This window comes from Lissotriton vulgaris, chromosome 2_2 (assembly GCF_964263255.1).
Source record: "Lissotriton vulgaris chromosome 2_2, aLisVul1.2, whole genome shotgun sequence".
NCBI classification, from domain to species: Eukaryota; Metazoa; Chordata; class Amphibia; order Caudata; family Salamandridae; genus Lissotriton; species Lissotriton vulgaris.
The window spans coordinates 30,880,351-31,168,708 of record NC_141688.1 but is presented as its reverse complement, the minus strand read 5'-3'; the positions used below and the strand labels follow the sequence as shown (position 1 = coordinate 31,168,708).

Here is a 288,358-nt window from a genome sequence, read left to right as displayed (position 1 = left end):
TGAGGCCAGAGATGACTTTTCAGAAAATCGCACTTGAACGGTTATGCCAATATAGGGAATAAATGGGTTTATAGCCGAATAGGGGCATAAGGTCACAGTATCGATCAGGAACCTAGATTAACACGCAACAATTTCAATCATAAATGTACATACATTTCTTCATCCACGCTACTCCCTCTCAGCTCCTTGCTATCAAATGCCAAAGTGTACTTAGATTCCAAAATCCTCCATTTTTTCTTCCTGTCCCCACTCCTCTCTTCCAACTTAGCTCCATTAATAACAATGTAAGTTAGATCTTTTTCATTTCCATTGTGTGCCTCCTGGTAGTGCCTGGCAATGAAATATCTGATATTGTTATTCGTTATTGCTCTGAGATGTTGCAGTATTCTTTTGTGTACCTGGAGGGTGGTGCTACCTACATATACCTTATCACATCCACATCTTAGGATATATACACCACATATTCACTTTTACATGTGCAATGCCATTTGATTTTGTATGTTCTCTTGTCTTTGACCAACTCTTTTAGGTTCTCCCCATTCTTGCACGCCTTGCATTTGCTGCAGCAAAAGAAACCATCTTTAGGTTGTAGCCACGTAGTCTTCTCTACCCTTACATCACTACGTACTAGTTCAGAGTGTGCTCTCCTAAAGGTAATCAGAGGTTTCTTTGGTATATCCTGCCCTATAACTGGGTCACTCATACGGAGGTGCCAGTGTTTCTGTAGCACATTCCTTAAAGTCTAATGTGCAGTGTGGTATGTGGTGATAAAACGATACTCCTCTTTATTCTTCTCAGTTCTTTTTTTTTTTCTTCTGAAGATGAGGCTATCTCTTTGTACTTTTTCTATGCTATCTCCTGCAGTGGCGAGAGCTTTCTGACTATAACCTTGTTCCTTAAATCTTTGTGTCATTGCTTCCTTCGCTTGTTTAAAACCGTCTTCTATATTAATAATAATAATAATAATAATAATAAAGTCTTCATTGTTTGATTATTTGAAATCTTACAATAGTACACATACAAAAAATATACTTTTAATATTTAAAAACAATAAAAGCCATTTCATCATAAAATTCATTAGAATTCATTAAGTTATTTCATTTTAAAAACGTAATCTCCTAATTTAGTTTTCGCTATTAGTCGGAACCTTACAAATGTAGTGTTCATACCTATATCATTCGATTGGAGACAACATTTCAGGGCATGCCTACATGTCCGTATTCCACGTACATTAAAAGGGACTTTAAGTAAAGATTTCCTTTCATTTTGGAGTCCAGGACAAATACATAACAGGTAGACAATGTTCTCCTCTCCACTTTTACATAGTCTACATAGTGTACATCTTTCAGTGTTTTTCCACGGGGGGAGGTGACAAGTTCCCAGGAGTATTCCAAATCTTGCTTTGAGAAGGACTTGTTTTTTTTTCTGACCACGGGGTTTCCAAATAGTCTTGTACCTTCTTTTTTTTAATCCATTTATTATTGTTCAAGCATGTTTTCTTTTTGTCAGATTATCTTTGTCATTTACGAGTGATAGATGGTTTGTAGTTCTATTGATTATTTTTTTGAACGATGCATTAGTTGTAGTGTTGTTCCAAATTGAGGTGACCGCAAACTCTTCTATTGCTTCTTTAAGATAGTTCCATGCAGTTGACTTAGCGTTAATATTTATCTCTTTCCTTAATAGCTGCGATATCTGATTATTATGATCATTTTTAATCCGATTCCAGGTTTTAATAAAATGTCCCTTCCTCGCATAATATTGGTTGGTTAAACCGAACTCCATTCTAATTTGCGCTGGCGAGGCATTAATTGGGAGGTGAAATAATGATTTATATGTTTTAGATACAGCATTATTTATTGTTTCAATATCCTTCCCCATTAATGATTCACAGTCTTGCCCCTATAATCTTCAAAGGAGGCCCAGTGATTTCTGCAAGATTCTAAATACTGCAGTCAGAGAGTTAGTCTTCCTTTGAATATCTCTTTTTTACGGCTGATAGTTGCCTTTCCCATCAAAAAGTACACCCAAATACTTGAATACATCAACTTGCTCTAGTTGGGTGTTCTCCATATACCATTTACGTTTGTATCTTAATTTTTTGTTCTTGGTGACTACCATGATCTTCGTTTTAGTTTAATTTATCACCATCCCATTTTCCTTTGCATACATAAATGTTCCATTGATTAGTCGCTGTAGCCCTACTTTTGTATGGCTTAAAAGGATGGCATCATCGGCATAAAGCAAGTTAGAAATGTGTCTATCAGCTAGTTTCGGAGGGTGTGCGTTTAATTCATCCAGGGCCCCCGTTAAATCTGCCAAAAACAAATTGAAAAGAAGTGAGGCCAGTACGCAACCTTGTTTTTGGCCTTCAGTTGCTGGGATTTCCTTTGATAGTATTTGGCCATCCTCACTCTAACCCAGGTTTTGCTATACAAGAGCTGGATCAATTTCAGCAGGACCATTGGAATATTTTTTTCTTTGAGCTTTTTCCACAATAAATTTCTTTGGACACAATCAAAGGCGGATTTAAAGTCTACAAAACATAGATACAGGGGCTGTTTAATTCTAATTGACTTATCCATTAGAAGAGTTAATGCCAGGATGTTTGTAGATGTCCCCAAGCCTTTAACAAAGCCAGTTTGGTTCAGAGGCAGAATCTTATTTTCTATTGCCCATTCATTCAACTCAGTTAGCAAAATCCTAGCAAACAACTTGGCATCTGTATCTTGAGCCTATAATTTTCCAGAAGTGCCCAGTTTCCTTTTTTATAAATTGGCGTAATTAATGACCCTCGCCATGACTCCGGGATGACGCCTTTCTGTATAACATCTTTGAATACCTTTTCTAAGTATACTGCCCATAGATCTCTTTTGTTTAATCTTTATATGCAGCCTCTCCTGGTTTCTCTCCGTCACTCCTCTGTTACCACTTTTAATTATGCAGATGATCTGCAACTTATTTTTCCCATTGACCCCTCCCCTCTCTCCTGCTCTAATTTCCAAACCACAATGCTCACTATCTATGAATGGATGAACTTCAGCCAGCTGAAGCTCAATCCTAGCAAAACAGAACTGGTTTTGATTGGTGGGCTTCCACATCCCTGGACTCCCAACTTTTGGCCCCTGCCCTTGGCCCCCCTCCCTGCCCAGTCGACTCTGTGAAGAGCCTAGGTGTTACTATTTCTAGTGACCTTTCGATGCGGCCGCATATCAATGCTGTTACCTCGGCCTGCTTTTACCATCTTCGCAGAATCGGGAAGATCCGAAGGTTCCTATCTCCAGAGGCTCTCACTCTTGTCATCTTGGCCCTGGTTACTTCACGTTTAGACTATGCCAACTGTCTATACGTGGGGATTTCTGCATACCATCTCCAACGACTCCAACTGGTGCAAAACCAGGCAGCCAGATTAATTTTCCAGCAGCCCAAACACCAACACGTCACCCCGTTGTTAAAAACCCTCCACTGGCTCCCAGTTGCGCAACGTTGCATTTTTAAACTGGGATGCACCATCTTCAAATCTCTTTTTGTTTCTGCCCCTGTTTTTATTTCTCTCTGTTTGCATCCATATGCTCCTTCTCGACACCTCAGATCCTCTGCCTACAATCTTCTGATCACCCCTAGGTTTAGACGCAAGAAGCACGGCTGTGCCTGTTTCTCCTTTCTTGCCCCGTCCACTTGGAACTCCCTTCCTCTCTCAATTCGGCTCACTTCCGATTATCCTACTTTCCGTAAATTCTTGAAAACATATTTGTTCCGAATTGCTCACGGCTAGCTGTATACATTCCCTGTGTCCCCTTCCACTGGTCCTCGAGCGCCAAGAAACCAATTGGTGTACGCGTGCGGTATTAAATACTTTTAACATAACATAACATAACATCTGGATTCTCTTTATAGAGAGCAAAAGGGATACCATTCGGTCCTGGCGCCCCATCTTTCTGTTTTTTAATTAATTTTTTTTAGTTGATCTTTTGTTATTACGATTGGTATTTCCATATCACAGTCATAGCTGTCTACAGATTGTATTTCAATATTTGTTATTATTGTACCATTCTGGTTTAGATGTTTTCTAAGAAATGTGACCCATTCTTGCTCCGTTAGAACAGAGGAGACAACCCTTTTATTTTACATATCCTTCTAGCCCTCAACAGCTCTCCACAGGAGATCCCCTTAAACTGGGTAATGGGGTGGAAACTTTGGGCATGCAATATACTGTTTCCTGTACTCGGTTTTCTGTATAAGAAAGTGACAAATCTATTACCCTTCACTTGATGTTTGACATCTACAAATTCAGCTGTGGTGGTGCTAATGTGACTAGAAAATTTAAGATTCAAGTCATTAACATTGATCTGGGTCACAAAATGTTTGGCACTTTTGGTATACCCTTTCCAAATGACAAAGATATCATTGATAAATATGAGCCATAATGATATGTCACTATTCCATTTATCCAAAGGGTAGTTATTAAGGACTTGGTCTTCCCACCACCCGTGTGTAGGTTAGCACAACTTGGGGCAAAGCGAGTACCCATAGCTGTACTCCTTTGTTGTTCATATATATGACTCAGACACCAACTCATCATCTCAAGAAACATGAGGTTGGGCTTGTAAAATCTTATGTGCCTTAGTTTCAGGAAGTGCTCAGCCTCTTTCAGGCCAGCCTTATGGTGTATACTTGTGTATAACAATTGTACATTCAATGTCATAAAAAGCATGCCCCACTCCCATTGTATGTCCTGTATATGCATTAAAAAATCTGTAGCGTCTTTGATGTGTGAGGGGAGCCCCTATACAAATGGTCTTAAAAATGTATCAATATATTTGGAGATGTTCTCAAAGAGGCGGTCCTGCGCTGCAATAATTGACCTGCCTCGAGGTCTATTTGCATCTTTTTGTATTTCTGGTATGAGATAGAACACAGGGAGTTTACATTATTTGACCTTTAGGAAACTGTATTTTTCACTGCTAATAAGGCCTTCGCTCTGCCACCTCATGAGAAGAGCATTAAAAAGCCATGCTCAATTTCTTTAAAGTGTGCTGTATTCACTTTTTATAGCAAGAATGATCTCGCAGATGAATATATGATTCTGCCATTAATGCTTTCTTGGACCAAAGCACTATTTGCCCCCTTTATCTGAACTTCTCACCACTACATCGTGGTTTTTTGATTTTTTTATAGTTTCCTTGAGGCTGGAATTTGTATTGTACACCCTTTTCAGGATCTCTCATTTGCCTGATTTCCGTGGTTACTCTTTCAACAAATTTGTCTAAATCATCATTCATAGTAGGTGGTAAGGTTTTGGATCTAGGTCTCAGAGTAGAGCCCCCACCCCTTCTCCAAGACAAATATTCCTTCCCTTTCCAATCTCTCAAATACAACGTCTTGCTCACTGGTATTGGAAGCCTCACCTTCCATTACCCATAGCTCTTGCATAATATCTATGTCCCTACCAAATTTCTCTCAGTTATCTTTTATTGTCCAGGTTCTCTACTACCAGCCGATTAGAGATATTAATTTTGTGCATTTTGGCCAACTTCAATTTTCTAACAAATTTAAAAAGATCTGTTCTTGTTTCAATGTAATCATAGTTGTGAGGTTCACAGTATGAAACTCCCAAAGTCAGATTTTTATAGTCCTCTTCTGTAAGTAACATATCTGATAAATTAATTACCGTCTTTGTCATATCACTTAGCTTTTCCTGTTGTTCCTCGTCACTTTCCTACTGTTGTCTTCTTCATTGCCTTTTTCCTTGTCCGCCTCATTTTTTCGTACTTTTCCTTTGCCTTTTTGTCTTTGAGTGCCACTCCAGGGTCTGTGGTTTGTTATCCTGTCCAATTTAAACAAATCAAATTTATCTTGCAGTGTAGTGTGGCCTCCAACTCTCCCTTCTTCATGGTCAGTATCTGAGGTGCTGGTGTTGCTAGGGAGGGGGTCCAGTTGCACTCTCAAGCTTCCTCCCAACCTTTGTCAATGCAGATTGTCAAAGCGCCTTGCGAACGCATACATTTGACCTGTCTCGTAGTCTATTCTATCATGGGTGGATTTGCATGCTTTTTTTGGACTATTCCATCTTCAACTCCAATGAGTCTATCTCCCATAGATTTTTTTCAAGGACTGAACGAATTCTTGATTTTCCTGTTTGTCTACTTTTTCTTCCAAATCTTTGATGTCACCCAGAATGTTATCTCTGTTGATTTCCACATATTTTATTACGATCTTTATCATGCTGTTGGCATTGAGCACCGCCCACTCTCTCAACATGTCCGGGTTTGGATTCTCATAATTAGGCATAGTCAGAATTCTCAGGCCCCTTTGCACTCTCCCTACATCCAGGTACCTTTGTAGGGACTCGCATTCCCACCACTTTGTGAGTTCCACTTTTTTTTGTGTTTCGAGAATTTTGAATTGGACGTAGATGCTATCACAACCAGAGGTACTCGCCCCTGTGGTGCTGTTTGTATTTTGTGCAGGTGTGCTGCTGAAGAGATATATATACACACATTTTTATAGACACACACACATATATATATATATATATATATATATATATATATATATATATATATATATATATATATATATTTAAGTGTAGCTTTCGTTGCAAATAAAAACAGAAAAACCACAGAAGTTTTCAAGTTCTGTACATCCCCGTAATCCATAAATAGGACAACAGACCTGCTGGCCACAGCTCGAGCAACATATGCAGTGCTCATTACCTCACCCTTGTGACAGATGCAATTGCAAATGTTGTAAAACATCTCAGATATGAGTTTCTACATCATAAAACCTTTACCACTATGAAAGAGAGGACTATAATTGTAGTATTATTTATTGGTTTGAGGTCGGTTTCGATGCTTCATTCATGTAGCTGTGGTCGTGCAGCACTGATGGGCGTTCCCCTGATCAGTGATGTGAGTGGTGATTCCACCTACACAGGACTGTGACAGAAGCTTCACTCTGGACTGGGACCACAGCAGGGGAGCAGCACCGCAGGCCTGCTTGGTGAGCGCCGGTCCGGACAGATGCGGCCTCCAGGCCAAGATCCAATGGGCTGAGGGCAGTTACGAATAAATAGTTAAAGGAGTTCTGATAATCCAATGATAATCTTTCTTGCCAAGGAGACTAATGAAATGTACTCCAAAATACTTGTCACCACAGTCTACACAGTTTCCCGAAGGGGAAATGGGATTTTGTGCCAGGGAACCAGATAAAAAGCTACTGGAAATACAGCTAGTCTCTCTAGGATAAGTGGCCTCATGTTTGAAGTAACTTGCTATCGTTTTGTGGTAAACTGATAAAAGTTACGTAAGTAACAAAAATATGGTAAGCTGGTATAATATAGCCTCTCTCCACTACTGCCAGAGCCTCTCTCCAAAGCTCTGTTTTTTTCCCATAGATTGCCTGATGCTCGAGGCGAACGCGGAAGTTAATAACTATCGCGTTCTGGGACCCGCGTTGAACTAATCGGCACTGCTCAGCCGAGCGGACGAGTTTAGAATTCCAGCTTGACGAAGGAAACGGCACCTTAATGAAATCCCACTTTGAGTGTGAGATGGCATAACGATGGCAGACAGCAACCTTGCCTTATTTGAATATAGAAACACGCACATGCAAATGATTGTTGAAAGTAATGCACAACGATCGTGGTAATTAGAGAGAAAAGCCATCCTACAAATAGAAATATCCCTGATTAATGCCACAGGATATCCATAATAGATTCAAGATTGCTGAAGACACCCGCACAAAGTAGAATATAAGGATGTCTGCTCGGGGAAGACCTGGCGCAATAATCCTTTCCCAGTCCCCGTCCTGAAGAAGACCCGCCAGTGACCCATAAATAAGGTGTCCACAGGGTCGAAACGTCGACAGAACCACCAAAGGACCAACATACCGTGTCCAACACACCATAGCTAATTGAAATAGCGTGTTGGTCTCGAGTATTAACAAGATAGGAATTGGCCTTTTATAACCTTTCCCCTCTTCTTCATAATCACTCATTCACTTGTATATAGACCATCACTCATATGTCACAATGTCACAATATTTCACGCTAAGTCACTTCTTACACTGATTTGAATTGTTGCGCCGTACTTTGTATTTTGTGAAAAAAGTAAAAATTCCTTTTTATGCTCTTACGGAAGGTGTCAGTTGGAAACTAAAAAGAAAAGAAAAAATAACTGTCTAATTAAAAATCACTCTGACCCTTTCTCTTTGTTTGGTTTTGCACTCTAAAGATAATTAATGTAGCATATTAATTGAAGCTATGTTTTGATTACTGTTGAAGGCATGTATATGATTTAAAGCAATTGTTTATATACCCGAAAGAACCATTGTTGAAACTACTGCTCTAAGGAGCTCAACAGTTAATGGCCCTAGGATGTACTAAGGAATCCCCACATGCTCAAAAGCACCAGGGAGAGAGCCTAGTCTTTTATGAACAACAAAGAAACTCGGAAGCAGTGGGATGTGACCCTGTTACCCTGTCACCTCACCGCCACACAGCCCCCTGTGTGCCCTGTGCCCGCTGCTGCTACCGCTCATATTTTAGTCTGTGTCCCATAATTGGTTTGTGCCTGCTTTTCTGATTCACTGCTATTTCAATGTATTTTCTCCTTTTCTGCTGTCTTGCCCCAATGTTGCCTTGTGTCTCCCCTGTGTCCCATTTTGCCTGTGTCTCCCTTGTGCCCCCGTTTTGCCTGTGTCCCCATTTGCCTTCTGTGACCCCTGCCCGCTTCCCCCTCCGTGTTTACCGCAGATGCATCCCCTGCATCCCCGCCCCTCTGCAGTACCACTCGCCACCTCTCTCCCACCTCCCAGCTTCTTCTCCCTCCCACATCCCCTCATATTAAGGCTGCGCAGCGGGTGCGCCTAAGGCAAGCCCGTCTGCACCTGGACCGCGCACAGCACCAGGACCCCTGGCCCTCACACACACCACAACGACCTCCTCCGCTATGACTCCAGCACCCTCCATGCACTCAGCGCCGGACAATCAAGCACCTGCTGCCTGGCTGCCCCGAAGCGCACCGAAGGACCCTTCTCCTACCGGAACTGCAGCTTCACCAGCATCCGGCCCACCAACCCACCCACGGAAGGACCCAACTTCCTAGGATGCATCCTGCTCAACACCCACTCGGCCCGCAAACACGCCGTCGAACTCTGGGACCTTCTCGACACCATCGCCCCAAATGACGCCTTCCTGACGGAGACCTGGCTGACCCCCTCCTCTCACCCGACATCGCCATAGCCATCCCGAAAGGCTACAAGATCACCCGCAAGGACCGCACCAATGGAGTTGGAGGAGGAATTTCCATCGTCCACAGAAACACTCTCAAAATCTCGACAGACGCCAATAACACCCTCAGCACCGCCGAACATCTTCACTTCCAAATTCACACCGACCCCAACACCAACCTCAGAGGCACCCCCATCTACAGACCCCCCGGACCTCGACCACAGTTCAACGACTCCATTGCCGACTTCATCAGCACACACGCCCTCGCCTCCGCGGACTACATCCTTCTCGGGGACCTAAACTTCTACCTCGAGAACAACAACGACTCCAACTCCTCCACCTTGATCGACAATCTCAGCAACCTCGGACTCAGACAACTCGTCACAACACCCACCCACTTCGCCAACCACACGCTTGGCCCCATCTTTTCAGCAAGCACCCACGTCTGATTCGACTGCACCACCGAACTCCACTGGACCGATCACTGCTGCATTGACTTCACCTTCCGGAAACCCACCACACACCACCCCACCCAGCAGATGCCTCACCGCAGCTGGAGCAAGATCACCCAGGACTAGCTAACCACTGCCCTCGCCCAGAGCCCACCCACAGACCCGACCAACCCCAATGCCGCAGACCGCAGCCTCAGGCAAAGGATCGACGACTGCACCAACACCCTCGCCCCACTCAAGAAGCACCCACACCAGCAAGAGAGCCACCTGGTTCACTAAAGACCTCCAGGCCTCCAAGCGTACCTGCCGAAAACTAGAAAAAAACTGGACCCACAAAAGAACATCGGAAAGCTACACAGCCCACAGGAACGCCACCCGCCGACACCACCACCTCATCAGATCCGCCAAAAGGACCACCTTCAGAGACAGCCTAGACAACAACGCACACAGCAGCAAAGAGCTCTCCAGCATCGTGAAGGAACTCTCCAACTCCAGCTCCAACACCAACGACATCCCAACGTCACAAGACCTGTGCGACTCGCTGGCCACCTTCTTCTATCGCAAGATCGCAGACATCCACGACAGCTTTGACGTGGTCACCACCCCGGCAACCGCAGATACCCATGCTCCCACGACCTCCACCCGCACCAACCGCCTGCTCGCCTGGACCAACATCAACAACAACGACACCTTCAAGATCATAAACACCGTCCACTCCGGATCCCCGGAAGACCCCTGCCCACACTACATCTTCAACAAAGCCAGCAGCACTATCACACCTCATCACTGCAAAACCATCAACAACTCCTTGGAGACAGCAACCTTCCCGGAGAGCTGGAAGCAGGCAGAGATAAATGCCTTATTCAAGAAACCCAAGGCGGACCACAAGGACCTCAAAAACCTCCGACCCATCTCCCTGCTCCCGTTCCTGGCAAAGATAACTGAAAAGGCCGTCAACAAACAACTGACCAGCTTCCTCGAAGAGAACAACATCCTGTACCCGTCCCAGTCTGGGTTCTGCAGCAACCACAGCACCGAAACTGCCCTCATCACCACCACTGATGACATCAGGACCCTGCTCGACAACAGAGAAACCACAGCCCTCATCCTCCTGGACCTGTCAGCCGCTTTCGACACAGTCTGCCACCGCACATTAAGAGCACACCTCCACGACGCCAGAATCCAAGAGAAGGCTCTGGACTGGACCACCTCCTTCCTCTCCGGTAGAACTCAGACTCATCCCTCAGCCCAACGCTGTTCAACGTCTACATGGCACCGATCACCCACGTTGCCCGAAGGCACGGCCTCAACATCATCTATGCCGACGACACCCAGCTGATCCTCTCACTCACCAATGACCCCCACACCGCCAAAACCAACCTCCAATAAGGAATGAAGGCCGTCGCCGACTGGATGAGAAACAGCCGACTGAAGCTGAACTCGGACAAGACGGAGGTCCTCATCCTCAGTTCCACCCCCTCGGTCTGGGACGACTCCTGGTGGCCGACGGCACTAAGAGCATCCCCTACACCCACCGACCACGCACGAAACCTAGGGGTAATCCTTGACTCCACCCTCTCCATGACGAAGCAGGTCAACGCTGTCTCCTCCTCTTGCTTCAACACTCTCCACATGCTTCGCAGGATCTTCAAATGGATCCCCACCGGAACTAGGAGGACTGTCACCCAGGCCCTCGTCAGCAGTAGACTGGACTACGGCAAAACACTCTACGCAGGAGCCCTGACAAGGCTCCTGAAACGGCTCCAACGCATCCAGAACGCCTCCGCACGCCTGATCCTCGACATCCCCTGCCGCAGCCACATCACACCCCACCTGAGAGACCTGCACTGGTTCCCCATCAACAAGAGGATAACCTTCAAGCTCCTCACCCACGCACACAAGGCACTTCACGACACCTGACCAGCATAATTCAACAGCCGACTCAGACTCTACACCCCCACCCGTCATCTCCTCTCCGCAGACCGTGCCCTCGCCACCGTCCCCCGCATCCGAAGAGTGACAGCCGGCGGCAGATCATTCTCCCACTTCGCCGCCAAGACATGGAACACCCTCCCCATCTCCTCAAGACCTGGCTCTTCGAACAGTAGCGTTAAGTTTTAACGGGGCATACCCAAAAACAACTACCCGGCCTGGGTAAATAGTATGTTACGTTCAGAAAATGGTTGTGGTAGTTCATTTAAATTAAACATATATGGACAAATAATTCAATTCACCACATAGGATTCTGAGTCAATTCAACAGAAAAAAAGGGGAAAATGTAATTTCCACAAATGGTACATTCATTAAATGCAATTATGAATCAAAATATTAATGTTACTGCATGTATCTGTTTAAATACGTTCCTGGTGCATATAATATTTACAGTGCTCACAGTGTGATAGAGAAAAAATGAGAGGTATTTGGGTAATGGGGGTGAATTGGTGAGTGAGGGACAGGGTAAAGGTATAGTGACATAGACACAATCACTGTTAAATTAAAATAGGACCTTTCCAGCCTGGTATAAGTCTAGAGTTCCCATGTATCCATAACACATAGGCACATATTATTTGAATTTTTATTCCTATGGATTTGGAGGTATGCGGTAGATGGTCGACGTTTCGACCCCTGCCGGAAAAGGGTGAGTTATTCCTCGCTGTGGGGTCTTCGTCAGGACAAGGTAAAGAGCACCTAGAAGTAATGAAAATGGTTCAGTGTGCGAACTATATGTGGTGAAAGAAAATAAGTAGGTAATCAGAGTGGAACCTACTTGGGGTAGGAGATTCAATCAATGAATAGTCCTATTGGGCCACACAATGGTTCCTTAGCATCTGCAGTGACATAAAGAATCTCAGTATTACAGTGAGGTAGGGAAATTCAGACACCTCAAGTACCATGTAAGTGGTACAGCGACTCACTAAGCTGTGATAGCGTTGTCCGGGGTAATCAATCTCCCGATATGAGTTGCCAACAGTCAACAGATAAGGTCTGTGGGGAAGAGACAGGGATTCTGGGTCATAGGAAAGTCTAACATTCTTGGTTAAAAACAGTACAAGTTAGTGGGCAAAGGCGCAGTAGAATTAGAATAGCGGGTCAGGGCTATCTAAATAACGACTGGTAAGCAAAACGAATAACAAGGAAGGAAACTCGGGCATGGACACATTACTAAAACCACTAAGAGGTGTGTTGCATGTTAGTGATCGATGTAAGGGACGGTGAGAGTAGTTAGGTAAATGGTTAATGTTCTCTTGCTAGAACAGAAGTATGGGTCTGACATGAGCGTTTCAGGGTGAGTTTTTCGTCTTTTTGATGCAGTTTTGGACAGATTGGGAGGGTATGTGGGCTGTGAGCTGTGTGGGCTGTGAGCTGTTGGGCTGTGAGAGCTGTGTGGGCTGTGAGAGCTGTGTGGGCTGTGAGAGCTGTGTGGGCTGTGAGAGCTGTGTGGTCTGAGAGAGCTGTTGGCAATGTAAATAACAATGCCATTTATTTATAAGTAAAAAAAAAAAAGAAATGTCATGAGCAATGCCAATAGCTCTAACTTTTCCAAAGGCGAAACCATTGCATTGTAAATGCTTGTTTCTGTTGAATTGACTCAGAATCCTATGTGGTGAATTGGTTTGTTTGTCCGTATATGTTTAATTTAAATGAACTACCACAACCATTTTCTGAACGCTTTGAATAGTAGCAGCGTTCCCCCCCCCCCCCAGTGCCTTGAGACCCTCACGGGTATGTGGTGCGCTTTACAAATGCTATGATTGATTGATTAATTTATTGATGTTCAGAAACTGCATTGCAGTGGAGCTGTTCACAGACATACAGTGAGGCTACAAGGAGTGGATGGAATAAGTTGAGCACTTAAGAGGAAAGAAAACTCACAAAGGGAGGAGAAAAACAACAAATATGCAGGAACCGGGAGGGTGAATGAACTGTACGCTAGCAGTAACCATACAACCAGGAAAGTTGAAAGGGAAATTGATTCTACTACTGGTGCTTCTTAAACTGCCTCTGAAATGCTGGGTTCTGTCAATCTGATTGGTTTGACTTTGAGCTTGTCCTGTAATGCCCTCCTCCTTCTCCTCAGGCCCCATCTCTACAGACTAGAATTGCAGACCTTGATTAAATCATTGTTTTTGAGCTGTCTCAAATCTAGGTGATGTCCACTCACCTATGGGAGACTAGTTATCATACAGACCCCAGTCCTGGTCACACAGCAGCTTCATTCCTCTGTCAAGAAGAACTTGTACCTGAAACAAAGTAGGGTGCTTGAACATATTTTTCAGACTGAACATGGATCTACTGTCTATGATCTACAGTTTCAGAACGGGTTTGGGGTGGTTCTCGTTCAAATGGTATTCTTAGGCAACTCTTCAGACACAGCCTTTGCTCAAGGTGATGTCCACAGCAGGTAGCAGTTGGGCTGGAGCCAGGCAGGAATAAGAAGTGTCAGATCTCTGCACCTTGCTGTCATAAGCTTTACTGAAGTAGTGTCATATGGTTACTACGTTTCTATATATTGTATTAAGTTAGCATAGGCTTATTAAATGTTTAAACGCAATATTTTCTTCCAGCTTGAGTTTGCACACAACACCTAAGTGTTATTGTAGCTTTCAACCTAGACGAAAGATGTGATTTATTTGAGAATAATATGTTATTGAGACATTATCAGTCGTGCTTGGTACACTTGGTACAACTGTCTGTACACCGAGAACTGCACACTCTAAGAATAACCTAACACAAGGTTGCTGAAGGCCTGATCCTCGCACCACGTTAGACATAACACAAATAATGTTGCTGCCAACATTGGGCTCTACGCGAGTTTAAGATACAGTTACAGGGAATGAATCAACACACTTGATGCTGAGCATGCAGAGAGCTGGTAGCTGTTGATGTGATCTCCTCCTACTGAGAATTAGAGGTATGGGTCCGCCCTGCTAAGAACCCAGATGAGACCTTCTTAGATATAATATAATATGCTAATTAGGGTGCGCGAAATATAGGTGATACAGAATTCTATAGATTTTTGCATCGTAACATGCTATCACCTTTTGCTTACTATGGATTAGTGACTATGCTGCTGACTCTGATTATTATAATATGTATGTTGATATTATACAAGATACTGCGTTTGAGAATGCTGCATTGAAAAATAAACATTTCAAACTTGCACGTGTATTCTTTGCCTCCCAGTTTCGGTTTGGAATGATAATATAACGAAAGAGTGTTCATGTGTTCCACGATACCTGAGGTACTCTAAGTTCATGTTCTGGATTGTCTAAGTCATTGGTAAGTTATTACTACCGATGAGACACTGTAGCTAGCTTGGTAAGGGGATTTCTGAAACAAAGGTGAGTTGTGGGTCACCCTCACTCACCCAGGTTCTAGATCTCTGTGCACAGTTCTGTGGGAGAACGGAAACCCTGCTGCATGGCGCCCATACGTTGGTTGGCCTTATATCATGACACTCGAGTAGTATATCATTCAAACCTTAACGCCTTCATTCCCGTTTCCGGAAAACGGCAGTGTCGGAGAAACCTACCTATTTTTGAAGTAGGTCTTATTCAAGCTTGAATCTGTCTGTAAACGGTTTCTTTGAGTTACTACCCAGTTGTGCTACAAAGTAATCTGTGTGTTTTCACTTTCCTGTGCTGACATGGCACAAGCCGTGGACATCCCGCAGCATATTCGCATTGCGGTGCGTGAACATTTGCGGATGTATGATGTTCCTGTGGAAGGCTTGGCTGTGGTTCTGGTAGTGAGTGTGGAGCATGCTTACCCGTACGAACTGTTTTATTCGTGGGTGACATTTCCGGCAGTGGACGCTAATTCTGGAGTGTTCCATTCATACACTGCTTCAGCTGTACCGGTTGCGTATGCTCCGTACAGAGCACTGGAGGTTCCTATTGATGCATGGCAGCATGGAGTTTGGTTGGTGGCGCCCTACCACACTCTTTATCCGCTTCGAGGTTGGGTCCTTTATCCATTCTGGGCACTCCTTGGCCCGCTTTGGCTGGATTCACTCCTCACCCTCTACGCGCCACTTGTAACGTGGGTGATCTGTGGCGGCTTCATGAAGTCGCGGTGGCAGTGATTAGAGCGCTTGTTCATTACACAAGCCGTAATGTTCAGGACGCGACCCCTAGAGGTGCACAGCTTCGTGCAGAACATGCTGGTCTGAAAATCAATCCGGTCATGGTAAATTCCGTGATGGGTAAAAAGCCCCAGGAAAAGGATGATTTTCCGTTCTGGCTTGCTGAGAAATTCGGCCAGCTAGAAGCTGTGTTCCCCAACACGAGTCCGGGTGATAAGCACCGGATTCTTACACTAAGTTTGCCGAAAGATTTGGCTCCTGAACTTGTTGACTGTGAGACCTGGGGCAAAACTTTTGCGGCGGTCTATTCGAGGTGCTATGGCTCCCCGTCTGTGACCAATCTGGGTGGGGTCCTTAAACGTGTTCAAGACGAACACGGCCCTGAGTCGGCTGTTGAATTGGGTATGCGCCTGTGTGGCTCCTTTGATGTGGTTTGCGATCTGATCCTTGCGAATGTCAAGGGGGATGCAGTGAACTTTCAGGTTGCTAACGCATTGGCGTTGGTTCCAGAGGCCGAACGACCCCGACGGTTGGCAAGGATAATTGTAGCTGCTTACAAAATGGTTGGCCACAATGCAATGGGGGTTAAAGCTTTTCCTGATAAGGAGAAGAAGCAGCCCCAGGGTCAGACATCGGAAACTAGTGGTCAACAAAAGTCCAAGAAACAAAATTGGCCTAAAAAGCAGAATCAGGGTAAGCAACAACAACAACAAACACAGGTTTCTGCTCCTGCATCTCCGTTGCCTGCGCAGTCGGATCGAGTTTATGATTTGCGCGACCGCGCGATGATTAAATCGCCTGAGAGGTTTCAGGCTTCTGACCAACGCTCTCCTCGTTCCTTTCAGGACTCATCGGCTCCGTCAACCGGTAGTGGAGGGGGCGGCAGGGGCCGGGGTGGCCAGCAAGGACGTGGTCAGCCCCGCCCGCGAAACAGTGGAGAGCAGCAGGAAGGCTCTACGCCCAAGAGACCACAGTTTGCCACGAAGAAAGTCGCCGCCCTGACCGCGCATCGTTATGCCCCAGATAGTGAGAACGCGGCTTCGGAATCTGACGTGGGCTCTGACCTTGCTGGACAGCGCAGCAGAGATTACCATAGTGAGAGAGGCCCTCCGTCCACTGTTGAAGGTGACAGCGACTGATTCTTATGTTGTGATTGAAACTGCTGATACGCATGTTGCTCCCCCTGAACGTCTTTTTGAAATTGTCCTGTTAATTGAAGGTGACATGCAGCGAACTGTAAAAGGGGTATTTTGGGAAAATCTCTCGTCTACTTATGACATTTTGCTTTCGGAGGCTGATTGGCCCCCACCTTTGTTCTCGCAGCTCCGCGAGGGGAGGAGGTAATCCTACCCAGTTTCGCGCACACTGTGCCGAGGGTGGAAGCGCTGCATTTTGCAGAAGAGTGGGCTCTGGCGCTTGCGCCGGCTGTGTACCGTAATCAGTGTGGCTGGGATAAATTGTCACCGAGCCACGAGATTCCTTTACGGTCTCAGCCACAGCCTCAACCTCAATATCCCATACGGCGTGAAGCCAAAGCTTCAGTCGCAGCTATCCTTGAACAATTGGAATATCAAGGTGTAATTGAAACGTGTGTGTCACCGATGAATAAACCCCTTTTTACTGTGAACAAGCCGGACGGCTCATATCGTTTGGTTTTGGATTATAGGCATTTGAACTCGCATTGCCGTAACTGCGCAATACAGAATACTCATGGCTCTGCGTTAGTGAATAGTCTTGAGCGTAAACGGTTTAAAACCACGCTTGACATTTCCAATGGTTTTTATGCCCATAGACTAGACGGTCTAAGTTCCCAATGGACCAGTTTTACATGCGGCGGTGTGCAAAAAGTGTTTTGGCGTCTCCCAATGGGCTACAAGAACAGTCCTGGAGTATTTTCCGCACGCATTGTCTCTCTTCTGGAGAGCTTCGACCCAGTTGCTTGTTCGTATGTGGATGACATTTATCTCACAGACGACGATCTTTGGGAGCATCTGTGCCGAGTTAATAGCATAATTTGTAACTTTGCTGACATAGGTTACAAGTTTAACTTTGCAAAGTCGCACATTGCAGAGTACACAGTGTTGTTTCTAGGTTACGAGCTTAACAACGAAGGGAAGGGTTTAGCACCCCACTTCCTGGAGAAATGCGCACAGTTGCGTTCTCCGACAACACTGAAAAAATTACAATCTCTTCTGGGCTTTTTGAATTTCGGGAGGACTTACATTCCGGAATATGCCCAGCGTATCAAGCCTTTATATGCTTTGATACAACCATCTTTTTCCAAATCATGCTGGTTGCCTGAGCATTCAGCCATTCTACAATCTTTGCAGGCTGATTTGCTCGCTTCTGAATACTTACAGACTCGTGATAACCAAATCAGCCTAGTGATAAGAATTATCCCTGGGGCGGTGGGTTTCACGTACCTGACTTTTAATGAGGGAGATACAGTACCTATTGCTTACAAGTCACACTTGTACACTTCGGCTGAATTGCGTTTTTCCACTGTGGTGAAAGTTTTAACGGCTGTGCAGATGGCGATTCTTAAGGAACGTGCCCTGTCACAAGGGAAGCGCATGTTGGTTGTTACCCCGTGTCCTGCCTTAGAGGCAGTTACGAAGGCCAGTGTACCTAATTCCAAAGCTTTGCAACCTCAATGGATTCAATGGGCTGCATCCTTGACGTCACAAGATGTCACGTTTATTTTTGACGCCACTTTACGGTCGCAGGAGTATTTACAGTATGAATTTGTTCATCCTGCTCCTTTAGCAATGCGGCCGTTGGAGGATTTCCATTGCATCATTTACACTGATGGTTCGGCGCAGGTTGCGCATGGCTCTAAACATGCCTACGTTTCCGCTTGCGCCATTGTGGTCGGTGCCATGGTGAACGATGAGTTCAAGTCCAGTGTCGTGCACACGCAGACGCTTGGGGACTGCACCGCACAATTAGCAGAGCTTCGTGCACTGATGCTTGCATTGTAGTACGCTGATCCTAGTGTGACGACTTTGATCGTAAGTGATTCTTACTACTGTGTTCAGTCTTACAATGAGAACTTGTTCTTTTGGATTCAAAATGAATTTCGTGACTCCAAAGGTAGCACAATAAAACATAAAATGATCTGGGTCCGAGTGGCGGAACTGAAAGAGAAGCTGCCACTCGTGTTTGTGATTCATACTCTCGGTCATCAGCGCGTGGGGGTCCACGCTGTTGGCAATTCGCTTGCTGATGAAGCGCGAAGTCAGCGGTATCAAAATACTTAGTTGCAGCGGTCACGAGGTCCAAAAGCAAAATAGATGATGACATTTTGGCAGCAGTTGCTGCTACGGAGAAGGGAAGTAAATATCCTGCGGGGTTCCCTTCTAAATACACATACCACTTAAGTCCCGATAAGGTTCCTTATGTGAAAATCCCTGAAGTTGGCGAACGTCTAGTTCCCAACTCGGATCGCAGAGCTGCTTTGATTACAGCGGCGCATGAAGGTGTGGCGTCTGCGCATGCGGGCGTCTCAGCCACTGTAACTCAGCTACAACAAAGGTTCTGGTGGCGGGGACTGTACAAACAGACGCGCGATTATGTTCTTAAATGTGACATTTGCCAGCAGATTAAACCTTCAACTGCTGCGCGTCCGCCTCAGACACAGTTGTACATCTCAAATAAACCGCTTGGATGCGTTTATTTGGATCACTGCGGTCCATTTTCTTCTGATACTGCATACAAGTACATCTTAGTAGCAGTAGATTCATGCACACGCTTTGTGTGGGTATGGCCACATCGGAGCGCTGATTCACGTACTGTCATTAAGGATTTGCGAGTCTTTGTGGGAATTTTTGCCTGTGGTACCTTCCATTCGGATCAGGGTCCGGCTTTTGCCTCTAAGGCGTATAAGGATGCTATGGTTTCGATGGGGGTCCAAGTCAAATTTTCGAGTCCCTACAGACCTGAGGGTAATAGTGTAGTTGAACGAATGAACCGCGACTTAAAGCAATCTTTGACAGCTCCAGTTATAGGCACTGGCAGAAACTGGTTAGCCCACCTCATAGGCGTGCAGCGTGCGCTTAAAAATCTCCCTAGAAGGTCTCTGGGTGGGCGGACCCCATCCAAAATGCTCTTTGGTATCAAGATGTATGTCCCTGACCTCGATGGGCTAGACTGCAAGGCCCAGGCCACGGCCTTTGACGTAGATGAACATTGCAATGTTTTACAGACTCTACAAAAGACCAGAGACAGTCTTGCAAAGGAACATTTGCCCTCCACATCGGATGATGCGCTGCAGATCCCGGTAGTTGGCTGGCTACCCCAAGTTGGAGAACTGGTTCGAGAGAAGATCGATAACAAGAAAGAGTTTGGTCCCTCATATCGTGCACCGGTTCGAGTTCTTGGAGTGAAGGGCACAAGAACAGTCATTTTACCACCACTTCCAGGTCGTAAGGAAAACAGATTTATTTCTATTGACAATGTCAAGACACACAGGGTGGCCGATTCTTCATAGCATGACACCGGCTGTATCCTGTCCTTCCATGGTGAGGCACTCTGTGCTGGCTATTACATCTGGTGCAGAACAGGAGGTGTCCCTCGAGATGCCTGCCATATCCAGTCCTTTATTAAATACTATTCCTGATACTAACATTGATGAGCTGAACTACACTTATCCTGCTGATTTATCGATGCCTGATTTACAGACCCGTTTGGCAGGCCAATCCCGATTCTCTTTTGACTCTGTTTCGGAAATTTCAAAGAAACCCTCAACTATTGCAAAATATGCCAAGTTATTTAAAAAACATTTTTTGATTCCCCCATGGACATACATGTGGTTGATCCTATTTTCATTTTACCTTTTTATGTCAATTGGTTTTGTGTTTTATTTTTTTCGCCTGATTGATGGTCACTACGTTAAAGAAAGAACAGGAATTCGGTACCTAAATGGAACATTGGCCCCTCTTTCCTCTTCACATTCAGCGCACAGACTGAAACGAAACTTAAATACAGTCAACATTACTGCTTGGCCTGTCCTTGATGGGATTGTGTGGGATGCGGTTAAGTTTCAGATACATGGACCCACTGAAGTGATTAATGTTCCAAATGTGCTTAGAGTAAACATGGGAGATGTGATTAAACAAAATATACGTTCTGATGATTGGGATATTCAGGCCGTAGAAGCATTATTTTCTGATTTGAAGTATTATGCTGCCTTCGATGCTGCGGATCTGTATTCAGATTCTACTAATTATGGTGATTTGTTTAGTTTTCAACACTATGGTAATCATTTTTTACGTAAGACAACTTCCAGGAGGGTTGCTGTAAATTTTACACAATGGGAACATTGCCCTGCTCCATTAGGTGGCAGCTCCAATACGTTTCTGAAAAAATGCACTTATTTCACAGACTTTAATCAATCTAATCCCGAGTCATTTTATTCTAAAATGACACAAAAGTCCATGTCCAAAGTTAGACTTACCGATACAAAATTGCTGTATTCGAAGTCCTTTCTAGACAGGTTGGCTATAGAAGGCTACGAGTTTTGGAAAGGAACAATTGACCTTAAATCGATTTGGGGTACCAAAGATTGGCAGGTACAAGGCACTGAGGCTTTGCACCGTGCATGTCTCATCCCGAATCACATGTTGTTTTTAAATTCATCCATTTTCCAAACAACATGCTTTGGATTGGCTACTTCTAAAAAATTAAATACACCGACCATCCCAGATTTAGAGGAATATTTAGGTTGGGGTAATTTTACTGATTTGTCCATTCATGAGTTACAAGCTCTTTTGCACAATTCATCCTTTAACATTTCCAGTTTGGATTCCAAGGGTTGGCTGATGTGGCATAGGAGTGCTGGTTCTTGCCAACGTCGTTTTCTGGGGTTGGCTGAAGGATTCACACATGTCAGACCAGATCCCCGTTTTGGAACTGATTATACTGTCACGACTTATTCTGTGGGAAAACTGTGTCAGAATTGGTTGCAACATTCCACATTAGCTGCAGTCAAACTACATCTGTCTCAATTACACGATAATGTGGATTTGAACGATTTTATAAAAGGCCCAGCTAAAGGTAGATCTAAGAGATGGCTGTATGCGATTTACAATGAAATTTGGAAAGTTTCCCAAATTGAAGCTGCTAGACGACTGAGAGCTATTGATCAAGCAAATTTAGAAAAGGTGCTTGCAGTTGTCGATAACAGTATTAACACGCTTTCTTCCAGAATTTACACGCTGAACAATATTGTGTCTTCTGTAGTTGACATTGTACAGGATGAAGTGTCCGTGTTATATCATGGTCAAAATCAATTGCGTTCTGTGATGCAGTTTGCTTGGACACTACAGACTCTTAAGTCTGGTCGAGTGCCTTGGAATTTTATGAACGTTTCATCACTATTTGCCCCATTTAATTTGACTGAAAAACAGCGCATGCTATCAATGAGAGATGCAACATTTTCTATGTTACACATTGAAAAATTAGAATCCTTGCCCTTTTCTGTGGCTGAGGTGACTGCTGCTACATGGCTTATCCATGGTGTTATCACCTTACCTTTTGCTTTGTATAAATTTACAAATTGTATGAAATATATAGCCATTGGGCGATATGAACCATTAGGCAGTGCATTCCTCCATGGGACATGGTCTTTACCATACACTTACAGATGCCTAAAAGAGGGAAATGAAGTGAATCTGAATGGTGAAGAATGTACACAGTCGCCTGACCGCTCACTAATATGCAGACACATCCAGTTGCATGGTTCTTGTAATCAGGACAAACCTAATTTGGCCTGTGTTTTGAAAGGGACACCAGTTCCTGCAATAGTTCCCACGTTCACTTTTTTGTCCAACGGTAGTTATTTACTTTTGAATAATGAACTTTGTTGTGGGTTACAGGCCGGTATCGCTTATGTGGTTACCGTTTCAGAGAGGGTGGTTTGCTGCAAGAATGTGTTATATCCACCCACGCATGGGAATTCAGATGTTTTAATTTGGCCAAGAATACCAACCTTGAAAGCTGAGTTCAATGGTTTAAGCCGTATAAGAGCACTATTGTCTCAAAAGCAGGTGGCCCTGAGCTCTGCCCGCGAAACTTATGTCCTTCACATAGCAAACACACGCACGGAGGTGCAAGCACTTTTAAGTACTGATTTGCCGTTTCATTTCTGCGAGCTGGTTCATCAAATCTTCAATGCCTCCTCCACAACAAGTCTGGCTCTTTTTTTTAAAATGGTTAGCAGTGGTCTTGTGACTACATTCGAAAAAGTATTTGGTATTATCCCTGCGTTCTTTCATTCTATATTCGCAAGCCTGTTTGGCGGATTTCCTGTTTTGCTGGCTTTGGCTGCAGGCGTTCTGGTGATATTTTACTTTATAAAACATGGATGCCCATCATGCGCAAGGAAACGCTCAGCCACTACTGATGCAGTTTCGCAACCGAATGCTTGATTACTATGGCTCCTTGCCGCTTGCGACTTTAAGCACGGCTTTTGGATTGTCGTTCAGATTTTCCTATTTCACATGTGTCCAGCCCGTGTTTCATTGCCTGAGCTGTGATTTCGACTGGGCCATTGATTTGTGTCTCTGTTCACCGACTTCTCCTGACGTCGACTTTGATCAGCTGATGAACCCCGTAGTGGCTCACGAGTTGGTCTGTTCTGGCGAAAGGGTTATGGCTGTGGCAGCGATGCATGGACTAATGGGTCAGTGGGACATATTCGCAGCGGCGCATGACTTCCTGACACATAGCGTTCTCGAGAACCCACTGAGTTGTCCTCTGATGTTGCTAGAGGAATCGGTGTTGGAGGAGCACGTATGTTCTTTCCCATTGCTTAATTGGATGGCTGAACTGTTTTCGGATGATGACAGTGATTTCATGTTGGAAGCTGTAGCTACCTATTTTGCATATTCATTCAACCCATGAGTGACTTTGAAGACTTTCGTTATTGTGGCACGTGACTTTTTAGTAATTCTGAATGGTGCCTTTTTCAATACGAACATTAGCTTTTCATATGTTCTGTGCCTATGGACTGAGAGTAGGCCTTAAATTCGACTTTTATATTTTGTGTGGCCACTATAGGCATTCATACATATTTTTGTTTTTGAATTTTACATACATTTACATACATTTAGCTTGGCTCAATATCATTGAACTCTGCTTTCATGTTTTACCTTTAATATGGTATTAGCTTGTGTTTTCTCCTTTTTTAACCGTCCTCGGATCATTGGGGGGGTGTCATATGGTTACTACGTTTCTATATATTGTATTAAGTTAGCATAAGCTTATTAAATGTTTAAACGCAATATTTTCTTCCAGCTTGAGTTTGCACACGACACCTAAGTGTTATTGTAGCTTTCAACCTAGACGAAAGATGTGATTTATTTGAGAATAATATGTTATTGAGACATTATCAGTCGTGCTTGGTACACTTGGTACAACTGTCTGTACACCGAGAACTGCACACTCTAAGCATAACCTAACACAAGGTTGCTGAAGGCCTGATCCTCGCACCACGTTAGACATAACACAAATAATGTTGCTGCCAACATTGGGCTCTACGCGAGTTTAAGATACAGTTACAGGGAATGAATCAACACACTTGATGCTGAGCATGCAGAGAGCTGGTAGCTGTTGATGTGATCTCCTCCTACTGAGAATTAGAGGTATGGGTCCGCCCTGCTAAGAACCCAGATGAGACCTTCTTAGATATAATATAATATGCTAATTAGGGTGCGCGAAATATAGGTGATACAGAATTCTATAGATTTTTGCATCGTAACATGCTATCACCTTTTGCTTACTATGGATTAGTGACTATGCTGCTGACTCTGATTTTTATAATATGTATGTTGATATTATACAAGATACTGCGTTTGAGAATGCTGCATTGAAAAATAAACATTTCAAACTTGCACGTGTATTCTTTGCCTCCCAGTTTCGGTTTGGAATGATAATATAACGAAAGAGTGTTCATGTGTTCCACGATACCTGAGGTACTCTAAGTTCATGTTCTGGATTGTCTAAGTCATTGGTAAGTTATTACTACCGATGAGACACTGTAGCTAGCTTGGTAAGGGGATTTCTGAAACAAAGGTGAGTTGTGGGTCACCCTCACTCACCCAGGTTCTAGATCTCTGTGCACAGTTCTGTGGGAGAACGGAAACCCTGCTACAGTAGTAATCTCGGACAGAGTAAAGCGCATCATGCAGCACACATAGAAGGAGGAAATCACGGCAATGATTGATTTTGTGCAGAAAGGTGTCTCTTCCTGCACAAAATCAATCAACCCCGCAACGCAGGCACCCTTGCAACATGGCGCAAGGGGGCCTGTGTTGGCGCTAGGCTGATTTTTTGGTGCAGGAGTCTGAACAGGAATGCACCATATTCTTGTAAATATGGCGCATTCATGCAGTTTTAGAATGACACAGCGCAGCGCTATCAAATTGCCTGCGGCACCACGCTGCGCCATTTTATTGTAAATGAGGGCTAATCTGCGCAGGCAGTGTGTTCGTAACTGAATCTCTGTATGTTTGGTAAGCGAGATTAGGTCTTTCACACGCTCTACAACATAGCAACCTAAATATCATTTGTATCGCCATGTTGAAGTGAATAATAGAAACCGTACACCCAATGGGACGGTATATTTCTAAGCAACATTGAAGACAAAATATTTAGATCATACAACATTACTGTGTATAATATCTGTGAACAACCTATACGAAAAGTACTCTAAACTGTTCAGTTCTCGATTCATAGGCTTTCTTTTCTCTTCAGCCATATACAGGGACGGATTGGTAATGCGGGCACTCTGGCATTGGCCGAAGGGCAGGTGTCTCAGTGCCCTCTGTGGGCCGTTTTCCCACCTTTCACAGTCCACAGAGAGCACTAGACAGGGAGAGGAAAGCAGCCTCGCTGTGCGGCCCTACAGCGAGGATCAACTGTGGCCTCTCCTTCATCCCCTGCCCTGCCAAGCAATCACACTGATGGTGGGCTGGGGAGGGGTAATTCTGTGCCAGAATCAGCCTCCCAGGGGGCCAGGTGTTGCTCAGGCCATTGAGCCATTTTCACCTCGGCCCCCCTGGGGCCCAAGCAGCCCTACAACAGTGTTTGCATTAACACCTCGCCCATAGCCTCACATTCAGGGCATAGTGGGCAAGGAAGGATGGGTCTGGCTGCAGGGACCAATTAATGTTGGGAACTGACACTAACGTCACCTTGGCCTACACCCCACTCCAATGGATGGCCCAGCAGCTGTGTTTTTTGCTTTCTCCCCTCTCCTGCCAGGCCATTGCCGAGGCAGGGAAGGGCGGGGGAGGGCAGAGTAATTTACAAATAGCTGAGGCCTCGCTGTTTTTCTGGTGCTCCTGCGCTGGAGGGCTGGGGAATAATTTTTTAGGAGAAATGGGGCTTTTCGTTTGTATTTGGTGCTCCTGCCCTGGAGAGCTAGGGAATATTTTTTTAGGAGAACGGGGCCTCGCTGTTTTTCAGGTGCTCCTGTACTGGAGGGCTGGGGCATAGTTTTGTAATAGAAAGGGGCCTCGCTGTTTTTCAGTTGCTCATCTTGTAAGACATTGTCACCTTGGCCCTGTGTCCTTCCCAAGAACAATATCCTCGCATTTACATTCATTGTGTATTTCATGAAAGGGCACGCCCGCAAATGTGGGCCACGCCCCGCGAATGTGGGCCACGCTACACGAATGTGGGCCAGGCCGTGCGAATGTGGGACACTTTTTTCGTCAGTGCCCGGGCCAAATTGAGATCCCATTCCAACACTGGCCATATATGTATGTGAAATTGGTGGAATTGTATACGACCCCTGGCTTGCTCCTTGCTACCCCTGGCATATTGACGTTGATGGGAATTTGCGCCCACATAAAAATAAAAAAATCAACGGTAACATGCGGTGTGGCTATTGCTCAGGTCACAGATCCACCCTCACGGCCTGTCCCGATTACTGCCCTGAGAGTGACTTGCCTTTCCCTGTCAGATGCTGGCAGAGAACTCTCTGGAAAGGTTACGCTTGGCTTTAGCCTTCCCAACAAAACCTGTTATTCCTTGGACACGGTTATGATGCGGGTGCCTAGATCACGCGCGCGATGATGACGTGCGCTCGCCCTACAATAAGTGCTTTCTTTTCTGGCAGGCTGTAGGCGCATTCAGGATCCGTGACAGGCTATATGTAGAGGCTGCACAGATGCGTCTGAGTGCAAGGCTATAGCTGGAGCCTGACTCCCACGGCCCATGGGGAGACTGTCACTGCCCCCATCCAGCAGCAGGACGGTCGCGTGCCAACGCATGGCACAGTAGCCCAACAAGATGCGTTTATCGGGAACAGTAGCTGAGTCCTGAACTTGCTGCAAACTCCAGCTGTACTTCCTTATCTGTGTGAACCCTGCTTCTGCCTTTTTAGGGCTGCAGAGCGTAATTGCTTGTACATATTCATCCGGTCTAAGCCACGCCCACTGCAGGCATCACCATTTGTGAAAATGAGAATCAATGTCCATTTACTACTGCAGAGCAGAGCAGCCTACAAATCAACTGTGCAAATGAACCGCGGGAGTCGGCGGGTAGAGGCAGGCAGGGAGCTTTATTTAAAAGTGAGATCTGAAAAATGTTTTATTGCGTAACACGTTTTACCCTAAGAAATGATAAAATGAAGATACATTTAAGGAAAATCTAAAAAAGGGCCCTACGCAATATAAGAACATGTAATGTGTTCAAAGGAGAAACAATGTTATAGGTGTCAGAGTTGGAAGCCTTGAAGAAACATGATTGAAAGAGTAAATGTACCAGGGCTGGAAAAAGCATTAGACCTTTTATAGACGGGAACATTTTTACTTGTGTCAGGAGTGGAACAATTCTTGCATATGTGAGGCATAAAAGCATTCTTGCTTCTCTCTGAGTGAAAATGTTCTTCCATGTATCAGGAAGTACGCCGAAGTAATCGAAATAATTTCAAAATTCCGCAATACTGTTTGGCACAGAATTACTGATTATGACGTGATTACTCCCGCACGTGTAATTAGGAGTCATTTGTGGGGGAAATATCCTGCTGTGCGCGCACATTTACAGAGTGCGAGTGGAGCTACCTTACATGTGTCAATAGAGGAACCACCCTTACATGTATCAGGAGAAAGAGCATACTTACACGTATCAAGAGTGGAAACAGTCCTGCTTGGATTAGAAATGGAAGAATCCTTACATATGTGAGGAGTGGTAGCAAATTTACATGTGTCATGCATGTATGGACTTTGTAGGAGAGGAAATATATACACATACATGTCAGGAGTGGAAGCATTCTCACATGTGCCAGTAATGGAGGCATAAGGGCGCTGCTAGAGAGGGTATCCCTAAAGAATTGTGCATCCTAGCTTCATACAAGGATCGAAGCCAGATCAGAAAGAAGAGGCTCAGTATCTGAGATTGTTCCTGAAAGATTAACAGTAAGTTTGCTATCATCTAGCAGGGTAGCAGCAAGATCAGAAATAAAGATGGAGAAAAGAATGGGCTAGTATGTTCCCTACACTAACGTGTCAGAAGTGGAAGCGCTCCAGCAAGTGTCTGAAGTGGAAGTAGTTTTACTTTTGTCATTCTTATATGTCTCAGGAGAGCAAGCATTTCTACATACCATAATTTGTGTATTTGTAAAGCATACCTTCAACCAGAAGGGTATTTTGGTGCTGAAACAACAGATGTTCATTGTTACCCAAGTCAATGGTACTCATGTTATCAAGAAGGATGAAAGGCTGAGTGTTCTCACCAAAATTCAAACCCGTGAACGTGAGGTCACACACAGATCTCGAAAGTGGATGCATTAGGCTGCTGAGCCACCAGGCTCAACCTATATGCATCAGGAGTAGAAACTACCTTATACATGTCAGGAGTGGATGCATTCCTATATGTGTCATACATGCATGCAACCTCAAATTTATTAGGTGTAGAAGCATTGCTACATGAGTCAGGCTTTGAAATATCTTTGTATGTGTTTAGAAAGAGCACATTATTACAGGTGTCCTACATGGGAGGCTCCTTTAACATACCTATGTTTAGCGGGACTGGAAGTCTTACATGTGGCAGGATTCGAAGCATTTCTGCATTTTTCATACCCGGAAGGATCCTTACATATGTCAGGAATAGAAGCATTCAGGTATGGAAGACACTTCGACAGGTGCCAGGAGTGGATGCATTCCTACATGTATCAGACGTGGGAGGATACTTAAGTGTCAGGAGTAGAAGCCTTCTTACATGTGTCAGGAATCAAAGGATTCCAACATATGTCAGACTTGTAAGGATCTTTATGTGTCAGAGGAGGAAGCCTGATTACAAGTGAATTACTGGTAAAAAGGGTGGGACATGCCTGTGTCTTGCATCAAAGCACGCTTGCACAGTGGCGTAACGAACCTTGAGAGGGCCCCCTGCAGGGTACGTGAAGGGGCCCCCTCCGGACTCAATCTAGAGCTCCCCAGCAGAAGTGCGGTGCTGACGGGGCCCCCTGGAGGCTGAGGTCCCCCCCGCACCGCGGGGGCTGCATGAGCCTGTGTTACGCCCCTGCTCTTGCATAAGAGACTAGAGAAATGTGTACAATGTGTTGATGCACTCTTAGATATAAGAGGGGTGGTGGTATGCCTGTGTCATGTATGGATGCAGTACACATATTGCCCTATTGCAGAAGTCACATTTCATGAGCTAGGAGAGCTTTCCACTTCTGAAAAGGTGGTAGAGTCAAGTCTATGCAACATAGTTCTCAGTCTGTGCCTGGGGTATGTTGCTATGGATTCGGGCTGATGCCCCATTCCAGCTCTCAATGTCTGTGATTGACAAAGAGGGCAGGAATGTCCTATTGCACAGACACCTCGAGGGACCTCTCTAGTGCTCAGTTGCATCTATATCCCAAACACTGATCAGGATTACTTTTTGGCTTCGCTGTCGCAGTTGCTGGCTCAATGGGAACATCTACCATGGACGCTGTGGGGAGACTTCAAGTGTGTGCTGGTATATCCCTTGATAGTTTGTCCCTTCCCCACTCCCAACAGGCCACTATATCTCATAATACTAAAAACCTTGCACATTGGATCCAGCATCAGAATCTCCTTGACATCTGTTTACATTGTAACATAACCCAAACTCCAAGCTATATTCTTTCTAATACTTTCCGCATGGCCTCCTCATGCGCTTAGATAAAATACAATGCTCTACTTGCACACAGCCACAAAAACATTATGCAGACTATCTCAATTGCACAATCTCTGACCATAACTCTCTTCAGGTAAACATGAGTTGGGTACGACTGCATCCTCCAATTCCCATATGGCACCTAAAGCCATTGCTCTGGAAGATGAAGCCTTCCATAATGCCCTTCTGGACAAGGTAGTTAAGCACTTCGAGCTCAACAGGTTACGGCCTCCTCTACTATGATTGAGTGGGAGGCATGCAAGGTGTCAATTAGAGGACACTGCATAAACGAATTAGTAGGCACACACCGTATCATTGAGGAGCAGCTAACAGAGGTTGAGAATTGTTTTCTCCCTCTGGAGAATAAACAGGTGACTTGGCATGCTTTGTATGGCTCACAATGAATGAATGAATGAATGAAGTGGAATTTATTCATGCACAACTTCGCCCAATGGGCGTCAAGGCGCCTAACTCAAAAACTAGCTGAAGGCAACAGATAACAGGAGCTTACTGATAGGCCTTAATGAAACACCAGGTTTTAAGAGCTTTCCTAAAGAGATCCAATGAGGGCTGTGATTTGATCTCCAGGGGAAGTGTGTTCCATAATTGGGGTGCCAAGATGGAAAAAGCCTTATTCCCCCATCTAACCTTCCTAGAGCGCGGGACTACAAGTTGGTTTAGCTCAAGAGACCGTAAACATCTACTCGGAACATACCGAGTAAGCAGGGATCCAAGAGCATCGGCAGGGCCAGCCATGAGGGCACTGTAAGTGAGGCAGAGGAGTTTAAAAGATACTCTGGAGGTGATAGGGAGCCAATGAAGACTCTTCCTCGCCATGGTCGCAGAAGACAACCAAGGCAGGGCCAGAACAAATCGCGCCGCCGCATTCTGCACCACCTGTAGGCGCTGCAAAAGGCCCTTGTTGGCCCCGGCATAAAGTGAGTTACAATAATCGAGCCTTGAACCAACAAGGGCAATCACAACCTGCTTACGTGCCTGTGGGGAAAGATAGTGAAGGATTCTTTTAAGAGTCCTGATGACACCCCAACATGTGGCCACAGTCCTGTTAACCTGAAGTTCCATGGAGACTCGGGTGTCGAAGATGACACCTAGATTCCTGGCAGATTGTGTGGGAGTGAGGCAGGTGCCTAAGGATGGGGGCCACCACTCACCTGACCACATGCCCTGGTCTTTGCCAAAGACCAGGACCTCTGTTTTGTCACCGTTCAACTTTAGGGAGTTGAGGATCATCCAGTCTGCAACAAGTTGCATGCAGGACCTAAAGTTGGACGCGGTGACACTCACAGAGTGGGTCAGGGACACCATAATCTGCGTGTCGTCGGCGTACAACACTACCTCCATCCCCTGAGCTCTTACTAGTCTTGCAAGGGGGGCCACGTAGATATTAAACAGGGTCGGACTCAATGCCGACCCCTGTGGCACCCCACATTGCAAAGACTTAGCAGGGGAGAGGAAATCTCCAAGCATCACACGCTGCTCTCTCTGCTGTAAGAAAGAGCTCAGGAGACTAAGGGCCGGTCCTGTTACCCCTGCCTCCCTTAACCTAGATGTTAAAGTAAAGGGAGACAGGGTGTCGAAAGCTGCTGTAAGGTCCAGCAGTACTAGCACGGTGGTTTGGCCCAGATCTACTTTCCGGCGGATGTTATCTGCGACCTTAATCAGAGCAGACTCCGTGCTGTGAAGCTTTCTAAAGCCATGTTGGGACCCATCCAAGAACCCCGAGGCATCCAGGAAATTGGAAAGATGACAATTCAGGTGGGCTTCCAAAATCTTAGCAGGGGCCGGCAGAAGAGATATTGGTCTGAAGTTCTTCAGGAGCCCAGGGTCCAGGGTATGCTTTTTAAGAAGAGGTTTTAAATTTCGCCTTCTTCCATACCATGGGGAAAGTACCCTGCTTTATAGCTCCATTCATTATTTCCAACATAGGAGGAAGAATGATGTCTCTACAGTCCTTTAGTACTTTCGAAGGAGCAGGGTCCAAAGGAGAGGCTGATATCGTTCTATCTAAAAGCCGGTTGAGTCCATCCATGGAGAGCGCAGGGAAGTGGTTTAGGACTTGGGGGGAATCAGCATCCCAAGATTCCAAGTGCTTAACTCGAGAGGAGTCCTCTTCACTCAGGGAATTCCTCTGAGATTGTAAGGCCAGATAGATGTCATCTATTTTTTTATAGAAGAAATCTGAGATGTTATTACATAGCTCCTGTGAGACTACCACGGGGTCAGGTGCCTGAAGAGAGCAGAGGGAGTCCACGATCTTAAAGAGCTCTTTAGATGATGTAAGAGAACTGGTCAGGTTGGTGAAGTAATCCTGTTTCTCCTTGATAACTCTGCTTTTATATTCCCGTAACAGGCACCTGTAGGCTTGCCGATCTAACGGATCCCAAGATTTGCGCCAACCTCTCTCCTTCCTTCTACATTTTTTTCTGAGAAGCCGCAATGTTTCTGTGAACCAGGGGGCTGTAGGTTTTTGGCGCGCCACATATTTGAGTGAGGTGGGGGCTAACTCATCCACTGCTTTAGTGATAGAGTTGGCAAGTTCTTGTGCCGCCTCATCTACCGTCCACTGAGATGAGACGTTAGAGTTTTGAATAAAAGGGGCCAGAGCCTCATTGGTGATATTTCTGAAGCTTCTTTTGAGACATTTCTTGATGGTAACCGAGTTGCCCTCGGTACGGGGAATGTTTAAGTACAACGGTACTGCTAAATGATCAGACCACACTATCAACAAAGGAGCACCGACTGTTAGCCTAGAATCATTGGAAAATACCCCATCAAGGGTATGGCCAGCCTTGTGAGTCGGATAAAGTATCCTTTGGACAAAGTCACAAGCCTCCAAGGCGCTAACCAAGGAGGAAGTATCCTTAGCAGCCAGATCATCTAAATGAAAGTTCAAGTCCCCAAGAATAGTAAAAAAAGGTCTCCCAAAGTAAGGTTCCAGAATTCTAAAAAGCTCAGGACAAAAATTGGTTCTAGGTCCTGAAGGTCTATAAACAAGAATTCCAGTAAAGGAAATCGAGGGGGCACCCACAATACAAAAATATAGAGCCTCAAAGGGATCCGAAAGGACCGATAGAGGTTTTACAGTACAGGAGAGTGTGGTCTTAAAGAGGATTGCCAACCCACCTCCTCTACGACGCACTCTATCCAACCTATGAAGTGCATATCCTTCAGGTATAGCCAAAAGGAGATCATGACCAGAGGATTCAGAGGCCCATGTCTCGGTCACAAAGACCCAATCGGGTTGCCTCATATTTACAACGTCGTGAAAATCTATGTTGTGTTTAATAAGGGATCGCGCGTTGAGCAGGAAGCCCTGTCTGGGTGGAGAAGTCAGCCGACCATGGAGGGGGGGAGCAGGTTTCCTAAGAGCCTGTATAGTAGATTTAAAAGAAGTATTACACGAAAGACATACCTGCGCCTGACGCAGGGCCTCAGGAGGGAGCCGATGATGACACAAGAGCACTGGGGGTCTAAGAGACAATAGGTCGCATAGTGAATATCCCCGGATTGGAGAAATGGACCTGTCAGGAGTCCCAGGGTCCAGCCCATCCTGCAGCGCGTCCTCAGCGCGGACGGGCGCAGACGGGCTGAACTCTGGCGTAACTCCGGCGTCAATCAGGCGTCCCCGCTGCGCGTCTGCATGACTCTCTTTAGTACACGCCTAGCGTCCTTCTGACGACTAGAGCGTGTAGACTACCTGATGGAGCCGAAAGGCGGCAGCGTCTACTTGTAAGATGGCGCTACTACAAAGGATTAACGCCGGGAAGCGGACCCGCCCAACAGCGGTGGTTTTCCCAGAAGTTACAGTGCAGGTAAGGGCCAGGCGTAATTAAGAACAGGGAAAATAAAATAAAATGCAAAATAAATAGTAAAACGAGGTGCGATTAAAATTAGCAGCAGCTCATGTCCCGAACCGCACTGAGTGCAGGCACGAGTTCTGATGACAGCTAGAAAGGGAGAGTGCACAGTTTACCTCTCTTTTGTACACGCCTAGCGTCCTTCTGACGACTAGAGCGTGTAGACTACCTGATGGAGCCGAAAGGCGGCAGCGTCTACTTGTAAGATGGCGCTAGTACAAAGGATTAACGCCGGGAAGCGGACCTGCCCAACAGCGGTGATTTTCCCAGAAGTGAAACAATAGACACGCAGAACTCCTTGGTGCAAATTCAGCAGTCTATCACTTCCATGGGGGTTTTGCCCCAAATCTCTTCTCCACACGCATAAACATGCTACACGTTCAAAGAGTGCTACTTACTACTCTAACAAACAAAGTCACACCACAACCAAAACACAATCTCTAGACTGCCTAATAATACATGCTTGATCACTCTCTAAAAACAAGCACCACATTTACGACCTACTCACTGACACACAACCTGACTTATTTGTCATAAATGAATCATGGTTGGGAGATGAATCATGGATGGGAGTGATGCAGAAAGCCGCTCCTCCAAGCTATGAAACTGTGACACAAAATTACATAGGCAAAAGAAGAGGTGGACTTTCTGTTGTATTCAAAGAAACAATAAATATCCCCAAAGCTGATAACATTTCTATACAAGGTTGTGAGGCACTCGTGACCAGAAACAACTCCACACCAACTTCCTCCTTCCTTGCAGACCACCACCTAGCAATGCAACGTTCCCAGACACGTTTTGAGACTCTGTTTCAAAACTTATGACAGTACACTCCAACCTGTGCATCCTTGGTCACCTAAACATATGGTATATGCATATTGGTGCATACCCAGAGAAGAATTAAATTGAGAATATTCAGTTATGCAGATGATACGTAACTTTTTTTCCATCGATAATTCACCAGACTCCACTACGACCTTCCAAAATACAATGCAAACTCAAATTAAACTCTGACAAAACGGAGCATGTTCTGGCTGGGGGCTCACAAAATCCATAGCATTCTAATTTTTAACCTGTTGATGTGGGTACCCCCCAACCAAAGAACTCAGTAAAGAGCCTAGGAATTCTTGTTGATAAAAATCTTCCTAAGAAGCCTCAAGTAGGGGCAGTAATTGCCTCCTGCTTCCTTCAGCTCCAGAAGATTAGAAAAATGTGTCGGTTTCTCACTGTTGAAACCCTTCCTCAGGTTGTACTCACATTAGTAATTTCACGTATACATATAGTATTGGCCTCCTTGAATACCTGATGAAGAGACAGCAACTGGAACTAAACGAGGCACCTAGACTGGTCTATTAACAGCCTAGGAGGTGCCACATCTCCCCCCTGCTGAGGAAACGTCATTGGTTGCTGGTGAAAAAGCACTCTGCTTCCAAGACTGGGTGCATTATTTTAAAATCTCTTCAAGGCATCAGTCCAGAGTTTATCTCCTCTCGAAATCATAAGTACAGTCTTCCTCGTAATTTCAGGTCCCTGCAACTTAATCTTTAGGTCACTCCCTCCTTTGAGAGGAAGAGACTAGGAGGATTCAGGTTCTCTGTAATAGCCCCCCAGTTCTGGAATTCTTTAACACTTAATATTAGAATGACGGCCTGTTATTCCAGATTCACACAACTTCTGAAAATTTGATTGTTCACACAGTCATACGAATGAGATACTGAGCTGCAGGTTATATTCCTTTAATTAGCGCCAAGAAACTGGGTGGTGTATGTGTGCTATATAAATATTTTCAACATAACATAGCATTTGACAAACCCAATATGCTGCATCTGAGAGCTCTCATCACTGGCTTAGATACGCTGAACCTACATTCGTTAACAAATCCACACACATCACTGGATACATCCTAGATGCCATTTTTGCAAAATCAGAACTAGTTACCTTTCAAAAGATTACTCTAGTCACATGGTCAGACCACCACCTGGTAGCTTTCCAACGCAAAACACCATCAATCAACACACCTAAGTCCACTATACATGCTTCCACTTATTGACCAACGAGCAAACTCAATTTTGAATACTTAGAAACACAACTAACTTCCAACACAGATCTAGACACAATTAATTCCATAGAAAAAAGTTATGAGTGGCTCCAGGAAGCATTTGATTCCTTAAATCAACTAATAAGAATAAAACAGGACAAAAGAAAACAAGCACTTTAGAGGAATTCAGTACAGAATTCCAAAGCTGAAATGCACCTGGCTCAAAACAAATACTAATCAAAACTTCACCTACACATATTTAACAGAATGTACTATACAAGTCAACAATCGAAAAAGCTAAAAGAAAAGGTACTATTCAGACAGAATTCAAAATGCTAAATATGCAAATAAAGACTTTTATAAAAATTCTCACAGAATTTTGTAAACCTAAATGCACATAAGAAACTCATTATATTACTCAAGAATTTACTAACGGGCAAATCATTATGCAACTGAAGCAGACATGTTAGACTCCTATTTAAAACAAAGGAAAGCAACTAATACCAACCCATTTCTAAGAATCCCCTCTAAGAGTAGGCTATCCTACCCTCTGCATTCCTTCAAACAACTATCCCAAAGTGAATTTATGAATCTGGTCAAAGCAAGCAGGCCAGCGAGCTGCCCTTCTGACCGTCGTTCACCATAAATCTTCAAGAACATTCTTTTAACTCTGCTGTCACACCAGTAAGAAAAGTAATCAATAATTCATTAACTGCAGGAATCTTTCCAGAAGACTTAAAAAAGGCATAAATACACCCATTATTATGAAAGAAAACAAACCTTGACCCACATGATCTAGACAACTACAGACTGATTACAAATGGACCTTTCATGGGCAAACTGAGGGAAGAGCAGCATTACCCCAGATGTCACAATTCCTTGAAGATAACTCCATACTTTCTGACATCCAAGCAGGTTTCTATCCAGGAAGAGGCACAGAGCCTGCCCCATTGCCATCTGGGATGACCTTAAAAACCCAATAGAACGGAACAGTGTAGCTGCACTACTTCTCTTGGACCTTTCTGCTACCTTCTACCATGACAGTCAAATCCAAAGGTTCTACAAAGCTGGCATGGAGGGGTCTGCTCTCGACTGGATCACAACCTACCTTAAAAACATGACAAATGTCTTCCATACTTACCCTTTCTCATCTAAACCGTACTTCACAAAAGCAGGGGTCCCACATGGCTCTATCATCTCACCCATGCTTTTCAACATCTACATGAAGTCATTTCCAGCAATGATCAATGAAATTCAGCTCACATGCTAAAACTATGCAGATGACACACAAATACGGCTTAAACTGGAAAGCCCCAAAGAGATTGGAAACTAAAATATCTTCAGTTGCCTCAGAGACGTTGTTCTGTGGATGACATGGAGCCATCTCAAATTGAATGCTTCTAAACTGAAATAATGATGTGGTGATTGGAAACATTATGACCCACTCTGTGCCTGGCCTGATGATCTGGGACCACCTCCTAAAGTATCTAGAGACTATAACCCTTGTAATTACCAAGGATTCCAAATTATCACTGAATACCCAAGTGGACAAGTTAGCAAGATAAGCTTCATTATCATGAAACCTCTGAGAGGCATCTTCCCACACCTAGGATTTACACACAAGGTCCAGGTTACTATCTCTCTTGTACTGAACCAACTTTTTTACGCTAATGACCTCTGCGATGGATCATCTTTCTCAACTATGAAAAAACTGCAATCAATTCAGAACTCAGCTGCCAGACTACTTCTACATGTAAAGCAATAAGCCCACATCCCCCCTGCCTTGAGTGCATGACATTGGTTATCGGTTGCCACAAGATCCCCCTTCACGCTGCTTTGTATCACCCACAACGTTTCAAAGAAAGGGGCAACCCAATAACCCAGGGACCTGGGCTGAACAATATTTAACAAAACAAGTGGTCCCCAAGGGGAAAGTATAATCCTGGACTTCCACAGAAATAGTGATACAGTAAAGAAATAAACATTTCTGCCTTTGATTTTGCCATCAGTGCATTCATTTATTTACATATTTGGCCAGAGATGGTCCTACGTTCATATTTTTTCAATCCTTTTTTCATTTCCTGAATTTTTCAAAAATGATTTTCAATAAACAGAATAAGGTGCTCCTATAATTTGTCAACGCAGTGAAGGTAAATAGAGTTGCTAAGTGGTGCGCTTGTGTTATATATACCATCATAGGGATGAGAAGTATGGATGATGGATGAGAAGTAAGGAAGATGGATGAGAAGCAGGGATGAGAAGTAAGGATGATGGGTAAGAAGTAGGGATTATGGATGAGAAGTAAGAATGCTGAATGAGCAGTTTGTATTTGGGGATGATGGATGAGAAGTAAGATTGAGAAGTAGGGATGAGGGATGAGAAGTAGGGATGCTGGAAGGGAAGTAGGGATGATTGAGGAGAAGTAGGGATGAGGAGTGAAGAATGAGATCGTCCTAAAATGGATGCTGTAATAACATGCTTGAGTGTCTCTATCACAATACTTGTTGTAATGACCTGATTTATTTTACTGTGTTCTATTTATGCAGATTTGACACTTGTAAGGTAACTTTCTTTTGAATCGATTACACAGTCTGTATAAGACTGCATAATGTTTGAAGCTGTAACATGACAATACTAAAAAGTTAGTAAAACATTGATAAAAATAGTACGGATGCAGTCTTGTACGGTGGTGCACAGCTGTGTCATGTGTGGATGCACTTTTACACAGAGCAGTGGTTACGCCTGTACCATGTAAGCATGCCCTCTTGCATGTTAGAGGAGTAGGAGCACGCCTGCACCATGGATGGATGCACTCTTTCATGTAAGATGAGTGGGAGCATGCGAGCACCATGTATTGATGCACGCTTACATGTAAGAGGAGTAGGAGCACGCCTGCACCATGGATGGATGCACTCTTTCATGTAAGATGAGTGGGAGCATGCATGTCTTGTGTATGGATGAACTCATAGCCTGAGTTCTCCATCCTTTTCGAACAGGCCAGACTTTTAGTTCTGCTTTGCATGTGCAGCCGGGGTTCTTTGCTCTTGCCAGCAGGGACAGAATCAATGTTTGAGGTGCTCAGCGTTCAGATTTCACTTTGCAAACATGCTAATGCTCAGAGTAAACTGCATTGAGTGGCTTCATTTGCCTGTCAGTGGAAGGTGTCTCTTTTGCTGGGGTTAACTCCCTCTCATGGACGCAGTCTCGCTCATAGAGCCCCCTGTTGCAGGCACTGTGTTGGCGTTGGCAGTGCCAGTGTATAGAGCCGCTGCAGCTCTTGTGTAAGGGGTTGTCTGGCTCTGGGCAGAGTCTTCTGTCTCTGAGCTCCCGGAGGCCACACCCACGAGAGTCTGTCTGACCCTGCAGCAGGCGGCATTTAACGCTGTACGTGTCCGTTTGTTCCACTTTCTTTTCTCACAGTTCCTTCTGTTTTTATCACTTCGCACTACTATCGTGTCCCGCAAAGTAAACACTATTTATTGTCACCGGTGGTCAACCCTCTGCATTTCTACCCTACAGGCGGGTGAGAGCTCTGATCTGTGCATGAGGAAGCCTCTGATACGTGCGCGCCCGTTTATGTAAGTGAGGAGGCAGTGGAGAAGAAAGAGGTGCGCGTTAGTGGGTGTGTACCTTTGAAGAAGGAATTTAAGAATGCTGATACATAACACATGCCCACATGGGAAACAGGGCCTGATGTAGGGATTGGTGGACGGAGCAAAGGCAGGTAGAGCGGCAGAGGTCTTTACGTCCACCAACATACCTTTACTCTGCCTACCTTAGAGATGTCCGCCGTCCCCACAGACACTTCTATACAGTGTAGGAAACACTTGACGGACAGTTCTGTCAAACATGAAGGCCACGATAAAACTTTCCCAAAGTTTTTTTATTTTTCAAAAAAGATCCTGCTTTGGAGACTAATTACCTCACTCCATGGGCGTTTTCTCACATGGAGGGGGGTAATTTTTCTATTTTACTGTCTCTCACTGCTAGGATATACCAGGCGTTGACGGACAGCAAAAAAAACAAAAAAACACCCATTCCAGTGAGAGTGCTTATCAATAAATATACCAGTGTGTGAATGTAAGTGTGTATTGTATAATGAATATATTATTTATTATATATGTAGCGCTTTGAGACCCTCGCGGGTATGTAGTGCGCTTTACAAATTATTAATTGATTGATTGATTGATTGATTCATTGGCAATAGGCGGTGTGAGTGTGTAGCTATGATTAGGCCCAAGTCTACACTAGAAAACTGTTTTTTGTTTGCCTAATTGTTTCGTTAGACAAATCTGCATAAAACACTCCAAAATAGGTTAATCTGATTTTGGCTTGGCATGTCAAATTTCGTGCTGGTCCAAGGATGGATGAATATGGGTAAAGAAAGTGAAACTTTCCATTTTAACTTCGATATGATTCTTTCCGCTCTTCTACAGAAACAAATGGCTGGAGTGCAATCTTTGCACTCTGTCTTGCATGCAGGCGCTACCCTGATGGCATTGCCCCCGGCTACTGCCACGGCCTTTAGACTCTGGAAGCGCACTCTCTGGTAGCTGGAGTGGTGGGGCAGAATAACGAAAGAAACTACCCTTTGGTGTGATGGCCTTCTGCCGCAACTCACTGGTCTCCCAGGTTTTTGGGGATGGGATAAAATAGGCATTTCCACCGTTGAGGATGTCCTCCATGGACACACTCTGAAGTCCTTTCAGGAGCTACAACAAGAGTATGCGATGCCTAAGTCGGAATTCTACAAATATCTGCAGTTCCACCACGCTTTCGCACCATATTTTGGTTTACAGGAGTCCATACCTGAGTTTAGCCCTCTTGAAGCGAAGGTGTTCATGGGAGAATTGGGGGAACACAAGATTGCACAAATCTATTGCACGCTAGTCACTAATAGTTGCACAACACTGTCCAGTACACAGGAGGCCTGGCAGGTCGTCTTGGGCCCACTAGACGATGAAGATTGGACCGAGGCACTTGCATCCCTGAGCGGTGCCGCTATCGCAACCCAACTCTAATTTATACAGTTTAAACACCTACATCGGGTGTATTACACATGACATCGGCTCTGGCAGGCAGGACTCACTACCTCCCGCTTTGCTTGAGGTGCTGTGCGGCCGACAGTACTTTCATTCACACTGTGTGGTCATGTGTATCTATCTCAAAGTTTTGGCTGGGCGTTACCACACGTTTGTCGTGGGTACTGGGATGGGACATCCCCCACATGCCCACATTGACCCTCCTACATATTACGGGTGACATTGGGGGAAAAGTATACAAACAACACTTACTGTTACTCTGCCTCACACTTGCATAGAGGGACATCGAGAAAAACTGGAAAGACACCTCCCCACCATCTTTAGTAGTTTGGAAAAAGGGCCTTGATTTCTGCATGGGGCTAGGGATACTCATTTTTTCTGCCCGGGGATGCCCTCAGACACATCCCAAGATATGGAAGAGATTGGCGGATTATCGGGGGATCTACTTACAGCCCATCCCTGATCCACCAATTGAATGAGTTGAACATGGTTGCTATGTGGGGATTTACAGATGGTCATGATGTACACCTTTTAGTTTTGGAAGGACTTTCGACGCTTTACATTTATTGTAGAATGATGGCACTTCCATTATTTGTTGTTATGACAGGTTGTTATGAACAAGATCTTCTATTGCATAACCTGATACAAAATGTCGACATCAGTATTTGTATTATGTATTTAACACTGCCCTGGTGTGCCGCCCTGTCCGGCGTCCTTTGGCTGTTGACAATAAAATATTGTTGTGAAAAAAAATGGCTAGAGTGAATTACACCAAAGTTGGCAGTAAAGTAGAACTGTACGCAAGGAATTGCTTTTGCTTGAGTTGTGTAAATCCATTCAGTAGTTTTAAAGAAATCAGCATTACAAAAATATTTTAGTGGGCGTAAAAGAGTTGGAGGTATTTGGATTTTAAATTTATGTATCATCTGCAGAATCCTAAATCCACAGAGGATTCGCCAATTCAATTAAAAAATAAAGGCATATCAATGGACAAGGATGTTTTTTTCTCCTGTTGTTCATTGTGGATTTGCAAATCCAGCTTCAGATTGCTACTCTGGTTGACTGGCTATCACAGAAAAAGTCTGTTTTGGCTACCATTACCCAACATGGTGCACACCAGGCACTGCATTGGGAAAACTATAAACAAAAAGAGCATAATGAGGAACTTCAGTGTTAAAGAAAAAATGTCATGTGATTTTAAAATCCTAAGGCCGTGCGCAGTGGGGGTAGGCCATGTACTGGGGAATTGGGCACAGTGCAGGGATTTTGACCTGGCCATCCAGTGAAATCTTTCTGGACGTGGCAGAAGATTGTGCGTAGGGGGATTTGCCATTTGCAGAGGCAGTCTGCCACTTGTAGAGGGGTCTGTGCAACTCCTGCTGCTCCCAGATAAAATCCTAGCACAGACAGGACTGGCCACCTACGGGACTGGGCACAGGAGCTGGGCAAAGACCAGGCCATATGCAGCTGGTGTTGCCTACCTGGGTGGGGTGAAATTTGAATGCATATATCAATAAAAAAAATAAAAAATCACTGGAAAAAATACAGTTAAAGTGTAGTTATGGCTCGAATTGGTTATATGTATTTTTTTAAACAATTCAATTACTTTGAAAAGGACAGTTTAAAGTGTAGTTATAATTACAAATTTACAACTAAAAATCTATTGAAATTCACAATCTATGGTTAGCTCCGCAATCCATAACTCGAACAACAGCCCGCAAATCATAACTTGCATAGCAATTGCAATGCTCATGACATCACCCTTGATGTAACAGATGCAATTACAAATTTACAAATGACAGATTATAGATATACACCTATGCTGGTGAATGTGTGATTGATCTCACCGAAGACCTTTTCCAGAACTGGGAATATCTATGGTTTTTTAAAGGTGTCCTTGAAGATGACCGGTGTCTGTCAAAGTAAGCTGATATTGAAGGATCCAGCTGTAGAACTCTAGAGAGACTGTCGTTTGTAGATGGAATGTGTTCTCTTTGGTGTTGTCAGCTGACTGAATAGAGCATTCACAAGGGTATGAGAGGGGTAGCGATCAACAAATTTCAGACAAACGTACTCACCTGACCAACAGGCATGTAAGTCTCTTGTGCCCACGATCTGCTACTCCTTTTTAGTCGAGCCTAGCGCAGCTCGCATGCGCTGCTCAATGGGAGGCTTCTTTTAAGCACTCCCAACTTACTTGCAACTTTTCCATGTGGATTTCTTTACACCCACACATTTGATTGGCCATTGCGTCTGGCTTTCACAAAGGAAAGCACGCAAATGGCCAAAGGCGTGGGTGTGTCCCGCCTGTTCTTTAAATGTTTACTCCCCTAGACTATGTGTCTCAGGAGCGAGCGGAGTGAGCCGCAGCACGCAGTGTGCCACTGTATTCCAGGCTGTATTCCAGGATCACGCTACAGTTTTTATGTTTACCCAGCGTGAGCGCTTTCACTTTCGCGTCTGCGTGTTAAAGATTTCCAGCAGGCAGACACAGCACACCTACCCCACTTGCAAAAACAGTGAACTTATCTTCCTTCTATCCTCAACCGCCTTACACTTGCTCTCTCATCCTCCTAAACATGAAACTTTTCACAACATCGGACAGCCCTTATTATTAACTGATGCGCTCAATTTTCTGAACTCTCTGTGGTGAACATGTAACTCACTGAGCTATCATGACATGACAGTGCTTATGTCAGTAATAACCACAGCACATCCTTTATTTATATTATTGCTACTGTTTTTGCTAGTGTTAGTGCAAGTATTATTGTTTAATAGCGCCACACGAAGCATTTGTTCAAGGCGCTAGACAGAGAAGACATATTGTCATCAGTCATTTGCCCGCCGCACCCTCCTCTTTGTGCCTGTCACACTACGAGAGATGGAATATGTGCCTGTAACTTATTTTTTTTTTAATGTAAAACTCATTTATCTAAATAAGATGTGTTTTCAAACAAATGCCACCTCAGGTGTCTAGAGCAACACAGGTTCAGAGGGAGGTGTAACCACCACAGTACTGACTGACCCTTCTTAGGAGGGCCCCTCCGGGCACCCCGCCACCGGCATACTAACATCTAGAGCCCTCTGTACTGCGACAGACCCGCACACCGCTGGCACAGTACCTTTAAGAATAAAATGCCCCAAACGTTTAAAATTTAAAAAGTTCAAACGTACTTTTAAACACAAGCACCGGCTGCACTTTCAATGTAAAAATATTGCAGGATTTTCTGTTTAGAAAATAAAAGTCTTTTCAATGACAACGGCTGTACTTTATATTTAAAAATAAACGAAATTTCAAACACAAACATCCCTGCAATTTTAAATACAAAACGTGTATGCTTTCAAATAAAAAAAATACTTTTGTATTTTAAAAAAATCAAATGAAAAAATGCCGGTACTTCAAGGTCAAAATGCCAGAATTTTCTATCAAAACCTACCTCCACTTCCAAACTTGGGAAAAGCAGCACAGCGCTTAGAAACATAAGCTATGATAATAAGGGTTGCACAAAGGACACATTGTCGCTTCTGTGAACAAACAACTGTTTTTGTGAGTAGGCCGCCGCATCTAAACTCGACTCAGCGCACACTGTTCCTGGCGGCACAATAAATCGCATAGAAAGTCTGTACCACGGAGGAAGGCGCATAACTTCCCGGACGGGTTTCCTCGCACGTCGTTACACGCATCATGTACTGCATTTTACCATAAGTCATTCTGATAACTGTATACTTGTTTCCCTGACTGTCGACATATTTTTTCTAGCGCTCTGACTGCGCCTATTACTATTTTAATGGGGTTTCTTTACTTTAATCCTGTTTTTTTTCAGAAGATATGGATGGAGTGCTTTCCAGAGGGCACCCATTCAAGAATTCACCCCCCTCCCTTTATTTGAGTTTAATTTGTTTTATGCGGGATTGTTGTAAAGCGCTACTAACCACTCCACAGTGGCCTCAAGGCACATTTATCTCTTAGTTTTATCTCTCTCTTCGTTTCTATCCTCTTTGGCTCCTGCCTCAGAGATCTCTTAACAGTCCACCTTACATCCTACCCCGCCATTATTTTGGTGAGCACACTTCAAATACTTTTCCCCCTTTTATCTGTCTGTTACATCCTTTAATTTACTATGTTATTTACGTATGTATGGTTTTGTATAACACCTACTTTGATTTGGACATTAAGCAATTGGGACTGAGTATGGCCTCCACCCCTTAGTCGGAAGGCCTAGTATTAAAGAATGTTCGTGGTGTGATACCAGCTTGTGTAATAGGAGTAGCCAATAGGTCCCGCTTTTGGGACCTTATAAGAATTTAGTTATGCAGAACAATATCCTTGGTGCAACAACATCAACCGTTGCATGGCTAAACACTTATAAGGTCCCAAAGACAAGACCTATTGGCTATGCCAATGCCTGTTTCTTTCTTCAGCGATCTGGAAAAAACAAAATGAGACATGCAGGGTTTTACAAATCTCCTTAATAAATAATAAACATAGCTCATACAACCAGAGCCTACAATGTATTTGAGCTTGTAAAGTGCACTGCTACCCGTAGGTTTCCTGGTGCTGTTTAACGCTAGGGAACCCATCCTGGCTTTCCCTGTGAGATGGTCCCTATTGGGCACCTCCAATGTGAAGCCAGGCATCCCCGGTGTTGATGGGGCCATTTGTGGAGATTAAGCAAGCTATTGCCCAGAGTTGCTGAGTGGGACCCATGGTTAGAGTGACACCGAAGGCGAGATTTATCGAGCCCGCAGACATTGGTCCTGCACCCGGCCGCGTCGGGAATTGAACCCTGGTCCCAGGCCAACCTCTGCTTCTGGGTCTGCCGCCTCTAACCAGTGAGCCACACTACTCCACTCCTACAATGGTCGGATCCAGATTATATTGCAGTAAATTGGGAAGATTTCTTTCCTTTTTAGTTGGTTTCTCTAAAAGGTCAATCGGGCATGCCAGACTTGATAGGTCCATGGTCTGCACCTCACTGCCTGGCTCTGTCATGTACCACTTCAACATGGCTCGATTATCAATGCTCTACAAACAAGAATTCCTTGATTGAGGTTCTGCAACAAGGCTCCTTGCTCTGTAAATTCCAGCACAGCCTTTTGAAGTGCAGTCCAGAACATGCCTTCATGTTTACACTCTGCAAAATGGCTCCAAAAGCACCAGTTTCCAACATGTTATGTTATGTTATGTTAAGGGGTGCTTGTAAAGCGCACTGTCACCGTGGGTTTCCTGGCGCTGCTTGGATGCTGAGGGGACAGAGGGACTTTAGCTGGGCTGTGGAAAGAGCCAGGTTTTTAATGATTTACGGAATTGGATGAGGGTGTTGGCGGTCTTGACTGAGGCAACACCCTCCATAATCCTCAGTCTTCAACTTGGCTTTGTGATATTTACCCTTCAGTATGGATTTATGAATCCTCCATAATCCACAATTTCTCAGCTGGCTCCATGGCTGGAACTCTTGACTATGGTTCCATCACTCTAACCCCCTAGCAATGGTCCTTGATCCATACTCCCTAACATGGCTCCGCGGTGATTACTCCCTAACCTAGCTCCACGATCCTCCATTCCTAACATGGTACCTGGATCCTGTCTCTCCAGAATAACTCCATGATAGCCAGTCAGTGACATGTCTCCATGCGTCACCGCACCGCTATCATGACAGCACCTGACCCCCTCACTTTCTTCATCTTTACCATCAATATAACCTGTTGTCTGTGCCTCTGGTAAGTGTTTAGAGCTGGATTCAGCTGGCTTCTTAAGCTGGTTGATAAAGAAATGGTTCCTATGCAACAGGGGTTGAATGGAGGGTCACTCCCTCTTGCTCTGTGATACAAAAAAATAGAATGGAGATGCCGTGAGAATATGTACAACAGAATAAAGCATGCCTTGCACCAGTGGTTGAGTTTGAAGCTATTATGAATGCTAACACAGCATCAAAGTGGCACAAGGCAGCAGAGCACTCTCCACTGCCCTCAGACAGACAGATGTGATCAGGGTGGATACTTGTCGCTGGGTGGAATCGTGTGTGAAGCGTCAATCTTCTTACAGTAAAGGGTGAGTACGTAGGAAGTACAAGCTTTTCAGCCACCGGCATTCAAAACCTGCTTTTCCAGTAAAGACTAGGAGATAGTGTTTAGGGATGTTAGATTGTTTTCATAGACTATTCTTTGTGGTCTTTTGCAGGCTCCTGATGACGCAATGTAGCCTGTCTATATTACCTTAGCTGCACGCGAGGCAGTGACAGCTGGTGCGCTGGCCTTTCATTGATGCCTACCATTGATGAGGGAGCCTTTGCAGTACCAGACTCCTCCTTGCATTGTCTGCTCCCAGAAGCCCATGCAGTACTGCACTTTGAAGTGAGAGTGCAATGTCAAGTAATGAACTGCTTGCTCCTCTCTCTCTTTAATCCTAAAACTTTCATATGCCAAGGTATATATTTGCCCTCCTCTCTATTCCATCCTCCATCATGCCCTTCACCCTAATGTGCCTCCTTGATTTTCAGCGTGTCATAAACTAGTGCATCACCTGCGCCATCTTTCTCTCTTCTTCTCACTCTTCCCTTCCAACCAGTTCTCCCTCCTTCTGTTCTCGGACCTATTTATTCATCCACATTTCCCACAATTCATCCACATATTATTGCTAGCATTGGTTCCCACTTGTATTCAATCGCTTTTCAAAAAATTGACTATATTTATATCCTCCTGTCCCTTCCTTTATCCCATCCATTAAGCAGTCAATTAATCCCTACACGTACTAATGAATCTACTCATTACCTATCTTCCTATCTGCCTATCACCCATCAAGCTGCCCATCGTCACTCCTCTTGTCAACTGCACCGCAATCGATCCCCATCGTCATCAATTTGCTTTCTATCTGCACATCCACTGGTTGGCCACATACCCACCTAGTCACTGCATGTGTTGTTCATTCATACATCCATCCACCTATCTTGGCAATCATCCATTTTTTTTACAAATCCTTTAGCCACGGATCAACAGCAATCATGCAACCTATTCCTGCTTCCCTTCATTTATGCACAATTCATTCATCTGCCTATCACTTTCCATCCATTCTCCGTTCCTCTATTGACATAGCTACTACAATTCAGCCACCTATTCCTCTATAATGCAGAATCTCTCTTCCTATCTCCCCATTCCTCGATCCATGCAATCTATCCTGCACTTTTAAGAGGGGAGCGAGATCTGCTTGCAGGTAGTGAGTGACCGCACCCGCCTGCAAGGGGATGTCTGGGGTCCATGAGCCCCACTTGACCCCCTCCAGAGGGCTGCCATCAGGGCGGCACGCTGACAGTGCGCCACTTTTTTGTGGCACACTATCAGTGCACCTTCTGACAGCTTCTTTGCACCTGCATCTATAATACGGCGCAGTCACAGAGGTAGATTCCCTCTTATGCATGGGGGCCACACCCCATGCAAATGAGGGAACCCCCTCTTGTGCTAGTGCTTGCACTAGATGTGTGCCAGCTCTATCTGTATTACAGAAGGTGCTGCACAAGTGTCTGCGGCTAATTGTTTGTGCCAGGGGCACACAAAGCAGGTGCAAACGCCCATTACACACCAGGACGCTTCTATAATACATCCCCCCCCCCCCCCCCCCCCCCCGGTAGCAATAATGCCTTCTTCGCCACAGAAGATAAGCTTGTGGGAGAATCTTTGTCTTATTTCATGTATTTGAAAACATTTTCTACAAGTGCTCGTACTCAGTTTGCATGTGGGTGTCAAGTTGAAGCTCCCCTGCCCTTGAAATCATCAAGCAATCTCAGAAAAGTATTTCAAACAAGGTGACATAAAATCCGGCACACAAGGCGAAGTTACATTTTGAAGCTTCCTCCCCTGGCAGTTGTCCAGCATTTCGATTCTTGTGAGCATCTTGCGCACTTGTGATGAGGTAACTAGTGCTAATTGTGATTGGACATAGCAAACTGAGGCCTTACGAGCTCCCTGCACCTGTCCGGCCAGTGAGTTCTGGGGATTCCTGCTTCAAACACTGAAACTCAGTGCCTTTCTTCCACTCAATAAGGGTGTCTCCCTCGATTCTCAGAGAAGAACTGTTCCTTGCCTTATTATGATCTATTTTTAGTTAAAGACCGAGTTTTTGCCTATTGCATACAAGCTATCATTTATGGTAATTCATCTTTTGTTCTTCTGTTTTACCTCTACATCGTTTATCCTCTTGTCCTTTTAATTGGTTAGTTTACTGCATATATGTGTTGCCTTCCTAAGTTTGCCTTCTCCAGGCCTTGCCAAGTTCTTGTAAAATCTTCAGATCCGAGTTCACTCGAACCCGCTCCAGACTTCAGCTCCTGTTCTGTTCTCTTTCAGGCTTCATGTACTCCTTGTATCAGTGGTGGCCGCTAACATGGAAAAGTGGTGGCGCAGCGCGGGGGACAAAAAAAAACCAAAAAACCTTTTCTCCTGCATCCTGCCCCCTCACTCTTCAGCTCCTGTTGCACAGGAGCTGCACACAAGCTCCCAGACTCCCCTGCGCCAATCTGGCATTTCCCAGCATGAGAGAAGTGCCGGGATTTGGCGGAGTTGGTTTCATACTCCAACAGGGTCTGGGAGCCTGTTCTCCTGAGCCCTGCTGATAACTCCAAGCAACAACTTGGAAATATCCAAGTGCGCATGTTGGTTTGGCCGTCCTAAGACGTCCGGCCAAACTGGCATGTGCAATCGGTGTCCTATCCCCCCGCCCTCATGCTGCTGCTGCTGGCACCGCCCACTAGACCCGACTGTGACTCCCTCCTATATGTAAAATAAAATAATAGAGCAGTTCTATAAATTGCTTTTATTTTACATGTTTTCATGCTGGTTCCAGCAGTGGGGCGATGCTCCTCCGCGATAACAAAGGAGCCGCCCCTGCCTTGTATGGCTAAAGCCCTCTTCCTGAATTCCCATGTACTTGCAGAGTGCAATCCCACTCTCATCAGGGGCCTGACTGGACGCAATTTTGAGAAAGCTCCAATTTTTATGTCTTCTGTGCCTTGTCAAGCTTGGAATGTTTGTTTTAAGCACCATAATCTTGGTGAAATTTCCTGACCCAGCTGGGTGTAGCTGTAGCACGAGGGGCAGTTGGACGGGTGGCACATTCCTAGAAGAGATGCACACTGCAATATGGAGATTGCGGCCTCATTGTGATGTATTTGTAAAGACCTGTTTCAAATGTAGCCAAAGTATCCGTGGTTTCCATCGACTCACAGAGCATTGTAGAAATAACGGATTTCCACTCTCTCTAAATGCACAGGTTAGCTGTCACCAAGGAAAAGTCGAGGCAAGAGGTACTGTGCTATAAAAGTCGAGCCATCTCATTTTATGAGCATTGAGTAGATCTGGGTCAAATTTAAATTATACAGGCGAAATTCATGTAAATTTGTGAATTTCACGTTATGCTTTTTACACAACATTCCCAAAATCATGTCGTTATACCACTTTGTATAATTATGCGCCATTCGTGTAAACATTTACAGCGAATGCACTTTTTGCAGTAAAAATTTATTGCAAATGCATGAAAACAAGAGAACTCGATTGGCTGTTGTTCCAAGTACTTTGGTTTCCCCCCCACGATTTTTAATGCAAAATATGTCGCTGCATCAAAAAAGTGGCATGAGGACACATTTTGTGCTAAAATATTACCAAGTAATATTGCCAAGGTTTTGGCCTATTTCCACGAAAGCAAATTGCGCGAATCTCACACACCCATAACTTTGAGTGCCACAATGTACTCTGTATCATAAAGTATTGCCACTCGAGTGAAGGTCAGATGTCTGCCTCGCTTGCATGATTCAGATCAGGGGCGTAACACAGACCCCCGCGGTGCAAGGGGCACCGCGCTCCAGGGGCTCCCTCCGCGGCCGCGCAGCCAGCAACCACTTAGCACTCCACACATCTGATCTGTCTCGGATGCTGGTAGTTACATAATTTACGCTATGCTCGCCGTAGTTGCAGGCACGCCCGCCTAATCATAAATTAAATGGTGCGCGTCGCGACTGGTCATTCTCATGCGCATGCAACTGTGCACAATTAAAAGTGAGCGTGAGGTGAGGCGGCTGAGAGGGACCTGCGTTGCGGCCCAGGACGGACTGGTGCGGGCTTAATTTAATCATAGTTATGCAGTGGCGTAACAAAACATGAGGGGGCCCCCCTGCAAACTACATGGAGGGGGCCCCCCTCCCATTCTCCGTGCCAGTCTAGAGCTCTCAGGCCAGCGACCCGCCATACTGCAGGGGATGCGGGGCGATTGTTATGCCACTGTCACCAATACAGCCATTATAAGTAACACTTACCTTGCATCCTTCTCCTCTCTGCCTTGCACCCTTCTCCCCCGCCGCCTTGCACCCTTCTCTACCCTGCATCCTTCTCCCCTCTGCCTTGCACCCTTTTCCCCTCTGCCTTGCACCCATCTCCCCTTTGCCTTGTACCCTTCTCCCCTTTGCCTTGCACCCTTCTCCTCTCTGCCTTGCACCCTTCTCACCTCTGCCTTGCAGCCTTCTCACCTCTGCCTTGCACCCTTCTCCCCCTCCGCCTTGCACCCTTCTCTACCTTGCACCCTTCTCCTCTCTTCCTTGCACCCTTCTCCCCTCTGCCTTTCACCCTTCTCCCATCTGCCATGCACCCTTCTCCCCCTCCGCCTTGCACCCTTCTCTACCTTGCACCCTTCTCCCCTCTGCCTTGCACCCTTCTCCCGTCTGCCTTGCACCCTTCTCCCTTCTCTACCTTGCACCCTTCTCCTCTCTTCCTTGCACCCTTCTCCTCTCTTCCTTGCACCCTTCTCCCCTCCACCTTGCACCCTTCTCCCCTCCGCCTTCCACCCTTCTCTTCTCTGCCTTGCACCCTTCTCCCCTCCGCCTTCCACCCTTCTCTTCTCTGCCTTGCACCCTTCTCCTCTTTGCCTTGCACCCTTCTCCTCTTTGCCTTGCACCCTTCTCCTCTTTGCCTTGCACCCTTCTCCCCTCCGCCTTGCACCCTTCTCCTATCTGCCTTGCACCCTTCTCCCCTCTGCCTTGCACCCTTCTCCCCTCCGCCTTGCACCCTTCTCCTCTCTACCTTGCACCCTTCTCCGCCTTGCACCCTTCTCTACCTTGCACCCTTCCCCTCACTTCCTTGCACCCTTCTCCTCTTTGCCTTGCACCCTTCTCCTCTGTGCCTTGCACCCTTCTCTTCTCTGCTTTGCACCTTTCTCCTCTTTGCCTTGCACCCTTCTCCCCTCTGCCTTGCACCCATCTCCCCTTTGCCTTGTACCCTTCTCCCCTTTGCCTTGCACCCTTCTCCTCTCTGCCTTGCACCCTTCTCACCTCTGCCTTGCAGCCTTCTCACCTCTGCCTTGCACCCTTCTCCCCCTCCGCCTTGCACCCTTCTCTACCTTGCACCCTTCTCCTCTCTTCCTTGCACCCTTCTCCCCTCTGCCTTTCACCCTTCTCCCATCTGCCATGCACCCTTCTCCCCCTCCGCCTTGCACCCTTCTCTACCTTGCACCCTTCTCCTCTCTGCCTTGCACCCTTCTCCCCTCTGCCTTGCACCCTTCTCCCGTCTGCCTTGCACCCTTCTCCCGTCTGCCTTGCACCCTTCTCCCCTCTGCCTTGCACCCTTCTCCCCTCCACCTTGCACCCTTCTCCTCTCTGCCTTGCACCCTTCTCCCCTCTGCCTTGCACCCTTCTCCCCTCCGCCTTGCACCCTTCTCCGCTCTGCCTTGCGCCCTTCTCCCCTCTACCTTGCACCCTTCTCCCCCTCCGCCTTGCACCCTTCTCTACCTTCCACCCTTCTCCTCTCTTCCTTGCACCCTTCTCCTCTTTGCCTTGCACCCTTCTCCTCTTTGCCTTGCACCCTTCTCTTCTCTGCCTTGCACACTTCTCCCCTCTGCCTTGCACCCTTCTCCCCTCTGCCTTGCACCCTTCTCCCCTCTACCTTTCACCCTTCTCTCCTCTCCCTTTCACCCTTCTCCCCTCTGCCTTTCACCCTTATCCCATCTGCCATGCACCCTTCTCCCCCTCTGCCTTGCACCCTTCTCTACCTTGCACCCTTCTCCCCTCCACCTTGCACCCTTCTCCCCTCCGCCTTGCACCCTTCTCCCCTCCGCCTTCCACCTTCTCCTATCTGCCTTGCACCCTTCTCCCCTCCGCCTTGCACCCTTCTCCTCTCTACCTTGCACCCTTCTCCCCCTCCGCCTTGCACCCTTCTCTACCTTGCACCCTTCTCCTCTCTTCCTTGCACCCTTCTCCTCTCTTCCTTGCACCCTTCTCCTCTTTGCCTTGCACCCTTCTCCTCTTTGCCTTGCACCCTTCTCTTCTCTGCCTTGCACCCTTCTCCTCTTTGCCTTGCACCCTTCTCCTCTTTGCCTTGCACCCTTCTCCTCTTTGCCTTGCACCCTTCTCCCCTCCGCCTTGCACCCTTCTCCTATCTGCCTTGCACCCTTCTCCCCTCTGCCTTGCACCCTTCTCCCCTCCGCCTTGCACCCTTCTCCTCTCTACCTTGCACCCTTCTCCGCCTTGCACCCTTCTCTACCTTGCACCCTTCCCCTCTCTTCCTTGCACCCTTCTCCTCTTTGCCTTGCACCCTTCCCCTCTCTTCCTTGCACCCTTCTCCTCTCTTCCTTGCACCCTTCTCCTCTCTTCCTTGCACCCTTCTCCTCTTTGCCTTGCACCCTTCTCCTCTTTGCCTTGCACCCTTCTCTTCTCTGCCTTGCACCCTTCTCCTCTTTGCCTTGCACCCTTCTCCTCTTTGCCTTGCACCCTTCTCCTCTTTGCCTTGCACCCTTCTCCCCTCCGCCTTGCACCCTTCTCCTATCTGCCTTGCACCCTTCTCCCCTCTGCCTTGCACCCTTCTCCCCTCCGCCTTGCACCCTTCTCCTCTCTACCTTGCACCCTTCTCCGCCTTGCACCCTTCTCTACCTTGCACCCTTCCCCTCTCTTCCTTGCACCCTTCTCCTCTTTGCCTTGCACCCTTCTCCTCTGTGCCTTGCACCCTTCTCTTCTCTGCTTTGCACCTTTCTCCTCTTTGCCTTGCACCCTTCTCCCCTCTGCCTTGCACCCATCTCCCCTTTGCCTTGTACCCTTCTCCCCTTTGCCTTGCACCCTTCTCCTCTCTGCCTTGCACCCTTCTCACCTCTGCCTTGCAGCCTTCTCACCTCTGCCTTGCACCCTTCTCCCCCTCCGCCTTGCACCCTTCTCTACCTTGCACCCTTCTCCTCTCTTCCTTGCACCCTTCTCCCCTCTGCCTTTCACCCTTCTCCCATCTGCCATGCACCCTTCTCCCCCTCCGCCTTGCACCCTTCTCTACCTTGCACCCTTCTCCTCTCTGCCTTGCACCCTTCTCCCCTCTGCCTTGCACCCTTCTCCCGTCTGCCTTGCACCCTTCTCCCGTCTGCCTTGCACCCTTCTCCCCTCTGCCTTGCACCCTTCTCCCCTCCACCTTGCACCCTTCTCCTCTCTGCCTTGCACCCTTCTCCCCTCTGCCTTGCACCCTTCTCCCCTCCGCCTTGCACCCTTCTCCGCTCTGCCTTGCGCCCTTCTCCCCTCTACCTTGCACCCTTCTCCCCCTCCGCCTTGCACCCTTCTCTACCTTCCACCCTTCTCCTCTCTTCCTTGCACCCTTCTCCTCTTTGCCTTGCACCCTTCTCCTCTTTGCCTTGCACCCTTCTCTTCTCTGCCTTGCACACTTCTCCCCTCTGCCTTGCACCCTTCTCCCCTCTGCCTTGCACCCTTCTCCCCTCTACCTTTCACCCTTCTCTCCTCTGCCTTTCACCCTTCTCCCCTCTGCCTTTCACCCTTATCCCATCTGCCATGCACCCTTCTCCCCCTCTGCCTTGCACCCTTCTCTACCTTGCACCCTTCTCCCCTCCACCTTGCACCCTTCTCCCCTCCGCCTTGCACCCTTCTCCCCTCCGCCTTCCACCTTCTCCTATCTGCCTTGCACCCTTCTCCCCTCCGCCTTGCACCCTTCTCCTCTCTACCTTGCACCCTTCTCCCCCTCCGCCTTGCACCCTTCTCTACCTTGCACCCTTCTCCTCTCTTCCTTGCACCCTTCTCCTCTCTTCCTTGCACCCTTCTCCTCTTTGCCTTGCACCCTTCTCCTCTTTGCCTTGCACCCTTCTCTTCTCTGCCTTGCACCCTTCTCCTCTTTGCCTTGCACCCTTCTCCTCTTTGCCTTGCACCCTTCTCCTCTTTGCCTTGCACCCTTCTCCCCTCCGCCTTGCACCCTTCTCCTATCTGCCTTGCACCCTTCTCCCCTCTGCCTTGCACCCTTCTCCCCTCCGCCTTGCACCCTTCTCCTCTCTACCTTGCACCCTTCTCCGCCTTGCACCCTTCTCTACCTTGCACCCTTCCCCTCTCTTCCTTGCACCCTTCTCCTCTTTGCCTTGCACCCTTCTCCTCTGTGCCTTGCACCCTTCTCTTCTCTGCTTTGCACCTTTCTCCTCTTTGCCTTGCACCCTTCTCCTCTCTGCCTTGCACCCTTCTCCTCTCTGCCTTGCACCCTTCTCCCCTCTACCTTGCACCCTTCTCCCCTCTGCCTTGCACCCTTCTCCCCTCTGCCTTGCACCCTTCTCCCCTCCGCCTTGCACCCTTCTCCCCTCCGCCTTGCACCCTTCTCCTATCTGCCTTGCACCCTTCTCCCCTCCGCCTTGCACCCTTGCACCCTTCTCCTCTCTACCTTGCACCCTTCTCCTCTCTTCCTTGCACCCTTCTCCTCTTTGCCTTGCACCCTTCTCCTCTCTGCCTTGCACCCTTCTCCTCTTTGCCTTGCACCCTTCTCCTCTTTGCCTTGCACCCTTCTCCACTTTGCCTTGCACCCTTCTCCTCTTTGCCTTGCACCCTTCTCCCCTCCGCCTTGCACCCTTCTCCTATCTGCCTTGCACCCTTCTCCCCTCCGCCTTGCACCCTTCTCCCCTCCGCCTTGCACCCTTCTCCTCTCTACCTTCCACCCTTCTCCGCCTTGCACCCTTCTCCTCTCTTCCTTGCACCCTTCTCCTCTTTGCCTTGCACCCTTCTGCTCTGTGCCTTGCACCCTTCTCCCCTCTGCCTTGCACCCTTCTCCCCTCTGCCTTGCACCCTTCTCCCCTCTGCCTTGCACCCTTCTCCCCTCTGCCTTGCACCCTTCTCCCCTCCGCCTTGCACCCTTCTCCCCTCTGCCTTGCACCCTTCTCCTATCTGCCTTGCACCCTTCTCCCCTCCGCCTTGCACCCTTGCACCCTTCTCCTCTCTACCTTGCACCCTTCTCCCCCTCCGCCTTGCACCCTTCTTTACCTTGCACCCTTCTCCTCTCTTCCTTGCACCCTTCTCCTCTTTGCCTTGCACCCTTCTCCTCTCTGCCTTGCACCCTTCTCCTCTTTGCCTTGCACCCTTCTCCTCTTTGCCTTGCACCCTTCTCCACTTTGCCTTGCACCCTTCTCCTCTTTGCCTTGCACCCTTCTCCCCTCCGCCTTGCACCCTTCTCCTATCTGCCTTGCACCCTTCTCCCCTCCGCCTTGCACCCTTCTCCCCTCCGCCTTGCACCCTTCTCCTCTCTACCTTCCACCCTTCTCCGCCTTGCACCCTTCTCCTCTCTTCCTTGCACCCTTCTCCTCTTTGCCTTGCACCCTTCTGCTCTGTGCCTTGCACCCTTCTCTTCTCTGCCTTGCACCCTTCTCCTCTCTGCCTTGCACCCTTCTCCTCTCTGCCTTGCACCCTTCTCCTCTCTGCCTTGCACCCTCTCCCCTCTGCCTTGCACCCTTCTCCCCTCTGTATGCACCCTTCTCCCCTCTGCATTGCACCATTCTCTACCATGCATCCTTCTCCCCCTCTGCCTTGCACCCTTCTCCCCTCTGCCTTGCAACCTTCTCCCTTCTGCCTTGCACCCTTCTCTACCATGCATCCTTCTCCCCCTCTGCCTTGCACCCTTCTCCCCTCTGCCTTGCACCCTTCTCCCCTCTACCTTGCACCCTTCTCTACCATGCATCCTTCTCCCCCTCTGCCTTGCACCCTTCTCCCTCTTTGCCTTGCACCCTTCTCCTCTCTGCCTTGCACCCTTCTCCTCTCTGCCTTGCACCCTCTCCCCTCTGCCTTGCACCCTTCTCCCCTCTGCCTTGCACCCTTCTCGGCCCCCCATTTCCCTCTCCCTGCGGACGCCCATGGTGTGTTCTAACAAGCGTGCTTACCTGAGGGCACCATTTTGCTGCCCCGTCCCTTCTCATGTGAGCTTTGCCCTGGAGAATACTCTGTCTGGGGGCCCCCACTCCCACCCTTGTCAGGGTCCCGAGCACTGCTCTGTGCTGTCTCTTGCTCTTGCTCTCTGAGGCCCCCACCCCATCCTTGTCCCTGTCTCTTCTCTTCTCTTGTGGGTGGGCCCCCACCCCATCCTTGTCCCTGTCTCTTCTTGTCCCTGTCTCTTCTCTTCTCTTGTGGGGTGGAGCCCCCACCCCATCCTTGTCCCTGTCTCTTCTCTTCTCTTGTGGGGTGGGCCCCCCACCCTCTCTTCTCTTCTCTTGTGGGGTGGGCCCCCCCACCCCATCCTTGTCCCTTTCTCTTCTGTTCTCTTGTGGGTGGGCCCCCCACCCCATCCTTGTCCCTGTCTCTTCTGTTCTCTTGTGGGTGGGCCCCCCACCCCATCCTTGTCCCTGTCTCTTCTCGGATGGGGGCCTGTCCCTGTCTCTTCTCTTCTCTTCTCTTGTGGGGTGGGGCCCACACCCCATCCTTGTCCCTGTCTCTTCTCTTCTCTTGTGGGGTGGGCCCCCCACCCTCTCTTCTCTTCTCTTGTGGGGTGGGCCCCCCACCCCATCCTTGTCCCTGTCTCTTCTGTTCTCTTGTGGATGGGCCCCCCACCCCATCCTTGTCCCTGTCTCTTCTCGGATGGGGGCCTGTCCCTTTCTCTTCTCTTCTCTTGTGGGGTGGGCCCCCCACCCCATCCTTGTCCCTGTCTCTTCTCGGATGGGGGCCTGTCCCGGTCTCTTCTCTTCTCGTGTGGGGTGGACCCCCACCCCATCCTTGTCCCTGTCTCTTCTCTTCTCTTGTGGGGTGGGCCCCCCACCCCGTCCTTGTCCCTGTCTCTTCTTGTTCCTGTCTCTTCTCTTCTCTTGTGGGGTGGAGCCCCTACCCCATCCTTGTCCCTGTCTCTTCTCTTCTCTTGTGGGGTGGGCCCCCCACCCTCTCTTCTCTTCTCTTGTGGGATGGGCCCCCCACCCCATCCTTGTCCCTGTCTCTTCTGTTCTCTTGTGGGTGGGACCCCCACCCCATCCTTGTCCCTGTCTCTTCTCGGATGGGGGCCTGTCCCTGTCTCTTCTCTTCTCTTCTCTTGTGGGGTGGGACCCACACCCCATCCTTGTCCCTGTCTCTTCTCTTCTCTTCTCTTGTGGGGTGGGCCCCCCACCTCTCTTCTCTTCTCTTGTGGGGTGGGCCCCCCACCCATCCTTGTCCCTGTCTCTTCTGTTCTCTTGTGGGTGGGCCCCCCACCCCATCCTTGTCCCTGTCTCTTCTCGGATGGGGGCCTGTCCCTTTCTCTTCTCTTCTCTTGTGGGGTGGGCCCCCCACCCCATCCTTGTCCCTGTCTCTTCTCGGATGGGGGCCTGTCCCTGTCTCTTCTCTTCTCTTGTGGGGTGGGCCCCCCACCCCGTCCTTGTCCCTGTCTCTTCTCTTGCTTTCTGAGGCCCCCCACCCCATCCTTGTCCCTGTCTCTTCTGTTCTCTTGTGGGTGGGCCCCCCACCCCATCCTTGTCCCTGTCTCTTCTCGGATGGGGGCCTGTCCCTGTCTCTTCTCTTGTGGGGTGGGCCCCCCACCCCGTCCTTGTCCCTGTCTCTTCTCTTGCTTTCTGAGGCCCCCACCCCATCCATGTCCCTGTCTCTTCTCTTCTCTTGTGGGGTGGGCCCCCCACCCCATCCTTGTCCCTGTCTCTTCTTGGATGGGGGCCTGTCCCTTTCTCTTCTCTTCTCTTCTCTTGTGGGGTGGGGCCCCCCACCCCATCCTTGTCCCTGTCTCTTCTCGGATGGGGGCCTGTCCCTGTCTCTTCTCTTTCTTGTGGGGTGGGCCCCCACCCCATCCTTGTCCCTGTCTCTTCTCTTCTCTTGTGGGGTGAAGCCCCCACCCCATCCTTGTCCCTCCCTGTCTCTTCTCTTCTCTTGTGGGGTGGGCCCCCCACCCCATCCTTGTCCCTGTCTCTTCTCTTCTCTTGTGGGGTGAAGCCCCCACCCCATCCTTGTCCCTCCCTGTCTCTTCTCTTCTCTTGTGGGGTGGGCCCCCCACCCCATCCTTGTCCCTCCCTGTCTCTTCTCTTCTCTTGTGGGGTGAAGCCCCCACCCCATCCTTGTCCCTGTCTCTTCTCTTCTCTTGTGGGGTGGGCCCCCCACCCCATCCTTGTCCCTGTCTCTTCTCTTTTCTTGTGGGGTGCGCTTTGTTGAGAGGAGAGAGTGGGGGCCGGGCTCTGTGCTGCCTCAGAGGAGCAGTGGAGACTGCTGTCTCTGGTGCCCCCATCCTCTTTCCGGGACTGCCTCTGGCTCTGACTGAAGTGAAACAATGGATAGGGGCCGGGGACCCCTGGGGGCCCCTTCATTAACTGTAGAGAGTGAGGCCCCCCCCGCACTGCGGGGTCTGCGGGGGCGTTTGTTACGCCCCTGAGTTATGCTAACGTTGTCTCCTGCCGCCTGCTCACCCCTGCTACTGAAGCTTCAGGCCACCATGCATTGTAGAACTGTAGCACGGGCTCATTTCAACTTAAACAATCGGACTACTACGCCTGAAAACCTTCAATAGTAAAAGGAAAGCCCAGAACTTGACTATGCTGCCCTGCCGACGTGAAGTCAAGTAAGTAACCTTACGGATGATGGTTCGTTAAAGTGAAAAAATACAATAATTTGGTACATATAGTGCTACTGAGAGATGCTCGTTCTCTCCCACTTGTGCTGAGAAGTGCAGGTACTTTCCCTTTTAAGTTTAGGTATCCAGTACTTGCGAATTTCTGTCCAATTAAAACACCATCATTCCTGGACACTCATAGCGACTAATTGACACAACTGCCTGGGATTTGACTTAAAGGTTGACATTCAAAAGCTATAGACTTTCTGGAGTTCAATCGGCCTTAATAGGTGTATTCCAGAGACAATCCCCTATCGCGTAGCTCCATCAATTCCGCCCAGACAGTTTTACATTACACCTTTAATTTGAGCCCAGACCTACAGAATTTGAAAATCCAAACTCCTACGCTTTGCATTTAGCTCCCTACATCTTCAATGCAAACACGATTCACCTCTCCCGTCACACCACCTCTGCACCAACCGCACTACATTTCCCCTCCGCCCAATGTATTTGTTTCCTTTTCAAATCTACTTCAGACCTCACTTAACCCCATTCCAAAACTAGGGGTGGGCGGAATTTGCGTAATCGCGTTACGCAATTCTCCGCAAAACGGTAAAAAATCTCCGCGAACATGCAGAAATTCCACGAACACACGGAATTGCTTGTTCGCAATGCTTTTTTAGTGTTCGCAATCGCTGTGTGTGTGCTCGGGGGGGGAAATATCTCGCAAACACGCATTTGAGAACGTGAACAAGCAAAAAATTTCGCGAAGTCACGGAAAGCAGAATTTTGGGCAATTTTGCGTTCTCCGCGGAATGCGAAATTACCCAAATTCCGCTAACAGAACGGAATTTACCGCCCAGGCTTATCCAAAACGCCTCCACCCAACTGATCATCAACGTCCCCCGCCACAGCCACATCAGTCCCCACCTGAGAGACCTACACTGGCTCCCCGTCGACAAGAGGATCACCTTCAAGCTCCTCACCCACGCACACAAAGCACTCCACAAGGCCGTACCACCCTACCTTAACAGCAGACTCAGCTTCTACACCCCCACCCGCCAGCTCCGCTCCACCAGCCTCGCCCTCTCTGCTGTCCCCGAACGACCTCCGGCAGCAGATCCTTCTTCTACTCGCCGCTAAAACCTGGAACACCCTCCCTACCCACATACTGCAGACCCAAGACCTACTCGCCTTCAGAAGACTCCTCAAGACCTGGCTCTTCAAGCAGTAGCAGCACCGCCCCCCCTCCCCTCAGCGCCTTGAGACCCTCACGGGTAAGTAGTGCGCTCTACAAGTACTCTGATTGATCTTTCCTCGCCGCCTCACCACTACATCCCACACAACACTAAAAGACGTCCCCAAAACAATAATTTCATTGTATTTTGTTTTTACTAAGTGATTTCCTTCCTGCCCCGCTCTATACTGCTTCCCAAGTCTGCAGCATATTGTTCAAGTTGAAATAAACGCGGAGACAGTAAAAAGATGTATAAATTAAACATACAGTATGAATTTTCACAAGAGCGATGAAGCTGTTCCCTCCTTGGTTGAGATGAATGTTGTTTCCATTTCCCAGGTAATCTACTCGAAAAAGAGATACTCATAATAAAACTGGAGGGAATCAAATACTATTTATGTTTAAAGAGTGTTTTGAAAACAATAAATATCGATTATAGCTGGGAAGAGCAGCACCCAAAGCACAGGTTTTGCCAGCATCTTTGCAAGTGCAAAGTTTATTTACAAAAAAAACACCCTTTATCAGGGCCAGTCTCCAAGTGGAGTGCAATCCCCAGGGGTGATTTGATGAGTATCTCATAAAGCCGACACGTCCTGGCATATCACACAGGATGAGAGCTTACTTTGAGGATCTAAAGAAGTTGGGGGCTGGGAGGCGGCAGTGAAAGCGCATCTGAAGCGGAGGTGCAGTGGGGCTTGTTCCACAGCAGTATTTCTGGAGCCGCTAAATGCCTCTTACAATGCCAAGCCTCCACAGAGAATGACATCACATGCTTTTGGAGTGCGGTCCCAATCAGTGAACATGGACAATAATTAGGAAGGTGATCATGGGTGGGGGGGACAGGAGAATGATTTAAAAGATAATGACAGTTACCCTTCTGAGGAGGGCGACTCGAGGTGTACTTTACTCTCCCCAAAAAAGTGTCTAGTTCTTTGAATTTCCCTGGTTAGTATACAGGGATGTTGTAGCGCAGTTGTGCTCAACCTAGCAGGGGCGTAACACAGGCCCCCGCATCCCCTGCTGTGTGGGGGGCCGAGCTGTGGGGGGCCCTCTCAGCACAGTATTCGGGCCTGAGAGCTCCGGATTAAATCTGGAGCGGGCCCCTCCGTGTAACTTGCAGGAGGGCTCCCTCAACTTTCGTTACGCCACTGTTCAGGGTGCGCCGTACTGTGCTCCAATGAGTGGTGGTATGTGGTCAAGGCAGGAGATTTGGATCCAATCACCCCTGGGTTGACCAATACAATTCGGGCCCCCTGGAGCAGATGGAGGGCAGACTAGCAGGGGAGAAATAGATCCAAAACAGAAAAGGGTATGTCTGCCATATATGTTTCAATTTAGAGGCTCAAAAAGAGTCCTACAATAATAGTGTTGTGATCCCGGGCCCCTTCCCATGGAGATCTTCACTGGGAGCGCAATGGCGCTCCCCGACTTTGGGGTCAGTCTTCGGGCCCAGAGTTAGGATCCCGGGCCCCAGGAGCATTCTTCACGGGAAGCGCAACAGCGCTCCCTGCCTTAGCGGGCCCTCGGGGTGTGCAACGGCAATCTCCCTCCTTCGCCTTCACATCGGGGCCCAGAGTTGGGATACGGGGCCTCTAAAGGGTTCCTTGCGGGGTGCGACGGCACCTACCGCATCCCATATCGCCGGCCGCCAGGATGGGCTCCTGGCTCTCCGCTTGGCCGCCTTCACGGGGAGCGTGATGGTGCTTCCCGGCTTTACTTCATGTTGGGATTCAGCCCGGGACCTGACCCACCCCGGGGGCACATTTGAGACTGGCGGCGGAGCACCACGCGCTTTGTTGTCGATCCATTTAGAGGTTCAAGGTCACCTACCTTCTGGGGGGCATATCTCGGCCCCCAGGGGGCTGATTGGCCAGGCCAAGCCACTGGGAGCACTTTCCTTTGCCCTCCCGGTCTCGGGAGGGGGAATTCAGCAGGGAGCTGCCTTCACTGGCTCCCTGCACCAGCCTTCTGCCTGGCTCTCCTCCTGGGCCTCTCTTTTCCCTGCGCAGAGGCCCCTGCTTCTGCGCACTAGTCCTGGACCCTTCTCCTGGCGCTGTTCAGGGTCCTGTGACAGTCAGGGTGTTCCTCATTCCAACTGCCCATTGCGCCAGGCTCCAGCACCCTCTTCCTCAGCAGACCACACCCCAGAGAGAGCTTCTCTTCCTGTGCAAACACTTTTTAAACTTTGGGGAGGGGCTGGCAGGAAGTCTCTGTTTGTCCTATCAAACAGTGACACATCACTTCACTGCCCCTGCGCCCTCCTTCCTGGCCAGGCCTCTGGGTTGGTTCAAGATGGCGTCGTCCAGGGGTCTCCTTCCACATGGTCTCTGTAAGCCGCTTCCTCTGCACTACCATCTCCCTTGTGCAGCCTTGTGCCTGGCACCCGGTGACAGCTGCTGATGGAAGAGCCTGTAGCTCCACCCATCTTCTCTTCTTTGGAGAGGAGGCCTTGGCTCTGGGAGGGAAGCTCATTAATCCAGCCTACCAGGATAATCCCCAGCCAGGCCCTGGTTATGGGCTGACTCAGAGAAATATGACATTTTTGGATGACCCAAAAGCAGTACAAATATGACTTTGGTCTCTGCAGAATACTTCTTCTTACACAAGTTACAGTGGAACTTAGTGCGTGTCTGGAATTGGTAGGCCTTAGGAAAGTGAAACTAGCACATGGGCTCCACATCCCCATAGGAGAATAATGAAGTGAAAACAGTAAAACACACTGACTTTCCCTGGCATGTTTCTTCCCAGAGTATAAAGCCTATTCAATGTCACCACCCAATTCTGCATAAGTTCTGCCACACCATTCACTTTGTATCTGCTCCTGGGCTGCGCACGCCAGGAATCTCCCCTGCGCAGCCTATACATGTATGCACACGCATGTACACATGTGTATGCATGTAACTAGCCCGGTGCCCCCTTACTCCAGCTGCTACGCAGCTGCCTAGTCAAGCTAGGGGGACACCAGTAAAATCCACATGCAGTCTCTTTCATCAAGAGTTCACTGTGGGTGAGTCCCAATTCATGAGGCTCTCCCTCAGTAAAAGCTCAACAAATAGGTGCTCAAAAAACAAAAAATCTGGGTGGCTCAGGGTGTTAGAACCACCTTCTGTGTGCTGCTGAATGCTGGGGTTGCTAGTGCCAAGATTGCCTGAACCACAGCTCTCTCTCTTCCACCACGTACCAACTCCTGTCTCCTCAACTCTCCGCTAGGGCCTTGTTTCCTCCCTGATTCCTTCTTTTCCCTCTCTTCCTCCATCTTCTGTCTTTCTGTCACTTGCTCTGGGTCAAAGTCAGATGATGAAGAATAGCCTCCAAGCCCCAAAAACGAGGTAGGTGCCCAGCACCAGGCAAATGATGCACTGGCATTACCAGCATGGGACTCGTGTGGGTACCCTAATCACGTTATGGGAAGCAGAGGGGGTGATGCCAGATCAAGGGACTATCTATTCAGCAGGAGAGAGTGGGAATACAACATTACGAATCCGAGGTTTAATTCTGAGACCGAACCCCACCCTGAGGTAGAGGCATTGCTTCTGGCCGCCTGGCCCCTTCTATCTTAATAGTTCTTGACTGACAGTGGGCATATGAGTTCCTCTCTGTGTATTAATACCAGATTATTGGTGTAATTCGTCCCGTGCTGTATGTATACTATAGAATCCATTAAACATCAAAACGGCTGCTGCCTTTTAATAAGAGTACTTTCGGTGTTTTTAATCCGCATTTAAACTGGAAGCAATGTGTCATGAAACAAGGCTAAGTATGATTCGTCGCGCCGATCACGTGCCTTGCGCCCGTGACGTCTCGGTTATTTCTCATCAATCATAATCAGCACGTGACAAGTGCGCGCGCGTGCCTGCTGCTCACAAGCATTACATGCTGGAAAGCTGCCAGGGCAGTCTGTCTGCCGGAGTTTATGTCACCTCGTCTGAAATCCTTTTTGTGAGTTTGCTCAAGAACTTTAGGGGTGGGGGAGCTTCAGATTGAGACCCACATGCAATCTGAGAACAAGCACGTGTAGAAAGAAACTGCTTTCAAACGCATGAAATCAAACAGATATTCCCCCTAAAAACACTACATTCCGAGGCGACGTGAGCATTATTGCTGCCAGGAACTTCTGGATCGGGGCCCGGTGTGACTTCCTGCCCCTCCCTCTGCGATACAATAGGTGTTCGGGGTAGCAGGCTGATCAAAGGGCGAATGCAGAGACTTTAACATGAGAGGTGTCTTGTCCATTCAGAAACAACTGGGTCACGAGCTACAGAAAGAGGCATGCAGAGCACGCCTACAGTGCGGGTTTCTATTTGAACCTCTCTGCCTCTAGTGGCTTTTCACTGGCCTCGCGGTTTCACAATGGGCAATATCCTGTGATTGCCCTCCTAGGTTTAAAGCACAGTGCCTCTTGGTCGATTATGTGGGTGAACTGTGACACCCAGCAGCTTAGCCTACGCTTAGCCTATGAGTCATGGGCTCTAGTACATGTGAGGAAGTGGCCCCCCTGGCTGCTGTTTGAATTATAAGATGCAGCATTTGACTAGGGTTGAGTAAGCCCCTCAGGTCCCTGGGCCCTGGTGAAACTGGACCTGCTGCACCAGGTGCAGCACGGTTTCTAAACTTACGCCTGGGCCCAGATCTACTAACATTTTGCGTCGGGATGCTTCACTTTTTGAATGCAGCCCAACTCAAAATATATTTCTAGATTTAATTAGACATACAAAGTCCAATTTGAGTGGCTTAGGAAAAAGCAAGTATCACAGCACATAGCGCCGGCTTGAGTAACTGTGCGTTGGGGAGGCAATCCATGGGTGGAGCATGAGCGTCTGTGCAAACCACTCACAGATATTAACGCAAATCCAGATGAACTAATGCCATTAGGCCAAAATAGTGCCTACCTGAGAGTGGCATCATGTGGAGAAATATCTTAATTTCTCTTCGTTATTTCCTATTTCGATGTGTACTGCATTTGGCAGCGCACATAGAAAGAGGAATATACCTCTTTGGATTGTTTTTGTGCAGGAAGATATCTATAATTGTACAAAAACAATCCTGCCCATAATGCAGGCATCCTTCTGCCTTAGGCGCAAGGATGCCTGTGTTAGTGCTAGGCTACCTGAAGGGGGCTGCCGTGGAAGAGAGCAAACATGAAGTAGATACAGCACATTTCTTCTCTCTCTCTTTCATGAAACACAGCACAGAACGTTCCTTTGCTGTGTTGCGTCAAAGAATAGTACATTTGGCCCTGTGTGTCTTGCACATATGCCCTAGATTGCAATTGGCTTAGCACAGAAAAAGAAGACTTTAAATCCTAATATTATATGGATGACAATGGAGAAAATTGCTGCAGCATAAAAGCTCAATGCTTCTTTCATTTTGTCATGGTTTTCACTAAATGTTATTTTTGAGGATCCTCATCAGGTAAAAATAATAAACACTGCTAAAAGCAAAAATATTTATGGCCTCACAAAGCACATTTTACTAAGCAACAGAATCACTTTGCATGGATGTGCTTTTTGTGAAAGAGCAGCGTACTGTCACTCACAGGGAAGTTAGCGAATGGCTGATGCCCATTGCCCTATGTGTATGCTGTAGAAGGCGGAAGAAAAATGTAAACAACACAGTAACAGATCGATGGATGAAGAATGTTGGTTGAAGCTCCTGTGTGCGTGCATGCGTGTGTGTGTGTGTGTGTGCACAATAGAGGGGTCTTGATCAAATGTATACATTCTTGTGTTTCTTTCACGGTATCAAATAAATATTGGTACATGTAGCTTGATAATATCAAATCCTAAAGGTACGCATGCGGAGTTCAGAATAGTAAATCTACATCTAACTACCTTGAGGAGATAGTGGTAGCCGGTACCCTGCTTTCGATGTTGCTGCGGGATGATATTTTGTCACTCCCTATTGTGCTTACATGCTTAAATCGTGTACACAAAAAGGTTTTGGGTCCGAGCAACTGACCAGCCTGGACCTCAACAACTGCGAAACAGAACAAAGTGGCTAGCCAGGATACTTTAAATCCAAATTAGAACCCACACAGCCCATATGTACTGCGTGACCAGGCCATTTGTTTAGCAAAACATTTATTTTAAATTTGTAATCAAGGGGCGTGGCCAAGATGGCGGGCTGAGAGGTCGCACTTGCCGAGAGCTCCCGGGCCCCTGAAACCCTGCACCGCTCGTAACCGCTGATTCCCCCCCGGGTCATAAGGTGACTGAGCCTGGAGACCCCGGTGGTGGTGCGGAGTGATCGTAGAGCCTTGATTGCCCCTTCGGAGGTGCGATTCTGACCAAAATAGCCTGGGGCGGAGCCCGCTGGGCGGCTTGTGTGTGATCCGGAGGCCGCGAGTCCTCCGGGCTTGGGATCTCGACGGTGTGCCCTGCTGCCTGTGAGTGGCCCGCTGAAGTGCCTGTGCCGCGGTGCCGGAGTGGGAGCCGAAGGGGACTTCGCGAGCGGAGCGGAGCCGACCGGAGGCGGTCGACGAGAACGGAGCTGCACGGAGGAGATCGACGGAGGCGGAGCCAGCATCAGGCTGCTACGCAAGTCCGAGGCTTGAGAGTACTCGCCCCGTGCGGCCGATCTGGCCCAACCCTGGTTGTGGAGGAGTGGTGTTGCGCACCTGGAGCTGATATTCCCCCAGGAGCGCCGGCCCCGGCTGCCTCTGCCCCGCGAGCCTGCCCTCCGGCTGTGTTTCTCGCCACTGGACTTGCGACGGGGGTAGGCCTCACTCCTTGGGCGTTGGCCCATTGACTGTAACAGGCGGCCATTTTGTGAACTCCGGCCCGGCTGCTCGGCCTTGCTTGGGATCTCTGTGTGGCGGTGCTTCCTGGCCGGTGTATAGCTGCCCTGGCCCTGTTGATCTCTTCGCCGAGCGATGGCCATCGTTGCCTCCTGTGCCGCCAGGATGTCGAACGCTAGGGGACAAAGGAGGGGTGATCGGACTCTGCCGGACATGTTTGGGCGCGGTGCCCTGCGCAGCGGAGGGAATCAAACCGCCACGACCTCCCCGGCCCCGTCCAGGGGCGCTGATGGCGGAGAGCCCCCAGTGACACGATCATTCCTCAAGTCGCTGTTCAGCTCCTTACGGGAGGATTTTCAAACTTTGAAACAGGAGGTGGCCGGGGAGGTCCGCGAGGTACGGAGAGAGGTGGACTCCCTGGGAGAGAGGGTCAACACCGTGGAGGAAGCGGGTCACTCCAGAGACGAGGAGATCACCCACCTGCAGCAGGAGGTCCTGCGGCTGCGGGAGCAACAGATTGAGCTGCAGGCCCACGCCGAGGACCTCGAAAATCGATCCAGGCGGAATAACATCAGGGTCCGTGGCGTCCCGTCCGGCGAGGAGGGTGAAGACGTGACCGCATACCTGGAGGCCCTCTTCCGTGCAATTCTAGGGGAGTCAGAAGACTTTCAGGTCCGCATCGACAGGGCGCTTCGGGTGGGCCGCCCCCGCAGGGCCACAGCACCCCCTCCGGACATCCTGGCCTTCTTGCCGGACTTTCCCCTGAAGGAGCGGATCCTCCGCGAGGCGCGGAGGCAGCAGCCTTTCCGATTCCGAGACCACCCGGTGGCCCTGTATCAGGATTTATCTACGGTCACGCTGCAGAAGAGAAAATCCTTCAAAATCGCCACGGACTTCCTCTGGGAGCAGGGGACGCAGTACTCTTGGGGACACCCTTTCCGCCTGATTTTTAGGTGGAACGGAACATTGCACCAGCTCCGGTCCCTCCAGGATGTCTGCGCGGTGTTGGGCATCACTGCATCTGATACGGACACCCCGGCGCCGCGCCGCAGACGAAGCACTCGGGACGGCTGGCAGCAAGCTGGGGAGAGGCGATCCCCACCGCCGGAGCGACCGGACTCGCCCACGATTCGGGCGGACATGGCGGCCGCCATTCAGGAGGCCTCCAGAGCGGCGGCGACTGGCGAAGTGGCCCTGACGGCCTGAACTTACTCCGGGGGGAGTCTGCACTAGCCTTTTCTTATTGCAGGTGCGGGGGTTCTGGGGGTGGGTGGGGCAGGATGGCGAGTGCAGGTGGTGGTGGCTGGACGTCCACTAGATTGACTTTCCGCGGCCTTGTCCGATAAGGACCGGACTGGGACAATGACTTCTTTGCAAAGTTTGAGAAGCGGGGAGCGGGACTGGGAACGGCAGGGGGGTGTTTTGAGCTAAGGGGCTAGTAAGGGGGTTGGTAGTTGGGAGTGGTGCGGAGTCGGGTGTGTGAAGTTCCAAGGGGAGGGGGGGTTCCTCTAGTTGTGGGGTGTTGGGGTTTGGGGACTGTGCTGTGCCGTAGAGATGTCTGTTTGCTGTGCGCTGAGGTTTCGTGAGATGGCCTCCATGTTCGCTTGCTGGGCCCTGCCTATCTGTGTGCGTTTCAGTGATTCCCCTCCTTGATGGCTCTTAAAGTTGTTACTCTGAATGTGAAAGAGCTGATTAATCCGGTTAAAAGGCGGGCGGTATTGTCTCTGTTGGAGAACTCCCAGGCTGATGTTTGCCTGTTGCAAGAGACCCATCTGCTGGCTAGAGACTGTTCCAGAATGCGTACCCCCAAATTTCCCACGCAGCTTTTCTCCTCCAGCGCTTCTAAAACGGCAGGGGTGGCACTTCTGTTCTCCAAGGGGTTCAGGGGGGAAATCTTACATAAAGTGGTGGAACAGAAGGGGAGGCTTTTAGCATACAGGATCAGGGTAGGGGGCTTGGTGCTGACTGTAGGCTCTATCTACGGCCCCAATGACCACCAGGATCAACTCTTGCACAGGGCACTGGAAGATGTGGCGTCCACCTCTGATAGGCACATAGTGTTGGGGGGAGATTTGAATCTTCGACGCGGCTCTGGACAGGTCTGTGCAACGGCGCCACCAGTTGGGTGAGCTCTCGGGCTCGGTTCGCATTCGACTTGAGGAGCTGGACTTGCATGACATGTGGCGCCACCTCCACCCTACCACCCGCGCATACTCCTACTTCTCACATGCACACAAGTCCTATGCGCGACTGGACCATCTACTTGTGTCGGGTCCGATGCTCGTTTTAGCCTCGAACGCTGATATGGGGGTCCTCTCTCTTTCCGATCATGCGCCGGTGGAGGGTACTTTCAATCTGCCCCCGGTGGCTCGGCCGAGGGGGGTCTGGCGGCTCCGGGACACACTATTGCACAGACGGTCGACGGTGGACCAGATTCGCGCGGCCATTGCGGAATTCCAACGAGTAAACGACAATGACGACACCTCCCGCGCGACGCAGGGGGCAGCCCTGAAGGCTGTGCTCCGGGGCGAATTCATTGCTATCTCCTCGGCGGAGAACAAGGATCGACAGCTCAAAAGGGACGAGCTTACCCGGCAGGTGCGGGAGCTGGAGCAGGTTCATCATAGAACGGGGGCCCCCAGAGTCTGGAGACAGCTGAAAGCCGCCAGGAAACTCTTGGCTGCCCTGGACACGGACCGGGCGGAGTACGCGATGCTTCGTCTGAAGCACAAGTATTACACCGGTGGCGACCGATGCGGGCGGCTCTTGGCCAACAAGCTTAGGGTGCAGCACCAACAGCACCGAGTGAAGGAGCTGGTTGACCCGGCCGGACGTTCTGTCACGGCAGATGAGCAAATAGCGGACGTCTTCCGTGGCTTCTACGCAGACCTCTACACTGGCGAGGCCCCCTCCGCCCAAGCGGAGGCGGAATATCTGGAGTCGGTACCGCTCCCGTCGTTAACGCCCGATCAGGCTCAGTATCTGGAACGTGAGATCCGTATCGAGGAGGTGGTCACGGCGATATCCCGGCTTAAACCGGGCAAGGCCCCGGGACCGGATGGCTTCATCCCTCTGTTTTATAAGACCTTCTGTCTGGAGCTGGCTTCTGTTGACCCGCCTTTTCAACACCTTCGCGGAACCGGGTGCCATTCCCCCCGAATTTCTTCAGGCCACGGTCTCAGTGATCCCGAAACCGGGTAAGGACAGGACTGCCTGTGGGTCCTATCGTCCTATCTCGTTGTTGAACACGGATTTGAAAGTGTTCACCAGCATATTAGCAGCACGCTTGGCACTTCATCTCCCGGGCATGGTCGATTCGGATCAAGCGGGCTTTGTGCCTGGCAGGCAGACAGTGGACAACACGAAGAGAGTGACTCATATTCTTGAGAAGGCCTCCAGGATCCCCGGGGAAAGGATGCTCCGCTCCATAGACGCGGAGAAGGCGTTTGATAGGGTGCACTGGCCCTACCTAGAGAGGGTCTTGGGCAAGTTCGGGATAGGCGAGAAGTTCCGTCATCTGATTTTCAACTGCTACCGGTTCCCGTCCGCGGTGGTCCGAGTGAACGGAGGCAGCTCCCGGCCCTTTCCCATAGAACGGGGTACGCGACAAGGGTGCCCACTGTCCCCTTTGCTCTTTGCCCTTTACATGGAGCCGTTTGCTCAAAGGGTTCGGCAGAACCCCGACATCGTTGGAGTCAAGATGGGCGAATTTCATCACGCGATTAGCCTGTATGCAGATGACGTCATTCTGACGCTTGATGACCCGCGGAGGTCACTGCCGGCTTGCATTGCGGAATTGGACCTCTTCGCCGCGGTGGCGGGCTTTAAGGTGAACCTCGAGAAATCAGCTGCCCTCGACATTTCGCTCACCAGCGCCACCAGAGCGGAACTGCAGAGACTTTACCCTCTGAGCTGGTCCAGGGACCGGATTCCGTATTTAGGGATCCTGTTGGCGCCCTCCCTTCCTGCGATGGTCACGGCCAATTATGCGGCTTTGAGCACGAAAATCAGAGAGGAACTGGGTCGGTGGGATAAGGGCACGTTGTCGTTGCTAGGTAGGGTGGCCGCAGTGAAGATGACCCTCCTGCCTCAGGTACTATACCTGTTTAGGGCGTTGCCACTCCAGCCCCCCACAGGGTGGCTCGCGGAGACTCAATCGGCCATTGCACGGTTTGTGTGGCAGGGCCGTAGACCGCGGATTAAGAGGAGCATCGCTACGCTGGCGCCCGAATCTGGGGGGCTAGGGATACCAGATTTACGGAAATACTTCCAGGCCGCCCAACTCCGCTATCTGGTGGAATGGAGCCGGTGGGAGTCAGACAAACACTGGTTGTTCCAGGACCAAGCGGTGGCGGGCAGGACGCTACAGGAGGTCCCATTCTTGAAGCGGGCTCATCGACCCCCTAACCTTTACGCATCTCTTGTGACGCGTGTCCTGCTTCGGGCGTGGGACTCAGTGGCTGCTAGGCATGAGCTTACTTCTTTTCCCTCTCCCTTTACGCCGTTAATTGGCAATCCGGACTTCGGTCCAGGAACGGAGCCTGGTGCTTACGAGCGCTGGCGGGCAGCCCGCTGTTGCACTTTGTATCACCTATACGGCCCTGAGGGTGTCGTCCCCTTCTAGGACTTGCAGTGGGACTACGGCTTCCCAGAGACGGAGCGTATGAGATACATGCAGGCGCGCCACTGGGCATTACAACCCCAAGTGCGCGACAAGGCGGACCGGGAGATCACGGTGTATGAGCGTTGGTTAATCACTCGCACGTCGGATGCTAAACTAATCTCAGATCTGTATAAAATGCTGCAGCCCTCCCCCTTTCACATTCACAACCCCGGTCGGGAGCGCTGGGAACGGGAGCTCGGACGAGTGTTGAGCCACACGGAATGGGACCACATCTCCTATCGCTCACGCCACTCGGCCTATCACACGGGGCTCACGGAGACCTTCACCAAAATTTCGACCTACTGGTACCGCACTCCGGAGAAATTACATGAGATTGATAGGTCAATACCGGGGACGTGCTGGCGTAACTGTGGCCAAACTGGCACGCTTACACACATACTGTGGGACTGCCCCCTTTTGGCTCCTTACTGGGAGGAGGTCCTGGGTGAGGTGGACAAATGTTTTGAGATAGAGCTGCCGCGGTTCCTGCCTATGTTCTACTGGGTTTGCCGAATGGGTTGATGTATCCCCTCAGGTCTAGAAGGGGTAGACAGATTGCGATAGCTCTGGGGTCAGCGGTGCAAAACATTCTCATACACTGGCGCTCCACCACACTCCCCACTGTTGTCGGCTGGCTGCATAGATTGTGGCACGTCCTTGGCATGGAAATGATGTCCTTAGTGGCCCTGGGGGATACAGATGCTTTTGAGGAACTGTGGGCGCCCTTCCATAGCCTGTTGTGTTCTGAGTTTCGGGAGATCACCTGTCCTAGATATCTTAGGTTGTTACGGCTGACACCGGATCCGCCTGTTTGATTGGTCGGGGTTGGCATTGAGTAGCGGGGTCAACTGGAGGGTCGATATGGGGGGAGAAGTGAAGAGTGAAGTTTCGTTTTTGGCGGAAGTACTTCAACCGCACGAAGCCGTTGTGCACAAGGGATTTAATCCGAGCAGCGGCCCTTGTGCACAACAGCTTCGTGCGGTTGACGTACTTCCGCCGAAAACGAAACTTCACTCGATTAGGACCCTCCGATTCTACATAGCCGGTTGCATTGGTATACGGAGTGCAGTTGATACAAGGAATGTGAACCTTGCAACCTCCAAACAGCGTACCGCTCCGCGGGCGCACAGCTATTTGACATCTCCATAACTGGATTCAGATTAATTGTCCCGTTTTACAGTCTCCACTCCTGCAATCCCTTTTGCTCGTGGTGCAGTGAAGATTGTACCCAGTCCCCGTCCTTAGGAGAACCTTTACTTACCTTGGTTCGAAACGCGTTGACCCCCAGCCTGTGACAAGAAAGAAGGGTGCAGCTAGGGATCAAATTACTCCACTCTTGTGGGCCCTTGCGTGTAACCAGACTAAAACATCTAGTCACAGGTCTTGTGAGCCAGGCAGGCAGTTGTTTTCCACCTCTAATTCCGCCTGTCCACTGGTATTCTAGTCAAAGGACTGGTCTTTTCCTTATATGTTGAATGGTCTCTTGATCTCAATTTATTTGAAATGTGTGTAATGTATTCTAAGTCGCATTTTGGTGTCATGTAATTGTTTGAATATTCAGTTTTCATGTATGTATATTTTGGATTTATTGTGCACACAATTGCTTGTTTTTGCATTTGACTTGACTGTTTTTGACAGTGTTTTTTTTTTTGATGACATGTTCTTATGAATTTTGAAACTTGATTACAAATTTAAAATAAATGTTTTGCTAAACAAATGGCCTGGTCACGCAGTACATATGGGCTTTGTGGGTTCTAATTTGGATTTAAAGTATCCTGGCTAGCCACTTTGTTCTGTTTCGCAGTACATGCTTAAATCGGCAGGAGATCAACATTGGTTGCTTTGATGGAATTTCCCAGACCAGTCAATGGCCTGCCTGCCCTTCCCAGACATCAAATAAAGGAGCCACCTTGTGCTCCCAGACGGCCGAAGTACTGTCTGACAGTTATTTTTTTAATCTTTCTGAGCAAGCAGTGCAACCTCCACCACACCCAACCATCCATGGATTGAAGCACTCAAGTTTAATTGACCTTTGGAATCGGTGGATGTGATACCAACAAGTTTCCTTTACCAAGACTGTATGCCTTTGATAATGGACCACCGACAAGGAATTCTGTCAAGTCATATTTCATATAATTTACTTTTGCACTAAATTCCTGAAATGTAGGGTCTTCTGTATATGCCAATTAAAAACATTCAGTCTGACCAAGGCAGCAAAAAAAACTAAAAACCAAACTTAAGACATTCAAACATTGTAACTTCTTTCGAACAACAAATGTTTTAGCTCCATTTCACGCCCAGCATATAGCACAGAACCTTTGTTATTCTCTACATTGGAGGATCTTAGAATAGATCTAAACAAGGCACCACTGAAAGTATTGACTTTCCAGGACCAGTCTGCTGCATTCGGTACAGTGGCCAATCTATCTTATTGAGTTGCATTGCTGCAACGTGCCTTAAAATGCCTGCTTTTAAATGGTTTCAGTCCTTTCTGACTGGGCGCTTTTATGAATTGAAAATCACCAACTTTATGACTGACAAATCTTCGATTGATTTATGCCCTTTGTTGCAAGGATGTAACATAGTCGCTAGTTGTAGAAGTGACCACAATCCGCTCATCGCTACCTTCTTCCTAAATTTGGCTGAGGAGAGATGTCAAGATGAGGGACAATCATTTGAATTTTTTCACAATGAAAATATTAGACTTAATTGGGGAAAGGTTGATAAAGATACATTTATACAGGGCCTCGTTCGAAATAATCAGTCCGCTATTTCAATTTTAGCCTCCATCAATGAATCCCCCAATAAAATCGTAGAGGATTTCCATGAACTTTGTGCATCCATTTCTTCCAAGATGTTAATTAAAAGCTCTGTAAATAGTAACTACTAAAAGGCTGGTTCACTCATGTGTGTAATGTAGCCAACAAGTGGCTAAAAGTGGCTCTGGTGAAAGGCTGCACTTTGAAAAAATAATTAAAATATTTAGAAGCGAATACATGAAGGTTATTGAGCGTAGGAAAGTGGAGCTTAGGAAGGAAGCATGGTTGGAGCTGGAAAGGGCAAAAAATTAAAAAAACAATGCCACTTTCTGAAAAAATTGAGAACAAACCATTTGAGTTAGAGCAAACCTTGGATTGACGCAAATATCACTGTGCAGTCCTGGGTAGAATATTTCACAGCTGTTTTCAGGCTATACAACAACACCTCTTAGCAAGCTATACCAGATGTTATACAGCTGGCCCAGGAAGAAGTTCTTCTACTAAGTCAGTCAATTGAGTTCAAGAATCCCATTACAGCTATTAACCTGAGCTCCTCTGGGAAAGCCCCGGGCCCTAATGGGGTCCCGATAGATTTGTTTAAAGCAAATAGTACTCTTTGGGCACCCTTCATAACGAATGTTTTGAGGGATACCATATCAGGGCTGCTTTTCTGCCAATTAATTCCATCCTGGAAGGAGGAGGTGGTGGCTCCAATTTATATGAAAGGGTATAACATCCAATCCTGCTGTTATCATCCATTCTCTTTTCTGAAAAGTTCATGAAAGATCTTTGGCAGAATCATTGCCTCCAAATTGGAGGCCTGATTAGAAGAGAAGCAGATACTTTATAGGATGCAATATGGGTTTCATAAGGTGTTGCCATCATTAATCAACACCTAAACCTACAACTTATCTTAGGTAAATATGTAAATCCTAATGGTGAGTCCATACATCTTGCATTTATGGATGTCTCTAGTGCATTTGATATGATAAATCGTCCCATATTGTGGTCCATCATGGAGGAAGCACCTATTGATCTGTTATGCATAATGCACTCAAACACTAGTAGCCAAAATAAGGAATGGGGTAAATGGGGAGCTCTCTTCTGAAATTAGATCTAACATAGGGGTACAACAAGGATGCTTAAGGCCTGAAAATAAATTTAAAAAATCTTTTATTATGATAGTAGGGCCCAAACAAACAGAACTATGAAATTTCAACTATGGGGTATTGAGATTATTAAAGTGAAAAAATTCACATACTTAGGAATTGAGTTTTACCCACATTTGGGTGGGGATCCATTGTTTAGATCACATGTGCTTCAATACCAGAGATCCATTGACTCGCTATTAAATTTCACAGGAAGATTAGGTCAGAAACCAATTAAGGAAATTATGACCATCTATAACTCAGAGCCGGTGTATGAGGATATAAAAAAGAAGATTCCCTTACTTGTGGAAAATGAGTTTCTACACGGATTGTTATCTACACCACGATCCTGATCCACCTTTTTGTGTCCCTTAGAACTTGGTGCAAATTGTTTGGAGGACAGAATCAAGTCCCTTGCTCCTCTAGATAAGGACCTGGGTCACACCACAAGATAGTTTTACTGGGGATGTTATTCAAAATTGCCTATGTTTGGATAATGTTGGTCAATCCCCTGGTTGAGGTATGTTAAATCTAATCTCCAAGTTTTTTACAAATCCTGACAATATTAAGAGTGAATCTAAAGTACTGGTAACAGAGCGTTTTTATAACTGGTGAGAAGAGAGCTGCTTGTGGGACTTTAACTGCTAACAAACAGCTATAAATTATGTATCTATCAAAATCTTGGCTGGAAATGTATATATATTTTTTATACAAAATTAGAGGTATAAATTGTATCTCAGTAGGTTTGATTTCAATATTATTCATTTTCGTGTGGTTTATCAAACTCAGGGTACCAGGTTCAGTAATCTTCCTCATTGTCCCAGTGATTTTGACACAAAAGAAAGCACTATGCACTTTATGTTGTTTTGCACTTTTTATTCCTTGCATAGGAATTGTTTCTTAGTTCAGGCACTGTGTGCCATTTGTATTACACTCTATTAGACAGCTCTTATTTATCTTCAAAAAATAGATACTACTCAAATCTGTTATGCTGTGATTACTTTTATTAATAGTTCCCGCACTATTAGGAAGAGAATGGTGTAACAGCCGGGTTTATAAATAACAAGGATTATATAAGTGTGCTTTGTGAATGGCCGAGGATAGTATTGTGCCCCAATTGTATATTGTATCTATGATTTGACATTGTTGTTCTTATTGACAGAAGCATGTTTTATGAATTAGGCTTTTATGGCAAGATTGTAATCCGAATAAAGTTTATTGACTGACTGACTGACAGAATGTCTTACTGCTGGGGTGCCTCAAGGGTCTGTGATCTGGCCTGATTTGTTGAATATCATTGTTTACCCTTTTGCTATGCTCATCCAAATTGGATTGCAGAGTCTACATGTATGCAGACGAGTCACAACTCTTAATGCTGCTGGATAATAATACGTCCTCCCATCAATCATTTCAACGACTGATGATTTTTATTTGGAACTGGACTGGAAGCAATCCAGTAATGCTTATTGCAATAAAAACCGTGGTTTTGGTGGTTAATGACAGTAATGACCTCTGGTTCGACACATAATGGCTATGCGAAAAGAGGCGGCTGCTGACACTCTAGTGAAAAGCCTTGGGGTAAAAGTGTATAGCGCCTTTTTCCCTTGGTGCAGCAGGGGTCTTCAGTAGGCTCCTCTAGCTTTCTGCATCTTAGAAATTTGAGGAATTTACACTACCTTTAAAGTGATTCACAGAGATGCCCTAAGTTTATCTCATTGGTTGACCAAGTATGTTTCCTAATCACACTCTATACTCCTCTGCAGACAGCCTGCTGGTGGTTCCTAAGATCAGGAAAATCAGAAGCGATGGCCGCAGTGTTCCTCCTGTCCATCAAGACTTTAAAATCAACAAGGGCATAAGACAGGGGCCTGCAGCCTTTGGGGCACAGAGGGGCCCCTGCCCCCGATGGGGCCCTCCACCCTTCAGGGTGCATTACACCTTCCAGGGGGCCCAAACCCTCCAGTGGCCCTATAGGGGGGCCCTATTCAGTTAAAGGCCATTGAATACCTGTAAGATATAGGACACCACATTCTGCAGGTGGGGGGGACATCATTTCCCGTTAGGCCACTGGAAATCACCTACCGTTTGAAAGCAGTGGAGTGTTAAATCTAATGTAGTACAGGCATGCCTAAAAACCTGCCCCTTCTGTCAAATGTTCCCTACATAATTTGATCCAGACTAATTAGGCTTGCTTTCCCAATTAATTCCAGGAAATCCTTGGTGACTGTGCTGTTTATGCACTGGAATAGTACCGCGTAACCACCACCCACATCACGTCAAGGTTGTGTCCCAGCATTTGAAAGCCTCATGTGAGCTCGGACATGAATGCTCCTCTTCAAGGTCCGTTTTACTTTCTTAGACAGGGATGACTTACAGTGTTTCCAATCTGCTTGGGATGCAGACTCCACTGGTCTGCGTGGAACCTGGGATCACTCACAGGCCTCCTCATAAGCATATCATATGTATACCAATTTTTCTAAAGGATTTGTGTGGCATCTCAGAGTTTCCACTTGTAGTCAACAGGGATGTACCTAAGAAGCCATTGACCTCTTTCACTGGTTTTGTGTTGCAGCAGGGTTTGGTGTGGAGGGGAGTGCACAGGTCATGCTGTGCCATTGCACACTTAGAGAATCTCTTACTAGTGATGAGTGGCTAGAGCAGCTGGGTGTGTGCCAAAGAAGAACGAACACCTCTAGAACATACCCTACTTTGTTACTCTTGTACAGTGCTCGGTAACCCGAAAGGGTGTTGTGCGCACTATATAAAACTCCAAATAAATAAAGGACTCTTGCCATGCACAGCACTGTAGGTGGACCTTCCAGCCTATCCATCACATATAGATTTACTAAGCACAGATGAAAGACAGAATAGGGCTGTCTTCCATCTGAGCAATCTGGCTGGCTTAACAATTTGTTAGGTACTGGGTGGTAAGTACTTTGCATAAGGTGATTAACAAGACCATCTAAAGATTTGATTTGAGAGAGCGGTGAACTTCTGTAGGCGCTGGACCATATGTGGTGCCCAGGCGGAAGCAGGCTTTGTTAATATTTTACCCTTTTGAGTTTTGGACTATCTCTGCTGGAGTAAAAATACACATGACTCCTTTGGAACTTTTGTGTTTTTCTACATTGCAAATATTAGAAGGGATGTTGTACAGTAAGGTGAAGACAAACCAGCACACTGTACACCAACCCTGCTGATACAAGCAGGCAGATTTTCTCTGGCATCCCATCAAGGCTATAGAACTCAGTAATGCACAGCTCGAGTAACTTTGCTTTTGGTGCTTGGAAGGGAGGCCAGCATGAAAAATGTAAAGAGTTCGTGAGTCAGTGCTTTAGGTTTTTACCAGGCACGGTTGTCAGACCAACAGTAAGCAGGCTTCCCTGAGAAGTGATGGCTGAAAGTGAAAGTGAAAGTGAAAAACTAAAAGTCAAGTACTCCCTCAGGGGATGGAGAGTTTAGTATTATCCGTTGTCCTTGATGGTGTACTTTGCACCCTTGCTTGAAACTCTGCGCCTCCCTGAACCTGGCCACATATTTCATACAGCATTCTTTACAATTTGTAAAAAGCCCATGGAGCAGTGATTCTTAACCTGTGGTGACAATCTGGAAAATGAAGTGCATGTAGACTGAGCCTACATATGTTGGCCCAGGTGCGCCCACACCGGGCTCCAAGCTCAGGGGTACTTAACTTTCAAAGATTAGACTGGGTTGAAGGCACATGCTGCAATGGTCTTCGCAGACCTGCCCTTTTCAAGCGATAATAAAAATGCGGAGTTAACTGTGATGATTTATGTACTTACTTGGGAGAACAAAGTTTTGTCTAGTGAAGTTTCGACTCCTCACAAACAAAGAGGATACATATGACTGCTGCAAAGCACAGCGTTTATCATGCAGATCTCAGATTTGCATTTCCAGTAGATAGACCAGTAGGTTAATGATTTCTGTGATAGAGATCCTTGTATTACTTTCAATTTCAATCCCACTGTTATAGCACAGTAATCAGCATCAAACAGCTGAATGCAAGCGTCAAGGCATTGCTTTAGAAACATTTTCTTTAATCCTTCACTCTTTTTTTTATTTCGAGGTTTCTAAAAAGGGGGCCTTTGTGAATAAATATGTTTTTTATTAAGGGTAGGCAACCCCAACCACTGTACATTCAATGCCTACCAGCATGAATGCTCTGCAACTCATACACCTTGTAGCCCTCATTTCCTGAACACTGATTTACACACTTGTATGAGTAATTGTCCTTGTCTGATATGCATGTGTGTTTGATGTAAAGCACTCTGACACTCTATATTGGGTGGGGTAGCGCTATAAGAATATGCAACAAATATAGGAAAGGGGGCTATGAAGAGATGTAGATCATCGTTGGTGGGTGCTATTGAAGAAATCCATGGAAAAGAAGGTCGTTCTGTGGCTGACAACAAGGATTGCCACACCAGGCGCCATCAGTGCTAAAGCAGGAACTGGATAGATAAAGTATATACACATAGCGAAGCTACATTGAAAATTGAACATTTTAAAATGCTCTCTAAAGGTGAAGGAATTTGAAACTGGAGGCTAAAAAATAAGTTGAATAATATTTGCTTGATTTGCGGGAACAGCAAAAGTAAGTCAGTCGTATGGATGATTAGTTGACTCAATTGAAGCATTAGCATGCTATGATAAAAAGCAAGGCCGGACTGGCCGTACTGGGCATCAGGCATTGCCCCAGGAGGCTGGAAGGGTGGAGGCCAATTTGGCAGCTGTTTCTTTTTTCTGTTACTGGGGGCCGGTTTTGCAGCGGTGCTGCTATATCGGCCCCCAGGGGTCCACGGACATCAAAAGGTTAATAACCACTGCCATAGATTATTGATCATGCAGATAGAGCTCTCTATAAAACATCAGGGAGACCTGGAATGCTGCCAGTCCAGCATGAGTCCTAAGCTCACCCAGAGATGATGCAGGCAGCGGTCTGGAAGAATATGCTGGTGACAGATGAGTCAGCAGGCAGGCTCTGTCAGGTCTGCACCTGGAAGGTCAAGGGCAGGGTGGGTGCTTCTGTGTAGTTCAGTTCAACTTTCACACCATTCTGGCTAAAGCGGTTTCCCAGCAGCAAGCAGTGCACTAATAATGTTATTTATTACAAAGGTAATATCCAAAGTAATAATAATAATAATAATAATATTAATAATAATAATAATAATAATAATAAATGATAATAATAATAATAATAAAAGAGCTTGTAAAGCGCCTGGTTACAATAGCTAGTGTGACCCCGCGCTGCGGCCAATGATGCTTACGGTGCTGCTAATAAGAAATTGATAAAAATAAAGGTCAAATTATTAGCATTGTACCCCCATCTAAAAACAATATCTTTTTGTTAGAAAATACATATTTCATCCCATTTGCCTACAACAAAATGTTTATATATTAGGAACATGTCCAGAATCAATACAGACGTATTTCTTTTCTGCTTTAAAAAAAAGTCCCACGGAGAGCAGGATCAAGACTGATTTGCATATGGCTGGGTCCAAACTGGTGTGGCGTAGTGGGCAAAAGAACAATGGATTTAACCCAGATCTCTAGACTGAGGGTGAATGTTTAATTCATTCAGCATTCTGTCCATCATGTGTTGCCGCAGCACATTTTGCCCTAAGTGGGATAGGTATGCTCAGATGTGGGTCACTTGCTCACTGTGCCACTGGATTCCAGCTAGCTGGCTGATAAGGGGCGTTACCCCGAAACCGGTCCCAGGATGCTTGTTTCCGGCCCATGGAGGACCTGGCTTGGCAGTTCGGGCTGCACTGTTACCATGAGGTGCGGGGTCAAGACTGATTTGCATATGGCTGGGTCCAAATTTTTGACCGGGGGTGAATGTTTTATTCATTCAGCATTCTGTCTATCATTTTTTGCCCCAGCACATGTGAGGAATGGCATCAGAGGGAGTATACCGTGGCTTTCCCGGGTAAACTACTTGCTTCTATTGAAGCCTCCTGCCACCATTTACTTAGTGGAAGCTGTCCAGTGGAGTCAGCTTCCACTTTATGAATTGGGTATCACTCCCAGTTGGGTGTTGGCATTGGTGATCGCGAACCTCTTATACATATCAGAGAGACTCACAAATAGGCAGGAAACTACCCTTTCACTGCACCTTCTATTTGCAAGTCGGAATGGGTTGCTAAATCCATTTTGCAAGCTGAAAACACTTTTATAACTCACAAATGTGTTTTTGAACAGTATGACCAGTGACTTTGAAGTAAAAAAGCCTATGATTTTGAGAATTGTATGCTTGCTATCAAGAAATTAAATAGGACCTCGGGCCTAATGTTCTGGCGATCCACCACTATCAATCTATAGCGCTGCACTTCTTCATTCACTTTGCAACTGTGAGAATAGCGTACAATAACTAAACATGGGGAAAAAGATGAAATTATTAAATGAAATATTAATAAATTACATATCTGGGGTGTGGCCATGTAGGAAGATGGCGGACGTTGTTCAGTGAGCTCTTAGAATCTGACCTGATCCGACCCAGTGGACCTCGGAGGGGTCACTGATGAGTGTCCTAACGCCCTGTCTCCCCCTGCAAATGAGTTTGTGAGCTGAGGCTGTCCTGCGGAGGTGCAGTGGGCCAGTTCGACTTGACGGAGCTGGTGGAGTTCCGTGGAGATGGCCAGCACAAGGCATGGAGTCAGCGCAACCCCTTGCACAGGGCAGCCGAGGGAGTAAGCAGAGGCCTTCCATGCTTCCGGGTGCCGCTGCACTGGACAGAGAGCAGAGGGGCTGTCGGGCCAGGGAATTGAAATTGTTGGCAGCAGCGGTGTCACCAGAGGGACGGTTTGGACATGGCATGCTTGGGTGGCCCAGGGGGAAAGACTCCACTTGCTGGACGAGGCCGCTGCCTGAGCGACATAGGTGGTGGGTATTTTGGGATGTTGGGCCTGGGCTATGGAGTCATGTTAGGGCCCCCCGAGGGGCAGCAGGCAGTGGACGAGAGTCTGCCTTGATGCTGGTGCTGGAGGTGGGGGTACAGAGTATTGCTACTACATGGGCTTATAAATAGACTCGTCTGCGGGTTAGACTGATGCCCCTTCAGGTGTTGAGGATGGAGAGAGGCTTGCACAGGCCCAGATAGGGGTGGGCCTGGCGTGATGAGAGCTGCCTGTGGAGCTCTAGGAGATATCAGAAACTGCCCCATCTTACGGACTAAGAGTGCAGTCACCGCACTGTAAACCCTGAGTGGAGGGTTCCACCATGACCGCCTCATTGACAGTGCCCAGGACTGCTGGGACAGAGAGCCATTGGGGTACCTCGGCGGTGGCCAGGGTGGTGCCACCTGGATGCCTGGGTGGTGATTACCGGCAGCTGAGCAAGTTTAGGAACTGTTGGCTTTTCTCTCCCTGCTGCCCCTGCTGATTTACATGGTCCCAGTTTGGTGGGCAGGCCCTTCTCTCATATAATCTGTTTGGACCAAGTTGCCTCGAAGCCTCAGAGAGAGATAGCCCCATTGTGGTGGACCTCCCGGTAAGACCTCTCTATAGGGAGGAGAGGGCGGACCTGGACATACCTATCACAGTGGAGGAGGTGCAGCGGGCTGTTGCATCTATGCCATCGGGCAAGACACCTGGCCCGGGTGTTTATTCCCCCCTCCCCCCAGAATTCTTTATGAGTACCTCCTCTTTGCTCGTTCTGCATCTGTTGGCCTTACTTGAGGATGCCCTGGGAGGGCGCAAACTCCCTCTTGACTTAAGGGGAGCCACTGTCATAGCAATCCCGAGCCTGGAAAGCCCCCAAGGAATGCACCTCGTATTGCCCCATATCATTGATAAATATTGAAGTGAAAATACTTTCCAAATTACTTTCAACAAGACTGGCGACTGATCTACTCGCTGGTCCATCCGGAACATAATGGATTCATGCCGGGGGGAGCAGTAGATGCTGCCTTCACCCTCTACATCTGCCACTGATGCGGAGAGACGAACTGCAGTAGCATGGGAATTGTCACAGTGGTCACGACACACTGTAAAATATGGCTTTTTGCCACTGCATTTTGTGTAATAAAAGCAACCAAAATATGCATGTATGTATATATTTCTATGTAAAGATAGATAAAAAAAAAGTCTTCATAACCCCTGTCTATCAGACTCACTTCGTTTTATAGCACCACTCATACCAGTGTAAGGTGCGCGAGCACTTTACATCACACACACATTGCACAGAGACAATCACATGAGTGTAAATCAGTGTATAGGAAATGTTACATCAGACAGGACTACAAGGTGGGGTGGAGTCACATGTCCAGGATACTGGTAAGCAATATAGTTTAAGAGTTCTTATTCTGGAAAAGCACAAATTCAGGATACAACACCATTGTCAGGGGTTCTTTCTTCAATAACAAGTATTGTTTTCTACCCAAATGAAACCTTTTGGCAAGATTAGGATAGTGAAAGACTGTGAAAAAACATGTAGCTCTAACATATGCAGATTGCATGCAGCTCTTTGATGAATTAATAGCTCAGTGTTCTAACTAGGATTTGGACTTATAGACTACCAGTAACAAAAGGATCTCTCTTGCAGAAGCAGTAACTCACTGACCTATTTACATTATATGCACTTTGAGATTTGCATGGTACACGTTCTTAGCAGCAGGCATTTTAATCCTGTGCGCTACCTTACAATGAGTCAAAACTTCCACTATGCAAACCTTTTTAGACGATTAATCACCGGTGTTAACTTGACATTTTAATTGATGGCAGGAACGCTGCAGTTTTAAAAATGATAATAGACTAAAAAATGACGCCCCAACCCCAAGTCAGCGCCCGGTGCGGTGGCACCGATCGCACCACCCTAGAGCCAGCCCTGCTTTGCACAGCTGGGGTGGTGCGCACTGGGCGGTTGGGCACATGGCCTGACCAAAGACAAATGACATGCGCTGCAGGGGTTGGCATATGAAAAGGGGTTAGTTATCTCTTGGTCCAATTTAGAAAATGATTACAAAATCCTGGATATTCACGGGAAAAAACACAACGGTTAAGGTGAAATTATAGTTAGGTTAGGTTCTAAAACCTTAATTTCTGTTAAAAAAGTTTGAAAGAAAATGTTGCGGCTGCCATTTCAAGCCACGGGGACTCGATCCCCATGTTATGATTTGAAAAAAAATAATAACATAGTATGGGCCGGTGTAGGAGCACCTTGACCCTCTGGCTCTTATTGAGAGGGACCCTCTCTGGGGCAAATTTTGTTTTTTACAAATAGAAATTTTGAAGTTTTCACAACCATGTGGGATTTCTGCAGAAACCCATATGCCCTAGTTGGACTACTATTGGAGTCCCATGGGACCAAAAAAAAAAGAAAAAAATTATCTAAAACGAAAAAGAGGGGGCGTCAATTGCTGAAGGCTATGTGCAAAATGGGTTTTGCTGATCACAGGTTGTTGGGTGCATTGCTTCTCTTGCATCCAGACCTTGAGGCCAACGACTCCCTATGACAGAAAGACAAAGGCCATGTGCGCTGATGGGTTGGGCACAAAGCCTGTAGTCAAATTCCACCCCCTCCCTACCCCGGCAAGCTACTAACCCCACCGCACAAGTACAAAGGCTCTGCGTGACTAATGTCTAGCAGCAATACAATTTTACTTTACGTTAAACAAAACATAGAAATTTACTGAAAAAAACAAAGGTTAAGGTGCAGTTATACATGAGGAAGGTAGTAAGAATTAAACACGTTAAAAAACCTTAGACATTCACTGAAAAAGCACTACAATTTAAAAATAAAATAGAGGAATTTGCCTGTTATAAGTAACTGGCAAAAGTATACCTCTCAAGGCTGTGATGCCTTGTTTAGGACCTCACATATTACATCACTGATGACATCTGAAATCTATGGCAGTGGAAGATGATAAATGCAGGTGTAAGTTCTAAACAGATATGTCCTTCATCTCCTGTATGGAAGTACAGTGGAGAAGTGTGGCTCAATGATTAGAGCGGCAGACCCTGATGCAGAGGTCTAGCCTGGGACCAGGGTTCAATCCCCCGCCTCAGCGGGTCTTGGGCTCAAAATTCCACGGACCTGATAATTCTCGCCTCAGTGCCTATTCCAATCATGGAGTCCCACTCTGCAACTCTGGGAAATAGCTTGCTTAATCTCCATCACAACGCTAAGGATGCCTGGCCTCCACCTTGGGGGTGCCCAGGAGTGGACGCCTCACAGGGAAAGCCAGGATGGGTTCCACAGCGGTATTCGTACACGCGCTTTGAGACCCTTGCAGGTGAATAGTGCGCTATACAAGTATCAATTTTTAACCCTCGATCCCTCATTATCCGTCCCTGGTACATCGAATCATTGACTCTCCATGGCTCAACAGCTAGACACACACGCACGCATGCACACACAAATACACAGACGCACTCTCTTGCTTAAACTCAGCTCTATGGTGATAAGGGTTGATTGAATATTGTGGGGTGGTATTCAAAGCTCTCCTGCAAGTACTATTTCTTGTTTCTTTGGTGTAAGTATTTCAAGGTTTCACTTATCTGTGCTCTGAAGTAGAGATAGTGGCAAAGATATCAGGAGTTACACATGATCGAAGCCTGGCCAGTGTATTTGACTTCCCTGGACTGATAGTAGGGAACTCACTCATATCTTATCTACAGACTTTATGAAGCTCTTATCACAACAGATAAATGTCCTTAAGTGTCACTTTCCTCTAATGTGGTTATGATGATTAAAGAGCAACACTTGTGTTCAAATAAATAGTTATGGCTTATGTTTGTCAGAAACCAAGCATCTACGGGAGATCCAGAAAGCAATCTGATTCGAACAAAAAATGTCAATCCACGCCGTCAAAATGATCATGGTGACTTGTATCGCTAGAGACTATAAGTGGAATATTTACAGTAGTGATAGTGAGTGGATTTTAAATAAGCAGTTTAAATTACAATAATTCTTCAATTAGATTGAAGGATTGTCAGCATTATTTTTTTCTCAGTGTCTGGTGGTTAGAGGCAGTGTTACATCGTTTCTGTAAATGTAACTCCATGTAATATGCTTAACACAGTCGAGTAGTGATGTGAAAACTAGAATAAGAAAATAAGAGATATGTTTTGTAAAGTAATAACAGGTATCCGTACATGATAACATATGACATAAAGGTTTAATCATCAGAATGCAAGACTTCAAGAATTATTTGCTATTTGATGTACATATAGTTGATAGGAGACTATAGCTCTGATCTGATGTTCTATGGAACTTAATTTGGACATTTGAGAGAAATGAGGTAATATGGCGATCAGGTTTTGTTGACTGCAAGTTCTAAGAACAATTTGTTTCACATCCATACATTTTGCTTTTAATTACTGCGAGAATTTTGTCTCTTACTAGTATTTGATGTGAAGCCACTGTAGGTACTCCAGAATCCAGGCATTAACAGGCATACTTAATAAACACTGCAAAGTCAAGGGGCCAGCCACAATAATCATGTGGTCAACCACTGGGTAAAAAAATGCATTCCATTGACCTACTAGACGTTTAGGTCTGCTTTAATAGAACCTTAGGCTACTGCACCACATATTTGACTATTACGCGTTGGTTCACTCTATACTATGCCAACCAGACTCATCGAAAAGTATAAATATAAATGTCTACAACATACGGCACTCCACTACAAGATATTAATGCAGGGTTACTTCATGCCAGTAGAGACTTAACTGTATGTCCATGAATAAATTAGGCGTGTTTCGGCAATGTGGCACTGATGTGGGCACTTTTATACTGCAGCAACTTGTGCAAGACTTGTGATCTTTTGAATAAACTGTGGAGTGGCACCAAAGAAAGGATGGGATTGTAAGTGCAGCAAACCCTGGAAATGTACCTGTGGAGTTAAAAAACAACTCCATGCCTCTAATACACAGACCGAAGAAGTCACTCCAAACCCATTTACTGAACGTTGCTAGAATATTAATTGCGTCTCAGTGGAAGAAGGAGAACCACCATCACTACTGCTATGTCTCACAAATTAGCGGGCAGGTTGGTCTTAGAGAAGTTGACTTAAGGTATTCTTTTACATAGGATTATCGAATCAGTTGCTACAGTTTTTGATCCCGAACTGAGGCTGCGCACCACGGCCAGAAGACTGAGAGCATTGGACTTACACTTTTGACTAAAAAATTTAGAGCCACATCTAGCAAGAGTGGGAAGAGGGTTGGAGGGACTCTTGTTCTCCAGTGAGGCCGTACTTGCTTTGGATACACGTGTGATATAATTTATCATGTTTGGACAACTTGATCGTAGGATAATACTTTGATAACATCATCTGTTGTGGATCATTCACATATACATTAAAGTAAATGAAAACGGTTTGCCTGACATCGAAGTAACCTGGAGAAACTCTGCTGTTGTATTTACTATTATCCTGCGGTTTCAGGATATTCAACAATTTCTTCCCTTAATGTGATTTTCAACAAATTTTGCTACAACCGTGTCACACTTACAGGCCTGTCTCTACTTTTATCCTACTTCCGGAAAGCGATTTGACACTAATGATTTCCGCAGCCCTCCAGCATTTGACGTTAACCCAGAGACCAAATAATTATGGTTGTCATTTGTGTTGTGTCATCTTGTATATGACATTTCATTTGGTTTCAAATTCAATAATGAAGAAAGGCATTTTTAGAAAATATTGATATTGTCAGAGAAAAAAGAAGCCAAATATTTTCCTTTTCATGTTTTAAAATATATATATTTTATTCAGTTTTTGCTTTTCACATACACACTGTTTAACATACATTGAGACAGTTACCTCTATATATACACATATATTACTTAATGGCGGTCGCCAGTAGGTACTTATATTTAGGACTAAGCATGGGCGAATTTTGCGAATCTGGCGTTCGCGAATTTTGCGAATTTGCGAACTCACAATCCGCAAAATCCGCGAATTCTCGCGAATTTGCGGATTTTTTATTTTTTTTGTTCGCAAGGATTTCTGCCAGTTCGCAAGGATTTCTGACAGTTCGCGAGGGTTTTGTAACAGTTCGCAATTGCGAACTTACATGTCGGCTCGCAACGGTCACGATTATGTTGTTTCTACGTCTGGTTCATCATCATAGGTTCCCAGCACCCTCTGTTTCACCCCTGCCACCCTCTGTTTTACCCATGCCACCCTCTGGTACATCAATGCCTTATGCCACCCTCTGGTTCATCATCACTGTAGATTATGGGGGGAAAAAGCAAGCACACCTGCCTGCTTCAACTGACATGAATTAATTTGGGGTTGATTTATTAATGTGTCACTGTTTTAAAATTCCAGTCTGGCACCTGCATCCTTATCTGTAATTTGCTTTCTGTTGCAGTGCAATTTTTTTTCCAGGACCTTTGTGGCCTACTTGTAGCTATTCTATGAGCCTGCTGTGAGGGTCAGAGCAGGGTCATACAATTGTTGCAACTAGCAACTGAACAATTGTTGCAACTAGCAACTGAAGTTTGGAGGGGCCCTTGTCAGGAAGCACTACAGGTAATGGTTACTAATGATGAGTTTGAACTTTTGAACCTGCTTTCACTTTTGCAAAACTCGTTTTTCTGCAGAGCAGCATTACAGCAACTTTAATGCCCCACCAAGCTTATATGAGAAAGTTGATTTCTAATCCAAAAGTTATCCAAAGAAAATCAAAAGGCCTCAAATCTAAAAAAGTGCAGGCAAATGCAACCTGAGGAGTTATTCTGATAAAAATAATCATTTTCAGAAGGTCTATGCTGCTTGCTAGTAGATTTCTTGTGCGGAATTGCAATTTTTGTAATTTCGCGAGTGCGAGATTGTTGCTGCCCGCCGCACCTACATGTTCGCAATTGCGAATTTACACCGCAAAGAAAAAAAATCCGCTGCGTGCGAATTTGCGGATTTTGCGGGAAATTCGCGAATCTCGCAGATTGCGAATTTACTGAAAATCCGCAAAATCCGCGAGCGTAACGGATTTTCCGCCCATGCTTATTTAGGACCTAGTTACCTTAGGAAAATCGCAACATTTTATTCCCAATAAGTTTGGCGTCGATTGACGAATCTTCGTGAAATTTTCAAAACTCGTGGGGCGCTCCGGTCCGCTCCTGCCTTGAAAGTTTTGGGGTGATTCGGCAAGCGGGCCGAGAAAAAAGGGGTGGTCCCAAAACATGTTTTCCCCATGCAATTTTTCATAGGAAGCTTTAGCCGCGACTCCAGCCCGAACTGCTGAACGGAATTACACCAAATTTGGCAAAAAGGTAGCCCTTGGTTAAGAAAGAACTCTATTTGTTAAATGGTGTAAATCCGTTCAGTAGTTGCTATCAATATATAGAGGTGTGCAGGATCCGCGCAACCTCCCGATCACGAGCTTCATGCTAATTGGCTGTCAGCACCAGGAAGTTTTGGCAGCCATCTTGTGACTCGGTAAAAATGATTATTTTTTTTAAATAGCGGGATGCGCGGACGATCCGCGGATCCAGCCGTGAAAAAGAAAAACACGAAGCGCGGGCTCCTGCGCTTCGTTATTAATTATCCCCCGGGTGGGCCAAGTCCCGGGGGCAATGTTTATATTATAATGGAGGGCCCAAAGGAGCCCCGGGGACCGCCACCCCCGGGGCTTTTTAAAAGTATTTGCGGGGGGCTCATGGCCCCCCGCAGCCCCGGGGACCGCCACCCCCGGGGATTGTTTAAAAAAAATAATTAACTACCTCTGGGGGGGCTCAAACCCCCTCACTCGCACCGGGGACCGCCACCTCCCCGGGGATCAAATTATTAAAATTGGGGGGTCAACCACCCCTAAGCCCCGGGGATCACCACCCCCGGGCTTTGCAAATGTTGGGAGGGGCCCCCCTCCTGGAGCCCTCGATGGTCCTGGGGTCCGCCACTCCCCAGGGCCAGCTCCTGCAGTGTTCCGGGGTGCCCACACCCAGGACACTGCTATTTGCTATGGCAGGGCGGGAGCCTCACGGCTCCCGCCCTGCCATAGCAAACTCTGCTTTGGTTTTTGGAAGAGAGCAGGAAACCTGCTCTCTCTTCTAAAAACCAAAGCTGATTGCTTTTCCACATGGGGAGCTGCATCTTAGCAGCTCCCCATGTGGGAAAGCAATTCCGGCTCCCACAGGAGGTGGTGAGCCTTCGGTACCGTGGGGGGATTGGGGACCCCTCCACGGTCCCCAATGGAGAGGGTCCCCGGGGCTAGAAGTGGCCTGGGAGGGGGGCAACACAGACCCCCCTCCAAATACATTTTTTTTTAAAAAGGCCATGCCACGGGGATTGGGCCCCCGGGGCCGATAAATAAAATGGGGGTCAGTTCCTGAGGGATGGGGTCCCCAAGGCCAAAAAAATAAGAAAAGAAGGGGGGCCACACAGCCCCCCTTCTTAAAAAATAAATTAGAAAAAAAGACTGGCATTGCGCCGGAGGCCCCGACCCCTCCCTGCAGCACTCTGCAAATGCGCCCCCTGGTGCGTTTGCAGATGGGGAACTAATTGCCCTGGAATACTGGGGGTCCCGGTGGACCTACTAGCTCAAAAGGAACCTCCAGTATGCACCAGGGAGCTGCGTTGCAGAGAGGTGTTCAGAGGCCATGCCCCTTTTTACATCTTTCTGCAACGTAGCGCTGTGGCGCTTAATGGAGGTACCTGTTGGGCTAGTTGCACCCAATCCCCTTAAATCTCAGGATTTAAGGAGAGTTAATCTTTCAACTTAAAATGCGCCATGGTCGCATTTGCACAGTGGTGAAGGAACGGGGCGGGCTTGAGATGACATGTGTGCTCTGTGGCGCATTTTAAGTTGGGGAATTAATTACCCTTTGATCTTGAGGTCCCCTGGGGGCCAAGTAGCCCATCAGGTACCTCCAGTAAGTGCCACGGTACTTCACAGCTAGCGTGCATCACGTGATTATGTGCACGAGGGGCGGGCAGTTGAATGAAGAAAAAAACATTTATAAGGTATACAATGCTGCCTAAAGTTTGTGTGAGCAAGAGCATGGAGGTGCTCGAAACGCGTCGCAGCAGAGCGGTTAAAAAATAAAATATACCTCTGCCTCGAACATTGTGGTCCGCCTTCTTCATTTAACCTGGAGTGGATGTGTGGAGAAAACTACGGTTCGGAGATAGATATCCCTATATATAGTCAAGACACGTAGATGTGGAATCAAGAATGGTAAATCTATACTTACCTATCTGCACTTACTTTCTCGATATTTTGGCCTTCCATATTTTTGACATGATATGCTGTCCACACAATATAATTTCGTTACCGAAATTCTGTCTGTGATTCTATATGTGTGTTTTCCTGATATCTATGCACTACTTGTTTCCAAAAATAATTTATCATCAAGTGCTAGTATGTAGCATCCACTTGCATCCTATTCGCATTGTGGGTCTATTTTATGTAGCATCACTGGGGTTATGTGCATCCTATATGCAAAGTTAAATCGAATCACTCTGAATCTAGCATTACTAGAAGCTATAGTATGAGTAATGAATGTGTCCTCCTACTTTTTTTCCATGAATCAGGTGTTACAATCAATTTCCCAATTCTGTTGTGCTTTAACAAGGGGCTGAGTGGTGTCTGTTCATATAGTAAAGTTATGTGTATTCCAGTTAAATTCCCATCCCATATTCTGCTCTGATTATTGTTTACAGTGTATATGGAATACTTTTAACCAATAATCCAGGGCTTTTCTTTATTGGGATGAAGAATGAACACTTCTCAGACTAGATGTAAGGTCATTTTCGCAGGTTGAAAAATATATTTAATTATACACAATTGCAGTGACTCAAAATGGCTGTAGCAAGTGTTATACTCACGCATTTATGTTTGTGTTCCTTGTGTCTAAGTATATTTATACGCAGGCAGGATACCTTCCTGTGTGATTTGAGTGCTGTACAAATACACATAACATAATATAACATGCACAGTATGGTTGGGGTGTGTATGAAGGAAGTATTACAAAAGAATTGAAAAAGAGTAATGCATTGGAAAATAAAACTATATTTAAATAAACGGGTGTGGACCAGCCTTCCCACTAGAGGGTTTACTGAAACCATAGAAGTCTTTTGAGAATGTCTAAGAACAGAGAAGCAGATAGGTCTTTCAAAAACTGCTATGATCTGTGACGCAAGAGGCATTTCTCAGTCAGTCTAAATGCCACAGACATTTATCACAGGCTGAGGAGAGAAGATGTTCTTGGGTCCACCCTAAAAGTTCATCAGCTCACAGCTGGGTATGTCAGTTAAGAAGATGCTTTTATCAATCCTGTCTACCAAAATATCATCAAGCGAGTATGTACAGGTAACAATAGTACATAACTGCACATCTTTGTAACTTGATAAGATGTATATGTTCAAGGTATGTGTACGATATTTGAACATCCAACAGACCAGAGAAACCAAATGCTGCATAGTATAGGGCCAGCTAGAGAGGCAGATACTACCTGGCACAATGAATTCGTAAGAACCTTGTAGCGACCACCTGTGGATATAAGTGCAGGGTTCCCCTCTCCTGCAACTCCCCAGGTATGACCAATGCAGCTCTATTGTACCTGTAATTGTATTAATACAGCGCTTACTACCCCAGACGAGGTGTTGAAGCTCTTTAAGTCGAATAGCACTCTACTCCGGAACCCAAAAAGATTAGTGGTGGATTAGTATAGGGAAATATCAGTTACTTTCTATTAACTTTGCTACAAGGACATGTCTGCATTCTGACTGTTGAATACGTTTGCATCCGGCTCTGACGTGTAAGATACTTAAATCCAAAGCCAATTATCTTATATAGTGGTAAGGTCGATATTATGGATGAAGTATTTCTGTAAATCGATGTTTCCACCATGCGTGTTGGTAGACCATCCCAGAGAGTTTTAGGATGTCTCTGAAGATGCGGGGTACGTGTTTGATGGGAACTGGTGAACTTGCAGTGTACTGAACAGTCGTATCATTCACACATCTTTACCTCAGTAGCCTTTGTGAGCAATGCACACTGACTAAAAGTGGGTTCTCGCCTCATAAGAGGGACCAAAGAAGCGAGCACAAAAAAAGGTTAGATATGTCCCTAGCAGCAGAGTTTTCACAAGGTTCTTTCTGCTACAATTTGCACTTTCCTAAGACTTTAGAATGCAACCCTTAGGAAGCCAAGATGTCGTTAGTTGCAGTAGTCCAAACGCAACAAAAATGAATATGTTGACAAGTTGGTGTTATTTGGGTGTGAAAAGGAGAGACAGTGACACACCATGTTTAAGATGTTGACGTGACACACCACGTTCAAGATGTAGACGTGACACACCACATTCAAGATGTAGAAGTGGCACACCACGTTCAAGATGTAGACATGACACACCACGTTCAAGATGTAGAAGTGGCAGACCACGTTCAAGATGTAGAAGTGGCACACCACGTTCAAGATGTAGAAGTGGCACACCACGTTCAAGATGTAGAAGTGGCACACCACGTTCAAGATGTAGGTGTGACACACACGTTCAAGATGTAGAAGAGACACACCACGTTCAAGATGTAGAAGAGCACACCACGTTCAAGATGTAGAAGTAACACACCACGTTCAAGATGTAGAAGTGGCACACCACGTTCAAGATGTGGACGTGACACACCACATTCAAGATGTAGAAATGCCACACCACGTTCAAGTTGTAGAAATGACAGACCACGTTCAAGATGTAGAAGTGGCACACTACATTCAAGATGTGGACGTGGCACTCCACGTTCAAGATGTAGAAGTGGCACACCACGTTCAAGATGTAGGTGTGACACACACGTTCAAGATGTAGAAGAGACACACCACGTTCAAGATGTAGAAGAGCACACCACGTTCAAGATGTAGAAGTAACACACCACGTTCAAGATGTAGAAGTGGCACACCACGTTCAAGATGTGGATGTGACACACCACATTCAAGATGTAGAAATGCCACACCACGTTCAAGTTGTAGAAATGACAGACCACGTTCAAGATGTAGAAGTGGCACACCACATTCAAGAGGTGGATGTGACACACCACGTTCAAGATGTAGAAGTGACACACCACGTTCAAGATGTAGAAGTGACACACCACGTTCAAGTTGTAGAAATGACAGACCACGTTCAAGATGTAGAAGTGGCACACCACATTCAAGATGTGGACGTGACCCACCACGTTCAAGATGTAGAAGTTACACACCACGTTCAAGTTGTAGAAATGACAGACCATGTTGAAGATGTAGAAGTGACACACCACATTCAAGATGTAGAAGTGACAGACCACGTTCAATATGTAGAAGTGACAGAACACGTTCAAGATATAGATGTGGGAGGGGCATCTTGTGACTATTGCTACAATGTGTGGAGTGAGAAAGGGGTGGATCAACATTGACTCTAAGGCTGTGTACTTGGTTTACTAGTGTAGAATCTGGCCAACAAGCTGCTGACCAGCTAACAAAGGCTTCGGGATAGTTTTGTAAAAGCACAGAGGACCATCTTACTAAAGTGTTATGAATTTTCCTACTACCAACACAAGGGATTTTATATATAATTTTCACTCCAAAACGTAATCAGAGCAAATTGGGCAAGTGCTCACATTAATTTATTTTCGTGGGTTGTCTGTGACGTTATGCTGAAAATGGGCATAGCTGGACGGGAGCATGCAACACTATGTAAAAACGGAAAAGGTACAGGCATAGCCTGTGCGTGACACATTGTTAGATGTGTCTTAAAACTTTGTAAATGCTTTTGCACACTTTTCTGATCATCTCATTTTAAAAACAACATTCTGGCCCAAAAATGTTCCAGCTAAGCACATCGTAGAGATACAGGGCCATTTGGGTCCTGTATTTTATTCATTATGTCTGCTTCCAACAACCTGAGTTTTGATCCAGAACCAGGGAACATTTTACCAAATCTAGTCCTCCATTGTGAATCAGCAAATCTTTCCGTGGGGTTATCTCTTTTCTGTGTGTTTCCTCATTTGGATTCCTGTCACTACTCAGGCATAGCTATTGTTTAAATACAGTTTCAACCCGCCTTGTTTCACGTAGCCACATTCTGCGCAAGCGCAGTGTGCCAGTCTACTGTAAGGGGCGCACATCGACAGGCTGCGTTGGGTTTGCATTGGCCCTTGTGAATCAGAAGCATTTTTAGCTTATGCAAGATGTACCATTTAGGATATATTTATTTGTGTGAGATAATGTAACTCTCTGAAGGTGGTACTAACGCTTTGGGTTGTTGCTTTGCTCTGTAATAGTGAGAACGTTGTAATAAACATGTAGGATGGAAGAGAAACCGCAGGAGAGGTGTTTTACTACCATTTGCAAATAAGTTCTGTGATGAACCAGGCAGATACTGTTGGAGAGCTCTAGACGGTGTACATTTTAGACAACAATAGGTTGCCAAACCTGCTTTGCTTGTTGTGCCCTGGGGCCAGATTTGACAAAGTGAAAATGTCGAAGCTGCGTATGCAGTTTAATTTGATGATGTGAATGTTATATGGTGCTACACGTTTCTGTATAATAAATAAATAGAAGCATGGAAGCCCGTCTCTAATTTCCTTATCACAGGCAATTGTTTGAAGTCCCTAGTTGCCTGTGTTAGAAAATGACATAGCAGCTCAACTGTAATAACTTATTACAGTGCCTGCTGCCAGGGCGAACAGTCGAGGTAAAGGAAGGACACACAGTATTATGGACTTTCATTCTTCAGCTCTGTTTTCTAGATGAACAGCGATAAGCAGAAAGGAAATATTTATGGCAACCTGTTCACGTTTTCTACGTTTTATGTAATAATAGGAAAGATAGAACGTCTCTACATGTTTCTACAAATTCTGAGGTACAGCATTTGTTATCTGACTTGAAATAAACTGACTGTAATATCTTTTTTGCAACAAGTATCTAACCTCTTGCTGATGTGTTTAATTTTGCACTAGATATTCAATTTTAATCTTCATGTTTTAATACATAAGAGCACCCCTCCAAAGATTTAATCTATCTGTGGGAAGGGATATAGTGTGATTAAGTATTATAAGGAATAAAATGTCAGCTGCCGTACTTTATTAGGATATTGCAAGTCATCTCAGAGTTCTATGACCGTATAAAGGAACTTAGCCTTCGGTGTTGTAACTCTATATAGTCACGGAACTCCTTGACGACTTGCAGTATCTTGGTAATGTACAGCAGGGGGTACTTTATCCTAGTTAGTACACCAAAACATGTAGGGTCCCATAACAAGGTGTGTGTAAGTCCATAGGATGTTACAAGGGATAGAATTAATGATCTAGGCTATTATGCTCCCATGAGGTTCATGACTTAAACTTCACAGAACTGGGGATAGACTGCCAGATCTAGAATTAAAATATACTTTTTCACAGGATTGGAATTTTCCGGGAGTTAAATTCTCCCATTTACCAAGTGGTAAATGGTATCTTGAGGTGGTGGGGAGAGGCAGTGAGGATCAGTGAAGATCAGGGATTGGAGGCAGCAAGTACGTGAGGAAATGCCAGGCTGTGGTCTGATGCTGAGCAGCATTGTGTGCTTCCCAGGGGGCAGAGGGCCGGAGAGGCAGCCAGGATGTCCCTCTGTCTGTCCCGCAGCTCTTACCCCTGTACTTCCGTCAATAGGAGATCTGCACTGGGTAAAACTGAGTCCATAAATACCCAACCACTCATCGTTGCTCACAGTGGTCTTCCCCCAGGTTATAGCATTCTGGACAACTCATAATAGGGCCATTAGAGTCTGATTTACAAAGCCCTTTGTACACCTACAGGTGCACAGACAACATCTTTAAGATCTAGAGCAAGTTGTGATCATTTCAGAGCGATAAAACCATCAAAAGGAGATGAAAGTCTAAAAATGTACTCACATGTGGTTACTCGCAAATCTGTTGCATGCAGTTTCTTACCTTGAAAATGATAAAAGACTATTGCCCCGATTACGAGTCTGTCGGTCCACAGACTTCCAGGCTTACCGGGAGGCGGTGGTGATGGTCTCCCAAACGCATGATTATGAGTCTGCGGTGGGACTCCACAGCCTCGCCACAGCCGCAAGGGAACTGCTGTTTCCTGCCGGTGTTGTGGTGGTCTGAGGCCGCAATATGCTTGGTGGGACCACTGCGGTCTCACCAAGCGTATTAAGAGTTTCCTCTCCACCAGGGATGTCATGGAGGTTCCTCCTCCATGAACACCGTGGTGGAAAGGAAACCAAGGTGGTCTTCCAAAAGTCGCATAACACATTGATACATTACATGCATGCCTGAAAGGCTAGTCCAACCTCTCAGTACTGCTCTAAGTAAATACCTGTTCTCATGGATCTAATCAGAGAGTGGCCTCTCGGAGCCTCTCAGTAATGCTCATAGTCTGCCTCTGTCCTGTCAGTACTACCCAGAGACAAGCCTCATCTCTCAGTACTGCTCTTAGTCTGTCCCTATCCTGTCAGTACTACTCAGAGACTGGCCCAAGCTCACAGTGATGCTCATAGACTGTTCCCGAGTACGCAGCACTGCTCAGGTACTGGCCCACAATTCAGTACTGCTGTTTGCCTGTGCTTGCCCCCATAGTGCTACTCAGAGACTGGCCCAACCTGGTCCATAGTCTGTCACTGTTCTCATAATGCTAGTCAGGGCCTGGGCCAACCTATCAGTACTGCTCCAAGTTTGTCTCTGTTTGCCTAGTTCTGTCAGTACTACTCAAAAGACTGTCCCATCCTCTCAGTGATGCTCGTAGACTATTCCTGAGCTCTCAGGGGCATATTATCAAGCATGGCGTTATAATTGTCGTCACTTTAGAGGCAGGAAACTGCTGCTTAAGCGGCGATAATGGGCTTGATAATATGCCCTTGCGAATTCCCATAGAAGCCCATGTTCACACCAGAACATAGGCTTCTATGGGAATTCCCAAGAGCCTATTATCAAGCCCATTATCGCCGATTTAGCAGCAGTTGTCTGCAGCTAAAGTGGCGATAATTATAACGCCATTCCTGAACGCCATTCCTGAGTAATCCTGTTAGTACTACTCAGATAGTGGCTCAGCCTCTCTGTACTGCTCCTAGTCTGTCCCTGTCTGCAATTTTCCTATCAACACTACTCAAAGACTGGCCCAACTGTTAGTACTAGTCTTTCTCTTCCCCTGTCTTGTCACTAATACTCAGAGACTGGACCAACCTCTCACTACTGCCCTCAGTCTATCGCTGTCCTCTAAGTACTGCTCAGAGCATGGCCAACCTCCTAACACTGCCCTTACTCTGTCCCCGTCCTCTCAATGCTGCTGATAGACTAGCACCTGGCCACCTTCTCAGTAGCCGACTGAACGAAAAACAACATCCTGAAACTCAAACCAGACAAAATTGCTGATCTTCAGAAACCTCACCTCCCCATTGCATGACTCCTGGTGGTCGTCCGAACAAGGTCCCTCACCCAGACCAACAGACTACCCTTGCCTCTGCATTATCACGGACAGCAATCTCACCATTAAAGCCCAGATCAACACAGTCTCATCTGCCTGCTTCCTCACTCTTTGCATGCTCCGGAAAATCTTCAGATGGCTCCCGATGAACACTACAAACTGTCACTCAAGCCCTAGACACTAGCCACCTGTACTACAGCAACACACTCTACGTAGGAATCATCACTCACTTCCTGAAGAACTCAGCCACCAGACTCATCCTCGACCTCCCCAAACAGACCAACATCATCCCTCACCTATAGAAACTCCACTGACTCCCAATACAGAAGAGATGTCAATTCAAGATGCTGATCCACACCTACAAAGCCCTGAAAAACCAAAGACCAGCCTACATTATCCACCACCTGAACTTCCACCAACCCTCCAGACACCTGTGCTTCACCACCCTCGCACACGCACACCCCCATCTGCCAAAGCAATAGAGGGGTACGCTCCTTCTACCTCGTGCCTAAACCCTGAAACAACTTCCCCCTACACCTCCAGACCTCCACCTCCCTTCAAGCATTCCAGAAGGCTCTTAAGACCTGGCTGTTCAACTGAACCCACCTGAAGCAGCAAGACCCTCAGAGCCTGCATACCCTCCTCATGGATGATTAGAAATGCTTCATAAATCCTAACTGATTGATTGATAGTGCTTTTAGTCTGCCTCTGTCTCTGCCTGCTCCTGTCCTGGCTCACCCTCAGTCTCCCACTTTGCACTTCAAAGAGCTCCAGTAGATTTCAAGCCACAAATGAGCACTCATCAAACTTTTAACTCACACATACAGAGCCTTACACAACATGGGCCCCACGTTCCTCAACAACCACAAAAAGTACTGCAAACCTACCAGACACCTCCACTCAGCCATACTCCTACTCGCACACATCCCCGCATATGCAGAACCTGGTATGGTAGCCTTCTTCTACCTCGCTTCTAAAGCCTGGAACTACCCGCCCCTGTACATCAGAGTCTACCCTTCAGTTCTTGAATTCCACAAGAAACTAAAGACCCGGCCTTTCCCTAGCCCTGACTCTAGTTCAACCCATACAGCACCTGCTTCCGTGCCAGGATACCCTTTTGGATGAGTTGTGTGCTATACAAATACACATAAAATAACGGTACCTCTCAGATACACGCCCGGCCTCTCTATGCTAGTCTTAATCTGTCCTTGTGCTTACAGTGCTGTTCATGGACTGGCCCAGTCCCTCAGTACTGCTCTTTTTTTGTTATAGTTTAGAAAGCTTTATTGAATGAAAAAAAAGAACAAGGTACAGACATTCTAATAATAATAATAAAAGAAATACATAGGGTAACCATAAAAATACTTGAAAAACAAAGGATAGAAACTGTGTATTCATACATTAGCGAGAACATTAACCAATGTTAAGAGCAAAATCAAACAAATAAGTACAGTAATGAAATTAGCATTTTTACATTTTATTAGGGAAGGAAAAGAAGGAAGAAAAAGAGAGAGAAAAGAGAAGAGGAAATAAAATGAGAAATAAAAGGAATCAATAACCTTATCAAAAAAAATCTAATAGGACTTTTCCTAGTTAAACAATACAAAATCTTGGAGAAGAATATATTGACAATAAAATATAAACAATGTGAAAGGAATGAACATGGTACTCACGGTGGCTGAAACACAACATTACAATCTCTGGTATGTATTGCAGAGGAGGATAAGTAATTAGTAAGTGGAGCCCAAAAAGCTTCTATTCAAAGGAGTTGTTGAGAAGTAGTTTCAGAGGCTCTATCTAGCCTGTGATGGTAGCAAAGAAGATTCCACCAAGCTGAAAAGGAAACTTTAGAGGTGTCCTTCCAGTTGGATGTAATTACTGGAAAAGCAATAGCTATTATTAAATCCACAAATTAGCCCAATTTACGGCTACCCAGCCATTGTATGGAATTATTACCCAGAAATATGGAGTAGATATCAAAAGGGAAATTAGTGGAGCAAATGGAGGCGATTGAATTACATAATTGTGTCCTAAAATGGAAATGTTAGGGCAAAGGAAAAAGGAATGTATGTATGTGTTAGGAGTATTCTTGCAGGACCAACAATTGGGGGATAAACCGTGACTATTTGGAAACAGGTAGTGGGGTAAAAAATAATCTCTGGTAAACATAATAAAGAGTCTGAGAAATGCTAGCATTGCAAGAAATGTGATGAAATCAAGCCCAAATGGAATTCCATGTGTGTGTAGAAAGAGTACGTTGTAAATCTGTTTCCCATAGAAGTTCAGTTTTGCTTTTGAGACGGCGGGAGAGAAGAATGAAGATATTTGTATATCTGAGAGGCCCGGACACAGAGGGAAGTAGGTAATGGTTCAAATAGAAGATCAGATGAAAAGGAGGAAGCTACAGAGATATGAGAAAGCTGTTGCATTAAAATCAATCTCAGAGATTCAAACATAAGAAGGGAAGTAGCAGGTAAATTAAATTTAGATTAAAAGTCCTGTGAAGTCAAAAATTGCATATCCTGCATTAAGTGTTTAACCTGTATAATCCCTTTAACAATTGAATCCTTTCCAAAAAATGGTGCAATTAGAGATTTTAATGCACTTATTTTGCCAAATAGAGGAGTACAGGAATATCAGTATAGGTGAGAGATATTTTGTAAGAACCGGATGAAATGTTGATACAAGTTGTGAAATAGTGGGGGACTTAAACGAGCAAGGGAAGTGAGTGAAATGAACTAACAGGGAGAAGGGGAGTGGATGGTAAGCAGATTCCTCCAATTTGTGCCAAACCGAAACAGGAGGATCATCCGAGGAAGATAAGTAGGGCAGAACCTGACGAATTAAAAAGGAGGAGTGATGTTGACAAAAATTGGGAAAATTAACCCCAACCCTGTCTTTAGGAGCAGATAGGGCAGAAAGAGAAATATGAGCTTTGCAGTTATTCCAAAGGAATTTACTCAAAATACCATTGACAGTTTTAAAGAATTTTTAAGGAAGTTGCACTGGCAGCATGGACAAAAAGAAGTTAATAACCGGAAGCATCATAATTTTAGAGGTGTCCAGCCTGCCCCACCAAGACACAATACCTTTATCCAGATTAGGTTGAATCGTTCTGGCAATTGAGGAGGAATATTTTATTCCCAGACATGTAATGTAATTGGTGTTCCGTTTGAAGCCTGTATCTTCGAGCATACTTCTTAGACAATATTTGTTTAATGGAAGGACTTAGGATTTAGAAAAATGTAATTTATATCTGGACAGAGCAGCATAGGAAGATAGAAGGTCTGTGAATGGAGGTGAAGAAGGGTCAGAGAGATATAACAGAATGTCATCTGCATATGCAGTGAACTTGATTTCAATCGATTTATGTGTAAAACTACGAAAGGCAGAAGAATGTCTTAGGGAATGAAGAAAAGGTTCAAGAGATAAAATAAAAAGCACAGGCGAGAGAGGACAGCTTTAACGAGTGCCTCGCTGAAGAGTAAAATAGAAAGATTGAAATCCATTAACAAAAACCGAATTAGTAGGGGAGGAATATAATAAACTAATAAGGGATAAAATAACAGGACTGAAACCATGCCACTTGAGTGCACGCATCATAAAAAGCCAGTGAATGCGATCAAAGGCTTTCTCCGCATCCAGGGTAATAGCTGCATTTGGAGAGGAACTTTTAGAAGCGAGATGAATAATGTTTAAAAAAGTTCTAGAGTTATTTGCAAGAGTCCTACCCTTGACAAACCCAGGCTGTTCATATCCAATCAAATTAGGAATAACTTTGTTAATACGAAGAGCGAGAACCTTAGCAAGGATCCTGCAGTCTAAATTAATTAAAGAAATGGGGCAGTAATTAGGACTAGAAGAGGGGTCCTTGTCCTTCTTTGGGAATTAGACAGATCATAGCTTCAAGAAAGGAGCCACAAGCCTCCTTATGGGAAAGGAAATGCTGCAATAAGGATAAAAGATGAGGAAGAAGAATCTGGGAGAAGCAAGAATATAACCCGGCAGTAAAACCATCCAGGCCGGGAGATTTCTCCTTAGGCAGTAAAGCTAGGGCTGAATTAAGTTCAGAAAGGAATAGGTCTTTTTCTAAGATAGAGTAATCAGTAGAGGAGGAAGAACAGGGGTAGCGCCTCAAAAAAAGAATCCAGGACCGTGTCAGAAGGAGAAGACTCAGGAGTATACAGTGTCTGGTAGACATCCATAAAACAGTTTAATATTTCTTCATCCTTAAAGTGATTAACTCCTTTATTATCTATGATAATAACAATTTTAGATTTTTTGGATTTTACCTTCAAGTAGTTAGAGAGCAGTTTGCCGGCTCTGTTGCGACCGTCATAACATTTAGGATTAACCTTAAGTAGGGTCCCAGGATCTTCCTCCGTCGATTTTCTATTAAAACACAATTTAGCCAGAACTAATTTCTTAAGTGTGTCTTCATTATTACAAGAAAAGTAGGAATGCTCAAGATGTTTAATGGAGGCTAATAAGGAAGCTGAGTCCTTGATGGATTTTTTCTTTCTAGCCACAACATAGTCAATAATAAATCCTCTGTTAGTCGCCTCAAAGGCATCCCAGATAGTGTGGAAAGGAATATCGGGATTAGCATTCCTAAGGAAGAAGTCTGACAAAAACTCTTTCAAACATTCCAAAAAGGTGTGATCCTTGAGTAAGTAGTTATTTAAATGCCACCTCTGAGGCTTGGGGGATTCGGAAAGGAGATCTAAAGTAATCAGAACAGGGGCATGATCGGAGATGAGAATGGACCCAATTTCAGCATTAGTTAGATTGGGAAGGAGATAGGGGCTCAAAAAATATAGTCTATTCTAGATGAAGAGTTGTGGGTAGGGGAATAGATCGTGAACTCTAAGGTGTCCGGACGAGATATCCTCCAGGCATCCACCAAACACCTGGAGCTAATTGTGTTTGTGAAAGTTTTTTGCATTTTATTGGGGACATATCTAGCAGTGGACTTTCTATCGATGAAGGGATCCATTACCCGATTGCAGTCCCCACCCACCAAAAAATTGGCATTGGGACATGAATGAAGGGTAAGTGCATGGCCTGCCAAAATTGAGAGTCAACATCAGTAAAGCCGTATATGTTTAGAAGAAAGGGGTATCATTTACAGTGAGATGTAGAATGAGCCATCTACCATCAACATCCTTCTCCTCCTTTTCTAAAACAATAGAAAGAGATTCATGAAATAGGGTCACCACTCCATTTTTCTTGTACTTGGGTGGAGAACAGTAAATATGGGCCTACCCATTGTATTTTGGGAGCATTGATATCATAGTAATTTAAACGAGTCTCTTGAAGCATCGCAATTTTACAGTTCAGACAAGATAAATGGGTAAGTACCCTCTACTTTTTAACAGGATTACGAAATCCCTTCACATTCCAGGAAACACTGTGAACATTATCAGTCATGGTAAAAAGAAGAAAACATTAAGCAACAACATATGTATTATAAAACTGGTACAGCTGAGATTTAAACATGAGGAAACTTGTTAATTGGAATACAGGAAAGTAAATAGTAGAAACCAATAGGAAAAAGGAATATTGAGATAATAATGAAGCGGAAAAGAGAAAGAAATGAAAATAATCAGAGAAGGTATGCTGAAGAGATTTAAGGAATAAAGAAAAAAAACAGAAAGGAGAAACGCAAGAAAGGAGATAGAAAGAAAGAAACTCAAAGGAATAAATGGTAGTAGAAAGTTGACAAGAAGCCGAGGGGCATCAGACAAAAATAGCAAAGCATATAGCCAAAGAGAAAAGAGTAACATAAAGAGGCAAGGAACCATGAAGAGAAGACAGACGAGATACCGCAAAGTCACGAAGAAACTACAAAGACCAAAAAAACATGATAGAGGAAAAATATAATAAGGAGCGACCGTCAATCAACAGCGTAATGGAACAGAATACCATAAAGCAAGAAATGAAAAAGAGAACAATATAAATTGCGTTCATGCAGTTAGGGAGAGAGAAACACTTACCAAAACATGAAGAATAATAAACAACAGGAGTAGGAGGGGAGGCACGATGAGGAGATAAACATCAGAGAGGGGTATCCAAACTAGACAAAATATATTTGTGGAAAAAGAAAAATAAACAATCATTATAAAACCAGTAAAATGAGAGGTCAGATAATAACCAGTGAAAAGATAAATATAAGACAAACTGAGATAAAGACACATGAATTTCGACAAGAAATAGTCCAAAAACCCTCAAAAACCTGTAAATTGAAAAAGGTTAAGCCTAAAATGAGCTAAAGCTGGAATTCAGAGCTGAGCAAAAAGAAGTATAACATGGTGGAGCAGTCAGTATTTGTGTTTTCCCAAGCTCCATTTCCTCTCCTTTGTGACGAAGAATAAACTATCCTAGTCTTCTGGGTGATCAAAAGAATAAGACCTTTCCTTGTCAGTAACTTTAAAAAAACAAGGATGAACAAGGTCTCATCTAGCGTTCATGGAACGAAGAGCAGGGCGAAATGAAAGGAACTCTTTGCGTGGAGCAGCAGTAGCACGGGAAACATCCTGAGAGAGAAACAGTTTTTGGCCAGACCGCAAGATCTGCTTTCACTGCTTAGCCGCAGACAGGACCATTAACAACTCAGTATATTCCAAAAAAAGGACAATAATCCCTCTGGGGCAGTTGATTGACGATGTAGAGGGAAATCCGCCAAGCCTGGGACTGATACGATGGGCTTGTTTCAGGTTAAGTGAAGTATTGCAAAAACAACAGTTGATTGACAGAATTCAGAACAATCTCATACATTCACCCCAGTACAGAGTTCTGGACCTAAATCCATCGGTTTTTCGTTCACCATGCCATTCCAGTTTGTACCCAGCCATATGCAAATCAGTCTTGACCCTGTGCCTCATGGGACCAGACCTGCCGAACTGCCAAGCCAGGTTCTCCCTGGACTTGAAACAAGCATCCTAGGCCAACTATTTTGGGTATAAGAAGTTTGAGAAATTTGAGCATGTGAGAACCATCCTCCCCTTCAGGAATACCGTAAATTCTAAGATTGTTGCGATGGTTGCGGTTTTCCAAGTCCTCCATCTGCTGTTTGAGAAGAGCGATTGCCTTAGACATAACTTCAACCCTTGGGACGACAACCTGAGCGTCGTTGATCCTCTGCTCCACATCCGATACCCTAGATTCTAGATTGGACCATTTCTCTTCAAGCCTCTGAAAGGTAGCGTTGGTATCAAGAATGAAAGGTTTCATAATTTTAAACTCCTCCATTAGATCCTCTAGCATGATGGGTAATGGAGATTTTGTAGGAGAACTGGGGTCTTTCTTATGATGCTTTGAAGCTGCAGTAGGAAAGTATTTGCGAAGGGAAGACATATGTGTAAAGGCGCCCTTCTGAATTTAGAGGGAGGAAGGCTCCATAGATACGCAAAGGGGAAAACCACTGTATTGCCTCAAACCTGAAGTATATTCGGCGATCAAAAAATAACTCATGTAAAAACTAGTCCCAATTGTAAGTTCAAATTTGAAGCAATAGACTCCCAAGTAAACTTTCATTACCGAAAACAACAATAATGCAAGTTGACTTAACTTTCACCTCTCAGTGTAGGACTCACATTCCCAAATTGGCCACTTTGATAAAGACCAGGCTAATAAACCGTGGGCGCAGATCGTAGAAAGGATTCCTTACCCTGCTTCTGAGTAATTGCAACAGTTACTAAGGAAGAAGGCAGAGAAGTGCGACTGCCGTGGTCCACCGCTGATTAGCTCTCAGATCACAGTTGTAGAAGCTCACAGACCTCTCCCTACCAAATGAAAAGTGGAGAGCCACCCTTATGTGGAGAAGCAGGAAAACATTGAAGAAGGTGCCAAAAACATAAAAGGAGGCAGTTAGTACTAGAACCAAGGCATTGCAGAAGGCCAGGGAAGTGGCTGTTGTTCGCCGGTGACCAAAACCATCGTTTCACACTGCATGTTTAATGGCAGCCGGAATCAGCGCTTGTGAAGAGAACGCAACGTGGGGGAAAACAGGCTAAAAGCGAAATAAAAAATAGAAAAAAGAACAGCTACCTGTGCCCCCGCGCCAGCGCTCCAATATTCCTCATTCATAGGGTCGGGACCTATAAATAGCCGCTCCGGCATAAAAACGGGCTCTGCCGAAGCGCAGAGCCCTACAGAGTCGCGGCCATCTTATGGCGGCTCAAGCCACGCCCCCCCCTCAGTACTGCTCTTAATCTGCCCCTGTCCTCTAGGTGCTGCTCACAACTGCCTCTGCCTTCCTAATGCTGCTTAAGCAATGTCCTTAGTCATTCTGTGTTGCTCAAAAACTGTCCTTGGTTTCGCCATGCTACTCCTAATCAGTCCCTATTCTCTCTGCTGCTCACACACTGGCCATGACCTCTTTCTTCTTCTCATACAATTCGTGTCCTCTCAGTGCAACTCATAGGCTCCGCATGTGCACTTAATGCTGCTCTTACTGCTGGTTATAGACTATTAATACCTGCTTGATGCTGTTTTAGTCTGTCCGTGCACTCTCAGTGCAGCTCATACAGTATACCCACTTAGAGCTGCTCTTAATGCTGTTTATAGAATACACATGCCCGCTTAATGTTGCTCCAAAAATGTCCTCTCAGTGCGCCTCACAGATAGCACATGCCCACTCAATGCTGCTCTAAGACGGTCCGAGCCGTCTCAGTGCAGCTTATAGACTACACAAGCCCACTCAATGCTGCTCTAAGACGGTCCGAGCCGTCTCAGTGCAGCTTCTAGACTACACAAGCCCACTTAATGCTGCTCTCAGTCTGGGTTATACACTATGCATGCCTGCTTAATACTGCTCTTAGACTGACCGTGTCCTCTCAGTGCAGCACATGCGGCCAGGGTGACTGACTCCGGAATCTGGGGATCACGGCTCAATCCCCGGAGCCGGCGGCAGATTAGCCCAGCACCATGTAACTCTGGGCAATACTTGCTCAATCTTCCCGACGGCCCCCAGCGCCTACAGACCCTAACGGGTGATGGTTCGCGCTTTACAAATGTGGATCATTATTATTATAGATTACACATGACTCTTAGTCCTGCTCCTAGTCTGTCCCTGTCCTCCCCGTGCAGCATGTAGATTACACATGACTCTTAATGCTACTGTTAGACTGACCGTGTCCTCTCAGTGCAGCACATAGATTGCACATGACATGGTCAGTCCTGCTCTTAGACTGACCATGTGCTCTAAGTGCTGCACATTGACGACACATGACTCTTAATGCTTGTCTAAGGTTGTCCGTGTCCTCTCTTTGCAGCACGTTGATTACACGGCTCTTAATGCTGCTCTCAGACTGACCGTGTCCTTTCAGTGCTGCACATGGATTGCACATGACTCTTAGCCCTGCTCTTAGACTGACCGTGTCCTCTCAGTGCAGCACGTAGATTACACATGACTCTTAGTTATTCAGAGTGTGCTGGCCTCCAGGCGCTGCCGGATCACAGTGCCTCGAACTCCATGGCCTGTGAGTGCTGCAGAGAGAGCACCCCTCCGGTTCTGCCGTGTGATCCTCAGCACTCTGCCGTTGGTTGCCTGAATGAATGCGCAGTGCTTACACCAGCAGCACTGCTTTCAGCCCCCTGCTGTGCGGGAGGCCTAGGTGTTTGCATTTCAAAGATCACAGAACAATGAAACGCGGTCTTTCACAGTGTTTCACAATGTGCAGCAGGACAGGTTTCAGACCCAGGTGGTGAGGACTCACTTCACGCTGAGGTCCCAGATTCCAAGACATCATAGTGTCAGCAGCCCGGACTGTATACAGTCTATTGTATTGATTCACAAGAAATCCTTTAAAAACATGAAACACAGCTTAAACATAATCCTACACAGTGTAACATAAAAAGTAATATGTACCCAAATACGTTTTTTAAAAAATGCGTACCGCTGGGCTGCCACATCACAAAAAACAGTGCTACTAGCCACGGCTTGTGGAATGTATACAGCAATCAGAAAGAATATGTCTCTTCAATGCTGAGCATATTTCGTGTCTGTTATTTGTGTCTAAATAACACATCGCAGTTGCGCCTTTTTACTGTTGTGCGATCACCTTCCCTGAAGAGAGGCTGCAAAATATGTCTCTTTTCGGAAGACACCTTTCAGCAGACACAAAGAATGTGGTCAGTCCTGTCACATCAAATAGCATGTAAACGACACATGCAAAACACTTTTGTTCTCCTTGACTGTGCACCCTGAAACCGAAGGACAGGAGGACATGTGACTGAGGCCTTCAGGCAGGAGCCAGTAAGCGTTGAGTAAACCAGGAGTACAAATCCCCAGATACTGAGACACTGCAGAATCCATTCACTCCCTAACCCCCCCCCCCCTTACATTAGCTTTCTATTCAGTTCATTTGAGATTTTTTCGTTGATGTTCACTCCTGAGAGAATCACAAATGATATCCATTCAACACCCTCCAAGTGTGGCATCAAGTGCCCGTAGGGAGCACTTTAGCATCAGTGTCCTGAGGGAGTCTCTGGGAGCATTTACACAAGGACTCCGGAGTAGAAGCCGTGTGACCGGCTGGAGCTGAAGGAGGTCTTCTCCGCAATCCTAACCGGGTCTTGCTTTGGCGACCAGGAGAAGATAAGTGAACAAGTTGACGAATGGACTACAGAGCCAATGTGTAGGATAGTTCCAACCAGACTCTAAAAGATGTCCCCACCTCCCCACGAGCTCGAACTCCATCACTCTCTTGCAACAATTCCAACCTCCTGCAATGCAGACAGGAGGTTGGAAGTTTAAGGAAGTGAGATGCCCTGTGCAGGTCAGTTTTGAATCAAAGTCATGCATAGGTTTCAGTATAGACCTTTCTGCAGGTCTGTGGCCAGGGGTAGAGGCTGCCGCTGCTGCTTTCTGCTCCAGGGCAGGGTGCTGCTGTGTTTACCTGGAGCTGTCTAGCGGGCCGATGCAGGTATCTGGTCAGAGTCACTGATGCGGTCTTCTTCTGGCTCAGAGTGCTGCTGGATGTCTCGTCATGGATTGCGGCTGTATATCTCTGGGTGTAGGTAAGATGTTGTTGGGCATCTCTGATTGACTGTTGTTAGAGTGTTGCCGGACAGCTGCTGATCTCTGGTGGGGGTCACAAAGGTGATGTCTCAAGGTGCAGTGATGATGCAGGTCCCTCTCTCTGGATATGCGTAGCTCACCCCTGCTTGTCTCTTGCACATAGTATAGTATGTATCAGAGTCCAGCTAGGGTAGAGGGCTACCCTGGATATCGGACTAGGAGCAGAGGTCTGCTAGAGAGAGCCCTAGGGGGGATAAGTGGAGGAGAGAGGCATTAGGCTTCCTGGCTTAAAGCCTCTCTCCTCCACTTCTGAAATGCAGGGCTGCACCATATTTACAAGAATGCGGTGCAGGGTTGAATGATGTTACAACGCGATCTTTTAGATCGCTGTACATCACAATGAAGGTTTTACAACGCAAGTCGTTACCACGACTTGCGCTGTAGGGTGCTGGACTTAGGAATAGTAAGGTTTACTATTCCAACACCAGCCTACGTACAGTAGGGATGGTGTTGGAATAGTAAATCTACTATTCCTTAGTCTAGAGCGCCCTCCAGCGCAAGTCGTGGTAACAACTTGCATTGTAAAAGACGCGAGGTAATGGCAGCGCAGTGTTTTGACCGCGTTGTCATGGATGTTCCCCCGGTGCAGCCTTGCGTGTCCTCCTGTGATGGCGCTAAGTTTAGCTACTTAGCACCCACGCAGGCCCCCTTGCACCAGAGTGCAAGGGTGCCTGCGGGTAGGGGAGGATTGGTTATGTGTAGGAAGGTGTCCCTTCCTGCACATAAACAATCCTAGAAATGCCATCCTGTCACTTTCATGCGTGCTGCTTCATGCAGCACACATGAAAGTGATAATATGGCATTTTTAAAAAAGTTTGTTTATGTACAGGAAGGGACACCTTCATGGGTACTTGGAAACAGTTTTCCAGGGGCTAGAAAGTATAGTCTGTGGCATGGCCAAAGGCCACACTGATGCCAGCAAGAGCCGGTTTAAGATGGGCATAGAGGAAGTGCCGCATGTACATGGTGTGGACAGCGAACCATGGAGTTATTATGAGGATTTCATTCCATACTGCTTTCTAAAGTAAGCCCCTGGTCCCTCAAAGAGTTATATATTGGACAATCTGTGTTATGTTATATATGATTCGCTATTCCTCTACAGCACTCTCATGTTAGCCTTCTCTGCTTCAAATATTTGGGGTGTGGTAACGCACTCTTTGTTTGATGTGATTTTCTGACGAGTAATCGACTTTCACATTTGTCGGTGGTGCATAGGTAGGCTACCCTGCTGAGCTTTCGGGGTTGGTTGTAGCAGTACTCTGACATGCGTTTCCTGTGTCACAGGATCCACTCCTATCTTGCACTCCTTTTTATTTTCATTCAATTATTACTCCACTCTTTCAATTGTTGTTTGCAAATTTTATTTTCATTTCCAAACGTTGTTTATTAGCGAGTTTTTCATTCTTCATTTGTCATTTTTTTATGCATTTCTTTTCAAATGGTTGTTTAGACCCAATGCATTTCAGGCGTAAAGCCCTTCCTCAGGGGATTTCTTTTATCTTGAAAGATTGGCTTGTTCTTTCAGGCCGATGCTGGTGTGCTTCTCATCTCCTCGCTAACTCGGCATGTGTCGCTCTATCCCTGCGCGCTGTTTCCCCGGCTCTATGGTGTTCTCCCGATCACGTGATTGCCGATCACCAAATTGGAATGAGTAGGTGTTTGCTAGGAAACGGCTAGTCCTCGGCAGTCCATAGGAGAACAGCTATGGTACTACCGGACATGCAGACCACGTTTTGAGCTTTTAGCTTTTGCATTTTTGAATCACCAGTCTGTCGTGGACTAGCCGTTTCCTAGCAAACACCTACTCATTCTGATTTGGTGATCGGCAATCACGTGATCGGGAGAACACCATAGAGCCGGGGAAACAGCGCGCAGGGATAGAGCGACACACGCCGATTTAGCGAGGAGATGAGAAGCACTCCAGCATCGGCCTGAAAGAAAAAGACAATCTTTCAAGATAAAAGAAATCCCCTGAGGAAGGGCTTTACGCTTGAAATGCATTGGGTCTAAACAACCATTTGAAAAGAATTGCATAAAAAAATGACAAATGAAGAATGAAAAACTCGCTAATAAACAACGTTTGGAAATGAAAATAGAATTTGCAAACAACAATTGAAAGAGTGGAGTAATAATTGAATGAAAATATAAAGGAGTGCAAGATAGGAGTGGGTCCTGTGACACAGGAAACGCATGTCAGAGCCTTCTCTGCTTGCCATCTATACATTTGGTGAGTCAAGTGTACAAAAGTATCAACTTGATTATTGTTTTAAGACCTTTGGGGCAGATGTACGATCGTTTTTACGGTTGCAAACAGAAATTTGGCATGTTTGCGAACGCAAAATTGGGTTTGCCCCATGCACAAACCATATTTTGCGAGTCAGTAACCTATTACAGACTCGCAAAATATGGTTTGCGAATCGCTATTAGGAAGAGGCATGCCAAGTGCATTCCTTCCTAATAGTGAGTTTCAATGTAATATATGATTCGATTGGACAGCGGCCAATTGGATAGAATTATTACAAAAATCTACAGAACAGTGTTCAAGCTACCAACTCAAACATCACCGGCCCAAATCAGGCAGGAACTGGGTATCTGCAACCAATCACTTGCCAGAACCATGAGTTTTCTAATGTGCTGTCACAAATTGAGGTAATCGAAGGAAGGCAGCCTAGCTCAACATCTATGGGCCTGTCTTCACACGAACCTATGGCGAGCAAGGCATGAATATTGGGAAAGAGGTTTAAGAACTTTATGCCTGAAAGATCTTTGGAGCATGCAAGTAAGCCAAAATGAATTCAAATGGCTAGCGAAAATAAGTACAAAAAAGCTCTCTTCAGTGGAAGACAAGGCTCGTCTAGCAAAAAGAAGTCACGGATGGATGACCTTGCAATCTTATGTCCAGCTGATCCCACAGCAGTTCCTAACCCTACCAATCACTGCACGAACAAAACTAAGTTTTTTAAAATTGAGAATGGGAGTCATTAACTTGTTGGTCCACGCGCCAAAATGAAAAAGAGATCACGGTCAGGAACACTGTCGACTTTGTGGGAACCACAAAGAAGACCTAATACACATCCTATGCCTCTGTCCAAACCTGCTGAATGAATGACGGTCCCTTTTAAGGAAACTCTGGATTATAAACATGATTAGATCGTGCAGAGCAGCAGTTTTGGCCTGCTTTGATCCTCGGAACACCAAATTAAACTGTGCGCTAGTATGGTTTTTGGATCAAGCAGCAAAAAAACTTGGAACCTCCATCAGCATAACAACTTGGCAAGTTCCATCTGCCACCTTTCTCTATAATGGACTCGAACTTACATTCTCTTTTACATGTATATTTTTGATATATATATATTTTTTTTTAAATCCTGTAACTCGCAAAGGTTTTTTAATCACGCAATAAAGTTTTACTATTTCTAAATATATGATTGTTTTGCGGCCGCATAACACTCACAGTTTACCACCTACTTCCAGTAGGTGGTAAACCACTCGCAAACGGGAAGGGTTCCCCAGGAGACCCCTTTTCCTTTGTGAATGGGTGCGAAAATATTTTTTAGGGGTAGGCAGTGATCCCAGGGACCACTGCCTGCCCTTAAAAAATTAAACTGAACAGTTTCATTTTTCTGTTTTAAATGAATCCCGTTTTTCTTTGAGGAAAACGGGTTGCATTAAAAAAAAAAGACTACTTTATTAAGAAAGCAGTCATAGACATGGTGGTCTGCTGATCCCAGCAGGCCATCATCCCTGGGAGTGCTAGCCATTCCCAATGGGGTCGCAAACAGTATCTGAGACACTGTTCTACATTCACTTTTGCGAGTCGCAAATTGCGAGTCGCAATTCAACGCAATTTGCAACTTACGAAAGTGAATGGTCCTACATCTGGCCCTTTATTTTTCAGCTTAAAATAACAAAACATTGCAGTGGTGAGAGTAACAAGTGCAGTACACAGTGGGTGGAGCATGAGACTGCCCTCCGGAGTACAACTAACAGATACAAATAGAAGCAATATCAAGGCCATCAGGAATGCACAACAGTTGCCCACTGCTGCATCCCAAATGTTCAACACGCACATCCACACCTTTCCCAAAGAGACTGTTCAGCTGAAGAAGTCAGTGCTGGGCCCTCCGAGCCATCAGAACCTCTCCCACCATCATCGCTATTGTCACTTGTCACTGTGGAATCTGGATCCAAGAGCTTGTCACACAAACTCAGCCAGACAATGAGAACCTCCCCCACCATGTCATTATTCGTGCTTAACCTCATGTGGTGCTGTTTAACTAGCGTTCATTCCGTCCCATCCCTGTGCCAGTGAGCCACCTCGGGAGCACACTGTCCCATCCACGTGATAGCCACCCTACGTCTGGCGAGTACTAATGTTAACTGCAAAAATGTAGAATCCATCTTAAAACCTCTGGGCCTCTAGATATTTCCTAACATGCAACAGCGCGGGGTCACAACCATTTGCAGGGAAGTGACTCATGATAGTGCTCCCACCACATGGTGCCAAAAGTTCTGCACAGCCCAGCAAACCCAGGCCAAGTGGAGGAAGCCTGCCCCTGGGTTCCATAGTGAGGGCAACAGTTAGCACAGGCATGAGAGATGCAATTAAAGGTCTTAGAGGGTTTGGTAAGTGCAGTGTAATAAATTATAGTGTATTCGCTTGAATTGAGCATTGCAAGTAGCTTTTTGCATGAGTTCACAAACACGTGCCCAGTCGCCATCTTCTAGACATTGTGTGAGGTCCACGTCCCAGGCTGCACGGGCCCATAGCCGATCACCCATGGCATCTGCCCTCATGGTTTTATGTAGCAAGGAGATCAAAAGCCTGCCTGACCAGCAGTTCAACAGGGTGCCCACATCCCTGGATGCCCTGGGCGCAGCAGGAAGAGTGGGTTAAGTCTGCCTGGCAACCTCCACCAGGCCCGTGTGTTGCAAGAATTGTTCGTGTCCCCAGCAAAAACTCCACCTGAGCATCCCAAAGGTGAACATTTTCTCGTTTGGGTACAAATCTCCCAATATATCACAGCCCCAGTCTCTCCATACCTGGTAGGACATATAAGCCCCCACTTGACGGACCAGTACCATTATTCACACAAGCTACTCCAGATAGAATGGGGCATGACACAAACTGTGGTGACAAAGCACTGCCAAATTTGCACTGTCTGCCGCACTTCATATGGTGTGCCCCAGCCCCCTCCATTAAAATCTCTGGCGAGTGCCCGATTTCAAATAATATGAATCCAGCCAAGGCACCTCCAGGTCGCCGTCACCATAGGGTCTGGTAAGTAACTTGTTTATTGAATTAGAATAAAATAGAATCTTAGGTCTCACAATCTGTGTTATCTGTAAACATTAGTAGTGCTTAGAAACAGGCCAGATAGCAAGTGCTATAATAAAATTCATGACAAAGACCCTCCAAGCAAGATGTGCGATTCACTGAGGTGGGCAAACACCAAGCCTCCACCTCTAGACTTGGGACAGTGGGAAGATTTTAGCCATGGCACGAGGAAGCTTGATCTTTAAACTTGCCTTTGGCACTTTGCCAGAAAATGCTGATTCTGAACACTGTATTAAAGGTCTGGGTAGAATCCACAGCACAGTGGCATTTCTTGGGTAAGAGTAGTCCATTGTTGATCAATAATACATGGAGGTTTTGAGCATTTTATGTTATTGGCTTATGTTGGACTTTGGACTTATTATCAGCCATATGCCTGCATTTTTTTCCTTATTATCCTGAAATGGCATATTTCTTTTTCATGTTATTTAGTTTAACAATATAGATAGTCTGTCGTAGGTTATGTACTATCATTGGTCATCACTGTATATGGACTTGCTTGCTCAACTAAGTGTTTCCTACCTTAACTGTCCTGTTAAGCATAACAGTGCTACTGTTTATTTGATTTTAAAAAATCTGTTTAGGAAAAAAGAGTGGTCCCTAATTTCCTTTTGGAACCACTAACACACCAGTTGTATAATGAGCAAGATGGAAGCTATGGAAAAAGAAGTCATGTATTTTATTAATCTCAGCCTCCACTTGTTGTAAATTGTATGCTCTTTAGTAATCATTTTCTGAATATATTTCTCTACTCTTTTTTTAAACAAAGATAGGAAAATTCTAAATCAAACTAGATAGGGTTGTAACTGTAGGAAAGTTCCCATTTTTGCATGGTTACCCCCTAACTTTTTGCCAGATATCTGATACCAACTTGGCTGAGTGAGCCCTAGGTCCCTGGCAATATAACTGCATTTACAATACCTTACTGCATTCTTGAACAGTATTGCTACTTTTAAAACACTGTAAAATGTACCTTCGCTCAGTAATTCTCTGTTCTAGAATAAAATAACAAAGCAACAACTTGTTGTACAAGCCATTGGTCTGGATTCAGTCTTTGAGTGTGTGACATCATTTCTTGCATGAGTGTGTACAATAAATGCTTAACACAGCCCTCTGATAAGCCACACTGCTCAGCCCAGCTACCACTAAATTAAGAATAAGGTATTAGCTACTTTATCCTCTCTTATACCTTTGGGAACTCACTTTCCTCGGTGAACACTGTACCTCTCTTTGGTACAGGATATACAGAGTCAGCTTCCTACAGTAACCCAATGATCTTTTGATTTTAACCATGGAGAAGAGAACACACAGTATTATATGCCACTAACTCGAATATGGTGTAGTGAGAAAGTCATAAATCTTGAATCAAGGAGCACTGCACTGTTGTGCTGATAATTCTGCTTCACCAAATTGTTTGTTGTGTGTCAAATCAAATTCTTCCTAAGCATTTTCCCCTTAATTGCCATTGTGTGACAGCGGTGGGGAGGCACTAGGTGCTCGAGCCAGGTTTGGCAATAGCTCAGCTCGAGGTTCACTTGGATCCTCAAGCCGGAAACTAGCTGAGCCTTCACATGACTTCTCTCTGTCACTGTAGCTCTAACCTCAGGTGGCAAGAATTAAAGACAAAACATTATTTCTTGATGTAAAACAAGAGATGTTATGTTATGTTATGTTAGGCATTCTTGTATAGCGCTCGAATCAACGTGGGGCATCTCAGTGCTTTACTCAGAGTAACACCAGGTAAGGAACAGCTAGGATGGAGGGAACCTTAATACAGGAATGCCTTTAGATGTTTCCTGAATACTCAGTAAGATGGAATCTCTCGCAGAGATTTTGGGAGGCTATTCTAGTATTTGGGGGCCAGGTAAGAAAAAGCCATGCCCCCTGACCTATGGAGTCTGATACGGGGTAAATAAAGTAACTGACACGAGCTAGACCTCAATGGACGGTTCGGGACATGCTTTTTCAGTTTATTTTGCAAATACATTGGACCCTGACCCTGAAGCGCGTTAAATGTCAGACAACAAACTTTAAAAAAGGATCTTTGTTTTATAGGTAGTCAATGTAGGTTTCTCAACAGTTGCAGCGAGGAGGAGCCCGTCGGCATGTTCAGGACCAGCCTGGCGGAAAGAGATACCCATCTAGTGGTTGAATTGTACAATGTAAAAAACAGAAAACTTGGGGTCAATTCTGGCTTGCCCACTTCACCAGATTGCGTACTTTTGGGGAATTATTATATTTTACTTCGCCCTGTTTTTCTTCCTTATCTCAAAATGAAGGTGTTTGTAAAGATAAGTGGTGTAGGACACCTTCTTTCAGTTAAATTGTAAATAAATGCTTTCCAGTATAACAGCTTCCCGGATGTTAGTGCTCCGCCAAGTAACAGCCACCCAGAACTGCTGTTCAACAGGAGGCCACATGAGGAGGTCAGGAGGACCACAAGTAGCCCCTGGGCCATACTCTGAATACCTCTGGTCAAATTCAAAAACCTGATTGGAAGAGAGACAAGCACATATTGTTTTGCAGGTCTAATTGAAATGATTTTAGCACAATTTCTACTTTGGTTTTACCTAATACAGTCAATTGGTAATTGAACTGAAATTGGAAAAGTATATTTGGTTCAAGATTATTTTTTTATTTAAGAGGTAAGAAGATTAAAGTGCTGGTGACTCCTAACTTTCTTAGCTCCTCTCTGGCCCATGCTGCTTCACTCATTGCGCACTAAACCCGTGGCCACCCCATCAATACACATTTTTTAAACTTGAATCAGTGGGATCACCTCTCCAGCCTGCTCAGGTGTTGAGGTGCCGACACCCCTGCCGTTCTCCAGGTCTACTGCTAGGGATTATGATAATAATTCAACACCGCTGGCTGAAGTTCTTTTCTTTTACCACCAATCTGCACCTGGAGCTTTTTGGCCACACCACCTCCTCTGGTACAAGATACACGTGTCCTGCTCATACTGAGGCGCCTGCGGCCCACCACAGTACCTTTACTCACTAAAGGCCAGTTATATTACCACTTTTTGGGAACGCAAATGGGTAATCGGCCCGTTTGTGATTGCAAAAATAGGCCTGTGCAATGTACTCACCCTATTTTGAAAAGTTGGTAACCATTTACAGACTCGTAAAATAGGGTTTCCGACTCTCTATTTGGAAGGGGCGTGCCAAGGGCATCCCTTCCTAATAGCAAAACGCATTTCTATGTATGATTGTTTTGCAACCGCAATTGCTGTCACAAAACACTGGCAGTTTACCACCAATTTCCCACGGACCACTGCCTACTCTTAATAAATGAAACAGAAACGTTTCACTTTTCTTTTTCAATGCAGCCAGTTTTCCTTTAAGGAAAATGGGCTGAATTTGTAAAAAACCCAGCTTTATTTAAACAGCAGTCACAGGCATGGTGGTCTGCTGACCCCAGCAGGCCACCATCCCTGTGAGTGTTGGCCATTCCCAATCTGATCACAAATTGCAACCTGCCTGATGAATATTAATGAGGCAGGTCATTTGCGACCCCATTGGAAATCGCAAACGGTGTCTGATACACTGTTGTACATTCCATTTTGAGAGTCGCAAAACGACGCAATTTGCGACTCACATAATAGATTGGTTGTACGTCTGTCCCTTAAAACCCTAGCTCTTAGCGATAACTATATCGCCACAGCCATCCTCTTGGAGGCGCTGCCAGTGCCCCATTCCCCAGCCTCTGCCTGCTCACACCTACCTAGATATGTAAAAGGCTTTTAAGAAAGGCCTGAAAGAACATTACTGTGAGCTGCTTTTTTTCCTTTTGTGTATGTTGCAATCCTATTGATTAGATGAATGAATGATCAGAGAGGTTCACTCCCTCGCTGTGCTCTCTACACACAGTCTGTACTCACTATTTTGCTCACTCGAGGTACAATATTCATGGAGAAATTGTTACTAATGGACTACTTTTTGAGGGACAACCTTTCTCCTTAATACACCCTCCCTAGCATTTGTGGTGAAACCTGTGGCAAGTCAGAATCGTTTTAAGGAGATATTTCCCATCATGCACCTCAAGTAACATACTGTCCTGATGTCACAGTTTAGTCACACTCTACATGGAGGCTGTTCACCATCATCTGTAGTGATGCAACAGTCACTGGAAGCATGCTGTGCTCTTGTCTATAGAGAGATATCTTTAAGCTCCATATTCAAGCCACTCCCAGGAGAACTCTGGGTCAAAGCTATTTCATTTCACATCCTAGCAAAATATATTTGCCCCTTGTATGAATAGGTAGATCCTTGGCATTGCCGATGCATGATCCAAATAGTCTAATTTTGTAACTTCTTTTTTCACAGACTAAAGCGTGAGAAGATGGCAGCCATGAAGAGCTCCAGTGCCAGGCAAAGCCAGGAGCGTCTGGACACAGCCACAGAGGAGGACAGCCTGGGGGACTCTCCCAGGGCCAGGTAACAAAACAGGACAGCAGCTGGCAGGGAGGAGGCCCAACATACAGCAACATCAGACTCCTCATAGAGGACAACTTCTAAAACAGGCAGAATAGAGCAGGATACAAAGACAACCCACCTGCAGAAAATCAACATGAAGAGCTTCCTAGAGGGGGAAAGAGGGCAGGGTATAATTACCTTAAAGAGGAGATAGTGCAAGGCACAATAACCCAACAGAAGAGAGCAGGAAGAGCAAAGAGCAGGGAACCTAAACTGGCAAGGGGGAGAGAGGGAGGAACAGCAACCCTACAACGGAAAGGAGCAGGGCACACAGGCCCAACAGAGGGGCGATGTCGGCTACAGAGGTGATGGATCAGAGAAGAGTACTACTTCATTTGTTGAAAACGTAAGTGTAATTGCCCAAAGTTGTACTTAGGAGCCCGCTGTGGTGCTGCCGAATGTATGGGTCTAGTCTGGAAGCCAGTTTAAGCCCCTTTCTTTCACCACCCAACATTTTTTCCTCTCTCTTTATTACAAGTTCTTTTTCTTCGTCACTGCTTTCTCCCTATGTAACGGTTTTCCAATCTTTCCCTTACTCCTTTTTTCTCCCTTTTTTGCCTTTCTCTTGCTTGCTCTATTATTATTATTATTATTTGCACTTATAAGGCGCACAGCTACCCAAAAAGGGTTTCCTGGTGCCATGACACAGCACAGAAGAAAAAGGTGGAAAAGTACGCAGGATCGTTCACGTTATTGATCGATCAGCCAGGTTTTGATGTTTTTCCTGAACCTGGCAAAGTTTTCTTCTTTGCGAATGAATGGGGGGAGAGCATTCCAAAGCTTGGGTCCTAGCTGGGCAAAGGATTTTCCTCCCATTCTTGCAAGTTTGTACCTCTGCACACAGAAGTTTGCTGCTGATTGTGACCGTAAACTGCGTTTGAGAGTGTAGGAATGGGCTAAAGCTTGCAGGTATTTAGGTGCCGTACCTGCCTTTATTTTAAACATGTAATTGAGGGCCTTAAATCTAATCCGGTTCTCTACTCTGAGCCAGTGCAAGTCATGAAGGCCTTTTGACACACTGGTAGTATTAGGAATTCTGCATAGCAGCCTAGCAGCAGAGTTCTGAACAAGTTGCAGCCGCCGTACTACAGCTTTGTTTGAGCCAAGGTACAAGATGTTTCCATAATAAAGCCTAGATGTAATGAGGGCGTTGACCACTGTTATTTGGGTGGAGGTGGGCAGCATCCACAGAATTTTCTTAAGCCATTTTATGATTATAAAGCAGAGGCCAGCAACTTTGTTTGCCTGTTGTTTCATGAAAGGGAGCTGGTCAGTCTGAGGATGAATAACAAGTGCCTTCCTGTAAAAAAGAGTGCAGCAGCCCAGTACCGGCAACCACTGACACAGATTAGACCAGTGCTTAATTTGTAAAAATTGAGTGCCATGCCCTGGTCAGTATATACTTCATCCATTGCCCCTGCCCGCACCACCAATGCCAGAACCAACATAACTACAAGACATCACACACTACAAGTGTAACAATTCAGCCTTTTGAGGGACCCACAGCTATAAGAATGGCTTGGGCAGCAACTATTAGTCATTTTTAATGGATATTGAATTAATAAACAACTGTTGTTGTGTTCATCTCTAATTTCGACAAACAGTGCCACAATGTGGCAGACTGTCATAAGTGCTGTTGTTGACAATTAAGTACCAGTGCTGAGCACTAGAAACCACTGGCTCAAATTCAGCACTAGATTAGACACTGGGGAAGAGTCAGGTCATGTGCAGGGGGGACAGTGGGACACATAGACAGTGACAAAGGCAACAGGTTTTTGCTCAGCCCTGTAAGACTGTAGAAACCAGATAAAAGATGTCTCCCTACAGACTTAGGAGTTCATGGAATACCATAACCCAAAAAGGTGGGCTGGGCGAATGAGCAAAGTACAGTCATCCTACAAATCCCCAGCCGTCATGACAGGGTACAGAAAAGGGTACAATAAAGTCTACTCAAGCCATTAACAAAGGATTGGGAAGAGGCTGTTCCCCTAAATATCGAATCAGCAATATTGAAGGCCCAGAAAATCGAGAATAGTATATCAACAATGAAATATCCAAAGGTAAGTAAGTCTAGATTTCCTATACCTAACTCCACGTGTATGTGCCTACACAGTACATACATCTTCAAGGCATGTAGATGTGGAGGTAGGAAGATAACTCGATATTTCCCTAATTACGCTTACCTGTGGATATTTTGTTCCTTAATTTCCTGTCCTCAATATTAGTATGCCACGATGTTGTTGGTACCACGCAGTCTTCCTCATGCTGCCTAGAGTCTTTTTACGTCTGGCTTCACGGTGCTGCTGGCTACAGACTCACAGTTACCAATTCTTTAACATACACAATACATAAAGTAAACTTTGACTTAGCCTAGAGGAGTAGCATTTTCTTGCCTTGTGTTATTGCCGGTTTGGTGTATCACTCCATCTTCCAGGAAGTGTTTCTGTTGTAATGCACAATGGACTATGTTACAGCTGAAACGTATACTCAATCTTCATATTGTTTGTCACATTTAAAAATGTATTTCTTATACACAATCTAGACAGAAAGCCATCCTTTTGTACTACCTTTTTTCCAACTGGGATTGCTTTAATGTGGAAAAACAGCATTTGTGCATGTAATGCTTCTAAATAGCATTTGTGGATGCCAGTATTGACATGCATTGACACATTAAACGGAGACCTGTTGGTTTTGGCAATGCTTGTTATACATTTATGAGTCAACCAGTCTAAATGACATTATTAGGGGCCTCTCACGACATTTTGCATTATATCGTCAGAGAGAAGAGGGCACAACATCATAAAACATGAACAATCTGCAAAGGGAAGAAAGCAGACCACAGCCACTCGGGAGGAGAGCAGGGTGCAAGGAGCAACTCACTCCTCTATAATTGGAAGAGAGGATGACAAAGCCCCTGGAATCACAAAGAAAAGCAGTCATAGACAGTCTACATTTTGTGGGAGTATGATTAAGGACCATATGTTGTGACATACGTGACGACTGGGATTTAGGCGCTTTAATATGACGCCATGGCGAAGGTAATCATATCCATGTTGACACAGTGTTGTGCAATGTGAAGAACACTTGAAAAAATATTAACATACTCGTCCGATATAAACATTTTGGAACTTGTGAGTAAATACGTAATTAAACTTTGACAGTGAGTGGTTGGAAGCCAGCCTATTTATAGATAGAATTGTACAATAGTGCGCTAGGAGTTCCTGCTTTAGACAGCAGGGGGAGCAAGACACCCTTGAAATGCTTTGTTTAGCTGGTTGCTGTCTTTAATTTTCCGGCCGTGTCATGCCCTCATACTAGAAGGAGGCATGCACTCGCTTTCAGCGGGATTGTTTACATCTCCTATTTCAGTGTTAACGGCCCCGAATGCTAAAAGTTCACTCGAAAGTAAACGCGTTGCTGAAAAGTAAGAGGTGTCTTTTCATTGACCTCGCAAATATGAAAGGGTTGTGTAGAATGTTTTAATCAGGCCCTCGCATTTTCTGTTTCTCTGTTGTTTTGCCTTTCCTTATATCCGGAATCCCCTCCTCTACATTGCTTAGCTCGCCTGTGTGTCCTTTCTGCTTTGCCTGGGTTCCTTCCCGCTCTTCTCCCCACCTGAGCCTGTTGTCTGTCCACTATTGTTTGTCTTCTTTTTTTGTTGTTGTTGTTGCAGTTTTGCTGTCCCCCCACACAGACACACACACACACACTCTATTGTATATCCTCTTTTCTCCACGGCTGCATTAGCGTTATCGAGTCTATTATTAACCAGAACACGTGTCACCTCGTCCGGTGTGGCTTTTGTGGACGGTTCAGGTGACACGTGTTGAGGGAATGCGATACAAGTGCATAAACAGTATGTACCTTATTTATGAGAAATGACGCATCGCTGCGTGAAAGCAGCGATGCGTCACTTCTTAGTGTGCACTCCTTGCGACATACCTGATGCGTCATATTTAAAGTATGACGCATCCTGTCGCAAGAAGTTACAGATACATCAGTATTTCTGACGTATCTGTATGGCGCAAAAGTGACGCATTGCTGGAGTGTGTCACAAAAGTGACGCAACGCCAGCAATGCATCCTTTCACATGGGGCAAGTCCCATGTGAAAGGGCCTGCATCAGTCTTACGCCTGCTGTGAGGCAGGCGCAAGATTTTGACGCAACGGCGTCCTAGGAGTGACGCAGTGAAATCTCATAGATTTCACTGCGCCACTTCTACAAGGCTTTTTGCGGGGGAACGCCCCACTGCATACATTATACCTGACGCAAGTATAATGTAGCGCAGGGGTTCACAAAGTGACGCATCTGCTTAGATGCGTCACTTTGTAAATAGTGCGCCACAGGAGGCATGTTTTACGCCGCCGATGCGTCACAAAAAGGGACGCATCGGAAGCGCAAAACTGACGCAAGGATGAGGCCCTATATTTCTCTGAAGCGCTTTGTTTTTTTTTTCTCCACTGACGCTTCTTGGTCTTTGTATAGTGCACAACATGCTATTGGTATGGCTTCGCGGCTCCCCAGTAGTCCGGGTGTGACTTTCCAAGCAGATCCAAGCTTTTCATCGCCGACCACGCTCTGACTTGGTTTGTGTAGACTGGTGCTCAGTGGGGAAGATGGGAAAGTGCGTCTGGTCAGTAAATGTGTCTATTTTGATGGGTGAAGTCATCTGAGTGGCAGGTGTGCCCATTGCCTGGCAGACGAGAGATGTATGTCTGAAAGGTATCTGGTGGTACCCTCTGCTCTTTACTGGCGTAACAGCCTAATAGCCACAGACTTGGATAGTGCGGGATGTTTCTTTGCAGTTTATGTGAGTGTGTTCTTCAGTAGGATTGTGTGTGTTGTGTCACCAGCAAAGTAAAACACATTTGTAGAGCACATAAGTGCTGCACCGGATCATGGATGGAGGTGTAAAACTTTGTTATATGTGTTTTGTCTGATTACAGAAGCATGCTTCTGACAGCGTGGTGAGACCCACCTCCATGGCAAAGGGGTGTGTGTGTGTGTGTGCAGTGTTCTATCTAACATGTCCTGTTGGATGTTATATGTGTGATGCATGATGTTTAGCAGTGATTTGTGCTGTTGTGAGAACTGTGTTACTTTGCTCAAATGGGAGAGCGTATCATCCAGTTACTACACAAGTTAAAGGACCATGTGCTACTTTACCAGCTCCTTCGCAGTGCGGGCTAACATTCCACTATTGGAAAAAATATTGTTATTGATTTTACAACAGCCAACATAGACAACCACAGTTGTTCCAGTATGTGTCTGGTAACAATTACACCTCATAATCAATGCCATTTTACATATTCCTCCTCGAACCCACTTGTCGTCTCTTCCCCTCCTTACCCACCCTTTAGACACTGATTGTGTTGCAACCCTTCCCCGCAATGGAGTCACCTACTGCCCCATGAATCGTTGCCAGGGCAACCAAACCTTCTCTCATTTTTTCGGGCAACCCCTCCCCTCCTAGACTTGTTTCTCCGCCAACATGGACCAGTAAATGTCGTTGATCCATGTTTTGATGTCTACGGGTTAATGCGCTCCCAAACCCCTTGCTATATTCCTTTTTTCTACAATGAGCACCACCTATAGAAGGAGCTTGGTGTATTCAGATGTGCTATTGTTTCCCTTTATGTTGAGTACCATTGTTTTGGCCTAGCGCCCTATTTTCCTCCTCGTCGCTGCGAGTAGTCCACCTCCGCCCAGAAATGCTGGATTTCCCCACAAGACAGATCGTGTGTATTAAGTCCCCCAGTTTGTCACAGCCCCTGATTCATCTGTCAGTGCTGACCCGCCCCATCTTTTGTAACGTGGCCCTAGAGTAATAGGATCTACGCAGCACCCACACTGACATCCCACTCTTGTACTTGAGAGGCAGTCACCATTTCTAAAGTATCAATCGATTGATCAATCAATCAATCAGCATTTGTAAAACGCAACACTGTCACCCCTATGGGTATCTGGGTGCTGTGTCTCCATCGAAGAGCCAGGTCTTGAGTCTTTTTCCGAAGTCTTCCATTGAGGGGGCCGTATGGAGCTGAAGGGGAAGTTCTTTCCTGGTCTTGGCAATGATGTAGTAGAAGGATTGGCCACTGCTGCGACTGTGTGACGGATGCAGGGTGAAGAGGAGGCCTGGAAGTTCAGTCGATGGTGAACCATTGGAGGTCTATCAGGTGGGGGGCAATGTGGTTCATTTGGGGAGGTTCAGAATGAGTCTGGATGTGGAGGTCTGTATGGTCTGGAGTCTTGTGAGGAGTTGAGTGGAGATGCCGGCATAGAGGGCATTGCCATAGTCTAGGTGGCTGGTGATGAGGATCTGAGTGACAGTCTTTCTGGTGTTGGTTGGGATCCAATTGAAGATTCTGCTGAGCACTCATCATGGGCCCAAACCCCGACGCCTGGAGCGACACCCGCCAACCCCCACAGACCATGCCCGCAACCTGGGAATCATCCTGGACTCCGAGCTCAAAATGGACCGCCAGATCAACTCTGTCTCATCTTCCTGCTTCCACACCCTCCGCCTCCTTCGTAAGACCTTCAAATGGATCCCCCTCGAACACCGAAAGACAGTCACTCACGCCCTGGTCACCAGCAGGCTCGACTACGGCAACGCACTCTACGCCGGAATAAACAAAAACCTAATCCGCAAGCTACAGAACATCCAGAACGCCGCCGCAAGACTGGTCCTCAACCTGCCAAAACACTGCCACATCTCCCAGCACCTGCGCACACTCCACTGGCTCCCCGTCAAGGCAAGAATTACCTTTAAGATGCTCACCCACGCACACAAGGCCCACCACGGCACCGGACCAGCATACCTGAACAGCCGGCTCAAATTCCACGCATCCCAAAGGACCCTACGATCAGCTCAGCTCTCCTACGCCGAGGTCCCCCGCACCAGAAAGACCAGATCGGGAGGCCTCTGCTTCTCCTTCCTCGCGGCCAAAGCATGGAACGCCCTTCCGCTCCACCTCAGACAGACAACATCGCTCCCCATCTTCGCAAGAAACCTCAAAGCCTGGCTCTACGACAGACCCCCCACCCCTAGCGCCTCGAGACCCTTACGGGTGAGTAGTTGCGCTTTAACAAACTCCTGATTGATTTTGATTGAGCATGCGAAGTGTGTGGAAGTAGGAGGAGGCGACTGCGTTGACTTGTTGTTTGATGGTCAGTTGGCTGTCAAGGATGATTCCGAGATTGTGTGCATAGTCGGTCGGTGTGGGTGTAAGTCCGAGTTCTGCAGGCCACCAGCCGTGGTCCTATGTGGAGGTGTTCTTCCCAGAGATCAGTAGGTCAGTTTTGTCAGAGTTGAGTTGGCGGCAGTCACTCATCCATTTGGCTACATTGGTCATGGTATTGCAGAAATTTGTTTTGGCGTTGGATGGGTCCTCACTGAGCAAGAGGATCAGTTGAGTGTCATCTGCGTACGAGATTATGAGGAGTCCATGGGATTTGACGGCGTCTGCAAGGGGGGTCATTTAGATGTTAAACAGGGTGGAGCTGAGTAATTTTCCTTGTGATATACTGCATATGATGTTTTTGGCAGCAGAGGCGAAGGAAGGCAATTGGACGATCTGTGTGCGTCCTGTAAGGAAGGAGGCGATCCACTTGAGGGCGTCTTGCTGTATGCCTATGTTGTAGAGTCTGTTGATGAGGGTGTTGTAGGAGACAGTGTCGAACGCCGCAGAATATTATATTAGAGTGACCCAAGGATGCCCGGGGTCTCACATGCCGGCTAAGGCTGCGTTGGGGCTGCTGTTTGAAGGTAAGCGGAGCTGAGGGGATTAAGCTATCAGCAGGGTTGGAGGGCGTGGAATCTGGGAGAGGTACAGTGGGACAGTAGGGAGGAAATTGAAGTCAACAGTAATTTAGGGTCTTTAAAAATTGGTCTCTGAGTCGCTGTTGTTCAGTAACATCTCTTTTCTTAGTGCATAGCTTTTACTGGCCCTACATTTCTTCACTGTCCTGTGTGCAAAGTTTACTCCCACTTCATATTCCTTTGCTTGCTCTCCAGATCTCTGTTGTAGAGGGTTCTGACCCCGCTGACACCACCACTATTCTCTGTCTTCACTTTTGTCTCAGTTCATCCATGCCTTCAGTTCCTGTGTACCCTCAATTCCTCTTTGTCCTGGCTCCTTCTAAGGCTGTGCCCCTGTGGTGCTTGTTCTGTATGTGGCACACTGCTGTCTCATTTCTTTCACAACCAGCTCTCTCTCCCTCTCATTGCAGCTTTGTAACACAGGAGAATCTAAAGGAGGATGACAGAGAGAGGGATCACAGCGACCTGGTGAGTGTGGCGCCCTGGGCCTCTGGTCCTTCGTTTGGGGGCCAGCGTCTCATAATGTTGTGATTGTTGGTGCCCCTGTGCCCATCTACCTCTAACCTCTCTGGCACAGAGGGCTGTGGCCTAGTTTTGCCCACGGGATATTGGTTAGAGTAAACAAATCAGTAGTGGCATAATTGCAGGTACTCCAAAACTCTGCAGTTCGGCTGCTCTTTGGCTTAGCCAAATATTGATCGGCCAGACAGGCTCTAAAAACCTTGCACTTACTTCCTGTGGAGAAGCGAATCAAGTTTAAGGCACTTTGCATCTCCTTTAAGGCCTTGCATAACCTTGGTCATATTTACTTAACAGACCGCATCCAATGGCATATTCCAGCACGTACACTTCGGTCTGCCTCTTTGAAGCTCGTGAAAGAACCTAAGTTCCGTCTTCACAGAGGGGGTGGGAAAAGTTTCACACATGTCGCAGCCAGATGGTGGAATGAGATGCCAATAAAGTTAAAAAAAACTCCCTTGATCTACTATCCTTTAGGAAGGGACTTAAAACCTGGGTTTATACCCTATAATCTCTCTTAAACAACCGGGACGTAACATCTCTCGGTTTGTCTGTTTGTTGAGCTGCAAGCGCATAGACACCCTCGGGTAGTAGTGTGCTATATAAATATATAAATAAATAAATACATGAGTCTAGACTGGACTCGCACATGTAAAGCTGAAGCTGTAAAGCTGAATCCTGCTGTTCAACAATGATTTGTACTTAATCACATGTGACAACTGTGCTCATAAGACCAAACTGTACACTGATCCCTGAGCAGTCTACACCCAGACCCCTACTTCAGAGCTTCTTAGTCTGGCAGGGACGACTACACATGGACCTTGGGAACAAGACCGCAGCTTCCCAGCCTACAGATGTACTCCCACTGCCTCAGATCCGAGCTTTCCAGCTTGTGACTGCCCTTCACACTCAGACCCACTGCTTCAGAGCTGAGCTTTCCAGCCCGTGTCCGCCCCACACACTCAGAGCCCCTGTCTATGAGCTGAGATTTTGCAGCCAGTATCACTCTCAGACCCACTGCCTCAGAACCGAGCTTCACTGCCTGTGGGTGCCCTCTGCTCTCAGACCCACTGCCACTGAGCCAAGCTTCACATCCTGTGGGTGTCCTCTGCCCTCAGACACACTGCCTCAGAGCCAAGCTTCACAACCCGTGGGTGTCCTCCACACTCAGACCCACTGCCTGTGGGTGCCCTCCATACTCAGACCCACTGCCTGTGGGTGCCCTCCACCCTCAGACCCACTGCCTCAGAGTCAAGTTTTCCAGCCTGTAGCTGCCCTCAACACTCAGATCCACTACTTCATAGTCAAGCTTCCCAGCCCCTGGCTGCCCTGGACACTGAAACTCACTGCCACAGAGTTGAATTTCCCATGCACTCCATACACAGATCCACCACACACTCTTCTCTCAGACCCACTGTCTCAGAGTTGAGCTTCCCTGCGTGTGGCTGCCCTTCACATTCAAACCCGCTGCCTCAGAGCCAAACTTCACAGCCTGTCTGTGCCCTCCGCACTCAGACTCATTGCCTCAGAGCCGAGTATCCCAACCTCTGGCTGCACTCCACACTCAGATCCACTACTCACTCAACTCTGAGGCCCGCTGCATCAGTGTCAAGCTTCCATGCCTGTGACTGCTCTCGGCACATGGACTCGCTGCCTCAGAGCCGAGCCTCACTGCCCGTGGGTGCCCTCCGCCCTCAGACCCACTGCCTCAGAGTCGAGCTTCACAGCCTATGCCTGCCCTCCAAACTAAGACCCATTGCTTCAGAGCAGAGCTTCCCAGCTTACCAGTGACCTCCACATCCACAATCAGGAACCCAGAACCTAGGGACCCAGAAGTAAAAGCAAAGGTTCCCAGGATACACTTGACCTTCTACATGCAGAATGATTGATCTCAGTGCATTGTTTCAATGCATCTCACTAGATGGATTTAACCCAGATCTCTTGACTGGGGGTGAATGTTTTGATTTGTTCTGCATTCCGTCCATCAATTGTGTGTCTTTTGCTTTCTCGCCCTAAGTGCGCCAGGTATGCCCAAACGTGGGTCCTGGGCTCACTGTGCCACTGGAATCAAGCTATCCTAGCTGATGAGGGGTGAAACCCAGTAACCGGTCCTAGAATGCTTGTTTCTGGTCCAGGGAGGAACTGGCTTGGCAGTTCGGGTTGAACTGTTCACATGAGGCACAGGGTCAAGATTTGCATATGGCCAGATCTAAACTGAGGTGGCATGGTGAGCAAATGAATGATGGATTTAACCCAGACCTCTAGACTGGGGGTGAATGTTTTGATTTGTTCTGCATTCCGTCCATCAATTGTGTCTTTTACATTTACAATTCGGCCACCGTGGCGCAAGGAGAGACAGATGCGTGATGCTTCTGTCAGTGTATAGGTGACGCAGTGCTGGAGTCGTGTTGCAAATGTGACACAACTCCAGTACTGCTCAAGGCCAGCCTATACTTGCTGTGCTGCGTCACCCCTAACGCCTGCTACAAGCAGGTGTAAGATTTTGACGCAGCTGGGAATGAAAAGTGACTCAGTGATTTCACTGAGTCACTTTTACGGGGCTTCCTTGCGATTGAACGCCCACCCTGTATACATTATACCTGATGCAGGTATAATGTAGCGCAGGTCTTTACAATGTGACGCATCTCACTAGATGCGTCACGTTGTAAATCTGTCGCATAGTGGCGCATGATTTACGACACCGCTGCGTCTCAGAAGTGACGAAACAGTGTCGTAAAAATGTCACAAGGTGCTTGGAAATCTGCCCCTAAGAGCACAGCTTCCCAGCCTAAGGCTGACCTCCCCACCTGCAACCCTGCCTGACAGTAGCACCAGTGACCTCTAAACCTGACTGAGAGGTTAGATGACCATGCCCTAGGGCAACCCCCCGGTCCACGGCGAAACGGCAATCTGCGCCTTGGTTCACAGAGGCGCTACGTATGGCTCGCAGCCAATGTAAGGTCGCTGAGTGGGCCTGGCGCCATCAATACGATGGGGAGGCCAAACTCGTCTATAGGTCGGCGGTGAAGGCCTATCACCGTGATGTTCTTGGTGCCAAGCGGGAATACCTTGCCAGGAGGATCGAGGCATCGGCGAACTCTTGTAAGGAGATCTTCACGATTGTGAAGGAGTTCACGTCTCCCACCTCTTATTCACCTCCGCCTGTATCACCTGATGCGTGGGCGCGTGATCTTGCCACCTTTTAAACCGACAAGATTAAGGCTATTCAGGCCTCCTTCTCGGAGAGCACGGTGGAGGGCTGTTGTGATCTTGGGGCAGGACTTGGAACATCGGCCATGCCTATGGCTATCCTGGAGGACTTTCCACCTGTCTCCAGTGACATGTCCCGGACTCTGTTAGCCAGTCTTAAATCTGGATCCCCACTTGACCCCTGCCCCGCCAAATTTTTGGCCGAGATGGCGGCAGTGGTGAATCCCCTGGTCAACCCGATCCTCAATGCCTCCTTGAGGGAGGGGAGTGTCCCACGCACCTGGAAAAGGGCGATGGTGATCCCCCTCCTGAAAAAGCCTGGTCTTGATGCCGAGGTTTTGGCCAATTATAGGCCAATTTCACTTCTCCCGGCTCTGGCCAAGATTACTGAGAAACATGTTCATGGCGTCTTGTCGAACTTCCTAGAGTCTAACAATCTGCTCCATCCTTCCCAATCCGGTTTCCGTCCGAATTTCAGTACGGAAACAGCGTTGGTGGAGGTCTCTGAGATCATCAGGGAGACCTTGGATGGGGGTGGCAAGGCCATGCTAGTCATGTTGGACCTGTCGGCGGCTTTCGACACCGTCCCCCATAAGGCGCTGCTCGCCAGGCTTTACGACATCGGCCTAAGGGGGATGGTGCTCAGATGGTTTACATCTTTCCTGGAGGGCCGCCGCTAGACGGTCTGGGTTTCCCAGAGCTCCGCCGAGATGCCGCCATTGGGTGTTGGGGTTCCACAGGGCTCTGTGTTGAGCCCGACATTATTTAACATCTTTATGTCCCCCCTGGCGGCTGCGGTTGAGGCTTACGGAGCCCAGATCGTGTCCTATGCCGATGACACACAACTCCTCTTCACATGTGAAAAAGACCAGACATTTGATGGGGAGAGAATCCGGGACTGCTTGGATAGGGTCTTCAGCTGGTTCCAGCGAAATTGTCTGAAGGCCAACTCCAGCAAGTCGGAGGTTCTATTCTTCGGCTGTACCTCCGATCCCGAGTGGCGGCAGTGGTGGCCGGCCGCTATGTGTCCTCCGGCACAATCGTCCCTGGTTGCCAAGAACCTGGGTGTTAAGCTTGATAACAAACTTTCTCTGAGAGCGCACATCCTTGGCCTGTCCGGCACCTGTTTCGGCATCCTCAGAATGCTCCGTAAGTTTCTTCCCTTACTGTCTGCGGAGCACAGACGGATTACGGTGCAGGCGCTCATCGGATCGAGGCTTGATTATGCTAATGCCCTTTTCTTAGGCCTTCCGGATTATTTGGTTCAGCGTCTGCAGGTGGCACAGAACTCGGCAGCCCGGGCAATCTTTGGTCTGCACAGACGAGCACGGGCTTCTGTGTTGCTGCAGACGCTCCATTGGCTTCCAATCCGGAAGCGGATTGTTTTTAAATCTATGACGCTGATGCACAAGGCTTTGTTTGGCTCAGGCGCAGGATATCTGAAGAAAAGGTTAGCTTTCTATCGCCCTGCTCGCTCACTGCGTTCGGAATCCCTCTTCACTGCTGTGGTTCCACGCGTGAGGAAGGCCCGCATTGGGGGGCGCTCTTTCAGCCTTAAGGCCTCCCAGCTGTGGAACTCGCTTCCATTGGCACTCCGTAGCACTCCCAACTTGCTTCAATTCAGGAAGAATGTGAAGACTTGGCTTTTTAATCACTCTGTTTAGGTGGGTTTCTTTCTCCTTCTCTTTTGGGTTCTGTTTTACTTGTTATGTTGATCATACACTGTAAGTTGCCTGTGGAAAGCGCCGGGACACTCTTTTAGAGTAGCCGAGCGCTATAAAAATGCACTTTAACATAACATAACATAACATAACATAACCTAGAACCAATGCGCCCAAATGGAAGCTTAAATGCCCAGGACTGACATCAGCCCCCATAAGCACTCACAAAAGAGCAGTGTAGGCTAAAAGCGAGTCCAGATTCAGAACCAGTGAGAAAGTGAAACCAGAGCATAAGCGTACAGCATGAAACCAACTCCTAGGCACTACACCAGGGGACTCAAAGCACAGCTTCCAAGCCTAAAAACGACCTCCAGAACCAGACTCAATGCACCCAGAGCAGAGCTGACCCACATAAAAGAGGCCCCTGCACCCAGATCCGAGGAAATGTAAGCAGGGCGCTTCAGTATGTTACGTCTGGATGCAGAGCAGAGGTTTCCACTTCTGCCCGTGCTTTTCGTGAGCGCCGGAGTAAATATTCCTTCTGCCATTCCTGTAGTACCTGGGTGTATCACCTTGCATGGTCCTATATTCAATTACACAATGCATTAAAAATGTGAGGCTTGTCTTTGGATCTAAACATAAGAAAATCTTTGGTTCTACAAATTGATGTCCCTGGGTTAATTGATATTGCACCGTCCTCTTGTTTCTGCTGCTAAGAGCAATGGGAGGTCACGCTAACAGCAGTGAGCGTGCTGAACACTGATATTGGCCTCTTCTCACTTGGACTGTTTCTGTCATTTGTGTTGTAAATTGGATTTGCAGCTCTGTAATCCTGACCATAGAGGTTACAGTTGCCTAGGAACAGAGGGGCATATTATCTTTAGCGGCAGAAAACTGCCGCTAAAACGGCGATAATGGCCTTGATAATATGCTCTATGGAATTCCAATTGAAGCCCATGTTAGATAAGAAGGACATCTAACATGGGCTTCAATTGGAATTCCATAGAGCATATTATTAAGCCAATTATCTCCGTTTTAGCTGCAGTTTTCTGGCGCTAATGCGGCGATAATTTTATCGCCGTTCTTGATAATATGCCCCAGAGCCTTTGGAATTACGTGGCAGTGGAGGGTAAAATTATGGGACAGGAGACACTAAAAAGTCTGTCACATTCTGGGCCAAGGTTTCACTTCATTGGTATCAGTTTACAGCAAATGGAAGAGACAATTTAACATTTGCAAAGGGCCTGACACGGAGCAGCAAGATGCGTGACAGTGTTAAAAGTGAATTTTGATCTGTTTGAGCTAGAAACAATTTTTGTGTTAAAATCTGCAAATATATAAAGCAGGTGATCGATTATATTGTAAGTGCCACAAACATCACAGATGCAGAATAGAACAATTCAAGCGGGCCTGGCTAAAATCCCCTTTAAATCAATCAGAGATATGTTTGTTTGTGTATCTGCATGGGGGCTGTTTCTTTCATCTGAAGGACAACTAGTAAAATTGTTTTTCCCGTCAATGATTTAAAAAATATATAATATACGTCACATTTTGACGAAGAGAGCAGTTAATCACACTTTTAAAGATTTTGATCAACTGTTCCCTTTTATGAGGGAATTAAGACCTTTACATAAAATGTAGGCAGTTCAAACTGGACTCGGGGAGTCACAGAAGTCATTTCCCACTCTTCTGTCATTATTTTCTGGACAGACTTTAACGTAGGATCATGGGACCTTACATCAAAATGGTTCCCCCCACATGGCATGTCATTGCCCTGTCTCCCATCACCACCAGTGCAAAAATATTGTCAGTGCATTGTATCACCAATTGGTTAAATGCATTTTCGTGAATGCAAAAGAATAGAAAGACAGCAGCACAAGGGAGTTAGCACAATAGTAGCTGTTAAGGAAGTGGCTCACTGGATCCATATAGGATGTAAGGTTTTCGCGTTAGGAACGCTTGCCTTGGCGACAGCCTCTAAGGCTGGAATGGGAAATACCACAGTTATGCATTTCCACTGAGCCAATGGACGTTTCTTTAGGACAGCTGTTTGAACTACAGTCATGGTTTTTTCTGCCAATGCAAAATGCATTTCTACATTGGAATATATATGCAATTAATAAGCAATCAGCACAGTTTCACCTTTATTAAAGGCATCTACGCTTGTGCTGTTGGATTTATCCACAGCATTTGACACTGTGTCTCAAGCCAGGCTGCTCCAAATGTTGTATGAGATTTGAATACATGCAATGGCTTTACAGTGGTTCTGTGATTTTCTAAAAAACTGAATTCAAACTATCTCTTTGGGTTCTTTCAAATCTCACACCATGCTGATAGACAAAGGGGTCCCTCAGGGCTCATGCTTAAGCCCCACACTTGTTAACATATATGTAGCCCTCTTTGCCAAGACTGACAAGCCCTTCAGATTTGACACGAGGTTGGTCATCTCCTTTGACAAAATTCGGGTCAAAGTAAAAGAACATTTCTCTACAGGGATGAAAGCTATTGCAGCCTGGATTACCAGAAACTGCCTACAGTTGAATGCAGGAAAAACGAGATTAAGCTGTTCGTTAAGGCCCAACAGCTCTTGCCTTCAGATTGATGGCCTTCAGAACTTGGCGTCGCCCGACAACCAAACAGGTAGTAAAGAACTTGGGTGTCCGATTGGACCAAGCCTCAACTATGAAAGGGCAGGATCTGTTTGCCTTTAGTGCTTGTTTCCATATGATGCACCTGATGAGGAAAGTTCTTACTTTCCTTCCTCTTAAGGCGAGGAAAACCTAGGATCCGGCACTGATTATCAGCAGATTAGACTATGCCAAAGCATGACCAGCCTCTGCAAATGAGACATTATTATCCAAACAATTTGTTCAAATACGTCTCATTTGCAACCTTGCATCTGGCTCTGCCTCCACACCTCTTCTGAGATCCTTACATCGGTTGCCTGTAAGGAGAAGAATAATCTTTCAAATCTGATGCCTTACAAGTCGTTAACGGGGAAAAAACACAGCTGCCTGAATCTGAATCTCAAACAATAATGTGTAGTCAGGCTCTTGAGATCCAGTGATAAAGCTGTGCTCACTGTCCCGCGTATCAAGAGCGGGTGGTAGGTCTTTCTATTATTTAGCCCCATTTTATTGGAATGAGTTGCCGCATCATATTCAAATGTGTACTGACCATATCAAATTCAGGAAACTGCTCAAGACAGTGCTGTTTTAAGTCAGCATTTCTTCTTTGCCTGCGATCTGTCCTAGCGCTGAGGTACCCCTCCCGGGGGGATTCATGTACAAAATCAAATTAAATTAACATAAAATTGCGTATGGCAACTGGAACCTGCAATTATGCGGATCACTCAATTAGTAGTGTTAACACGAGTATGGAAGTGTTTAGATTCAAGGGAGTTTTGTAGTTATACTAAAGTGTAGGCCCCCTTCACAAGTTTGCCATGGTATGGGTTCTACAGCAATGTATCTCGTGCAATCAAATGCATAATAATTCTTCAAAATATAGAAATATTTAAATTTGAAACCAGATTTAGGGTTAAAAGGCATGCAGTCACCCTTGCTCAACAAAGTAGGGTCGAGATGTACTAAGAATGCATTCAGTATTAGAGGTCATAATTTGTGCACTAATGTTTACAGAATGCATTTGTATTTTGCGAATTAACCCATGTACTAATAGGTTCACAAAATACTGAATCACAATAGGTTGCAGTTTGATCTACTTCATAAATATTAATGCAATAGGTTGCAAATTGTGACCCATTACGATTCACTGGCATCACAGGGATGAGGATGCATACAGATATCAAGGTAATAAAAGTGCTAGACAAGGGCCTCTCTCTGATAACTCTCATGAAGTCTGCTGCTGGGCTTCAGCATGGACGCAAACATGGCTTTGATAACACAAGTGATCAATGTCGCTAAAAATACATTCTGACATATATGCACGTTCTACAGGATCTTGCATGTTCTGCTTTCTGCTCAAACATTGGTCTTTGTTCTAGACGTGGTCATTTGTGGAATAACTCTACAGAGGTCGGCCCACCTGGACAAGATCAAGGTTCACTGAGAAGAAAATCTTGTTGCCTACTCATCCCTGACCTCAATCGAACACTCTTTATCTCATAATCTTTCCCGCACTGATATCACTTCACTGGGACCCGACCAAACATCGGCTCAACTAAAGATCCCATTCCTCCTGCATAGGGCCCTCCACGGTCAAGTGCCCCCTTACCTTGCCAGACAACCCGAGTAGACTAAGGATGGCCAGTCACAGGTGGCTCTCTGGTCAGTAGAAAAAAAACATGGTTTATGAGAAGTAATTTTCCATCTGCAAAGTTACTCCCTTTGGAATTTTCTTCCTGTAATCCTACATCTTCAATTTTTTTCAATCTTTTTGATGTCCATGAAATCCCCGAAAAAAGCAGCCGCTCCAGCAGGAGGTAGGACCACATTATAGACACAAGTCATCTGAGGAACCAGTTGTCTCCGAGTACAAGGTGAATTCACAACGTTCTGTACAGCTCCTTCCTCACACAAGCAAATTAATTGAAAGATACCTTTTGGCAACATTAGCTGCACATAAAAGTAGTAAATGAAATAAACCAGAGTGCCACTTCATCTAATTTCAATGAAATATGATCACCTATATGCAAACTTTTGCAACTAAACATAAGCTTGTAATTGATTGAGGCGGTAAACTAATCAAATGGTACTTTATTCCACGTCAGGGAAATGCTATACGTGTGCCAACTTGGTATACACAATTCTATACTAAAATATGTTATGTTGTGTTATGTGTATTTTTTTAGTGCACAACACACACAGAAGGGCGTCCTGCTACTAAAGCAGGAGCTGTATGGGCCGAGCAAGGGTCGCGGCTAGGTGAAGACAAGCATTGGTCGCTATGTGCACGCGATGACATACTATGTTGATGTAACTAATCTAAGCCACTAAGCACTGATCCTTAGCATGTGCCATTGTTTCCTCGTTTCATACCCACCTTCCTTTGCACAGCTAATTTATTTATACAGTTATATGGTATTCCGAGGAGCGCTAACGCACCGATGCCTCAAACCTCTAAATACTTGCTTCACATGTCCCCACCTGCATCCGCTGTTCCAGGTCCGAGTGGTCACATGAAAGTTTTTCTTGAATAGCAAGGCCTTGACAAAAACAGCAAAATGGAATCAGAAGTTCAGCTGCTCTGCTCCTGAGGAAGGTTCTTCCACATCACTGGACCTCTCACTGCGAATGCTGTGCACTTAGGAGTGCTGCACAGCACTTAAACTACCGGACTAGATTTGATAGTGCTGCACTTAAACTTTTAGACTAGAATTAAGAGTGCTGCACTCAATCTTTGGGACTAGATTTAAGAGTGCTGGACTCAAACTTCGGGACTAGATTTAAGAGTGCTGCATTTAAACTTCAAGACTAAATTTAAAAGCGCTGCACTCAAACTTCAGGACTAGATATAAGGGTGCTACACTCAATCTTCGGGACTAGAATTAAAGAGTACTGCACTCAACCTTCGGGACTAGATTTAAGAGTGCTGCACTCAAAATTCGGGACTAGATTGAAAAGTGCTGCACTCAAACGTTGGGACTACATTTAAGAGTGCTGCACTCAAACATCGGGACTAGCTTTAAAGAGTGCTGGACTCAAACGTCGGGACTAGATTTAACGAGTGCTGCACTCAAACGTCGGAACTAGATTTAAGAGTGCTGCACTCGTCACTTCAGGACTAGATTCAAGAGTGCTGCACTCAAACTTCGGGACTAGATTCAAGAGTGCTACACTCAATCTTCGGGACTAGATTTAAAGAGTTCTGCACTCAAAAGCCGGGACTAGATTTAAGAGTGCTGCACTCAAACTTCAGGACTAGATTTAAGAGTGCTGCATTCAAACTTCAGGACTAGATTTAGGAGTGCTGCACGCAAACTTCGGAAGTAGATTTAAGAGTGCCGCTCTCAAACTTTGGGACTAGATTTAAGAGTGCTGCACTCAATCTTTGGAACTAGATTTAAGAGTGTTGGACTCTTCTTCCTTATGGGTCAGTAGGATTTTTGGGTGTAGAGTTGCCATTTCTTTCCGCTGACAGTCTTGTGCTTTTGTGGAAATTAGATATTACATTCGTGGGGCGCGCAATGGCCAGTATGTTCTGTTGGACTGTGCTATCATCCGGATTAGTGTTATCGTATGCTGCTTGTCCATTAACATCCTTCGTTTTGTAGCCAACTTGCTGGGTTCATTGCCTGTACTGTACTTTCGGTGGATTGTATGCAGCTGATCCTTCATATCTAAAAAAACTTTAAAAATTAACCTAACTTCTCCTTTACCAGGCTGTCCCCCCTTCATATTCCACGTTATGGACACTTGCTGCTTTTTGTCTTTAGGACAGCTGGGCCGACCTATCCTTACTATTTGTGCTTCCAATTGCTTTCGAGGCCGGCCTGCATGGTTGTAGGCCCGTATTTGTACTCTTCTGTTGCACAATAAAGGTTTCAAAAAATTAAAAAAAAAAAAAAGAGTGTTGGACTCAAACTTCGAGATTAGATTTAGGAGTGCTGCACTCAAACTTCGGGACTAGATTTAAGAGTGCTGCACTCAAACTGCACAGCAGTTAAACTACGGGACTAGATTTAATACTGCTGCACTTAAACTTTGAGACTAGATTTGGGAGTGCTGCACTCAATCTTTGGGACTAGATTTAAGAGTGCTGTACTCAAACTTCGGGACTAGATTTAAGAGTGCTGCACTTAAACTTCAAGACTAAATTTAAAAGCGCTGCACTCAAACTTCAGGACTAGATATAAGGGTGCTACACTCAATCTTCGGGACTAGAATTAAAGAGTGCTGCACTCAAACTTTGGGACTAGATTTAAGAGTGCTGCACTCAAACTTCGGAACTAGATTTAAGAGTGCTGCACTCGTCACTTCAGGACTAGATTTAAGAGTGCTGCACTCAAACTTCGGGACTAGATTCAAGAGTGCTACACTCAATCTTCGGGACTAGATTTAAAGAGTTCTGCACTCAAAAAATGGGACTAGATTTAAGAGTGCTGCACTCAAACTTCGGGACTAGATTTAAGAGTGCTGCATTCAAACTTCAGGACTAGATTTAGGAGTGCTGCATGCAAACTTTGGAAGTAGATTTAAGAGTGCTGCACTTAAACTTTGGGACTAGATTTAAGAGTGCTGAACTCAATCTTTGGAACTAGATTTAAGAGTGTTGGAATCAAATTTCGGGACTAGAGTTAAGAGTGCTGCACTCAAACTTCGGGACTAGATTTAAGAGTGCTACACTCAAACGTCGGGACTAGATGTAAGAGTGCTGCACTCAAACTTCGGGACTAGATGTAAGAGTGCTGCTCTCAAACTTGGGAACTAGATGTAAGAGTGCTGCATTCAAACTTCGGGACTAGATTTAAGACTGCTACACTCAAACGTTGGGACTAGATGTAAGAGTGCGGCACTCAAACTTCAGGACTAGATTTAAGAGTGCTGCACTCAAACTTCGGGACTACCGCCAGTTGTTTCCAATGGATCTAATCCCTCTCTTTAGGGAAGCATTAAGTGAGTTAACAAGTTTTGGAATCTCAAAACAGTGCTGAAAACAAGACACTTACAGCTTCAATGTGTAATAACAAGGTACCAGAATACATGTAATCATCTCCTCATAGATTTCCCAATTTAACCCCTTATATGAAATCTGCACACTAGCTGCAGTTGTGTGCCTGATTCTAAGTTGTGCCAGTGAAATGGGGAATACCTTGGAGTTCAGTAATCCACCTCATCCTCATAAAATAACTTTTTAAATGTAGTTTTCTAGGTCCTTGTGTATCAACTCACCTGCTCTTAGACCCAGACTGGGTAAAAACCTGTGATGCAGGTCATGTGTACAGATAGTCATGTGGTAAACGTAATACTGTGAATGCGTATAGAGCAGGATGTCTGCGGACTTTCTTTAGTTTCCTGGATATTTTCGCTGAGGAGACACTGGAGTTCTGATCATTTCCTTCCTTTTCCTGTGTTGCCAAGACTGGAGGGATTACAACAGGTTATACTCTGTGTCAGAGATCTGCTAGTCTTCTGTCTCTTTTCTGTGTTGCCCAGACAGGTGGGCTTATAACAGGTGACACAGGCTGTACGTATAGTGCTGGAGGTCTGCTAGTCATCTTGCCCTTTCCTGTTTCGCACAGAATTGTGGGTTTACAACAGGTGATACTAGGTGTAGCTCCAGAGCTGTAGATCTGCGAGTCATCTGCCTCTTTCCTGTGTTGACCAGATGGGTGAATGCACAACAGGTGATACTAGGTGGAGGTGTAACACGCGATGTCTGCTAGTCCTCCTTCCCTTTTCTATGTTTGCAGGAGAGGTGGCTATTTTGCCAGAGGTCCATCGCACTCTTTCCACTCCTCTGCCTAGCCAGGAAGCTAACTGTGCTTCCAGAGGTCAGCTGGTTTTCTCCGTGGTCATGATGGAGGGATTGTAGCGCTAAAGGGCCGCTAATCTGTAGCGCTCCATTTATTCAACATTTTATTTTATTTCACTGGGCCTAGGCAAGAGGAAGGATTTTTACAGACATGAAGGCAAGGTCAATCAACCAGACACTACAGAATAAGAAACTATTACCACAGACAGGTTGTTGGATTCCATGCCTAATAAATGGTGAAAAGAAGAGTTTTGCGGCCATCCTGGAGTATCACGTATTCCAATAATGGATGGTGGCTCTTCAGTCACCGGAACCTTCAAATAGCGTCACTCCATCTGATTGGGTTGATTATTTCCACAATTTATACTCTGATGATTTTACCAGCCCAACCCAGATAACGACTCATCCCTCCCTCTTCCTTTTGCGCCACACAAATGTTTGACATTACAGATATCATCCAGTCCTTAAATGCTGTCTCGCGCGTCAGGGTAGCCGGTCCTGATGGTGCCTGGCTGACATATTTCTAACCGGTATGGAGGCTTTAACTCTTGCTAATGCAATTGCCAAAGGGGCTCCCATTCCTGACTCCTGGAAGGGTGCAATATTACTGCCTATTCACAAAAAAGGTGATAGATCCCAACTAAGCAGCGATAGACCCATAAGTCTAATAGATTGCTTCCAAAAAGTCTTTTGTCACTGTCGGCTGGTAAAAATCAAAGACTGGATATCTGAGAAAGACATCATTGGCCCTTTCCAAGCTGGCTTTTGAAGGAAGGCTTCAACAATCGACCAGGCCGTTCATTTTCTGTTGATTTACTGGAGGACTGTTGGCTTCAGTAAGGACAACTTCTATGTTGCCTTTGTTGACTTAAAATTGGCTTTTGACTTGGTCCCATGGCCTGGCCTATGGAAAGTTCTTACTGACCTGGAAATGCCACCACATATTTTATCGCTACTAATTCTTCTACATGAGAACAACTATGCCCGCATCAGGTGTGGGGAACAGGGTCAGTTGATAGCTAGGGTACCAGTTCACAAAAGCATCCGTCAGGGCTGCCTATAGGCACCCACACTGTTTACGCTATTTATTAATTATATTGTACATTTCCTGTCTCAGGCTGATACGGATGCTCCACTCCTCACTCAAACCAAAATTCTGATCCTCCTCTTTGCATATGACACCTTGCTGATCTCTAAGACCCCGAGCAGCCTCCAGAATCTTGCGACTAGCTCTGACGAGTTTTGCCTTGCTCTTGGCTAGTAGATCAACACTTCTAAAACTAACTGATGTAGTTCAATCCACATAAATCATACAAGGGGAGAATCACCTTGGAGGGAGATCCCCTTGAGAGGGTCAACTCTTTTACTTATCTTGGTGTGACGTTCTCTGGGGGCATGGACTGAGGTCCCAAGTAAATAAGGCGACAACAAAACTTAGGCAGACTTCGGGTGCATTACTAAAGGAATATTTTATTTCATTTACCAAACCCATCATACCTGCACTCAAAATCCATGAGGTCAAAGCACTTGGCTCTGCCCTTTACAGGACGGACCTGTGGGGTTTTTCTAATTCTGAAGAACAAACTAAATCTGAAAATAAGTTACTCAGATATCTTCCCTCTCTCCCTCCCAGTACCCTCTTTACCCACTTATTGTGGATTTGGGTGTAAGAGGGTGTGGCGGGCAAAATTCGGCTGAATCCATTACTGTACTGGAGACGCTTATGGGCCACACCCAAACTTGTCCACTATGCTAAATGCCTCAAGGATGTCATGAATGACGACCATTTTAGCAAGGTCTCCTGGCTCTCCAGAATTAAAGAGGCATTTTACTTTTTTGTGTTGCCTGAGTTGTGGGACTATCTGGATTACACTAACTTCTCGTCCAAGGATTCTCTGAAACAGCAGTACTGGACAGTCAATGGGCAATCAATCCTGGAAAGCTGTTTGCTCTAAGCTAACTAATGACATTGTCGACTTACTTCAAGCCTATTTGTGGGTTTGAACCCTTCTGGGATCAGTTGTCTATCACTTTGGACGGCAAGTTATATTTTCAGTTTTGAGTAAACACTCAACCACTGAGAGCGTTCATTTCCAACTGGGTGCGTGGGGGAGCTGCTGGGTGTCTGGCTTGCAACTCCCCAGAGGAGAATGATCCGCACGTTTTTTTTGTGTGTCCAGCTTCTGCCTCCCCCGAAGTATCTGGTTAGGTCCTATATGTAGGCTGCTCTGTGTGCACTGCAACCCTGTTGCCCTCCGTATTCTTAAAGTGGACAGTTGCCTGGTTTTTGCCATTTCGGTTGCGAAATTCTTGGGCGCCATGTGGGTACTTAGAAAGAAGGCTCTTCCCCCTCCATAGTCGCTTGATGTCTGAACCACCTAGTAGGCACCACATATTTTTGCTGTATCACCTATGTGCACACCATCCTTAAAAGTCAATATACTGTTCTCCTTTTCGACTGTTGACAATTTAATTTTTTGTCATACATCTATGTTTTTATGAACTGTGCCACTGGACTTTCCCATAGTGCATTTTTATTTATTTATTGTATGCTTTTATATGTTTGTACTTTTATGGCCCAGGTGGCCTAAATAAAGTCACTTGATTCACCAATAATGGAGTAGATGATGTAACATCTATTTCCATGTGAAGGAGCATGGTACATGTATATTCAAGCCCTATAATGCATATTTCTCACTAGGTGGGTGATGGCTCTGTTTTGAGTAGCCAACGTCAGGTGTCTCCTAGTAGCCGATCACTGAGGTAGCCAGGGCACTGAGCAGGCATGGGCTTGCGAAGTAGGCTGTGTCCTTACTCCAGCCCTTTGCTTGTTCAGAGACCAGTGACGTACCATGAGAGCTGGTGAGAAGTGGTCTGTGTGTTTCAAAAGAAGGATGAGGAAGGCTGTGTTGGGCTGCCTTTGTTGAACCTTGCTACATTGTGTTTTCTGGAATGTCCCCCTGGTTGCGGTTCGGGCATGGCTGCTCCAGGGCCCAGAAGCAGTAGACAAAGGATGAAATGCATCTTTGATGGTCTGGTTAGCCTCAGGTATGAGAGACAGAAAATGCCCATCCTGACTCCCAACCTGCACACCCTTGGATAGGAGGTCAAGGGGTGACACACTTAGATGTACAGCTTGTTATCTGTGAGTATCTTGCCAGTGGCATAGCAAGGGGAGGGACTGTCTGCCCCAGGCGGCATGAGTTTTGGGGGTTGGCAACTTCCCCCCGAATCGCCAGCAACCGCCGCCACTACTCTTACATATGGCAGCCGTGGGGCGGCCATCGCCGGGACCGCGACGAGGGACAAAATGCATAGCTATGTCACTGTATCTTGAGACTCATCGTGGAGTATATCTTGTCATGTTCGACTGGGTGTGTGTAAAGCTTCTATCTTGTTATTTTCTCCACGTAGACACCCAATAAATACAACACTCTGTACCACAAGCTGTTCAAAGACCTACCAAAAGACGAAAATCTATTGAAAGGTGAGTCCCAAAGGCTAAAATGCTTAAAATGAGTTATTTTGTGAGTTCTGTGATGGCTTTCTGGTGTCATAAACTGTACATTTCGTTCCAAAGTGAGTGGTGTAATGTGTATTGTGATGTTTGTATTGAGCTGTGCAAATGCCGCTGTTGTGCATTCATGTCATGTCTTGTGCAGCGAGTTGATTTTGAGCTGGTTGATTCTCTTTGTGTATGGTAAGTTGTGTGCGCTTGTTTGAAATGTGTAGTGAGAGATATGAGTTTTTTCATGTGACCATGAGCTTTGTCTTATAGTGACTATGACAGGATAATCTGTTCCACATGATACCATTAGTGTTATTTGTCGTACAGTGTGCGATAAATGTATGGGAGTGGAAGCTACAGCGCAGGTGGAAAGGTCTGTTTCGTTATGATATATGTAGGCTTTTCGACATGTTGTTTAATGGGTTTTTTAAGTATTGGAAATTTCCGACAATGATGTGATGATGTATTATATGTTTTTGTCTGTGTGTGGTGTTGTGCTTTGGCTTTTTGTGCATGTATTTTGATTTAGTTCTGCGTTTGTTTTGTCACGTGCTGTGAGATGTGTGGATGGTTATCAGATGTGATGTGATACTTTGCATGACCCATGCCACGTGATGTTTCACAACAAATGTTCTGGTTTTGAATTGTGCCTTATTTTTTGGGTAATATTTTTTTACTTGTATTGTACTGTAATATAATTTAGCTGGAGTTGTGAAAAAAACGGAGTTATAACTTTCGTATTTGTTTAGAATCGTGAAATGTATTGTGAGGTATTATCAAGGGTGAACTGTATTAAAAAGTGAATTGCATGAATGTGTGTGATGTGTGATGAATTATTCACAGGTACAATGTGCAGTGAATCACCTCTAAGCACTAAAGACTAGATTAGACGAGCTTAGGCGCCAAGAAACACAGTAGACCATAGACAAGTCAAGGGGCTTGAACCAAAGGAGTCAAACGTCCTGGTAGGACATTGTCTGTGAAGAATGTGCAGCTGTCAGATGTCATTATAGGCAAAAAAAACCTGGCTCACTGCCTGAACCTGCAATCTGAGCTAATATATTTATACTTCAGTAAAGTTCCAAATAGCAATAAAAACTATGCCTTTCCTCAACAGCACATTACACTCACAATAAATTTAGTGCTGAATAAATTCTACTAGGTAAGGTAGACAATCAATATATTAACAGTTTTCAAAATACAAGTAAAGATTCTGACCATAGGAAGTAGCTCTTACATACATTGTGTCGGATTTACGATGTATGTTTACAACTGAAATTAAACAAAAATGTTTGCATTTTAATGACCAAGAGACTTCTTGAATAAAATGTATATATATTTTTGTACCATGCACGGTGTTTATCTATAGTCATTGCTGTCTGATGTCAGGTCTTGTCCGTTAGTTAAAACTGTTCCTAATTATCCTGTTTTTTCAACCACTGTATACATCCCGAATTAGGAACTCTAGTCGGGGATACCCCTTCCTTTTTTGCATATATTATCTCCATTTATGCCTGCCATGAATTCACAAAAGGACTTCTGCTAAATGTAAATAGATTTACTACTGCAAATGTCGCTGCCACTAGTGCAGAGATCTTCAGTGGTACTGTGGGGGTGAGCCTTTTCAGAGGCACACTGGTGCATGGGTTCGCCCTTCTTTGCGCACTGGTCCTTTAGACTGACAAAATAGAGATTGGCACGGAAGCTGTGATTTCAAAGAAATCGTTTATTAGGAATCATGAGTGGAACTGCATTGATACATAACCCTCAGGCAATGTATGAGGCAGCACATGGGGTACAAATCCATGGGCCTTTTACACTGTGATGGTTGCAGTGCAAGCATGGAGGTTCAAAAAGAGGCAGTACAAGTGTACACACACATAGCTAGTTACATATAAGGATACATAAGGATCACTTAGTCAACAGAGTGGGAGGAGTTACAGAAATGCTGACATCAGTTAAAATAGCCTGACAGTTAAATCTGTAACAGGTGCATTCTAGCAGTTACAGGCCTTTCTGAGCATGTGCAGTGCTCAGTCTCAGTGCTGAAGGAGTTAACTATAGAAGATGACTCAGGCGAAATAGAGAAGCATGCAACAGCAAAGACGGGGAAGCACATGGCAAACACATGGCTAACTAAAATGGATGCCACAAACAAAATGGTTTCAGCTCATGCTAACAGTGATCTCTGCCAAGTTTCCACAGTACATCCCACTCGAGGGGTGGTGAGTGGGTGTTACAAGGAGTGGTTTGCTTTGTAAGTATATGGGTGCCCACAAAATGAGTGCTTGTGGGCTTTCAGAAACTCTGATCTAACCTCCTCCACCCTGGACATGGTCAGAGACTTTCTCCAGCCAAAGACTGGAGTGTCTCTTCTTACAGGTTGGGAAGGGGAAAGGATAACCCCCAGATTTGCTGGGGGAGTAAGGAAGGGGCGTTCTCAACAATGAAAAATGTTTTCCGATAGGATAAAAAAATTGCTTTTGCACATTTAGCTGCTCTTCAGAGTATGCAAAATTGTACGTTATGTAGAAAAGGCCGCCTTATCACATGTGTAATAATAAGCCTGATAACCTGCACCTGACCTGGCATACCAGGAGCACTATCACACCTGTTTTGTGAATGGCAAAAAGTGTAACAGTATGTTCCGTCTTAGAAACCCACCTGTTCTTTTACACTTTTTTTGTGAATGAGCTAGTGGGTGAGGGTTGCCATTTCAGATACCATAACAACTTATTATACACCCTTCAGGGAAAACTCCCTTATCAGGTGTTAGTACCACAGGACCAATGCCAAGAAGGTTGCTCCCCATTGGATTGAGCTCCCATCAGTCAGTCTTCCTCCCAAGCATGGGACAGAAACTACCTTGTTGGATATTATGAATGACACTGCACAAATGGATCCTTGGCTCACAGGGGTCAAATGAACTATAGTATGTGTAGATCCTTCAGCGGCGATGTATTCTCAGAAAATGGTAATGCGTCTGAGGACACATGAAAGGAGATGTTAACCTAACACATTTTTGGATACTCAATAGCTTGCAAAAATAAAATCACAGAATGTTTAAAAGTCATTTTATGTTTTCCATTGTAACTTCTGTCACTTTTATTCCAACTTTAAGAGCTGAAGCACCCATGTTTCCTTGTTATTCCCCAATACATTTCAAGTGGAAAAGAGCCGTATGATGTCTCGTTACTTTGTTACCTTAATTTTTGTAACCACCCATGAGTGGAAGTCAGTTACTCTTGGTAAAGTTATGTTAGAAATCAACTATATAAATCTATGATTTCCTCTTAATTCCACAGATTTTAACTTGGTATTATAGCATTCTCTCTACAGCCCTGCGCAACCAAACTCAATGTAAAACTTTGTTAAAAATATTTTTTTAATTGAAAGTGGTTTTCACTCCAGCTCGTGGAGAGGTCTCTTTTTCGCATATACATTGGCACTACTCGGATTGTAATAAAGTACGCTGCCACAGATAAATGTGGAACTACAATCATATTCTGATTTCATAAAATACTACTTTTTGACTACAAGTAATATGAGTTCCTTTTAGATAAAAAAAATCATCATTTTGCAAATGGCACGGGGGAACCATGCAGCATCCCATGCAGACCGCTGTCCTGTCCGCCTAATGCCAAAAGCCGTCATTCACAAGGTGGAAGCCGCCTCAAGTGACAGCTTCTCTTTTCAATGGATACTGTCCCCTACAGGGAGTTGGATGTAAAACTAATGCGGTATCGCATTACAAATCACAAATCGTAGTGATGCTCTTTTACGCCCCCTCTACTTTGGTTTTTGTTCTGAGTGCTGTTTGTGAGTCGGAAACACCCTTCTGACTCACAGTGTGCCCTGAATACATTGAGAATTGTCAGCTTGTGGTCGCAAAGCCTGTGATTTTTTGACCAGTCTTTGTTTGAGGGTAAGCCTGTGCTGGTGTGAATATTAACTCCCTCTTGCAGCTTTGTCTGGTGCTCTACAGAAGGTACCCCAGAGGCACAACTAGTGATGGGAAAGGCTGACATTGTCCCATTGGTTAGAAACTGTTAGCGATTGTTAGTGTGGTTAATGTGGGACCATATTGCCCATCTAACCGACACAAATATTCAGTGCTCTCTGAGATTTTATGGCTTGTTAAAGCTTAACACCTTCAATGCTAAAGGTATTCTCCCCCGGTGCTGCATTCCATGATTTCCCATTGTTCATGAGGAGCTGAGCTCGTCATGAGCATCGAAGGGGTTAAAAACACCTTCGGGCACATTCCAGATAGTATCTGGCTATACACCGCCCTGTGCGCACCTCTCCATGCTCTAGCCTGCGTTCATAGCAAGAAAGGGACCAATCAGAAAGAGGCTGTCCATTTGAAACCTGTAGAGCGGAAATGTGACGAAGTGGCGCAACCCAATAGCAGAACGTAAACTCATTTATTTTGATTAAAATTCTTTTAATTGGATTGAATTCATTAAAAGGTTAGCATTACAGTAATGTTTTATTTTAATCATATAAATGCAGAAAATAAGGTTTTGGTTAGAGTTAGTATTACATTTAATAAAATAAAAGGTTATGTTTAGCATAAGGGTTAGGATTAAGTTTATAGTATTAGAAAGATTTCTTTTCATTCGAAGAATTGTTATTTCAAAACACAGTTTCTCAGCTACCGAGCTCAATCTGGTATTTTTGCCATGTCTGCATGTTCCTCTTTCCTTTTACAAAGTGATGGTTATTGAATACAGAGGTCCAGTTATTTGGAGTACACTCACTAACTAAAGTTTTCCACAGGTGCTCGTATGACGTAAATGCACAATTAGCATCAATTTTCTTACCTTTTTAAAGAGAATCGCGTGCAATGCAAAACTGCATTAAATCGTGCCTGCTCGCATGCAAACTTTAGTAAAGGAGGGCCACCGTTGTATGTCCGTAGTTACTCAGTTTTCCTAAATTCTTCTTAGTGCAGATTCCCTAAAAATGCAAAACACACATGTTTACAATAGACTTGCAGAATCGTTCTGGTCTTTAAGAAGAATGAAATCATCTGAAATAGATAGGGGCCTCAACTAATTCTCCAGAAGGTGTAATTTCCATAAATTTACAGCACTTTCAAGTTACCTCTCCGCTGCACAATTAGCTAGGTCAGAACTGATTTGGGGAGGTGGCATGTGAGCACCTTAAGCAATAGTCATCACAGACATTTCTACTTGAGCCCGGATTACAAGGTTGGTCTGATTTATGTACAGGGTTACAGCATGGCGGCAAATTAAGTTTCCAACTGGTAATATCTCGTATCAGGCTAGTTAACTTATTTGTCCTCAGAAAGGGGACTAGCTACTCTTACTTTTATGACTGGATTTTTATATAGCGCTTTTAATCCCCCTATATACTTTTGCCCAAAATTGAGTTTATACATTGTTGTCCAAAGAAAACCCCACGAGACCCTATCGAAATCTTTTTCAACGTCTAATAATATTAAAGACATAGGGTCTTGTGAGGCTGTCGTTCCATCAAACAAGGTAATGACTCTTCTAATGTGATCGGCTGTCCCCCTGCCTGGGATTAACCCATGTTGGTGGGGTGAGACCACCTTTCCAATTATCAAGCTCAATCTGTTAGCTAATATTTTCGAATAGGCCTTTGTATCGCTGTTCATCAGGCTAATTGGTCTATATGACCCGGGATCAGTGGGAATTTTATTCTTCTTTAAGAAAACCACCATTGTCGCTTCACTCCAGGAATCGGGCGGTTCAGCTCCTTCCTGGATCGAAACCATGAGTGTATTGATATCCCCCTCTAGTATTTCGAAGAATTTCTTATAAAATTATAAGGGTATGAGGTCAGGTCCTACAGCTTTCCCTGATGGTAGTCCACTAAAAGCCAGTTGAATTTCTTCTCGTGTAAATTTTGTCTCCAGACTAACCCTATCTTCTTCCGTAACTTTGTCTAGTACCGCCTCTTCCAGATATGTTTCTATATCTCTCTTTCCTAGCTCCTCTCCCTCTTGATTATAGAGTTTCTTATAAAAGTTCTGAAAAACTGCGCAGATTTCCTTTGGGTTTTTAACTACCACTCTTCCTTCTGTGATCATTTCAGTTATCTGTCCCTTAGTAACTGCCTGTCGAGTTCTTATCGCCAACATACGTCCAACTTGCTCATTATATTCATATTGCTCTTCTCTTCTTGCTAAATACTTCTCGGCTGCTCTTGAGCTATATACTTCCCCTACTACTATTTTAGCAATAGCTAATTTTTGAGTCACCTCTGTCACATCTCCTTTCTCTACTATGTCTTTATCAGATCTTCCTCCAAATCCACCACAACTTTAGTCTTATTCTCTATTAATACTTTTTGCATTTTGTTGCGTCTAAGAGAGTAGCTTAAAGTTTCTCCTCTGATACCAGCCTTCATCGCGTCCCAAACCACTGAAGGTCGTGCCGTACCCCTATTATGTTCCAAAAATTCTCTTAACCAATTTTCCATAAGGGTAACATAATCAACATCATATAATAAAGCTCTCTCAAATGACCAAGAAGAAAGATTTAACATTGCATTTGCCAGAACGATCTCTAAGACTAGAGGGTTGTGGTCCGACATTAATCTTGGTAATTTTTTGATTGTAACAATCGGTAGCAATGCAGGTGAGATCAAGAAATAATCAAGCCTTGCTACTGTTCTGTGCGGAGCCGAGTAGTATGTACTACCTCCTCCTCCCATAATCTGCTCCCAGGTATCAGTTAAGCCATTATCCCTCATAAGTTTAACCAGTGCTCTATGACTTTTTTTTTCCTCCCTTTAAACCTATCTACATCATTCTTCCATAGCCCTGCAAGACCATTTATATTTAAATCACCACACACTATGATCGGAAGTGGCCAGCTAGAGAGCCGTGCATTTTGTAAATTGAACATAAAGTAAAATTCAGATGATATATTTGTAATTCAGCTGAAACCCATCGGTCGTGTTTATCTGCCTGATGTTTCTTCAGTTTAACACTATTTCCTCGAGCCAGTATCGGTACCCCACATGTCCTTGTACCCTGGGTAGTACATACCAAAACCAGATAACCCAATTGCTCTAGTAAATATTTCTGCGAGAATTCAACATGCGTTTCTTGCAAGCATATTAAATCTGCTTGCAGTGTTTTTAAATATTCTTTCAGCTCTCTTCTTTTTCTCGCCTCGTTTAAACAACAAACATTAATTGTTACTATGCGCATGAAATTTTAAGTTTCTTAGCCATTTTTTCTCTAGTTCTTTTTTTATCCTTATTCCATTTAGTAAGCATTCTGCCTTTTTCCCTCAGTATCTGTGATTCTCTCCCGCCACTACTATACAATAGTTTCTTCTTTTCCTGATGATGAATTTTTCCCCTTTTTCCCCCCTGTAGCAAGACATTAACCCACCTTCTCACCCTCCCCTCCCCCACCACTTCTTGAGGCATCCTGGGACCTAGATCCCTAGGTGTGGGCGGCCGAGTGATCCGAACATCACCACTTGCTCGATCGCCTGATTTGTCAAGAAACTTTGAATATATAACATCTCAGATGGCTAGTTTTTCCCTTCCTGTTTTTTCAATTCAGAAAGTTCGTACAGATACGCCTCCGCTTGGATCTCACTAAAAAAGTTCCTTGAGGTTCCTTTAAAAAGTACTCTTAAACGTGCTGGATTTAGCAAATGAACAGTTGCTCCTATCTTTTCGAATGGGGCAAAAAGTTGCCGCAGCCTCCAGCGGCGTTCGACCGTTGCATGAGCAAAATCCGGGCGAACAAAAAACTTGTTCCCTTGATATTCCCTTTTGCTCATCGGTCGGGCCAGGTCATAAATTGCTTCTCGTAAAAGAAAATTTCCGAAGCACACCAACATAGCTCTTGGATATTGGTTTTCTTTTGGAGGTCGTTTGGGGAGTGTTAGAGGAAACCGATGAGCGCGTTGAACTTCACGTTCTAGTTCCCATGTTTGAAGTTCAGGCATGGAAGATTTTAAGAGGTTGATGATATATCCCTTCGGTTGTTTCTCCTTCCCCGGTTCTCAAGATCCTCCACCTTTGTCATTAGTTCTTCAATAATTCCGGCTTGGACCTTTTCCCTGCTTTGAAGTTTAATAACATCTGCTTCCAGATTTTCTGTGCGGCTTTCTACCGATACCATTCTATCCACTATCTCGGTGCAAGTGTTATCCACCTTCTGGATAGCGCCATGAAGTTGTTGGATAGCTTCGGGATTTCTTTGGCTGTCTATTTTAACATCTAGGTGGAGATCCTTTATGGTCTTCAGGACCTCGCTCAACGTTGGTTCCGTAGAAGATCCTGATTTGCCAGTTTCATGATGTTGTTTTTCCTTATATTTTTCTCCTGCACCACTATTCAGGTTTCTAGATTCTGTATCTCTTATAGATGTAGGAGTCAGGATGTTCCGGAAAAGTCTAGATTTTTTCTTTGTCTGATCCTGGTTACTCCCCTGATCCGTTGTTTCATCATCCATGGGTTTATGGAGTTTTCTATGTTTTGACGATTTTTTTTTCCCTTCCGTTTTCTTTTTTAATACCAAGTCTCGACCAGATCCGCTATTGTTCTTTTTGTCTCTCTGATCTGTCTGATCGAATACTTCCAGACTAGGGGTAGGTGGGATTTCCTCCTCGCTGATCGCGCTTGAGTCCCCAATTTCACTAGAGATCGATAACCCAGTTTCATAAATTTCAGAGTTAGATCCCTCTGTTGATTCTTCGCTCCCAATTTGTAATTTTTTATCTCCATTTGTAATTTGTCCATTATTGGGCATATAATCCAGATCTAGTTCCGCATCTGTAGTCGTTTCTGTGCCTCCGCTATATAAAGTTTTTTCCTCACCAGGAAGCCTATTCTTCATTGCATCCTGTAGTTTCCCATTACTAATGTTGTTGCTATTGCTGTGGTCCTTTTTATTGCTTCCATTCAAGGCTTCCTTTGAGATTGGTACAAGTATGGTTGAAATCCTTGGTTGTGTTTCATAACATGATCCCGTTAATTTAGCCGTGGCCTTCAAGTTTTTAATAGTCTGTAATCTTTTAGCCTTTTTAGCCAGAAGCTCCATCTTTTCATCAGTTTGTTCATCAGATTTTTCTTCCGGGGTATCTTCGTCTTTTCTGTTCTCCCTCCTCAGTCTCTTTCTCAGCATTTTTTGTGACATTTTTATTTTTACTTTTAGTTTTCTCCATGTTATTTTTATGGTTTGTTTTACTATTGCCATTGCCATTGTCATTCATGTTATCATTAACCACATGGCTGCTATGCGTTTTCCCCTCCTGTGCTGGGAATTGCTGTTTTACTTTATTTCATGACGAGCTGGGCTCGTCATCAGTGTACGAGGAGGCTACACCATGACGAGCCCAGCTCGTCATGAGTGTGGAAGGGGTTAATCCCTCCTTTTCCATTTCTAGCCCCTTTGGCCTCTTGTGACTTCATTCCTCTAGTTTCTGGTCTTCTCTGGTTTCTCATGGAGCTATTATTTTTTGACTGACAGGTCGCCGTTTGTTTTAAGCTGCTTCCATGATCCCAAGTTGCTGATGAGCTTCTGGCAGCTACTTTGGCCATTTCATTTTCCTCGATCATCTCAGTAACTTCGCCCTCTGAATTCTCTCGGGTCGCTCCTATGCTAGACGCGTCACTCATGGTTGTTTCAGATAAAAAAAATCCAGTCATAAAAGTAAGAGTAGCGGGGGAACAGAGTGAAAATATTAACATCAAGCGAGGAACTAGACAAGGCTGTCCCTGTTCACCGTTGCTCTTTGCTTGCTACATTGACTCTTTCATAAGACACATAGAAAGAAATACACTCATATGTCCTATTGTATTGAATGGCTATGAGACAAAAATGTTGGGTTATGCTGATGACCTAGCAATCACGTCACCTACCCCAGCAACAGCGCTAGTGGAAATAGAAAAAGAGGCAAAAAAATATGGGTTTTGGTCTGGGTACAAATTGAACCAGCCTAAAACACAGATAGTTATTAACCAATTTGTTGTAATAGACGATGCTAGAGTAACAGACTCGGCTGTCTACTTGGGTGTAACATCTAACCTGCCTAAGCTAGTGGAGGAAAACCTCACTCCGGTAATCAGAAAGGCTAAACAAGATTTAGATAGGTTGGATAATCTACATCTTACAATAATCGGACGTTGTAATGTAATCAAGATGATGTTTCTTCCAAAGATGTTATATTTCTTTTGAACTATCCCTTTAATATTTCATAATAATTGGTTTAAGGATATTGAAAGGGTCTGTAATTGATTTATATGGGCAAAAGGTAAAACTCGGAGGTCCATAAAAAAGATGGCTCTATCTAAGGAAAAGGGAGGTTTAGCAGTTCCAGATTTTAAAGAATATTATCTAGCAGCATCTTTACAGTATCTTAGAGGACTACTTGGGGGGGACACTAACGATAGATGGCGAGACGGACTTGATATACCAGACACATATGATTTATTAGTTAGAGATTCCAATAAAGGATTACTTAAATTTAAAGAATTTAGCTACTACAAAAGATAAAAGGTATTTGCAGCAGCCAAAGCGGTATGGTCTATGGTCCGGAAAAAGTCAAGCTGGGACGGATGAGTTTCTATACACCTTTATATAATAATAAGCTACTCCCTTAAGTGTTCCATGATCAAGTTATGAAAAGATGGGATAGTGCTGGGGTTTGTACTATAGAAGATATTATAGATGATACGGGCATAATCTCATTTGAAAGGGCTTGTCAAATATTTAAGTTAGATCGTAGAGACTTTTTCAAATACCTACAGATCAGATCAGTAATAAAAAAGAAACTGCCTAGGGGAGATAATTTTAAAAGAGAGGATTTGATGGAATATATTCAAAATGAGAAGGGTTGCTCAATCTCACAATTATATGGGGTGCTGAGTGAATGTAAAGAAGACGATAGGACTAAAATCTTCGCTAAATGGAGGACGAAGTTAAACTTAGTGGGAAACGAGGGGGAAAAATCACTGCAGTTTGCTAACTCTATTGTTAAAGTTGCTAATTTACAAGCACAATGCTATAAAACCTTCCATGAATTATATTATACGCCGCATAAAATAGTGTAATGGGGGGGAATTAGTGGAATATCTTGTCCCAGATGTCAAAGCACACAAGCTGATACTATCCACATGTTTTCGGCATGTCCAAAATTAAATCCTTTCAAAAAGGCGATGGAAATATTTTTTAGGGATGAATTAAGGATATCACTTGGCTTAACAAACAAGATTATAATTTTGGGTGTAGGGAGAGATGGGCAGGATATCCCCCATCAAGAATTTATATACATTGCAATGGCTATATCCCGACTTTCGATAGCTACCCTATGGAAGGATCCTAATCCCCCGTCATTTAACCAATGGCTTATAAGAATGCTATCAATGTATACATTGGAGAAATCATTGTATGAAAAAAAAGGTCGTAAAGCGATGCAAATAGGCACGGATTTGGGCACCGGTAGAGCATTGGAAATTAAGAATAGAGGGGTAATCTATTCTACAATATTAATTTATAACATTATAATAATTTTTACTATTTGTTTCTTGTTTTCATGAACTTTAGTTTGTTTGTGCAAAGACTTATATGACCTGTGAAATTATTCTTTATCTCTCGTTCATAATGGTGCATATCTGCTAAAAGAAATGTATATCTGGAATGAAATAATTGATTGTAATCATGTGGAATTGTATTCTCTGATGATGAATAATAAATAAAAGAAAAACATATATAAAGGGGACTAGCATGCAGAGCTGGATGTACCTGGTTCTAATCTGCATCAGTTTACCTCCTGTTTTATACAGTACATGGACATAGTAGAACAGTGTAAGTGATTTTTCCCTTTTTTCCCCTGAGGAGATTAAGTTTCTGATTTGTCTTCTTTGGGAGATCCACAAACAGAATTGTGTAATGTACTCGATACCCCCTGATTGTGGCTGCAGATTGTGTGTGAAGTTACAACTGTGCCTGTAAATCGAGAACACACAGTGAGAACTCATTGATAGCTCCTTAACTGGTCTTTTATTTAATTTTGTTTTCACTTTTTCAGCTTCATGGTCAGAAGAACTATGGAAATAGTGCATTACACTACATTTGGTTACAATAGAAATTAACAAAAGGAGATGCTGAGATAGAAAAATGACCAGATCAGAGTATGGTGGCACAACATATCAGAAAAGTTTTGACCATTGCGTCTTTGAGTTCTAGGGAGGCATGAGAGTGAATCAACTTCGCCTGCAACGATTCCTCCCTCCCTGATTTTGCCGTCGAACATTCCCTGCATCATGCTTCCCTGGGGTTTGTCCCCTGGTTAGTCCTTGTTTGTGGTAACCTGATGAATTCACACCAGAGATCTGCAGTTTCTACACAACCTCACCGGAGCTGTCCTCCACAATGTTTGGTCACTAATCTGAAACCAAGTCTGTTGTCCTAATAGCCAGAATCCCTAGCAAGTACCATATGTTCTAGTGTTTTTCAGGCGGCTGTCTCAATGAGTGTCTCAAAATTCTGGCACATGCTCTTGTGAGCTGGATTAAGGAAAAGAAAAGGTGCCAAGCTTCCAAGTCACATGTTGTGTGATTTTGTAGCTTGCGACTAATCACTCATGAGGGTATCCAGGCACTCAGTAGGGAAACCTGAGGAGAAGGAGGAGGAGATCATGCCTGTTTTGTCTGGAAGAGTAATGTCTTGAGGTTCCTTCAGAAGTCCATGAGGGAGGGGGAGGGGGAGGTTCTGAGGTGTAGTCCATGAGGGAGGGGGAGGGGGAGGTTCTGAGGTGAATCTGGAGGTCGTTCCAGGTTTCGGCTGTGAGGTATGAGAAGGTGTGTTCTCCTATTCTGGTCTTCTTGATGCAAGGGAGGCATGCACTTGCCTGGGACACAGACTGTATGTGTCTGGTGGGTTGGTAGAAGTTGAGGTGGTGGTCTAGATAAACTGGGCCAGGTTTGTGAGGGGCTTTGTAGATGAGAGTGAGTAGCTAGAACTGTAATCTGTCTTGGGCAGGGAGCAAGTGTGGATTATAGAGGTGTGGAGAGAGGTGGTTATTTCGCAGGTGTTCAGTATGAGTCTGACGTTGGCGTTCTTGGTGGTTTTGAGTTGGCTTAGAACATGGGCTGGGATCCCGATGTAGAGGGCATTTCTGTAATCATGCCTACTTGTGATAAGAGCCTGAGTGACCGTTTGTCTGGTGTTCAATGGGATCCAATTGAAAATCTTGTTTAGCATTCACAGGATGTGGAAGCATGATGAGGAAACAGCATTTATCTGTCTGCTTATGGAGAGGATGAGCCAGAGGTTCTAGGCATGATCAGCGGGGTGGGGTGCCACATTTGGAGGGAAACCAAGAGGCTTCCTCGGGGGTGTGGTTGTTGATGGATATTAGGGCTCTGGTTTTTCCTGTGTTGAGCTGGAGGTAGTTGTTTTTCATCCAAGCAGCGACATTTCTCATGCAGTTGACAAACTTTGCTTTGGTAATGCTGATTGACTCGGTGAGGGTACTTGTCAGTAACGCGTGTTTGTTTATGTGCTGTATCCTGCCCTGTGTGCTAGAAGGTCTGTGTTTTTTTGCAGCATACTCCTGTGCCCTCCAGAGAGAGATACTTATTCAAGGACGTCTCTACATCTCCCATAATTGGCTTTGCTTCTATGCCAATCTTTTTGGGAAAGATATCAAGGTAATGTGCCTGGGCACTTCAAAATTGCTCTTTTTTTAAATGTTTGCTCTATGTGTCTGGTGTTAACTATCATTATGTATATCAAAACAAACTGGCTTTGAACCAGTCAGAATGCTATGTCTCTGTTTGGTATTCATCAATAATATTCAAGTGGATTTAGTATATAAGAATGTACAAGCAGTATAAGAAAAGCCATATATTTGTTGCTGCCACTTCTTCAGTTACCATCAGTTGCATGTGCCATTATTTCATTATTGCTCTGTGAGAAGATGGAGGCGGGCATGGGTCCTAGCCCCACTGAACAGAAACATTTTGTCTGACCCTATAATTGCTGCCGTGGCAGGGCCCTGTGTGGAATATCAATTCTACTGTACAAGATGTATAAAGGAATATTCTGGTCAGTGGGAGTATAGGGCAAGAGGGGAGTTGTCATGCTGTATAGTTCAGGAGGCGCTTGTACACTTACATCCTTTCATAAGGCAGCCTTCCTAGGATGAATTGTTTTGTAGACTGTTACTATGCTAGAAAAAGAGCATCATTTCTAGTCCTTGTTTCACACTATACTGTGCACTATACTGTGCACTATCCATTCTCAGCATCCGCAAGCCAGGTGGTTGAATAGGAGGGTGTACACTGTGGCTAATGTGCAGATTCAAATAGAGGTAACATATGTGGGAACAAGCACATAAAAAAAGAATGTAAAAGAAACCACATGGAAGATGGGGATGGATGGATGGATGAATAGAAGGGGCATGTGGACAGAGAAACCAAAAAGGATTGACAAGTCTTACAAAAATAGAATGTGATTATCTATAATGATAGGTAGGCGAGTGCAAAAGTGTAATATGTGTAAGTAGAGGTAGAATATAGGATAGTGAATGTTTAGTGGGATATATTGATTACTAGAATAACAGTAGATGTATTTACGCGTGGATAGTTTGGTAGGATTCATACATACACTGCATGAAACGTATTTGTAGACTGCACCATAGTTCACTGTGATCATACTGCTACCCAAATCCTTATCAATCTTTTGTAACCAACACTTACAAGTTTGTTCACCCCAATCACATCCCCACAAAGCGCGTCTTAACTCTGCCAACATGGCTGCCACACGGGTCCCCAGTCTTGAAACGTCTTGTATCAGGCAGTGTCGACTGGAGTCTGGAACTTTTAGAATCTAGCAAATCAGTACAGGAATAGGTTACAACTATGTTTTGGAAGTCAACCTAGTTGCGCTAAACAACCTTGATTGGTTTGCTAATAATGCATGCAATGTTTATGCTAGAAACGAAGGCAAGATTAGGAAACTCCTTCATAGCTAGGCATCGTGCACCCCACACCACTCCATTAGTTTATGGTTCTAGAAGTATATGAAATGAGATGTATGACATATTATGTAGTTCTTTCATTTGCAGCCGGTTTTGACTGTGAACCTTTAATTTGCCAACCTAGCCCAGGATCTAGGAGGGAAATGCGGATGGTAGCATGAGGGTCAACAGATTTTGGTAAGTCAGGTGCACATGCCTGTCAGCAGAGACAACCTCAACATAAAGTCAACCGCGAACACGTGTTGGTGAAGATTCAGCAATAGCTACATTTATGAGCATGGAAGACTTTAGAAGGAGATCTGAGGTGTGCGAGTTGTAGGGTGGACGATGTTTGAGTAGAAGTACTTTACACAGAAAGTATGTATACTGATAACGTCTTCTAATATGTGTTGCTTTTTTAGGTGGTTATCCCTGTGGTCTCTGTTCAGCTTGTAAAAAAGCACAAAACAGCAAGGCTCCTTCCAAATGGGATTGCTATCACTACCACTGCCAGCAGGAAGGTACGTCTCCTTACTGGCGTTAGTTTTGTTGTTCGATTCTATCAAGCAAGCCGCGGAACAGTATAGGATTCGTCGTATTCACCTTCCTGATTTTATTGTGTGTAAATTTTCTTTATTGAGATTTGCATGACAAATAAAAAGACAAACAATAATGTTATCTCAACATGATAATGTGCCACACTCCAACACAGTGGCTTGCCAGTATGACATAATAACAATACACCAACAGTGAACAAGGTACGGGAGCAGTTAACAAACACTTAATCAATTCTACTCCTCGTGTGTTTAATCCAATGCATCTGACTATATCCATTCTTGCAATTTCAGCAGTAACCATTCTACAGTAGCTGTGTCAATTATTGGATACTGGTTGGTCTAATGCCTAGATGACCCTATGTGAAAAGTCAATATATAATTGTCTGCAGTCCCCTCTTAGTCACCATCTAGTGGATGCCTACTTAGGTAGGCCTTTAGCAGCTTTAAATTATCTCGGGGGCGTGAGGTGGGTGGTAATAGCGTGGCATACATGTCACTCATAGTGTCACAGCGTATCATATCCTGCGACCAAGCCTTCACAGTAGGTACTTTTGATCCTCCCCAGTGCCATGATACCTGTCGCTTAGCAATAAGTAGGGCAATCACAGTGAACCTTCTGAAACATTTTTTAAGAGGCTTAACATACCCCAAAAGTGCCATAAGTGGTGTGGGTTTTATCGTGAATTCCACCATGAGGATTATATGTTGAAAGACTTTCTCCCAGTATGCTCACACAGGTGCACAGCAAGGTGCGGGAAATCGGCATCTGGGGTAGTTCATCTGACACATGCTTGCAATATGCTGGGGTCCATCCTCGCAAGTAATAGTGGGGTCACATATATTCTATGTAAATATTTAAAATTTAGTAGTTTATGGTGGTGATTGTTTGAGATATACTGTGTTTATGCGCAGCAGAAATGCCATATAGTGTCTGTTATAGAGATACCTAAATCCCGTTCTCATGCCACCCGCGCCTTGGTCCCAACTACATCCCAGAGGGATAGGAATAAATGATATAGGCGTGCGACCAGATGAGTACTACAGGGCGAAGTGATCACAAGTGTTAGGGGAGGGAATTCCTCCGGCTTTGACAAGGGGTCCAGTAGGACGTCAAGTAGGAATCCACGTACTCCATTTAGGAGGAAGCTGTCCATATATACATGGCATCCCCATGAGAAAGTAGCTCAGTTGTCCTACACAGCCGGGAGCCTATAAATAAATCACCAATCTTGTGGAGTCTATGTTTAAGTAATGTGCTCTTGGTCAGAGTCTCGGTGGTGGGGGTAGCTACGGGTTGTCTGCCAAAGGAATATGCGCCGAGTATAAGACCTCCTTCTGCAGGTACCGCGGTAATTTAGGCAAAGCCCAGCATGTTGTCGGCAGCGTTTGAATCTCAGTGGGGCAGCGAGGCAGGGCCTGTGGCAAGATAACAAGTTTACATATATTTGCGAACGGTCTGGTTTACGATATTGGAGTTGGGGATCAGGGTGGTAGCAATAATACGTGAAGTGGAGTTGGGCCACAAGGTAATATAAATAAAAATCAGGGACTCCAAAGTCCCCAAGTTCGTATCAATTTACAATTCTTAATTATGAGCTAAAAATTAATTTGCGCTCCTCATAAGGAACAATATTTCAACATAAGAATTTTCACAAAGAGAGAGGATGTGCAGGAACTGAACTTCATATGAAACAAAACGAATTTATTTTCATCAATAGATTTAAATCACTGTACATTTTGGTGGTTGCTCCAGAGGGGAACGTGCAAAGAAGGGGGTGCTCGAAAATAAGTGGGTGGGAAAATTATTCCCAGAGTAAAGAAAAAGTAGAAAGTTTCAGTAAGAGATTGATCAAACGTATCAATCTTGGTGTCCTGTCCCAATACTATTTTATATGGTCTATTTACATTGATTTGTACAATCACAGATTGTAATCATCTGTGGCATGTAGTAGGGATAGGATGAGTGGGCCCAGGTACAAGGATATATGGTTGTCGACGTTTCGACTCGACTTGAGGCATATAGGACGGTTAAGCTTTTGCCTGCGAGTCTTCCTCTGGACGGGATATGTGGGGATAATTGAAGGCAACCAATCCCTGGATGATTGTACCTCATCCGCTCGTGGTTCTTTGCATTTGATGCTTTTAGCAATGGTACCCACAAGCGCATCACAGATAAAATACTAAAGTGTTTGAGGTAACAACAGCATCTTAGCTAGCTAATGTCAGGTTGGTGTAACCTATCGCTACCTTCATTTAAAAAATAATCTATTTTATATAGCTCTGCCACGCTTTTAAACTTTCACGGCTTAAGCAACAGTTACCTTCTCTCACTCCCGCTCTGAAGAGGCGCAATCTCCTCGTTCTACCGCAGGGCTCCTACCCTGATTGTTGTGGAGGGTTGCGTGCGCTGCACTTCGGCGAAATCACTCGCAGCTGGCGGGGCTCGGTGGAGGCAGGCTCGGACGGTCACATGACCTAGAGCTTCCCCCTAATTGATGCCTGCCATTCCTCACACGCAACGGACGGTGTCTGGTTGGTGTAACCTAGCGCTACCTTCATTTTAAAAATAATCTATTTTATATAGCTCTGCCACGCTTTTAAAGTTTCAAGGCTTAAGCAACAGTTACCTTCTCTCACTCCCACTCTGAAGGAGTGCACTCACCTCTTTCCACCGCAGGGCTCCTACCCTGATTGTTGTGGAGGGTTGCGTGCGCTACTTAGGCGAAAACACTCGCAGCCGGCGAGGCTCGGTGGAGGCGGGCTCGGACGGTCCCATGACCTAGAGCTCCCCCCTACTTAAATCTAATGCCATTCCTCACGCGCAGCGGGCGCGCCACAGGCGTGCCAAAGGTACGCCTAAGGCAAGCGCGTCTGCGCCCAAGCAGGGCCAGGGGCCACGACCCCTGCCCAAAAACACCCAGAACGTATTGTCTTTTCTGCAGATCGGTCCTTGCGCTACGCCCCAGCACTATACAAGGCTGTACTTGGCTCCAAATGGACAGCACATGCTCCAAAATATGCCCCAACTGCAAATTCTCAACCGACTCCCCACAACCGTGCCTCCCTTCCACGCCAGGGACGATGGCGAACCCCTCACCACCTACCCAGTCCACCAATAACTTTACCTTCCTCAGCCTTAATTGCCGCTCATTACCCAAGCATAAAAGGCACATCTATGAACTTCTAACAAACGAACAACCAGACAACCTATTCCTCACTGAGACCTGGCTCCACGAAAGCGCTGGTCCTGACATCGCGGAAACCATACCTCCCAACTATGCTATTGTCAGGAAAGATAGAGTAAATAAAACAGGGGGTGGCATAGCAATAATCTTTAAAAACCATCTCCAATGCAAATGTGACCCTCAAAACTTCCCTAACTGTGAGGTTACCCTTTCAAACTTTCTCTACACCCGAATTTCACCTTCTCAGGCTTTTTAGTCTACCGACCGCTAGGACCTCCCAGTTTCTGGGACTCACCTTCCCAAATCTAACAACCCCCTTCCTTATACCCTCCAAAAACGTCTCAATCCTAGGTGACCTGAATCTACATTAGAGGACCCTCATAACTCTACGTGCAGCAATTTCATATCCGATATAGCTGCTATGAACATCACTCTCTGTATCTCGGGTCCCACTCACAGAGCCGGTCCTCTCCTTGATCTGATCTTCTCTAACCTTCCTTATATCCACTGCACTCCTGCTCTACCTTTAAATTGGTCTGACCACTTCTTATCCAAATTCAGTTTCGCCCCCACTCTTGCTCTTACCCCTCCGAGCTCATCCCTTAAAATCCACAAAAGAGACTGGAAAAAATTGCATATAAACGTCCTTAATCAGGTCCTAGGCTCAAATCCACCCTTAGCTCTTTCCACTAAGGAAACACTATCAGCAGATGTAGAAACACTATCAGGAAAGGTTGACGACTGGCTCGCAGGCGCCATAAACACCTGCCTCCCCCTCACACAGAAAAAACTAAAGAACCATCGAAATTCAGCTCCTTGGTTCAGCGAACTCTTAAAAGCTGAGAAATCCAAATGTAAGCGCCTGGAACGGAGATGGAGGAAGGACTATTCTCCCGACACCAAGGAGGCCTACAAGGAGGAATTAAAACAATACCACAGCTATGCACTACTGCTAGGGCCAGCTTTGTCTCTAAAACTATCTCTTAGGCTACAAATTGTTGCAAAACGCTCTTTGGACTGGTCAAAGAGCTGGCGGGCTCCGAGATCACAGCAAAACCACCTTCCCTGAACAAAAACCAGAGCGAAGAGCTCGCTCAATTCTTGACGAAAAAAATTGAAACTATTTATCGGGATATAGCTAACTCGCATTCTAATATGACCCAGCAACCACAGACAATCACTTCTAGAACCACTACCTGCCCCTCCACTACTGACTCTCCTCGCACTAACTTACTCATGGATTCCTGGCCACTTCTAAACCTGGACTCACTGAAAAATATATTAGGCAAATTCAAATCTGGCTCACCTAAAGACCCACTTCCCATCCCAATAATAAAACAACTTGATAACACCCATTTATCCATGATTCTCAAAATCCTAAACGTTTCTCTGCTAGAATCCACAGTCCCTGCTAGTTGGAAACACGCCATGTTGACACCTCTCTTGAAAAAGCCGAAGACAGACCCAAGCGATTTATCCAACTATCGACCTATTTCTCTTCTGCCAGCCTTCTCAAAGATCCTTGCGAGGCACATTCACTCCCATCTCTCCCAGTTCATCGAATCAAATCATATTCTCCATCCCTCGCAATCCGGCTTCAGAACTGGTTTCTCCACCGAAACTACATTACTGGGAGTCACGGAGATCCTGCGCCACCATCTTGACAGAGGAGACACAGCTGCGCTTATACTGCTAGACCTCAGCCCAGCATTCTATACGATCTCACATACCATACTCATAAACCCACTAAACTCACTGGGCATCTGCGACCCAGAACTGAACTGGCTCTCCTCCTTCCTTACACACCGCACGTTTCAAATCTTCTCTAAGCCGGCCACTTCCAACTCTCACCCTTCACCCTATGGGGTTCCCCAGGGCTCAGTGCTCAGCCCCCTACTTTTTAATTTGTACGTCAGACCTCTAGCCTACATTTCAGAACAAGCAGGTCTAACCCTATTCACTTACGCTGATGACTCCCAGATCACCTTCTCCATTTCAAACACTGATCCTGGCTCCACCTCCCTCCTGTAACCAGGCTTGGGGAAAATCGCCACCTGGATGAACGACAACCTCCTTAAATGGAATGGTGGAAAGACCGAAGTCTTGATTCTTGGCCAAAGAAAAGACCTATGGAGCCCCTCACACTGGCCGGCAGTGATGGGCGCCCTCCCGCTGCCCTCAGATCACGTCCGCAATTTGGGAATTACTATTGATAATGCCTCAACCATGCACCAGCAGGTAATCAAAGTCTCTACCGTCTGCTTTACCATCTTGCGTTGGCGAAGGAAAATCATCTGGATGCTGCCAAATGACACCCAAAAATCTGTGGTCCATGCCCTTATAACATCCCGGCTGGACTACGGTAATGTCTTTTATCTGGGCGCTAACAAGGTAGTGACAAGACGACTGCAGCTGGTACAAAACTCTGCTGCAAGATTGCTGTGCAAAACTCCCAAAACTGCCCACATCTCCGGACATCTACGCGACCTACATTGGCTCAGGGTAGAGAGTTGTATCAAGTTCAAAACCCTGAGCTATATGTTTAAAATCAAAATGGGCACCGCTCCACAATACCTACAATCCCTGGTACGCCCCTACACTCCTTCAGGCCACCTCCGGTCTTCATCCCACGGAAACTTTACTGTACCTAGAATCAAACTCGCCAGGATGGGTGGCAGATCTTTTTCATACCTAGGTCCCACACTTTGGAACTCTCTCCCCCTTGATATCCGCAAAGAAACCAGCAACATACACTTTCGCAGAGCCCTTAAGACCTGGCTATTCAACCAATAACTCGGTTCATTGTATTAATTTCATTTTACCAGCACTTTGCCCGTCCAGCGCCGGGAAACCCTTTTTGGGTAGCTGCCGCGCTCTACACGCTTATTAAATAAAATAAAATAAATAAATGGCAAATTTAATATTTAGTCATGATAAAAGCAAACACAGTTCGAAGAAAGAAACATAGCAATCAGCTGTTACATTTCTTTCTCACATAACATTCTAAATGATACCAATTAATATAGGATTGTGGCATTTAGCAATATGGCTCTGAGGTCAAAGCAGAAGAATTAGCCACTGGTAGAAAGACAATGATGCATAACACAACTGTTTTCTTACAATTTTCACAATTACAGCAAATATCAAAACATAGTTTAGAATTAAACTAAGATTTTTAAAAAGCAAAACATTTCTCTGTACGTGTCAATGCACGTATCTACTATTTTTATTTAAATTACAATGCCTTAATCATGATGAGTAAATTTAAAGATGATTTCAATGAACATGTTGTCATGAGGAAGTAGCTATTGCTGACTTTTGCAGCCTCTTTAAAGCCACAGCAGAAATTACCAAAAATTGGAAACTATCTATGGTTAGGCCACTACTAAAAACCCTTTGGCAGATCATACTTCATTTGGAAATTATAGACCTAAATCTCTTCTTCCCCTACCTGTACGAATTATTGAGAAACTCATTAACTCCCAGCAGACAAATTGTCAGGGGACAAACCAGTTTTTTAGGTGAATCCCAGTCGGTATTCAGAGCTGGTCATAGCACTGAAACCGCTTGGTCGGCATCACAGATGGTATAAGAATGATGTTGGAGAAGGCTGGATCTGCTGCTCTCGTCCTCTTGGATCTCTCTGCGGCCTTCGCAATTGTCGGTCACTCTATCTTACTATCTAGACTCTGAATTTGGCATATGCAAACATGCCCTCAGACAGCTAGGTTCTTTTTTGACAGACTAAACTCAAATCTTCACCCTTCCTCCCGTCAGACTAGTCCTTTCTCAGTTGGGACCCAGATTGTTTATTATTTAAATGGGCCCATTGGCCTCCATAGTAAGATGTTTTGGCTTGGTAATCTCTTCCTGTGCAAATGATTCTTAGAAATTCATATCCTTTCTAAAAATTCAGAGCCCACTAGAAAAGGTTTCTAGTCTGTATAGGTAGAGTTGCAAGCTGGGTGGAACAGCACTTCCTAAAACTGAATAGGGATAAAACTGAGATCTTGCTTGTTTAAAAAAACTCCTCAATATGGTCATATCACTGGCAGACTGCAGAACCGGGTGCCTCCCACTCCATTAGCCATTGTGAGGAACTTAGACATAATCTTTGACACCCTGCTAACCTTTAAAATACATATCAGAATCAGAAGGTAGGGCATTGATTCAGAACTTAATAGCCTTTTGGAAATGTCCAATATCTGGGCCTCCCAGTATCTAATCTGCCAACTGCAAGTGGTGGAAAACCTGGCAACCAGGTTTCTTATAATGTCTCCCAACCACTCTTCTGTCTCTAAGCATGTGAAAGCTCTGCACTTGTTACATGTAAGGAAAACTATTAATGTTTAAATCCCTGTGTCTGACCTACAGAAACCACAACAAGATGGGCCCTATTCACATTAAGAAAATATTTTCTATCTACCAACTCAGGAGGTTGCTTCGATCCTCCGCAACCCTTCTTCTTAAACCCAGAAAATGTTCAGCGCTAGACAGGATGGAAGACCTTTCTCCAATCTATCTCCTAATCAATGGAATTTACTCCCCCTACAATTGTGAAGCTGTCCAAATTATAACCTTTTTCAAAAATTACTTAAACTTCGCTTTTTCAGCATCCATGACCTCCAACATCCTACCTTTTTCTTTGTTGCATTATATCTGTAGTGCCAGGATGCATGAGGCCAGCTGTCTGCACTTTATTTATTTTTCTTTCATTCGTTCAAGTGGTTGGAAAATAACCATTCTATAAACCAAAAGAGACAGTTAGGACAGTGTGTAGGCCGTCCTTGTCCCTGTGTATTAATAAATTAATCAACTAAGACGGTCCACTAGAGAGTGGTTGTTTCAACACCGTAGTGTCTGGCACCACAAGGTTTTTTAAAAGAACCCTCACACACCAACCTTGTTGGTGTCATGCTTCATCATATGGTTCCCGAATGCTATCCAGCTGTGCATCGACACCTGATGACAGTGTAGCTGTTTTTTTGTTTTCATGTGGTGGTGCTGGAGGTAATGTGAGGAAATAAATACCTCTGGGAAACTCACTAACTGATACTTTTATTCCCAGTGGCCCAGGGTATATTAAAAACGAATGAGATGGATGGACCATCTTAGTTGATTAATTGGAAAATAACCATGACAGAAAATGGTTGCTCTAGTCTTCTATCATACCTTTCAACAAGTTGTAGAAAAGTAGCGGTGTCAGAAACATGTACTCTTCGGGCACTTACAGGCACATGCATCAAAGCATTTTGCGATCGCAAACGGTGCGAATCGCAAAAATCGTCCGTTTGCGATCGCAAAAATTGCCTTTGGAATGCGTGAAACAAGAAGCCCCTCGCAATGTAAGAAATCGCAAAATTTGCGATTTCTTACATTGCGATTGCATTTAAGGAATCGCAATTTGTGATTCCTTAAATGCAATGCAAGAAAGTAAAAAGATTTGCGATTTTGCAAATAAGAATCGCAATTTACCATGACTTGTAAGGTGATGGTAAATTGCGATTTTCTTGAAAAAAGCATCAAAGTGCATTTTTCAAAGTCCCATGTTATGCACACACATGCCCCTAGGGTATGTGTGTGCCTAACATGGGTGCACATATCAATTTCAGGGGTGCAACAGGGTGTCCTTTGGACACCCCTTGCACCCTTGAAATCGCATTCTCCATTTGCGAAACGCTAATTGCGATTCGCAAAATGAGAATGTCTTCCCATTCATTCCTATGGGCCTCCAGGCCCATAGGAATGAATGGGGAGGATTCCTTAATTGCGACTCACAATTTGCGAGTCGCAATTAAGGAATGTTTAGAAATCGCACATTTTTCAGCGATTTCCACATGCATAGGCATTTGCGATTTCTTAATTGCGATTCCTTAAAAATCGCAATTAAGAAATCGCTAATGACTGCAATGATGCATATACCTGTTGGTGTCTTAACTTAGTGCGGTCTCGTGTGCAGTGGTGATGGTTAACATTAGGTCATCAGAGAATCAGGTGGGAGTTTGGTATAAGAACAGTAGTTCAAATGCCAAGACAAGCACAGTGGTGTCTCTGTGTTAGGATATCCTAGCAAATCAGGATCAGTAAATTAGTACATTTCTTTAGTAGCATGTTGTGTGAGAGAGTCACAGAGACAAATTACCGCCCACTGTGAACTCTATGCCGAATGGCACTGAGAGAGTGAGATGAATGAGCTTAGCACTCATTTGGTTGCTTCCCTGAGGCAATAGGGAAAGCAGCATGGGCAAATAATGACTTTTATACCTGCATTCTTAGTGAATTTGTTCTTACATACACCCATGCATCCTTCTCGCTGTCCTTTGGGCCTTCTCTTATCCATTCTTTCTTTTCCTCTTCCGGTTATCAATCTTCCATTCCATCCAGCCATCGGTGTCATCAACCTTCCTTCTCACCATTCACCCCTAATTTTTACATCCTTACTTTTCTCCATCGATTCATCCTTACTTCTCTCATCCATTCATCCTTACTTCTCCCCATCCATCCATCCTTACTGCTATTCATTCTTTGCTCTTCCATCAATCCATCATCCTTACTTCTTTCCATCCTTCTCTCCGTCTTTCCACCGAACCTGCCACCTCATCAAATTATCCATCTCATCCCTTAATCCACTCACAATACACTAATTCATCTCTTCATCTACTCATCCTTTTTTCCATTCATCAGTCTATTCATTCAACCATCCATCAATCCATCCATCCCTTTCTTCCTTTTTTCTTTTCTTTCTTTCGATCTTCCTGCTTTTACTCCACAGCCCACACCTCTGTGATGCTTTTCTCGTAGTGTCACAAACATTTTAAACGTTTTATGTTGACACTGTCACCAGAGAAAACCATCCCCTGCTCAAGCTGCTAATGTGGTGTGTTCATGATGCCGTTGCAGAGAGTATGTCAGTGCAAGTGGGACTTCACCACTTTGGGGCTCCTTTACACGCCATTTGCACCGCTGGTGTGTCACTTTTTATGACCCTTCTTCGGTGCATATCTACGAGGCCATGCAGTGCCACTTTGCGTGGCTTTTCCTGGTCTCGTAGATATGGTGTAAGGCAACCCAGCGCAGCGCACATTGCTGCGTTGCCTTACATTGTGTCAGAGAGATGTTCCATGGACGTTGCAGTGGATGTGCCCATGCAACACTCATGGGTTTTGATGCATTCCCAGATTTACAAGGACCTGTAAACCTGGGAATGCATCAGAACTGTATGCCTCCCAGGGCTGGCATAAGAGGCAGAAATAAATTAATTTCTCCTCGTTTTTTCTTTTTTCTGTGTGTACTGTATTCTGCAGCACACATAGAGTAGGAAAACACCTTCATGGATTGTTTTTGTGTGGGAGTTTATGCCTTTCTGCCCAAAAACAATCATGCCAACAACACAGACAAGATTGCACCTTGGTGCAAGGGTGCCTGCATTAGTGCTAGACATGATATTGTGCACCGGCTGAAAGAACAGGAATGCACCATATCTGTTTATTTTGGAGTATTCCTGCCCTTTCGATTTGGCGTAGGGCAGCGTAGCAAAAATACCTGCGGCGCTTCCATATGCCAAATTACTGTAAATGAGGCCCTTTGTATTTAATAGGCACAATTAAACAAGAGAAAGGTATTTCACAGAAAGATTGACATTTTAGGGGTTGGTTCTCGGTTATAAAGTCTGTGTTACAGAAAAGGCAGATTATTGCTTGTATGAATGAACAAACAAGGATTTATATAGCATGACAGCTGCTCCGAAGAGTATCCGAGCGCTAAAGACTAAGAAGGAGGAGAAGATTATGCCTGAACGAAGAGCCAGGTCTTCAGCATTTTTTAAACCGTGATCTTTGAAACTTCAGAGCGAAGCTCATAAGGGAGCCTGTTCCAAGCTAGGGCTGCCAAGAAATAAAAAGGGCAGCCGCCCGTCTTGTGAACCTTATCCTCTGGACCTCAGCAAAGGCCATCTGAGATGAAGTCAACTCCTTGGCAGGAGAATACAAATGATTTCTGGCTTCCAGAAATTGAGGTCCTGAGTGAAAAAAAGTTTTATTTGTCAGAACCAGTGATTTATAGAGAATTTGCATCTTAAAACGGAAGCCAATGAAGAGAGATCAAATAGGGGGATACTAATGTGCTGGGAGTTTAAGAATGAGCCAATGGCGCCAAGTTCGGCACAATCTAGAGACTGGTAATTAGGTAGTGCGAAGGCGGTGACTGATGAGGTCTGCTAGGACCTGCTTGTCATCTCTTGTGCCTCCTCAGGAATACGACTCTAAATGTGCAGGGTAGTGACTTGGACACAGAATACCTGTTGCCTGCCTGTGGAGAGAGCTTAGATCACACATGACTCTTTCCTCACTTTCCATCCTCAGCATACCTCCTCTCTCCGAGCACAGATTACTCTAAATCACAGGCATGTTTGCCTTAATCCCTATTATTGTATCTCTTCAAATTGCCCCCACCTCATTTCAAAGATCACAACCTCTCCTTCAAATGTCAAACACTTAGAACCTAACAATACCTAGTCGTCTGTAACTCATCTAATAATACCTTCAACCAATGCATGCATTTACATAGACCCCTTGTCCTCTAAAGACCCCATCTAACTCCTATTAATTGAATATACCACAGAGAAAATGGAGTAAATGTTTTCCTTGAGAGTGCAAATTAATCCCAATAGCCAAAAAAAGAAACTAACCCTTGGTACCTGAGCAGTGTGATACCTGATGTAAAGAGCTACAGTTCCTCTTCAAGGGTAGTAAGTGCTATATAAATGCAATTACAATACATTGTATAACACACACTTATATTGATGAGCGGCACTCTACCTCAACAAGGGCAGACCAAGAACTCATCCGATGTGTCACAAGAGAGCTCAGAATCAGAGACACCCATTTGAGTATTTGGAGCCACCCCTGCTCACCCCAGGAATAGCAGATGATATTTGATTACAATTCTGGTGAGAGGCTGGAGGATTGGTCTGGACACTTTGGGTACTGGTTAGTTATTATTGGAGGTGACTCTTGTGTTAGAGCAGGGCATACCCCTGGTAAACCTTAATGGTTTAGACTGTAAACTCTTTCATGGGAGAAGTAATGGTGGGCAGGAGTCTGGGCAACATAATCGACTTTTGACTTCCACCCCCTGTTACTTCTCCATCCCAACACACTACTTAGTTAACTAGACAGATGGCTGTTGCCGTTCTGTCCTGGGTAGTGTGAGATGGGGGACATTTTTTTTTGGCTAGATGAGACTTAACGAGATCTTGCTATCCACGCACCATTGGAGATTCAGTTCCAAAACATAAGAAGGCTTTGTGGATTACGGAGGCTGAGCCGCCACCTTTAAGTTTAACAGTTCAGAATAAGACAGACCAACAATGACTAGCTCACCACACAAATATATGATCCTCACATAAAATGTGAGGAGCATGCGATCTACGGGGAAGAGAAATAAAGTGCTTGCCAATTTGAAACAAAGGGGGTAGACTTACAGCCAGATTCATCATCGGCATGTTTTGCGAGTCTGTAATAGCGATTTATAAGGAATCGCTATTACAGACTCGCAAAACAGGATTCATGTAGGAATCGCAATATTTATTGCGATTCCTACAGCTTCCTTATTTGTGATTAGCTAATTGCTAATCGAAAATTAGGAATAACTCCCCATTCATTCCTATGGGCCTAAAGGCCCATAGGAATAAATGGGAAGACATATCAATGTGCGAATCGCTATTAGCGATTCGTATTTTGATTTTGCGATTTCAAGGACACCCTGTTGCACCCCTGAAATGTACATGTAGCCTGATGTTTCGCACACACATATCCAAAGGACATGTGTGTGTGTAACATACCACTTAGAAAAATGCACTAAAGTGCATTTTTCTAAGTTTTCGCTATTTACCACAAAGTTACACTTCCCGGTAAATAGCGGCCAGGAATAGCGAATTCGCAAATAAACATTGGTTAATGAATTGCATTTAAGGAATCTCAAATAGAGATTCCTTAAATGCAATTCCTCGCAAATATGCGATTTCGCAATTACCGATTTCTGCATTTGGGATGATGAATCCCAAATGCAAAAATTGCGCTCGCAAAGGGCCAAATTCGCAGAATCTGGCCCTTTGCGAGCTGATTTTCCTTTCATTAATCTACCTGATTGTCTTCACCCAAGAGTCGCAGATCATGAAGTGAGTAAGTTAAGAAAAAGATTAAGTGGCCAAGTATATGCCACAGGCCGTTCCTCCTATGCTAGAGTTTTACAGCCTGATTCATCATTCTCCCGTTTTGCGAGCCCCTAATAGCGATTCATAACGAATCGCTATTAAGGACTTGCAAAACGGGATTCATGTAGGAATTGCAATAATTATTGCGATTCCTACATGTTCCTTATTTGCGATTAGCTAATTGCTAATCGCTAATAAGGAATAACTCCCCATGCATTCCTATGGGCCTACAAGCCCATAGGAATGCATGGGGAGTTATTCCTTATTTGCGATTAGCAATTAGCTAATCGCAAATAAGGATGCGATTTCAAGGGTGCAGGGGTGTCCAAAGGACACCCTGTAGCGCCCCTGCAATATAATCTACATTGGTGTTGCGCACACACATGTCCAAAGGACATGTGTGTGTGTAACATGCAACTTAGAAAAATGCATTTAAATGCATTTTTCTAAGTTTTTGCTATTTACCGAGAGGTCTGACCTCTCGGTAAATAGCGGCCCAAAATTGCCATTTCGCAATTTTAAAATGCTTCATGAATTGCATTTAAGGAATCTCAAATAGAGATTCCTTAAATTCAATTATTCGCAAATGTGCAAATTCTTAAATAGCGAAATTTGCATTTGGGATGATGAATCCTAAATGCAAAATTTGCACTCGCAAAAGGCAAGATTCTGAGAATCTTGCCCTTTGCAAGTGCAATTTAGCTTGATGAATCAGGCGGTTAATCATTTGGATTAAGCCAGGGACCTCGTTTGAGGTTACTGTCACTTACCTTGATGAGGGAAGCAGATATGACATAGTGCAGGGCAGTTTATTTGGTGTTTAGGTTACACTCTGAATAATATATGCCCCGAATGTAGGGAAAACACACTTCCTGGAAACTCTGTATCCATTATTAGTGCATGACCCATAGGGACCCAATTTGTTAGTGAAAGACTGTAATTGTGTAACTGATGTGTTCCTTGATCAGTCCACTCCACCACTGGTAGATTCTATAAACATTAAACTAGCCCAGGAATTCTGGTGTTGGGCAGAAAACTAGGATTTACATGATATATATGTAGGGCCAAGAATGAGGGCCACATGGGAATATTCCTTCTACCCCCTGATCTACAACTTGAGACCTGAGACTGGACAAGCTATTGATTAGATTCTAGTTTGGGAAATCTGTCATCCACATAGAGTATTTGGGTCACACTCTACCTGACCACAACCTACTTGAATACGCATACGACAGGGTCAAAAAATGGACCCACATTCCGAACTGGAGACTTCCAGCCTCACTGTTGCAAGGTCCTGTGTTCTGAGACCCACTGGCTGAAACAATTCAACAGTAAGACATCACTGAACACTTATTTACTGTACGGGAGGCATTCAATGTGGTAACACAAGGGCACTGCATGAAGCAAGCAGTGGGGATTCAGAGGACACTGGAGAGGGAATTGATAGAGGGCAAACTCTATACTGATAAGAAGAATGTTACCACAGACCCCACCCTTAGACCCACTCTTACAGCAAAGACTGAACAACACTCAGGTATATTTAATACTGATAATTAAAAGATTTTTAATAAACGCACAGTAGTCCTGGACCAACTGGGATAGTTCACCCATAAAGAATACTTATACACTAGACATGTGGTGGGTGGAAACGCTGCTGGGTTATTAGCATGGGTAACCCAAACTGAATAGTGGGGTAAACCCATTTCGCATATTATGACCCGGGATGAGACTACGGTGCACCCACAGACCGAAATACATGGCGTATTTATTCAAACACTCAAAACTACAAAATATTATGTGGTAGACAGACTCAAATACCTAAGGAGTTGATTGAGTCCTTCTTACTGATGACCACGCTACCACGTTTGCCAGACAAGGCAGGAGACATATTGGGAGACACATTGGGTGGCACCATCATAGAAAGTGAAATTAAGGCAGGGGTAAGAAAATTATCATGGGGCAAAACGCCAGTAAAGGATGGGCTCCCTCCGGAGTTGTACCAGACATATGCCTCTCTGTTGGCACCACGTATGGCTGATATATATAAAGAGTCATTAGGCAGAGGCCTCCTTCCTGATGCAAGAAGCAAGTCATTACTGATTTCTCACCCTAAACCAGAGAGAGATCCCTCAGATGTGGAACTGTAATAGGAGTGGGCGGAATTTGCGTAATCGCGTTACGCAAATCTCCGCGAAAGGGTAAAGAATCTCTGCGAACACGCAGAAATTCCGCAAACATGCGGAATTGCTTGTTCGCAGTGCTTTTTTACTGTTCACAATCCCTGTTTGCGTGCTCGTGGGGAAATATCTGGTGAACACGCATTGTTATGAACGCGAACAAGCAAAAAATTCTGCGAAGTCGTGGAACCCAGAAATTTTAGGCAATTTTGCATTCTCCACGGAATGCAAATTACCCAAATTACTCAAATTCTGCGAGCGGAACGGAATTTACCGCCCAGGCCTAAACTGTATAGGCCATGCTCTAAGTTGAATTTAGTTGACAAGATCTTTAGAAAAGTATCTGTGCTTGCAGTATCTGATTCATGAGAACAAAGTGGATTCATATCTGATGGGAACACCTCCTCAAACATTAGAAGGTTGCTTGGAATCCTTCAGGAGGCCCCTTTGGAACAGTACCCGAATTCCTGGTACTATAGATAGACCTGCAAAAGGCGTTTGACTCTGTACATTGGGATTTGCTCCAAACAGCTATGAGACATTTGAATCTGGGGTGGACTGGGAGAGAAATGGGTTACACTCTTTTACGCTGCAACTGAGGCGCGGGTACAAATTGACCAGTGCATATCAGATTCCTTTGAAGTACTTAAGGGAACAACACAGGGATGCCCATTATCACTTATGGCATTCTGCGCTGATGATCGAAACGTTTGCTAATTTAAAAAGAAAGGAAGGGCGAGGCAGATGCATTCCCTTGAGGGAGGGAGTGTGTTTGGCATATTACTCTACACAGATGATATGCTACGATACCTCAGAGATGCAGTCGGTGGAGCGGCATGGGGTGTACAGTCACAGGAGGATTTGGATGAGGTTCCAGGGCCCTATACTAATTCAGAAATGTTTTGTGCATTTTCGAACAACCCTGTTCTCCCAACTGCACAGCAGGCGGTGACTGGGAAAAGATTCCGATGGGAGCCTGTGATACTAAAGTATCTGGACGTCAAGATTTATCATACGGGCTATGATATTAGAGAAGGGAATCTGGGGGGGGATGCCCTACAGGCCCTGAAAGGCAGTGTTGTCTTATGGTGCATGCTGAATCCCCCTATCATAGTGATGCTCCTCCACATTTGTTTTATTTTTCTTCTAACTTTCTGGTCTGGAATTCCCAGTCCTGGTTCAAGGCCATGAATACAGTACTCTGGGAGCCCGATCCGGGGCAGAGGGAGACAGCGGATATATCTCCTCATTTTGCAACCCCGCCCAGTTATCACACTGCAGTACAACCTCAATGGATGGCCAAATGTCTGCTTGGGATGAGGCAAGAAGAGCTGAGATATATCGGAGAAACGCAGAATGAAGGGGCACTCATTGCCAGCTGCTGGAGACAACAATATATTCCTCACTACAGCATTAAGTAATTTGAATAAAAATAAGCAAGAAAATTCGGCAGAGGCAGCTGTATCCGGCAGCGTTGCCCCTAAGGAGTTTCCCTCATCTATGTGGGGCATATTTCAAATCCCAGATAATGGAGAGGTGGACGGAAAAGGGGATACTCGCGGTCCGTGAATGCTACAACGATGGCTACCTCACCAGGGCACGAGTCGGGGTACCACGCGGGTGGACGGCATCCCCCACTTATTTCCGAGGGTTTTTCAGGGTGGACGCCGTCCACCCTGCTAAATTAAAACCGCGTCCACCATTAAAAAATGGGAGTGCGGCGCGCAAAAAGTAAATAGAGCATTTCCGGGTGGGCGAGTGGCTGGCTGAATCCTGAAGTTACTAAGCACGCCGGTGGTCACCACGCCCCTGCCATTTGTCCGTAATTTTAACCGGGCACAGCTTGCCCCCACCTCCCTTCTTGACTCCGATGCTGTATGAAAGCTCCGACCCCCAGCTGCACCGTAGAGGCACAGCGGGATGGCAACCCTCACACCTTCAGCCCTTGATGAGCTGTTAAGAGGTGCTTGAAGGTGACAGAGGGGGGGCCGCAGCTTCGGAGCAGGAGGCATCCATTCACACGCAAACAACCCTGAATGCGTCTTGTATCTGCTATTTAGAGGGGGGCTCACACATTCCATTTCTACCCAGGGCCCCAAACATCCTAGACTCGGCCAGATACACCCCTGATTACACCGAGGCAGCACCTGCTTTTCTTCACAGAGCTTAATTACTGTCACTAATTTGTAAGCAAACCTCGGTTCTTCAAACATGCATAATGTAATACAATAAAGAAATGGCACAATCGCACCCACACTGATTAACAAAGTATGGAGGACAATCAGTTCAATCAGTTGTCTCAGAGTATCTCCTGTAAGTACTGTACATCACAGTGGGGGATGGCATTTTGGACAGAGAGCCTGTCTTCTCGTTGTTTTGTGCAGGAGGGGGCGAGAAGCCCAAGATGATACTAGACTAGTGCCTGCCCACCCCTGTGCCCACCCTGGTGGATCACGTTCCCTCTCCTGTGATGACTCCTGCTCCTGTCCCCCCATGTTGTGGCTCCGGTCCACCCCCGCCTGTGATGGCTCTTGTCCCCCCCTGCGGTGGATCCTGTCTCCGCTTTGGGTGGCTTCTGTCCCAGTCCTGGAACGGCCCCTGCAGCGAGGGTGAAGTTCTTGATGGGCCTCTTCTCAAAAGGGCTCAGCTCAAAATTAATATGGAAAGGTGGGCGTGTAAGTAAGTGAATGGCTGGATGAATTAGTGAAAGGGTGAATGGATGAATGAAAAATTGAATAAATGGATAATGAGAGAGGATAGATGGATTGATGAGTGAGGGGAAGGATGGAGAGAAAATGTAAATAGCTGGATGTATGGGTGAAAGGGTAGCTGGATGATTGATGAGGGGAAAGATGGATGAGGGAAAGGATGAGGGATGGAGGGGAAGGATGGATGAGGGGAAGGATAAATGGATGAGGGGAAGGATGGATGGATAGAGGGGAAGGATGGATGGATGAAGGGCAGGATAAATGGATAGGTGAGGGGAAGGATGGCTGAAAGGAAGGATGGATGAGGGGAAGGATGAAGGATGGATGGATGAGGGGCAGGATAAATGGATGGGATGGATAGATGGGTGAGGGGAAGGATGATGGATGAGGAGAAGGATGGATGGAGGGGAAGGATGGATGGATGAGAGGCAGGATAAATGGATGGGATGGATGGATGGGTAAGGGGAAGGATGGATGGATGAAGGACAGGATAAATGGATGGGATGGATGGATGGGTGAGGGGAAGGTTGGATGAAAGGAAGGATGGATGAGGGGAAGGATGGATGCATGACGGGAAAGGATGGATGATGAGGGGATGGATGGATGATGAGGGGATGGATGGATGATGAGGGGAAGGATGGATGGATGATGAGGGGGTGGGTGAAAGGATGGATGATGAGGGGAAGGGTGGATGGATGGATGATGAGGGGATAGATGGATGGATGATGAGGGAATGGATGGATGATGAGGGGGTGGGTGAAAGGATGGATGGATGATGAGGGGAAGGATGGATGGATGATGAGGGGAAGGATGGATGGATGGATGATGAGGGGAAAGGATGGATGGGTGATGAGGGAAAAGGATGGATGGATGATGAGGGGAAGGATGGATGGATGGATGGATGAGGGGAAGGATGGATGCATGACGGGAGAGGATGGATGATGAGGGGATGGATGGATGGATGATGAGGGGAAGGATGGATGGATGGATAGATGATGAGGGAAAAGGATGGATGGATAGATGATGAGGGAAAAGGATGGATGGATGATGAGGGGAAGGATGGATGGATGATGAGGGGAAGGACAGATGGATGGATGGATGGATGGACGATGGGTGGGTGAAAGGATGGATGAATGGATGATGGGTGGGTGAAAGGATGGATGGAGAGTGGGTGAAGGGATGGATGGATGGGTGGGTGAAAGGATGGATGGATGGAGAGTGGGTGAAGGGATGAATGGATGGATAAGTGGGTGGGTGAAAGGATGGATGGATGGATGATGAGTGGGTGGGTGAAAGGATGGATGGATGGATAATGAGTGGGTGGGTGAAAGGATGGATGGATGAGTGGGTGGGTGGATGGTGGATGAGTGAAAGGATGGATCAGTGGATTGGATGGTGGGTGGGTGAAAGGATGGATGGATGAGTGGGTGGGTGGATGGTGGGTGGATGATGGGGGTAGGTGGATGAGTGAAATGATGGATGGATTGATAAGTGCAAGGGTGAATGAATGGACATATGAGTGAAAGGGTGGGTGCAAGTATGGATGAGTGAGTGAAAGGGAGGGTAGATGGACAAAAGGATGAATAGATGTGTGAAGGAGTGAAATGATAGATGGATGAGTGATAGGGGCAATGGATGGATTCATGAGTGGATGAGCAGATGGATGGATGGGTGGGTGGATGGATGGATGGAAGGAAGGCTAAGTGAAAGGGTCGATGGAGAGAGAAAGGGAGGATGGATGGATGACTAAAAGAGTGGATGGGTGGAAGGATTAGTAAGTGAAAGGATGGCTGGATTGGTGAAAGGGTAAATGGCTGAATGGATGAGTGAATGGACGGATGGGATGAAGAGTGGATGGATAAGTATACAGATGGATAGGGTGAAAGGGTGGATGGATGGATGGATAATGGAGGATGAGTGAAAGGATGGATGAGGGGATGGATGAAGGGATGGATGAGTGAAATGATAGATGGAAGGATACATGATGGATAGGTTTGCAAATGGTTGAATACTTTTGGAAATTGCTGGGCTTACTTATATACTATTGCGCGACCTCTGATGTGTCTGTAAAACGTACCTATTGTCCTGAAGTTTTGTCCTGAATTTTGACCTCCTGTCCAGAATTTGTGTCCTGAATTTTGACCCTTTGTCCTGAATTTTTACACTCACCGTCCTGAATTTGCACCAATGCCAGTTGGTCACCCTAATTCTTTGTGCGGTAGAACCGAGGCTCTTTAACACAGCAGCATGAGAGTGACGAGAGAGAAACCTGGCAGAGTGCTGCCAAAGAGCTCTCCCACGCAGAATATTTCATTATTCAAGTGATCGTGAACAACTAAGGGTAAACTGAGATGTGAAAAACTAAACACAATGCGATGCGGCTGCACGAGATTTGAGGAGTTAATTAAGTATTAGTACTAGCAAGTGTGCTGTAAGTTAAATTAAAACATTTTACATGCACTGTGCGCCTCGTGCGTGTAGAATCAGAGTCCCACTAGACCCGGCCCTGCCAATTAAGTGCCGGCGCTAAGCACTGGCACAAATTAAGCCCTGCATTGAACAATTGACACCAGGCTACAAAATGTAAGTAGTATGATGGTGTACCCTTGTGTGTTCTTCCGTGTGTCGCTGTTTCCACATGGAATGTTTAATGATGACAGCAACGCCCCCTTCTAGTTTGTGTTGTTGGTCTGAATTGTATAATTTTGTGGAATGGTGAGGTGTAGGATGGAGCTGGATTGTTAAACATGACTCCATGATGACGTCTGACTTGGCATTACGTATGTCAGTATATTTTTAATTTAGGCTCAATCCTGTCAGTGTTTGGATAATTGCACTACTGGATAGGGGGGCACAAAGTTTTGCAAAGGTTCTGCCCGCTTTCTTCAAGGGGTCCCCACAAAATGACATCATGAGCTAGGCCCACTCCGATTTTATAGTAAGTAGTCTCTGTAAAGGGGGAAACAACCATTACAATGCATGAGTCATAATCGGCCCTTTTTTTAGGAACTATCACAAAAATACAGTATTAACACAAAGTAAAGCAATGTTTATATTTTGTTGCACTGAAGTAAATGAAGGCAAATAAGTCAAACTAAAATATACCAAACCTAAATACATTTCCTAAAATAAATAGAAATAAATAAATCTGCTAAAATAAATACAATGGCCAGGTAATATATCTAAAATGTAGGCATTGACCCAAGTTAATGCCCCGGCAGCTCCATTGTCTTCAGCCAAGATTCCCAATGTTAGACTAATGTTCTGATTTGTTACCTTTGCTGCAAATTGTAAAGCGTTCTGATATCCTTCGGGATCAAGTTCGCTCTATATAAAAGTTTATAAATAAAATAAATAAATCTAGCCACAGCTAGAGAGAGGCAGCTGAGACAAAACTATTTAATACAGAGTCGCTAGTTTACAATAGGAGGAGAGATAACACTCATCGATAGAATAACGTGAATATGGAGTCCGAATGTGTGTCACTTCCTGTTGTGATGTCACTTCCTGTTGTGATGTCACTTCCTGTCGTGATGTCACTTCCTGTGGCCACGCCTACCGTGGAGAGTCCCCCCACTTCTTTTTTTAGGACTTGTGCCCTGTACCTCACCTCTATATGATGCCACACAGGCTAAATATGATATCAGGAACCAGGGACAAAATGTCACTAGGTGGTCACTGACAGGTACAACTTTCATGCACATGGTCTGGGCCTACCCAGTTATTGCATACTATTGGTGTAAGGTGATAACTGATTTGTAATGCACTGTGCACATAGAGCACTTCAATAGAGTGGAAACATGCTTACTTGTCCTACACTCTCACCCAAAGGAATGATAGGGGAGCTCCAAATTCCTTGACTTGGCACTGGTGATAGAAAGCGCGCAGTAGCAGTGTATTGAAAATCACGAAAGGGCTCTCCCAGAGTAGGTAGAAGATATAAGTTGAGAAATGGGTGGACGCAGAAGGAGCAGCCTTAAGGGTTGAGGAACGCCTATGCAGCCGGCGGCAGGTGAATGCAAGGGCATATTGGCACTTCATACTGAGAGGGAGCAGCCATGATTCCGGAGGCAGTCTAAGTGATTTAATAATAATGGGATGTGCAGACATCCTTTCGCGGCTGTTAGCATAAATGAGCGCACCTTTTAATTATGAGACAAATCTCATTTGATAAGAATCAACTGGTGTTTTTTTGCAGTAATTGGCTGGACACTGGCTTTCTTTTTCTTTGTCGTTTCTTAGGGGCTGATTAAGATGTCGGGACACCGCATCGGTCTGGAACCGCCTCACCTTAGGTCGGCGGTTCCGACCTCAGGATTAGGATGTGACCGCCTATTAGGGGGTTGCAAACATCCATTTTCTAAAAGAAGCTTGTGCAGTGGGCAGAAAAAGAATGCACCACAAGCTTCCATTTAAAAATTGATGTTTGTGGACATTCTTGCACCTTGTAGCAGGCACCATGCAGTGTCTGGCACATGGTGCATGGATGTTTAGGGAGGTACTATAGGTGCCTCCCACCCCCCATAGCAGAGGGCCCGGTGGGAAAGGGGTCCTGCTAGTGGCCCCCAAAGTCATTAAGGAATCATGAGCATTTCTGATGCACCGATGGGCTCAAGGAGCCCTTCAGAACAGCAGCGAACGGCAGGGCCAGACTGGCCGTTGCAGGCAATGGGCAATCCCCCGGTGCGCCGCAAGAGTGGGGGCCGGTTTTGGGCCCCTGGGGGCTGCTTTTGTTACAGGGCCGTTTTTGCAGCAAGGCTGCAAAATCGGCACTGTAACAAAATCGGCCAAAAACCGGCCCCAGCAAAAAGCTCGGTCGCACCCACAACCTCCCCCCAGGGGGGCCGGCCAAGCACTTTGCCAAGGCCGGTTTTGGTTCCCAGTCCGGCCCTGGCGAACGGTTCCCCCGCCCACTGCATCGTAATGTGGCGGGTGGACCAGAGGGGCAGATGTCGGTGGGACTGACACCGATGTGCCGTCGTTCACAACAACAACATAATTAGGACCTTAATTGTAAAGTTGATCTCAGAGGCCAAACTCCACAATGGTTTACTATTGTATTAAGGATGGGGCACTGTGTGTATCTATCGCGGAGTGGGCTACCTATAACAAAAGATATACATATAACAAAGTTAATAATTTATACATCTGATATGTATCACATGAGCATGCCTAGTTGTACGTTAAAATGTAAAATCAGTAAAAATATATTTTAAAAAGTGTGTGGGTAACCACAGCTTTATCCGCTTAGTTGAGATGAAGCCATGTGTAGAACAATAGTTTTAGAAGCACAAAAACTCTGGGTGATAAACATGATTTTGTTTTATTTTACATCGTTAGTTCCCTTTTCATTTCTATACCCCAATGGTGTATTCGGAAGTGTCATGGGTGCTTTGGCAGGTGACCAATTATAAGCAAAAGTGAGGGGGAAGTTGCCCGCACCCTGCTTCAGTAACAAGATTCTTCTTTTTTCCTGTGTTATCAGTACATCTTCGTGTCCCTGCTCTCCAGAGACAGTGTGTACGAGCTATTGGGAAGAGTCTGCTCCCATCTTCAGGTAGATATTTGTTGTTCTTTAAAATTCTCACCCCTGCCCTCCTCTTTTCTATCCATAACTCTGAATATTCAAAACAAATCATTATACGACCGTTCATAACTCTTTTCTTGCCTTATTTATGTTTTTCTGGCACTATTCTCAAATTTCTCATGCAAGACCTTTCTTACTGTTAGTGTGTTTGTTAGCTAGTCATTGCTTATTTTCCACCCACCCTTCTGTCAATCCTGTTCCATAAGACTCTTCCTGTGTCCTGGTGAGACACCTCGTTCCATCCTCCTCTTTCAAACGCTTTCCCTATAATCCCCTTCTTTTTAGGAAACCTTTCTTTACCTTCTATCAAGGGCCTCATTTGGTAATTAACATTATTATTTTCCTTAGCCGGGCTTTAAAACCCATATGCTCACAACTAGAAATCCCTATTCTGAGGTTTTTCACTTTCCTACCCTCAACTGTGAGGCCTCTGTCTTTCCCAGCGATGAAGCTCACTCCCCCTTCCTTTAAGGAGGAAACTTGTCTTTGTATCCCCCTTTAAGGACTTAAGGCTTCTCTTATGCAGTTTGTTACATTCCTTCCACCCCCCTGTGATGGCTCTATTCTACATGCTCCACCCATATAAAATAAATCTAGGATAGGTTTGTCTTGTATCGTAGGTCTCGAGTAAAAAGAGCTTGAGTGTCAAGGAATACACAGAGGAGCTGGATACAGTTCCATTGGTAAGATTTATTTATTTATTTATTTATTTATTTATTTATCTATTTATTTAAGCAATTTGTAGAGGGCAACAAATACCCATGGGTGTCTCGGCGCTGAGGACGCGGATAGGTAGGAAAAGGCTGAAAGCTGTTTATTGAGTGAATAACCAAGTATTTAGTAGCTTCCTGAAAGAGAGCAACGTAGGGGATGCTTTGATTTGTGAGGGAAGAGAATTCCATAGTTTTACTGTGGCTACGGTGAATCCTTTGTCTCCCCAGGAGATCCTGTAGGTGCGGGGAACCATCAGGAGAGTGGCAGAAGAGGACCGTAGAGTTCTGCCAGGTGTGTGTGCGTGTACAAGGCTCTTCTTAGATAGATGGGACCTGATTGATGGATTGCTTTATAGGCTATGCAAAGTGCCTTGAATTTAATGCGGTTGGGAATTGTGAGCCAATGTATCTTTTTCACCTCTGCTAAAATGGGTTGGTGCTTGGGGGTGCCTGTGATGATCCTGGCGGCAGCGTGTTGTATCAGCTGTAGTTTGCTGATTACATATTTCTGTGCGTTTAGGAGTAGGCTGTTGCAGTAATCTATTTTAGTCAATACCAGGGAGCTTATCACGGTTTTTCCTGTGTTGGAGGGAAGGAATGGAAGTAGTTTCTTGATTACTCTTAGTGTATAGAAGGCTGAAGAGGTGATGGCATTTGCATGGGCTACGAAGGAGAGTTTGTCATCAAAGATGATTCCAAGGTTTCTTACTTTCTGTACTGGAGGAGGGGGAGCCTAGTTCAGGTGGCCACCAGGAAGGGGACCCTGTGGGGTGTAGGTTGCCGAAGATCATGACCTCTGTTTTGTCTGAGTTTAATTTTAATTAGTTTTTGGCCTTCCAGGAGCTGATGGCGATCATGCCTGCTTGGAATCTGGACGTTATTTCTCCTCCATTGTTTTTGATGGCTAGGACCAGTTGTGTGTCATCGGCATATGTGGTTAGCCCCATCCCATGGGTTTTGATGGTTTTGGCCAGGTCCGACACGTAGATATTAAATAGTGTCAGACTGAGGGAAGATCCCTGAGGCACCCCACATGGGAGAGTGAAGGAGGGGGAGTTGAACTCTCCGAGGCTCACAAGCTGGGATCGGTTTGACAGGAAGGAGGACAGTAATTCTTTGGCCTTGAGTGTGATGTCCATCTCCTCGACACGGCCGATCAAGGAGGCATGATCGACCATGTCGAAGGCGGCCGACAGGTCCAGTAAGACTAAGACTGCTGTCCCGCCTAGGTCTCTTGTGGCTCTTATCTTGTCTGCGGCTTTGATGAGTGCTGTTTCGGTGCCGTGGCCTGTCCTGAAGCCGAATTGTGATTCGTCAAGGAGTTTGTTTACCTCGATAAAATGAGCCAGTTGTGTGTTCATTAATTTTTCGAAGATTTTGGCTGGGAGTGGGATTTTTAGGATCTAAAGGGTCGAGGTGCTGTTTTTTTAGGAGGGGTTTAATAATTGCCCTTTTCCAGGTTTCTGGATAGATACCTGTATTGAACATGGCATTGCATATTTCAGTACGTTTGTGTGCTAGGAGTTCTGGGATAAGTTTGGATACCGAGGTGGGGCAGGGGTCGGTTGGGGAACCTGACTTGATCGTGAGGATGAGGTTGTGAACTTGTGAAACGGCAATTTGATTGAACTGAGTGAAGGAGGGGGTCGTGTTCCCATTGATGACCGAAGAGAGCGCGGTGGCCATAGGTAGGGATGCAAACTTATCATATATGGAGCTGACCTTGATTTGAAATGTCCTGGCTAAAGATTTGCACAGTTCTTGGAAGGGGGCAGGTTGTCAGGTCGACTCCACGGGATCCAGTCGCTGCAATAATGGTTCCACCTCCAAATGTCACCAACACCCCGAATGTATATACACAGGGTGTTCGAGTCATTAGGCGAGGGAGAAAAATAACAAACTAAAATAAAAAAACGAGGGAAGGGAAAAGGCTAGGGTCAGCAGGGAAGGGATGCCTGTAACAAAAAACAAGACATGTATCAAATAAGTGCTTAATGCCACACAGTACTACTCTCATGAAGTCTCGCTAATTATACTTAATTATATATACCTGAATGATAAGAAAAACCAAGCCTTTGATAGTAAACCAACACAGCCCTTCAGTCACAGCCTGTAAGAATATCCTAGGAACATAGAAGCAGAGGGTGAATGAAGATCCTCACCTAACAGACGCATTCACACTTTACTGGACACTCGTAACCAATCATATCCCACATACCACAGACTGTTAGAAGGACTCAATGTATACATGGGGGTCCAAGAATTCCGGAAATAATGTATATATGATCCAGACAACGTACGAGGGAAACGGCAGTGTGTAGGAAGCAAGAACTACAACACTCCGCTCCCTTTTCTTCAGAGGAACCACAGTAACGACCTAAAAGTGAATAAGGCTTTACAACAGAAAAACGTAGTTGCGACCACCACTGAATTCTGTTAAGGTGCACCAAACGTAAAACAAGAACAAAGGTCCCAGGAGCATGTAGTTAACTTCACTACAATGCCCCCGCTTGTATAGATTCCCTCAAATGCCAGGAGAGTAACAGCGACACGTAGTTAACCTCACTACAGTGCCCCGCTACCGATACAGTCATGAAAGTACAAAGGTGTACGGTAACACGTGGTTTCGACCGCCACAGCGTTCCGCAACACCCAAAACCAAGGAGCCTCTAGGAAGTAAGACACTAGCTTCCAGAATAAATATGCTCGAAATGTTAAGCGTGGGCAGAATGCTAGCCGCTAGAGGCGGCGGAAGATTTGGTACAACAATACCTGCGGAACTGCTCAAACCAAGAGCTTGGTGATGACGTTTGAGACCTCACGGAGGGAGATCCACACAGCAGACACCGGAGGTCCCGCTCCGTCGCACTCCGACCGGCGGCTTCAGGAACTAGGTATTAGCGTGCAGAGCTTCCGCTCTCACGCTGAAGACAAACAGGGAACTGAATAACGCGCAACCGGAAGCGCATCTTTCCCCCAGATGTACTTCCTGAGTGGAGCCTCAAGGCTCATGGGAAATGTAGTTTCTAGCGTGGCAGGCGCGATAGGCTGTGGATCCTGACAGTACATCCCCCCTCCCTAGCGCCTCCTAGGACCAGGCCTCAAGGGGTATCTACGATGGTATGCACGGACAGCACCCGGGGCATGTATGTTCCCAACAGGTTCCCAGGAATCGTCCTCCAATGAGTAGCCTTTCCAGGATACCAGGTACCACAGAACGCCCATGCACCATTTAGAGTCCTTAATACTCTGAACCTCATATTCATTTCCGAGTACCGGGGGCGGGGCCCTCCTCCTAGCCGAGAGAGCAGGCTTCAAAAGATTGCAATGGAATACCGGATGTATACGCAACGAACCAGGCAGTCTCAGCTTAAATGCCACCGGATTGATTCTCTTCACGATGGTATATGGCCCAATGTAACGGGGATGGAACACACTACGCAACTTAAACTTAATGTTGCGAGTCGACAACCAGACCCTATCACCAACTTGGAACGTGGGGCCCTCCACACGGTGTTTGTCCTCCCATTTCTTGTACACAGCTTTCGCCCTCTCCAAATGCACCCGAACCTTCTTATGTAGGGCCTGGACCTTCCGCATCTGTCCCAAAACCGTGGGCTGTCGAGACACCTCCTCCGGGATGTGCACGGGAAGGATACGTGCCTCAAACCCGTAAGTAGCAAGAAAAGGCGAAACTCCCACTGAACTATGCCAAGCGTTGTTATACGCTATTTCAGCCATCCACAACAGGGAAACCCACGAGTCCTGAGCATCATCAGCAAAACACCTAAGGTATTTTTTTAGTGTCTGATTTAACCGCTCAGTCTGCCCGTCCGTCTGCGGGTGGAAACTGGTTGAGAGCGAGGATTGGATTTGCAACGCCTGACACCACGCTTTCCAGAATCTTGCTACAAACTGAGGGCCTCTGTCAGACACGATAACCTCTGGGATGCCATGCAACCGTATGACATGGGTAAGCAATAGTTGAGCCGTCTGCCCAGCGGTTGGCAAAGTGACACAAGGTATAAAGTGTCCTAATTTAGTGAGGCTGTCGATAACCACCAACACTGCTGATTTACCCTGATCCTGTGGTAGTCCTGTGACAAAGTCTAGGCTGATGTTTTGCCACAGTTTTCTCGGTGAGGGCAAGGGCATCAACAGTCCTTTCTTCTTTCCCGGGAAGGTTTTAGCCCGAGCACATACCTCACACTGAGCTATCCAAATAGGGATGTCGGTGTTTTCAGACTCCCACCAAAAATGTCTTTTCATCAGGTGAGCAGTCTTTTTTACCCCCTGGTGTCCTGCCAAAGGAGAATCATGGCACCACTTAAAAGCCTTTTTCCGCAGTTCTGGAGTAGGGAGGAACAATCTATTGTCCTGAAAGGGCAACCCATTCACCAGGTTGTGATTGGCACCCTTCGTAACCCAAAGGACCCATGCATTATGATCCTTTGCTTTGCGTACAATGTCCAAAAAGGTGTTGGCCTGTATAGCACAGACCACTTTGTCAGGACTTACTATGGCCATTTTCGCTTCCTCGCTACCATGGTCTTCCAACTGATCTCTGCGGGATAAGGAATCTGCTTTCAAGTTTTCGGCCCCTGGTCTAAAGGTGATGGTGAAATCGTATTCTGCGAAAAAGAGCATCCACCTCATCTGTCTTTGCGTTAAGTGCTTAGCTGTCTTCATGTATTGAAGATTTCGGTGGTCTGTATAGACAGTAACTGGGTGTCTGGCCCCCAAAGATACTGCCTCCATTCTTGGAATGCTCTTTTGATCGCTAACAACTCCTTCTCAGCGATGGTGTAATTCTGTTCGGGTGGGCTTAGTTTCCTAGACAGATACGCCACCGGATGTAGCTGCCCGGTGTCCTTATCTCTCTGAGAAAGCACAGCTCCAATGGCTTCGTCAGAAGCATCTGCTTCTACAACATAAGGATATTCTGGTCTAGGATGAGCGAGTATCGGTGCAGTAGTGAAGGCTTCTTTTAAGTACTTGAATGCCTCAGCGGCTTCAGGGGACCACATAAACCTTACTCCTTTCCTAAGCAGTTTAGTCAAAGGGACTGCCACTTGAGAAAACCGCAAAATGAACCGTCGGTAATAGTTCGCAAATCCCAAGAACCTTTGCACGTCTTTCACGCATGTGGGTGTGGACCACTCAAGTACTGCCTGTATCTTTCTATCAGACATTTGCAGCCCCTCATGACTTAACAGGACCCCTAAGAACTCAACCTTGTCCACACCGAATTCACATTTACTTAATTTGCAAAACAACCTGTGCTCTCGTAACTTTTGTAGTACTTCGGTTACATGCCGTGTATGTTCTGTGGTGTTTTCTGAATAAATCAGAATGTCATCGATGTATTCCACCGCACTGACATCCACCACGTCCTTCAAGACGTCATTCAAAAAGTACTGAAATGCCGCTGGAGCATTGCACAGTCCGAACGGCATTACAGTATATTCATACAAGCCGTATCTCGTTTTGAACGCGGTTTTCCATTCATCCCCCTCTCGGACGCGGACCAGGTGGTACGCCCCCCGAAGATCTAATCTGGTAAACACCTTGGCCTATCGAACCTGGTCCAACAAAACAGAGATAAGAGGCAGTGGATATCGGTTTCTGATGGTGTTCTTATTCAGCATCCGATAATCCACACACGCCCTCAAAAATCCCCATTCGCTTTCTTGATGAAAAACAGGGGGGATGCTGCAGGAGACCTGGATGGGCGAATAAAGCCTATATCGACATAATGATCCAAGTACTCCTTCAAATGAGTTGTTTCAGGGTCAGAAAGCGCGTAAACCCTACAGGATGGTATCGTGGCTCCCTCCACCAAATCTATTCTACAATCATACAACCGATGCGGGGGGAGCTGCTCGGCCTTGCTTTCACTAAAGACGTCCCTATAGGACTGATATTCCACCGGTAAACACACATCCTTTTCAGCAGCAGTAGCCACAGTCAATGGAATAACTGCTGGTGAAAAACAAGTGTCCCCCCTTCGTTCCATGTGGGATTTACATTCCTCAGACAGAAACTGTATCGATTTCTCTTTCCAGTCGATGGAGGGATTATGATGGCTGAGCCAGGGCATACCGAGGATCACCTCGTATTGAGGGGCTTCAATGATATTTAATACCAACTCTTCCCGATGCCTGCCTTCTTTTACATCAACAGTAAGTGTTACTCTCTCCGTTTGTTCTGTTATAAGGCCGGATATTAAAGGTTTCCCATCAACCGCCAAGACTTCCTCAGGAGTGTCCCTGGGTACCCGATCTAATGACAAAGAAGTTACAAGACCACTATTGATGAAATTCCCAGTAGCCCCTGAATCGATCATAACAGTTACAGCATGTACCTGTAGTTGGCACTCTAATCTCATGGGCATTAAGATATGGGATTCAGATTCATGCAGGGTTAACACCGTTAACGAAGGTGCTTTCCAGGGTTGTGTTTCTCTCATGTTTCCGTCCTCCCCTCCACAGGCCTCCTCTTTGGTGCTACCAGCAGTGATGGCTACTCTTTTGTTTCGGGACCATGTACCCGAACTTTTGGGTTTGGAAGGACAGTCCCTTACGTAATGTCCTTTCTTGCCACAATACAGGCAGAGGCCGGCCACCCTACGACTTTCTTTTTCTTCTCTGGTTAAGGGGGAACGGACCGCCCCGATTTCCATCGGTTCGGAGTTCGCGTCTGGAGAAGGCAAGGCCCTACGTGGAAGCCATTCTGGTCTGGAAGGGCCCTTCTCCCATCTTCTCCTGTCCCCTCCCCTATCTGTCATTCTACCATCCAGTCTCAGGGTCAGGTTTACCATATCAACACAAGTAACCGGTTGGGGATCTATTTGAGCGATGACATCTTTAAGGCCATCCCTTAAGCCCTGATAGAATAGGGACATTCTTTTTTCCTCCGGCCACGAGGTTTCAGCCACCAACCGGTTGAATTTCGTAAGGTACGTTACCAAGTCAGATCTACCTTGTCTTAATTCGAGAAGCTCTCTGTCTGCGCTAAGAGTGGTGGCCCTTCGATCGAACACCTTCTCGAATTCCGCTCGAAAGGCCGACCAATCCGAGAGAATGGGGTCGTCTTTCCTTACCAATGGTACTGCCCAATTGGCTGCATCCCCTACCAAATAAGATATCGCGAATGCCACTCTAGAATGATTGTTAGGGAATGACGCAGGCTTACACGAGAAGTGTAACATAACTTGAGTCAAAAACACCTGAGTTTTAGCAGGATCCCCTGAATATCTCTCCGGACTAGCCAGAGGGATAGGGGGGGGGGACCGTCACTTGTACCTGAGGATTGGATGACGAAAAGGGATTTCTAGACAACCTATCCACCTTTTCTTTTAAAGCAGTGGCTTCCGCTTTCGAGGAGGCCAGCTCCTGTTGAACCAAAAGCAGAGCCTGCAGAACATCATCCATGGTGGCCATTTTGCAACAACTGGACCAGGCAGAGCAACGTTCGTGGGCACGTTATTCTGTCAGGTCGACTCCACGGGATCCAGTCGCTGCAATAATGGTTCCACCTCCAAACGTCACCAACACCCCAAATGTATATACACAGGGTGTTCGAGTCATTAGGCGAGGGAGAAAAATAACAAACTAAAATAAAAAAACGAGGGAAGGGAAAAGGCTAGGGTCAGCAGGGAAGGGATGTTATGTTATTAAAAATTTATAAAGCGCACATACGCCCGAGAGCTTCTTGGCGCTGGAAAGAGATAAAAAACATAACAAGGGGTGAGTCTGCAAGAATCTTTATTTCAAGTATGCCTGTGTGAAGAGGAGAGTCTTAAATGCCTTTCTAAAGGCAAGGAGGTCCTTACTCTGTCTGAGGGCTAGTGGCAGAGAGTTCCATAGGGTAGCTGCTAAAAAATGGAAACTGCTGCCTCCTTGTCGTTTTTTCTTAAAGCGTGGTACCTCAAGTAGATCTTTGTGGGCAGATCTCAGACTGCGTGAAGGAACATATCTTCCAATCAGGTGCCTGATGAATAGAGGTCCCTTGCCTTGCAAAGCCTTGAAGATGATACACCCAGCTTTGAATTCGGCTCTTTGAGCCACAGGTAGCCAGTGCAGGGTCTCTAAGCCTGATTTAATCGATTCCCATTTGGGTACATTGCAGATCAGCCTAGCGGCCTGATTCTGCAAGTACTGCAGTCTTCTAAGTTGGCCTACAGGTAGGCCAAGATATAGACTGTTTGAGAAGTCGATGTGGGAAAGGACTAGGGCCATGACCACCTGAATTAGGGCGGAATGGGTGAGGAAGTGTGCGATTTTCCTAATTTTCCTCAATTGAAAAAATCCAGAGGAAACCACGGTTCCAATCTGGGATTTTAACGTGAGGTCCTCATTGATGGTTATCCCCAGACTTTTTACAGTCAGAGATTTCTTAGGGGGGGGGCCCATATCAACAGGCCAGAAGTTAGGGCTCCAACTGATTTCGCTCTTACCGGGCAGGATCAGCTCAGTTTTCCCCGGGTTTAATTTAAGATGATTTGAGGACATCCAACTCTGGATTAAAGTCATAGTGGCTTGAAAGTCCTCCACAGCATTTGGGGAATTAAGTATGAAAACTAGCTGCAAGTCATCTGCATAATTGTATACAGTGACTTTGTGCTTTCTTAAAGCAAAAAGAAGGGGCCGCATATACAAGTTAAACAATAAGGGAGATAACGAAGAGCCTTGGGGCACCCCACAAAAGGACTTGACTTTGGCAGCAGAAAAGGAGCCTAGGCGGACAGACTGAGTACGTTCAGAAATGAACGATTTCAGCCAGGCTAGAGCAGAGTCTCTAAGGCCTGCCTGTTCGACACGGTTGACCAGAATAGAATAGTCAACCGTGTCGAATGCGGCGGACAAATCAAGAAGTACCAGGGCTTGATGAAGATTTTTATCAGCATTGGACCTCAAGGTATTCTGGACGGCCAATATTACTGCCTCGGTAGAATGACCAGGCCGGAATCCTGCTTGGTTGGGTTGAAGATTGCCCGATTCCTCCACGAAGTTTGAGAGGCAGTTGGTAACATGAGCTTCCAACATTTTGGATAGGAAGGGCAGCAAGGATATAGGCCGGTAGTTCGTGAGGTCCAGCGGGTCAATACCAGGTTTCTTGGTGAGGGGTATCAATAAGGCCTGCTTAAAGCTACTGGGCACTATCCCTGAGGTGAGAGAGTCGTTAAGCAGGGGTATCATGCTGTTGGGCATGGCTCGACCGATTTCTTTCATGATTTGGGGGGGGCAAACATCCATAGGGGAGCCTGATTTGACTCTAGACAATAATTCCAAGAACGTTTTCAAATCAATAGGGGGAAAAGAATGTAAAGTTAAGGGATTGAAATAGATGTCATCCACAGGGGCACAAGCTGGAAGTGTGGAGATGTTCTGTTTAATCAGTAAAATCTTATCGCGAAAAAAGTCATTCAGGGAGTTGCATAGCGCTTGTGTAGGAACTACCGGAGGAGAGGTTCTGTCGTCATTGCATAGGTCGCTTACTATCCTAAAGATTTCTTTTGACTTATTGGTGGAGTTTAGGATTTTAGATGAGTAGTAGGTAGTCTTATGGTTATGTAGAGTTTTTTGGTATGTCTTCCTGGCTAAGCAATACGTGGCCCTGGCTAAAGGGCAATACTGGGAGCGCCATGTTCTTTCCTTTTGCCTCACTTCCAGTGATGCCTGTAACAAAAAACAAGACATGTATCAAATAAGTGCTTAATGCCACACAGTACTACTCTCATGAAGTCTCGCTAATTATACTTAATTATATATACCTGAATGATAAGAAAAACCAAGCCTTTGATAGTAAACCAACACAGCCCTTCAGTCACAGCCTGTAAGAATATCCTAGGAACATAGAAGCAGAGGGTGAATGAAGATCCTCACCTAACAGACGCATTCACACTTTACTGGACACTCGTAACCAATCATATCCCACATACCACAGACTGTTAGAAGGACTCAATGTATACATGGGGGTCCAAGAATTCCGGAAATAATGTATATATGATCCAGACAACGTACGAGGGAAACGGCAGTGTGTAGGAAGCAAGAACTACAACACTCCGCTCCCTTTTCTTCAGAGGAACCACAGTAACGACCCAAAAGTGAATAAGGCTTTACAACAGAAAAACGTAGTTGCGACCACCACTGAATTCTGTTAAGGTGCACCAAACGTAAAACAAAGGTCCCAGGAGCATGTAGTTAACTTCACTACAACGCCCCCGCTTGTATAGATTCCCTCAAATGCCAGGAGAGTAACGGCGACACGTAGTTAACCTCACTACAGTGCCCCGCTACCGATACAGTCATGAAAGTACAAAGGTGTACGGTAACACGTGGTTTCGACCGCCACAGCGTTCCGCAACACCCAAAACCAAGGAGCCTCTAGGAAGTAAGACACTAGCTTCCAGAATAAATATGCTCGAAATGTTAAGCGTGGGCAGAATGCTGGCCGCTAGAGGCGGCGGAAGATTCGGTACAACAATACCTGCGGAACTGCTCAAACCAAGAGCTTGGTGATGACGTTTGAGACCTCACGGTGGGAGATCCACACAGCAGACACCGGAGGTCCTGCTCCGTCGCACTCCGACCGGCGGCTTCAGGAACTAGGTATAAGCGTGCAGAGCTTCCGCTCTCACGCTGAAGACAAACAGGGAACTGAATAACGCGCAACCGGAAGCGCATCTTTCCCCCAGATGTACTTCCTGAGTGGAGCCTCAAGGCTCATGGGAAATGTAGTTTCTAGCGTGGCAGGCGCGATAGGCTGTGGATCCTGACACAGGTGGGGGATTGGTTCTTGAACCTGAGAGTATTATGACTACCTGGAAGAGGAGTTTGGTGGAGTCTTGCGCTTTTTCAATTTGATTAATATAGTATTTACTTTTTTCTGATGTGATGAGGAGTTTGTATTGTAACAGTGCAGATTTATAGCGGGCTTTGTCATTTGGGAGATAGTTTCTGCGCCATTGTCTCTCGATGTTTCTGCATCGTTGCTTTTCTAACCTTAAGGATTCTGAAAACCAAGGGGCTGAGGCAGTGATTCTGTTCTGATTCTGAGAGTTTTTTTACGGGCACGAAGAGTCTAATGCATTGCTTAACCACTCTGTAGTTGGCAGAGGCTGAGAATGGATCTGGGTTGGGCGGGTAGTTGGATGCCTGTAGCTGAGATTTAAGATGCTGCCAGTCTATTGAGCCCAATGCCTTGAATTGGGAGGCGCTTAATGTAAGCTTAGCATTGTTCGTGAAAAGTCAGTCTAAGGTGTGGCCTGCTTTATGTGAGGGACCAATGACCATTTGATGGAGGTTAATGGATTCTAGTTCTGATGTCAGTGTGGCGGTGTCAAGTCTTGAAAGTTCTCCAGATGGAAGTTAAAGTCTCCCAGGGTGGTAAAGTCAGATGGACCGGCCGCCGGTTCGTGTAGGCTGCCTAGTGAGGAGATGAACTCTGATCGTGGACCTGGGGGGCGATATAAGAGGATGCATTTAAAGGAATGCGAATGGCTTAGTCTTATTGAAAAAGCTAAGGCTTCGCATGTGGATGTGAGGATGGGTTCAGTCCTTACAAGGTAGTTGTCGCAGTGTATGATGGTCAATCCGCCTCCTCTTTTGAAGAGTCTGTCTTGTCTGAGTACCGAATACCCTTCGGGGGTGGCGATGCAGAAATCCGGTCCGCCTCATGTTTCGGTTATGTATATCATGTTTAAGTTATATGAAGTGATGAAGGCCGCTAGTTCGTCTTTGTGCTTGGGGAGTGATCTCGCGTTTATGAGTGCCGAGTGAGTATTAACCTGATTGGTATTGGGCGGTTGATGTCGGAATGGGAACTCTTTAATGGGAATATTCACTGTGAAGTGGCATGAGGTGCAGCTGAGAGTCGTGCGGTTATCTAGTGAGAGTGAGTGGGGCTGAGGGCAGCTGGACAGGGGAAGATCGAGGCCGATCTTTTTTAGTTGGTTACTTGAGTAGGAATGCCTGGATGTGTCTGAGAGGTTTTATCCAGGGTTTTTGGCCCTGGGCTCGGTCCCGGCGCGGACAGGCGCAGACGGGGTTGCCTTTGGCTCGCCAGCGGCGCGCATCCGCTGAGCGTTTGAAAATGCATGGCTTAAGTACTGGCCGGCAAGCAACTAGACTGCTGCCCGTAGTACTGGCGCCTGGGAACCACTTCCGGTTTTGCGTATGCCTCCCTCCACACAACCGGAAGCATCCGTGGTGGACTGGGGAGAACGTGTGTAACCTAGTGGTAGCAGGCTGGGTGAGTACAGTTTAACAGCAATAATGAGGCGCGGCGTGATTCAGAGGAGTATTAAAATCAAGTGGTGAAGTTTTAAAAACATATGCTGAAGGCAGATAATAAAAACGTGGTCATGGATAACGTGTTATATAGAACAAGTAATCCATTTGTTCTCCTTGTGCTGCTCTCACAGGTGGAGATCACTCCAGAGGTGAAATGGAGGAAGCAGATATCCATGGTCTCCCTGTCTGCCCCATGTTCGGAGTCTCCTTACACATGCATCGTCCGTAGGACGCCAAGCACGAGTCTCGAGGACAGCTCATTCCAATCGCTGGAAACTCACTCATCAGGTACACCTTGATCATGGAAAATGGGATACAGGGTTGATTGGAAAAGGAGTGTGTTTTGTTGGAAACCACAACAGGGGGCACTGGGAGGTGATTTAAGACTAGAAGTGATTTATCGGTGCTAAATATTGTGGCTAGAAGACTTTAGGACTGATTGAGGGTTACAGAAGTGTTTTGGTCTTGGTGAAGGTGACTCTGCAGCACCACTGAGTTGTTACCCCCACCACCGTTATGATTCGTTTAAGTGTTTGTACCCTTCTCCTTTCAGGGGTGTTACGGTGAGTTTGGGGAGATTTGCTGAGGATTATACAGGCTGAATCAGGTTAGCCTGTGTTTTGGTGGGGGAGCCCATAGAAGGAGTAAAGCAATGTATTACCTCTTGACAGAATATTTGTTAACAGGGCTGCCCTACAAAATCACAAATAAGAAGAGCTAAAAGCATTACTTTAGGTTTATTTCAATTTAATTCCCTATTTGGTGATGGTACACAGAAGCTGGCTTTAAAAGCGTTGGCAAATAACCCATGGTCTTTGCAGGTCCCAGGCTATGAATGTAGAAAACTGGTGGCAGATTTCACAAGTTAAAAAACAGGGCTATGGAAGGGAACCTCAGTAGTGGCTTTACGCGAAGTTTTTGGAAACTTGGTACCTTGACTTAACAAGCATTTGCAATGCGACAGGTCTCGCAATTGCGAGAGTTTAACCTATTGGCATTGTAATTGACAATGCCTTTTATTTATGTTTTAAAAACCAACACATAAATAAAAGGCAGTGCCATTTACAATGCCAATGGCTCAAATTCTAACAACTGCGAGACCTATTGCATTGCAAATGCTTGTTTTGTATGGAGCGACTGCTGTCTCTTAACTGGCCTGGGAAATACTAGAAGCTAATAATACCGGGAGGAGTAGACACCCTTTTCCTGTTCAATTCATACAGAAAGGGGCCTACATGGGAGGGAAGTGGATGTGCATGTGACTGTCCTTTCGGACTACAAAGACACATGAATCCATTTTGAATCCTCTGTGCCTGAGTGATTCATAAAACTGGGGAAAGAGAAAGCTTGTCAGATAGGATGAAGACTGAAGGCAGACCCTAGAACATTAGTGAAGACCAGGGAGTGCACTAGGCTCCAATAAAAAGCCACTCTGAAATGCAATGCCGGAATCGCCCTCTTACTAACTCCATTATTTTCTAGAATTGTGCACATATGGGGTAATGTATCAAAGAATTGAGGGAAGTACAACTCCTTTAGGACTATTTACCTTGCTAGACCCACTCAGGCAACATCCGGTTCCACCCACCTACCTGCAGCATTTGCAGCACAGTGACATATAACCAAGGAGCTAGGTGTGAAAAGAAATGCTCCCAAGAAACCAGACAACCCATAAAAAGTCAGACTGGAAGGATATACATCTCTGGCCTAGAAACAGAGTACCAATATGTGATGGCCTCCCCAGAACAGTGTTTGAGGCACTTCTCATTCATCAGCGTGAGGCGGACCACAGCAGCAGACTGGAGGGGTGGTGCTTTTGGGAATCAGTTTCCTTCTTTGGTTGGAAACACCATCTCAAGTCCTGCTACAATTTTGCTTGGACTACACCCGAGAGGGGTTTGAAGAAAGGGTCTATCAATGAGCCAAAGCGGGTACTGAAGGTGACCCCAAAATAAGAACAGCATCCAGTAGTCCAAATAGAGAAATCTGTGCCAAGAAGCAAGATCATCAAACAATGAGGTAATAGGTCGTCAGGTGCTATGTGTTGACCTTCTCTCCACTGCTTCTGTACCATTTAGTATTTACCTTAGTTGGCACATGGGTCATCTTCAGCAAGTGCAATCCCAAAGTAGAAACCCCACTACCTGGAGGACATGTGAATGTGTAATTTCCTGCATGCCATGACGTGTCAGAATGAACTTGAACCGTGGAGCTTCTCCTGAAATTTCCAGCAACCAATCATAGACCACTTAAAGATGGTACCGGTGTGACCGGAGGTCAAACTCTGGAATTCTGGTGCACAGGCACTGGGTGACATCTCTAATCCCCTGTCGGATACATGTAACAATCTCGCCTAAAAATCTAGCATAGCTCGATGAATTGCTGCATCCCAGCCCTGGAAAACAATGCATCCAACAACGAAATGTTACTCAGAATGGCAAAAAGTGCTAGAAGTGATTAAAGCTAAGAATCAGGGTTTAGAGGCCAGGTCCAGACTTAAAAATATGAGAATTGTGAGAGTCTGTGAGTCAACTAATAAAAGCTGATTGGAAACATTCATGGAAAATAGGATGCTGGATATATTTGATGGATCCAATACTTGAGTGTTTTCATAGGGGAACAGGTTAACCAGTCAGTGGCACCATGGCCGCTGCATGGCAGCCCGCCTAAACCTATCATAGCTTGTTTGCTTACTATAGGTTGATAGGTGATTTGTTTACTCTACCTACATAGCCAAGATGAGCAGATATCTTTAGCTGACTATAAAAAGAACTGTTTGTCTGTTACAAGCGGTGTGCTATTTGTGTGCATTATTTTATAAGGCAAGGAGATGCAACAATGAAGTTGGCCTTATACTTTTCATTACAGTTTATATTGCCAGGTTAATTATGGTGGGTAGATTCAAAGGCACTGGGTCTTGTTTGGAGTGGGGCATGAGCATTGGCATTTGATGCACCCAGCATATATTGCTCTAAATGTTATTCTTTTATAATATGGCTGTTTTCATTTTCATCATTATTACTGTATATTGTTTGAGGAGGAAAATGGAGCTTCATTCATAGTCCATATGGGATGGGAGGATAGAAGTTCACACAGTGTTAATGTTTAGGCTTTACAACTCTTTGCGGGCCAATGGCGGAATCAACATGATAATGCATACATTGTTGGCAACTGTGATACCATACAATATGAATGCATAGGGTAAAGATGAGGAATGAAACATGCAACACCTTAAGACTATAGACCTGGGATATGAGTACAATAGAGGGGTACTAGTGTACTTTCACAGGCCTAAAATCAATGCAGCCCCTCTGCAGGATACCTAGGGTGAGGGCCCTTCCTTTACTTTGTTTCATACACTCAAAGGATGCTACCAAGCTAATTCAAGAACGGATGGCTTTTCTTCACATGTGTACAATTGTTGACGGTGAAAGCCTTTATGTTATGATCCTGGGTATCATGGGTGGGTTGTTATGTACACTGTTTAACACATTCTGTCTTAACCAACACTGCCCTCGGTTCTTTACGGATACCCTGGCTGAATGCATGTGTTTAACCAACAGGCCTTTGAAGTATTCCAGAAATGAAACACTGGATACAGGAAGGCAGATATTGTAGATTTATTCATTACAGAGAAGATCCCATCCATCAGCTGTCAGGCAGAGGCATAGACTGGCATTCTGTCCTAGTTACCACTTGTTCTACATGTCACTACCATTACATACTTAACATTCTTTATTACAAGCATAACATTCTATAATGACATAAGCTCTTAGGAACAAGAAAGAGAAGTGGAAATACTACAGCCTTGTTTTGAGGAGGTGACTTCAACATGTCCTGGACCCCACAGTGTCCAGGTCTGATGCAGGATCCTGTTATAATGGTTTATGTCTTGCGCACTTAAGTGGAATGTTGCCTCTTTCGTTACTCACACTGCCTCAGAGGTGAACATGCAGACTCCATGATTTCAGAACGATGCACTCTTGGATATTCACTTCCCTAATGAAGTTAGGCGCCAGGACATGCACATTAAAGGAAGAATGTAAGGCCATGTATCAGTAGAAAATACAGTGCTGTGAAAACACGAATTCTTGGCTCTATCATGTTCGGCCTCAGCAGCCTGGAAAATGACATTAATTAACTAGAGGTTTAGTATTCAAACTCCAAGTACACCTCCATGCTACAAACCATCAATGTATTATTGTCAAATTAGTAAGATGTCACATCAGGAAACAAAAATGTGGGTAACTCATTAGCTAGGATCCATAGGGGGGGGATTGCCCGGGTAAAACACTAGCGCGATAACTCACATTGAACACGATGATGATATGCTAGCTTATGAGATCAGGAGATGCAAATTTTACAGATGATTGTCTCTAATAAATTTAGACACCAGAATATTAACTAACATGATAGCAAACAGTCTCCTTTCTTATCTAGCACATTTTGTTTTGCCAGATCAGATGTGCTTCATCACAGGATGCTCATCAACACAATCTTCTTCTGCTGCCTCCAGGTTTTGGGGGGGCTGTAATCTTATCAGAAGCGGAGAAAGCCTTAGACTCTTTGGAACAGAACTTGTCATTCTTACCATATTGCATAGAAGTAAATTGGGAGAATGGAATATTGGGTTTATCTAACCTATTATACACTATACCTGTGGCCTGTCGCAGGGTAACCGCTTGGTGTTGTACCTGATTTCAATACAAAGAGGCGTCCGCTAATTTAAAACGCCCCAGGAGTTAAATATTTGTGAATCAGGATACAGTGAGAGAGAAGTACTGCAATGGGACAACTATAGGTTATTGCACGATAAAACCTAGAACCCAGGAGGAACACTTGTTTAGCATGCCTCTATTGGTGTCTGGATGAATCTCCCTGATGCTGATTTTGCTTTTCCTGAGGCTACTCTAGCTTGTCACGAACGTTTCCATTATTCTAAATCAGACTTTTTTCAACAACCTTTCAGCTGTAATGCTAAAGTTAATTTAGGCAAATAAACAGTCCTGCATTGACTGTGAGACACTCGTTTTGCCATAGAGAGGAGATGGGGCTATCGGCCCGTAGTTTTATCAAATGCTGGACGCTAGCAAGGTTTGATGAGTCCCCTTCTGGATTTCCTGAGAAAGCAGTAACTCCTCCCACTATCTTGGATGCCAAGGTGCCACCCTGCACTTAACAGTTAGGTGTCAAATGTCTTCCTTAAAGAGTCGCAATTTGGAGGAAAAAACGAAGGGAAAAAATTTTTACTTGCCAATCTTGTACCTCTTGATTGAAGATGCAGATTAATATGGAAATTACTACGAAGACACCAAACTCCCTATGACATCAGGGAAGAGAAAGGAGCCAGTCAATAATATCCAGAAGTAGGATCCAGTAGAAGCGCCAGCTTCTAGAATTGTAATTGTAAATGATTTATAAACCACTTATTACCCCTGACGAGCTGTTGAACTGCTTTACGCCGGGGAGCACGCTGCTCTGGAAACCCAATGTTAGTGGTTAGTCCAATGATTATTGTTTGCAATTTATTATTGGGATTACTCTTCTACGCTCAAGGAAACCATTCCATGGATTTACCTACGTTTCTATGTGGTAGATGAAATTAATAGAACTTCGGTGTGATTATTAGTAGGTTTATGTGAGTTCCTGCAGATGGTTGGTGGAATTAGTAAATGAGCTGGAGGGGATGAAGGTGTAATGCAAAGGAGTTAGTTATGATTTTTTTTAAAAATGTTTGGGCAGTTTGTACAAATGTAATAATAGAGATTACGGGAGACACGCGTGTGACAGAGTAGACTGTTCAGAGAAAGAAGGAGTGCAAGGATGGGAAACAGCATAATATAATTGAAGGTAAAGGCATAGGTGACAATCAGAAATTTTAATTCAAGGTCGGTTTCCATGCAAGGTTTTAGGAATATTGATGAGCCTTTCTCACTTAGCATGCAATCTGAGGATGCAACACTGTGGAAAGAAAAAACATTATTTTCATGTGAGATAGTGCTTGCTCACATATTTTTGATCGACACTAGATTCAGATTAATGTCCAATGCTCAAATACTACTAGACTACCACTTCAGTAAGAAAAGCTGATCAGCTCGGGTTGAAAGTGTAAAGTAAAGACTTGACGTATATACTTGAAATATCATGAGATTTACGCAGCACTTGAAAGTAGCAGAAACCTTGTGATCCGATTAACCTGAAAAATATAAGGGGTAAAAAATGCAACCAATGATAGAAGATTCTGCACGTGCTAAAACAGATGTATTTTAATGTTCAGCCTTAAAGCTTGGCTCACAGGATTAAAGGGGATCCACGTGGATTCCCCAGGTTTACAGTGGCACAAGATGAGGAGAAAGATGAGACTTCACAGACGATGGAAATGTATTGCCTGTGTACCTGTAGGTGGATGGTGGGGACCCTGATTCTGATGTGGGAGGGGCCAAAACAGGGCCACCCTCGGAAACACCCCCAAAAGAACCCTACTAGCAAGGGGCTGCGGACTAGCCACTTCCAGTAAACTCTCCTGGCAGATGGCAGGAGCGTAGCGGACACCCCCAGAATGCAGGTGGCCCCCAGTCTTATCTACATGAAGGAGGCCGCCTCAGCACATCTCTCCAAAGCAGATCTGACCCAGGACTGAAAAGACACAAAATAAGGTATTTGTTCCTCTTCAGTCCCAGCCTGCCGGGCACCTTACATGAGTGGGTGGGTCCCTCTGAGTGAGCAACCTCGACAGAGCACTGCTGGTCTTTTGAAGTAAAGGTGGCACAGTACTGCCTGGAGCAGAGGGAGGGTTGCCTCCTTTCCCAGAGAAGAATTCCATCTCTCTCTCTCTCTCTCTCTCTTCATGTTTTAAGACTCTGCGAAGGCCTGCACGTGATTCTTAAGTAGAACTTTATATGAAATGATATATTCACTTTAACATTGCCTTTCTGTCTTTCTTTACTTAAGTTATCAGTCAGGGGCCATTAGGACAGCTGAAAACACTGTTTAAAGTGTTTTCTTCTTACATTAACTGTTAAAGGTATGTACTGATAAGGGAAAAAATACCAGCCAGGACACTAATGCATATAGTTTAAAACTAATTGAAAAATATATGCCAATAAAAGCACAACATTGAAAAAAGGAAAGGGACCAGCTTTAAATCAATATTTCCAATAGCTTTGTATATATTTTTTTAAACCAAAGTAGTCAACCAAGGGTTGTATGTCACTACAACGCGGGCTATTACCACGCGTGCCATTACAACGCTGTTTTTACAACGCAAGTCGTTACAACGACTTGCGCTGTAAGCGCTGGATAGTGGAATAGTTTAATTTTCTATTCCAACTCCAGCCCACATTACAGTAGGGAAGGTGTTGGAATAGAAAATTAAACTATTCCCTATCCAGCAGCGCCCTCCAGCGCAAGTCGTTGTAACGACTTGCGTTGTAAAAGCAGCGTAGTAATGACAGCGCGTGGTAATACCCGCGTTGTAAAGGCTGCTCACCTCAACAAAGCAGATTGCCTTTGTGTTATATAAAAAGATTCCGTGAATTCAATATTTAAATATCCATTTAAAGTTGCAGTATTGTAAAGCAGATATCTCGACCTCTCAGATTTATGTTTTTTGTCAACCTGTTTTTTGTTATTTTGCTTTTCCCATCATAGACAGGACTACAAGTACCAGAATGCAGTGTATCAACTATTCACACCTGAAATGGTAAAATGCAAGGTCACTGTGTAGGGTCTAATGGATAATTTTTTGTACACATATACAGCATTTTCCTTCATTGTTTCCACAAAGTACGTTTGTGTTTTCATACTGGAATTAGAGGAATATTCTTTGCAATTTTAGTTTCCAAACTAACACTTTTCTCTCGTGTATAAGAAAGAAATCAGTGATACCAAGCCATTTATGTGGGCTTGCAAGGAAGGGGACCTAGCACATGATCTTATTGGGCAGATGATGATAATACCAGGCAGTTGAAAGGGAATTTTTGCCGAAAGGGGAGTCTGAAAGGTTCACTGAATTGCAAAATGGGTGTAGTGTATATTATAACGTCATTTTGTGGTTGCAAACCCTATGACTTTGTGAATCGCAGGGACTGGGAATCCAAAGGTTTTCGATTTTTAGGTTCTATGCTAGTTAAGAATTAATTTATATTCAAATGGTATGTTGCGGTTAAAGATGTAATGTGTTTTAAATGGGATTTTTGTCATCGTTTTTCATTAAAATATTTACCTTTCTGGTTTGTGTACCTGAAAACAAAATACAAATATAATAAATAGAAGTTAGGCCTGCTGGTTTCACTGTCGGCAATCCCATATCTAGACTATAATTCATCCCACAAATATATGTGGTTACTGGATTTATTGTAACAAGGAGACGTGGTGGGGGTCCCAATCATATCTTGCAGGGGGTCCCCTCAAGTTTCTTTATGCCACTGTGGCAGAGGTGAGGGTGGGGCCACAGCCTCTGCAGTTCATTGAGAGGAAGGTTTTGGCCACGCCTGGTCTTTTGTCCATCCCTAACTGCGGTGTGAGGAAGGTTGAAGTGCAGAGATTTCACACCTCCTTCGGCGAGGGCGATGTTTTTAGGTGGAGAGGGAGGGTGTTCGTGGACTTGGCAGCAAGGTGGCAAAATAGGCCGTCTCCATTTCGCAGATGCACTGTGCCTGTGCAAGAGCGGGGGAGGAGAAATTAAGGTTTCGGGATGGTTGGTTGAAGTTAAGGCGGTGGTTCATGAATGCTGGTCCTTGGTCGTGGAGCGCTTTGTAGGCGTTTGTTAGTAGCTTGAATTGGCATCTTTTCTGTATGGGAAGCCAGTGAAAGTTCCTCAGGTGTTGGGTGATGTGGGTCTGTTTGGATAGGTTGAGGATCAGTCTGGCCGCTGAGCTATATCGTCTGGAGCGTTCTGGTTTTTTCAGTGGGGGTTCCTGCATACGGTGCATTGCCGTTGTCCACTTCGCTGGTGATCAGGGCTATTATGATTATTTTTTTCGTGCTTATGAGGAGCCATTTGAAGATTCTTTGGTGCATGTGGAGAGTGTGGAAGCAGACAGAGGAGATTATGTTAAACTGTCCTTTCAGGGTGAGTTTGCTGTTCAGGGTGATACTGAGGTTGCAGGCGTGGTCTTTTGGTGTGGGGTGGATCTGAGTTCAGCGGTCCACCAGGTGTCGTTCCAGCAAGAGTCATTGTTGCCAAAGATCAGCACTTCGGTCTAGTCTATATTGAGCTTCAGACAGTTGTCGTTCATCCAGTCTGCAACATTCTACAGCAGATGTGGAATTTTGTCATGTTGGTGGTGGGGTCTGCTGAGAGTGAGAGGATGAGCTGGGTGTCATCGGCGTAGGATATGATGTTGATATCGTGGGTTCTGACGATGTTGGATAGAGGAATCATGTAGGGGTTCAATAGGGTGGGGCAAAGGGATGAACCTTGAGGGACACTGCAGATGGTGCTCGTGGGTTCCGAGGTGAAGGGAGAAAGCCGGATTCTCTGTGTACGTCTAGTGAGGAATGAACCGATCCATCTGAATGCATCTCCCTTGGTCCCAATCTGGTGCAGTCTCTTGATGAGTGTGTGTTGGGATACAGTGTCAGCAGCTGCAGAGAGGTTGACGAGGATCAGGGCTGCGTATTCTCCACTATCAAGTAGCATTTAGGTGTCTTCTGTGGCGGTGATCAGGGCAGTCTTGGTGCAGAGGTTTGCGCAGAATCCGGATTGGGATGCATCAAGTAGGTTGCTTCTCTCCATGTGCTCAGTGAGCTTTCAGTTGGTGCCTTCTCCAGATTTTGGCAGGAAAAGGGAGTCGCGACATGGAGCGATAGTTCTGTATTTTGAAGGGGTTCACAGAGGGTTTTTTGAGAATGGGTCTGATGTCTGCGTGTTTCCATGCATCGGGAAAAGTGGCTGTGGCGACGGATGCATTGAGGATGGTGATGAGTTGGTGGCTGATCTCGTTGCTTCCTAGTTTGAAGAGGCAGTGGGGGCAGAGGGTGGTGGATGCTCCCGAGTGGGTGGTTTTCATGATGGCCGTGGTGTCCGGTGCGGTGAGCTGTACCCATGCGGTGAGATGTTGATCGGGGAGGTTTCCCTTAGAGTGAGGCGGCTGAGGCAGTCGGTGGGTTGGGGATTAAACTTCCTGTAGATGGTGGATATCTTGTTGTGGAAGTGATTTTCTAGAGCGTTGCAAAGTTCCTGTGAAGGAGGAATTGTGTTCTCAGGGGCTGTTGGGCAGGAGAACTCTCTGACGATGGTGAGGAGTTCCTTGGTGCCGTTGGCGCTTGCCTCTAAGAGGTCTGCAAGGGCGTGCTTTTTCTCGTCTTTGTGTCATTGGTGGTATTTATTGAGGGCTGATTTGAATGAGGCTTTGTCTGTATGGCCTCCGTTGCTGTATCATCTTCTCTAGTTGTTTGCTGCTGCTTTTCATTGTGCTGAGTTCCGCTGTGTACCTGCTGGCTTGTTTGGATGCTCCACAGGTTTTGGCTGGTTTGATGGGGTAGTTGATGATCCAGATGGTGAAGTTCTCGACTGCTTGTTCCAGGTTGGTTACGGCACCAGGCTGGGTGGTGTTGAAGGCAACCATCAATTAGGTCTGTGTCACTTTGCTTCAGCTGCAGGTGGAGGTGAGGGGGAGGGTTGGCTGTGGTGTGAGATGATCCTGTGTTGGTGAAGTGACGAAGGAGTTGTTGGTCCAGGTAAGTTCTGTGGCATGGCTGTTTTTGAATCTGTCGCTGGACATGAAGATAGGGTCCAATGTGTGTCCTGCTCTGTGTGTGGGGTCTGTAACCAAGTGGGTGAGGCCGATGTTATCCATTCATTCAGGAAGATGGTGGGGTTCAGGTCTGTGTGGTCGTCCAGGTGGAAGTTGAGGTCTCCGAGGAAGATGTAGTGCTTGAAATCGATGGTGAGTGGGGTGATGAAGTCTGTGATGGCATTGCAGAGGCCGGTGCCTGGTTTTGGGGGTTTGTAGGCAAGGGCGTCTTTGATGGGTGTTTTGTCTTTGGTGTGGAGTTGGAAGTTAAGTTGTTCCATGAGTAGTGTGTTGTCGTCTTCGGTGGAGGAGCAGTGGATTGATTCTTTGTAGATGAGGGCGATGCCCCTTCTGTGTTTGTTTGTGCAGTCACAGAGTGTCATCTTGTTGCCATTGGACATTGCAATGGCAATGTCTGGGGCCGCAGAGGGGGTGAGCCCGGTCTCTGTGATTAAGGTCACGTCAAGGGTGAGAGTAGAGGTGGTGTCCCAGACTTCAGTGATGTATTTGCAGAAGCGATCTGGTGTGGAACAAGAGGCATAGGAGTGGTTCCAGGATAATCTCAGTCAGGGGACTACAAATTGCGTGGACAGGAAAATACAGCAGAGTGTGAGGAAAAATATATAACCATGAAGAGGGAGATTCAAGGGACAGTAATTCAAACACCAAACCAGTGAAGGGAATGTAGATTGTGCTCTCTTGTGTTACAATAGCATCAAGTCACGCTGCAATAACCAACGAGCAAAAACATGATCTGGGAAGAGAGACCTTGTAGACTCAAGAACTAGGAGAACCAATGGGCAAGATGATGGGGAAATCCCATTAGAAGCCCACAAGTGTCAAAAAAGGGAGCACTGTCAGAAGCAATTACATGGGCTGGGAGCCCTCAATCTTTCCCCTGTGCAAGAGCCTCAGCCTGCCTCCCTCCGTGCAGGCTGCTTGCCTTCGGTTTCCAATGTGGCTTGCCACCAGCTTGTACCCGTGCAGATATGCACAAGCAAGTTTAATGTATCTGATTCTGAGCATTCTTCTGCTGTAAACTCGTTAACTAATAGATGAACTCAAGTAAAGCTAAGTCTGTACGTTTGGTTCTGTAGCCATGTCCCGATATAAACGTGGATGATGGGCCCCTGTTACCATGTCCCACAGAGCTCCTTTCTTTGTTGTTCAGCAGACACCTAAGTCAGGCAGCGACAAAAATCTGGAGCAAAAATAGGAGCAAGGAAGCAAAGAACATAACAAAAAATAAAGAAATGCATCACTAGGAAACGCCTCCTTACAGGTAATTCATACAGATATTGATATCACATTAAAATACTCCATTTTGGATAGGGAACCTCAGCTAGCATTCTCTGGCCAGATCACCATCTTTCCTGAAACTCATGGCATCCGTTAGGCACATGTAGAAAAAGCCCAACTTTAATATCCTTTGCCCATCCCTGAATTCTACAAACTCACAGCCACCTTTTGCACATGACTACTGGGGGGTCATTAGGATGGCGGGGGGACTTTGTCCGCCCGCCATTCGGACTTAAAAAGGGACCATAAGGGTGGGGGTCCTGTGGGGGCCATTAGGATGCGCCCGCCACACTGGCAGACGCATCGCGCATTTTTAACATTGCGGCGGGTGGTGCAAAAAGCACCGCCCGCCGCAATGCTAAAAATGCACGTCATGCTTTTCAATGCACAACGTAACAGGCACCGTGCGGTGCCTGCCACATCGTACTTTGAAATGCGTAGGTACCCCCCATGTGCACCCCCCAGAATCCTCGGGGCCTGTAAAGGGCCCCAGCAAGAGATTCCCGCATGCCTTTCTGTGGCGGCAATGCCGCCCCTTTAAGGCATGTGTACGCCCCCATCATAATATGGATGGCGGTGTCTAGCATACACCGCCACCATATTCAACTCTTTTCTGCCCGGTCGACTTGTCGACTGGGCGGAAAAGCGGTGGACGGTCTTTCCGTCCACTGTAGTCCCCCGCACCATAGTAATATGGCGGGGGGAAATAGGTGGCGGGCAGGGATGGATGTCGGGCGGATCGCCCTCGCCATGCGGGCGGAGGCGATCCGCTCGACATCCTAATGGGGCCCCAAGTGTGGAAACAGAGCAGTAGTCTAGGCAACGAGGATGTTTAATCACTCCTGGAACATGACATTAAGTTTTATGCTGACTGAAAGCACAAGGATCACACACTATTCACCTAAATGTTTGCAATCTCTCGTAACCTCTTGGCACAGATATAATTCATCAATGCACTCCCCGCTGCTTCCACTGGCAGATAATCCAATGATACCACCAACTTTAGAGCCTAAGGCAAAATTGTAGTTGACTAGGTTTGGACTGTCTTGCATGGTGGATGCCCTGTAGTGCAGATTTCTGCCACATCTACAGTTTAAAACTATGGAAGGAGTTACAACATTAGGCATATTTCTGTTCTTTCAGTGGTGTTCAGGTCTTGCTACCCCACTTTAGCCTGGGAACCCCAAGTGCTAGAGGCACATATTTATTTATCTATTTATTTGAGCATTTTAGAAAGCGCCTGCATGACTCTCAGTTATCAGACATGGACATAGTGAGTCCATACTGGTTACATAAACCATATAAATAATCGACAACTGACAACAGCATAAGCACATATATAGAGAGGCTATAACCCTTTACATGAATCCTGAAGACAATCATCCACTTATAGTGTCACAAACATAGATTACCTATTCATTATCATCTCTCCAGGTGTCTTGATGAGACAAGACAGATGATATCTGTGTCTTGGTGAGAGAACCCTGGGAGTTATAGACAGCTTACCACTAATCCTGACAAAAGAAATTGGTGTCTTATATTTACAACACCACAATGGAACTACAAATTGCTGACTAGTTCCAAAACTGATTCGTATTTGGCAGGTCTCTGTCTGGAATTTTAAAGAGGGCAAGAATACAAACGACTGGATTGCAGCCTTGGACGATTACCTATAACTGGGCATAATTCAGCATTCCTTCTATCATTTTATTGTTTGCTACTAAGTGTAGGCGGTTCAAGGTCGAAATGTGCACTGGGAGTGGATTTGAGCCTCCAAATAACTGATGAGCAATGGATTGTTTTTATACACAAAGGAAATAACCTTGACTAGCAAACACAGACTGCTCTTTTTCAAGTCCTTTCTCAGACTTTGTATATGAGATTGTTGTACCTAAATATTGTAGAAGGAATGTTGTCTGCACAACTTTCTGGGTCCTAAAATTGTTTACAAAACTATCACTATAGTTAATAATAAAATATATACCTAATGGAACAAAATGTTTGTAAACAATGTTTAAAACACAATATTTTTGTCAAACTGTATTTCTGTACACGATTTTCTCATATATAACTAGGATGGACACGGCATGCAAGAGATGTGGGAGCTCGGAGGCAGACTTTGCGAACACTGGGCCAAATTCATAAAGGTAAATATAAACGTGCAGATTTAACCTCTTAAGTGCTGCCTCGGGGCGTTGGCCGACGGCAGCACTACCTCCCCAGTGCTGCGCACGACCATTGGACGTCCATTCAGCACTAGTTCAAATGGACAGCGCAGCACTGGGGAGGGATGTTTGCGCGCATCTAAGGTGTTAATTGTGTATATTTGCTACTTTACCTAAGTATTTTTTGCTATTTACCATTTAGAAGTGCAGGTTTAAGCTGGAGTGAAGACTTAAGTATTTCCATCTCTTGAACCTGGGGGAGGATACATAGGAGTAAATTTAGGAGTGTAAAGTTACTACTAGTAGCTTTTCACATGTACGTGGAGCTCTCCCTGTCAACAACTATACAAAACATTATTAAAGCTTATTATTATTTAAAATAAACAATTAAAAATATTTTAATTTAAATTAAAATGTAAATAGTATTAAATATGTAATGCAGAGCTAATAAAATAAAACTTTATAGCTAAGTAACTAATTAAAGTAAATGTGTATTAAATAAATAGTTAATTCATTTAAATATATTTATAGATAACTCTTCTTAAAGAATAATTTTAAAAATGCCTTCCACTCGAACATTTGTATTTATATTTAATATGTTACATTTTGTTCAAAGTTATGACTTTAATTAATTTAATTTTTTGTAATTTTTTAACAAAAGTTCAAATGTTTAATTATATTTGTAAATTAGGTTTATTATATTTAAAATATATGTGTTTAATAATTATTTATCGTTGTTTAATATTAAACTATGTATATATATATATATAATAAAAGTAACATTTATGTTATTTACTTTATTTACCTTCTTACTGACTTGTCCCTCTGATTTGGTAGTAGATATATACAATTTTCCCACCACTCTCTCCCTTGTCAGTCCCGCATGTACCACTAAGGGACTGATTACGATGTTGTCGGACTCGCATAGACTTCAATGGGTGCCTGTGTTCCGAACGAGAACACAGGCTCTAATTGACAGAAAGAGTGGATGTGGAAAACCATGCACCCTGTGGTGGGCACCCCATGGTGCATGTCACACTGTGCATTCATGGGAAGGGGTGATCCATGGGTACACCCACGGACTGGATTCGGAGGGTCCCGGGTGAAGGGGGGCCTGCTACAGGCCCCCAAAGTCAGATTCCGACAGCCGAACTGTGTCAGAGCAACCGATTTGGAAAGGCTGTCCGAATCTAACATCTTAATCGCTCAGCTGAAAACGCGGTCCGTAGACCCCTACGATTCAGCTCTGACCGACTTGGTCACTCCCAATGCCTTTCGGAACCGAGTCAGACAGTCCGAACGCTTTCCAGTTCCAGTAGTCTGTTGTTCAGAAAAGTGTCCGAATCGGATTCGGACTAATCAAATGCCGTTCAGTGCCTCTCCGAACGACATCGTAATCGACCCATAAGTCGTAAACTTAAATGTGGGGAGACCTTCCCATAGAAAAGATAGGAGAGGTAGGGGGTAGAGAGTTTCCACTCATAGGTTTGTGAATTCTTTTTTTGTAGTAAGTAAATAGCACTACTGTACTACTACTTTAAGTACTACAACATGCAGTTTGTGAATCGGGCTGATTGTATGGTTATGTGCTTTTGTAAATTCAAATTGCTTTAATGTATTCTCAGAACTGTTTCGAATGATTGAAAGTCCTCTACTACCCTCTCCACTTCTCTGGAAGTACTGAATTTTGTTAAGCATGGTGGTGCATAGGTATGTGGCCATAGGAATTTAGCTCTGGCCTACTGGAAAAACCCATCCTCGAGTGTGAGATGACGGAAAGAAGACATAGGGCCTGATGAAGAGTTTGGTGGATGGGTTACTCCATCATAAAACTGACGGATATCCCACCTGCCATACTACAAGTTCATCATATCCTTTGGCACTTGTAATATGGTGGACAGAATATCTGTATCTGTGATGAGTAACTCCAAATGAAGGCCTTGGTCTACTTAACAACTTGATGGACATCTACAAAACAGTTTCAACTAACTACATGCTCTAGGGGTATGTTACCTTCCCTTCACATATATTTGGCAGGAGAAGACTATCATGAGGCTTGTTAATAAATAGGTAATAAGGGATCATAGAAGGCAGGCATAGGATGATGACTGTGGTAATTTATTGCGGGGAGGATTTGTCTGCTGGGCCTTGAATTGGTCTCTGTAATCTGGGTGAAGAGGGCAATCAAAGCTGTGCATGTTTTTCTACAGAAAGGGCTTATTTAGAGTTTCATGGACGTCATAAAGTAGTGGATATCCCATTCACCTTATTACAAGGGCATTATAGCCTATGGTACTTGTAATATGGTGGACGAGTATTCACCACATTTTGACAGCGTATCTCTTCCTTCAAACTCTCAAAAATGCCCTTCATCTCCTGCCACAGCTACTTAATGCTTCAGTATGATGGTTCGTGGTGTTTGATTTATGATTTCACACATATACTGGTGTTCTCTAATCATTTTCAAAATAATCTTTTTTTTAACATTCTCAAATAAACATTTCATAACACCATATCTTTACATATTCGTTTTTACCAGAGACAGCAAGATTGGGTGAGCCGCCATATGGTGATATGTCTCCTTGCCATAAATAAGCCTAAATTGCCAAGAATTCTGTCATGTCTCCACTGGCTTTCATCTCCCCTTATACAGAAAAGTCATACTTTTTCTTCTCACTTTATTTGTGAACCAAGATCTCGCCCCAAGCACTCCGACACCCATTTCCAGAAACACTCCACCAGGGGACAAGGCAATAGTATGTGCATGAAGCTGCTCCTCTGAATGTATCCTCTTTGCCTCTATCAGTGTCTTCCCTCCCCATTCTCAGGGGAGTGTCTTTTGCATATTGTGAATATGTTATATCGGCAGCTGTATGATTTGGAATCCTGCTCTAATTACCATTTCCCTAGGATATCTGAGAGTCTCTACCTATTTGGCATCCCCGAGTTTGCCTAACTCTCGCTCTAAGTCGCTTTTCAGTTTTTTTACGATATTAGAGGACTTATTAATTATTTTCCTGTAAATCATGGAGATGGCTTTTTGCAGAGAGGTTCAGAGAAGACCCTGTCCTCCATCAGGGACTAATCATCTATGGTTGAGCTCACAGCTAGATTGAACACAAGCACTTCTAATTTGAGTATACTGGTAGTTTTGCATGTCGGCAATTTGGTACTCTTTCCAGAGGTAATCTGATTCTGGTTTGGTCACCTTTCAGGAGCCCTTCAGTTTTCCCACCTCCGTCAATGCATTGCTTTCCCAAAGTGGTGTTTCATCCAGCAGGACTCATCACAGCCCGAATACCTTTTTGCCTCTTTCTAGACTTTGCAGATTTATACCCTATGGGTAGGCGTCCCCAGCCATCTTGTCCCTGCAGGGTATCCCCTTGATCCTATTGCGTGCCTGTCAACTCTGTGAGCCAGCTTCTCCTGTGGAAAGAACTCCCATTCATTGACCACCACCATTTGAGCCAAGGATTAATATTTTCTTATATCCAGGAGCTAAATTCCGCTCAGATATACTCTTGTTAGTTGTTACTTGTTAGTTTATGGACTGCAATAAGCAATGGCGTCCCATTCCAGAGTAGAAACCAAAGGTCTGCTTCTAGGTTTTTGAAGAAAAGAGTAACTAGAGTAAGACTACTATCTTGAACATGGTTTCTGAACCCAGCAGGGTCTATGGAAGAGATCCCAAATGTCTAACATCATCCTTAAATATTTCTAATAAAGTGTACATGTTCAGTCTGAGAAACTCCTCTGCTTTTCAGGTAGTGAAAGACCCACAAAGAAACCACCAGTATGCACTTGTATAATTAATGCAGGGATCACCCAGTCAGAGGGAACCATAGGGACTTCAACCCGTATATCCTTTATCCAGAATATTTACCAAAGATCGTAAAAACTGTAGAAGTATGTCAATGGACAGCTTCGCTGTGCCACATATTGAAGCACATCATCCACATAGATTGAGATACTTTCATCCCAAGTACCATCCCACCGCAGTCCAATCACCAGGGCATCCTCCTGGATCCAACATGTCAGCACAAATATCATGGTTGATGGGGACACTAGCTGGAGCGGTTTGAACAGAGTGCCATTGATCTTCAGTCTTGCCAGTGTTCTCTAGTACAGTAGTTTAACCCATTGTGGGTATCAGTGCCCAAATCCAATCCTCGCCAAGAACTCAAACTTATAAGACCATTAAAGAGTGTTGAGGTCCTTGGCCAACGTCCAGTAATGTTCCAACACTCCTTTCGAGCATGCCATACAGGCCCAGCAAATTAAGTGAAGTACTTCTATTGGGCATAAAACTCAATTGGTCCAGGTGTACTTGGAAAGTGACCACTCTGCTCAACCGCGTTGCCCCTACCTTCACCAAAATCTTAATTTCTACTTTAAGCACAGATATAGGTCTTTAAATGGCACAGTAATCTGGCTGCTTAACTTCTCTAGTTATTATCAGTATCATGCAGTGGCGCAGGTTGTATGGGAGCCGGTCCTCTGCACAGGCCTATGTAAACATTTGCAGGATATTGATACAGCTCCAGTGGTAGACCATTGGGGCAGAATGCCTTGCCCAGCTGCAGGTCGCTGACCTCCTGAGTAAGTCAATCTATATTAATGTTTCCTTCCAGGCCCACCATGTGCTCCCGCAAGAGTCTTGGTATGTTAGTTTCAGCCAAGATATCCTGTATCTCTGGTGGTGTCAATGTGGCCTGTAGAGGCTTTAGTAATACTCATCAAATAAAACTGCACTATTAGTGTTGCCATGAATTATATACCTCTAGGCTGGCGTAATTTCCCTTAGCATTACATCTTTTTTTCTTGGGAAAGATTGAGATTTGGACCTAAAAGAAAATCATCAAATCCATTTCATTACTTATTTTCAACCTCTGCTATGTCACATAACCGAGACTCAACTGTAACAGCATAACAGGAGAATATGTAGAATACTAAATGCCTGATTTTGATGTCGGGCCGACAACGTTGTGGTCTCGGGGCCAACCGAACTTTGGTTGGCGGTCACAACACCGCTATTACAATGTGACCGCACATGGTGCGGTCGCATTCTCCGATTTCTCTATTTGCTGTAAATTGGCGTAGCACAAGCTCCAATAGAAAAAGAAGAGATTCTGTTAATCCCTGCACTGCGTGGTAGGCACCATAGGTGCCCACTCGGCCCCCAAACAAAAGCCATGGAGCAGGGCCCCCAAAGTCAGTTTCCGCAAGGCTTTCTATGTCAGAAAGCCCAACATAAAAATCCTGTCTGAAATAATAATCATAATGGAGGAAACGCCGTGTTAGTAATTACGGTGAGGCTTCCAACTGCCCGACGGGCTCCTTGAGCCCTTCGGAATCCAGCCGGAATAACCGGCTAGGTTTAACTATCGACCACCAGTATAGTAATGTGGCGGTCATAAGTGAAACCTATGATGTGAGTCGGACAGCCTCCGGCCTCTGGTCCGAGACTGTCCGACTCACATCGTAATCAGGCCTCTAATGCCTGGTCTAATTGCTAAAGAGCCTATAGTTCTAGACAAGAATCTTTCAAACACACATTATCATACAATGGCCATAAAGTATTCCATTTAAATAGTTTGATGTCATGTTAAAAGTACCTTTCTGAATAATTAGATATATTACTTTTCCTTTTCCAATCTGGAAAATTTTTAAAAATAATTTTGGTAATTAAAAGTCTCTTCAAATCTGCACTTGAAACAAAGTTTTCTGAACAGAATATGAATACTTTGGACATAGGCATGCACGAAACAGGGTATCAGATTATCTGATTTGCCACAATTTTCTGCTATAAACAAACAATTTTCTTGAATTATCCCTTGCCAATATGTGTAACCCTGTTCCACAATGATATGATAAATTGTGGAGAATACATTACTTTGTGGATGGTTATTAATTATTTTTTCAATTTCTCGGGATTATCCAAATAATAACATGATAATGGATCAGATTTACCTTCATTGTTAACGTAGTTGAAATACTCCTAAAATGCCTTAAGTCTGCCAATTGAAGGCACCCACCTGACAGTATTACCTAACCACTGACCAGTTTATCTACAGATACAATGATGACTATTTTGAAGAAAACAAGAACATCCTGATAGTTTTTGACATCCAGATAAGGATCTTCATTGGCTAATGAAGCATATGACTGAAGATCATTCAAAAGTTGTTTAACTATGTTGACATCCCATGAATTTGTATAAGGCCTTGGTGTTATTATCTTATCCAATGAAAGGCATTACAAAATTAGGATTTGAATTACTTTGATTTGAAGGACCTATATTTTGATATGGAATACTTTCCCGAAAAACACCATTAGGCAATGTATACGGAGTAATGTTAACAGCATGATAATCTAATTTAATGCTAAGAAAACAATGTGCTGTAAATCCTGTTCCAGAAGAGATGGGCGAGAATTTTTAGCTAGATAGTACCCATGCACAACAAAACAAAATCATGCACTTTCAGCAATACACATAAAAGATAATGAATACATAGCTAAATGAATACAGTAAAGTTCAGAAAGAAGGTAAAGGGCAAATCATATTACTAGTGCTTACTAAAGAAATAACAGAAACTATTCTGTTATTTCTTTAGCAAAGCCTTGTCACAATAATTTGCCCATTGCTATTATTTCCTAACAGAATAGTAAAATACCATGCTATACACATGTGTAAAATTGAATTGGGGCAGCTAGATGGCTATACCACTATATCTGATTAGAAACATGTCTTGGAACTCTGGTTTCTTCAAGGAAAGTTTGCTTTATGCCAAGACCTATCAGTTACTATTAAATACATGCTATCACTCCCTGCAAGCTTTTCGCCAAGCTAACAGCTGCAGTCTGTGCACTTTATAGATAGAACTCCTATTGCTTGATTTCACTGTGAATGAATGAAAGCTGGTTTATAAAGCATGTCAGTGGCCTCAAAGGTCATCATGGCATTGGTGAAATACTCGAAGAAAAACAAAGACCACTGAAAAAGGATAAACACCAAGGGGAGAAAACTGAGACAAAGAACCTGAGGAAACACACAATATCATCTGCAGTGAGAATCATCAAACAGTAAATAAGTTGAAGATTTTCCAAATTTTGAAATTATTTACTTCCTTTTTCAACTGAAATGGTAATTGATTCCAGAATCTGGCATTGTTGATAGAAAAGACTTTATGACAGGATCAAGTCCTTTGAATTTTGGGAATTTCAAAACACATCATAGTTTTAGGTCTAAAACAGCAAGAAGGCATGATGCTAGGTAGAGACATTTGAAAATCAAAAGCTTCTAGACAGGCAGCCAATGCAATGTGGTGAGATGTTGGCTAACTGAATCTGATATAGTAAACACTAAAATTGGTCTGGCAAATAGATGGTTTAGTAGCTCCATAGAGAAATAATTAAAGTGTGGGACATGATGGTAGCTTGAGCTATAATTTCCTGCAGTTGGACAGCAAGAAAGGAAGGATTTCCTTATGGTTCTTAGTGGCCTGAAACAAGCCGCTGTACGTTTGATGATCTAGGAAGCCCAAGTGAGTTTAGAGATGAAAATCACTCTCAGGTTCCTCAGTGTTGGTGATGTAATGGACGCTTGCCCCTTGTTGCCCGGCCACCAGCTGTTGGCCCCAGTATTGGCCTTATTGCCTACCATTAGTACCTCGTTTTTGTCAGTATTCAGTTAAAGTCCATAATCCTTATCCAGTTGTGCATATTTCATCCATCATTTAAAAGCATATATTTGGCAACTACACAAGTATGTCCTTATCTGTCTGTGCTTGATGTACATAATCGCTGCTTTCAGAGACTTAAGCATAAAATGAAATAAATGAATGAAATCCTGGTGTATTGATTGTTATTAATCCTTCAGGAGAGAGTTTTTGAGTGACCCAGGTCTACTTTTACCCACACTTTAAATGCTTTCATGCATCTACATTCATGTGCTCGACACTATCACACCTCCCTTACTTCTTTTTCCTCACACCATGCCACAACAATTGGAAAGTCTTATGTGGCCATAACCCCTAACTCACCACATCCATTATTTCAATACATATCTACACAACTTTGTGGTCATCCACATGTTGTCCTTGCCATGTCCTGTCTAAGAAACAACTACTATTACCGCTGCTCTGTGTACTTAAGAGGCTCTATAAGCCTTTAACTTTAGCGCCTCATCTTCAGACCTGACCCAAGCAAAATCTACATTGACAGCAGCACCTCATGCATCATTCAAATCAACAATGTATTTCTCTTCGACTTCAATCTCCCAAATGATTCCTCCAGCATGGCTGTGAAAGCAGCATTATTCTAGCTTCTTGACTGCAGGAGTATCAAACAACCATTTGAACAACACCAGACCAACATTTTAAATCAGGTCTACACAGTCATGCACCCTTCCAAATCACATTGGATTGGTTCGAACATGTCACCTTACATCAGCAACCCATCACTGTCATTTAAAACCCTCCAAGCCACACTACAGCTTCTTCTTGGACTTGCAATTGAAAACACTCAAGCCAGAACTCATCACCCTGGCAGTCACAATTGACTATAAGGCAGATAGCAACTCTCTGTAAATAAACCTCTCCCCATCATGGTGCATCCAAGAGCTCACTGACAGCAAATTAGCTATGAGCAAGAAAGAACAACACCTTACTTGTAAGACTGAAATCTGTCTGCTCGTCACACAGAAGACGGATCTCTAATACCAAAGAAATCAGTAAGCAAAACCATTTTGCAGCATTTTCATTGCCATCAAAGTAATTATGTGTACTATGAGGCATTGTCTCAATTTCATCCCAGACCCCCATGATACTGTACTCAACTGGAAATTGCAGTGCCATCAAATGACAAGACCAAATCTAATAACTCCTCGATAATACAAAACTGCAATCTCTTTCATTCCACTATGCAATGTACGGATGTGGACCTCCTTAAGTTTGCCTCTTCAAACAGAAATTAATAACAACGTTACCACATTCAAATCCACTACATAAGGTCACAACATATTCCCAATCACCATTATTAAACATTTGCCCACAGAGAAACACTCACAGCCCTCGACATGGTCAATGTATCCCTTGCACAAGGCATCTTTCCCGATGAGGTAATAACTGGAAAGATCCCCTCACTATTGAAATAAGCAAACCTCAAACCTGCCACTACTGCCCATTACAAACCTACTGTTTATACAAACCATTATTAGGTAAGCAATTTATACCCATCTAAAGAAACCAAGTTAACATCAGTGTCATCATAAAAGGCTTGGTGTCAGTCTATACTACAGCACTTAAACAGCAAATTTCCAAGTCATGAATGGCACCATACTATATGCAAAAGGGCCAGCAATCTGAGATCAATATCTTCTTATCAGACTTGAATTGGAAAGGCAGAACACTACATTCAGTTCTTTTACTATCTCTACTAGTGTCGATAGGCAATTGTTTTTTTTGTATTATTAATTTTGAACTCGACTGAGGTTCACATAAAAATTACAAAATAACTACTCTCTCTACCAGTCTGGATAGGCACATCCAGATCCCATTTGCTACTGGTAACTTGAGGAGTACTCCAAAAACTGCTAACAGTACTAGTTTCAATTACACACACAATAGGCATAGGTAAGGTAGCAGTAGTCCAATTTTCTTTCAGGCATATTTAATGGACTAAACACAGGGGCAATGCTGTTTTGAAGACCGAGGATTGGCCGTGGGGGTTTTAGCTGGACCACATGTTACAGATCTTTGTCCCATTTTTTTACTTTTGCTTGGACATGCCGCTATCAACAAAGGACAGAAAAAAGAAATACAAAATGATAGGATGAAAGAAAGATTGTCATAGTTGATTAAAGATTTGGTTAAAGGGAGGGAGGATAAAATAAAGGATACAAAATGGAAATATTTAATATGAAAATGGATGAAAGAATTAAAGATAAAAGTAAGAAGTGAATGATGAAAGAAAGGAAAAATGAATAAAAGGGTGTAAAGAGTTAAGAGGAAATGAAGAAAGGAGCAAAGGTGAAAAGCATGAAGAAAGCTAGAACAGCTTAAAGAAAAGAAAAGTAAAGAGTGTTAGGCGAGATGACAAAATCGAAGAAAGGATAAATATTATGAAGATGACGGATGAAGGAAGAAGTGAAGATAAAAGAAGGAAGTTGAGATGAAAGAAAATACTGTAGTAACAAAGATAGAAACTAAGAAAATAATAAGGCAGACTAAGACTTAAATATAAAAAGAAGGAAAGAGATGGAAAGAAAGGGGATATGAATGAAACATAGAAAGTGTTAAATAGAAGGAGATAGAAAATAAGTTGAAAAGACAGAAAAGGAAGCAAACAAGAAACAAAATATGAGAAGATATCAGAAAAGAAGAATGATGATAAAAGAAAGGAGAAAATAGCAGAATAGAAAGATAAAAATGCAAAGAAAGTTTGAGATAGAAAGACTTGAAACTGAATTTTGGACCTTCTGGTGGTCCTGGCACAAATCAGCATCGGTACCATGTGGTGATTATATTAGTCAGTATGGAGAACTTAGCACAGGCTAGCGTGTGGCATATTATGGGCATTTAGGACATATCATGGCACTGTCATAGGTCAGCTCATATTGGCTGACAAAAGGAGGGCATTTGTGAGATTTGGTGGCTAAGGCTAGGATAACATGGGAATCCATGGTATGTGAGTGTGAAGAATGGAAATAGCAGGCAGATGTTGATGAAAATGACTACTTAGTATTTGGGGATAAGAGTTTCTGAAAATGGAAAGCTGTTATTTTTGGGAAGACTTTTTTGTTTTTCAGAAAACATAAAGCTGATTTTAGGGGCCAAAATTATTGCACTTACATAATATATTTTGAACCTGATTGATAATCCATGCGGAGGTGGGGACATGTGTAGCTGATGTTAATTTTGGAGTACCAGATGACACTTGCTTCTACAACTGTAATTTCATAAATGTTTCTATTCCGAATCATACCTCATCAATCTGCCACCTGCCTTCAATGGCACCCCCGGCCCAAGGAAACCTGAGAACCTGGTAGCCAATTAATGCGAGGAAGCAGCTTTTCCATCAGGAGTGGACGTGGAGGGACACAAACAGATTGGACACTGTGGTGGAGGTCAGAACCCAGGAACTCATTGGAGAGCAGTATATATCATCCTCACACTCAGTGCTTTTGGTCTATATAGTCTAGGGATCAGTTCTTTGCTCCTCCTTCTTTCTGGTGATGGAAGTGAAATATTTAGATTTTTGAAAATGCATATAGTGATGGTATCTTCAATATAGGCATATTTCTATCAGATTACCAAAGAAACCTGTGATGGGGGTTTCTGTAAGAAGATTCAATTGAGTTAGAAGTACTCTTTTTTCTCTGCATTCGAGTATGACAGTGGTGAACATATAATAATGACTCTGCTAAATAGAGCTTACAAGGTAGAAATAAAATACAATGTAAAAGGTTATCTTCTTTGAGAATAGTTGTAGTAAGAAAGGCAAGCCTTCCTCTGACTATCAGAATTTGTTGTAAATGTTCAGTAGGCTGTAACTTTGTCCAGCCAAAGGACAGCTCTATTGTACATTGTACCAAAATGTGGTGTGCATATGTGATAGGTCAGCACTCAATTTTGAAAAAGGAGAATGAAAGGCACTGTATTTTCACAATATCCACAAGTTAAATGAGGATTTCTGCAATAGTGTTCTACCTTCTGGACAAAAATATAGCACTATTAAGAGCAGGTGTTTGGAAATTTCCAGGCTTTGGTGTACTTAATTTGAATTAAAAGCAACACTGCACTATCACCAAAACAAAACTAAATATTGAAAAATCGAGAACATTGTATACCCATGATGTTTAAGACCTGCTATGTGTAGTCTTTTTCAAAGTAGAAATGATGGATCCCTTTTGTTTCCTGATAGACTACACAGAACTGTGTTGTAAGTGTTAGAGCGGAATGCAATGAAGACTGGTTTAGAGTGTTGAGTTTGCCGTTACACGCAGACAAATAGAGATGTGTAATATTGGTAATATTGAGCTCTGTGTGGTGTAGTCATTGGTGGGTACCCAGGCTGGGGAGGATGCTACACCATGTTTAAGGAAAAGACCCTATTTCCACAATTACTGTAGCATACAAAAATAAAGCACTATCCAGCATATTGAGTGGTGGCTGGTGTTTGCTTTTAAGTTGAGAAATATAGTCAATATTAAATTTCCTTGCTTAATTAGGATTTCTCGCAACATATTCCTACTGTAAATACATGGCCAGGTCTTGCCATATCAGTACCAGAAGGGAGAATGAGCGGGCTAGGTGTAGGGGCCGGTGTAGCAGCTGCTTCCTCCTACACCTGGAGCTTGAGGTCCATAAACCCTATGAAATCTGAGATCCAAGGAAAACTGACTAATTTGGATTTCTTTCCCAGTATTTTCCCACCGTTAAAAATAAATTATTACTGAAGAAACGTGCCACTAGTTCTAACCACAGTGCTCTGTTTCTGTCTTCATGAACACGCAGTGCAAGTACGAGTCACGTATATGCATACTGGGGTCAATAGTGTCTTCAGCATATATTTTCACGAAGACCCTGCTTGAAGGCTGGTCTGTGGTTAGTCTCATCCACCTTCCCTTCCCAGGTCGAATCAGCGTAGGAACACCCCTTTACTAAGTACATAAAAATAACTGGCTGTAGCAGAGGATAAGACCCTGTGTGCAGTTAAAAAGCCACAGACAAACATATGCACCTCATACACTTTTAAGATGAGCTAATAAAGCCAGCTGTAATTTCACTTTTCCCTTGTTACACTTAGCTTTTTTTGTAACAGAGACTGGTAAAGGAGGACTCCATTTGTCAATATATTTAGCTCTATGGGAAGGCATGCCCATTGAATTGTCCGTTCTTCTGCTCTGTGAGCTGCCTCACACTGTAGTGCTCACCTTAGATATGCATTGCACTGTGCTGCTTACCTTAGGATGCTTTGCACTGGACTGCACACCTCAGGATACATTGCACTGTACTGCTCACCTTAGAGATGCATTGCACTGTACTGCTCACCTTAGAGATGCATTGCACTGTACTGCTCACCTTAGAGATGCATTGCACTGTACTGCTCACCTTAGAGATGCACTGCACTGTACTGCTCACCTTAGGATGCCTTACAATGTGCTGCTCACCGAAGGATGCATTGCACTATACTGCTCACCTTAGAGATGCAGTACACTGTACTGCTCACCTTAGGATGCCTTACAATGTGCTGCTCACCTTAGATATGCATTGCACTGTGCTGCTTACCTTAGGATGCTTTGCACTGGACTGCACACCTCAGGATACATTGCACTGTACTGCTCACCTTAGAGATGCACTGCACTGTACTGCTCACCTTAGGATGCCTTACAATGTGCTGCTCACCGAAGGATGCATTGCACTATACTGCTCACCTTAGAGATGCAGTGCACTGTGCTGCTCACCTTAGGATGCTTTTCACTGTACTGCTCACCTTAGGAGGCCTTCAACTGTATTGCTCACATTAGGATACCACACACTGTACCTCTCACCTTAGGATGCCTTGCACTGTACTCCTCACCTCAGGATGCCTTCCACTGTACTGCTCACCTTAGGATACACTGCACTGTACTGCTCGCCTTAGTATGCCTTGCCCGCTACTGCTCACCTTCGGATGCCTTGCACTGTACTACTCACCTAAGGATGCCTTGCACCAGACTGCTCACCTTAGGATGCCTTGCACTGACCTGCTCACCTGAGGATGCCTTGCACCATACTGCCCACTTTAGGATTCCTTGCACTGTACTGCTCACCTTAGGATAGCTTGCACTGTACTGCTCACCTTAGGATACATTGCACTGTACTGCTCACCTTAGGATGCTTTGCACTGTACTGCTCACCCTAGGATGCCTTGCACAGTACTGCCCACCTTAGGATACCTTGCACTGTCCTGCTCACCTTAGGATGCCTTGCACTGTACTTCTTGCCTTAGGATGGCTTGCACTGTACTGCTCACCTTAGAGATGCATTGCAGTGTACAGCTCACCTTAGGATACATTTAACTGTGCTGCTCACCTTAGGATCCCTTGCACTGTACTGCTCACCTTATGATGCCTTGCACTGTGCTGCTCACCTTAGGACGCCTTGCACTATGCTGCTCACCTTAGGACGCCTTGCACTGTACTGCTCACCTTAGGACGCCTTGCACTGTTCTGCTCACCTTAGGATGCTTTGCACTGTGTTGCTCACCTAAGGACGCCTTGCACTGTTCTGTTCAACTTAGGATGCCTTGCACTGGGGAAACAACCTTTACAGCGGAACTTTTACACCGCACTACCATTACAACAAAACTTTTACAACGCAACATCCATTACAACGCATGCATTTACAAGGCAACCATTACAACACATGACACTACAACGCACACCACTACAACGCATGCCATTACAACGCAGTCATTACAACGCATACCATTACAACACATAGTACCCTTACACTATCCAACACTTACCCTATTGTTGCACCCCCTGGAGTTAGAATAGTAATTTTTACCCCTACACTATCCAACAGTTACCCTACTGTTGCACCCCCTGGAGTTAGAATAGTAATTTTAACCCCTACACTATCCAACACTTACCCTACTGTTGCACCCCCTGGAGTTAGAATAGTAATGTTTACCCCTACACTATCCAATACTTACCTTACATGCAATGTAATGTTATGCGTTGTAATGGTATGCGTTGTAAATGTAGTGTGCATTGTAGTGGAATACGTTGTAAAGGTAGTTTCAAAGAATTAGTTGTAATGGCATGCGTTGTAATGGTATGTGTTGTAATGGATGTTGCGGTGTAAAAATTGCGTTGTAAAGGTAGGCATTGTAAAAGTATGCGTTGCAACGTCATACATCCCTTGCACTGTGCTGCTCACCTTAGGATGCCTTGCACTGTACTACTCACCTTATGATGACTTGCACTGTTCTGCTCACCTTAGGATGCCTTGCACTGTACTGATCACCTTAAGATACTGTGTCACATGACATACTGCTGGACCGTCTGCGTAACATTGGTATGGAGGTACTCCACTGGCCTGGGTTAGATCCTTCCTTACGGGGCAATCTCAGAAGGTCTTTCTCCGACCTAATGAGTCAGAAGAAAAACCCTTGCTCTGTGGTATTCCCCAAGGCTCTGCATTAAGCCCACTGTTCTTCAACGTTTACATCGCTCCGCTTTCAAAAGTGGTTGAATCCTGGGGGGTCAGAGGGATATCTTATGCTGATGATACTCAGCTTGTATTTTCTTTTAGAGATTACTCTGACAGCAGTTTGGCTAATTTCCGCCACTGCCTCATTAACATCTCCTCTTGGATGACCTCTAATAATCTTAAACTTAATACTGATAAGACGGAGGTCTTATTTTTCAATAGGAAATCTCCACTTTCAGCCACACTGTGGTGGCCACCGGAGCTCAATCCTCCTCTGGTACCAGTTCAAGCAGCTCGTAATTTAGAATTTCAATTTGACAACTCCCTATCTTGCAAAACCCATATCAACAAAGTTACGGCAGCTTGCTTCGGCAAACTGCGTATGATTAGGAAAATATTTCCATATTTGTATTTGTATTATTTATTTGTAGAGCGCAACTATCGCTCCGGAAGGAGCATCATGGCGCTAACGAGACAATGTGCAAACAATTACAAGTACCGAACTAGATAGTGGCCATTACGTAGTCATCTGGAAGGTTAAAGATCCAGGTTTTGAGATGCTTCCTAAACTGGTTTTCATGAATCAGAAATCTGAGGTTCTTGGGCATTGCATTCCAGGCTTCGGAGGACAGGAAGGTTAAGGTCTTGCCCCCTCCCCCCCTTGGTTTTGTAGTTAAATTTGGCCAGTTTTCTCAGGTTGAAGATCTTAAAGTCCTGGAAGGGTTGTAGTGGGGGTAACGCCCGATGAGATACTTCGGGCCTGTGCTATTAAATGCACGAAAGGCAATGATCAGGATTTTAAACAGTATCCTCTTATGCAGAGGCAGCCAGTGAAGGGTCTTCAAAGCGGCAGACGCTGAAGATTTCCTCGGTAATTTGAGTACGAGTCTGGCAGCTGAATGTTGCACGCTTTGAAGTTTTTTCAGCGTGGTTTTTTTGACACCTGCCATCAGGCCATTACAATAATCAAGGCGTGCGAGGATTAAGGCCACTGTCACTGCCTTTCTTGAGACAGTGGGCAGGAAGTCAAAAAACTTCTTTAGAGATTTTATGATATTAAAGCAACTCCCTGCCACATTCCTCGCATGCTGATCAAATGATAGCTTGGTGTCAAATAAGACACCTAGATTTCTTGCTGACACCACAGCCTGTGGGGGAGCAGGGGAATCCTTCGGCCAGCATTTGCTAGGGCAGAATGGGGATTTTTTCCCATAGGAAGAATCTCAGTCTTATTGGCATTGCATTTGAGATGGTTTTTTTCCATCCAAAGAAAGACATCCTTGAGGCAATTTTTAAGGTTTTGTTCCGCATTGGTGGAGTTCTTATCAAGGGGTACAATAAGTTGAGTATAAGTGAGGTAGTGTGGCTCACTGGTTAGAGGCGGCAGACCAGAGAGCAGAGGACGGCCCGGGACCAGGGTTCGATTCCCGGCGCGGCAGGTTTCTGGACCAGGGTCAGCGGACTCGATAATTCTCTCGCCTCGGTGCCCACTCTGATCAGCGACCACACTCGGCAACTCTGGGCATTAGCTTGCCTCATCTTCACTAATGGCCCCACCAGACCGCCGGGGATGCCTGATCTCACCCTGGAGATACCCATTAAGGGACCATCTCTCAGGGAAGCCAGGAAGGGTTTCGCAGCGGTCGAAGCGCCTTGGGACCCTCCGGGTAAGTAGTGCGCTATATAAATGCCTATACATTTACATTTACATTACATCGGCATACGATGTCACCAGTATGCCGTATGACTCAATTAGGGAGATAAGAGGAACCATATAGATATCAAATAATAATGGGCTCAAAATGGAGCCCTGAGGAACTCCAGACACCACCTTTTTTTCTTTGGAGAGGAAAGGACCCAATGCAATGGTTTGCGATCTATCTGTCAGAAACGATATTATCCATGCCAGTGCTACATCTGAAATTCCAATATCTCTTAATCTACCTATCAGTATTGAGTGGGAGATGGTGTTGAGGTCTAATAGAATCAGAATGGCGTTCTTTCCTTGATCCTGCAATAGTTTCATGGAATCGGTAAGTTCGATCAGAGCCGTTTCTGTAGAATGATGAGAACGGAAACCCGATTGTTGGGGATGAAGGACATTATGGGTTTCTACATGTCTTTTTAGCTCTTTGTAGGCCATCTGTTCGGTAATCTTACCCAGGACTGGAAGGAGTGAGATTGGACGTAAGTTGGCGAGGTCTGTGGTGGGTTTATTGAGTTTTTTCATCAGAGGTTTTACAACTGCTTGTTTCCATTCACCTGGGACTACACCTGAATTAAGAGAAGCTTTTACAATCTCATTTATGAGGGGATTAACCACATCGATTAACTGATGGAGAATTTGTGGGGGGAAGGAGTCAGAAGGGGCGCTCGATTTGCACGCAAGAATTACTTCACGAGTTTGGGATACTGTGACCGGTGTGAAGGTTCTAAGACTACCAGTCGTGTTTTCTCCATGATCAGGGGGGCCGGATAACTGAAAGACTTGCAGAGCCGGAAAGTCCTTTTGTATTAGGTCGATTTTTTCCACAAAGATGTCCGCAATTTGGTTGCAGAATTCTAGGGATGGTGGGATTTCCGGCTGTAAGGTTTTTGGATGTGTGAAAGTCTTAACAATGGAGATCAACGTTTTTTGTTTTTGTTTTGCTTCTTTGATGGTGTTAATGTAATATTCTTTCTTGGCGATTTTAATACTGCAAAGATATAAGATATCTTCCCCTGGACTCTCGCAGGACCATTATACACGCCCTGATTACCTCATATCTTGATTACTCAAACAGCCTATATCTTGGCGCCCCAGCCTATCTAATCGATCGTCTACAGATCGTGCAAAATGCGACTGCCAGACTGATTGGCAACATCCCCTACCGCCACTCAGTCACTGCATACTTGAGGAAGTGACATTGGCTGCCAGTGAACCGACGCATTCAGTTTAAAGCACTGGTCTTTGCATTTAGGGCCCTCAATGGACAGGGCCCAGGCTACCTGAGAAAACGTCTCAAGCTTGTCCATTCGACCAGAGCTCTTAGGTCCAACAAACTTCACCTCCTTGTTACCCCGCGCGTCCGCCGGTCCAGAATGGGGGGCCGTGCTGTCGCGGTTGGGACCGCTAAACTCTGAAACAGCCTCCCCTTAGACATTAAGTTTACTTCCTCGGAGTCGCTGTTCCGGAGCAAATTGAAAACCTGGCTGTTCGCCAGCCTTTAGCTGCCACCACCCTACTGTTTAGCCTGCTGTCTGCAGCGCCGGGACACCCCTGTAGCGCTTTATAAGCTTCAAAATATAATAATAAGATGCCTTGCACTGTTCTGCTCACCTTAGGATGCCTTGCATTGTACTGCTCACCTTAGGATGCCTTGCACTGTTCTATGCACCTTAGAATGCTATGCACTGTATGGCTCACCTTAGGATACATTGCACTGTACTGCTCACCTTAGGATGCCTTGCACTGTACTGCTCACCTAGGATGCCTTGCACTGGACTGCTCACCTTAGGATGCCTTGCACTGTACTGCTCATTTTAGGATGCTGTGCACTGTACTGCTCACCTTAGGATGCTTTGTACTGTTCTCCTCACCTTAGGATGCCTTGCACTGTTCTGCTCGCCTTAGGATGCCTTGCATTGTACTACTCTCCTTAGGATGGTTTGCACTGTACTGCTCACCTTAGGATGCCTTGCACTGTGCTCCTCATCTTAGGATGCCTTGAACTGTACTGCTTACCTTAGATATGCATTGCACTGTAGTGCTCACCTAGGGGGCCTTGCACTGTACTGCTCACCTTAGGATGCCTTGCACTGTACTGCTCATTTTAGGATGCTTTGCACTGTACTGCTCACCTTAGGATGCTTTGTACTGTTCTGCTCACCTTACGATGCCTTGCACTGTTCTGCTCGCCTTAGGATGCCTTGCATTGTACTGCTCTCCTTAGGATGGCTTGCATTGTACGGATCGCCTTAGGATGACTTGCATTTTACTGCACACCTTAGGATGCCTTACACTGTGCTGCTCAACTTAGGATGCCTTGCACTGTGCTCCTCATCTTAGGATGCCTTGAACTGTACTGCTCACCTTAGATATGCATTGCACTGTAGTCCTCACCTAGGATGCCTTGCACTGTACTTCTCACCTTAGGATGCCTTGCACTGTACTGCTCATTTTAGGATGCTGTGCACTGTACTGCTCACCTTAGGATGTTTTGTACTGTTCTGCTCACCTTAGGATGCCTTGTACTGTTCTGCTCTCCTTAGGATGGCTTGCATTGTACTGCTCTCCTTAGGATGGCTTGCATTGTACTGATCGCCTTAGGATGACTTGCATTGTACTGCTCACCTTAGGATGCCTTGCACTGTTCTGCTCGCCTTAGGATGACTTGCATTTTACTGCTCACCTTAGGATGCCTTGCACTGTTCTGCTGGTCTTAGGATGCCTTGCACTGTTCTGCTCACCTTAGGATGCCTAGCACTGTTCTGCTCGCCTTAGGATGCCTTGCATGTTACTGCTCACCTTAGGATGCCTTGCACTGTGCTGCTCGCCTTAGGATGCCTTGCATTTTACTGCTGACCTTAGGATGCCTTGCACTGTTCTGCTGGCCTTAGGATGCCTTGCATTGTTCTGCTCTCCTTATGATGCCTTGCACTGTCCTGCTGGCCTTAGGATGGCTTGCATTGTACTGCTCACCTTTGGATGCCTTGCACTGTGCTGCTCTACTTTGATATGCTCATCAGGGTGTCCCCGTCTCCTGTTACAGAGAATGCAGCAACCACAGAGGAAGAGCCCGATCCAGACCAAGAGGTGGAGATGGACTGCACCTCAGAGCTGAGGCCTTCTGAATATCAGCTCCTCAAGGTCTTCATCGCCCTGTGAGTGTGCGCGCCTCCGTCGCTGCATTGCATTATCTGCCAGTAGTATGACCACTACTGATGTCTGCGCCCATTCATGCATCATATTAGGCTCTTTATCGCTGTATCCCTCATATTTATGATCGGGGGGGCCTGGATGCGTCAGAATACCTGGGGCAATGGAACTGATCTGACATGTTAAGTGATCCCCACTCATGGCATCTCAGGGTCGACCTCCTGTCTCACTCTCAGCCCGTCAACAGACTTGCTTTTGCTGACAAGCGGGTGGGGGAAGGGCAAGGAGTGGTAACTATTCGAAGTGAACAGATCTCTTGCAGCACTGCTTACTTTCTGTTTTCTGTGCCTGCTGCTGCCTCCTTCATGACCTTTGGCCAGAGTAGAACAGCACACACACACCAGCAGGGGTGTATCTTGGTCAATACTATTGGGGAGGGGGGATATTGAAATATCCCGACAAGCAACAGGGTGTTCCCAACTACAAAAGACGTGGTGAACTGCGGCATGATTTGGGGTGGGCGGAGTTAGTGTAATTAGTTTGGAGTTCCCCAAATTTCGGTATATTCTTGCTGGCTTCAATGCATTGCTAGAACCTTCTACAGGCAACACTACTGCGCACAACTCTAAACAAGAACGTGCTACAAGGACCTGCAACCAGTTCAAGAATAAACAAATGCTAGAAAACACAATAAACCAAGCGCGTGATAAGGTGGTGTGTTTACAAAGAGTCACAATGCAATGCCACATTTACAAGCATACACTAGTATGTATGCACATCTGGTTGGCTATGTGCCACTTCAGTCATATGTTGTTTGCTCGGCATGGGCAACCCAATTGTGCATTTTCTCTCTTCGATTGGGTTCTTTAATGTGGGCCCTATTTTCAAACATGTTGAATGCAAGGCCAAAACACTGTTCAAGGTATGATGGAGATCCAGGTGTGTACTCAAACAAATCTAGAGGGATGCAGCAAGTATAAACCACTCCTTTTCTCTGATGTCCTCACTCTACTTCCCCCATCTCCTGTAGTAAAGCTGGTCATCGACAGAGGCACTTAGTCATATAGTCACCATATCTGTATTTAAAGGAAGGATAGTCAATTATTCTCTTCCTTGAAACGCAAGCTGTTTATGGGTGGTTCTAGTTTGATAGTAGGCCAGTCAGCAAAGGGCCACGGTGAATAGTGGATGATGATGATGTGCAATGGTGGATGATGATGTCCACTCCAGTCCCATTCTCTGACACAGCAGTGGGGAGCAGGTAGGACAAGAAGAGGACAAGGAGGGCAGACTTAGCATTAGTCCAGTTCTGGCAAGGGGAGCCCTGGTTGAAGGCGGCATCAAGAGCACTCTTTGATCAGCCCAATCCAGCAGCAGACCAGACCTGGGGAAGGGGGCACAACAGTAAGCAACAGTAGCATACCGGTGGTGCAGAAAGAGCTTCCGTGGGCTAAATGAGGAATAACAGTTAACAAGCTTAGTAAAAACTGTGACATAGCAGGAAATGCTGCTGTGTATGTGGCAGCATGTAAAAGCATAAAACACATAAAACGCCAGGGATGACTTTGGAAAAATGTACAGTACCACAATATATTGAAACACTAATTCTGACCCCTCTAGAAGAATTGTTCGTCCCTACACAATTGCCAGATTTGGTGATGAAAGGTCCAGATTTCAGCACAATTTCTAAAAAGCTGCAAGTGATACCTCAGAAAATGCAGTGTTCATTGGCCTATCATTTACCTTAGTTGTCTAACTACATCTATATGAGTTGCTTCCTTTCATGCACCTGCCAAGAAGATTCTCGATCATATGTTGTAACCGAGAATCTTCTTGAAAGGAGTAGAGGAGCAAAAAATACACAATCTTGCAATCGCAGGAAGTGCAATTCCATTAAAGGCTTCAACAACAGACCGATTACACTGATCTCACATATTAGCGGTTCAGACAGCATTAGTGTATTCATTTTGCCACCAAATATAAACTTTCAGTTTATGAAAACTCACATATTTTTTTATCAATCAAATACAATCTTTTCATGTGATAAAACAAACTCAGTTGCCCTAAACAATAGTTTCTCATTTTCATGAAAAATCAGTAAATCCGTTTTCTGTCTTTGTAAATGGCATGTTTGGTGGCACATCATCAACATAATTTTCATCTTGCGTGTACTGGAGGGTAGTCCGTAGTCTGAGGGTCCTCCCCACCGGATTGTAGTCTTTCCATGTTTTTGTGACTTGAACTTGGGTTGATAAATTGTTAGGGTCCCATACCGGAGGTTTAGAGTCGGTATATAAAAAGAAGGCGACCTCTGTATGTAGCATGGAAAGCCTTTTGCATGGTACATAGGACTTTGCATTTCTTCCTGTTTATAAACTTGTGAGGGGGTTAAGTGTGGTCTATGGGCTCTTGGTCACTCTACAACCATGCTTCTTGGTCCCAATGAGAGAGTTTAAAGAGTACCTCTAGCCTTAAGTTTGCATGAGATGAAGATATCTTTAAATAAAACTAGTTGCATCATTTTCCTTCTGATTTATTTACAAACACAGTCCAAAACGGAGTAACAGCACTAACATTTTGGAAAACAGTTGTTCATGTTTCTCTAGTCTTTTTGGGGAATCCACATCCTGCTGCCTCTGTAATCCATGTTCTTAAGATGCAGTGTGCCCAGGTATGTCTCGGATACATTTCTGACACGTGTTCATGTCCTCTAGACCTTTGTGTGATTGTCTCTTTTTTTTCTTCCCAGCGTTTGCATCCTGGTTGTCTCCTCTTTCTATTTGGCATTTCGGATATTAAATCTTGAACAGCAGCTTTACTCTCTAAACCAGGGATACCACTCGAGACAGCACAACAGGTAACACGATACACACCATGATCATCACCCTCTGTGCTGTCATCCTATTTCCTATCCCCATGATCTTTAGTCCCACTATTGCATATGGACTCGCTTTCTCTGCCCTTCTCTTTCTTATCTGTTATTTCTAGCTTCCTCTATCTCCTGTCCAAGTCTTCTCCTTCCCCATCTCAGCGTACCTCTATTTTGTGTCTGTATCATCTTCTCCTTTCTATATCCTTTCTCCTCCTCTGAACCTGTCCTTCACAGTTGCCACTCTATCTTTATCTATCATATTATGTCTTCTTTCTCTCTGTTTGTTCCCTCTGTCCCTGTCCTCATTCGTTTTTTTTTACTATTAAAAAAATATGTCTCTTTTCTGCCCTTTTTCTCCTCGTCTGTCCTTCTGCCCGCTTTCATCCTGTACTTCTTGTCTCCCCTGTCCTCCACTCCAACTGTCACCATTCTCTAGTCTATCTTTTTTTTAACTCTCTATCACATCTCCCTCTCGCTTCTCTCTCTCTCTCTCTTGCTCTCTGCCTCCTCTTCTCCTTCTTTCTTCCTTTGTCCCTGTTCTCGTATAACCTTCAACTTTATCAATATTCATAAGTTCCTCCACTTCGGACGACCAGAAATATGGCTCAGAGACAGCTCCAACCCCTACAAAACAAGCTGCTGACTCAGAACTAATGGTTACATTTACAAACAGTGTGCAATCTTTTCAAAGGACACGTAAAACACCAACCCGAAATTAACCACCAAAATAAGCCAACTATGTAAAATGTAGTCACTGATAGAGAAGTTACCATAGAAACTCTTTTACAAAACTTTTTCAAAAGGAAAAGGAAACGGAATGTATGACATTGTTAGCCATTAGGCTGCAAATCAAAGCACAGGAGAGAAGAACTGGCACTGTTTAGAACTTCACAATAGGCCTTGCAGCCCATCATGCCCTACCGGTGACAGTTAATTCAGTTCATTTTTCCATCTCCTTGAAACAGGATCCGGGGCACTGAGCTCTGTCTTTTTGGCTTTAAATCTTTAGAAAGCCTTTTCCAAACCTTTCTTTCTTGTATTTACTCAACCTCTTAAAAGGCTATCCCCCAGATGCATCAAGCATCCATTTTGCGATTCCTTATTAGCGAAAAATAAGGAATCGCTTATAAGGAATAGCAAAATGCTATGCAAGAAGAAATCACTTTAAAAATAGAGATTTCTTAAAATTCCTTAATTGCGACTCGCAAATTGCGAGTCGCAATTAAGGAATACCTCCCCATTCATTCCTATGGGCTTAGAGGCCCATAGGAATGAATGGCAAGACATTCTTAATTTGCGAATCGCAATTAGCGAATCGCAAAATGAGAATGCTATTTCAAGGGTGCAGGGCTGTCCAAAGGACACCCTGTTGCACCCCTGAAATTAATCTGTGCACATAGGGCATGTGTATGCGCAACATGAAACTTTGAAAAATGCACTTTAGTGCATTTTTCAAAGTTTTTGCAAATTACCATGAACTTCATGGTAATTTGCGAGCCCTATTAGAGAAATCGCTATTTTTTAAACTTTAATGCATTGCATTTAAGGAATCTCAATTTGAGATTCCTTAAATGCAAGTAATCGCAATTTTGCGAATTCTTAATTTGGGGTTTTTGCATTTGGGATGATGCATCCCAAATGCAAAAATACCAGTCGCAAAGAGGCAGATTCTGAGAATCTGCCCCTTTGCGAGCGGTTTTTAGCTTCATGCATCTGGGCCTAAGAGTATAATTAAACCCTTTGCTGAAAGAAAATAAATAATTTTCTTGTTAAAATGCCTTCACTATTCGTGAGGTGCAGTTCTTGTGGGAAACAGAAGGCCTAGAGAGATCCATACTCTGGTTGGATTGTTTGCCTTCCTGGAGACCATCAGCCAGAGACTTGTACCCACTATGTCAACAAGAAGCCTTTGGGAAGTTAAACCTTCTTCCAGACCATCCTTCCGCCTCTCACTCCAAGGACACTCACAGAGAGAGATCCAGAGAGAAACACTACCAGAGGAAGAGTCAACGCTCACATTAGACATTGAGAAGCATGACAAAGAGAACGGAAAAACGACTGGTTTGTTCGCTACTGACAGGTACATCGTGGAAGATGCCATTGAGACTGACTCCACTCAACGTCAAACCATTCTCGAATTTTGCCATCAAAGCACCCGTCATCGTCAACGCCACCAGTGATGCCTAAAGCCCATCAAAGTTTTCTGTTGAAGTACACCTGAATGTCACAGTCTCCAATGACGTTGAAAGTCCCACAGTGTTCTTCGTTGAAGCACATCTCAATGTCAAAGCACATCTCAACATCAACATTACCACCTCAAACAGAGCCTGAGACTTATTTTACGTTGAGATCTAGGTTACAATCTACTTTGAACATGTCACCAAGATGGCTTCAAAGTTTACAAGAGAAACGTTTGCCACACACATCACATTCAAATTATTCTTGCACCTATTCTACATCTCAATTGACACTAGAGATCCAGCTTTCAAGTACTCTATCGCTTAGTAGACCAACATCTGCTCATTGTTCTTCAGGCTCACTACCTATTCAATCAATCAGAGCATTTGTAGAGCACGCTTCTTACACGTGAGGGTATCAAGGTGCTGAGGAAGGGGGGTGACGCTACTGCTCGAAGAGCCAGGTCTTGAGGAGTCTTCTGAATGTGAGTAGGTCTTGGGTCTGCTGTAGGTGGATCGGGAGGGTGTTTCAGGTCTTGGCGGCGAGGTAGGAGAAGGATCTGCCGCCGGAGGTCTTTCGTTGGATGCAGGGGACAGCGGTGAGGGCGAGGTTTGAGGAGCGGAGCTGGCGGGTGGGGGTGTGGAAGCTGAGTCTGCCGTTCAGGTAGGCTGGTCCGGCGTTGTGGAGTGCTTTGTGTGCGTGGGTGAGGAGCTTGAAGGTGATCCTCTTGTCTATGGGGAGCCAGTGCAGGTCTCTCAGGTGGGGGGGTGAGATGTGGCTGCGGCGGGGTACGTCGAGAATAAGTTGGGCGGAGGCGTTCTGGTTGCGTTGCAGTCAATGCAGGCTCGGGTTCCTGCGTAGAGTGCGTTGCCGTAGCCTAGTTTGCTGCTGACGAGGGCCTGTGTCGCCGTCCTTCTTGTAGGTCCTGCAGAGCATGAGGAGGGTGTTGTAGCAGGAGGAGGAGACGGCGTTGACCTGCTTCGACATGGAGAGGAAAGAGTCGAGGACGAATCCTAGGTTGCGTGTGTGGTTGGTTGGTGTCGGTGCTGTTCCCAGTGTTTTCGGCCACTACGAGTTGTCCCAGGCAGAGGGGGTGGGTCCGAGGATGAGGACCTCTGTCCTGTTCCACATCCAGTAGGCCACGGCCTTCATTCCCTCATGGAGGTTGGTTTTGGTGGTGTACGGGTCCCTGTTGAGGGAGAGGATGAGCTGGTTGTCGTTGGCGTAGGATATGATGTTGAGGTCGTGCTGGTGGGCCACTTGTGCAAGGGGGGCCATGTAGACGTTGAACAGTGTCGGGCTGAGGGATGAGCCTTGGGGGACGCAGCAGTTTATGTCGGTGGGTTTGGATCAGAAGGTTAGGAGGCGGACTCTTTGAATTCTGCCGGAGAGGAAGGACGTTGTCCAGTCGAGGGCCTTCTCTTGGATTCCGGCTTCTTGGAGGCGTGTTTTTAGAGTGCAGTGGCAGACCGTGTCGGAGGCGGATGACAGGTCCAGGAGGATGAGGGCTGATGTTTCGCCATTGTCTAGTTGGCGCCTGATGTAGTCTATGGCGGCGATGATGGCTTTCTCGGTGCTGTGGTTTCGTCTGAATCCGGACTGGGATGGGTCCAGGATGTTGTTGTCTTCGAGGTGACGGGTCAGTTGATTTCGGCGTGTTTCCAGCTTTCCGGGAATGTCGCTTCGAAGGAGATGTTGATGACCTTCCGTAGTTGGGGTGCGATGGTTTCATCGGCTTTATTGAACACGTGGTGTGGGCATGGGTCTGAGGGTGATCCTGAGTGGATGGAGTTCATGACCTTGCGTGTCTAGTCGTCATTGACGTTGGTCCAAGAGGTCAGGCAGTTGGTGTGGGTGGTGTTCGCAGGGGTGGAGTCTGGTGTGGTCGGGGTGGTCGTGGTGTTGAAGCTGACGTGGATGTCAGTGATCTTTTGGTGGAAGAAGGTCGCCAGAGAGTCGCACAGTTCTTGTGAGGGCGGGATGTCGTTGGCGTTGGCGCTGGGGATGGAGAGTTCCTCCACGGGGCTGAAGAGCTCTTTGCTGTCGTGTGCGTTGTTATCCAGGCGGTCTTTGAAGGAAGATCTCTTGGCTAGTCTGATGAGGCGGTGATGTCTGCGGGTGGCATCCTTGTGGGCTGCGTGGCTGTCTGGTGTGCGTTCCTGGAGCCAATTCTTCTCTAGTTTCCGGCAAGCGTGTTTGGAGGTCTGGAGCTCGTCGGTGAACCATGTGGCTTTCTTGCTGGCGTGGTTGATGGAGGGTTTCTTGAGCGGTGCGAGGGTGTTGGCGCAGTCGTTGATCAACTGTCGGAGGTTGTGGGTGGCGGCGGCGGTGTCTGTGTCGGTGGGGTTGGTTGGTGGGTTCTGGGCGAGGGTGGTGGTCAGCTGATCTTTGGTGACTTTGCTCCAGCAGCGACGGGGCAGCTGTTGGGTGCGGTGGTGCGTGGTTGGTTTCTTGAAGGTGAAATGGATGCAGCGGTGGTCGGTGCAGTGGAGTTCGGTGGTGTGGTAGAAGGCAACGTGGGTGCTTGTGGAGAAGATGGGGTCCAGCGTGTGGCCGGCGGCATGGGTTGGCGTGGTGACGATTTGTCTGAGACCGAGGTTGGCAAGGTTGGCGATCAGGGTGGCGGAGTTGGCGTCGTTGTTGTTCTCAAGGTGGAAGTTCAGGTCCCAGAGGAGGATGTAGTTTGTGGAGGCGAGTGCGTGGCTGCTGGCGAGGTCATCGATGGAGTCACTGAATGGTGCCTGGGGTCCGGGGGGTCTGTAGACGAGTGTTCCTCTGAGGGTGGTGTTGGGGTTGGTGTGGATTCGGAAGTGCAGGTGTTCGGTGGTCTTGAGGGTGTCATCTGCATGGGTGGAGACCTTGAGGGTGGACCTATTACGAAGCCTTAAGCTCCTTCTACTACTCCAGATGGACCTCTGGGAAGTTCACAACAATCTACGACTCAAACTAGACAGTCTAAAAGACCAAGAATTCAAAGAAGGCACCAACACTCCAGATCTCGATCTAACTCTGGGAGGACTTCTAAAACTAGAAAAATTAAATATCACCATGCCTACTCCAGCTACATCAGCCTCTGTTAATTTTGAAACTACATACCAGAGTGACAGCAAGACCTCTTCTTCCTCTAGTCCCAGGCCTACTTGAGCCTACAACGCAGGAATTTATCATGCCTGCATCTGTGAAGTCTGCTCTATCTAGACTGCTCAAGAAAAATAAACCACCTGACCAGGCTCCTCTGTTCCTAAAAGCAGACCCTCCTCCAGATTCGGTAATTGTAGCCGCAGCAAAGAAGTCTCCTACTGTTGCTACTTCCTCTTCAGTACGACTGGATAAAGAGTGTAAGCAGATAGATTCACCTGAGAAGATGCTGTGTAGATCATCTGTATCTACAATGAAGCCAATAGAAATTACGGATCAAGGCTTGAGTGCCTGCACCGGTACTTAAGTTCCACAAGTATGAATCTCAAAAAAAGGTGCTAATGGTCAGGGACGCAATCCCTATACGTCCAATAAGGTGAAAGGTGACAGAACCCCTATCCCCACTGCAAAATTCACACGAAATAGCCCTGCACCCTTCAGTGATTCAACATGATATTTAGGTATTCTTGACAAGAATCATGTACCACAACAATGGTTAACAATTTTCCAAAGAAAAAGTGAAAGGAAGACTCTTCAGTTGTGTTCAATTCTTTATTCAATTTTCTGTTTAAAATGGATAGCCAACGCGTTTCGTCCGTTACCGGACTTCTTCAGGGCTATAAAAATATAAAACACGAAAGTGCTATTTACAAAAGTGCAGACATACATATACCATTGTTATAAAAACTTCTACTAAAAAACAGATATAAATGTTACAAAGTATGTGCATAGTCACATAATACACAACAAGTCTTTTATCTTACTTGGGAAAACATCTTTACCTCACAATTATATCCACATAGATTTAGTCAAAAACTGTTGTCCTAAATTTTTGTAGACATTAAATCCAAAAATGTCACGAGGGAACCTATACATACAGTTGTTTTGCTCATAAAGTTATTTATGTTACAAAAAGAACCATTAATAAATTACGCAAGGATTTTCTATTTTTTTGCATTTCAAAGCCTTTTACGTACTCAACATGTTTAGGCAAAAAATACATATACCTTTGTTGGCATCAGGGAACCTATATATACAGTTGTTATGCTCATACAGTTTATGTCACAAATAGCACCATTAACATATTACACAAAGATTTTTCTTTTTTTTTTACATTTCAAAGCCTTTTACGTACTCAACATGTTTAGGCAAGAAAGATATATACCTTTGTTGGAATCATGACAGCCCTGATTTAAATCTTTAGCTGCTGGAAATAATCAGTCAATCTATAAATAAAATGATGCTAATCATTATATATGTATTGAGTTTTTATCCCCACAAAGTTTATTAGAATACAAGCAACCACTACTGTTTCAATATAACAGGTTCTGAGGGTTCTGAACAAAAACTGTTTACAACAAAAGCTATTTATAATATAAGCATATCTTATCTTGTTGACCACCGTAATTCAAATTGGATTTGTAGGGCTGAAACACAGTCTCACTTACTTTAAGATAAGTGGTCAAGAGAATCTTTCTCAAAGGACAAAATAAAGTTCAGGTGCAGTTTCTCAAATGTGTGTAGCCACGTTAGGAATGCCAGCTTTGTATTCTGTCTGGAGTGTACGTTCCTGAGGATTCCTTCTGCTGTGTCAGTTGGACGATCGTGATTCAAGGGAACGCACTGCTCTGCGCTGTGGCTGAAGATCTGGTTATCAATAAATGATACTTGACAGGAAATCCTACCTGCTTTGACTGGATTCTCTCCTGTTACAAATACAAACATGCCCCAGTTTTCTTCCTAAGGTTGTGTCAGATTTTCACATTTACCAAGCCATCTCTTTGTCTACGTTCTTTCCTTACCTGTCAACTTCAGTAGAGAGATATTTACATTCTCTAGATGTAGAAAAAGTTCTAAAATTCTATTTAGACAAAGCCAAAGATAAAAGAGAATTGTACACTACGGCTTACCTTCAACAAAGCAGGTCATGCATACATAGATAGTTTTCTGCATACTACTTTCATATCAGTTAGGTTTCGTGTCCTTTTATTTATTGGATGGGCTTGCTATTCAGTTTGGTGCCTATGATTTTTGATGAGGATCATCAGGAGGAGAAGGAAAAGTTACTCTCCTGTAATCCTAGTTCTCCTTCACAGGACTCCTAATTAAAGTCATTAGCAACACTCCCACATCCCCGGAGAAGACGTACTGCAAATTTCAGCAATTTTCGCCAAGGATTCTCTGATCTTCATAAAAATGACCTGATCTAACTGTCACCTGTGGGACATGATGGAATAAAGGGTGCATTGTGATGTTCTTAAAGGCACAGTGCCAGTTCTTCTCTCCTGTCCTTTGTAGCCTATGCCCTTTACTTTTCTTTAAAAAAAGGTTTGTGAAAGATTTTCTATGTGCACTTCTTTATCAGTGACTATGTTTTATGTAATTTACATATTTTTTAAATGAAATTTAAACAAAATGTGGCCATTTTTAGCCTTTCTTTAGGCTGCACACATATATATAGTGTACTCCTAGATGACCACCTTTGGGTTGGACTATTCAGTGCATAAGATTCTGACGAGAATTCTCCTGGAAGAGAACTATGATTGCAGGCGAATACCTTTTCCTTAATTTGTTTGTTTCCGGTCTTAAGACTATTTCATTCCATTTCGATAACAGAGGTATTCCTTTTGTGAATGTGTCTATCCAAACATGCAAACAGTAAGCAGTCAAGCTTGTTTCAAGAAGTGGTAAATGAGTTTGAACTCGGATACAGTATGACATAGTAATCACACTCGATAAACGTCTTCTGATTTGTCCGGGAGTCCAAAATATTTTCACGAATGCAAAGTGACCACACATGCAAAGCATTCTGTGAAATAACAATGGAAGCTTGGCCACCCAAACTGCTCTCTGTCTTCTCTTATTTTGGCAGCTCTTCTTTACACTTGTGTGTTTTTTCTTTTTAGGTGACACATGAAGAATCCCAGTGCCTCAGTGGAATTTCATAGAAGCATCATTCTTTTCGGGTCACAACACAGAAGGACCTTGGGCACAGATGACTGTCCATATTTATTTGAACTGTTCTATTTTTTCTTCTGGCAGTCTTTTATGGATAAGTTATTTATTTAGTAGTTTTAATTATAAGTATCAGACGTTGAAGGACGAATCTCCTACCTTCAAGATCTTTTCACTCAAGGCTTTAATGTGTGAAGACATCATACCTCAGAACATTGACCCAGAGAAAACAGTTAAAGAGGAGGGTCTGATAGCAAAGTATGGTAATGTCTTCGGGCCACACAGACCTAATCCAGACGCATCTTATGCCCCCCAGTAGAAGAGGGAGCTACATCTGTGGTCAAGAATGAAGAGGTCAATATATGTCATGGCTCCAATTCATACTATACCAGGGCAGAAAAATAAGTGATGTGATTGTGACAGGGGCCCCATGGTGCAGGATGTTATGGTCCCAGGGCCCCACAGTATATGATATGAATGTCTTGGACCCCTTGGCGCAGGTTGTTAATGTCTCAAGGTCCCCCACCACAGGATGTAAATGGCTCCGGGTCTCATAGCACTGGATGCTAATACCTGAGGGACCATAGAAGATGGTATGACTGTCTGAAGGACCTGAGGTGCTGGATGTTATCTCAGAGCCTCACTGAACATGAGACTGTCTTGGGACCCCAAACTATTGTTTCAGGGTCCCACAGTTCATGATGTGAATTGCTATCGGCCCCACACAACAGGATGTAAATGTCTCAGAGTCTCATTTCATTGGATATTAATATTTAAGGGGTCCTTAGTACATGATATGAAAGTCTCAGGGCTCCTGACCACAGGCTGTTACTCACTCATGGCCATACAGTACATGGTATGATATGGTAATAATTCAGGGGCCCACAGCACAGGTTGTTAATGTCTCTCCATAGTATAATATTTGAATGTCTCAGGGACCCACAGCACATGCTGTTAATGTCTCTCCATAGGACATGTTGTGAATGTCTTAGAGCCCCATGGTACACCATGTGAATGCCTCAAACCCCCACCCCCGTACTTGATGTGAATGTCTCAAGGCCCCACAGCACTGGATGTTAATGTCTCTCCATAGTACATTATGTGAAGGTCTCAGGGCCCCATTTGCACAAGATGTTAATGACTCTCCATAGTACATTATGTGAAGGTCTCAGGGCCCAACAGCACAGGATGTTAATGTCCCTCCACAGTACATAATGTGAATGTCTCAGAGCCCCATGGTACATGAAGTGAATGCCTCAAACACCCCATGCTTGATGTGAATGTCCGAAAGCCCCACAGCACAGAATGTTGATGTCTGAGACCATGGCTGTACATGATGTGAATGCCTCAAAACCCCACAGTACTTGATATGAATGTCTGTGGAATATACACTGAGGAACATTTCAAGGCCCAAGGCAAATGTTCCGAAAAGCAACTTGCAATGGCTTCTCGTAGGATAATAAAGGCTCATCTCAGGAACCCACAGCACATGATACTAAGGTTTCATGGTTTACAGAAAATAGTATTTTATTCCTCGGTGCCCCATGGAGAATTTGGTTTAATTTTGCCTACAGCACAGGGTGTTTAGTCTCTGGGTGAAGATCAAAAGAGGTTCTGAATTGAGGCCATATAGTACAAGCTACTTCAAACCTCAATCTGGCATGTTTAATGTGTTGGGTCTTCAGCAGTGGACATTTAAATATTAAGGACCCCGAAGCACATTTAATGTCTCTAGATCCATCGACAGGTGGCTCTCCCAACATGAATCTCCACAGTCCAGGAGTTCAGTGAGTCAGGGAACTACAGCACAGTAACTTTCATGCTTCATGGCTCCCCAGCATATGATCTTGGTGCATTTCCTGGTCCTAGAGTATGGGAGTGTTTATTGTCTCACAGCTCAACAGGCACCTGATGCCTCATGGATCTACAGTATATGATTTGCACTGCCTGATATCCCAATCGCACTTACCACTTAGTCCCCGATTACGAGTAGGGCAGAGCAGTAGCCCCAGGTTGATCCCCACTCTCATTTACTACCTGCCCATAGCAGGTTGTAAATGAGAGTAATATTCCTGGCAGAAAACGGTATACCATGCAGAATTTTACCTGAAGAAACACAGGTCTGCGTGGGCATTCCCTGTTCCAGGGGGGTTAACACGTAATGGGTGTATTTAGGTAAGGAGATACTGTCCGGAATCGTAAGTTCCCGTCCCTGGATATCCTCACTTCAAAATTTGCCCTACTGGTAATCAGGGCCTTGCTGTCTTCGTAGTGCATAATATTTAATTTGTTTCATGGACCCCTTGCATTGGAAATCCCAAAAAGTCTTATAGCCCGACAGGCCATTTACCAAGGCAGTAGGGGGCACATCCATCAAAGGAAATTGCATTCGCAAATGATGCGAATCGCAAAAATCGGCTGTTTGCGAATGCAATTCCCATTTTTGGGATGCATTAACATTTTTGTAATTTTCGCAATTTAAGAAGTCGCAAAATAGCGATTTCTTAAATTACGATTGCATTTAAGGAATCTCAAATTGAGATTCCTTAAATGCAATGCATCAAACTCTAAAAATTTGCGAATTCGCAAATAAGGGGAGCAAATTACCATGAAGTTGACCTTCATGGTAATTTGCGAAAACTTTGAAAAATGCACTGAAGTGCATTTTTCTAAGTTCCATTTTACACACACACATGCCCTTAGGGCATGTGAGTGTGCAAAATGTACTTCTAAGCAGATTTCAGGGGTGCAAAAGGTTGTCCTTTGGACACCCCTGCACCCTGGAAATTGCATTCTTAATTTGCGAATTTCTAATGGTGAATTGCAAATTAAGAATGTCTTTCTATTAATTTCTATGGACCTCTAGGCCCATAGGAATGGATGGGGAGGTATTCCTTAATTGCGATTCTCAATTAGAGAATCGCAATTAAGGAATTTTAAGAAATCGCTATTTTTATAGCGATTTCTTGATGCATTGCAGTTTGCAATTCCTTAATTGCGATTCCTTATTTTTCGCAATTAAGGAATCGCAAAATGCAATATTGATGCATGTGCCCGTAGGACTTTAATGCTGGTATAGCCCGGTGATGGTGGGCTATTAAGCTATTAGAACATTCCAACACTAGACGGAAGAATGTTCTAACAAATAAAACAGAGGCCTCATGGAGCCCAAGGGGATTTAAATCCCCTTGGGCTCCATGAGGCCTTTGTTTTACAGCAACAGCAGTTTATCAACAAACATTGGAATCAGCCGTTAGAAGCCGGAGCACTCCATTGTCTTCCTAACATTCCAACGTTCTAATATCTGTCAATAGCCCCCTAAAGTATGTATGCATGTTATGTATCTGACAAATCTACCTCTGCTAACTTTAAAGGATGATGGCCTAACAGAGGCAGGCGGCAGCTGCTTCACATCCTTCCTGACCCACTGACATGAAAAAGCGGCACAAGGGGCTTCAACATAAACTGTATCTGACACTGACGCTGACTACACACAGCTATCAAATCAAATGGTCCAGGGTATTAATGTTAGCGGACCTAGAAGCCATTCATTTAACAAGGTAGCACTTTACAAAAACCCAAAACTGCACTACAGTGTCTTAGAATAGCCTTTTCCCAAAAATGTTTCCTCATTTGGAACATGAGAATAGAACACGCAGCAACAGGAGGCAAATGTGGGGTTGGAAGTGTTAGGTTTACAGAATTTTGTTTACAAGTCAGGAATCCATTTTCTTCTTAAAATGCTGCTCTTGACGCAGTTGAAGTTTGAAGACAGGTGCCTCAGTTTCTCCTGCACAGTCCTCAATTCGAGAGCAGGCACCTCCGTTTTCTTGCATGGTGGACAGAGATGGGCATGCACTTCTGTTTTCCGTCTGTGGTGGACATCTTGAAGGCAGGCAACTCCTGCACAGTCCACTTCAGGGACAGACACCACACTGTACTTTCTATAGTGGTTATATTGAAGGAGAGTGCCAAAATCAACTCTTTATGGTGGCCATTTAGAGATCATAACTGTTTATTCAGAGTAGTGGCCCTTTTGAGATCTGTCACCCATGTTCTATTTGCAGTGGGAGCATTTTAGGTCCAGCTACTCATATTTCCTTCAGGTATATAGTAACCCCAGGCGGAGTTCACAGAGTTACACTACGTGACACTACACAAAGTGCAAAAACAACTCCGCCAAGCTACGCGAGCGGCGGAGTACGATAGAAAAAATGCAGTTTGCCGTGATTTCACAGTGCTGGATGCTTGTCCGCACTGTGCAATCATTGTGAATGGCACCATGCACAGTGCTGGCAGTTCCTGCTTTCCATTTCTGCCGCTTGAGTAGATTTTTACTCAAGCAGCAGCTTTCTCAACGCGAACAGGCAGTTTCTCAACATGAGCTGTCACAAGCATAAGTGACCACTCGCAATGAGAAACCTGACACCCCCCCTGCATTGAGAAATCTCGCTGGTATGTTGATTTTCCCAACTCCCGCTCGCCAACTTGATGTTGATGATCGCAAACAAGGAAAAATCTTGCCGGGAGGTTGATTTTCCTCGCTTGCGGTCGCCAAGTTGACATTGCCGAAAAAACTACGCTATGCAACGCGAAGCAGAGTTTTTCAGAACTCCGCGATCTCTGCGTAGCGCAAAAAACTCCGCAAACTCCGCGAGCCGAGTTCACCACCAAGGGTTGATATTTAGTCAAGTGCCTGTTCTTTTTAATGGAAAATTCAGTCAAACATCATATTTTCACTAATATTACTCAGTTGCAAGCGTGTGCATATATTTCTTTTTAAAAACCCTTCATCTGTACTCTGTTTCTTAGATAATTTGTATCTGTAATGTGTACACTGTGGTTGATTGACCTGGCTGGAATTGTCCATCCCTTGTCCCAAGGCTTCAAAACAAAGAGTAATAATGGCCCTGGGCTCTATAGCAGTGGTTGGTAATAACTCAGGACCCTAGTGCGCCACGACTCATGGTGTGGAATGTTACCAGTGTGAAGAACATAAAAGGGCTCCTAAGCCTGTGATGGGCCTGGCCCTCCTAAAGACATAGAACACTGCCTGCTAAGTATATGGGTGCCCTGCAGTATTGAATGTTACAATTGCTTAAGAACAGGCTGTGCTGCTTGCTAAGCTTATGAAGATCCAACAACATGCATGTAACGTCACACTCACACTAGAGGTGCTGCATGAAGACCTGCGGCATGGAATGTTACATCGCCTTAAGGTTCTAACATACTGCTTGCTAAGCTTATGAAGATCCAACAACATGCATGTAACGTCACACTCACATTAGAGCTGCTGCATGAAGACCTGCGGCATGGAATGTTACATCGCCTTAAGGTTCTAACATACTGCTTGCTAAGATTCAGAAGGTCCTACAACATGCATGTAACGTCACACTCACATTAGAGGTGCTGCATGAAGACCTGCGGCATGGAATGTTACACCGCCTTAAGGTTCCAACATGCTGCATGGTAAACCTACGAAGGCCCTACAGCATGCATGTAACATCACACTCACATAAGAAGTGCTGCATGAAGACTAGCGACATGGAATGTTCCACCGTCTTAAGGTTCTAACATGTTGCATGGCAAACCTATGAAGGGCCTACAGTATGCATGTCACACTCACATAAGTGCTCGATGAAGACCTGCAACATGGAATGCTACACCGCTTTAAGGTTCTAACATGCTGCATGGGAAACCTATGAAGGCCCTACAGCATTTGTGTAGTGTCACACTCACATAAGAAGAGCTGCATGAAGACTGCCTTAAGGTTCCAACATGCTGCATGCTTAGCCTTAGAAGACCCTGCACTATAAACATTGCGCTCACTTTAGGGACATGAAGCATTGCAGGGTGTGCCTGTTGAGGCCCAGCAGCACGCAAGGAATGTTATACCTGTTTATGGACATGAAGAGCTGCATTGATTTTTAAGGATGGAGTGTTAGGGGCTCACTAGGCCGTAAAACAGGACTCTGAGAGCACTGCAGTACAGCCTTCTACAGCACAGTATACCATTTAAAAAAAAAACTATTTGTTGCGTTTTATATAGCGCGAACTAGACCCGAGGATATCAGGTATCAGAGCGCTTTACATGAGCACCAGTTTCATTACAAATGGACACATTCATTGTTGTTAGGCACGGGGAGATTAAGTGATTTTCCGAGAATCGGAATGATGTGAATTACTTCACCTGTAAATTAGGCAAGAATGCTTATAAGGCAGGTTGCCACCGCCCCTAAGTGGTACTGCAGGATATGTCACTTTAAGGTCTCATTGTCTATATGGAATATTATTTTAAACTTTTATTAGTGTGTGTAGAGGTGTGGCTGTGAAATACGAAACGGAGGTATGATGTTCCCTCGTTGTATTAGAAAGTGATGTCTTTATGCCACAAAGAACGTCAGGCTCAGGGAAATAAATGCATCTTTTGTTAATTGAGTGCTGGAAACTTGATTTGAAAGAGGCGCCACTACCAGGCTAAAGACAATGTGCTCTTTGTAATAAAGTATGACTTTTGCCCCACTTCCGGGTTAGTCTGCACCTGTTTTGATTTGTGATGGAAACTGTGATGACTCGAGACGAAGGGGTGGAGGAATGATGTTTCAGGTGGGAAACTATTGATACAGATGTAAACATGGTCACTCCCTGTGGCGGCAGGGGGGTCCGTTTGCTTGGGTTTTTCTTCTAACATATAATTTTGGTGAGAAACAGGTGATGTCCTTCTCTGTATAGATGGATACTAGTAAATACAGTGTTTTATATAATTTTGAATTTCTTTATGGGTATTTCAAGAATACAGTTCACGTACATACATCTACTCCCTCAGAAGCATTATACATATTCATTTCGATACATTACTAGGGATAATTCCGTTATAGGATCTCCCTCCAGAGATTCATTTCACATCTTACGTCTGGTGACTAATAACTTGTCAACCATTTAAACTCCCCACTGTCCCCCCTTCCGGGTCAAATCAGCTCAAAATCCAAACTCTCTTTAAATCAGTCTTGGGTGTCCCTTTGTACTATATCCTGACGGTGGGTTGTAGGCTCAGTTTGGTGTTCTTCATCTTGTGATGTGCATGAGGAAAGAGGGGCATGCTCTTCTGTCTCTTGTACCATCACCCCCATACCATCAGCTCTTCGGGGAGCTTAGCGTCCTTTCTAGTGTTTCGCATATGCGCCTCTTTGGCAAGTGCCCATTCTTTTAAATCTGTTTTCCATTTGTCCATCTGTGGACCCTGTTGGGTCGCTATACGTCTCCTAGCTGTTGTGAGTCCCAAGACCAGGAACCGTCTGCTTATCTTGCTCTTAGGGTTTTTGGAGATCGGACCGAGGAGACAAGTCTGTATCTCCTAGGACAGCCGTCCAATAAGTTATAGGTCCGACGACATCAGAAAGCCCCCTTCCCTCCATTTTTCCACCAACATTATTCGCTCTATTTGGGCAAATTGTGGCCTAAAGTCCAACTTTAGTAGTAGTAAAGTTAGACTTTTGGTCTAAGTTTAGACCTAAAGTCTAAGTTTAGTAGTAATAAAGTTAGACATTTGGTCTAAGTTTGACTTTTGGTCTAAACTTAGACCAAAAGTCGAACTTTAGTAGCAGTAAAGTTAGACTTTAGGTCTAAACTTAGACTTTTGGTATGACTTAGACCAAACGTCTAACTTTATTACTACTAAACTTAGAAATCGAAGAGACTTTCCTCATCAGTTACACAGTAACAACACCTTATTTTTGAGCTTGCTTGACCTCTCAGAAACCTTTGACGCAGTTGAACAGCAAGGACTGATACACAGCCTGGAAATAAGCATGGTCTTCTCTGACACAGTGCTGCAATGATTCAACTCCTCCACTACCAACTGCTATCACCATGTACAAATAGGAGCGTCAAGATACCAGAAACTCCCCTTCTCCTGCAGCAGACTGTCATGTATGGCAGGGCTTTCACGTAATAATAAAATATACTGCATGTAAGACACCCCAGCTGGCATGCCGGCCTGCCTTGCATGCAAACATAACTGCATTTAATATTATGAGAGATAGACTTATATTGTATTCAGAAACAATGTTTTTTACATATGCTCAAACTAACCTGAAAAAGAACAACTGTACTTCGCAGGTGTATCCACGGCTGCAAGGGAAAATTACCTTGTAGCGATCTGTCTTGGAAGGAAGAAAAAAGAAGTAGCTTCAGCTTCTGCAAACAGACATTGTTTGCACATTTTGGGGCACAGCGGGAGAGCACAGGTGATTCCTCCCAGCTCCATAAGACACCATTAGTGCAAGAGTGGGGTTAAACACATGGATTGGTGGTTGAGGGAAGATGCTAAAAGATTGAAATCTAATTGCTGACCAGATGAGAGCATAAGGTATGTGGGGAAACTACATAGCTTGGCGTTATTAAGGCCTAAAACACTACTATACCCAATTAAGTTAAATCGTATCTGTAAAGCACTTGTGGTGGCGGCGGCGTACCAGTGCACTACAGTGCTTCCATACCATGAGGTCCTTTGTCCAGGGACTGCTAGTTCAATATTTATATGAATGATAGTTGGTGCACCAATTTAGTATCCATGACATATTATTTTTAAATTCATTATTACACAATAAAATGCATTACACATTGATTCGTTGTATATAAAAATATGCATGAAGATGCTAACATGTTTCACGATAGCCACATCAAGGGAATCTCACTTAGAAACGTCATAACCCTCCCACACCCATGGACCACGCCCTCAACCTTGGCATCATTCTCGACGCCTCCCTCACCATGAACCGAAATATCAACGCCGTATCCTCCACATGCTTCAACACCCTCTGCATACTCCGCAAGACCTTCAAATATATCCCCCTCCCCGAATCCAGGAAGACCGTCACCCACACACTCATCACCAGCAGGCTGGACTATGGAAACGCACCCTATACCTGAAACAACAAATCTATACTCTACAAACTCCAGACCTCAGGTGTAACACAGACAAAACTGAGATCCTACTGATAGGAAAAGACAATCCCTTCCAGCCGAGTGCTTAGTGGCCGGAGGGTGCGACACCACCTGCCAACACTGTTAAGGTAGCCAAAAAACTAGGAGTGCAATTCAACACCACTCTCTCCTTCCGACAAAACAAATTGACAGTAGCAGGGGTCTGCTTTAACCTCATCAAGTCATTAAAAAAATTATTTGACTTCACCCCCCCCCCCCTTTCTGCAAGGAAGACTGTAGTGGTGGCTCTGATCCTCTTGTGCCTGGACTACTATAACAGCCTCCTGGCAGGAGCTAATAAACAAACACTAAAAAGACTTTAAGTGGGACAACACGCTGCAGCCTGCCTATTCCTGAAATTACCACATAGGTCCACCGCATCCACAGCACTTAAAACCCTTCATTGGCTTCCACTGCATAAAAGAATTTTATTCAAGATGCTCTTAATCTTTTTCAGAGCATCACTAAACCAGGGCCCAACGTACCTATCAGCCAGATTCACCCATATACCCCAATCAGGACGCTGAGATCCTCAAAAGCAAACCTCCTCAAACCCCCCTGCTTCAGGTACAAAACCAAGGGAGGAAAAACAGTAGCCGCAATAGGAAGCAAAGCCTGGAACCTTTTCCCAATTTACTGGAGTATGTTGAAAACAGAGACACAGTTTAGAAAGGCACTGAAAACTTGGATCTTTAGGTCCCCAAACAAAGTCTGCTTATCATATAGGATCTCTGCGGCTCCATCTCAACCTTTCTCCGACCAGCGCCAGGATGCTCCTTCCGGAGTGACAGCTCGTGCTCTATAAATGCAACAATCAAACCAAATCAGACCGTCCAGAATGCCAAAGCTAGACTCATCCTCAGCATCCCATGACAAGACCACATCACACAGCATCTACGAGACCTCCATTGGCTCCTTGTCAAAAAAAAGAGTGACCTTCAAGCTGCTCACACACACTTACAAAGCCCACCACAACACCGGACTGCAATACCTCAACAAAAGAATCTTTTACGCCCACAAGAGAAACCTCAGCTCTACTGACCAAGCCTTGGCCAAAATCCCCCGCATCTACAGAGCCAGAACTCTAGGCAGATCCTTTCCTTACATCACGGTCAAGACCTGGAACAAATTCCCCCTCAGCATCAGACGAAGCCTCACACTGCAAGCATTCAGGAAAAGCCTCAAGACCTTGCTCTTTGGATAACCGGAGCTGCCTGAAACCCCCCTTTCCCCAGCACCTTGAGACCCTAGGGGTGAGTAGTGTGCTGTACTAACCCCTGATTGATTGATTGATTTCCTTAAAATGTCAAAAATTATCCTTAAACAAGAAGTATAAAACATTCTGTAAGGGGGCGTGTCCAAGATGGCGAAAAGCTAAGTCGTACATCTCGGAGCTCTGCCTCGTTCCGTGGGCCTTGCAGAACAAGAGCCGCGCCGGTGCCACTCACAGCCAGAGTTTAGATTGTCCCGGATGGGGGACATCAATGTGATGCCTCCCATGAACCCGGGGGCTGTCTGGAGGCTTGGGCCGGGGAGAGACTTGGAACAGAGTGGCGCTGCCCAGGCCACGCGGAGCCTGCAGCTTTTGCAGACGGCCTCAGCTACATAGCGGAAGTAGGGCCCCACCCACTCTCGACCTCGTGCCTGGGGCTTTGCAGCCAGGCGATGCTTGGCCGGCGGTTGGGGCGAGCATGGGCCTCCAGCACTCCGGTGACCGATAAAAGGGGCTCGGATGCCAGTGGTGCTGATACAGATGGACTGAGCCTGCAACACCTTCCCGGCCCTTCCCTGGAGGGTGCCCTGTTGATTACACCTGTCGGCGGGGAGTGAATGCGGGCCCGGGTACAGGGTGAAGGGACAGAATAAGCATCACACTGGGGGCACCAGCGGCCTGAGACGACTGCCTGGGGCGTGGGACATTAGGTCAACCCCTTCTGTGGGACAGGCTGCCTCCAGGTAGAGCACGATCGCTGTTGGACGCAGGACGGAGCACCATCGCGCATGCTGAGGAACCCATACCACGCAGATCCCAGGGCTCCCTAAAGAGAACTGACAACGTGAGACCCCTCACGCCCCTATCTGCGCTGCCGTGTCTGGGAGCCCCGTTGCCCTACCGTGGATGCCCCGTTGGGAGTGTGGGGGCAGACCATTCGGAGTCCCAGTGTCTGCTTCAGGGAGTGTGACCTCCGGCAGCTGCAGCGCGGTAGGCCTGGGTCTGCTGCTCCTCCCGGGTGCCTCTTTGACGAGAAGGTCCCACCGACCTATCGTGCAAAGTGGTAGTTCTCCCTGACCCATGGCCCAAGAAGCGCAGATTGAAGCAGAGATAGCAAACAAGGGTGGATGAGGGGCAGCGATAGCCAAAGAAGGACACTGGGTGCAGCACTTGTACCTGTTTGAGTGGACCCCTGAACTTTCGCGGCCATCTGGCCCTGACCCCCCCTGGTTTGGAGCTGACTTGAGTGGCTGTTACCTCCTCCCTCTTCTAGTGGTGGTCTCATCACCTTCACCTGGCAGCCAATTCTCGGCTCGGTCTAAAACTCCTGGCACTGCAGACCCCAGCGTTTTGGGACAGGGTGATTTCCCGTCCACACTCATGGGTTACAAGTCCAGCACTAGGTGCGGCACAACGACCTACCCATAGGGTCTGAGAGGCAAGGGTCGCAAGTGTGACCTTCTGTGGCTCACAAGGGGTGAGCCGGCCCACCTTTCCGTCACGAGCCCTCTCTCCGCCGCTCCCGGTCAGTGCAGACATCAGTAGCAGCTAGCGGATACCCCCCTGGTTCCTGTATGGGGCAACTACAATTGGTCATCATAGCGTGACCCAGGTGTCACAGATAATCACTCAACAATCCTGCATAACTGAATACTCCTGGTCGAGTCCCCACCCGCGACCTACGCTCACTGGTAGTGATGGTGCAACGGTGGTGTAGCCCTCCTATGGTTTTACACGGAGAGCTCACTGGTCTTGATTGTGACGTCCTCTGATAAGTGGGAGTGGTGGTGGCAAGTGGGCCTCAGTTCCTTCACGTAGGTAGGAGATCGTCTTGGACCGGGCACACCGTGCCGGCCGGCGTCCGTCCACTGCGCCAGAACAGCCACAAGACATACTGACCTGCCTTCACTCCTACCACCAGATAAAACGATCATGTCTCCGGCATGAGATCAATCCTCTATCACCTTTGAGGGTCACCGCTTGTAATTTTGCCAGGACCTCTCCCCAATGACATTGCAGCGCAGAAAAGAGCTTAGGTCCCTCACAGATCTTTACCGAGATAAAAACATTAAATAAAAGGGGAGACACCAGTTCCTTCTTCAGTTTGTGTGGCAAAAGAAGACACATATTGTGCAATCTCTAGATGGCGAGCGGGCATATCCCAGGATGCCGGACATGAGCCCTTCCTCGAGAACGGCCTCCCCACATCAGGATCCTGCGGTGGCAGCCCCTGCCTCAAGGCGCTCCAGGCGACGACGAAGGAAGGTCCTGAACAAGCAAACTGAAGCAGACAGTCAAGAAGCAGGCAACAAACTAATCCAGAAGCTCCAGAGAGATGGTGAATCTGACCAAACCAATGGAGGCAATTGACTGCCTTTCACTGCTCAACACCCACACCAGCCTCTCCCAACACTCTCTTGATGCCCTGATCGCTGAGGGATGGGTGTCAATATCCGGTGTTCATCAACTGTAGACTTTAGTTCCCGGTGTGGCTCCCCCTTGCAACTGCTACTTAGTTTGTGATCAAGCTGATGACATGGGTTCCAATGCATACCAATGGTTTGACCCCAGGTGTTTGTGGTTTTGTTCCCTCTCCTATTGGAATGTTATATCCTATCCCTACTATGCTCCCTTCTGAGACTGTGGCACTTTTCTCTGGGTGTCGCACTCTCTCACAACCACGCTCAAATAATGGTGTGGCGCTATACCTCCTTAGCCTCAATGTACGAGGCCTTAATGCCTTGTCTAAACACCTGGAACACTTTTCCTACTGCGGGACTCCAAATGGGAGATATGCATGTTGCAAGAAACGCATCTACTGCAGAGTGACTACAGTTTAAGAACTTGTAGTCAAGCATGTGCGCTCTGGGTCGGTTACGATACGTAGGCAACTGACTGCAGCTCGGAAATAACTTCGAGAGGTGGACATGGGTTGGGCGGAGTACGCCCTGCTCCATATCCGCCAAAAATATTATGCTGGGGGTAACAGAGCAGAATGGATGCTTGCACACCGCCTCCGAGCGCAGGCCATAGAGCAAAGCATTTCTGAGATAGTAGGAGCTGATGGGGTTCTCCTCCATCGAGACGTAGAGATTGCCGAAGCTTTCAGTGCATTTTACGAGTCTCTATACACCGCAGACCCTCTGTTGGAATCGTAGGCCCGTACCTACCTAGCACTAGTGCCTCAAATCAACACAGGGACACAGGTGTTTTCTGCCCTGGATGCAGGGATCACCACTCAAGAAGTTTTAGCTGCCATCCAAAACTTACAGCTGGTAAGGCACCAGGTCCAGATGGCTACAGCGCAGAATTCTACAAGACCTTCGCCCGAACCTCGCCCCCCTCTTGGCCCATTTATTTAATACCCTTAGCAACACGGGCACCCTGCCAGACTCAATGTGCATGGCCACAATTACGGTGATTCCCAAAATAGGCAAGGACCCTAATACAGTGCTTTCTACGGCCTGATTTCCCTCTTGAATGTTGATGCAAAACTCTTTACCAGGGTTCTTGCCTGCAGGATAGCTCCCTATGTGCAGGGCCTAGTGGATGCCAACCAGGCCGGGTTCATCCCGGCACGGGGTGTAGCGCCAACACAAAATGTTTGTGCAACCTGGTGGACAAAGTGCAACGCACCTGGGCACCCGCAGTCCTCCTATCAATCGATGTCGAAAAGGCCTTTGATCTGGTGCACTGGCCCTTCCTGCATACGGTGCTGCAAAGGGTGGGTTTGGGCGTCCGGTTCTGACAAATGGGCCCAAGCATGCTATCAGGCCAAAGGGCGAGGGTGCAGGTTAATGGAAAATAATGCACCACCTTTCCCATTGCAGGAGGGACACTGCAGGGTTGCCTCCTGTCTCCTCAGCTTTTCGCGCTCTATATGGAGCCCCTAGCGGAGCGCGTACGAAATACCTCTGACATTGCTAGTGTCAGGATGGCTGGAAGAGAGCACAAGATCATGCTCTATGCAGACAATGTCCTTTTGACCCTTACCGACCTCGAACAATCTTTAAAGGCCATTGTCACCGAGTTGGTTAACTTCACTGATGTGTCAGGCATTGAAACCAATTTGCAAGTCACTAGCACATGATATCGCTATCCCCGCAATGGAGAGGGACCATTTGGCACCCCTCACACCCTTCCAATGGAGGGAGGGCGGGATTCTGTATCTGGGACTACAGATCCATACCACAATTCTGTCAATAGCTGCCCAAAACTATGGTCTTCTCCTAACTACCACACTCCTGACTCTCACCCGTTGGAAAGCCCATAATCGGTCCTGGCTAGGGTGCACAGCAGCCTTTAAAATGACACTACTGCCCAAGATTGTCTATGTGATGCAAACTCTCCCGCTTCAGTCGCCCGACTCGAATAGATACATTTCAGACACTTATTTGGGACTTCATCTGGGCAACCAAGCGCGCAAGAATGGCCAAGACTCATGCCTATATACAAGCGGGTGACCTGTGAATTCCGGACCTATGCTGATACTACCAAGCCTCGCAACTACACTACATAGTGGAGTGTTCCCACACTTTAACAGAGAAACACTGGTGTTTTATAGATCAGGCTATTGCAGGCACGCATATCTGGAAAGTTCCTTGGCTTCCAAATGTCTATGTCTCGCCAGTGACCCACGCCACCGATGGTGTATGAGACCGCGTGCAGCTGCAGCGTAGGCTCTCAACGCCCATATCACCCCTAAACCACCTTGATAGGCAACCCCGACTTTCCCTCGGCGGCATCTGAAGCCTGGCAAGATACCAACTGCAAATGTATAGGGGACCTGTTCGACCCCGGGGGACTCATGGACTTTCCAACGCTCCAGGACTCCTATGGTCTACCTGAGATGGCAAAATTTGGCGGAAGCGCACTGGGCGAAGCAACCGTGGATTCAACCAAATGCTAGCAGAACCTCGACACCTTTTCAGAAATGGCTTCTCACGAGACACTCAGACAAAAAAAATTCTCTCTGAGATTTATACTTTTTTAAATACAATGCACTCACCGCAGCAATCACCAGGGCGGGACAGATGGGAAAGTAATTGTGAAAGGCCCTTCACAGACGGAATCCTACACCGAGCCTGAACGTCCGCTTTAAAAACCACCACCAAGGAAATGTTTCTAAAAATCGCCCATTACTGGTATCTCACACCAGCTAAAATGGCAGTCTGGAACCCAAACAAGAACGACCGCTGCTTGCGAGACTGTGGATAGCAGGGCACACTCACCCACCTGCTTTGGCACTGCCCGAAGCTTCAGGCCTTCTGGGAGGGAGTGCTAGAAGCGATAAACACCATTTACAAGACGGGCATTCCGAGGTCCCCTAGCTACATATTATTAGCCCTCCCAAATCCTCTCACCTACCCGTTACTTCACCCAGTGGTAGAGGCATCACCCTTGCGATTGGAGCTACCAAACACCTTCTTCTTAGTAAACAGAACACCACAACTTCCCTGCCACACATGGATTGGGTACACAAATTGTGGTACATAACAGGCATAGAAAAATTAACTGCAGTAGCATTGCACCGCCTTCCCCTCTTTGACAAAACGTGGAAACCCACCTCGACATACTTCTCTACTGAATTCCAGGAATTGTCCTGTCCCCGCTACCTACAAGTCCTGCGGTTAATACCAGCAGAGGTGCCCGCAGAACACTAGACTATTTGAACACACCCCTACAGACACCTATACCATTTGGCAACTTTTTATCTCCCCCAGTTTGTAGTTCCTCGTTCCTCCTGTTCTATTCCTTGTGTTCACCACACACAATGCGATACGCTCTGCTCCTGCAAGACCTGCCTTTCCTACTATTTGATCCCTAGCGGATGTAGGTGGGTAGTGTACTGAACTCTACGGTTAAATAAATAAAACAGATGTAAACCTAAAGCATTCTAGAAGCACAAAGGAAAGGGAAAAAAATAAGAATTGATTGAAGTGAATAAATCTTCATCACATCTCTTCTCCTTCATTTGAGTCCTGGACAGGATTGCTTCATGATTGTGATAAACGTTGTTATTAAACCATAAGTTCGTACTAATGTTGAATATTGTAGTGTCAGAAACATCTCATCCTGTAGAACAATCAAATAGCAAAAGTACATTGCAGTATCCTTGATCCTTTATGCATCTCAAGGAAGGCAGGTGAAGGGATGCTCTTAATTTCCTTATGTTGCTGAGAGGATATGTTTCAGTCTATTTACTGAGAAAATAGAGAGGATAGTTCTAGTCTACTGCTCGAGTTTTTACAGAGAAAGCGAGATGGGAGACACTGAGTCCAGATACATCATAATCCCCAAGAAAATGTTTGATCAAGAGTGGTGCCACTCAGACTTGATGAGAACTAAAAGTTGATATGGGGAAAAAGGGAGGCTCCCTATCACTGGGAGGCAGGAGTAAGGCATGTTTCTCCTGGTCGTCACAGCGCACTGCATCCACGAGATTCAGAGTATATGAGGCACAGTGGCTTCTAGGCACTGAAAGGGAGCCTAGGCGCACCCCACTGCAGCTTGCAATGACAGTCTGTTGATGAAGGAGAAACAAACTTGGCTATAAACGTTGCCCCCGGGTCATTGCATTGGTGCTGCCCCCTAAGAACAGATCACTGTTCATTGTTGCACACCAAGCTGTCCACCGCATGAGCCCCCACCCACCTCACCATATACCAAAGGTACCGAGAGAGGATGGGAAAGAATGGTGCTCCGAGGCCCCTCGGGTTCCCCACCCAGTGGGAGAGGCAGCATTTCAATATATCTGGACCAGCAGCGTTTCTTGGGAGGAGGGCTTTGGACCTGCAACACAACTGTACAATTTACGGCTTTACCAACATAAAAAATAGCCCGGGCACTTTTCTAGTTTCTATATTTTTTTTGCACAAGTAATACTTTTTGTGAACCAAAAAAAGGTAATTCCAACAACACGTCGGCATGACTGCTAAGGAACCTGCAAGGGGGATTAGTAAAGAGCCTCCGCCTACCAGTGAGGCAACCGGACCCGCTTCCTACACAAACAAGGGAGGGCGAGGGTGAAACAGGCAGGGGAGAGAGAGTAGAGAATTGTCAAAAGCACGCATGGCCAAGCTAATTGGAAACTGATGGCCCCTGCGTGCCCTGCTCACGCCTGCAAGGTGGATGCCGCCACAAGAACAAGTACAGACTATTCCAAAAGGTCATCTCCTAGAGTAGCGCATGCACGCTGCGCTAGGCTCGACCTACAAAACTCTTACCTCATATCTGAAAACCCTGTTTTTTTCTGCAGGTTCATCATCAAACAGGTTCAATAGATTGTACGTCTCCAGGATGTCTCAGTGCCTTGAGACCCTCATGGGTGAGTAGCTGCGGTTTACAAATCCATGATTGATGTGCAGGTATGTATTTAGTTGCCACAAGCTGCATTCAATCAATCAAAGTGGATTTATAGTGCGCTACTTATAACCAGTGATGGTGTCCAGGCGCTAGAGGTGGGGGCAGGGGTGCTGTAACTACAGCTATCTGTTGAAAAGCCAGGTTTTTAGTTTCTTCCTGAAGGGTTGTGCTGTTCGGAGATAGAAAGGGGGGTCTTTCATGTTTAGCGCCCAAGTGGGAGACGGCACGGCCACCACTTCTGCTTCTGAGGATGCGCGGAGTGTGGGCAATCTAGAAGGATTCGGAGGGTAGGTGTCTGGTGGGTTGGTGAAAGTTTACTCCGTGGGTGCGGTTGGTGTTGTGGAGTGATTGGTAGGCGTGAGGAGTTTGAACCAGCATAGTTTGTCAACGGGGAGCCAGTGCAGTGCTTTGCAGTGGGGTGTTATGTGGGTTCGCCATGGGAGGTTGGTGATGAGTCTTGCTGCCGTTCTGAATGGTCTGGAGCCTGTTTAGCTTTTGGGTAGTGATCCCAACATACAGGGTGTTGCCGTAGTCCAGGTGGCTGGTGACGAGGGCTTGGGTGATGGTAAGTCTAATGTCGGTGGGGAGCCATTTGAAAATTTTCTTGAGCATGCGGAGGATGTGGAAGAATGCCAAAGAGACTGCGTTCTCCTGTTTTCTCATTGTGAGCTTGCTGTGGAGTAGGATGCCTAGATTTGTTTTTTTTAAAGTATTTTTATTGAACAACAAAACAGCTCCAGTCAGATACACATCATACAGTGGGCCATCATATATTGTACATGCTCCGCTGTGCGGGAAGTATTAGCGTATCCATATAAAAAAAGCATATATCTTGAGCAGTTCAACACAGTACACATGGATTCATCTTGTGCTCCCAGACCCACACCCTTCTTGCCTCCCCCTCCCTTCCCTCTATGATTTGTATTTCTCCCAGGGGCACCATATCTTTTCCCACTTCTTTGGCAACCACTACTCTCATACACCACCCTCTCTGCTAGGCGGCACCAGTCCATGTCCGTTTTCCAGTCAGATAATTTGGGAGGTATCTATGCACCCCACAGCCGTGTGTTTAGCGACCCCACCAGCTATCATTAGCCATATTTTTGTGTTTGCGGGCCATCTATCCTCCCCAGTAATGCCCAGTAGGTTGAATGTGAATCCCCAACACCCCCGATATCACTCCCACCACCTTCGTCCAATATCGTTGTATTATTAGGCATTCCCAGAGAACGTGAAAGAATGTGCTGGGTGACCCACAGCCTCTACACAGTGGTCCGAATCTGCCCGTCTAATCTTGTACTGAAGTGTGTGGGGCTAGTACGCTCTGTGTAGGATTCGTAACTGAATGAGTTGGAATCTGGCCCGTATAGTGATTTCTCTGGGACTCTGTATCACCTCCTGCCAGTCATCGTCTTCCAACATACCTATGTCCAATTCCCAAGACGCATGAAGTGGCCCAAGGGGGTCAGGTATGTTATTTATTAGTTTCTTGTATGCCAGCGAGATTCCTTAGTCAGGCATTGGGTCTAGTAACAGTCAGTCTTCTAATGGGGCATACTCAGGTAGGGTTTCCCCGTCCTTAATGTGACACCTTAGCGTAGGTTTCAGTTGAATGTACTGATATTGCTCCTTATCTGCTAATTAATACTCAAGGGTGTCTATACCTATGCAACTCCAGCTGTGGAATCCCTTAAGTCAGAAGTCTAGATTTTTAGCATGTCCTGTGGGAGTGGGGGGTCGAGTTCGGTTGGCCACCAAGTGTCGTTGCAGGGGAAATTGTGCCTCCGAAGAAGAGTACTTCAGTTTGGTCATTGGTAAGCTTGAGACACCTGTTCTGCATCCAACTGGCGACATTGGTCATTGAACTGTGGAAGTTAGCTTTGGAGCTGGAGGGGTCGGAGAAGGACAGGATGAGTTATCATCTGCACAGGATATGATGTTTGTGTTGTGAAATCTGAGCAGGGCAGCCTAAAAGAGTTAGGCTTTGGGGTGATCCTTGAGGGACGCCAATAATGATGTCCTTGGGTACTGGGGAGTATGGCGGGAGGCGGATGCTCGGGGTTCTTCATATGAGAAAGGAAGCAATCCACTTAAGGGCTTTCTTGGATACCCATCTGGTGGACACTGTGTAGGAGGGTGTAGAGAGATATGGTGTTGAATACTGCAGTGGGCGAGGAGGATAAGGGCAGTGGTCTTACCCTTGTCCATGAGGGCTCTTACGTCATCAGTGGTTGACATGAGGGCTGTTTCCGTGCTGTGGTTAGCACAAAATCCTGATTGAGAGAGATCAAGGAATTTGTTAGTTTCAAAATGGTTGGTAGGTTGGATGTTTATTGCTTTTCCCGAGACATTGGCAGGAAAGGGGCATAGGGAGATAGGTCGTTATTTCTGGAGGTCTTCAGAGTTTTTTTTCTTTAGAACCTCCCTGTGCTTCCAGGCTGCTGGGAAATATGCTGAGGAGATGAAGGTGAGCTCCTTGCTGGTGATTTATTGAACATTTGGTGGGGGCAGGAGTCTCTGGGTACTCCCGAGTGTAAGGAGCTCATCATTAGAAGCCTTTTTTTAATAAAAATGGGTTAAACATAGCATTAGAGACGCGGGACCAGCTCCTGTTCTGTTTTTTTTATCATAAGAGCTTAGTGGAGAACAAAAACAGAGGGTCTCTGTATGTAATGCTATGTTGTGAAGGGCTGGCGTGTTTCTGTATGGGGTCAGAGTATTGGAGGCTGCGCGGTCATTGGCTGAGACAGTGCAAGCCTCTCGATTGGACTGAATCTGGATCCTTACACTGGGAAATGCTGATCAGCGCAAGGTCTTGTGGGCCGTGGCTGTTGCTCGGAAATGCGCGCCCCTGAGTAATTAGGCCGCGTGAGCCTCCTAATTGGTTTAAGTATTTTGGGTGGCTCACACAGTGTTTTGGGAGCTCAAGCCTCATTAGGGGGTGTTTAATTTTAAAAAGAAGCTAATGATTATTGGGCCACGTTGTAGGGTTCTTTTTTTGGTTAACTGGTTGATGATTGGTGTTCTAGGTCCTGACATTGGGTTTAGGGATTTCCCTTGGTGGTTGGCTTCCTAGCAACAGTTGTTGCAGGATGCGGAAAAGTTGCAGATTTGAGCTTTGTGATTGGATCAGGTTTCCTTGAGCTGAATATGAATGGGGGTTTCTCTTTTCTTTCATTGATCTGCGATCATAGAAAGAGGAAGTCGAATGAGGAAGAGAAAGAATATCGAAGAGGAGGTGATTCCTATTTCTCAAACTGCCCCCTGGTGTCCAGAAGTGCAAAATATGATTGAGGTTGCAGGTTCAGGTGCTTTTCATTCAAAGAAATGTCGTAAGCCCCTGAACAGCTTAAGAGCGTCTTGCAACATGTGAGATACAATTCCCTGTGGTTGTGCAGGTGGATATGCTATTGGCTGGGCTAACTTCTCAGTGTATGATAGGTTGGACGATGCAGTGCTTTCAAACTCATTATACAAGCGGTTTGAAGTGGCTCTAAAGAGGTTATTTGCTGCTTCTAATTTGGCAATCCGTTCAGCAGCATATAACTGCTATAAGGTGCAGTCAATGCTAAAGGTCTGTCAGAGTATTTTGGCGCAAATGTTTCTGGTTGAAGATCCCACCGAGAACTTTGCTATGTTGGGCCAGCAGTTGCATTTTTTGTCAACCCATTCTTATGATTTTGTTAGTGCTTCGGCAGCGGCAGGAGGTGCATCTATTGCTGCAGGAAGGCAGTTGTGGCTTAAGCCATGGAAGGCGGAAGAAGCGCAGAAGAATATCCTCATAAAAATTTCCTTTTCCGGGTCTAAGCTGTTTGGGGAACCATTGGAGGTAATTGTAAAGAAAACAGGAGGACATAAATCTTTTGGCTCCAGTCCATCAGTCTCAGAAAGGGAATCCTCTGCTCCTGGTGTCTGGAAATGCCAAATTGTCTCTCACGTGGAAAGACACCCTTAAGCTCCGAACCCTAAAATAAATATTCCCTTCTTCTCCTCCTCAGAATCAAAGACATTACGTCTGCATGAAGAGTTGGGGAATTAGGAGCATTGCTGTGTCCGTAACTATTTTAAAATGTATTCGGATGGGGTGGTTCTGCAGCCACAGCCTAGGTTTGTTCTTAAGGTGCCTTCTCCTTTCAATTGTTCGAAGGAGTTTTTTTTGCCTGTTTTTTGCTCTAACCTTCAGACAACAGATATAGTACTTCTGCACCGATTTGATTCAAGGCAGGCCATTTGTGTGTATCTGAATGGTACTTGTTATTTTTAGAAGGTAACTATTTAAAAATGTATTCGGATGGGGTGGTTCTGCAGCCACAGCCTAGGTTTGTTCTTAAGGTGCCTTCTCCTTTCAATTGTTCGAAGGAGTTTTTTTTGCCTGTTTTTTGCTCTAACCTTCAGACAACAGATATAGTACTTCTGCACCGATTTGATTCAAGGCAGGCCATTTGAATGGTACTAGTTATTTTTAGAAGGTAAACTCGCTTTTTCTAACATTTGGTTTAGCAGGACAATGTATGAAACCTTCTGTGTCTACTCTCAGTGGGTGGTTGAAATGGGCTATTGTTGCAGCAAACGAGTTCATGGGTTAGTCAGTGCCTGGCTTAATTCAGGGTTGCTCAACAAGATAGGTGGCTGCTACTTGGGCATGTTTGAAGGGCACTTCTATGGCAGTTATTTGCAGGGCCAACATTTGGGGTTCCCCACACACCTTTGTGTCATACTACAGATTGGAGGTGGGCGGTGATGTTTCAGCTGGGAAACATCCTTAACAACGCAACTTTTACCACGCAGTGCTTTTAGATCGCAACTTTTACAACGCAAACCATTACAACGCATTGCGCTGGGGGGCGCTCTAGGATAGGGAATAGATTTAATTTACTATCCAACAGCTTCCCTACTATCCACGGGGACTGGAGTTGGAATAGTAAATTAAACTATTCACTATCCAGCACCCCTCAACACTATGCGTTGTAAAAGTTGCGATGTAAAAGCATGCGTTGTGATGTCATACATCCGTTTCAGCTAGTTTTAGTGACGCAGTCTTGAGTTCGGTACACAATAAATGTGTTAATCAGAACATATTGTAATAAATATTACTGTTTCTGCACCAGTTGTGTATGAAGCCGATTTTATTGCTTGGGTATCAGTTCATAGGAGGACTGTGAAGGGGACGTCAGACGAGGAGGTAATGCCCGTTACTTACCGGTAAATTTCATTACTCTAAGTCTATGACCTCCCAGTCACCTTCCGCCCTGTGTTAAGCTTCCTTTAGGCTTTGGATTAGGGTTTCCGGATAGGAGGTCAGTGTTTTCCTATCCCACCTGATGTGGGTATGGCCTAGACAAAAGGGATGGTAAACGTATGTGCATTTTTGTTTGATTAAGGCTGCAGGTAGGAGCTGACATGCATAGAAGGACTGAGACGGGGAGGTCGAAGACTCGGAGTAAAGAAACTTACCCGTATGTAACTGGGCAATAAGTAGTTCAAGAGGGATTGAGGCTTACGTTTGGGAAAAAGCTGTTTCCTTATTTCGAAATAACATCAATGGAAAAAAAAGACACATGGGTTTTATTTTTGGCTTCTCTTCGGTCAGATCAATGAATAGCTGGCATTTTAATCTATTGCTGTTCGTAATGGGGAGCCATACAGAACAAATTATTACAGGGCGCCGGAAAATATATGTAAATACACAAACGCCAGAAAGGTAGGTTTTTCAACACACTTTATAGCAGATTGTCACTCAATGTAAACAGTGGTTATCCAACGCAACACTTCCCTAACTCTATGCAGACATCCTGTACCATGATATTCCATATGGCTGTCTCTTGGCTGTTCTTGAACTCTCTCACACGCATACACACCCTGTAATGCAAAGAACATAGCCTTAGACTTCAAAACTCCGGGTATCTCATCCATGAATGTCACACCTCCTTCTCTGCTTTATCTCGGACCATGAGATGATGGGGGGAGTAATGTAATGGGAGCAGTCATTCACGAGGGGGGAAGACATGGGATTAGTAGCCAATTGTGCTCAAGTTTTTTTCACCCCTAAAGAAAAATTTTCATGGTTGATCATGGAGTCGATTATGCAGAAGGGCCATTTGTCTGCACAGCATGCCCTGTAAAGGCACCTATAGTTGGGGATGGAGAAACGCTTACATGATAGGTTGGGTCAGAAGGTCACTTTCCTGCCATTTGCTTCACACGCTCTTTCCACTCCGCTCTTTTTTGTGTGATGTAGGATGGAGTAAGGAGCTGCAGCAGAGGTTTAGTTCGCCCCCTCAGGTACTCCTCACAAAGGGCCTCAGTAGTACAGATCACATACATGCCACAATCATAGCTGTTCTGCTGTGCAGGAGCCTGCTCCTCCACAAAGGTACCTTTGCCCAAAAATGCCTCCAACTTCTCAGCTACCTGTCTTGCATGAACAGAGTTATTTTTGCTGTACGAGTCATAATGCACAAAGCAATTCTTGTCGCGGATATACACAAGCAGACTCCAATGCGTCCCACCTGCTGCCTCGTTGGAGTTATCATTGATGGCCAAAAATACAATCCTCTTCCGCGGCAGGGCCAATGGTTCGAGAAAGATAGCCACCTCCTCTGGACTGCTGGCACACTTGATAAACTGAACCACCTCAGGACTGACAAAACAGACATGCTCTGCATAGTCTTTGTACTGCTCACTGGCAAAGTACTCATAGGTGAAACCAATCACATGATCATTGAGCCAACTGGGAGGGTCAAGCAGCGATACATCGGATTGGCGCAGCAAACTGTCGAGGTAACTGAGAACAACAGGATCCATTATTTGGAGGGAGGCAGAAGCTGTAGGGAAAAGACAGTAAAAGGTATATATACATAAATATATGAAATGCATCTGTCAGATGTCAACCGTCCCCCAAAGAGAAGCAAAGGCAGACCAACATATTTTTTTTTAAGATATGGAGGTTTATTTTATGGATGGGTGCACATGCTACACTGGTTGAACAATACAGGTCTGATCAAGAAATCTTTGAGCAGAATGGAATTTACAACATGTGTATGCAAACAAAACTATTTTGAAAGCAAAAGATAAAACAAGTGATATGGTACCCTGCTTGGACACTTAGATCTCTTTCTCCGGTAATGAGATTTTCAAAGACAATTAAAGAACTAGATGTGTACAGATATTTGATGTCACTAAGTCCCTTTCAAACCCCCTCTTCCACCTCACTCACTCTTGGGTTTAAGTATCAGGTGACAACTATTGGCACAAACCTATAGACAACCAGGTGCACAGGTCACAGAGCTTAAAGTAAAAGAGGAGTTAGGTGTGGTGCAGGCAATTGTGGGCTGCCAAAGTTAGTATCAACTTAAAATATTAAAATTCATCAGGAAATTAACAGAAAATATAGCGACTTCACCTGCACTAAAAAGCCCATGAGCCCCAATTACCTAGGCAGTGCGTTCTTATTAAACCATCAATGTACCTCAAACAGAAGAGGGCGTCTGTATGTTGCCGTCAACAACAACAGCGAGCATCTGGAAAGCTAAACAACAAAAAACACCAGCAAAAGCCCATTTACCTCATGCCTTCACAACCGTCGCCATGATCCCTGTGCATTACATTTACAATGGACATTATCGAGATGCCATCTACAAGGGCAACTTCTGACTCGGGTGGCAGTGGGGTTTGAATTCACCTCCACATAGTCATGCAAAACAGAAGAAGGATGGTAAAATTACATCAGGGATGGGCTCTCCTGTGTCCTGCCTGCCCATAGTAATTTTGCAAGCAAGCCCCACTCCCTTAAGAGAAGGCTAAACTTAACTGTGTGCCAGTGAACTGATATTGGCCTACCCACGAGCAAAGGGAGAGGTTGTATCCCTAGCTGTGACATGCAGTACATTGCCCACTTATTGCTATGCTAGAAATCATCTGGATTCAGGTTTCAGTCCACCACCTTTCCATCTCCAGTATTAACCATCTCTTCAGAGCAGTGGTGAAAGTGGGCGGGATCGGAGAGGCACGACGTGCCCGTACTTTTTTGATTTATGAAATACCTACTTTTTGTAAACATACAACTGTCCAGGGATGGTTAATTCCGACAGATCAAATGCTTCAGCTCAAGTGTCATTCAGTGAGTCTCCTGTTCTGGGAAACTGAAGCCAGGCAGATAGCTAAACAAGCCTTCTTGCCAGTGTGTCTGCTTGCATGAAGAAATGCAAATGTGCGCTACAAGTTCATCTACAAATGCAAATGTAAAGGATGCTTTGGAGTCAGTATTGGCATTAATTTATCTAATCACTCAAAGATTTAGGATGATAGATTCATCATTTTGGAATGGTAGTGCAAAGAGTTAACAACTGAGCTGTGAGGGGCGGGCTTTTAATTGCAATTGTATTTATATAGCGTTTAAACACCCCAGGAGGTGTTGAAGGGACAGTAATGTAAACAAAAAATTGCATTGCATACAATCTGGGTATTACTAAAATCTATATATTGGAAACACAGTTTTATCTTAAACCTTTTTGCACATTTTGATGCAGTCTATTTTATACGGTATGTAATGCAAGTTTAAAATACTTACATATTCACTGTGCTTTCTGTCACAGGTTGTGACCTTGTTGCACTAAAAATACACAAATCACTATTCTCCACTGCACCAACCAAAATGTAATTATATGGCTTTCCGATTACACACAGACTTCTGCAGTGCATTAACTAATAGACGTCTCATAACATTATATAATGCATGTCCCGAATAATAACTGTTTTAATTTATTTTTCACTTAAGCTGCGCATTGTTCTATATATAGCTTCCTGACGGTGAAAGAAAAAAATAGCGTACAGAAGTGTTAGTTTAAAACCACACCTTTGACTCCAAACTTTCACTCACTGACCCAGACCCCACTGCATGCATCATCACAGTCCCCATACTTTTTGTAATACACTTTGACCGCTGCTTCAGAGCTAGATCTGGGGTGGAGGTGGACCTGCCTGTTAATAGATGACCTTTCTAGTGGCGACATGTCAAGTCTTTGAGCGCAGCAGGGTATTTCCCCATATTCCTGTAGATCAAACCAGGATAAATAGCAATCCAATCCCTGCAACCCTGCCATTAATGGCTAGGCCAGAGCCCAAACACTAGGATGGCGAAAATGGCAGTCGCCTCGACGCTCCTTCACACACTCTAACCTGACCAAAAGTTAACATATAACCTCCACTCAAATACTCTTACTTCAAACCCACACCGAATCCAAACTCGGTCCTTCACCAGATTCAGATCATGCCAACTGACTGCTGCACCTGGCTCCTGGGCTGGATATCTGCGCTCTCTCAGACCAAACCACACAGGGACATAGCTCCAGGGGGAGTTTGTGGGTGTTAACACCCCACCCCTTACAAATGTTTTCAGTGGTAAATAGTTGGCTGCAAGTGGAAACAGCCTAAACCACGCAGTCTAAACAATGGGTGGCTTAACAACGATGGCGGAACCATGCAGTCTATACTACGCATATGCCTTTACAACACGTATCTGTGGTTTCGACGTGCGTAGTAGTTCAATGCTCTAGACTCGGGCGAAGGGTCGGACTGGGTGGAGGAGACTTCCTGCCCAGATGAGGTATGGACGGACGGAGTGGCTTGGTAATAAATAAACAAAGTTCAATTTTTTTTACTATATACTTTGAATGGTGGAGAGGCCGTTTTTAGGGCTCAGGGTGGGGGGTCGGAGTTGAGTTGTGGGGTGAAGGTTTTAGGGCTAAGGGTGGGGTCGAGTACTGGGTTAAAGATTTAGGGCTGAGGGCGGGGCTGTTGTAGTGCTCAGGGTGGGGGGTAGTCGGGTAGTGTTCTGGGATGGAGGATTTAGGGCTTAGGGCAGTGGGGGGTGAGTTCAGGGGTGAAGGTTTTAGGGCTCAAGGAGTCCGGGTCAAGTTCTGGGGTGAAGGATTTAGGGCTTAGGTAAGGGGAGGTCAGGGTCTATTTCAAGCGTGGGGCCGGGTTTTAGGGCTCAAGGCGCTGGGCTAAGGTCTGATTTAAGTATTCAGGGCAGGGGAGCTGGAGACCAGGGCACAACCTTAACAACATATATGCTTTTACTAAAATACCATTACAACTAAATTTGTTGTAAAAGTAAGCGTGGTTAAAACACAGTCATTGTTAAGACCTTGTTGTTCAGGCATGCGTGGTTGGGAATTGTGTGCTTGTAAAATACAACCGGATGCAAGTGCTTTTAGTCAGGTAGTATGAAGTGTTTGTCGGATTTCACCTGAAATTTCTACATGCCCAGACTGACAAAAACACACACGCTCTCTCCTATGTTTGTAAAGCCTAAGGAAATGTTGAATTTGTTTTAAGCACCCCTACCAATCCGCCCTCCTCTTCCGTTACACATTTTTTGGGGTGGACAGACTTCACTGAGTTACGCTCCACTCACCCAAAACTGAAAGATGTCTGCATTTGCCAAACTCTAGCTCCAAATCTCGGTTCTGGATCACTCAGGAGGTGAGACCATAATGTAAAACAACAAAAACCACAACAATAGACGTGCACGCCTAAATGGAAAAGACTAACAACCCAGTCAAGCTTCCAGTCAGAAACTTCACTTCAGCATCAATATTGTGGGGGAGGATGACCATCAAATAAAGTCTCCAGAACAGAGGAACTCTTTTGTGCTGTACAGCTGCAACTAAAGGTATGCTTTTCCATCAGAACTCCTCCACGGAAATACCAATATGTGCTTACAAAATGGAAGGCTGCTCCGCTTCAGTCACAAATCTCACTCACATTGTGGGTTTACTGTTTTTTTTCCCACATGACGACAACAGACCGGACGATTCACCTTTTGATTTTCCCATGCAGGATTAACATACCTGCCAGTTCTTCAGTCGGTTCCAGTGCATCATACTGGACCACCACATACTGGTTTTAGACAAGAAACATTAGCTTTGGTGCTTTGATAAAATTTTGATAATTCTTCATGTTTAATAATTGCTTCCTGATTGGGGAGTGCTTTGATAGGATTGCGTCGCATGTTGAATAGTATATTTGACGGATACGGCCCAAAACCTATTTCGTTTTTTTGGGTCGATACATAGATGTTAATTGTTCTTTGTTAGAATTGGGGGTCTATGGTTGGCACAGGTATGCACTTGTGACAAGCAGGGACCCTCTCCTCTAAGTTAGGGCAGAGGACTTACTCCTAGGAATAACCCCTGCTCACCCTCTAGGCGGCTTGGCGTGAGCAGACGAGGCTAATCTACAGAGTACACAGGGTTAAGCATTTAGTGCAACACACACAATAAATCACCAACCCACCACAGAGGGACACAAGACTGCAGTTCTGTAAAAATATATATGCTTTTATATATAGAAACTCTCAAGCAGGCTTTGATTACAGGATTGGCAGTTAAAAACGGTCCAGTTACTTGCAAAATGCAGCCACAGTTCTTAAAGGCAATGTTCTATACTTAAAGGAGTTCAAAGGTTCTAAAAACGGCTTCCCAGGGTTGCAGGCAATATCTCACACTTGGATGCGCTGTTCGTTGCGGCCTGAACGCCTCGTAGCGCTTCTCTACGCATCATACGAGGCTCAAGGGGAAGGCCCTGCTGAATCTCCTGCGTCCCGCGTGAGACGCGTACACCACGGCTGATCTGGACCAGGGGGTACGAGTCGTACGAAGCTTGTGCGACTCGTACCTTCAGGCGGAGGGGCACAAATGTTTCACAATTGCCAGCGGGGTGTGCGCACAGCTCGAGGCGTACCAGGGGCCTCAGGTCAAACAGGCAGTGCGAGGCGAGATTCGCACAGCGCACAAGTCGAGGCGTACCAGGGGCCTGAAGGCACACAGGCGGTGCGAGTCGTAGTGATAGAATGCGACTCGTACCGCGATTTGATTGACAGTACCTTTGATCTTGGGGGTCAGGCGGACAAAAGCAGGCGTAGAGGGGACGTCCCACGTCACGGTGCGGTCTTCCTTTGTGGCGAGCTACGACTATGGCCCAGCAGGTTCCATGTCTCGGAGGGCAGCGATGCGTTGGGGGCGGCTCTTGACTCAGCGTCCGTCCCGGTCTTGAAGAGGGAGGGGGCGGCGGCTTAAGGTGAATCCAGTGGCGAGGCGCTGTCAGCAGGGCGTTGTCCTGGAGAGGCGAGCTCCGGTGCAGTCGGTCTTCAAGGTGTGCTCTGCAGCTCGGGGGCCACAGACTCACGTTGTTTGGACCGCACGGTCCTTCCTTGCGGTGCGAGCTCCGGCTCGAGGTGGCAGCAGGTTGCGGTGTTCAGGCCAGGCGGGGCAGGCCTTCACTGTGCTAGTTGCGACGCAGTCGGGCAGAGGTCTCTTTGCTCGGCAGGAGGGGGGGCGCACGGGCTCTCAGAGTGCGGGACAGATTCCCAGGCGCACTCAGGTCTCCGGGGTCCGCGCTGAAGGGGGAAATAACACCAGCAGCAGCTTCCTTCTTCAAAGGTAGGGGTAGCGCCCACTGTTCCTGGGGCGCAGTTCAGGGGGCAAGTTCACAAGCAAGCCCTTGGAGATTGTTTAAAATGCACAAGTGAATAAAAAGTCTCTCAGTCTTTTCTTCCTCTCTCCTTCTTGCAGCAAGGCACCCACCACAGGCCAGGATTAGAGACAGTAGTCCTCCATGTAGCTTTCCCAGGTCCTTCTCTTCAGGCAGAGTTTCTTCTTGGCGTCAACAGGATCTGATTTCTTAGGAGCAGGGCTCCTACTTTTATACACAATTTCTTTTGTTCTCCCAGGCCGGGGGGGCTTTGCCTAATCCAGTCAGTCTCTGAGCACTTTGTTTTTCAAGCTCTGGCTTCTTCTTTCAGTTTGCAGAGCACGGACCTCAGACGCTCCGCAGGAGGTGGAGCCAGCATTGTCATGACAAGTACAGTCAGGAGCACTCTGTTGACAGTCTTCCCTCTTCCTGGACCAGGTGCAGGGCAGAGTCATCAGTCGCTCCCCAGGGGGCGGAGCCAGCATTGTGGTGGCAGAGCACAGCCCTATTCAGAGTCAAGGGGCACTCCCCCCACCCATCCTGGTGTAATCTCTCTATTCACCACCTGTCAAACCCAGCCTGTCCCCTGGAATTCCCCAGCCCGGTCGCACACAGAAACCAGACAGCAGATACACATCAGAGAAGAGGCGGGCTGAAATGGTTAGGAAAGCAAATACTAACTTTCTAAAAGTAGTATTTGCAAACACAGGATATTAAAATAAACTTTACTAAAAGAAGTATTTTATTATTCTGAGTTCAGGCATACTAAACTTGACTTTCTACCATGCTCTCTGAGTCTGTTGGGATTATAGAGTGTAATAATTCCAGCAGCCCATTCTGGCCTATGGAGAGTAGGCAGCCTTACAATAGTGAAAAATGAAAATGGCTGTAATTCACTATTAGGACATGCCACACACATCAGGGCTTGTCCTACCTTATGCTTACAATGCACCCTGCCCTTGGGCCTACCATAGGGGTGACTAATATGAAGTTAAGGGAAGGTTTAGGGACTGGCAAGTAAGTGTACTTGCGCAGTTAGCATGACAGTACCAGACTGCACGCAGGTTCCGCAATGGCAGACCTAGACACATTTTACTAGGCCGCTTCTGTGGGTGGCACAACCAGTGCTGCAGGGCCACCACCAGCATTTGTATTTACAAGCCCTGGCACTCATGGTGCACTTTACTGGGGACTGACAGTAAACCAAATAAGTTGATCATGGAAATCAATCACATATACCATTTATCCAGGTAGAGCATATGCACTTTAGCACTGGTCAGCAGTGGTAAAGTGCCCAGAGTCATTAAACCAACAAAAACAGGTCAGAGAGAATATTGGAGGAAGGCAAAAAGTTCAGGGATGACCCTGCAGAGTGGGCCATGTCCAACATTCTTGAACTTAACCGTGAAAGTACTTACAGCACGTGTTATTTCGGAACTCAGATATTGATCTTTGTGAGCAGGAATATTCCAGTAGTCCATTGCCGTTGCCCTGAGGAAGTTCCCAGTGAGGGAAAGAAACACGTTGGCTGAGTGCCTTTTGTTTGCAAATCTTAAAATTTGAAATAAAGAAATATATTTTAACACTACAACTGGATTATTGGACTTAATGAGCTGCGCACCCCCTTTTTCAGAAGCCTAAACGGAAAAGCCTAACAAGCCAGCCAAGCTTCCAGTCAGAAACTTCACTGCAGCATCAATATTGTGGGGGAAGATGATCATTAAAAAAAATCTGCAGAAAAGAGGATTTCTTGTGTACTGTACAGCTGCAACAGAAGGTATGCTTTTCCCTCGGAATCATTCACGGAAGTATCAAAATGTGCTGACAAAATGGAAGGCCGCTTCAGTCACAAATCTCACTAACATTGTGGATATACTGTTTGTTTTTGCATCTTCCTTTCTGTAATGAGCAGTAAGTGATTGGGTATCAAGTCAGCCTCCCCCACCTTACACCACCAGCCATACACCCACACTGTTCCACTCCGTGAGTCCCTGACCTTGGAGTCTTCTTCGCTCTTACTCCCTCTCTGCTGTGCACAGCTCGTGGACGATGCTCCCAGCCGGCAGCTCCAGTGGCATGTGAGCTTCAGGCCGCCATGACAGGATCAGGCAGCTCGCCAGGAAAATTCTCCAGTCTGGAACAGGAAGGATGTAATGGTACGTTTTTAGGTCTCGCCTGAGCCAGCGCATGCGCTGCTCTGGCGAGACATTTAGTGAGTGGTCTTTAAAACGCCAAACACAGCTTTTTGTGGCCTAGAGCGTGCAGTTACACGCACAGTTACGAGCAGAGGCGCCATCTGGCTTTCCTCTCTTGTCATGGCTCATTAAGTGCATCGCTCGCAGGCATCCTTTCAGCCATTGATCGCTTTCACTTTGACGGCCGTGTCACTTTCACGGCAGCGCGGCCAATGCTTGTTTTTGTTTGTTTTTTAAAATTATTGCATCTCCACATTTCTGGCTGTGGTTCACTGGCTGTCACTTTAAGCCTCCAGCTTCCTACAGTTGTTGTCAAACTTGCTCCTGACACCGTACAAACTTTCCTATTGAGCAATGCTGATTGTCCTTTCCCTGTCCAAGTGCCCTTGCCCCTAGCTCCTTGTGACTCTGCTTTCACAACTTCTCTTCCTGTGCTTTATCTTCGGAGCCTAGCAAAACCTCGCTGCATGGCCTGCGCCTAATGTTTTCACGCGACCCTAATCGATTTATGTGAACTTATTTGTGGAAACGTGTTACAAAAGTGAAAGCTTTTCTTGAGAACGGTTTCTCATCCTTGTTTACTAAAAAAAAAAAAAAACGGTCTAAGATACTTTTAATATTAAAATCTCCAAAGCCATTTCAGAGTTTACGCGGGGTTCAAATTATTATGTGGGACAAACACTATGTTGTGGCGCTCTGCGTTAGCGCAGGGCCCATAATCGATCGTAAATGAACTCCAGAGTTTTTACAAGTGCTTTCTGCACAGATTACTGATTTTACACTTCATTAGAACACCTCCCCTCAGAACGTACCACCGATATGTATCGAGAACAGGGGTATAAACGCAGAAGTTCACAAAATATATTCTGTAAATGTATTTACATAGCGCTTACGACCCCTCACAAGGCACTGAACTCTTTTGCAGCCTTTCATTTTTCAAGGTCTCCACATCAACTCTATTCTGATGTTTTTATTTATAGGATGTTGTGCCTTGCACAAGTATGTGTTAATAAATAAAGGCAGATTCGAACATCAATCACTTCAGTATAGATATGGCATTCTGCTGCTTCCGAATTTGTTGTGTCGATAACACACCCCCTCAAAGCCTATTTAATGAGATGATGTGTCCCTGCACAGCTTTAACCCTTTGTGAGCAATGTGCACCCATTTGAGTGGTGCCCAAAATGGGTCTGTGCAGGTGGCTCCTGTGGGGTAATGCATCCAAGCAAACTGTTTGGTGGCTGCCAATGTTTTCCTTGGCAGAGGTTAGCTGGACCTTCTTTGTTTTAAGCATGCATTGTTTCCAGTTCAAGGAGGGGGCCCGGTTGGCACAGGCCAGCTTTCCTCTAAGAGCGCTGCTACCAAGATCGAATTGCTCTAAGCATACTCCTGAGGTGTGTGTCTGGTTGCGAACAGCTTCAGCTGTCTGTTGCAAGCTAATGTGTGATCAATGAGGGGCCACAGAATTTGGTAGGTGGTTACACTGTGACGTTGTCTTTACACTATGGCTTTGGTGATGTGGCCAAGTACTTGGAGTGAGTGCAGATCTGTCAACAGTAGAAGCAGCTTCAGGAGTTTCACACTGGAGGCCAGTGGCCCTGCTAGCTGCACTTCTCCGTCCCTCTTCCACTGAAGACTGCTCTACCTGGGGAATTCTATGCAGTTATTCACACAGTGCATTGGATTTGCCTTTGCTTGTTTAACTAGTGTATTGTTTTTTCAAGCTTCTTATTCCAAACCTTTTCGATTCCACATTACCGGTCGCGTTCTTGAGAGACTTACCAAAGTCTTGTCTGTCAAGTGAACAGTCGATTTGCAACTTTTTCTGAAATTGCACAATTAAGGTGCAATAAATTGAAACATTTAGTAATGAGGTTGGGTTTGTTTCTGAACTGTCAACTGCTCAAGTTTTAAGTAGATGGCAAATCAGTTCTTTACTTTATAATTACTTTAATCATTGTTTTATTAATGTTTTAACTAGAGTAGGGGCATGCATGGTCTACGAAAGATTTATAAACCAATATTTTTCAGTTGCACGCAAAACAAAGGAAAACAAAGCACATGTTTTCCCATCCTGAAGGGACTACATTGGCTATCATAGCATGCCCTCAGCCTCTTTCACACCAGCTTACAAGTGAATGAATAAAAGCGGATTTATATAGCTTGCAGCTAATCCTAGCCAATAGGACTCGCCTTTGGGAACTTATAAGCAGGGCTCGAGTCGGGGTACCACGCGGGTGGACGGCATCCCCCCACTTATTTTAAGGGGTTTTACCGGGGGGACGCCGTCCCCCCTGTGCAAAAGCTGGACTTCCGATTATGTGGAGTTACTCACCTGCATCTCGCATCTGGAGCGAGAAGGGAGGAGCCACCCACTCACCTCCCCTCCTCCCCCAATCACAAGCGACGGGGTTTCTATTATTGATAATTACACACGCCCCCAACACCTTGCATCACTTGGGGGAGTGGGGGCGGGGCGCATTGGGGGCTCTCTGAGCTGCTCCTACTACCTTCCAGATTTCTTTATCACTCGGCGGGGGTGAGAGGGGAGGGCGAGATTCAGAGTCTTGAAGTGGCAGAATAAAGAGCCCCCCCCTTTACAAATGAGAGGGCGCTTCCATCGCTAATTATCATTTCATCCCTCCCCATATATGAACTCGCGGAAGACCCGAGGAATCCTTGCCCCCTCTTCAGGGCTGACATTCATACCTGCGTCGCGAGGGCGTCCAATGATGGCTAAAGTGCGCCCCCACCCCCATACACACACGGTCACATACACACATCTTCTCTGTCCCTCCACACCCCTGAAAATCCAGAACAGGTGCCAATAATCACATTCCCATGACCAATTAACCTGGAAGTTGAAGAAGAAGAAAAATATTGAAAAACTGCCCCGCCTGCATCCCTATCGCTAATCCCCCCCCTGCTCCCGGCCCTTGCACCTTTTGTGACGTCACTTCCTGTTGTGACATCACTTCCGGTGACAGCGTCCCCCCACTTCTTTTTTTAGGACTTGTGCCCTGCTTATAAGTATTTAGTTCTGCAGCACAATATCCTTACTGCAACAACATTAACTGTTGCATGGCTAAACACTTATAACGTCCCAAAGGCAAGACCTATTGGCTATGCCAATGCTTGTTTAGTACTAGGTCATGGCAGCTAGGCCTAAACAGTAAAGCTACCAGTGTTGAGATGGTAATTAGGTTGAGCGGTAAACTCCACCCACTTGATGGCCAGCAGAGTTTTTTGCTAAACTTTGCACTGTGCCGGAACAGAGAGTTGGAAAAAAGCAATGCGCTCCGCCGGCGGAGTGGAGTTTGCTGCCCAGTCTTATTTACAATGTCCCTTAAACTCCCTGAGATCTTGCTACTCATATAATGTGGTTTAACAAGGTGCCCCAGAGTGATTGTTGGGAAATCTGAAGCTCACATCACCCCTCCAACTAGTGACCAAGCTACGCCCCTGAATCCACATCACGATACTTGGGTGCATCATCACAATTTACCATACGGTCCCAATTTACCCGGTCCTTACTTACATGTTAAACATAGTACAGCGTTCCCAGTCTCCAATCATACACACTGGAATATCCTTAAAATTAACGAATTGGGAATCTAAACTCATATCACATAAACTCATATCACTGGGATTCAGTTCCTGAGAGTATGTGGAGAGCAGTCACAGTGGAAAATTGGTGATGAGCTTAGAACTTCATATAGGGTGCAGTAACCTGCCCCTTTATGGCCCGTTTTACCAGTAGAGTGTCCACCTGCACCATAAGTACGCAATTACATTTTACATCCTCTTTTGAAGAGTAGCAAAATAATGTTTATGCTGTTCCACAACACCCTTTCATCCCTCCACTGCAGCCTCAACGTGCCCCCTTATATTCCTGTGCTGGGAGCCATCTCTCCTTCCCCATCGAGGTGAACACCTGTTAGCAAATAGGTTTATGCTTTTTAATCGCATAAATCTAGCTTTAGAGCAACACCCCATAGAACAAGGCGGGTTAGAGGAGTGAGGACAAAGTAAACAATCCAGTTTGTAGCACTGCTGACGTACACTACTAATGCAGCTCAACGCAGCATCCAGGAAGCGCTGGTACTCTAACCAGCTCCATTAATGTTCCTCGTTGTGGCCTGCTACACCCCTGGTATTCAACTACTGTGATTCAGAGGCACAGCAATTAATATGACTGGCTCTTGTATAGCTATAGCAACCAGCTGCCATTTCCACGGTAGCAACAAGCCCTCTAGCAAAACCTTTTGTTTAAGTCGGCAGCTCCCCTTGTAAACAAAAAAAAGTGGGGAAAAACACAGAACCACAATAACCCGCTCGCTACTCACGTGGACAGTTCGCAAATTCAACCCAATATCCATTGCCTATTATTTATCCACTTACGGCGTACGTCCGTAATTTCACCGCTTCTGCGTCGCCAATCCTATGCTTCGAACATATTCTAAAAGTCGTTAGGGAGGTGAAAGCCAGTCGTATTATGTAAAGTGAGCTAGCATTGGAGGACGGCATGTACCTCAGCCAATCAAAGTACGTTAAATAATTTTCCGTTGCGCTTATTGGCTGTCGAATCGCAAGTGGTTCTAGTTTGTTAATAGTGTCAGCTCAGTTTAGCTGCTCAATACCAGGTGGCGGGCGCTGTTACAACACGTAGAATTTTAGAGGCTGCTGGTCAGTCAGAGATGAGGCCAGTCACTGAACTAGCTGGGCGGCGACGTGTGGTAACAGCCTGCGCAAACCTCGCCGATGTCACCGGTTTCTGAACGGAATGGGGAGGTCCATGCCAGGTAGTAATTTAAGCATCAGCAGGGCTGATTGGAGCAGGATTTACTGCGGCTGGTGAGTGGGATCACCGCCTGAGTGCATTTTCTACAGGCATGCCAGTTCCCCTACAAAGTATATCAGTTGTGTTAGTCAAGTTTGTTTAATAGAAGCACAAGTCTACGAAGTCCAGAATGCACTAGCTTTCTCACAAAATTCCGAGACTGGAAACTGTTGGCAATGACCTGGGGGGAGGACATTCCTGCACGATCACCAGTGGGGAATCACGGCCTTGCCCGAAAACCCTAAGTAAACCTGCCTACTGCCTTGGTCCAGAGTCAGCATGGACTTCGGAAGTTTCCCGATGGCAGCTTACTGCAGTGATAGTGTACAGTCATACGGAATATCCCGTGATAGAGTTGGTATAGTCCATCGCATTTTTGAAAGTGAAGGTAGTCTTAGAGAAAGTCTTCAAGCCTCCGAGACGAAGTCAAGACAGACAATGGGCCCCCAATGGTCGGACTTCCAGCAGTGCCTGCTATTGCTCAATATGAAGCATCGGAAGGTGACCCTACCGTGGCCCCAAGCAAATGGGGAAGTGGAACACTTTATGCACACATTGAATCGAGTGCGCTGCATAAGCGTGGAGCAGGGTGAAGATGCATAGCGCTTTCTGGGGGTTTATCGACAGAGTCCATATATGTTGCACAACGAACTGTGCCACCATGGATAAAAAATGTTTTTCTAGCAGACGCGTCAAGAATTTTCAATTCTATTAAGGACATGGAGGCGAGGATAATGCTTCTCTTTCTTTACTGAAAGGATACAGCAGCCAATAAACTTTAACTAGCATAACCCCAGAAGGACAACCCCCTCCATAGTATGCACCAATCATGTATCTGCAACACACATAACTGTCATTGTGCATTATTCTTCTTCCTCTTTGTGAACCATTAAACTCAGTCCTTTAACTTGACTGTTGAACCTGGAACGGCGCAGATTACACCATTGTCTCAAACCGGAATTCTAACCACAGGAACTTCTTTCGATGATCCCGATAGGACTCCATCTTGTACTCTCAAGTCGGTTTACTCTGGTCTCCTGAAAAGAGAGTATCAGTCGTAATATACCATTCATTAGGTTTAAAGTATTTTATTGAAGCAGGGTAAGGAAGGAAACAACAAAGTACATGAAAGAGAAAACCACAGGTGCCCTCATAATCAGTGCGTACGGTACATTAGATACATCAAAGCAATTCTTTCGCCACAATGGGCACCATCCTGCTTGTAAACACGGCTCGCGCACCTGTGGGTGGAGACAAAAAAGGGGGGAGGGGAAGGAAAGGGAAAAAAGGAAAAGGAAAAAAGGGTGGGGAAAACAATCCTGCCTCATTTCCTACCCAGCCAACAACCCCCCAACTCCCACACCTCGTCCCCACCCCCTGTACTGTGCCATCAACCACTCGCTCTCCCCTCGCAGCAACCTATCGTTTGCCCCGCTACCAGATGCCGGCTTAGACCAATCAAACAGGCGGGTCCGGCGGCGGTGTCAGCCGCAACAATCTGAGATACCTAGGGCAGGTGATTTCTTTGAATTCAGAGCACAACAGATTATGAAAAGGCGCCCACAACTCCTCAAAAGCATCTACGTCCCCTGTCACCACCAAGGACAGCTTCTCCATGCCAAGGACATGCCACAATCTGTGCAGCCAGCCGACAACAGTGGGGAGCGTGGTGGAGCGCCAGTGTATGAGTATGTTTTGTACAGCTGACCCCAAAGCTATCGCTGTCTACCCCTTTTAGATCTGAGAGGGTACATCAATCCATTCGGCAATCCCAATAGGACGTAGGCAGGGAACCGGGGCAGCTCTATCCCAAAACATTTGTCAACCTCATTGAGGACTTCCTCCCAGTAAGAAGCCAAAAGGGGACAGTCCCACAAGATATGAGTAAGCGTGCCATTCTGACCACAGTTACGCCAGCACGTCCCCGGTATTGATCTATCCATCTCATGTAGTTTCTCAGGAGTGCGATACCAATAGGTTGAAATTTTGGTGAAGGTCTCCGTGAGCCCCGTGTGATAGGCAGAGTGGCGCGCCCGGTAGGAGATGTGGTCCCATTCAGTATGACTCAGCACTCGACCAAGCTCCCGCTCCCAGCGCTCCCTACCCGGGTTGTGGATATGAAAGGGGGGGGGGGGCTGCAGCATCTTGTACAAATCGGAGATGAGCTTAGCGTCCGACGTGCGAGTGACGAGCCAGCGCTCGTACACCATGATCTCCCGGTCTGCCGTCGCGCGCACTTGAGGGTGTAGCGCCCAGTGGCGCGCCTGCATATACCGCATGCGCTCCGTCTCGGGGAGGCCATAATCCCGACGTAGGTCATGGAAGGGGACGACACCCTCCGGGCCATATAGATGATACAAGGTGTGGCAGCGGGCCGCCCGCCAGCGATCGTAGGCGCCAGGCTCCATACCCGGGCCAAAGTCCGGATTGCCAATCAGCGGCGTGAAGGGAGAGGGAAAGGTAGTGAGTTCATGCCTAGTAGCCACTGAGTCCCACACCCGAAGCGGGACCTGCGTCACAAAAGAGGCGTAAAGGTTAGGGGGCCGATGGGCCCGTCTCAGGAAAGGCACCTCCTGTAGCGTTCTGCCTGCTACCGCCTGGTCCTGAAACAGCCAGTGTTTATCCGACTCCCACCGGCTCCACTCCACCAAATAGCGCAATTGGGCGGCCTGGAAATATTTCTGCAGGTCTGGTATCCCTAGTCCTCCAGACTCAGGCGCCAGCGTAGCTATGGTCCGTTTGATCCGAGGCCTACGGCCTTGCCACACAAAACGTGCGATGGCCGATTGAGTCTCCGCGAGCCATCCTTTGGGGGGCTGTAGCGGGAGCGCCCTAAACAGGTATAGCACCTGAGGTAGAAGGGTCATCTTCACTGCGGCCACCCTGCCCAGCAGCGATAACGTGCCCTTATCCCACCGGGCCAATTCCTCTCTGATTTTCGTACTCAAAGCCGTGTAATTGGCCGTGACCATCGCGGAGAGTGAGGGTGCCAAGAGGATCCCCAGATACGGAATCCGGTCCCCCGACCAGCTCAAAGGGAAAAGCCTCTGCAGGTCAGCTCTGGTGGCGCTAGTCAGCGAGATATCGAGGGCAGCAGACTTCCCGAGGTTCACTTTGAAGCCCGCCACCGCGGCAAAGAGGTCCAGTTCCGCGATACATGCAGGCAGGGACTTCCGTGGGTCATCAAGCGTCAAAATGACGTCATCTGCGTAGAGGCTAAGCTCATGGTGAAACTCTCCCATCCTGACCCCTGTGATATCGGGGTTCTGTCGGACCCTTTGAGCAAACGGCTCCATATAAAGAGCGAAGAGCAGAGGGGACAGTGGGCATCCCTGTCGCGTACCACATTCTATTGGAAAGTGTCGGGAGCTGCCCCCATTCACCCGGACCACCGCGGACGGAAACCGGTAGCAGTTGAAAATCAGGTGCCGGAACTTCTCACCGACCCCAAACTTGCCCAGGACCTTCTCTAGATAGGGCCAATGCACCCTGTCAAACGCCTGTTCCGCGTCTATGGAGAGGAGCATGCGTTCCCCGGGAATCCTGGAGGCCTTCTCAAGAATATGAGTCACCCTCTTCGTGTTGTCCACTGTCTGCCTGCCTGGTACGAAGCCGGCCTGATCCGAGTCGACCATGCCCGGGAGATGAAGTGCCAGACGTGCTGCCAGTATGCTAGTGAAAACCTTCAGGTCCGTGTTCAGTAGCGAGATAGGGCGGTAGGAACCGCAGGCAGTCCGGTCCTTGCCCGGTTTTGGGATCACGGAGACCGTGGCCTGGAGAAATTCGGGGGGGATGGCACCCGGCTCCGAAAACGTATTGAAGAGGCGTGTCAACAGAGGCGCAAGTTCCTGACAGAAGGTCTTATAGAAAAGAGGGATGAAGCCATCCGGTCCCGGGCCTGTACCCGTCTTAAGCCGGGAGATCGCCGTGACCACCTCCTCGATCCGAATCTCCTGCTCCAGATACTGGGCCTGATCCTGCGTCAACGACGGAAGCGACACCGATTCCAGATAGTCCGCCTCCGCCCGAGCGGAGGGGGCCTCGCCAGTGTAGAGATCAGCGTAGAAGCTACGGAAGACGTCCGCAATCTGCTCGTCCTCCGTGACTGACCCTCCGGTAGGAGTAACCAGCTCTTTCACCCGGTGCTGCTGATGTTGCACCCTGAGCTTGTGCGCCAACGGCCGGCCGCACCTGTCTCCACCGGTGTAATACTTGTGCTTCAAGCGAAGCACCGCGTACTCCGCCCGGTCTGTGTCAAGAGCAGACAAGAGTTTCCTGGCGGCCTTCAGTTGCCTCCAGACTCTGGGGGTGCCCGTTCTGTGATGTACCTGTTCCAGCTCCCGTACCTGCCGAGTAAGCTCGTCCCTCTTGAGCTGGCGATCCTTGTTCTCCGCCGAGGAGATAGCGATAAATTCGCCCCGGAGCACAGCCTTCAGAGCAGCCCATTGCGTCGCGCGGGAGGTGTCGTCGTTGTTGTTTACCCGCTGGAAGTCCGTTATGGCCGCGCGGATCTGTTGCACCGTCGAACGCCTGTGCAGCAGTTTGTCCCGGAGACGCCAGACCCCTCTCGGACGAGCCACCGGGGGTAGACTGAAGGTACCCTCCACCGGCGCATGGTCGGAGAGAGAGAGGACCCCCATGTCGGCATTCGAGGCTAGTGCGAACATCGGGCCCGTCACTAGGAGATGATCCAGTCTCGCGTAGGACTTGTGTGCATGAGAGAAATAGGAATACGCGCGGGTCGCGGGGTGGAGGCGGCGCCACAAGTCGTGCATATCGAGCTCCTCCAGTTGGGTACGAACCGAGCCCGAGAGCTCTCCCAACTGGTGGCGCCGTTGCACAGACCTGTCCAGAGTCGCATCAAAGACCAAATTCAAATCCCCCCCTAGCACTATGTGCCTGTCAGAGGTGGATGCCACGTCCTCCAATGCCCTGTGCAAAAATTGGTCTTGGTGGTCATTGGGGCCGTATATAGAGCCTACAGTCATCACCAAGCCCCCCACCTTGATCCTACATGCCAGAAGCCTCCCCTTCTGTTCCGCTACCTTCTGCAAAACCTCCCCTCTGAACCCCCTAGAGAACAAGAGTGCCACACCTGCCGTTTTAGAAGCACTGGAGGAAAAGAGCTGCGTGGGGAACTTGGGGGTACGCATTCTGGGACAATCCTTGGCCAGCAGATGGGTCTCCTGCAGTTGGCAGATGTCGGCCTGAGAGTTCTCCAACAGAGACAGGACGGCCCGCCTTTTAACCGGGTTATTCAGCCCCTTCACATTCAGAGTAACAACTTTAAGAGCCATCAAGGAGGGGAACCCCAGAAACGCACATGAAGGCGGGCAAGGCCCGGCGGGCGAAACACAGAGGCCACATCAAAAAACCTCAGCACACAGCGAAAGCAAACATCCCTACGGCACAGTACAGTCCCCGAACCCCAAAACCCCCCAACTAAGTGGACCCCCCCCCGTCCCCCGGAACTTCACACGCCCAGCTCCACACTGCCCCCAACGCCCATCCCCCCAACTCGAAACATTCCCCTGCAACTCCCCTTCCCCCCCCGCTTCTCAAGCCATTCAAAAAAGTCATTGTCCCAGTCCGGTCCTTATCGGACAAGACCGTGGAAAGTCGATTGAGTGGACGTCCAGCCACCACCACCAGCACCCCCGTCCTCCCCTACCCCCAGAACCCTCACACCTGCAGTGATGAAAAGCTAATGTAGACTCCCCCCGGAGTAAGTTCAGGCCGTCAAGGCCACATCACTGTTCGCCGTTGCTCTGGAGGCCTCCTGGATAGCGCTCGACATGTCCGCCCGAATCGTGGGCGAGTCAGGCCGCTCCGGTGGTGGGGAGCGCCTCTCCCCGATCTGCTGCCAACCGTCTCGAGTGCTTCGCCTGCGGCGCGGCGCCGGGGTGTCTGCATCCGAAGCCGTGATTCCCAATACTGCGCAGACATCCTGGAGGGACCGGAGCTGGTGCAATGTCCCGTTCCACCGGAAGATCAAGCGGAATTGGTGCCCCAAGAATACTGCGTTTCATGCTCCCGAAGGAAGTCCGTGGCAATTTTAAAAGATTTCCTCTTCTGCAGTGTGACCGTGGATAAGTCTTGATAGAGAGCCACCGGGTGATCTCTGAAGCGGAGAGGCTGCTGCCTCCGCGCCTCGCGGAGAATCCTCTCCTTCAGGGGAAAGTCCGGCAGAAAGGCCAAAATGTCCGGGGGGGGCGCCGAGGCTCTGCGAGGGCGGCCCACCCTGTGCGCCCTGTCGATACGGACTTGAAAGTCCTCTGACTCCCCCAAGATTGCGCGGAAGAGGGCCTCCAGGTAGGCGGTCACGTCGTCACCCTCCTCGTTGGACGGGACGCCCCGGACCCTGATATTGTTCCGCCTGGACCGGTTTTCAAGGTCTTCGGCGTGGGCCTGCAGCTCAATCTGTTGCTCCCGCAGCCGCAAGACCTCCTGCTGCAGGTGGGTGATCTCTTCATCTCTGGAATGACCAGCCTCCTCCACAGTGTTAACTCGCTCCCCTAGGGAGTCCACTTCTCTCCGGACTTCCCGGACCTCTCCGGCCACCTCTTGCTTCAAAGTCTGAAAGTCCTCCCTCAAGGAGCTAAACAGCGACTCCAGGAACAATCGAGTCACTGGGGGCTCTCCGCCGTCGGCGCCTCTGGAATGGGCCGGGGAGCTCAGGGCGGCCTGGCTCCCCCCGCTGCGCAAGGCACCACGTCCCAACATGTCCGGCAAAGTACGGTCGCCTCTCCTCTGACCCCTGGCATTCGACATCTTGGCAGGGCGGGAGTCACCGATGGCCGCAGCTTGGTCAAGAGGCGCCTAAGGTCAGGGTAGCCGAGCAGCGGAAGCTGGCCGGGCACTCAGTCGTCGGTCAGGAAGCACTGCTGCGCAGAGGCCCCGATCAAGGCCGGGCGGCCGGTCCGAGGTCTCCAAAATGGCCGCCCATTACAGTCAGTGAAGCCAACGCCCAGGGAACGAGGCCTACCTCCGTCACGGATCCAAATACGACACACACAGTCGAAGGGCAGGCCCGCAGGGCGAGAGGCAACTAGGGCCGGCCCGCCTGGATGTGCAAATACTCCGGAGGCGCGACTCTACTCCGCCATGGCCAGGGGTAGGCCGGAGCAGCCACGTGGAGCAGGCGTTCTCGAGCCCCGGTCTTGCGTAGTAGTCGTAGGCCGGCTACGCCTCCGTCGCCTTCCTTCCCTCGGCTCCGCTCCGCCGGCGAAGGCCGCCTCGGCACCCACTCGGTCGTTGCAGCGCAGGTACTCCGGCAGGCCACTCGCAGTCGCTGGATCACGCCGCCGGGACCCCAAGCCTGAAGGTCTCGCGGCTCTTGGGCTTCCCACAAGCCGATCAGCGGGCGCCGTCTCAGTCGGTATCCGGGCGGAATCACCACCGTGGCGGGACACCTGGGGCTCGCCGACTGCTCTACACCTCCACGGGGGTCACCAGGTGTGGTTACCGCTCGATCCGGGGGGGATCAGCGGATGGAAGCGGTGCAGGGTTTCCAGGGGCTCGGGAGCTCTCGGCAAGTGCGTCCTCTCAGCCCGCCATCTTGGCCACGCCCCCATATACCATTCATTAGATATATATCTCCAATATTATTACGGGTGGGTAGGAATCCAACATCATTAGACATAACTTTGCATGAAATCACAGTTCTTGAAATGAACAATCTTTATCATACTATACAATCATAATTTATTTTTTTATGTGTTTATTGGCATTTCAACAAGTTACATTCCATTAACACAAATGAATCACATTATAATGTAGAACATGACGGAGATTGCACAAGAAGGCAATTTGCCCCCACTGTTCCACTGCATGTTTTCATCACATATACAGTGCATCAC

At 45.7% G+C, this 288,358-nt stretch overlaps 2 protein-coding genes across 3 annotated transcripts; one reads left to right on the top strand and one right to left on the bottom strand.

Moving 5' to 3' along the window:
• The first annotated feature begins 120,301 nt into the window (after positions 1 to 120,301).
• On the top strand, positions 120,302 to 244,461 carry GRAMD2A (GRAM domain containing 2A). The gene is made up of 12 exons (XM_086959856.1): positions 120,302 to 120,408; positions 128,680 to 128,737; positions 145,510 to 145,582; positions 159,174 to 159,277; positions 161,010 to 161,108; positions 184,913 to 184,984; positions 185,635 to 185,697; positions 198,155 to 198,311; positions 212,137 to 212,208; positions 232,178 to 232,289; positions 235,034 to 235,141; positions 243,379 to 244,461. The coding sequence occupies exons 1-12, from the start codon at positions 120,314 to 120,316 to the stop codon at positions 243,380 to 243,382; spliced, it is 1,017 nt and encodes a 338-aa protein (XP_086815982.1). The 5' UTR covers positions 120,302 to 120,313; the 3' UTR covers positions 243,383 to 244,461.
• A 22,231-nt stretch (positions 244,462 to 266,692) lies between these two features.
• On the bottom strand, positions 266,693 to 280,125 carry SENP8 (SUMO peptidase family member, NEDD8 specific). Of its 2 annotated transcripts, none has more exons than XM_086959234.1 (2): positions 280,061 to 280,125; positions 266,693 to 267,814 (listed from the first exon to the last, which is right to left on the bottom strand). In XM_086959234.1, exon 2 carries the CDS (start codon positions 267,792 to 267,794, stop codon positions 267,168 to 267,170), a length of 627 nt encoding a protein of 208 aa, XP_086815360.1. In that variant the 5' UTR covers positions 267,795 to 267,814; positions 280,061 to 280,125; the 3' UTR covers positions 266,693 to 267,167. The 2 variants fall into 2 exon arrangements, with proteins under 2 accessions (XP_086815360.1, XP_086815359.1); XM_086959233.1 differs by having other exon boundaries at positions 280,006 to 280,095.
• Between the last annotated feature and the right edge of the window lie 8,233 nt (positions 280,126 to 288,358).

Coding starts and splice junctions, on each gene's coding strand:
- SENP8 (XM_086959234.1), bottom strand. CDS start 267,794: ATGGATCCTGTTGTTCTCAGTTACCTCGACAGTTTGCTGCGCCAATCC.
- GRAMD2A (XM_086959856.1), top strand. CDS start 120,314: ATGGCAGCCATGAAGAGCTCCAGTGCCAGGCAAAGCCAGGAGCGTCTG. Junction 145,583..159,173: donor AGACGAAAATCTATTGAAAG/GTGAGTCCCAAA, acceptor GTTTTTTTGCAG/CATACTCCTGTGCCCTCCAG. Junction 185,698..198,154: donor AGCTGGATACAGTTCCATTG/GTAAGATTTATT, acceptor CTGCTCTCACAG/GTGGAGATCACTCCAGAGGT.